This window comes from Ictalurus punctatus, chromosome 22 (assembly GCF_001660625.3).
Source record: "Ictalurus punctatus breed USDA103 chromosome 22, Coco_2.0, whole genome shotgun sequence".
In the NCBI taxonomy this organism is placed as follows: Eukaryota; Metazoa; Chordata; class Actinopteri; order Siluriformes; family Ictaluridae; genus Ictalurus; species Ictalurus punctatus.
Genome location: NC_030437.2, coordinates 8373817 through 8637494, shown reverse-complemented (window position 1 = coordinate 8637494; position 263678 = coordinate 8373817). Strand labels below are relative to the sequence as shown.

Sequence of the window (263678 nt, the reverse complement as noted above, 5' to 3'; positions counted from 1 at the left end):
ACCAGTGACTCCATTTCCCATCCTGCACTGCGGCCTACAAACATGGCCACCATGGACAGCAATTCCCAGAACACTCACATTCATTCTAATCATGGACACCTGCATCAAATTCACAGCACTCACAATCACAGTATAAAGAGACTGTTTGAACACAATGACTTTGCGAAGTATTGAGTGTTATCACCATAACAAACGTTTGTACCCTGTTCCTCATTTTGTTTCATGTTCATTGATCTTGTTTCTGATTCTCGTTTCTTGCCTTGCCTAGTTTATGCCTGTTTGCAGATCACCTGACCTATTGCCTGTTTTTGACCATGCTATTATCTCATGATTTGGATGTGTCTGCCTGCCACCCTTTATTAAAAGCTCTTATTTGTACTTGCATCTGTTCTAACCTCCATTACGTTAATTACTGTTAGAAGGCCCATTTGTGACCAAGATTTAAATTTCTGCATTAAGGGTGATGTCTTGAGGTGTTGTAGATAATCTAGTTTGTAGATAATCTAGATTGTAGATACCATCTGTTTTCTGAAGTGCAACAGTCCCTTTTCCAGCACAACACACCCACATAAAACATGATACTGCCACCCCATGCTTTCAGACCAAAGTTTGTTGATCCCTGGGAGTTAATTTGTGCATCTTCCTAAATGATGCAGTGTCTGTTTGGTCCCAAGATTTTTTTACTTTGTTCAGATGCTCATGATACCTTCAATTGTTCAGAAATTGTTCCAAAGGAGGATCCAGACTTTTAGTGACGTATTGGTTGAGTTGCTTGGATTTTCCCATGGTATCAAGGGCAAAAGGTACTGGCCCTAAGAGTAGGTGCTTGAATAAAGTCACAGGTGCACTCTCAATTAACTACTAATAATGACAATTTACAGATCATAAACTTCTAAAAGTCATTGCATCAATTTCTGGAATCTTTCAAACAGATTTCACTCATTTTAAAGAGACAGTCAAATTGGTGTATGTAAACTTCTGACCCATTGGAATTCTGATGTAGTGAATTAAAGCAAAAATAAATCTCTAATTGATTTGTTTAAAATGTCCTCAGATGTATATGCCCTAATTGACTTGCCAATATGGTAATATGATATGTGTGACCAGAATATATATAGCCTAGGCATATCTAAACTTTTAGTCTCAACTGTATATGTGATGAAGAAATTAAAATAGCTACAATAGTTTATTTATTTATTTATTTATTTACCTAAATAAAGTAAAATAAAATTGTTAAAAGTTAAAATAGTTTTTTTTAAAACCCCATCAAAGCAATAGGTCTGATGAGGGGTAAGACATTTATCATTCTTTAAATACTGAAAATTCTTATGATCTGTCTGAACTAAAATGGGGGGTACCTAGTGCTGTACATCAGCCTCAAGCTTTTGGTGTGGAACAGCAGGTACAACAGAAATGGGAAAGAGTGATACTGATACTTGGGACAGGCCTTCATTCTCTGTTTGGATCATTCCCCACTTGAGTGAAGCATGAAGGATGACAATTTGTGGATCACTCAATGGTAGGAAGAGCTGAGAAGCACTAAGAAAAGTATTAAAAGGAGAATTAAGGGCTGTTTGAGTTGTGCCAAGCCTGCCTCCTGATTCCTCATTTCACAGTGATGAAAAATTGTCCTACATAATATTTCAAGTCATTGTAAATGAAGGACTAAAAGATCAGTGGGTTGTTTCTCAAGCTATTTGGCTTCACCAAATATTCAGAGTAAACAGAATTAGTGATGAAAGGCATCTTTGACCAGATTGACAAGATAATGCACCATAAATGAATACAAACACAAATACAAATAATTAGAGATATATAAATTTATTACAAAAAAAAGTTGCAAGATTTTTACTTTTATGTGGAGCTTTGAAGGACAGCTTACCAAAGCTTGTGGGCGGGGTTGCCAGGTGTCAGCAAAATTCCCATACCCAGCTGCAACTCAAAAACAGAACAAAAATTCTTGAAACTAGCCCAGAATTTTCAGGCATAGGAAAAGGTGGATGTGTTTTACTTATTTTGCTCAGTCCTCAGTACATATTTCTACCACATACAGTTGCAATGAAAATTATTCAACCCCCACTGCAAATCAGGTTTATTGTCAAAATTTACAGACTTTCAGCTTTTTGCAATGAACAAATCAAACAAAACCAACTGAAATACTTCAAGTGGTTCTGGCAGCTTTCCTGAGGAATCTTAGCCCATATCTCATGAGAATGGGCTCCAGTTCCGTAATATTCTTGGGTTTGCATCCTGCAACTATGTTCTTCAAATCCCACCAGAGATTTTCTTTGGGGTTCAAGTCAGGTGACTGTGATGGCCCTGGAGAATCTTCCAGGACTTCTGCAACCAAGCCTTGGTGGAATTTGAGGTATGCTTGGGATCATTGTCCTCTTGGAAGGTCCAATGACACCCAAGCTTCAGCTTCCTCACAGATGGCATAATGTTCCCTTTCAAAGGGAACTTCACGTTGCATTAGCTGAACACTGTGGGAAGTGCACTCACGCGTGACTGGTATCTGAAGCTTGTGTAACATCATGCCTATTTATAGGCCTGCCGTGATCAGGTGATGTGGCAATTATCGGGTGACGTGATATATAAACGGCACCTGTGAACCCCGCCGTCAGTCTTATTATCTTCAGCGAGACTGCATGTCGGTCATTTGTGTAATGAAAACAAATGACTCTTCATTTCCTGTCTATCTTTTCTCAAAATCTCTGGACTTTTCTAACCCTTTAAAAAAAGAGAAGAAAAAAAGAATGAGCGAGAGAGAAAAGTATGAGTGAGAGAATTCAGGAAATGTATTACGGCTTGCTCCCATTTTAACATGGGGAGGATGGCACACTTTCTGTGTGAAGTGTCTAGGAGTAAAGCATGACGCGGCAGACCTCGAGAGGTCTGACTGTGCACACTGGGAATGCTTTACATTAGGCAGCTCTGCTTGTGACTCACTCTCTTCTCGGAAGCCGAAGCGAGTTGGGTTTCAGAGCTTCTCGGATCTGGGCCAGCCACTGCTGAGGCAACTAGCTGTCTCAGGTCTGGGGGATCTTGTATGGATCTCGAAGAGGAGCTGGAGACGAGTGCTGTTCTGTCTCTTGCTCTGTCTTCCTGGTCCGGCTCTCCGCTGGGTTTTGGGGCTCGCATTGCGACCCCTTCTTCCACTATGGAAAGCCCAAAAATTATCCACACACACAAAAAAATAAAAAAATAATAATTCCTCTCTGACTCAGAGGAGCCAAAAGGGTGTGCTAAAAACTGATAGCAGCATATAAAGAGCTCCTTGAAGTGATTACTAAGACCTGGCTGAGCTTTTTTTCTCCCCAGTCAAATAAATCCCACACACTGCAGAAAACTCCCCCTTTTTTCCATAAGTGTATGACAAAATTTCAGGCTTCTGGGGAAAACCATGCATAAGCCATATTTATAACCCCGCGATGTTGGATTATTCGGCCATAGTGGGGAACGAAAGGCATGGCTATTTAGCTATGCTGAAGATGGAGGAGGTGCTTGCAAGCTACCTCTCTCCGTTGACGGCAGGTAATTTAGGGGGGCTGGCTTTGCCATCCAAGCCATCTAAGGCCACCGTGGCATTGGTGGGCAAGGCCTATGTAGTAGTGGGTCTTGCTTGTGGGTCACTGCAGACAATGGCAGTGTTGCAGGCCTACCAAGCAGACCTGCTGATTGAGCTCGACATACGTCGGCATTCAGCCAGTTCCTTCCCTGTTGTGTCGAGTTCACCTGGGCATCCACAAGTGGAGCCCGGGCCAGCGCTAGTGCAAGGGAGGTGCAGAAGGCGAGTACAGCAGCCCGCCAACCCTCGCAGACAGCCAGGGGAACCGAGCGGCCAAAGTCGCGGCCTGTTACTAGGCCTGATCTAAGAATGGTCATTAAGGCCAAGCAGACAAAAGAGGAGCGGTCCTGAGGGGACGTGGAGGGACATATCAGGGGACATGAGGTTGTTAGGGCAGTTATCCCCCAGGGCTCCTGTAGGGCCTCCCCTAGACAAGGCTGTCCCAAGTTTTCAGTATTCTCTGGTCAGCAAGCGGTCACAGGGCAACGAAAATCTGATGCTTTCCTTCCAATAGAATGTGGAAAAGTTGTCACTAAAAGACCATCTGGCAGCTTGGAAACTACTGTCAAATGTGTCTCCATGGGCTCTGTCTACCATAGAAAAGGGTTACCGGGTCCAGTTCAGAGCTTGAACCCCCCGGTTCAGAGGTGTGCTTACCAAAATAGTCAGCACAGACCAGAGCCCAATGTTAGCATAGGAAGTAAGATTCCTCTTGGACAAAGGGGCCATAGAACATGTACCCCGTTCCCTGAAGGAGGGAGGTTTTTACAGCCATTATGTCCTGGTCCTCAAAAAATAGAGGAGTATGTAACCAATTTTAGATCTGTGTCATCTGAACTGTACTCTTTGGACATACAGGTTCAACATGCTGACACCCAAACTTATCATTCCACAGATTCAGTTTGAGGACTGGTTTGTGACGATAGATCTAAAAGGTGCATATTTCCACATATCACAAAAATATCAGAAATATCACAGAAATATCACAAAAAGTCACAGGAGGTTCCTGGGGTTTGTGTTGGAGGCAACACATACCAAGATCGGGTTCTTTCCTTTGGGCTAGCTTTATCCCCTCGCACCATCACAAAGTGCATGGATGTCATTCTGGCTCCATTGTGACTCCAGGGCATCCGTGTACTAAACTACCTGGATGACTGGTTAATTCTAGCACGATCCAGGTAACTGGCGGTTCAACATTGAAATGTTGTTCTTGCCCACATGAAGAGCTTGGGGCTCAGGTTGAACCTCAGAAAATTATGCTTTCTCCAGTGGAGTGGACAACTTTTCTAGGGTTTATAAGGCTTGTACTATGATGAGGGTGTTTCTATCCCCAACATGCGTAGGGTCAATCCTATCAACATTGAGCAAGATAAAGCTGGATCTTGGCATCCCCTCCAGTCTCTATGGGAGACTATTGGAGCTTATGGGCAGCCAATGTCATACCATTGGGCCTATTGCACAGGAGACCATTTCAATGGTGGCTGAGAAGTTGAGGGTTTCGTCTGAGAACAAAACCTCTGAGAGTAATCAGTGTCATGCGCCGATGCCTACGTGCTCTGAGAATAGGGAAGTGTCCCCGGTTTCTAGCCTTGGGTCACACTCTAGGGGTATCTCCTTAGCAAGATGGTAATGACAGACACCTACCTCACGGGCTGGGGACAGCTCTTAGAAGGCTGTCCAGCTCACAGTTTCTGGAGTGGCCCTAATCTGGAGTGGGATATAAATTACCCAGAAATGTGGGCCATATTTAGTAGCTCTGTAATTCTTTCTTCCTCAACTGAGCGATCACCATGTGTTTACAGACAACACAGTGGTGGTCTCATATATCGACCACCAGGGAGGATTATGTTTGCGTCCCCTGTTCAGGCAGGCAAAACTAATTCTTCTCTGGGCAGAGGGAAAGTTTTGTCAGTGAGTGCAATGTACATTCTGCACAACTGGAATGTGGGAGCAGACATCCTGTTAAGGCAGGGGCTGAGGCCCAGGGATTGGTGGCTCCATCAACAAGTGATGGAGTCCATATGGACTGAGGTTTGGCCAACTGGGAGTGGATGTGTTCACCTCTGAGGAGACAACACACTGCCCGCTGTGGTTCGCCTTCACTCCTCCCGCACCATTAGGGCTGGACACCATGGTGCACATGTGTCTGAGGTCACATCTATATGCTTTTCCCCCGATCGTTCTGCTCCCACAAGTTCTAGCGAGAGTTTGCCAAGACGGTCTACGTCTGCTGCTAGTAGCAGCTTATTAGCCAGCTCGAATACAGTTCTCAGAGACAATATCCCTGCTAGACGGCACTCCTCCGGAGATTCCCATCCGCAGGGAACTACTGTCTTAAGCCAGAGGGCAACTTTTTGTCTCGTGGTATGAGAAATGTCAGCTAGACACAGTGAACTGTGCAATATCTACAGTCCTGGAGTTCTTACAAGGACGTTTCTCAGTGGGGTTGGCTCCTCCTACAATCAGGGTCTACATGGCCGCCATTTTGGCCAGCCATTCCCCTGTTGATGGAGACTCTGTGGGGCAACATCCTCTAACTTCGAGGGATATGTGTGGTGTCAGGCGGCTGATGCACATCTGCAGACCATGCATACCTTCTTGGGACCTTTCTGTGTTCCTGGAAGGTCTATCAGGCTCCGCATTTGAGCCCTTAGTGTCAGCCTCTGAGAAGCTTTTGATTCTAAGGTAGCTCTTCTGCTGGCCCTGACATCTCTCATGCAAGTAGGAGATCGACAAGCTCTTTGTTGCCCCTTCCCTCCTTGACTTTACCCCTGGATTAGCCACGGCCTTCCTGTATACTAGGCCAGATTATATTCCTAAACTGCCTACATCTGTTGCCCAGCCAGTATTGTTGCAGGCTTTCTGCCCTCCTCTGTTCCTCATACCAGAACAAGAGAAATTGCACCAACTGTGTCCAATAAGGGCTCTCTATACTTATGTCCACCGCTCCAGCCAGTGGCTTAAGTCAGAACAGCTGCTGGTCATCTTTGGTGGCGACAGCAGCGGTGATGCTGTGTTCAAACAGCACATCTCTAATTGGGTAGTGGAAGCTATTTCTGTCACTTATGAGGAGCACGGTCTCACTAAGCCTCTGGGCATAAGGGCTCCTTACACTAAGGGGGTCACCTCCTCAAAGGCTTTGTCCAAAGGGGTATCCTTACAGGATGTGTGTGCTGTGGCGGGGTGGTCTATGCTGCACACATTCATTCACCTTTACCGAGCCTGTTTCTCTCCAATGCCAGATCCCTAGTGCATAAAATGGACGATTTATAATTACAACTAGCTGGAAATTGCTACGTTCGTGATTGTTGTGTTTTGATTATTACTGAAACCTGGCTTCATCCGAGGATACCCGATGCTAGCATGCAGTTAGCAGGTCGTACTTTGCTCCGCTGGGTACGGGGGGGCCCTCTGTATGTATGTGCATGAGAACTGGTGTAATAACGGAACAATGATATATAAACATTGTTCCCCTGACCTCGAGTACATGTCTGTAAGATGTCAGCCCTTTTTTCTACTGAGAGTGCTAACAGTAGTGATTATCACGGCTGTGTATATTCCACCCGACGCCAATGTGAACACGGCGCTCTCTCTCCTGTTGAACACCATAAACGAATAGCAGCGGGCTTACCCCAACGGTGTTCACATAATTGCAGGAGATTTTAATAAGGCGAACTTGAATACTGTTCTCCTGAAATTTTATCAACATGTTAAGTGTTTTACTAGCGGGGCGAACACTCTGGCAATGAACCCCAGGAAGGCTGCTGGCCCAGACGGAGTACCTGGTAAGGTGCTCAGATCATGTGCCCACCAGCTTGCCCACATCTTTATCAGAATCTTCAATCTCTCCCTGGCCCAAGCAGTCATCCCGCCCTGCCTAAAATCAGCCACAATCATTCCAGTGCCAAAGAAGTCTCCCACCACTAGTCTAAATGATTATCGTCCTGTGGCCCTCACTCCAGTTATCATGAAGTGCTTTAAGAGATTGGTTCTTCAGCACATCAAGGACTACCTCCCCCCAGACATTGATCCTTATCAGTTTGCATATCGCCCAAACAGATCCACAGAGGATGCTATCGCCGTAGCTCTCCACTCTGTGTTAAGACATCTAGAGCAGCAACAGAGCTACGTACAGATGCTTTTTGTGGATTACAGTTCGGCTTTTAATACAATCATTCCGGATATTCTCAACACCAAATTGGTCACTCTTGGCCTCCCCCCCTCACATGTGCCTGGATAAAGGACTTTCTCACTAACCGGTCTCAGACAGTGAGACTCGGACCCCACCTCTCCTCCACTCGCACGTTGAGCACCGGTTCTCCACAGGGCTGTGTGCTGAGCCCCCTCCTGTACTGTCTATACACGTACGACTGTAGTCCGGTCCACAATAATAATCTTATCGTCAAGTTTGCTGACCACACCACAGTGGTCGGACTCATCTCAAATGGAGATGAGGTAGCCTACAGAGAGGAGGTCCTGAACTTGGCAGCCTGGTGTTCAGAGAACAATCTGGCTCTACACACTAAGAAAACCAAGGAGATCATTGTAGACTTCAGGAAGCACAACACTGAGCTAGCCCCCCTTTTCATCAATGGTGAGTGTGTGGAGAGGGTCCACACCTTCCAGTTTCTTGGCATCCTTATCTCTGCTGACATCTTCTAGACAGACAACATCACAGCAGTTATTAAGAAGGCTCAAAAGTGGCTACACTTCCTGAGGGTTCTCAGGAAGTACAATCTGGACCCCAATCTGCTGCTGACCTTCTACCGCTCGTCCGTCGAGAGCCTGCTGACATACTGTATCACGGTGTGGCACGGCAGCTGCACCGCGGCAGACAGGGAGAGGCTTCAGAGAGTAATAAGAGCAGCACAGAAGATCATTGACTGCCCTCTCCCCTCCCTGATGGATATTTACACCTCCTGTTGCCTCAGCACAGGAAAAACCATCATTAAGGACAGCTGTCACCCTGGCTCTGATCTGTTTAATCTGTTGCCCTCAGGGAGACGTTACAGGTGCATCAGAACAAGGACTAATAGATTTAAGAATCATTTTTTCCCAAAAGCTATAACCATTCTAAACACATACATGTACTGATTTCACAGTATAGGTATATAGTGTCTCAGAACTGTGCATTTTATAGTCCCCCCCCCCCCCCCCATACTATTTATTTGTTTATTTATTTATTATTTACTTATTTCGTGTTGTTATATTTATTTTATTTTATTTTATTCTATCTTGTTTATTTTATGTACATGTTGGCACGGAACAAAAAGGAGTGGCTCTTAATTACATTGTACATGTGTATAGTGACAATAAAAGGCATTCATTCATTCATTCATTCCAGTTTAGTTCCATCACTCCACAGAACAGAAATGCCAAAACTCCTGTGGCGTATTTATATGACTTTGAGCCGACTTTTCTTGTGCTTTTGGGTCAGTACTGGTGTACGTTTTGGAGATCTGGCATGGAAACTTTCTGCTTTTAGTACGCACCATACTGTGGTCACTGAAACCTCAGTGCCTGTTGCCACCAAGTCTTGCTGCAGGTCTTTTTCAGTCACTTGAGGGTTTTTCACAACCTGCCTTCTCAGAAATCTGCTTGCTGCCGTTATAGCTTCCTTTTTCTGCCCCATCCAGGCATTTCATATGTTCTCTACCCCTAGCCAGTTCAGGTATTTTGTGTTCCAGCTCAAGCACACCTGGTGCTAGTAATGAAGCCCTTGATTAGTTGCATTAAGTGTGCTTGAGACAACAACAGTTTTGCATATTTGTGCTGTTGTGAGGGATTCTATTAAGGGGTATTAAATAATTTTGAAACTGGAGAAGTCATTATAAGTTGCATTTTCAGTTGAATTTGGGGAAACCACTTTAAGCATTCATTGTGTTGAACTATTTCAGTTGTTTTTGTTTGATTTGTTCATTGAAAACAGCTGAAAGTCTGTCAATTTTGACAATAAACCGGATTTGCAATGGGGGTTGAATAATTTTGATTGCAACTGTAGCTCTACACTTCCCATTGAGCTGTATCCCACTACCCCGTCATTATTTTCCTATAACAGAATGTCTTGTCATGTTTTATACCTTACATAATATTGGTTGTGTTTTCAGATGCATAATGAACTCAAATGCTCACTCCTAATGTGTGTCACTGGTAGAATGAGATCACTCCTTTCATGGTGTTTTCCTGTTAAACTGCAGGTTTCACTTATTGATGTTCAGCATCTTCAGGATGCTTGCTGAAAAGTAGTAAAGCAGGGGAAGCATTAAAGAAATTAAACTTTGCAAATCATTCTGGGTTAAGATTGAGGGAATCTTCTAGGCTGTCTTGCTTCCTTTCCTATAGTTTGCAAATCAATCGTACAGAAAGGAGCCACAAAAGAAGTCGCTCATGTATATCTCACTTTTTATTGGATTCCAAGATATTCATCAGATTTAACATCTCTGGTATTTGGGATCACAACAGTTGTTAAATAATTAATTCACTGTAATATCTTGATGAAACCATGCCAGGTATCACCTGACTGTGGGTCCTTAACAGGGTTAGAAACTGCATTGCCAGTTTTACTCTGAGATTAAAAGCTCACAGTACAGACAGCAAGTGACATCATTGTGACGTATGTGCCCTTTTTTTCTTTTACTTGTTACCCTTCTCTGTTTCAATCAGAAAATGCAGGCCAGTTAATTTGAATCGATCCTGGCCTGTCTCTTATCCAGAGTTCCCTTGCTGCACCACAAAGTCTAAGAGCATTTAATCAACCACTAAATCTTAGGGCTCATAGCTTTAATCGCTGCATGTTTTTGACTGTTTGTTGGCCTCTCTCTCTTTCAGTGTTTATGGTTTATGGTTTAATAGTTCAAATTTTATAATGCATTTTAGTTTAATATTTTGTCATATTTAAGCATAGATATCTATGACATATCTATTTATGATTGATTCACACAACGCCCCTAATTGGGGTTGATTGAAACAGGTGATTGTTTTCATCCCCGCGATTTAGTTCCTGAATTTATTTAATTACTTGCTATAGTGTGATCGTGTTCGCTCTTAACTGCACCATATTGCATCACAGTGCATAGGGTTCATAGAGGGATCATTCCCCAATAATATTTGGGCCACTGTCCATAGGACATGCTACACAATGCCCCTGATTGTGGTTGATTGAAACGGGTGACTGCTTTCGTCCCCGTTATTTAATTCCTGAATTTAATTATTGGCCACAGTGTGAGCGTGTCCGCTCTTAACTTCACAATATTGCATCGCAGTGCATAATTGTCATAGAGGGATCATTTCACAATATTGCTATTGTTTCATTATCATAATTTACTTACTGTAGTAGGAAAGGCTACACCCTCAAGGGCAGTGATCAAAACGGGTGATTGTTTTTCGTCCCCGTGATTTAGTTTGTGGACTTCTTTAATTATTTGCAGAGATACAGAAAAGTGTAGATATTTCTCTCTTCGTGCTCAATTACCACCTGGCAAAGTGGTCACACGCAGAAAGCCACGTGGATAGTAATTACTGCTGGTACCCATGTTTATGACATGTATTGATTGCCTGGCTTCTCTGGAGCTAGACGATGGCCATGAGAGATGTCCCTCCTGCCTGGGGGCTGACCACTTAAGAGGGGGATTGATGGCATGCATGAACTGTAGCTCCATGAGCTTAGCAACACAGGCATCCAGGCTGGCCCAGCTAGAAGGCAGGTTGTGCACTCAACCACATCCTACACAGACCATGTCTCCCAGCTTTCATAAGCACCATAAGGCTGATTCGCAGGGGGGCCCTGGTCAGGGGAAACACAGAAAGGTAGATCCCCTAGCCCAAAAGGAAGACACCTTGGCTTCTGAGTTTGCAGAGATTAAGTCTCTCCTCCTTAATCTACAACCACCCAGTGAACAGTCTGCTACTGGTCCTGCTGCAGCTGCAACACAGTCTTCCCCCAGGGTGCTGCCTCCAATAATGTCACCAGCCTTTGAGACCTAGGAGGAGGATGCACTCTCCACTAGGGCTTCAGAGAGCTTAGTTATTGGGGGAGGTTATGACGAGGAGGGGGCAGGTGAGGACTCCCATTCATCTCATCCCAATTTGCAGGGAACGAGCCACAGTACACTGAAGGGTATCAATCAGGCCTGTGGTAAAAAAAAGGCCTAGGACGTCTAGGGTTAGATGCAACACCTGTCCAGGTTATTCCTCAGAGCGCCTTTTTCAGGAAGACCTCTCAGTCTGCAGCTCTCTGTATCCCACCCTCAGCTCCATATATCGAGGAGGTGCAGAGGTGCTGGGCAGACCCCAGACGCTTCTCTCATCTACTGACAGACTGTAGATAACCAGCTAATATGCAGGATGCATCCGACCATGGCTTTGACTGCATGCCCAATATAGAGCCGGCTATTGCCGCCCTTGTGCTATCACCTGATGAAGCACTTCCGCCTGATGAACGCTGCCCCCAGCCACAGTGCCGGTTGACAGATGACTTCATTGTGAGAAGCTATGACACAGCAGCACATATGGGATGTATTGGGAATTCCATGTCACACCTTATGCTGGCCCTGTCCCAGACATTGCAGGCTTCAGAGGTTGACCCTTCTGCCCCGAGCCTGAGTGACGACCTCTTTGCAGGCAAATGCCTATATGACCAGGGAGTTGGGGAGGCTAATGTCTTTGGTAACCCTCGCCCGATGCCAAATATGGCTGGCCCAATCTCCACTTTTGGAGCCCTGCAGGAGAGCCTTCTGCTCTGTCCCGGTTATTCCTGGGGAACTGTTTGGTCCAGCTGCACAGCAAGCCCTGGAGCATAGCATACAGGTTACACAGGCCAGACAGCAGTTTGCTAGTCTGTGTCGCGAACACCCCACTAGACAGAAACCCTCTAGGGCAACAAATACAGCTCACTACATACCACAGCTGATTACCCAGCCGAGAGCACAATGCTCAGAAAGCTTTCGTCAGCCAACCCCCACCCAGCCCGATCGCTTGGCACAGCGAGGCCAGACTTCGGGCCATCACCCCTCAAGAAATTATACACCACTCCTGCGGTCGGGTGCTTCACCAGCCAGTAGCTCAGATGCTGGGAAACGCTTACATCAGACCCCTGGTTGTATCAACCCTGTCACAGGGCTACAACATTCAATTCAGACGCTGACCGCAGAGGTTCCATGGAGTCAAAATGACCTTAGTCAAGGACCCAAACAAGGCTCTGGCCCTATGCCAGGAGGTCTGGGCTCTCCTGAAGAAGGGGGCCTCCATTGGCATCCAGTCAAACTCACAGTTGATGATGGCTACCCCTCTCAATGGTGAGCAAACAACATCCTATAGCTCATTAGTCACTTCAGAAGAGGCAGGGCTCTGGTCCTCAAAGCATTTCTGAGACTGCTCTGTATTCTCAAAGCAGCCTCATCGGTGGTCCCTTTGGGCCTTTTATCATTATGGCCTCTCCAGATCTGGCTGAACAGCCTCGGCTTGCATCTCACTCAACACCGGCACAAGCTGGTCAGAGTCACTGCCAGTTGCCTAAGGTGCCTACGCCCATGGAGGAGGAGAGCATATTTCACCAAGGGGGTTCCCTTAGGCTGGCCAGTCCCCACCCTGGCAAAGGGAAGCTGCACCCCAAATTAGTGCAAATGATTTGGCACAGATATGGCAGAGCAGAGGTGGATCTTTTCACCTCAATGCCAATGACACACTGTCCCCTTTGGTTTTCACGGGGGGAACCAACAAGCCCCTTAGGCCAAGATGTGCTGCCCCAGGCATGGACAAATTGACTGCTGTATGCTGTCCCTCTACTACTTTTGATGCTGCCCTCCCTAGACGGGATCCTCAGGGGCAATCACAAGGTGGTCTCCTATCACAGCTGGAGGGTCGAATCTGGCACTCGAACCCATGCCGGCTGCAACTTTGGGTCTGGACTTGGGGTCTGGCCTTGAAGGACCAGAACCATTACTAAGGCTGTGTGATCCAGCAGTTGTTCAGACCATCCACAACTCCTGTGCACCTTCCACCAATGCATTGTATGCTAACAGATGGAAGCTCTTTTCTGAGTGGTGCCAGGCACAAAATCAGTAACCAACATGCTGCCCCATACTGGTTATCCTCAGCTTTCTCCAGCCCCGGCTTGATGGGGGCCTTGCAGCCTCAACCACCAAGGTATATATAGCTGCCATCTCAGCCATGCATAATAGAGTAGATGGCGTGATGATTGGGTCCCACACCCTTGTGACCCACTTCCTTAAAGGTGCTCAACATCTGAGACCTCCTCGACGAAACCCAGTATCCTCTTGGGACTTGTGTCTCATATTAGAGGCACTGTGTTAGCCTCCATTTGAACTTCTAGAGAGGTCTTTATTGAAGTGGCTGTCTATGAAAACAGCTTTCCTCTTAGCCATGGCATCGGCCAGATGAGTAGGAGAGTTGCGTGCCTTATCAGTAAGCCGAGAGTGCCTACACTGGAGTTCTGGGAACACAGGGGTAACCTTATGGCCGAACCCTTAATTTCTCCCAAAGACCTTTTCTTTGTCTTATACGAACCAGCCCCTCAGTCTGTCAGCTTTTGAGCCCCCAACTCAGGAGAATGAGTAGGGGTTGAGTGCGAGTCTGTTGTGCCCAGTGCGAGCACTAAAGTGTTATATTGAAATGACTGCGGAATTCCGGCACTCAGATTCACTGTTTGTCTGCCATACGGGGCATAGGTGAGGTCACGCTTTGTCCAAGCAGCGACTGACAAAATGGATTGTAGAGGCTATTTGATTGTAGAGGCTATCGCTATCTGGAGGCCTATAAGAGCAGGGGCCTCCAGATCCCTCCTCAGGTTCGAGTTCACTCAACCAGGAGTGTGTCTACTTCATGGGCAGCCCTACGAGGGGTCCCTCTTTCAGATATTTGTGCAGCTGCGTCATGGGCATCAATCTGCACATTTGCAAGATTTTATAGGGTTAATCTGATCTCGCACAACCCAGTGGCTACAGCCATTTTTCCCCCGGCTTCACAGCCGTTGAAATAATAATAATAATAATAATAATAATAATAATAATAATAATAATAATAATTGAATCTGCAAGCAGCATTTTCAGGGGCCAAGCATCCAAACTCGGTGAGCTGCACATCCACAGATACATTACAATTGCTACAGTGTGTGCTTCACTCCTGGACAAAAAGATAAGGAAGGGTGACGTGAACACACTCAATGAAAACGATATCATTACAGCTAAAGAAATGGTTAAACTACTCAGACCCATGAAAACTGCCACCACTATCATGTGTGAGGGAGAGCAGCCCACTTCAGTGAGTTATTGCACCACTTCAGGCTAAGTATTTGAAGCATTTTTATGCTGGAGAGGAAGATTCTGATTTGATTAAAGAGATGAAGCTAACTATGACAAGGGAGCTTGACAAGCATTATGGGGATGTGCAGCAAGTCCTGCATAAAGTGTCTGCCTTGGATCCAAGATTCAAAAAGCTGCCTCTTATAAGTGAGGAGGAGAGAAATGCAACTTTCCAGAGTCTCATACATGAGGCTGCAGACCTGATGGACCAGAAAGTAAGTTAATTTTTGTAGCTTTGTAAATGCATTCAAACACTATCTATGAATAATGTATTTACTATTGCTACCACTGAAGAACGTGTGTATATTGTAGTTTTTAAAAGTCTCCTAAACATGTCTGAAGAAAAACCTCTCAAAGAAGACCAGAGAAAGACTGTTGTTGAGATAAGAAATTGTCACTTTTTAGCTCGTTCCACAAGCCATTCATCAAATTATTGATGATAAGTGTTTTATTTGTGTGGTATTCCATGAGAATATGTACAGTTGTTTCCCTTTTGCTTATTTTAAATATGTGAAGTGTCTTATTCTGTTGTGGATATCACAATAGACAGTCTTGATGCAAGAAGAGGACTATACTGGATGATTTGCACTTTTACAGTGGTAACCTTGGTTAATACTAAGTTATAATATAAGTTCATTATTTGTTAATATTAAAAAGTATGTTGTTACTGAAGCACTAAACATTTAAGTGAAATTCTACAGAAAAATACTTTAAGCATGCTGTACGAAAGATTTTTTTAAACTTTGTTTTGTTGAGTATGAAAATGTCAAAGCAAATGTTCATCACTGGTCCTTATTTGCAGTGAAATATGTAGCATTTCATAGTGAAAAAAGCTCAATATTTTTTCTAAATATATTTTGGTTGCATCTATGAATTAATAGAAATGTTACTGATTGTGTGAAATAGACACGTTGTTTAATATCAAACGCAGGCCCATGAATCAATTGAATTGAAATCACATTATGGCAGTCATTGGGGTATCAGTAAATATTGAATTGTTGGCTAAAAGCATTAATATTAGATCATACCATCATGAGTATGGTTTAAAAAACTTAAAACTTGCGATTTAAACCCATAGTACGTACTGGCTAACTGGAGCTTATAGACCTACTGGAGCATCCAAACAGCAGTGTTACAATACTCTAAACTGGAAGCATGAAAATCATGAAAATTTTTCTGCATCATGTAGTGATATTCTTTTTCTTAGATTAGCGATGTTTCTAGAAAGGCTATCAAATTAATATATTATAAAATATTTCTAAATATTTACATGGGCATCAAATTAGAAATGGTGCAAGCCTCACCAAGGTCTTTCAATGCTGCACATAATGTAACTGAAAGACCATCAAGAGTTACTACATAATCAGAACGCTTACTTCCACCTGCCAATGGCTCTAGTGGAAGACGTGTCAGAATTAAGTAGAATGATGTCCTTTACACATTCTCTCATCTTAATTAAGCTGGTATCTGTCATGTGGCTTTGCTGAAACAGCGGCACATCAGCATAGCAGTGGAAGCAAATACCATGTTTATGGTGAAAAATGCATTTATACAAAATTTATACATTAAAATTTACAATCTGATAACAGTTATTTAAAACATGAGCCAGGGCACTGACACTGACACAGAAACTGACTGAACAAAAGCAAGTGTGTTAAACGGAAAGCAGCAGACCTTATGTTGGGGAAACCACTCCAACATGCAGCAGTACGTAACTACAGGTTACTACAGCTGTCTTAAGTGGGGGATGTGGAAGTTTAGAGTGAAAACAGAGAACAGTCTGAAGAAACCAACTCCAGTATCACTTGCCATGTTAACAGATCCAGCTAAAATAGCAGGCTCAACAGTGAGCAGTTGTTACAGCCTGTCTAGGTACTATAGGCTGCAACATAAACAAGGATGTTTCCCCAACCTCCCCGTATACCAGCTGCCAAACCCAAAACTAGAGACTCAAGCTGAAGTACTACAGATTTCACAGATACCAAACAAAATGCAAGGAATGCATTCATCCCATTCATGAACAGTGTCAAGACAGTACTTGCTCAGCATGAATTTTATGTTTGCTGAAACTGTTCCAAATCACTCTCTGGATGACAAGCACTGGACACTTGATGCTTCACTGCCAACTTGTGCAACACCTGGCAAAAGCCCTTAGAAGTAAAGTTAATGCCTTGATCAGTTTGGATAACGTTTGGCAGGCCTATGAGCAAACTTTACCATTGTTATGGCTTTTGAACTAATTATATGCAACTGCACTGCTTCAGGGAAATGATTAGCAGCACACATCAAGGTCAACAGATACTCATGTCCAGATTTTGTTTTTGGTAATGGTCCTACACAATCAAGGATAATTCATTCAAAGGGCTTTCCTAAAATGGGAATGGGATAGAGCTTTTGGAATCACTTGATTTGGTTTACCAGAACAGAACAGCACTGTAAATGATTCCGATTGCTGACACTCAATGAGCTAGGGTGCCCATTTGCATTTGCCCAGCAGCTCTGAGGCACCTGCTCAAGATGGCTGCTGGCAGGGGAGCATGGTGCTGGAGACATAGTCAACCTAGTGGTGCTGGAGCAGTTCGTCGCCTGACTACCAAAGGGAACAGCGGAATGGGTTCAATGTCTGAATAGGCCGACATTTCAGACATTGTTGAGGGGAATGTGTGTGGATGGGTCCTGTAGCAGTGTTGCATGGTGTGGGATGTGTCCTGCGTTGGCATTGCCTGGTTCATTGAGGTCAGCTCCCTCTCAGGAAGACATAGAGGGTGGGGAAGACCCTGCAGGGAAATTTCCATTGAGGATTTCCGTTTGAAGCAGACATGAGATGAAACCTTTAGGCACATCTTCAACCAAGTGAAAGTAATTGATGGTCAGCAGGTTCAGCTCAATGTTGTGCTCTCCTTCCACCTATTTTGTGATAATTAAATATACTGAGTGATGCAGGACACTCAAACAAACAACCCAGTTACTGGTCCCAAAGAGTCATCAGGAAATGTTATTCCAGGCGGCTCATCATAATCTGATGGTGGGGCAATTAGGTCAGAACAAAACCCTGAACTGTTTCATGGTCCATTTCTATTGGCTGGGCATTTGCAATGATGTTCTCAGGTGGTGTGCAGCATGTCACAAATGTCAGTTGGTAAATCTGCCAGCCACCCAAAAAGCTCCATTGCGCCCCCTTCCATTAATCGAAGTCCCCTTCGAAAGAATTGGAATGGACCTCATCGGGCCATTGGAATGGTCTGAATAAGGGCATCGCTTTGTGTTGGTCCTTGTGGATTATACAATGCCATACCCTGAAGCCATACTTATTCACAACCTCTCAGCCTGCAGAGTTGCAGAGGCACTCTTCAAACTGATCTCCCGGATTGGGATTCCAAAAGAGATCCTGACCGATCAAGGCACCACATTTATGCCATGCACCTTTTGCGAACTATACAAACTCTAAGGGATTAAATCGATTCATACCAGTGTTTGCCATCCTAAGATGGATAGCCTGGTTGAGTAGTTTAATTTAAAAAAATGTTTAAATAATAAATGAGTCAAATGTTTTGTTGTATAACAAAAATTGTTGTTAAGCTTTATGTATTTAACATTTATGGACGTAGTCTACAATGTCAGTGCTTTGCAACAACCAGATTTTCACCATAGGTGAGTCATAAGGAGGACTTTGTGCTTTCTGATTTCTTAGTAAGCTGGCAAAGTTTATTTCTTAACAACTTCAAGAAAGGGAAATAACAGAGAGGCTGGTGATGAAGTTACTGCTTATAACTGCTAGAATGTTAGTGATAACACAGACTAACTTGTTTTGCGGACATCCCACATCAATTCCCATTGTGTTTTATTCCTTACATCTATTAGAGATGTCTGAATCAATCTCTGACCAGTGATAAATAAAAAACGCCTGCCTAATATGTTATATCTGTAAAGTTGGTGTTATTATTTTTATCTTTATTATCACTGAATTATAAGTAAAAACAATACTCCAGGAGATTTTTTATTTTATTTTAACCAAATATATAAAGATATATGGTTTTGTCGAGCATCAAAAACAATGGCTTTGAAAACTCAAAATCTCACTTCCTCATTGTCATTCACAAATAACCACGATTACGAACTACTGCTATTTTCCTACACCATCACTAAAGTCATGAAGTCCACATAGAAGTGGTAGGAATTAACATGTGTGATAGTTTCTGGGCTTTAACTTTATTCTGATTTATGTCTCACCCAGGTCATAGTCATGCCTTGGGGAAAAAAGTTGATAAATGAGGTAGGATTTGTTCTTTGAATTTTAGCACCGTGGGGTGATGTCACAGTCTTTATTCTCTCCTACAGTAATTGTCTCTTGTGTGCTGCTTGTATTTAGCGGAACTTCTGTGTTTTAGTCTTTATCCTATACTTGTAGCACAGATCTAAATAATCCTACTGTGGCACTGATTCATGCATTCATGTCACTGATTACATCATTGTGCTTTCAAAAAATTCTAAAATGCTTTCAAAAGTAATTACAACTATGTTTCATAGAATAATGCCATAGTGTCTAACAGTCAGACTTCATTCTTTACAAAAGAAGAAGATTTCCGCAATCTTGTGACTGTAGTCAAGATGCCAAGGCTGACCTAGATTCCAGAGTCCATTGCTCTCTCAGGTGATGGTAATGAATTCATGTGGACAGATTAATATTTCAGTCCTTTACATAACTCTCCTCATTGGATGTTCCCACTTCAGAGAACCATGTCCTTTGCTCTGCAGAGGACAGAGGGAGATGTGCCAGTCAGGATGTGTTTTTATGTTTGACAGTGACACTTCCACCCAGTGTGGTGAGAACATTTTGAGCCTTGCTCTCTCAGGTCAGGCTGCAAAATCACTCGCACAAAGCACTGACCTTGCTACATAAGCACTCAAACCTAATCATACTACATCATTCTACATGGCTGGAATATACCAGGGTTATATGAGAAAAATATGAATATATGGGGACTGTGAGTTCTGCAAGTAAAAAAGACAAGGAACCCTAATGGGATTTCCTAATACTGAGTTGCCCAAATCCATTCCCGGAGGGCCAAAGTACAGCACGTTCCTACTCTAATACTGCATTCATAAAAATGGCTTTTAGTCTAAAGCATTAAGATACTTCTGTGTGAATGTTAAACAGGTGCTATAATTTATCTGTTACTTTTCTGGTAAAAACTTCTTTGGAAGATCTTCTTTCCTTGGAAGTATTGGAGGTGTCAAAAAGCATCCAATATTCTGATTTGAAATTCACAATCTGAGATTGTCAGTGTTTTTTTGTTTTTTTTTTCAAAATTGGATAGTGGTGATTACAGTTATTCCTGTGAAGTAGAACAATGACACAAAGTTCCTTGCTGGCACCATTCCCAAGTGCAGACATGAGGATGATTTATTCTTGGCAAGCTGTGTAACAACTAAACTGAAGAGGTGTTCACAAAAATGACATGTGCCACTGCTTCCATTTAGTACAGAGTACTCTGGCCTTATCTGAATATTCGGAAGCTTTTTAGAGCATACTATTAGGTGTGCACATTTTTCAAGAAGCTGTTATCCAAATATTAGCAGAAGCAGTAATGGTCAATGCTACTGTTCAGATAGGTGCATTTAGTCTGACTTTAGACTGGTTCTAGATAACAAGGCATCTCCAGAGGAATATGTACTTGTAAGATTGAGTGAATAAGAATTGCCTTCTGCAGAACTGGTTGCCACAAAGACATTGCTATCAATACAGCTGGGACTATAAATTCTTATCTGTCCCTCACTGAAAATTAGAGAATAAGAATTTGGTTGCTTGGATTGTTGTTCAAGTTGTATAAAAGATAGGGATTTAATTGGCAGTAATTCGTTGATTCATCTTCAGTAACTGATTTATCCTGGTCAGGATCACAGTGGATCTATCCCGGGAGCAGGGATATAACCAGGATAAGATAGCGTTACATCACAATAATCAAAATAATATACATGTATGTCATTAATACACTATGCACCCATTCTCCTTTGAACTCTGTCTGAAAGAGAAAAAAATGTTGTAGGGTTCTACAGAAAACCTTTAAGGGTTCCTTCAGGTTGACATCAGAAGAACCTTTAAGGGTGATACTTTTCTATGGGTGTATTATTAATATTCGAGCAAATTGTGGAATAATGAATTAACAAAATAAAAAAGGAAATTTGACAACACTGATAATTTGGCTTGACCTTCAGACCCCAGTTAGGCAATTGGTTATTTTTTAGTATTTCTTACTTGCAGTGAGTTAGTGAGTTAGTCTAAAATCTCTTTAAAGAGCAATGGGCCTCCTGTCCAAACACCACTGTGATTCTTCTTTCCTAATAACCTGCAGTTTTATCACATTATGCTGGAGAATGTTTTGGGTAAGTTTCCAGAATTTGCTTTCCAAACCTGGGTTTTGAATTATAATACTGAAAATAATCTTACCATAATGTGCTTAATAAAAAGTCTTCAAATTTTATCGAATCAAGTCAAATGATCTTCAGCCAATGTAACATTGAATGAGCCAAGAATGAGTAAGTGAATCAGTAAACTTCAGTACTTTAATGTAAAACAGTACATTAATGCAAACAGCATCATCATCATTAGTCCATAAAGCATGAGTAAAGATGATGCTTTGGAACTTAGACAACAAAGAAGCTGGATAAGAAAACAGAAACCAGATAAGAGATAAGAGATAAGAAAAACAGTCAGTAAGAAGTAAATACCTTAGGATCACTGGTGGGTCCCAGTTCTGAATCTCGGAAAGTATTTTTGCCATTTGAGCAAAACAATGGTTCTATTGACTGCATTTTTAAAAAATTAACAAACAGCATTAATCTGGACAGCATGAAAAAAGGTGTGTATTTGGCTTTCAACAGCATAGCTGCTGTTTTTGTATATTGAGGCAGGCAATTCTTGTATTCAGTGGAAACTTGACTCCAAGAGCGTTCTTGAACTGTGAATGGGCTGTGTTTTTAATATTGGAATTTTAGGCGACTTTGCAAAGAAGTGGCGAGTGCTTAAGTGGCTGGTATTAACAGGAGTCATGCTCAAAGGCAACAAACAAGTGATCCTTTTAGAGCACTGGACAGACTCAGACTGTTTCTCCAACTCTAGGAACACGGCAAGGTGGACCATTGCCAACTTACACAAAAGCTGGTTCCCCACTCGCCTGGAAAGTGTACCTATAGGAAACTGTAAAGACCTCAATCTTGCCTGCAAGCTAAAGCCTAGTGCAAGACAGCTCTCTCTTTATTTTTTTTCCTTAAATCAAACAGACCACATAAAACATGAAGGATATAGCAGTTCCACATGGAACCCCAGCAAGACATTTAATTCAAATAAACAGGCTGAACACAGCTTGGCAGCCAAAAAAGGGCAATGTGAGGAAACGCTTGTGCCTGCTGACTGTGCTGAGAAGAGAGATACTGTTATGTTCTTGTTCCCTGGTACTAGCTTCAACTTTACACCCCTCCGGTGCCCACTACCCACAAATCCAAACTATCCACCCCCTTACCCATGCAAATCTTGACCTCTATGATTGCTCTTAATGATCTTACAAGAGGATCTAGTTCCAGAGGAAATCCAGAATTACTTGCCTGCATGATGTGGATAAACACATATGAATCTATATCCTGTTCTCAAACAAAAATCTCAAATAAACAGAGTCAAAATGTCAAAGTTTAAGACATAAGGAGAAAGCTGCATTTAATTCTGTGTAAATGAGCTCATATCATCCAAATACCCCAAATTTGAGGATTATAAAAGAAAAGATTAAACTGGTCTCAAATAACCTAAGGCAGAAGAACTGAAGAGTGATGACCTGATTGGCATAATCATGGCAGCCTGAAAACAAGAAGTGTAAACATGCTCCATATGTTCACACAAATGTATATAAAAATTTTACTATTGAGATTATAGCTTATCCACACAGTGAGGTCAATCAGTGCTACACTTTCCCCTCCCTAAGGTATTGTGTACATGGCTGGAGAAAACAATGGATTGAGCCTGTTATATAATGCTCAGATGCTGTTGTGGTTGTGAAGGGGTTGTGTATCAATAATTACATGAGACAATAACACCACTCATTAACTGAAAAAGAAGGAACCTGAAATTGCAATAGGTCAGGTTGGATCAGTCCATCTAAAGTGGTCCAATAATTGTAAAGTTGGACCATTTTTTAATTTTTCAAAAAAAAAAAAAAAAAAAAAAGAATTAAAATGTTTACCTCTACAGTATGTATTAACATTGCAAAACCATTTTTGCAATGGTCAGGTCTAAAGATCAGTTTGTGTTCCAAGAAGATAGGAACAGAATGACCTGGTTATATTTCCTTAAACTTTTATTCAGATATTGCCCGAAGGTCTAAAAAGTTACCCCACCTCCCCAGATCTGTCCCATTGCTCCAGTGATCCAGAGTTTGCCTCTGCTAATTCCTTTTTCTCCCATTATTTAACTATGTTATGTAATTCAAACAAACTTTAAACTACATTTAGCACAACCTATTACTCTTTATCTGTTTCTATTATGCACATATCTTTTGTGGCCTCATTGTCTAGTGAGGCTGTTGTTCTAAACATTTAAGCACTGAGTATGTACACTGTACTCTGACCCCAACTTTCTAAAGAGCTAGGATATGTGAACAAAAGAATTTCACTGTGCTGTAATGTATATGTGACAAAGTCTTCTTCTTCTCCTCCTTCTTCTTAGGAGGCCAAGCACAGAAGGTGCATAGGCACCCTATTGTTATTCTACTCTTTCTTCTACGTCTACTTCTTCTTCTTTTTCTTCTACTACTTCTTCTTCTGGCTAGGTTGTCTATGACAACCACTTGGTAAAAAGTTCTAAAAGTTGGCACACTGATTGGGGAAGGTCTAAGGAACATTTTGACCAAATTTGGGCCAAGTGCTGCCAACGCTCTAGCATCACCATCGGGTCAAATTTGGGCCTAATTTGGAAGCATGTTTATGGTCATAACGTTTGAACCATGTGTCCAAAATTTAAAAGTCAGTTGCTGGATTGTCTTGGTCGAGACAAGTTCAATGCACCCTATGACATCAATTTGCACCTAATTAGATTTTCCCACATATTAGATTTTTCACTACTCCTACAAATTTAGTCCAGTCACCACCAAATTTGGCACACGTCATCTTCTGAATAAGCTTCACAAAAGTAATCAAAAGAATTTTAAATAATCCAAATGGTTGGCCATAAATGGCTAACGAATCTGACAACAAAGCAGCCAAACTGGAAGTGAGGCTGTATCTCAGCAACGATTTTGCACACTGACACAAAACTTAGTAGGCTTCTTCAAGGCCATGCCCTGAGGCTATACAATAAATGTCAGGAGAGCACCACTTACTGATTAAAAGTTCCATTTAAATGCCATTTTTTCTACTCCGAATTTTGTCCAATAGTTACCAAATTTGGTGGTCAAAACATACACATCATGAGTGACTCTACAAATCACTCTTGAATCCCTTTGCCTAAAGATATGTCTCTGCTTTCCTGTGATTGCTTAGGCAAAAACTATAGCACATCTGTGAATGTGTGGTTCACTGAGTCTGGGTGCTTTTCTTCTTTTTCTTCACCTTTTTTTTTTTCTTCTTCTTCTTCTTCTTCTTCTTCTTCTTCTTCTTCTTCTTCTTCTTCTTCTTCTTCTTCTTCTTCACCTTCTTCACCTTCTTCTTCTCTTCTTCACAACATTACATAGGGCAGTGGTGGCTCTGTGGTTAAGGCTCTTGATCAGACTGATCAGAAGCTCAAGGGTTCAAGCCCCAAGTTGCCACTATTGGTCCTTTATTTTGCCTTTAACCCTACCTCATCCAGGGGTGCTGTACTATGGCTGACCCTAGCCTCCTAACAACCTGGGATACGTGAAGAAAAGACTTTCACTGTGTTGTAATGCATTTGTGAAAAAATAAAAGGCTGCTTCAATGGGTGAAGCTTTGTGTATTTGCATGTCTGTGAGCTGTAGCTGCTATGTTTACCATCTAAAAGCCAGCAGTGAAAGTCATTAGGAAATTGAGATGAACCTCTACATTATACTGCAATTGATGTGTTTGCTTCGAGTCCCTGGATATACAAGGAATTTATTTGTTTGTTTCAACTATCCAAAGTTTAACGTTACATCTTAATTTGCATGTTCCCATAGGACTAGCCCTTTCCCCACATCCATGCTGTGATGTTGGGTTGACCTCTGTGCCCTTGTCTCTTTGCACTATCCATGCTTTATGCCAGCTCATTTTGACTTTCAGCTCAGATCTAGGTCTCAGTAAGGAGCATATTTTTTTTGTAGATCAGTGGTTTCTAGTTCTATCCATGTCAGCACTGTGAAAACAAAATCCATTAGCAGAACCAGAGTTCTTTCTCCCATAGCATGAAGCCCCAACCAAACAAGGACTTCAAAGCATGCTGCCAAAATCACCTCTCAAAGCCATCGCTAGTAAGTGTGATTGCACTACACTAGGGGATGGAAAATTGTAGTCTGTGGGCCAAGTTCTTGTCACCTTTTACATGGGAAACTACCTGTATCTCAATGGAAATCACTAGATCAGGCAATTCGTGCCAGAGAGTTTTGGTACTGATAAAACCTTGCATGCAAAATTTGTCTCAAGTTTGTTTCAAGTTAGTTTCAAGTCAACATTGGTAAAATCTTGGTGTGTCTGAAACATATAGCAGCTGCCTTGATGACTTAATGACAGTCTCATGACTCAATGTCTTAATATCAATTTTGACAGGATATAATTACCTGGGATTATTTATACTGGTAATGTTATAGAAAGTACAATACAACATAAAAAAATCTGACATGACAGATTCAGACAGGACAAAAATCCTAAAGATACTCCTGTAATAATTACATTACCCCAGCTCCCTATATAAATCTGAATAGGGCTTTTGGCCTAGGCCAGACTAACATGGGTAAATTTTAAAATGCAACATGTGACATCAAAAAACATTACAATTGAAGATAACAGATTACATATTTGGATACTAAATCAACCAGATCTCATCTAAAATAAAATTACATTTCCACACAAACTTCGTCAGCTTGGTCTCCCCTACTGTGCAATTGTCGAGCGAAGAGGCCTGGGGCACAGCCTGTGTTTCAGTTCATCCCGAAGGTGTTCAGTGGAGTTGAGGTCAGGGCTCTGTGCAGGCCACTTGAGTTCTTTCACGCCAAATTGGTAAAACATGTCTTCATGGACTTCACTTTGTGCACAGTGGAATTTTCATGATGAAACAGGTTTGGACTGGGCCCCTTAGTTCCAGTGAAATTGTAATGCTACCCCATTCAGAGACATTCTATACAATTGTTGCTTCCAACTTTGTAGCAACAGTTTGGAGAAGGCCCACATATGGGTGTAATGGTCAGGTGTCCACAAACTTTTGGCCATATAGTGAATTTTTAAATGGTAATTATGTCAAAGCCTCATAACACTAGCTCTCTATTATGCTAGCAACACAATAAACAGAATTGTGGGGAACAATGATATTCCGTCTAAATAAATGAGTAACATTTTTAAATAAAAAATGAACAACTGTGATGCAACACAGGGTTTCATGTTCGTTTCAATAGGGTTCTTGGTGTGTGTTTATTGTGGCAGGAAATTAAATTTTCCTTGCGACCATCGCCTCTGGCTTGCTCATTAGGGATTTAAATTAAACTTAAATTTAAATTTAAGTCAAACATGCTCTGTCAATTGTTAAAATTGTAATTTAAAACTTTTCTGAGAGTGTCTGAGAGTCGGTGTGTCAGAGGCCAGTCTGAATCTGAAGCCCAACACTTAAAGTACCTATTGTATTAGAAGTTCACATCTGGCTTGATTCATAGACTATAATAAACACAGTGGTCCCATCTCAATCCCCTGTGACCGTGAGTTCACTTCTCAATACCCACATAATTCAATCCTCCTCCTGCTGTCAAGAACCAGGAACAGGGCCCCTGATCAAATAAGATTCATTTCTCCACAAAGGCATATATAGACTGTAACCACAGCTGCATTGGAGGACTTCATCTCACAAACCTGCAAATTTCAGATGCTATGCAGTTGAAAAGCAACTTAACTCCAGCATATGGACAACCTTATCTATCACAAGCACATACATCTGTTTCATAACACAATGTTCCAACTGATTAAAAAATCTTCACAAAAAAAAAAAAAAACAGATCAAGGATAACTGCTGATACAGATCTGTGCCGTTTTGTGCTACAGTGGAACATTTACAACTGTATGATTTATCCAAGGCAACACTCGCCACCAGGATATCTGTGTAAGGACAAAGCTCAAAGCTCACTCAGCCATGGAGTGAAACTGGAGCAGCATGTTCTGTCTCAGGTGTATATCTCGCCCAATTGTATATTGATGTTCCAGAGGTGCAGTGCATAGGTGAGAAGCTGGGGAAAAAAGTGGAGTGATGCAAAGAAAACTACCCACTGGAGGAGATCGTAATGTCCTCTGGCAGGTTCCTATGACCATGTCAGTGTGGATAAAGTCAGAATGTGGAGCCACCCCACTCCCAAGCAGGTCTGAGTCTCATCCCAAGCCTCTGGTCCTTCTTTTTAGGCATCCTTCACTGTGAAATGTCTTTATGAACATCTCAGGTGCTCTATGTGGCTCCATGAACACTGCAATTTATGGGCACACAGTGTGTGTGTTTTTTTTTTTTTTAATCATGTGTTGAGTTATAGCGGGTAGATACAGGAAAATGTAAACAACAGACTGAAAACAAAGAACCTTGTGACATGCAATTAATGGAAACGTGTGGTTTATAACAGATTTTTTTATGATGACTGAAATCACATGATTACGGTTCTAGAAGCATAGTGAAACCACATAGCGCACCTAAAGGCAACTAAACATCTGTACTGATGTCATGGTGCATTAAACCTATTTCATTCAGCACACTGACGCAGAGAGAGAGAGAGAGAGAGAGAGAGAGAGAGAGAGAGAGAGAGAGAGAGAGAGAGAGATTATGTATAATGGACTTTATCTATACATCAAACCAAGCAGGGCTTGTATTGCTGAAAAAGAAAATTCCATGGTTGCCCCCTAGTGGATTTCTGTTATTACTACATTAAGTTTATTGTGAATGAAATATTCTCTGTAAAATTGATGCTCCAACTTATAGAAGGGTATATGAGTAATTTGGCAACTGGAGAATTAGGAAGCTGAAAAATTATTACTTGTTGGATCAGGGGGTGTGCACCTTGGCCAGAAAATTGTGGAAGAACAGCCTTTAAATCACTTTACATTTGATAGCAGCATTTTATTCATGTGTTTGTCACACATACTGTAACAGGGAAAGTAACAGGGAAAATACAATAAGAAGACCTATTAGTCATGTTATGCCATTGTTTTTAAATTTGGATATTTATCAGCACTATGCTTTCAAAAAGCAGACTCTGAGCGAAAAGCAGATTCCAGTATAAATGTGGCTGAGTTCAGGCATATAATACCTAGTTATGGCAATGACAACTATATTGTGAGCCAGAAATTTTAGTATTTCACAGCGTTTGTAATCTGGACTAAAAAAACTGCTGGAATGCAAACAGCCATGTGTAATTTGCATGTGGCATTTAGCCCAGCTTTAGTTCAAATCATGACTCTGGAAGGTTGGGTTGTCGCTGTGTTTAACATGCCAAATTCAGTAAGGTTTATCATTATTATCATCATTCCACAGTGATATGTGGTCCAGTCTAGTACATCTGATGTAACTACTAACCAGCTAGAAATATACATACAGGCCACATATGTGTGTGTGTGTGTGTGTATGTGTGTGTGTGTGTGTGTGTATGTATATATATATATATATATATATATATATATATATATATATATATATATATATATATATATATTCTTCCTGAACGTTCCAAAAATCCTTCAATAATTTGATAAGTTAAATTGCTTGCATACATTCAGACTGTCTAAATCAGTCAAATTATGCTGATGAGTATGACAGTTTGTTGTTCAAAAGACTATGTGAAATGCAAACTGTGGTGAATAGGAAGGCTGATGCTGATGTGCCATTGTTTTTTTCTCCACCTTAAGGTAGTGTATGCATGTCTTATGTTTCATCAGACGCTTAACTTTTGATTCAGATTTTCTGATGCAGACTACATGTGGCTTTGACAAAGGAAAACATCCTATTTTATTAGGAGACTCATCCACTGGTGCACACAGGCACTGCACCTAACGATGCGAAGCAATGATGTAATGTCTATAGAGAGCACCTCCCCCTCAGTATGGGACATTCTGCACAGATTTCAGAACTGCTGCATTGAGCCACCTTAATTCTCGTTCTCTCCATAGGAATAAATGCCTATGCACACACACACACACACACACACACACACACACACACACACACACACACACACAGATACATACATATATATATATATATATATATATATATATATATATATATATATATATATATATATATATATATATATATATATATATATATATATATATAACCAGCAACAGAGTAATGGGTAGCAGAACACACAGTGCATTTCAGTCTGAGTGCCTATGATGATCCTTGTCCACTACTGAAAGCACCTACAGTGGGCACAACATAAGTATCAGAACTGGATCATGGAGCAATGGAAGAAGGTGGCCTGATCTGATTAATCACGTTTTCTTTTACATCATGTGGACAGCTGGGTGCGTGTGCGTCACTTACCTGGGGAAGAGATGGCACCAGGATGCACTATGGAAAGAATGGAAGCTGACGGAGGCATTGTGATGTTCTGGGCAATGTTCTGCTGGGAAACATTAGGTCTTGGCATTCATGTGGATGTTACTCTGACACGTACCACCTACCTAATCATTGCTGCAGACCAAGTACACACCTTCATGGTAACAGTATTCCCTAATAGCAGTGGCCTCAGCAGGATAATGCGCCCTGCCACACTGCAAAAATTGTTCAGGAATGGTTTGAGGAACATGACAAAGCGTTCAAGGTATTGAGTTGTCATCCAAATTCCCCAGATTCAGTCCAGTCGAGCATCTGTGGGATGTGCTGGACAAACAAGTCTGATCCACGGAGGCCCCACCTCGCAACTTACAGGATTTAAAGGATCTGCTGATTTTACAGGATTTAAAGGATCTTTGCTTTTACCCATCATGAGATGTTTCTTGTGTGACAACATGGTATTGAAAAGCCTTTTTATAGATCATTAATTTACTAACCCAGCTGATATTAATTTGCACAGATAGAGGGTATAATTATTTACGGATTTCAGCTGGTTCCTTGCCTTAACTTGCCTTGGAGAACTGCTCTTTCTTACCATGTTCAATACTTTTTTCCTGTGTCATTCCACTTTATTACACATAGCTTTATTTATGGACTTTAATGTTGTGAATTCTTTATATTTCCAGATTTCTTGAGTTAATATCAAAGTCTGATGAAAATTTCATGTGAATAGCCTCATTGGAAATATATGTACTGAAAAAAATGTTGGCGCATCCAATGCATATTTCCCCCACTGTACTGTATATTGAAGGTGAAAAAACCCAACAGCTCTCTCTAAAATATTTGTTTTGTTCTGCACTATGACACACTAGAAAAATCTATATAGTTTTATTGGCTATTGCTGAACAGTTATTAAACCTAGTTCTAGATATACAAGGCTTTCTGTAAACTACTTTAATACATATTAAAGGATTTAGAACACAGATTTAGAACACAGGTTCTCAGTCTATTAAATTTCTTAACTGGTGTAAAAAGCATTTGATTTGAAGAAAAAATGGCTTCTCTGGGCCTAGTTACTGCTACAACAATACACTCTTAATTCAACATGCAGTTAACCTGACTGTAATCTGAAAGACATCAGCAACAACAGAAAAAGAACAAAATGATAGAGTTGAGAAATCAGCTTTATTTTACATTCACCAATATTCATTTTTCCTTCTAAATGTCCTTTGAATGCTGAAGTCTTTAGAGTCACACAAGGACAGATTACAGCTCACCCAGAGAGGATGTGCTTGACGAATGAGATATAGTTGATACACCCATTTGCATCCTCTTGTCCCGTCATGAGGCGGTCCACCTCGTCTTCAGTCATTCTCTCGCCCAGAGTTGCCAGAACGTGGCGGAGTTCGGCGCCCATCACTGTACCATTGCCTTCCTTGTCAAAAACCCTTAGTCCTTCCACAAAGTCCTCAAATGTACCCTGGTCCTTTGATCTGGAGATGTGCTGCAGCATAGGAAGGAAGGTCTCAAAGTCCAGCATCTTGCTGTTCATTTCCTCTGCCTTTGGCTTCCCTAGAACAGCATGCACGTCCGCATTAGTGGGGTTATAACCCAAAGCCCTCATCACATCTCCACACTGGGCATATCTTATTTTCATTTCTCCTGTTGGTGTCTCGTCAAATAGAGTGAAGGCATCTCTGAACTCCTCAATCTGGTCCGGAGAGAACTCCAATACAATAGTCTTCAGATCAACATGAGGCTCTTTGGGCTCCTCCTGGACTGGAGCAGGAGCAGGAGCTGGAGCTGGAGTCTCTTCCTTCTTAGCCTCAGGTTTTTTGGGTTCTGGTTTCTTGGGTTCGATTTTTTTGGGGGCCATGTTGCTCACGCCTGCAGCCAAGAGTCAGGAGAAGGGAGTGAACCTCAAGCTGTATGAGCCAGTCTTGTATTTTTATACATGCCTCAGAGAGTATGAGATAAGATTTATCAGAAGCAGAGCACTGGCCGACTATAAATGGAGATGAATTGAAATAGACTGGAGTGACACTTAGGTCACACTGGAATGCTTGCTATGACCCATTACAGTCCAGGCTAAACCTATTTAATTACCCTTCCATAGTAAAATTAGCATTAGGGTCTGTTATATTTTGGTCTTTTTGTTGTTTTAAACAAATGCCTAATCTATGTGCTGCATGTGTCCTTTCCCTTGGTTTAAATTTCAAATATCCCTGTCGAAATTTTCAATCATTTTCAACTATCCTTGTTTAATAAAAGAACAGATGACAGCTGATAATATGATAAATATTCATGTAATTCAATTATCCATCAAGATATATCGAAGGTTTGGAGATTTATTGCACATTCCAGTCAGTATGTCAGTAGCCAAATAAATGTATAAAAAAATTTTATGTAGTTATACATTTGTTATACAAATGTATAGTTGGTTGTAAAAGAGGACTCCAAGATTACAAAAAGGATCAAACACCAATGAGATCAAGGACAATGCGCAAGGATAAGGAGAAATGAAAGAGCAGTAGACATCCCAACAGGAGACACCATGAGGGTTGAAAGTTTTCCAAGTACAATACCTTGAAGGTTTATTTTTTGTATCCCCCGTGCACTATCCTCTATGCCTGACCCAAAAAGTTGTATGAAATATTTACCTGATGTTGTTACCTGCGTTCTTTAAACATTATGTTGGTGTCATTGTTCTACTGTGAATAGTCCAACACCCATTAATATCTGGCCAGCGGTAGTACCCTGTGGCATGATTTCTGTCAGTTTGTCAGTTCACAGGCAGCCATACTGATAAGGAGGATAAGGATAAGTAGAATGCTATTCTGAGAGGCACAGCCTTGTTCACTGAGATAGCAGCTCTGAAAGGATGTTTCAGTCCCTGTGAACGATTACCCTCTACATTAAGCCAGAGTAAGTTGTATTGAATAATGTAAATAAAATATCAGTAGGGGATGTTTTTATTTTGTCTGAATTACAGGGTACACAACTTTAATTCTCAGAGTTCATAATCTTCCTGAAAATCCTTGATATATACCTTATGCAATTCAATAAAATTCTTTAGCAAAAAAAAGTCTGCCATCTAGTGTAACATCTACCAAAACACATCTACCACACGGAGACATTTAAATTATGAAATTGCAAAACTTACATAAGCCTGGCATAAATCTGTGTCCACACTCGTAAATATTCTTAAGTAAATTAATATATTTACATATTAAATTGTAAAAATAACTGTTAATAACTTAGCAGACTATCCAGAAACAGAGACAAAGGATATTTTCAAGGAAATGCAATAAACCCCTTAAGTGTGCTTAATGTTGATACAGAATAGATGTACAGACAGGTGCCAAATTAGAGGAAACACAACAGGAAGTGCACTAGTTAGGTGCTGGGTTACAACATGCCACCATAGCATCTTCAATGTGCCTTTGTATAGATTCTACAAGTCTCTGGATCTAATCTCACAAAAGATATTCCCTTAGTTCTACACATCACTCTAAAATCTCTCAGATGTTTTCAATTACGTTGAGATCTGGTGACTGCGAAGTCCATAGCATATCATTTAAATCATTTTCATTCTCATCAAACCATTCAGTGAGCCCTCGTGTTCTGTGGATGGGGACATTGTCATCCTGATAAAGATCACTCCCATCCAGATATAAATTTTCACCATAGGATAATGGTGATCAGTCAGAATAACTTTGTATTGATTTGCATTGACTCTAAGGGGACAAGTGAATCAAAATCATGTTTGCAAAATTTCTTCAACAGCATAACACTGCCACTGGATTTTCCTTTCATTTGGAACACCTGTAAACCTACTCATTCATGCAATTATCTAATCAGCCAATTGTGTGGCAGCAGCATACTGCACAAAATCATGCAGAAACTGGTTAGCAGCTTTGGGTAATGTTCACACCAACCAGCATAATGGGGGATAAAATGTGATCTCTGTGATTTTGACCATGGCAAGACTGGCAAGATCATGCCAGATGTGCAGGTTTGACTATTTCTATAGCTGCTGATCTCCTGGAATTTTCACACACAGCAGCCTCTAGCGTTTACACAGAATGGAACAATTAAGAGAAAACATCCAGCAAGCAGCAGTTCTACAGATAGAAATGTCTTGTTGATAACAGGTCAGTGGAGAATGGCCAGACTGTTTTGAGCTGACAGAAAGGCTAGAGACTCAGATAAACAGTCTGTACAATTGTGGTGAGTAGAAAAGCATCTCAGAATGCACAACATGTTGAGCCTTGAGGGAGATGTGCTACAACAGCCACATGGCCACAATTTACCCATCTTCTAATAACTACATCCAGCATGATAATATACCATGTCACAAACCAAAGTCATCTCAAACTGGTTTCATGAACATGACAATGAGTTAATTTTTCTTCAGTGGCCTTCCCAGTCACCGGAACACCTTGGGGATGTGGTAGAATGGGAGATTCACAGCATGAAAGTGCACCTGAAAATTCTGCAGGAATTGCATGATGCAATTGTCAACATTGACCAGAATCTCAAAGGAATGTTTCCAACATTGTTATGAATCTATGCCACTAAGAATTGAGGCTGAATTTGAGAATTTGAGAGCAAAGGGAGACCCTATCCATATTAGTATTGTGTTCCTAATGAAGTGTTGAGTGTGAGTATGTCTCATGAAGAGTGATTATTAAGTAAGAGAGTCAGCTGGACAGAGGACCATTAATGAGCACAGTGGCCTTGGGGTATCTGTCTATTGTCTGTTTTATCTTCTGTGTTCGCTGTCATGCCACGGCCAAAGGTCAAACATTTATTTAATATGTCCTTTATGCAACATAAAACTGCTTATAATCCAGCAAATTACTTTTCAGTTATCTTCAAGATATTTTTTATAAGATGAAAAATTAGAAACTGTCTTTAAATAAAGGCAGGAAATTTCTTTTACAGAAAATTTCAACAATTCCTCATTTGAAATTTGCATATATATATATATATATATATATATATATATATATATATATATATATATATATATATATATATATATATATATATATATAGAGAGAGAGAGAGAGAGAGAGAGAGAGAGAGAGAGAGAGAGAGAGAGAGGAGTAAATCACAGGTTAAAGCAGAGTAGACTTAAGAAGAGAATGTGATCTTCTCAAATATTCAAAGCCTCTTGGTCCTGGCAAGAACAGTTGTTTTCAAAACGTAGTCACAGTTCTTATAAACCCTTTGGTTCTGCAAAGGAAGCATAAAGAAAAAATAGGAGCTTTATTTCTAATAAATGGTATGGTAACATATAAACATTAAAGCCATTACCTTCTTCTTTTGAGAACAGTTTCTCTTTCACTATTGCTTTGATATCTGTGAAAATTTCATCTTCTTCTCGATCAGCATCAACCTGATGACAAAATTATTATTTACATTACTATAAAATTCCATGCTACCTTTCTGTGATGGCTTTCATCATCCTGCCTTGACAACTGCTAAAAGAGCTTTGCTAATACAAACAAATCTAACAATATTTAAAACCTGACACTTTATTAACCATCTTTAACTCTTAAGGCCCTAGTATATTATTCACTAGTATACCACAAGTATATGGACTATGACAAAATCCAAGCTCTCACCCTAATAATTAGTCCTCTCTCCTGGTAATACTTGGCTATGAGGGTTATGTTGTGCTTGAAGGTTTCGAGTCGCTTCTCAATAGCATGGGTGTTATCATCAGGCCGACCCTGCTGCAGGGCACGTTTCTCCAGGCGCTGACGCAGCTGCTGATTAGAGCAAGCTAGTAGGATCACTAGATCTGGAGAGCCAATCTGACAGGAGGACAGGTTGTTTTAAAGGATTTTTATGTATCCGTGTCTTTTTAAAACTGTTTTGCTGTCCAACAACATACCATAGAATGAAAGACAATTTTGTGGTTTCATTAAAACTGCAATTAGCATTACTACCTATTAGCGCCATTTCTATGGCCCTAATAGATACATAATAGCTGTGATACTGTGTTACATAATAGCAAAGGTGAAAAAGGATTGTCACTAAATACATCATTGGTGACAGTGCATCTGCTGTTTTATGAAAAATACTGTAAGAAAAAAAATAATAAATGTCATGCCTCAAGTAACCTGCAGAGGTCAAACATATTACGTTTTTAAAACCATGCTGTGTGTATCTGTAAAGTTCAAGGGGGTTCTAAGCATTACTGTAGGCAATGATTTAATCAGCAAGTTAAAGGTGTCTGAAGATAACAGTAACAGAAATTATTATTGTAGTGTAAAATTAGATTGCCTTATTTCCCATCTTAGTGAATTGCTCACTTGTTCTTCAAAGGTGAACACCTGAGATATTTCACGTGGGAATCCATCCACAATGAAACCTTTGGCATCTTGTTTCTTGATGAATTGATGCTTGAGCTCCTCGATTGTCGTCTCCTAGAGAATTTAATCTCAGAGGGAGATCAAGGCAATCAGTCCATGTGTATTATCAAATGTTGTACTGTAATATAATAACAAGAGTTTTTTGCATGGTTATTTGCCTACTTTTAATATGTCTAATAAAAACAAACAAACCCGTTTTGATGTTGGGTATTAAACAATATGCTGATACTGACTCAAGATGACCGACTCTAATGTTACAATTAGCACAGCAGTGTACTGGAAATAATAGATAACAATACATTATATTTTACGGGCCTACAGAAATTGTGCTGAAACATCTTAAACAACACTAATCCAGACAAAGCTGTAACACTGTTTAAATTTAAATTTACTTTTTAAAGCCCTCATGTATAAAGGAAGGTGTACTGCCTAATGTTAAATAGTTAAACAAATTATCAGAGTGCCTGAAGTTGTTGCTAGTTATAACCAAATGATATCACATTACCTAGTGTAATTGTGCATGATGAATTATGTCCATTTCATCCATATTTCATACCGCTTATCCTACACAGGGTCGCGGAGGAACCTGGAGCCTATCTCAGGGAACTCAGGGCCCTGGGGGGGCAGCCCACTGCAGGGCACAAACTACGGACAATTTAGAGATGCCAATCAGCCTACAGCACATGTCTTTGGACTTAGGGAGGAAACTAAACTAAGTCACCATGCTCCTCATGTACTAATGTATTTCACATATACTCAGCAAAAAAGTGAAACCTTTAAACAGTGTTTTTCATGCTTGTTCAATGAACCATAAACAATTATAACAAATGCACCTGTGGAACAGTCCTTAACAGTTTACAGGCAGTAGACAAATTAAGGTCACAGTTACAATAACGTAGGACACTAAAGAGACCTTTCTACTGACTCTGACAAACACCAGAAGAAAGATGTCTAGGGTTTCCGCTCACCTGCATGACCATGCCATAGACCTGCTGCAGGGAGGCATGAGTACTGCAGATGCAATAAACTGCAATGTCTGTAATGTAAGATGCCTAAGACAATGTTATAGGGAAGCAGGAAAGACAGCTTAATGATAAATGGTATATGGTCTGCACTTATATCGTGCTTTTTTAACCTTAGCAGTTCCAAAGTGCTTTACACTGGTTCTCATTCACCCATTCACACACACATACACACTCACACACCAATGGTAACAGAGCTGCAATACAAGGTGCTATCTTGCCATTGGGAGCAACTTGGGGTTCAGTGTCTTGCCCAAGGACACTTCGGCATGTGGAGTCACGTGGGCCGGGAATCGAACCGCCAACCCTAGGATTAGTGGACAACCCGCTCTACCACCTGAGCACAGCTGATCGTCTTTGCAGTGGAAAATTACATGTAACCATGTGTCCCTCAAGACGTGATCGAGAACTTGCAAATGCCTTGGTGAAAGAGTGGGGTAACATCTCACAGCAAGAACTGACCAATCTGGTGCAGTCCATGAGGATGAGATGCTCTGTAGTACTTAAAGCAGCTGGAGGCCACACCACATACTGACTGTTACTTTTGATATTGACCCACCTTTGTTCAGGGACTCATTATTACATTTCTGTTCGTCAAACGTCTGTGAGACTTGTTCAGTTTATGTCTCAGTTGTTGAATGTTTTTATATTAATACAAATATTTACACACGTTAAGAAATTTGCGGGAAATAAAAGCAGTTGAATGTGAGAGGAAGTTTCTTTTTTTTTGCTGAGTATAGAGTATATTACTGTATCATCCATTTGCTGATGTCATTGAGCACTATAATGCAATGACACTTCTATGTTGAGACAGAACAGACACAGCACCATACCTGAGGTGCCAGTTCTCCGTTGGCAATGATTTGAGCGATCAGTTCCCATTTCCTGTCACTGGGAGCATGCTGAAGCAGCTGGTTTCTTAAAATTTCCCCGACAGACACACACTCAAAGTCATAATGAGCTGCGATCTTAGCCGTCTGAGTGCCCTTTCCACTGCCTGGACCACCTTTGGAGAGAAAATGACTACAGAACTAAAAGCTACAATGAAATAATGTCAAAAATGAAACTGATCAATAATATATCTATAGATATTGTTTGAGATGTAATTAGATTTAATGAGATTACTCTGTGAGGAGTAATAGGCTGTGGCACAGAAGTTATACAAGTTATATAATGTTTTACCCTGAAATGTCACCCAAAACCCCTCACCTATGATGAATATGATGTGTGGCCTTGGTTTTAATGGGTCAAAGACATCATACTCCTGTATGAGGCCAGAGGACTCAGTCATATCAGAATCACTCTCAATGGAGAACTGAGCCTGAATGGGAGGCAATCTGTCATAGCGTCGGTAAGGCCCAGGACCAGGACCACTGTCTGTGGAAAGTGAAATATAACACACAATCAATTCCCTAGAGCTGACCAGATGTTACTTAGGTGGGGGACTATTCTTAGCACAGCAGGGACACTTTCATGGAAGTGTGTGTAAGGCTGGCATAGCAGTGATATTTGGGGTTTAAAATGCTGTTTACTTAGTGGCTGCTTTATTATACAAATCTGTCCTGTTGGTCCACCATGTAGGCATAAAGGCATAAACAGTATAGCTCATCATTCTCCATGCACAGTTTGTGTTGATCACTCTCTAGCCCACAGGTATCAAATGCAAAGTTGCAAAAAATGGCCCATAGTACCTACTTACTCAACATGTTCACACTAGATCTGTGTTCCATGCAGTACATACCATAGTACAGCATGCAGGGGCCTGCTCCTGACAGATCTAAAATACTGGTTAAAATGAAATGCCTATCTGCTGCATTTGATGCAAGTCTGACCTGCATCTAAAAAGAATTCATCATTGGGTATTGCAACTTTATTGGGTATTGCACCTTTAGTGTGATTCAATGATTAACTCCAAATCCCAGAATCACCCAGTGCAGAGACCAACAAAGTTGTTGAAAAAAGAAAAGTTGATGGTATACAAAGAGATTGGGGACTAAAAACATGTATGTCCTTAGTAGATATAAGCCTGTGTGAGCTCTTCTTAAATCTCTTTCGTAACTTTATATACATGATTGAAATTTGTAAAACTTCAAAAAAAATGTTTAAAAAATAACATATAATGAATGATAACACCTGTAGTATATACAATTAAATAGCTTCTGTTAGTGTAGGTTATTGGTGTTAATTGATAGAATACATTATAATATTACATTATACATTAATGTCCAGCTTCTGACCATAGTAATACTGTTGGCTGATTCTGTTTTAATTATTGAACTGTTTCCCAACCCAGCAGTAACACTGAGGTGTTTAGAAATCCCAGCAACACTGCTGCACCCAACACACACTGCCATGCCCTTGAGATGTTTGCTGAGAAGAGTCCACCAGCTGAATAATATCTGGTCAGAGATGGATGGTGGTCTCATTTAATTGATTGACATGGGAGGTGTTCACAAATTGTCTTGGAACTGTGGGTCTTGATGGACCATGATTCATGGAACCATGGGTTATATCAATAGCTGCCTGTTTTCTGTGTTCCAATCCATACTGACTTTGTTCATCACATGCTTTCCTGTGTGTATACAAATGTTATACTTGCATATTGGAAGTGTGCCAACAGGAACCAACAAATTCATATTCACCAGAGTGTGGTGGGACATTTGGAAGTCTGTGTCTCTTAGTTTCTAATTGTTTTTATAGTCTAAGAATTAGTTCTTCTGGCTGTTGCCTGTTTTTGCATCCTGATTACGTTTTCATTCTTTTCCTTATTTTCCACCACACTGCCTTCTGAATGCTGAATGCTAACATCAACAGATATTTGATGCTTTTAACACCTTTGACAATACATTTTATTGATTAGTTGACAGACGTCAATTAGCCACTCGTGATTGTATTTCGCAAAAGTACCCAGCTTGCAGGGGGCTTTCTTTCCCTGTGCAGTGGTAATCGGTGGTAGTGGTTTACGATCAGGCATGATGAAGGTGTCCCAGGCCACACATTCAGGACCTCCGAGCTCTCTTGTTTTCTGCAGGCAGTTTTCCAGGAAGCCCAAAGGGTCCTCAGGGCGGTGATACATCAAGCCAGTCAACATGCTCTTGGAAAGAGTAATACAGTATTAATGGTATTAATATAAATGCTTTATACATATACAACATATGTGTAACCTTGAAGGATAAAATCCAGACCACTGCTATAAGATTTATTATTTAAGGTTATTCAGGTAACGTATTCAGTCCTAGCCACAACCTAAATACATTATTTTTATTGCGTTTGCCCTGTGTATTTCACAAAATAAAGCCAAATGTCATAGTGAACAGATTATTCCTACAGAAACCAGTGCATATGGATTCTTGGACAGCTCTAAATGGACATAGACAGGTGAAATAAAAAGAAAGAGAAATAAAAAGCGTTGTGAAAAAAATGATAATTGCAAATGGCCACTCTATTCAGCCCACGCGGCTGTGCTGTGGACTGGAAAACCCTTGTGCTAATCAGGTATTTTCTTCTTATGATGCACAAACAGATGCTGTGCATTTACATGTAAATCCACTAAGCGCACAGCTTGAGAAACAATCACTTACTAAACAAGCTATCAGGGTAGACGAACACGAGATATCTAGTAATAACTCACTGATGATGATGATAATAATAATATCAATAATAATAATAATAATGTTTCCATTTTCTTTTCAAACTCTGCTTGTTGGTGATTTCAGGATAAGAAGATGACAATGAATTTAATGAATGAAGTATTTGACTAGAATGTCAGTTCTGAGAAACATCTGCGAGGACTACAAAGGCCCAGCTCTGTCATTCATATGGAGTATTTTTATCTTTACACTTTCAAAAGAGTTATTACATAGACTGAATATTCTGAACATTGTGTTGTCTTTTACATGTGAGGAAAATAGATGTAGATGTGATTAACAATGACTAATAGAATGTGTTGTCTACCTGTACAATGTACATACACAAAATCATTTTCATTAATGCCTGTAACTCATGTTAAATGCCAGAACATTGTGACTCTCTCTCTCTCTCTCTCTCTCTCTCTCTCTCTCTCTCTCTTCTGTTCCCTCTCTTTCTTGCTCTCTCATTCTTTTCCTTTCTTTCTTTTGTCTCAAAGTATGATGATTCACATGAGGTAAATAGGCAGCTTGTTGCCTTGGAGACAGCCAGTGGACTACATGTGGAGTTTTCATTCTTCACCTATCACCAAAAAAACAAAATTTTGTCATAGTCACAGATATTGCACAGAAATACTGACCTGCCTGGTCCAGCATGCGTAAGCAAAAATTCCATCTGTTTCTCCACTGAAAATCTTATAACCTTATAATGTACTGTTACATAAACGTCCAATTTTGTATTGAGTGCACTTTATACCAGCATGTGTTTATCAACCTCAACCTCAACATTCATTTTATCTGCTGCACAGGACCTCTCAGAGTTCACCCTGCTTGACACTCTCAGAGGATAAACTTGCCACTTGCATGCAAACTTGTGGCTCAAGGCTCTGCAATCAGAGCGTCCCACTCGAGGATCGCCATAGCGACACATTTCAAGTATCTAATTTGCTTTGTAACTGTCCAAATCAAAGAGACATATGTCTATTCCATATTTCCTGTACCAAACTGAAGGCACTTTTCCAACAATAAAAGAGTGTGTTTTATTTCCCCCAGCTCAAATTATAATTCATATAATTCCCTCAGCAAGAAACTGATTGCTTATTGAAACTGCATTTGATGTTATATATTTGTCATTAATTGATCACTTTCAAAATATACAATCTGCAGATATTCCAGGACAACACTAATGAATCATTAATGAGTAATCACTCTGTAAGTGCATGGTTTCAAAATGCACTATGCAGGAGGACTGAAGATCCAAGAAGCACTTAGTAAAATCGATATCAAAAACTGATGATAACACAACGTGTTGAAGAGCTTATAACTTCAGACAGACTGCTTTAGTAAAAGTAAACAGACTGGCATTTTATGTATGAGTACGACAACCGCACAAAGATACAATCTCACAGAGATATCTCTGCGTGGATAACTTTTTAAACAAACTGATATTCGCCTATGCAGTTGACACTTATGACAGATGTTTACAGCTGTGGTCGCCCTACCTGTCCAATGCTTGTCAACGTAAATATATGTATCCCCATAAATTACTTCGGACAAGTTTTTTTGTTTCTTTGTTTTCTTTTCTTTGCCTAGCGAGTCTGCCATACCTCAAACAGATGAGGGATCTGTCGTTTGGAGAGATAGTCCTTGGCGTCGTTGGTGTTCATCTTCTTCTTTAATTGAAGTGAACCAATTCCGCTGGTGAAAAGAGCGTCCGGTGGAGTATTCCGCTCGGCTCTGGGTTGCCAGATTGTTGTAACAGTGTTCTATGTAATCCTTGTTTCTACCCTTCCCAGTTTGCAACAAGCCAAAACGGGACTTTGTAGAATGATTGTTACATTATATAGATATGGCTTAAAAAATAAATAAAAAAGAAACAAAACAAATTTAAGCATTTAAAATCTTATGAATTATCAGAACACCATGCCTATATTAACGCAAGGCCATTTGTCCATAAACCAATTGTCATATCTCAAATAAATCTGGCAACGCGATTTGACATGGCTCTTGTGTGTGTGTGTGACTCGGTCCAAATCCGTTTAGATTACTACCATAGTACGTGGCATAATATTATAAAATACTACTTAGTGTACTAGTATGCTGTTTTGGACACAATCTCTCCTTAAAGCTAATGCTTTAATTCTGATAATGGAGAAAATCCCTGCACATAGTGTACACGTGACTAATCGAGGGAAGACCACTACGAGGCAAAATGTAAAATTAATTCATGTAAGGTTTAGGCTATAAATTTCGTCAAATCAAGTAAGTTAATCTCCTTGATTGAGTAATTTATATGATGCACATAGATATAGTATGACCAGACATAATAAAACACTCATTTATTTACTGAAACATGGAAAATGTTATTTTTAAGAGCCTATTAGCATGATCTAATAATGAACAATATATGCAGAATCTTTATTCAAAAACATGATTCAAGCTTAGTTTAATAGTTTTTGGACTGGATTGTGCCTTCTGTAGTTAATTATATATATTTTTGCTTTATTTATCCGTAGGCCTTCCGTTTATTCGATGCAGGGTTGCTGGGAGCCTGGGAGCACAGGGGTCACCGGCGCAAGGCAGGGGACACCCTGGATGGAGTGCCAACCCATCGCAGGGCACAATCGCACACACAATATGGACAATTTAGACATGACTACAATGCATGACTTTGCACTGCAGGAGGAAACCGGTGTACCTGGAGGAAACCCCAAAAGCAGAGAACATGCAAGATCCACACACACAGGGCAGAGGCGGGAATCGACCCCCCCCCAACCCCGGAGGTGAGAGGCAAACATGCTAACCACTAAGCCACTGTGCACACCACTTTATTTATCATTCTTCTGAATAGGTTTATTGAAACCAAGCAACCCAGAGGTTACCATATGCTAGATGCATCACTCCCATCTGCTAGGAACCAACAGATTGATACGGGAGTGTGGTGGGACATTATTTGTCACTTGACTTGAAAATGAAAACAAGTGACAGTTGATGTGACACTGACAGTTTTACAGTATTACTATTAAAATTATCAACATGTTAATGGTGGTTTGTTGAATTGGAATCTGAACAAACATATATGCAGAGCAGATTATTTTTCCCCATTCCCTCAGACAACATGGTCTAATAAATGTTTAGGCCTGTTTTATAGACGTTTTTTTCTAAGGTACCTGTCCCATACACACTTGAGTATATTTCCTACTTCAATACACTTTTTTGAAACTCATGAAACTGGCCGTGTTAGAGCAGAAGGACTTGTTAATGAGTTAATGGGTTCATTCAGGTGTACTGCAGGGGGGGGGGGGGGGGGGGGGGGGGGGGGTTTACGCTAAAAAATGTTTGAGAAACTGTATTCCAGACATTATGCCACAAATCTGGGCCAAGTTGGAATGTCAACTATTTCCACCAAAGACTGCCCAGACTTTGGTATAGAGATCTATACCAGGATGGGCTCATCAATGTCAGTGCTTATACTTGGCAGCAAAAGTGCTGTTAAATGCTGCAGTCTCTAACTGGTTGGCTTGGACTTGGGTTCAGAGTCTGTGGCATCACTCTCATCAGGATGGAAGGAGACTCGCTGTTCATCCATTCGTTTAGCCTGTACTCTTTGAATAAGACTGAAAAAGTCTTCATCTGGATCCGGAACTGGAGGCAGTGAGCACCTCTGGTCATTGATCCGGGAGGACTGGCAGACACATTGGGACAAATTGAGAAAGAGACTCCATATTTTACTCAATTTCTATTCATATTAATATAGGATAATACAATATATGGCCGAAATTATGTGGACATCTGACAATCACATGCATATGTGGGCCTTCCCCAAACTTTTGCCACAAAGTTGGAAGCACACAATTGTCTAGAATATCTTTGTATGCTGTACCATTAAGATTACCCTTCACTGGAAACAAGTGGAGACAAACCTGTTCCAGCATGACAATGCCCCTGTACACAAAGTGAGATCCATAAAGATATGGTTGCCTAGGTTGGCGTGGAAGTGGCCTGCACAGAACTCCAACCTCAACCCCATTGAATACCTTTGGGATGAACTGGAATGGTTTGCCTAAAATAAGTTCCTGACCTCACTTACACTGTAAATCTAAAATGTAGTGGAAATCCCAACTCCATATTAATGCCCATGGTTTTGAAATTAGATGTTCAACAAGCACATATGGGTAGGATGGTAAAGTGTCCACATACTTTTGGCCATATAGTGTATATTCTGTGTAGTTGAATAATACATTGGTATGAGTAGTTCAATGAAAAAATATTTTTGCACACTAGTGCTTCATGAGTTTTTACCTGATATTTTATGAGCATGTTAAAGAAATCATCACCAAGCTCCTGTGGATTACAGGCTTCACAAAGATGGCCAGAGCTGTTCTGTGCTATCGTGATACCCAGCCGGTCTCCTATACTGGCCCGCTGGTCATCCAGTCGTCGGCTCTGTGAACTGGCTATCAGATCAAAGAGCTCCTCTGTTTGGGTGAGGGAAATGAGAGAGGTGGCTCCGGACAGCAGTGGGGACTCACATTCAGACTGGGCTCCAGCTGGGGCCTCTGCTGGCTGGCCATTGGACTGTGGAAGATGCTGACAGCGCCGGTTTTCCATGTGGCTGCTTGTATAATCACAGAGGACTGTGAGGAGGGAGTCCTCATTAGGGGAGACCTGGCCTTGGCTTTTAGAAGAGAAGAATATGGTAAATAAAATGAGACAACTAGACAGACAAGTGGCCTACTGTAAATACTTAGGACTGGGTCTTGGAAAGAATGTTTGTAGGCAAAGCAAAAGAAAACTTAAGGTGAGAAATTAGAGTCTGTTCCCCTTGCAGACTTCTGCTCCAGAAATCTGCAGACTAGCGCTAGGACTGTAAAAGTCATGTAGCATAACCAAACAAAACCAGTGAATTGCACTTGTATATATCCCATTAGTTGTAGTAATTTTAAACTACTTTTTATTATTATTTTGAAGAACAAAAAAGATACACAACTTCCCTCTTAACCCAAATGTAGTCAGCCAAGACATGTTTGTTGCTCATTGTTTGCTTATTTAGTTGAAGATACACTCTCAAAACTTACTCACATAAATGGACTACAATTAGTTTTTAGTGTAAAGCTTTAAAAGTACTCTACCTGCACATTTCTAGGTACACACACACACACGCACACACACACACACACACACACACATGCACACACACACACTATCACCGAAGTGACAAGGAAAGGTACAATTTAGTACCCTTTTTCCTGAGAGTGTAGCTTAGCGGTAAGGGACACTTACTTAGCTTAGAAGTAAGGGCCTAGCCTCCAGTCCTGCAAACTGCATATCTAAATCATCATTGTCAAATTAACTCTGTTAATCAAACTGTATTGAAGTTATTAATGTGAGTTAATATTTGTGAGTTTAAATATGTAATAAACATTTTATTTAATGTCATTTTAAAATAGTTTTATTGAATCAGTTTTTACAAACACACTGGAGAACAGACTTAAAATTGACATCATATGGAGAATCATTTATCTTGTACCTCCAGTCAGCTTGCATAAACAGTATAATACTTCTAAGTTTGCTCTTTTAAAATTGTTTGCCGTGCTAACAACAAAACTAGGTCACAGAGCCTATTTAGGGCTGGCATGATGCACAGAGAAAGGCCCTACAAAGTTTTAACAAGTGAAACAATTCCAAATGAATGCAGGATTTATACTACTTTGCACATAAAATTCTTTACCATAATTTGAATAATTAAAGATGACAGAACCTAAATATGATGGGCACATGATAAATTATGTTTCTATATATAGAATAATCTCTTTGCAACAACTTTAGATGTTCAAGTAAAAGATATTGAGGTTCACACATGCACTGGCTGCACTGGGCTGTTATTGCTCTGAATAGCCTCAGATGCCAAAGCCCAATCACAGACTGAATGAATTCCTAGGCAGACAATACACACACCTTTCTTGCCTGACACCCAAACGTGTTTGTTATTGAGCAGAGGTTCCCAGCTTGCTTATCTTCTTCTGTAATGTAAAAAAAACATAGAATAGAAGATAAAAGAGATGTTTATAATCCAGCAACGCGTGGTGCACTTGCCATTTTCACACACCCAGTTTTCCTATGAGCGGGATTGTGTCTCTTTTAGAGGGGGAGAGGAAGAGAAAGAGATGGGTGGGGGTTGATGGGGCACATTTGCCCCTCTCAGCTTACATCATGGTTGCTATAGGAACTGCAAATCGTTTCCCAAATCTTGCTCCTGTGTATTCACACACTTGTAGACAGCTAGACGTGCAAGCACACACATTCACTAAAGAGACAGACAGATACAGACAAGGACATACTGGCTCAAATGCATACACAATTGCACATAGTCTGCTTGGCATTCCTGTAGTCATGTCTCCATCATTAATACTGAAGGAGTTGTAATGCTTTATTTTTTCTATATACTTTCAGAATAATCACACATCAATTTCTTAGGGTTGAGTAGCCAGGGTTTATATTATTTATCCAATTATTTTCCACAATGACTGATGCAAACATGAGTTGCTGCTGCATGGAGCAATGGGGTGGGGGTGGGCAATAACGACTGAAACCGGGGAAACCAAAGAAACAGTGCAGCCTGGGGCCTTGCCTGAATTGAATGGATGAATGCCCATCCGTTCAGAAAGCCTGGGGAGGAATAGAGCAGTCTCTCTCTCTCTCTCTCTCTCTCTCTCTCTCTCTCTCCCCCCCTTTCTTGATAATTCCCTTGGATCAGCTCTGCATGCCACCCAGCAGGGCAGCTGCTACTGCTGGTCCCAAGTTCCGTGTCTGTCTCAGACCCATTGCTGTCCATCCAGCATGCTGAACACACACTCCCACATAACACACCCACAGCTGCTTCTCATTTCTCCCTCATACAACACTGCACTGTGGCCCAGCTGCATGTATTCTGTAAACACTTGTATTTGTGTGTGGGTGAGCAGATTGAATAGTCGCAGTGCGATTGGTGTGCAGACACCCACTGCTGTTTGCTTGATTGAGTGGACAAGAACTGAATATATTTGATTCTTTTGTTTGTTACTCTGCAGTACAATCCGCATAGGAGTCTGTTATAAGAAAACACAAAATCAATATGTTTGCAGTCAGAAATGCCTGAATGTCTTCCCCAGTTCTCATTTCCTTCAAAAGGTGTCTTTCCTGCATGGTCTCCAGTAACGTAACACTACTAAACAAGTGTCTGGTTGTAAGGGATGTTGGCAGTTTTACTGAGACCCCATTTCTGGTGTCTCCAGATGATTCATCAAAGCAAGAAACGGCTTCAGTCCTCTCTGGCTTTCCACATAAAAAACTAATCTCTGTTCAGCCCTCTAATTAGTATGTTCTAAAACTGCAGGGAAAATCACAAGCTTTTGTTAACTCGATACTGAGGTAATCATGTTTTTACTTTTATTCCACTACTGTGATGACTGAAAAAATTAAGCAATTTTGCAAGGCCCCTGCGCTGATTTATAAAGTCTTTCACTCTCTAACAAAAAAAAGGTCCATAAGGTCTTTACATCTGTGTTTTCCATTTAAAGGCATGCAATTGTTAAAAATTAAAATTAAATAAATGCAAATTAGTTGTTGGGGAAAATCTTCTTTTAAATGTCTCGGTCACCAGAAACACTATTGTTTTGTTTGAGCGATTTTGAGATTGTCCACATTAAAATATCTTTGTCCGATTTCGCCTTGTTTTTTTTGTTGTTGTTTTTGGGGTTTTTTTTGTTTTTTTTGTGATTGTTGCAGCACAAATGCTTGATTTTGCTTCTGCTTTTTTAAAAATTTGTGATGTAATTTGCTACTTGAATTGTTGAAATTGCAACTGCATGTCATTGTTTTGCATGGTCTTTTCCAGTGATGTTTGTTGGTAAATGAGAGCTTTTAGTTGTAGTCATGTTTGATGCATGTGAATGGAAGGGGTCACATGGCAAGTCTTGACCCAAATCTGCGGAAAATCTGTGGTAATTATGAAAAATTGCAAGCTCCTGTGAATATTGCAGAGTTTCCTTGATTTTGCATTAATTTCTATCATTGCAAAATAGCAAAATTCTGGAGGGACTGATGAGGGCTCTGGGTAAGATCTACACAAAACATAAGGTAAACATTGCATTAAAAATGTTAATTGCATTAGGAATTTAGGAGCTCCTTCTGTTCAACAGGGAAAACCTGCTGCTGCCACAACACACCTGCAGTTGTTGAAGCTCAGAGTGTGGTTCTACGCCTAGAACTGGAACTGCAAGCACTTAAACTGAGAAATCAAGCTGCCCATACAGACTGTTTGACTACAGTAATCCCGATACAATGTGTTGCTTACAGTACAGTCAGCTTCTAATTTATTGGCACCCTTCATGAAAAATAATACTCAACATGAATACTATTCCCATTTCAACACTTAATATTTAGTGAAGTCTCTCTTGTAGAAAATAGCAGCACTAAGCCTTTTCCTAAAATATTTAGCAAGGATGGACGCACTTGAAGAGATCTCTTGGACCACTCCACCCTGCAAAACATTTCAAGCCTCTGTATGGGTTTGTGCAAGTGGACAACAGATTTATAATAGGGTTCAAATCTGGTGATTGAAATGGCCTTTGCAAAACACTGTGCGAACACTGTGGCCTTTGCAAAACATTTACATGTGTGGTTACGGCACAGGAAGCACAGGTTTGAAAATAAATGTGAATGAGCTGCACTGAGAATGAATGTGGGAATTGATGTGATATATCCAATTCCCACTATTGAATTCTTAGAATAAACAGGATACAGGAATCATGGTAAAGACAGACTTTCAGGGATTCTGGGAATGCATTGTAATGCATAACATTAGTAACATGTCATTTCGAAATGAACTCTCTTATGATAGTTAATAAAAGTCATTGAGGTGAGTAAAATGGCGCTGTGTTTAGCTCGAGTTTCCTGGGCACGATTGTGCGCGTACTGCGCTAGGACACTGTTACTAAGAGAGCGCGTGACAAACAATCTAACAGAATCGGTGCACGACAGATCGAAACTGAGCTAATCAAAATTACTCTCAATTACAGAAGGTAGCGTTTAACCCTGTAGAGCTCTCGCTAATTACCAATATTTCCACACCAAGGTAGGATTTCTTCACGTTTTCTTCTTCTGTACTTCTGAGAACTTTTCCTCCCTTTGTTTTTACATTTGGAAATGTGTGTAACTCTCTTAATGTATTATATTTAGTTAATTTATTGTACATATAGCCTACAGCTGATTGAAACTTTTTTGCATAACTTTTGGGCCAAAATGAAATATACAAATGTATAAATTTTTTATTTATGTATTAAATAGTGTAAATTAATAGTCAAATAAACAGAACGACAGGCTATGAGTCTAATAGTTTAGATCTCTGTCTGAATGTGTTACCAATATTCTGTAATAACTTTTATGCTCACTAGTTGCTTTTTGGCTTTCAGCCTCTCTATGCAACGTCTTGGCAGCATATGGATATTTTTAAGTGTAATATTTATCTTTTCATTTTTCCTTACATATTTGTTATAACTGCTTTCTCCCAGACATTTCTTTATGTCTCTTGGATTGTTATTTGTTGTGAGATACACTCAGGGGTGTGTTCATTTCAGGGGATGCATAGTTTTGTACTCAAATGTATATGTATATGTATATGTCACGTAATGGAGGCACAGGCAGAAGCAAGTGCACGAATGGCAGTTTAATAAAACAACAAGTCCACAGGATGAGGTAGAAGTCGATAATCATAAACAGGCAGAGGTCAGGCGATCAGGCAAACAGTACAAACAAGGCAGGGCAAAGAGACGAGGTCGTGAACATGAGCAAAGTAAAAACCCAGAAAGAACAAACACACTATAAAGGCTTGGTATAGACAGAGACACTAGGCAACTGAGCGTATACAGGTGCATCTCAGAAAATTAGAATATCATGGGAAAGTAATTTTTTTTCGTAATTTTAATTCATAATGTGGAACTTTCATATATTCTAGATTCATTGCACATAAAGTGAAATATTTCAAACCTTTTTTGTTTTAATCTTGATGATTACGGCTTACAGTTCATGGAAATCAAAAATCCAGTTAAACAGTTACACTTAAACAGAGTTAATTGAGTTACATTGCTGTTAAATTTAAGTGTATTTGGCTTAAAGAAATTGATATATCACCTTAAACATTTTGAGGTAATTAGTTTCCTCACTTTTTTGAACTTACAGTGAGGAGTAAGACAAATGCAAATGCAGTTAAATTGTGCTAATAAGAGGCAGGCAGACAAATATTTAAAAAAAAAATAAAAAATAGGCAACATCAGAATCCAGAAAAAGGTGTGGGTCAGGAGATGTACAAACATCATATACTAGGTTAAAGAAGATTCTCTAAACACGAGGACAAAACAGGATCAAAAACCGGGAAACATGAATAAAGAACAGAGGCTCGGTATGGTACTGGCGTCAAAACACAGAAAAAACGGACCTCAACCTAAATGAATACCTACAAGAGATTTAGGATGACATGTTAGACACCACTGTCCACCACCATCATCAAAAACACCAATTGAGTGAATAACATGAAAATGTTTCTTTGCAAGAATTAAATTTTTTGGAAAATTGATGTTTGAAACGTTGAATGTTGCTCTTTTCTATAGAACAGTAATCCAAAATACATTTTTTAAAAATCTAAAACTAAAAAATTATATATAGAAATGACTGTCTAAGACTATTCCTGCCCTTCAAACTTAGGAATATGTGGTGTGAGATGACACATGTTGAGCCCCATTCATCCACTCCTTTTCTGTTGGAGATCTCACACAAAGCTCGACCTCCACTTCAGGACATATGCAGAGATGTGTCCAAGGAAGTTCCTCTCCAACAGGCCGAGTCTCATATCCAAGGATCCAGACAAAGTAGTGCTCTGTCTATCAACTCACCGACGAGGGCCAACCGTATGGATCTGCTGAAAAGGGGCTCCCCAAAATCAAAGGCTCTTGAGAATCTGAGAGCCAAGATCCAACAGCAGAGACTGGAAACCATATCTTTAAGTCCAGTGATTGAGATAAAATGTCAAGATCACATAACCAGGAAAGTCTGCCGAGTGAGTAGCAAAGGTCTGTAATGTATCTGAGCTTCACTGAACACTAAATGAGCAATGACATCATCAGATCTCCTATAAAAATAGATATAGAGGCCTATAAGGACATCATAGGCTTATAAATTAAATTCCTTTCTTTGGCCAGGGGAAAGAATAATAACAAGTATACCTGTGTCTCGATGGAACGCCAACACAAACCCATCCTCAGGCAAAGACCACCATATGAACCGAGCCATCCATGGTACTGCTCCAAGAAAACGTAAGAAATGACTCGATGGGATGCTTCCTGTATCAAAATGCAATAAAATCTGAATATATCTTATTAACACCTTCTTGAGCAACATGATATCTTATGCCAGAAAAGTGCAATAACACAAGGTTTTGAACATTTCCTTCGTAATTATATAGAAGAACATTATGCATACATATCTGCTTGGAGAGATGCCCAGAAGCTTGTGAAAGAGGTCTTAGATTCCCAATGCATCAGGGCCTCAGAGTCTCAGGAGGACAACACCAAGAGTATGCTGCAGAATTCAGTACTCTTATTGTGGTACAATACACTTCAACCATATGACTATCAAAAGATCCTGCCTCTAGTTTACAGTAAATAGATTTGGAAATTTTAATCAAGTTGTGTTTAATTTACAGAGCATAAGGGACAATTCACACAGAAGAATCGCCAACAGACTGCAGCACTGAACACTCAAGGTGGTTCAAAACATAGATCTAATGAGTCAAATGTGACTGAGAAATCATGCTGTCATTCCCCTAGAAATATTTCACATCCACCTAACCAGGCAGCAAACCCTCCTAGTAGCTCTGGAAAAAGCAACTCTGCATGGCCATTGTGTTTGAAAGAGAAGGAGAATGAAGGTCCTGCCAAACAAAGTACAGCACAGAGGCAAAAGGCACAAGAGGTGCATGAATACATGCATCGACAAGTCCTTGAGAGGAGGAGAAGGGAACGACATATGAGGAGAAATGTGGAATTTGAGCAGGAGAGGAAGAGAAGGAGGGTGCAGGACATAGTAAAAAAGCAAAAAGACGCTATCCACAGGACCAGGAAACAGCAGACACAAGAGTCTGCGGTAAGAGTCTGAGGTGTGTCTGGAATTAATGCCCTGCAGCTTAGTGAACAAATAGTATAGCCATTATTTCCAATGCACCGGTCCATTTAAATCAGCTGCATAAACTTCAGTTCAGCCTACTCTGTGAAGTGCGATATATTAGAAAACCACTTTTCTTCTGCTGTGTAATTTCAACCACTCTTCGCAGTATCGAGTCTAACTGAATTGCAGCCGTCAAGGTACCTGCTGTTCAACTGAAACATAAATCTAATGTAAAATTCTGTTACCTTGCTTTCTTTTCTTTTTTTTTTTTTTTTACTATTTTATTCTGTTTTAGGATGCCTGTAATCAAAAGTTGCTTTGGGATTTCAGTGCTACTTTCTTGACTCTATAAACTCTCTTTTCAGTGGTGATCCTAAATACAAACAATCCGTTTAATTATGTTTTTACATACAGTACACCATATCACAGGATGTTTTCCAATAGGCCTAAAGCAATGATGATCAACGATGAAATGAGTCTATAAAATGAGTCCCATTGCGTGAACAATGTTAAAAGTGGAAAGCCAGAAGAGATGTTTACAAATGTGTAATTCACATGGAAACAGATGTAGAGGCTGTTATACACACACACACACACACACACACACACACACACACACACACACACACACACTGTAGTGGACAAGTGTTTCATCAGAGTAGGCTCTGATGCTGTCTTTCATAACATTTCATTTCTTAGAAAAGCAAAAATGCTGACAAAGGAGTATTTGCTAACAGCAAGATTCCTGGACTGCAACTCAATGCACAATATGCTGTTTTGGATACATCCAGGTGAGGGCAGCATTCACTAGTATTAGGTTTCGATGTTTTCTTGTTTTAGAGTAAACTCAATGTGCCACGGTTAATTATGTTATATTACATATGGTTGGTTTTATTGTGTGTTTCTGTTTATGTGGCAGAACTTTGCAGATGGAGCTGTTTTCTGATGCCCGGTCTAAGACCAACAATCCTGTGCACCTGGTTGATGTGAATAGCTCTTTGATTATCCAGGCTGAGGCTCAGAGACACAGAGTGGAGGCTCTCAGAAAGACGATAGCCTCTCTGGATGCACGTGTGAAGAATGAGACTGTCAGGCTTGGCATCACTGGTCATAAAGAAGTTCTGACATACACAAGGCCCACTGATGATAAACATGAATCTGCAGACAGAAAAAAGAATAAAAAGGTGTCTGTGTCCATTAATGGAAATGTACCCATGAAGAAAGAGAGAAAAATCAGTGTAGGTAAGTGGTTAACTTGGTCACTGACAGATAAACAGGCGCCATCCCGAAAAGGTATAAAGACCAAGAAAGAGAACTGAGTGAATTTCTGAATGTGTATTGTAGATGAGCAAGCTTGTCACTCTGCACTACAGAGTGAACAGAGAATGACTCAATGCACATCAGATCAAGGTGACGGCAGTGAAAGCACATATTCTACTAGCAAGGTAAACTTAAAATTAGGGTGTGACAGAGGATATTATATACTCAGTGCTGGGTTTCACTTGTACTGATATCATAATGTCATGAAAATTATGATGTATACATCCTTTGCCAGTCTTTAAAAATATGCAGTTCACAAACAGCCGGCTGTACTATAGCCTACTGTGTAAACCATACATTTATGCTGACATTTTATCCAACATAAATACCCGCTGTGTGCAGTGGAGTGATCTGAGCGGGATGTACAGTCAGGGACAGTTCCAGTGCCACCTCTCATTGGCACAGAGTCAGCAGTATATCTGGGAAGAGGAAATCAGGGCGCGCCAGTTCAGTGCCCTCTTCAGGCTCCGAGAGAAAGCACTGTGGGAAAGAACTCAGGCCGAGCTCGCATGGTTGGAGCACTGTAAGAAGTGAGTATTTCAATAGTACAAATTCATACTAGACTTGTGTTGCTTTTAAAGTAAATATGTGAAAAGCTTTTACTCATACTCATTGGTCATTTTATCTAATACATCTACTATATAAATCACTTTTTGCACAATTTATCAGCCTCGCTCTACCCCATCCATTAGTGCAAAGGGGCTGCCTGATTGTAGACTGCGGGCTATGATTCATTCTCTCAACCGCAGTGACACCGAGAGGGTAATGGCATAGTAGTGTGTGCTGGTATGAATGTATCAAACACAGCAGTGTTGCTGAGAATCTGAAAGTGTCACTGCTGGGTTGAGAAACAGTTCACACCAAATATATACAGCCAACCCCCGTCTATTATCATAAACTGAACAGTAATAAAGGGCTAGAGGACAGTTAACACAAACTGGAAAATTGAGTATTTATATATATATATATATATATATATATATATATATATATATATATATATATACACACATATATATTGTAACTGCACCTACAACATGGACCAACAAAGGTGGTGTGTATAATAAAGTGGCCAGTAAGTGTACAGTGTTTCTAAAACTTTCTACTATAACACTGTTGAATTCTTGAATTTGGTTGGACAGAATTTGTTGTTAAATTTTTTCTAACAGCACAGCTCTGACAATAGTATAAATCACTAAAATTCGTTCTACTGTTATATTTTCTATAGCAACAATTCACAGACATTTGTGCAACCCAGTAATAGATATTGCTTTATAGTGCTTATTTAGTGATGAGTTTTAAAGTTTTATACACTGGTGCTTGAAAGTTTGTGAACCCTTTAGAATATCCTATATTTCTGCATGAATATGACGTAAAACATCATCGGATTTTCACGCAAGTCCTAAAAGTCGATAAAGAGAACCGAATTAAACAAACGAGACAAAAATATTATACTTGTTCATTTATTTATTGAGGAAAATGATCCAATACTTCATATCTGGCAAAAGTATGTGAACATCTAGGATTAGCAGTTAATTTGAAGGTGAAATTAGAGTCAGGTGTTTTCAATCAATGGGATGACCAGGATGATCAGTTGAGTGAGCGCTTTGTTTTATTTAAAGAACAGGGATCTATCAGAGTCTGATCTTCACAACACATGTTTGTAAAGTATATCATGGCATGAACAAAGGACATTCTGAAGGTCCCCAGAAAAAAAGATTAGTTGATTCTCATCAGCCTGGAAAAGGTTACAAAACCATCTCTAAAGAGTTTGGACTCCACGGTCAGACAGATGGTGTACATATGGAGGAAATTCAAGAACATTGTTACTTGACCACTAGCAGTGGTCAACCAACAAAGATCACTCCAAGAGCAAGATGTGTGTAATCCACAAGAAAACAAAGGAATGCAGGGTAACTTCTAAACAACTAAAGTCCTCGCTCACATTGGCTAATGTTAATGTTCATGAGTCCACCATCAGGAGAACACTGAACAACAATGGTATGCATGGTAGGGTTGCAAAGAGAAAGCCACTGCTCTACAAAAAGAACACTGCTGCCCTTCTGCAGTTTGCAGATCACATGAACAAGCCAGAAGGCCAGTGGAAAAATGTTTTGTGGATATATGAGCTCAAAATTAACTTTTTGGTTTGAATGAGAAACGTCATGTTTGGAGAAAGGAAAACACTGCATTGCAGCATAAAGAATCTTATACCATTTATGAAACATGGTGGTGGTAGTGTCATAGTTTCGGCCTGTTTTGCTGCATCTGAGGATGCAGTTTGCAAGGATGGCTTGCCATCATTGATGAAACAATGAATTCTGAACTAGATCAACGAATTTAAATGGAAAATGTCAGGACATCTGTCCATGAACTGAATCTCAAGAGAAAGTGTGTCATGCAGCAAGACCCTAAACACACAAGTCATTCTATTAAAGAATGGTTAAAGAAAAATAAAGTTAATGTTTTTGATTGGCCAAGTCAATGTCCTGACCTTAATCCAATAGAAATGTTGTGGAAGAACCTGAAGCAAGCAGTTCATGTGAGGAAACCTACTAACATCCCAGAGTTTAAGCTATTCTGTACTGAGGAATGGGCTAAAATTCCTCTAAGCTTATGTGCAGGACTGATCAACAGTTACCAGAAACATTTAGCTGCAGTTACTGCACCAAGGGGGTCACACCAGAAAGCAAAGGTTCATATACTTTTGCCATGCACAGATTAGAGATGTTACAATACCAAAAATCTAGTAGTCAGTACCGATACCACCAAAAGTACACGATACTCGATACCACCGTGTGGTATAAAAATAAAATAATTATTATTAAATTTAAATACTCTCCTGGAGAACATCCACCTCTGGCTGATACTGGCAAAGAGAGAGAGAGAGAGAGAGAGAGAGAGAGAGAGAGAGAGAGAGAGAGAGAGAGAGAGAGAGAGAGAGAGATTTTAGTTATCAAACACTGTCTGACAACGAGTAGAGGCTACAGTGGAGGTGCACTCCTAAATCATTAGTTTAAATTAACTGATATGGTGGCAGGCCAAAAAGATTTATTAAAAGCATGAACGTCTGAATAATTATTAGTGACATTAGGCTACATTTAGCTGACAGGACACGGGCTGAATGGCGATGCATGGTGCCCATTAGGAGGTAGTTTATAACACTACAATGCGTTAGCGTCGTTAACAAATAACTGGCTATTGCTAACATTACATGGAGGATAACGTTAGCTGGTTTCACGGCCACAATGCCAGCTGCCTCAAACAAATATAATATAGGACCGTCTTTCAGGTGCTTCGCCAAATTCCAGGTGTTTCCTCGCTTTGTTTGAAATGAACAATAGCATCTGTTACACACCGGCTTCAGAGCATCAATTATATGTTTGTTGTCATCCGCCTCGAATGCGAAGTATTTCCATATTCCATACTACATTTCATCTCAACGAGTCTCAACTTCTGTAGTTTTTCCCATGTGCTTGTAGGCGTTGTTCTTCTTCTTCTTCTTCTTCTTCTTCACCACTTGTCGACCGACTGAAACACTTGCGCGTATTTGCTGCCCCCTTCAGGTCCGGAAGAATTGCAACCTCGGTACGTCCATTAGAACCGGTTCCAACGCTGCTCCAGAAAAACAAGTACCGTCACGTTTTAAGAATGTTGGTACCGAAGTATCGGTTCTCCTGACATCCCTAGCACAGATATGTATTGGATCATTTTCCTCAGTGAATGTCCGAGCATAATATTTTTGTCTCATTTGTTTAATTGGGTTCTCTTTGTCTACTTTTAGGACTTGTGTGAAAATCTGATGATGTTTTGCAATGTTTAGAAAATTCTAAAGGGTCCACAAACTTTCAAGCACCACTGTATATATTATGTCCTTTGGGTTGCTTAAAGTGCTCTTGATCAATTACTTGAATCACAGTCATAAGAGTTATTTTATAATATGATTTGTTTTATCTCCATCAGGAATGCATTATCAAAGGAGGATTCTGTGACTGAAATCAAGCGGAAGCAGGAAGAAGTTGTAAGCAGACTGAGACACGAGGAGGTGAAAACTGTACATTTGCCTTTGTTAAAAAAGCATTGCATTATGCATTGTAAATTCTTTCAACTGTTTATTTTCTATAAACTCCATACATGTATTATAAGTAATAACATGAATTTTACAATTTTTATATATCTTATTGCCATATAATTTATTAACAGGCAGAGATCCACCACTGGCGCAATGTATGTAAAAGTGGGCGGCAACAGCGTCGTTTGCTGCTTTACCATCACAGAGACATCCTAGACATCAAGAAGTCGACTACTCACCTTCGACAAGTGCTAGAGAACCAGGCCATGACTGAGACTGATGCCAGGCCCAGAGAGACAGCTTCAGCGCTAGTAACTACTCTGCATCTCCCTGCCTTCAGCTTACATCCTGCCCTCCAGTCAGTGTCTCTCTATTAATAATTGTCATCATATGAAAGGCCATAAAAGCTATGACTGTACTGGGGGGAAGGATTTGGGAAGGAGAGCTGGATTTTATCCACCATTTATCCACAGTACTCAGGTGCCGCTCCACAACCATGCTGTGTTATTTCTTATTTTCTGCAGGAGGGAAAGAGTTTAATCACAAAGCCTGGGATTATACCAGCTGCCAGAGGCGAAGATAAGCTGCCAAGTAAGCAGGGGAGGCAAGTGTCGCCATTCGCTTCTACTGTCATGCATTAAACAGAGGAGAGCTATTTAGCAATGTTTTACAGTGGCCATTGAAGTCCACTCTGGTTTGACGTGCAACCTCTTAGGGATTTATGAAATACTGCAGTGCAGCATTTAGCACACACCAGAGCTGTGAAGCATGACACACATCACTAGGCAATTTTTTTTTTAAGCGTAAGCCTGCAGCACAGGACGGGAATACCATGTGCTTGTTGTGTTAGGTGTGCACTGTACTCTATCACTGTTACAATGCACCACTCAGAGTAATTACTCTAAGTAATGGAGGGAAGCAGAGAGAAGGAGAAGGAGAGTAAAGAGGGGGGATGGATGGGAGAAGCAATATCATTGGAGAGAGAGAGAGAGAGTGAGAGAGGGAGAGTAAGTGAGAGAGAGACAGTGTGTGTGTGTGTGTGTGTGTGTGTGTGTGTGTGTGTGTGTGTGTGTGTGTGTGTATGTGTGTGTGGGAGAGAGAGAGAGAGAGAGAGAGGGAGAGAGGGAGAGAGAAGAGGATATTGAAAAGGAAAGGAGGGCACGGCTGAAGAGAGGGATGCAGGCTGCTGTATGCTGCTTTTACAGCTCACACTAAGATGGGACTGCAAGTGGTGATTTGGGGAGTGGCTGCAGTTTCTCACAGGAGATCCTGAAGGAGGATAGTCTAATGTACCTCGATCGACCTTAGATTCTGTGGCTCTATCATGCCACTATGCCAGCCATGAACAGGCCAGGGTAGGTATAAGACAAGTCTCATTTTTCTGTCTGTCTCTCTCTCTTTTGCTTGCAAGGCCTGAGTGTCTTTATATTACATAATGAAGACTTGTGACTTGAAAACTAATACTGGTGGAAAAAAGACATCAGGGATTCCATGAGAGTGCAATGCATTTCTGAGAAGATCAATGCTCTCTTTCATGTGGGATGATGAAGCGGTTTTATGTGACTCTTGTGCCGAGAAGCTGATCCTGCTGCAACATGAAGCCGTCAGGATATGGCCTAGACTGACCCTAAGTCAACAGAGTGAAAGCTGACTTTACTTTTGCTTCCACAGGTTTCTTACTAAAGCAGGCCTGAGGAGACTTTTAACAGCAGATGAGGTATGGACTCTTGGGAGGAAGAGAAGTTTGGGAGAACATAATATCCCAACAGAACAAGAGATCCTTCAGACAGCAGGGTCCAAAGATTCAAGTGATCCAAAATGTTTCTCAGCATACAGCCATCGCAGCAAGCCATGCCATAACACCAGCACGGAGAGAAAAGTAAAAAGAGAGGATGGAAAACCTTCACGTAAGCAAGAATCATTGAAGGCAAACTCTAAACCTCATGGTTACGGTGGGTCAGGTTTAAAAGATCCTTTTAAAATGTAGATCTAGCATGTTCTAAAGTTGTTTAAACACTTGACTGTAATTATTGGTTTTCCCATGGTTAATATCGTATCCTGTTAAAATATTGTCAAAATATATAACAAAAACATTCTTCTCTTATTTAATTTTAATCACAACTGTAAAACTTGGTACCTATTTGATTCCTTTTAAACATCAACACTAAATCATTCAGTTTCAGTGGTGATGTACAGTGTATGTCCAGCATTTTTGCTGACTCATGCTCTTGGCTGAGTGATTCAATCATTAGTTATATACTGACCTACTGTGGTAGATAGAAAATGCATAAATACCGTCAATTCCTGAATTATTTGACTCTTCATGAAAATTAACAAAATGTATATATAACAGGGACCGAATACAAATTCAGAATGAACAAATAAACATATACAGTACATATACATATAAATATGTGTACATGTAATATAAATAAAACCTATAAATACACATATGAATAGAAGGCACTTGCCAGAAAGGTTCACAGGATGTGCATCAGGACTGAGATCCCACAGGACAAAACAAGTACAAGTGGGAGGTTGATATTTTCATGCAGGAACAAGAAAATGGTCAGATATTAAGCTTTTGGGATAAACAAATGTAATACATTTACAGTGTTCATTTATTCATCCTTAGTAACTTACTGTTCAGGATTGCAGTGGTTTAAATTAAGCTACAACTATGAGAGTGGGATTTTAAAAAAATATCTAAATATCTAATTATGAAGAGCAAGAATTCATAGGCCATGCTGACAGTGATGGATATTTCTCCCTCTGTTTATTTCGCAATATTTTCCAGTGGTTCAGTGGCACAGTTTTTCATATGTTATTTAAAAAAAAAAAAAAAAAAAACCTTTAAAAATCCAAATACAGATACACTATACGGCTAAAATTTTCTGGTAACCTGACTGTCGCACTTATCTCATTCAGATTTGATTTCCCTTTTATGTTATAATAACCTCCTCCACTCTTCTGGGAAGGCTTTAAACTAGATTTTGGAGAGTGGTTGTGGGGATTTGTGCCCATTAAGCCACAAGAGCATTAGTGATGTCAGGCACTAATTTTGAGTGAGGAGGCCTGGGATGCATTCTGCGTTTCAATTCTCCCCAAAGGTGCTCATTGGGGGCTACAGCATACAGAGATATTCTATACAACTATGTGCTTATAAACAGTACTGAGCATCATCATGCAATCACATAAGTCAAAACATCAATCTTCACAAGCCAAAATGATTGAATCTAACATGCTGATGATGTTCCTGGCCAAAAGGTTTCATCTGACCACAAGACAATTTCATTTTGTGGGTTGCAACAAAAGAAATTATGGAGAGTTTAGTTGGTTGAGTACAAATGTTTCTCATTTTTTTATATCTGTTTTTGCCTGTTCTTCTGGTGTGTGCCAATAATTCAGGAGTTGACTGTATTTTCATATTCATAGTTTAATTATTATTATTATTATTATTATTATTATTATTATTATTGTTGTTGTTGTTGTTGTTGTTGTTGTTGTAGACTTTCTATGGTATTTTACTTGAGGTGCATTTGTCCTTACAGAGCCTAAGCCTGTGAAAAAGGTCAAGAGCCCTTTGCAAAAAATTGATCCTCATCCAAAGGTGAGCCCAAGCATTGAAATAAACTCAGGAGAAAAAGTCCACTGGAAGACTCTAAAGGATATGCATCATTTCACATCAGAACACAACCAGCCTAGTTGTGGAACATCTGACAATGTCCCCATTGTGTCCTGTTTATCCTCCGACATAGAGGAAGATCTGCCCTATGATTTTGAAGACATACATGAAAAACCTGGAGAACAAACAGAAACAAGGTTTCAAGAGACACTGAAGCCACATTCATCTTCATTTGAAATGACTATAGACTGTGGTGAGGTAATAACTGATAATCTGACTCTTTATGTGCAGAACAGCCATCAGTCACAAAGTGTGGGTTTCAACAATAACCATGAGATTTGTGATGTGTCCAGGAAGTCAAACATAGCTTATACTAAGACACATGAGATTGATTTAGTCTCACAGATCTCTGAAAATCTGAAGTGGCAGAACATAAAAGATCAAATCATAGATAAACCACTTGTTACAAATTCAGTCCAAGCCTTAAGTAGCGATATAAAAAGGACTGACAGCCCATCCTGTGATGATAGCCTTTCTGAGGCAGAAGATAAATCAGAACCATTTTCCCTCCAGAGTGAAGGACTGGTCTGGTCTGAAGAAGAGAAGGATATTCAAAGTGAAGAGAAATCTGAAGCAGGCACCTTTGCTTTAGTCTATGCTGAGAAGTTTTCTGTCATCCCAGAATCAACTCCATACTGCCACCAGTCCAACATTAAACACTGCGAAGTATATCCCTATGATATGCTTCATAATGAAAAGCAAATTACGGCAGAGTCCAACCTGTCAGAGATCCTCTCTCCTGTAGATGAGGTCTTGTCATATGGAAGTGCTGAGCTTCCTCCATCACTTAAAGGAGGAGGTGGACCGGGACTAGACATCAACAGTTTACCACCTCCTCCACCTGCATTTGAGATTATCACATGGACTAGTGAGGAGGATATTCCAGCTCCACCTGACTTTCTTGAAGACACTTCCATTAATAGTGAGAACATACCTCCTCTTCCTGTGGACTTGTCTTGGAAGAGAGATACAGAAAGGCCAAGTGTGACAAATGTTAATAATGATGCTAACACTGGAGATTTGTGTCAAGTGCTTTCTCCTGTAGAACAGGATCAGGAAGATGAGGGTTCTGAATACACTTGCTCTCTTCCTGTGGATGACAGTAATGAAAGCCAAGATCCTTTGTCCTCCTTTAAGATTGGAGACAGGGTTCTTGTCTGCAACTCAAGACCAGGAGTTCTCAAATACAAGGGATACACTACTTTTGCTGGCGGCTTCTGGGCTGGCGTTGCATTTGATATGCCCAATGGAAACCACAATGGAACATTCAGAGGTGTGAAGTATTTTACATGTGAGAAGAGCTGTGGGGTTCTGGTCAGAGCTGAAGACATTTCTCATCTGCGTAGAGACCATTGTAATGATGCATGTACAGGCATGGATGAAGATACATTCTCAGATGAGGATCCCCCCAATAACCAAGATGGGGAAAATGGGAATAAACCTTCCAGGAGGGGGCAAAGAGGGCAAAGTGGCAGACATAGCTCTCCTAGACATGGTTCATTAGCACCAAAACAGACATTCCAGCAGGAGCCATGTGAAAATGATGAAGCCACAGACAATAAGTTACCGACTTTTTCAACATCCAGTGAAAAAACACCATTAAAAGTGAGCCAAAAACACTAAAATACTTGCTTTCGTAAATTTATTTTGCAAAATGTGCTCCTTTGTGATCATTACACATTCTATTTTAGATTGATTGTACAAGCCATCTGGAAGACTCTGAAGCTCTGATAGAGAGGTTAACTGAGGAGATCTTTGCAGATGCTTTAAAGAATATACAGGGAATGGGGTCAACACATTATGGTAAACCAAAGGAAATTGTAAGCATCCAATTTTATGCTTCAGTAGAATTTAACGTTGGCCATACTTTTCCAGAATTACCACATTTGTCTCAATGTTTTCTTTTCTGAACCTCAGAATTTTAAGAAAAAAGAAGCTGTCAATGTGATTAAAAAACCAGGTCTGATGGATAAGTGGCAACAGGTGTATCCAGCAAATCCACCACAAATACGGGTCAAACCTCATGAACACAGAATTGTGTACAGACTGGTTCATGACACGGTTGAGACAATCTGTGGCCAGGCAAATGGAAGTGCACTTGAGGCTTGTGAAACACCAAACTACTTAGTAGATGATGAAAGTCGCAAAACCTACAGGCAGGTGAGTCATGCCTACTTGATTTAAACTGTTGTCAATCTGTAGGACTCTCATATGTGTATTTTCCTTTCATTCTGTATTCATGTCAGGTCCTTTTCCAGTTATCATCTGATATTCTGCACAAGATTTGTGCTGATATATTGGAAGTGAGTGGTCCTTTTCAGAAAACAATGCACAAATCAATGATCTCACTTTTACAGACAAGACAAATTTCAGTCAAACTTTTAAAGGTAAGCTCAGAAATAAAGGTTTAAGAGTGGTATTATCAATAAATCGTTAAGATCATCAAGTTTGACGATATAACTGTTGGCACTAGAAATACAGCTGATGTAAATATAATGAATTGTGAAATATATCTACATTTAATCAAGAATGCAGTTAAAAGGGAAACACAGAAAATTCTTAATTTGGAACACACTGATCAAGAAATGACAGAGATTCTGCAAACGCTGTGCAAATACTGGTATGCTAAGAGGGACAGAGTGGACTACATCCTGGTTTGTACAACAACTTTTAATTGAATATTGATATGAAGAATTAATATTATTTCTGTAGCCTATTATATACTGTCTTGATTAGTAAAGCAGTAATGCACACATTGTATCTTTTGTAGATTCAAGAGCTTCACAATGAGGAGAAGGAGTGGGTGGATTACAGCAATGACCAGATCACTGTGAAAATGCGACTGGCCAATGAGATTTTCAGCCTGCTTCTGGACGACACTATATCAGTTCTTAACCACATATATAACAGACAAAAAATTATATAGATTTGGCATCCATATCATGTCTTTTGGAAGATTACACAAATTGTCACATCTTGACTTTTTGATTTAGGTAAATTCTGTGTATAATTTTAAAATAGAAACTAAATAAAGGGAATTGTTTATATATGTAAGTACATTAGTATATTATTTTGTAATTTGATGTAGAAAATTACAGATTGTTACAATTTTAGTAGTGGGTAGTGGCTGGTACTGGCCACGTTACAGCTCCAGTGTCCCTGGTTTGTTCCAGATCTCAGATCGCATGTTCTCCAGTTTCTTCTCCAAAAAACATGACAGCTTATAGATTGGCTTCTCTACATTGCCACTAGGTGTGAATGAATGTGCAATGTGTGCTCATGGTGCCCTGCAATAGAGTGTCCTCCCATCCAGTGTGCGTCCCCACCTCATGCACGGCGCTCATGAGATCCAACTCCACCCCAACCCTGGACAAAATAAAGTGTGGCACAGCGGGTATCCTTGCCTCCTCACAGCTCCAGTGTCCCCAGCTTAATTTTGAACTCAGGTTATAGCCTATTGTCTGTGTGGAGTTTCTGTTTATTTTCTCCCCGTGTACATGTGGATTTCCAGGCTTCCGCTCCTAAAACATGCCACTCAGAAAACTGGCTATGCTAAATTGGCTATAGGTGTGAACAAATGTATGAATGTGATCGTCCCTGATGCCCTGTATTCCCATCTCACATCCAGTGACCCTGGGAACCTGGGATAGTTTTCAGATTCAGCACAATCCTGGTCAAGTAAAGCCTTTAAAATATTTTACTACTTTTTGATCGTAATGTTTATGCAAAAAAAAAAAATACAGATTGAACTGCAAATATTTTTAACTTATTTTAAAGTATTCAACAACTGTGTCGTGCAGTACACACTGAACAAGGATATTGAATTATTTATACCACCTTTCCCGAAGATGCGCCAAACGAACGCAGGCTGGAAGCAGAGGCCCTGCGCAGAATCAACGCCATATTAATGCCCTCGAATACACCCTGACTGTTTCCCACTAAGGTAGCTGCTTGCCTTGAACGTAGAAGAACAGCAGCTAATGTAGTGACATTGCTCAGCCTCGGCTTAAATGTCTGTTTATTCATTTAGAATGGCAGTGCCGCATTGCTTGCAAACTATTATTTTGATGGCCATACTTCAGCATGGCCAAGCTGGTCGGTTATATACTGAACAAGACCCGCTGGACATTTTAACCGGTGATACTCTGAAGCAAACCTTGTCCAACTCTTCCACAGCCTGGCTGGTTCAGTTTTACTCGTCGTGGTGCGGACACTGCATCCAGTATTCACCCACATGGAAGGCGCTAGCAGGAGACGTGAAAGGTAGGAGGGAGACCAGATAAGTTACAGATTGTCTAGCTGGAGCTCCGCTTGAGCTAAATGCTTAGCCATGGTTAAATTTCATTCCGCACGTAGCTTCCGCTAGTTTGCCTACGAAAAGTAAGGTAAAGCTAACGAGCTAGCTTCTAGTCAGACCATGAACTTACAAGGAAATACATGTTTATAATTCATAGACGGTTATCTGACACTAAAGAGCTAACTGTTCCTTATTCCTGTCTTAAACTGCGTATTTTCTGTTTTGTCGATGGCATGTTGAAGAAATGATTGCCGTGTCGTAGTGTCACAACAGCGTGGCTATTATTATTATTATTATTATTATTATTATTATTATCATCATCATCATTACTACTACTACTACTACTAATAATAATATTCAGCACCTGTGTGCACCTGTTCAGGTGATTAAGCCCCTGTTTGTACAGCTGTTCACACAGCTGCTGGGTTTTTGCTCTCTTCACTGATGTCCTGCTTATAATTATAATTCGTTAATTTGGTCAAGTTTATTAATCTTCGCTTCTTCTAAATTCAGGATTGCAGTGAATTATTATCAGATGTCTGATCTGGTATATTCAAAGTTATAGTGACTTTTTGAGTCCTGAACATGCCAGAGATAGCATCTGTTACTCCAGAAACCAAAGTGAAACCTGGATTTGAAACTTGCCTTCCAGCCATGAATGACACGCCATTCAAAACTCACTCCTCCCTTTGTTTACCTGTTTAATTGACAGGCATTGACCTGATTATTTGGATAACTGGTTCTACAAACAGCTTGGAGAAATCAGAAAGGAGAAAGTGTGCCATCAGACACTCTGAGTGCTGTCCTTGGATGAGAAATTGAATTAACAGTCTCACGCTCCATGCAAATTAGACTGTCTAAAATGCAAAGTCAGATTGTATCATGTACCACGGCCACCCTCAGAAATCATCTCTTGTTCAGTGCAGCGGTGGGTCACGATGCTCTAAAGGTCTCTAGTTTAACACATCAAAAGTGGATTAATCTATTAGCACCATGTCTACAAGTTACTAAAAGTAGGCAATGTGTTGAGAGTGAAGGGTTTAAAGCTTGCTTCAGTGGTAGATTTGTACATTAGAGCTGCTTCTGTGTTCAGAAAGACTTTCCTGTGCTTATTCAGGGGTTCCTATTCACAATATACTCATACTGAATTTATAATCCCACTATCCGGTGTCACCCAGAACCCAGAGGATGGGTTCTCTTTTGAGTCTGGTTCCACTTAAGGTTTCTCTTCCTCACGTCATCTGTGGGCCATTTTACTTCCCATTGCCGCCACTGGCTTCCTCATTAGGGATCTAAATCTACATCTGCATTTCTTTAACGTTGTTGATTTTTAAGTCACTGTCCGTGTTAAAAGTGCTGTATAAATAAAATTTAACTCGATCCAGATTTGTCCTAATTCTTGCTTCTTTCCATAAGCAATTATTCTCTCATGGGACATTAAGACCCTAAACCCATGATTCACAAACCCACCACCTGACATCATATTTAAGAGACAGAGAGAGTTGAAATGTCAGTAAGAAGGAATAGTTTTGATATTTCAGGCGACTGATGGAACCCAAACATTTGTTCTGTTGAATGCATTAAGTCTGGTTTTGTTGGCACAAGCTGTCGGTCTGGTGGCTCGTGAGTGGCTGCCTACCAGCTGTTCCCTTTACAATAGGGGTTGGAGGATCTCATTGTGCTGTGTTGACCCTGGCGTGCATTCCCCCACATGACCCAAAACAGACTGAGCCCCTCCTGCAGGTGAAGAATAATTCAGCAGATCTGGGGAAGGGGGTTTCTCTCTGGGGTTGTTCCAGGAGACTCGTGGTGTCCTATTCCCATTTGCTTCTTTTATGCTTTGATTTAATTGATTGTTTTCATATGTTAAGCTCTACATAGGCTCAGTATTGCTATCTGTGGTTACAGATGGTGCAGGAAATGGAATACGTATTTTATCATTTAGGACTTCAGCTATTCCCAAGCTGTCACAGTACAGCAAAACAAAATTTAAATAATAGTGTGTCTGGAATGCAAAACTCCAGCTATGGTAATTATATAATAACAATGATAATTATATTATAATTGCATATGTGCACACAACACACATTATGATTAACTAAGGGCTATTAACAGGTGGAGATGTGGTGTGTACTTTGGCATGTGGAGGTGATAATTATATATAGCACACTTTGTCTACTGTTGTGTGAATTGGTCTAACTCTGTATTTCCTTTCACTACAGACTGGACTCAGGCCATCCGTATTGGAGTTCTGGACTGTGCACATGAGAAGAATTTTGACATTTGCAAAGAATTCAGCATCCACTTCTATCCTACATTTCGGGTATACATCGTAATTTAATAATTAACCTTGATAAAGGATGTGTGTAATTTTATTTATTTATTTTTTTTAAATGAAGCCACAAATCTGCGATAACATAGAACCTTGTTGTAGTTAAGATCACTTATTTCTTCTTGTCCTCACTGTATTAAGAATAAATAGTATTTTCTTCCCCAGTACTTCAAAGCACATAGTACTACCTTTGACATTGGAAAGACGTATCGAGGTGAGCCTGATTCACACTTGCTAGTAATTCCAGATTTTTTACATTTAATTTATGTTAGATTTATTTATTTCTTGTTGATTGAGCTCTGATTTGTTTTGCCTGCCGTTAGGAGCAGATCGAGAGATTCAGACAGTAAGACAGCTGATGGTAAACTTCATCCAAAACCACACGAGGCAAAACTGGCCTGCTGGCTGTCCTTCCCTGGAACCTGCCAGGTCTGTTCACATGCACATGGGGCAAAAATAAAAAATACCTGGAGATTTAGAGATGTTTCTTCTGCTGGTGGAAAGCAGAGAAAGTGAGACACCAATTGAAATTTGCCATCTAGTAGAAGTTTTCAAATACCACTGAGCAAAACTACAGATGCCAAGTAATGTATGTACCTGAAAACTGGTACATATGACCAATGTTGTATAGCTTTTGTAAAACTTTGTATAGTTATGCGTGTGAATTGTTCACATAATTGTCTGTGTAACCATTTGTGTATCTGATTAAAAGCTGCGAAATCTGCTAGAACAAAGCATTCCTCTTCAGCAGGTTGCAGTGTTGACTTGAGAAATCTCGACACGCATACAGTCAGCGACTGGCAGCTAATGTGAGATGTTTGTGTTTCTCTGTATTCAGACTCCTCCGACACAAAATACAGAGAGCACAGATCTCTATCACGGAGCACAGTTCTGCCATGTATTTTAGCTATCTAGCTAGTGTTTGTGGATAGTTTCGTGTCTGTCAGTCATAGAAGCCTTTAGGAAATTTGCCCTGTGGTCTGCTGTACACAACACGCTTTGAGATTACAGAAGAGCAACCCATTTCCCATCAACCCAAGATTATATTTCAGCTAGCTATCCAACGACTAAGGGTCTAGTTTGTTCTGTACGTTAAAGACAAGAAAAGACAAGTTCTTGAAGGTGAAAGGGTGTGCTCAGGTACTCGGTAATTGAGAATACTTGGGCAAAATCCCACACAGCATACTACTGTACAATTAGTATGTTAGTATACCGTATATGTATTATATATTTTTTAGGCGTAATATTTAGTATGCAGTTTGAGGTGCAACACAATAGGGTGTCCACTACAAAAATGTACTTCCTTAAGATCAGTTATAACATCGACTTAAGGTGTGTCTGTGGAGCAACGCTAAGCGAGTCCTAATGTAGGTGCTTCTGTGTTCTGTGACCGGTTCACACTTGTTGGACGTGAATAGCTATAATCTGTATCAGGTACTTATTGCAGGGTTGTTTTTTTCCATGCTTAATAGCTAAGTTAACTAGATGTCACAACTATGCATTAACAAAAGCCTTAACATTAGTTAGCTGAATTATATAACTTAGTTTCAAGGTGTCTGACAGCCAGTTGAAACCGAAACTGGAGCAGATAATTTGGCATTGCAGAACGTTGGTGTTCAGTTGCTTTGCATTCAGCGACCATATGGTAAACCTGAGGCAGGCGCTGTAAGGAAGAGGAGTAAGGAGTAATTAACGAAGACAAGCTAAATGAAGTGTGTTAGGGGGAAAAAAGCTCCTCCAGTTGTCTGGAATTGGTTCGTTTTAAATACGTTTCAGATCTATAAAAATGAGATTAGCCTACAGGGAAAAAAAAGAAGTCAAAGAAGCATCTGCATGTTTACTCATCATGAATTTCAACTTCTGTGAATATAGGAAATTGAACTACCTTTCACAGCTCCACCTTTTCTCCTGGTCACTTGCATTGGATGGCCTACATTTGCATATTGAAACATAATCGATATATTACAATATAGTACATATTTATGATTTATTGTACCATAATGCTTTCCTTTCATGTGTCATGACTACTAACACAGAATTTTCATTTTCAGCTCCTCTTGGAAAAACATTTTTAAAAGAATGTGGCAATTTTCATAATTTAACGGTCTCTCCACATAAATTAATTCACACTAAGGGATTAAATCTTTTAAAAAATAAATAAATAATCCCACCCAGTTTATAAAATACTTTAGGAGACTTTAAGAAGTCTGACACTTATCGGGTTTGTGGAGTCTAACATAAAAACTTTTTTTTAATTTTTTTTTTATTGCGGCTTTCATTACTGTGCAAATGGGGAAAAAGGTCTGTTATACTAACGTTTGTAAAAGCGCGGAGTAGTGTTTAAGTTTAGAGTGGATTTAAATTCAAGTCATGTTTTGATCACAATTCCATTAAAATGTTTATATAGTCATATATAATGTACAATCCTGAATTATGGAAATATTATTAAATAAAGTCTAGCTCAATAGCCCACTGTTAGCATCTGTGCATGACTATTGCTGACTTGCTCTTTGATAGTTAGGGCGTACTGCATCTCCTGTCTCTGCAGTGTTAATATTTAGCCCATTTTAAGTTATTCAGTAATGAGGGGACTGTCATCCACTGTTGTTGTTTTGCTGCCGTTTATAGGACTGAGAACATTCAGTCTTTGATTGGATTGAAATCAGATCACTACACTGCGGTTATCATAGAGGATGAAGAATCGTACATTGGAAGAGAGGTATGTGCAGTGACACCAGTCAGTTTTTCTTACCATCAGATGATGAAACACAATTGCAACTATAGATGGTATACTGTAGCCTGAGCTGAAAATAAAATTTAAAAAACAATGCCAGTGAACCCTCAAGCCCTTCTATGCTGGCCTACAAATTGTAAAGAATAAATAAATAAATAAGCACATCAAATATATTGTTATTCATTTATTGTCCTCCTCACTAATATATCACCAAGTAGAGCATGAGTTAAAACTCCTCCTGTCACAACCTCCAGACTTCCTCAATAATGGTAGTTTAATTAAATGGTAATATAACTTAACATGGTCGTTCTCGTCAGCGAATCAGATTGTTTTATGTAATCGTGCATCTGTAATGATGAGTGTCATCAATCAGGTACGTGGTTGTTTCATCACCAAAAGTTCCCTTCACTGAAACTAAGGGGTTCTAAACATGTTCCAGAATGACGATGCGAAAAAATTAAGCGACCTCACATGGTGTCACAAGCCCTAATTTGGGAACTAATCTGTCCTTCTGGTGTTTAAATGGATCCTCATCCCAACCCCATATGAATCTCTGAGGTATCTGTTCAAAGATGCTCATATAATAGCACTGTGGACCTTTTATGTTTCACTAACATAGAATCTCTGTATTGTGTTTCACTGACAAAGAATCTGCCACAAATGTAATAGGCGGAGATTTGATTTGAACATTGGTGGGGTTGAATTGAAGTGTGAATGGGTATGCTACTTGATATATATATATATATTTTTAAAAAAAATTAAAATAAATAATACATCGGGGAAAAAGTCAGCTTTGTTATATTCAGTGTCATTACATAATTTCCCTCTGCTTATCTATCTTTCTATCTATCCAGCCATCCAGCTACTGTATCTGTCTAATCTATCGATCATCCCCAAGCATTTATAATCAAATGATTGTTTCATTAAAACAAACTTCCACAGGGCATAATAACAGTCCAAATGAATGCATGCTGTAAATGATTACATTTATATATTTTGTTTATTGTTATGATTTTAATATAACCCAAGGCTAACTTGTTGTATTGATAGTTGTGGCTAAATTGCAATGAATTAGCTAGTTAGCTACAATATATGTGGTGTCGTTAGCTAGATTACACTATATTATCCTACCTCCAACTGAGTACAATTTTTTTTTTTTTTTTTTTTTTTTTTTATAAATATAACTGTCCCTCTCTGGCCAGCAATGCAAAATAGTCTGCTGGGCAGCGCTTCTGTTCATCTTCAAAGCTACCTGTGCTCTCCCAGTCAAACGGCAGTAATCACGTGTTGCGCTCTGTTACCGACTTGTGCCATTTGCATGACTAGTGCAGTTCATTATACAGTATGTGTGCTTTTGAGTCACACAACTGCAGTCAGACTTTAAATATCTGTTTGATGGGTGGAGATTATTATATAAGGGGAGCAAGGAACCTCTATTGCGAGGGTTCTCTCAGGCTCAGGTTGGGATTTGGCATCACTGCAACCTACCTAAATGAATGGATGACTCCGTTTTTTTTGGGTGGTGTTTGCAGAAAGCAAAATGTGGTACTCAGTAATGTATTTCATATATAAAAGACAAACAATATGACAGACATTTATTACAAGATCCATATTATCTACTTGGTAGGAGACTGTTGGTCATTGGACTAGAGCATCATCTTGTTTGCACATCTTAAATGACTTTCAGTTCTGTCCATCAGCCCCTGCAGCACCACAAGCTTCTCTTTCACTGTAGCTGGAAAGGAAGTGTGATGCATTTATTACAGCATACCTTTTTTTTGTGTGTGTGTGTTCATAACCACATGATTTAGGGTGTGGACAGAGCCAGGGGATATGATGGATACTGTAGCTGGTGCTGATAAAAATGGGCATCATTTATCAAGCTGGATACAAACAGATTTATTCATGAATCAATCATAGGAACACTTGTACAGGAATTCTTATATTCATAAAAATCCTGTAATTCCAGAAAATTGTTTTTCTTACGCAAACAATCTCACACACAACCTTACTAAAAGATTAATAAATGAGGTCCAGTATTTGTACATAGTCAATCAATAGGCAGTGCACTATGCAAGTGTTTTCATACTCAATCTTTATCATATTTCTAGGCACCGATTGTATGTGGTGTGTTATGTTTTAGGAATTTTGAAATTCCTAGTATTGATAAAACTGGCTTCAGTTTTCGCATGGTGAACAAGGCCCACATATGTTTCAGGCTAATAGATTTAACTCTCTTGTCTCCATCATGCCTTCACATCTTTTGGTACTTACTTGGCCATTCCGTTCAGTGTCTGACTTTCTTTTCTTTCTGTCTTTCTTTTCAAGAGGCTGTAGTTTGGGTCTAATTCTACCACACCGATAAAATATAAAACTTTTCCAACTAGCCATCACTGTATGGGTTTAGCTGCTACAGTGCTATGCAAAGTACATTATTTTTCCTTATGCTCTGCTCATATCATGTCCACATAAACTTGAACTCACCTTTCCTGCTAAGCATGGGATGTTACTGTTTCAGTTCCAACCCCTTTACTGGTTTAAAAAAAAAAAAAAACAGTATCGCTGTATATCCATTTTTCCTCTCACTGACTGTGTGAGTTAGCATTTGGCTGAATTGAGAGCTGTCAGCTAATAAGACACAAGTATTTCCACATATTTTCCTGTAAACCCTGTCTGATTGGTCTCGCCTCCGTTTACTGAAGATATAAAATTAAAACACTGCCGTCTTCTTTTACAGATGTTCAGTTATGTAGTGACAAACCGCTCTAAGTGGATAATTATTTGGGGCTAAAGGAAAAAAATCTTAGCGGCTACAGTCCTGAATGCCCAGGCCAAGTTATGGTTTCATTACAGTAAATTTGTAATGCAAATAACGTAATTTTATTGACATCAGTGACTGTAAACAAATTACAGAAATACCTTCAGTTATATCCATATCAAACATCAGAATGGGGGGAAAATGTTACCTTAGTAACTCATGACTGTGGCATGGTTCATTGTAGGCTGCTTTGAGTATTTGCAAAACTTTTGGGATGTAGTAGAATGGGAGATCCACAACATATGCAGCTGTATATACACTCACTGGCCACTTTATTAGGAATACCATGATAATACTGGGCAGGACACCCCCACATGTTAAATGTGCTCTAATGGATTCACATCTGGTAACTGGGGAGGCCATTGAAGTACCATACTACCACCACTGCCAGCCTGACCTGGTGACACAAGACCAGTTGCGTCCATGAATTCATGCTTTAGATGGCAAATTCTGATCATACTATCTGCATGTCGCAGCAGAATACATTTTTTCCAGTCTTCAAACGTGCAATTTCAGAGACCCTGTGCCAACTGTAGCCTCAGATTCTTGTTTCTGGCTGACAAGATGGAAGCCAGTGTGGTCTTCTGCCTTTGCCATGGCTCGTCTGCCTCAATGTTTGATGTATTGTACTTTCTGGGCAGCTTTTCTGGTCACCATGATTGTGAAGTGTGGTATTTGAGTTACTCCAGTGGTAGGGATATGCAAATAGATTACTGAAAACGGCATAAGACTGTAGAATAGTGTGCTTAATCATAATCAGTCCATCCACCCGTCCTCCTATTTATAAAATGCATCTATCCCTTCTTCCCACAGAAACACTGCAATTGATATGCAATTTCATCACCTTTAATTATGTTAGGAGTTAGTGGATGGGCCAACTAATACTGAACTTTTGTATTCACTATCAGCAAGTTGTTTACAGAGAACTTACAGGTTTGAACTAGCCTGATTTAACATTGAAAATCAGCCATCTGGTTGTTGTGCAATGTCTGTGGTCATGTGGATTGTTTTTTGTTAGTGACTATTTGGACACATGTTCTGATTTTATATATAAAGTAGTTGCTCAGTAAGGCCATACAGTGTGACCTACACAGTTTTAACTATTGCAGTTGCACTGAAGGCCTAGACTTCAATTTCATACCCCAATTCTTCATATCTACTCTTCTAGATATAGTGCAAAAATATTGTTTTCCCTTTGTATAGGTAATATTGGACCTTATGCCATATGAAGGTGTGGTAGTGAAGAGGGTCCTCAATTCAGAAAAGGTCCTTCTGGAAAAGCTTGGCATCACCACTGCCCCTGCTGCCTACCTCTTCTACCCCAATGGGACACATGCAGGCATGGATGTGTAAGTCATTCACCTGCCTCCAGACTAAGTGTCCAGCTTTCCTGTAGTGGTCTGTGCATTACATGCAGTAAGCTAGCATTAATGTAGCTGTAGAAAGTAGCAGTGTGTTTACTAAGTAAATATTAAATTACTAAGATGAACTGAATAATAAGCGATACTTCGATTTAATACAGTAAGAATTATACATTACTCCTGTCAACTCAAATTTCTCCTTATGGTCACAGGCAGAAGAAAATACGTTTTTTCTTTTCCTCCTTCCTCAAACTACTACCTGGAGTTCACCGGAAACATTCCCCCTCAGTCCAGCAGCCTGAACCGGCAGCTTTTAAAGACCAGAGCACAAGTGAGCTGTACAGAGACTTTGACAAGTAAGTTTGGTTCTCTACATAAATGCTTTTGATGCTGGACTTAAAAAATCCTTCATAATTTAAATGCAAACTGGTAGGCCCATGAGTATCACCAAAGGAAATCTTCTAAGACTGGGGTTGCAAACTGGTGGGCCACAGTCCAAATACAAACCCAGCAAAGTGGGGTGGGGGGGGATAGTTCAGAGAGTTTTGTTAACATGAATGCAGCTTCTGTAGCAGATCCTCTATTGCATTACATTTATGCAAATCATTTAGCTGATAGCAGTTCATCAGAACAGATAGTAGTTACAAAGCTAGAAACAGTAAGTCTGAAAGGGAAGAATTATCATGGATTTTTCATTTCATTTACTTACATTTTCTGACCAGGGAGTCAGAAGTGATGATATGGCTCGTAAAAAAGTCAGAAAGGTTTTAAAGATGAATGTACAGAGATGTATATGTTCATTCGCTTCACTTCAAGTTCTAAACCGATGTATCTCACACCATGTTGCTAGTCAAAAGTGGTAAAGTGAACTGCAGCTAAGAAAAAAAACATGATCACTTTAAATTAATGAGTCTTATTTATAGGCATGAACTAATCATCGATCATTCATGTTCGGGTCTTAGGCTTATTACTTACTTTGAGAACTGAGTTCCAAAGGTACGCTACCTTCAATTCCCAGGTGACGCATATATGCTAAAGTCACAAAAGAGGTCCCCTTAAGAGTACCACCCAAGTGACAAGACATGACAAGAAATTGTACTCTCAGTATGTCATGCAAAACTATAATAAACACTGTTTCAAAGTTGTAGCACCATGTTGACCATCATTAAATGGCCTCTTCCTGTGAAAACAACCATGTTGTATGATAAACTACCAGACATTTGAGCAACTTAACAAAAACTCTCACTTGTGAGTTTATTATTCACCTAGACCAGTGGTTCTTAACCTTTTTACAAGTGCAGCCCACTTTAAGAATGACATTGTTTTGCGACCGCTGACCTAGACACCTGTGTATGGTGATTAGGGCATTGAACAAAACCTTATGTCCTAGATTAAGTAGAATAGTTGTTACAGATTACATTTTGAACTAATAGACATTTCAAATTCATTGTTTAATTTAAAAGATAGTCAGTTAAACAGTTGAAATAAGCTCAGAATTGTGAGCTGGATCCTAACTCAGAATTATCAATAACCGAATTGTTTGGGGTTTTTCTTTTAGGTCTAAAGTGTACATGGTAGACCTGGAGTCTGGCTTACATTACCTATTGAGAGTGGAGCTGGCAACTCACAAGACCTTAGAGGGAGTGGAGCTGAAAACCTTTAAAGACTTTGTCACAGTAGTGGCTAAGGTAGGACACATTAACATACAGCCTTGTAATTATTGTCCATTGTGAGCTCTACTGACATGACTCCCAACATCTTGTACCTCTGATCTTAGCTGTTTCCTGGACGCCAATCTGTGGTTAAACTTCTAGAGACACTACTGGAATGGCTGGTCAGTTTACCACTGGAGAAAATTCCTTATGAAGCCATTTTGGACCTGGCCAACAACAAGATGAGGGTGAGACTCAACATTGGCACACTTTTACCCCACCAACCTGAACTCGGATTTGAAAAATAAAAAAATAGAATAGCACAGAGTTTTTAGTCCAGTGTGAGTTCAGTTTCTGCCCAACAATTATTACTGAATCTTTAGCTGCCTACACAATGCATTACTGATTATTAAAACAAAAACCTAGTTATGATTTAGGCCATTTTCATGCTTAGCCCATATATTTGAGGCTGTACCCAGGATCAATTCTGGGCCAGTTTTTATGTCTTTACAAAGACTTTTGGATTGCTTACTATTTGATTTTTGATTGGTTTGACACTGCAAATAATTAAAGGCAAAAAAACAACAACCAGAAAATAAACTGTTGCCATGTTTACATAAAAATGACAAAAATCACCTGAATACAGACCTTGCTCTGAAATACTAGCATTTATTTCAATATATTTTGTTAGCTGGTCCAAATACTTAGAATACTTGGCATTCCTGTAGTGCTACAGCTCAGCTTGTGCCTCACGGCTCAGTTTAATAGCTCACAACTACAAAAAATTGCTTTCTGCAACCCAAAATACAGTCCTCCATTTGGGTTGATTTAGGGCAAAATAATTTTCTCACTGCGGTTAGACCATGCTAAAGTTGACTTGCAGACAGACCAAGATCACCTAGATTAGACGCTCTCAGAATGGTTGTTTTGGTCCACATACAAGTGTTATTGGTGTGTTTTCACCTATCCAGACGAACAACACCAAGGGGAAATCCTCACCATGATTCAACCAGACTAAATGCTGCATATATGAAAGCTTCCTAAGTTGAAGCTGTTTGCTTATATACAGTGTAAGAAATAAGTATTGAACACGTCAAAAAAAATTTCAGTAAATATATTTCCAATGAGGCTATTCACATGAAATTTTCACCAGACATCAGTATTAACTCAAGAAATCCACAAATATAAAGAATTCACAATATTTAAGTCCATAAATGAAGTTATGTGTAATAAAGCAGAATGACACGGGGGAACAAAGTATTGAACACGCTTAGAAAAGGCAGTTCTCCAAGGCAAGGTAAGACAAAGAACAAGCTGAAATCCATAAGTAATTATACCTCCTAACTGCAAATTAATATCAGCTGGGTTAGATTGATGGTCTATAAAAAGGCTTTTCCGCCTAAAAACACTATACCAACATTGATATCTGGAGGTGGAAGCGTCATGGTGTGGGGCTGTTTTTCATCGTGTGGTACTGGTAGACTTCATATAATTGAAGGAACGATCACTTTAATCCACCTGCCTTTAATCCAATTGAACAAGATTTAAAGACAATGTTTAGCCAAAATATGAACCAAAATCACACCTGAATACTGAAGCCAGGAAGTGTCTTGAAGCTGTCATTATGAACAAAGACTTCAATACTAAGTATTAAATAAATTTCAGTTAGCGTGTTCAATAATTTTTTCCTGTGTCATTCCACTTTATTACACATAACTTCATTTATGGACTTAATGTTTTTAATGATTTCTTTATATGTGTGGAGTTAATACCAAACTCTGGTGAAAATTTGATGTGAATAGCCTCATTGGAAATATATTTACTGAAAACAAAAATGTTGACTCGTTCAATACTTATTTCCCCCACTGTGTATATATAGCCCAATGCATAAAATCATGCAGATACAGACAGGTCAAGAGCTATAGTTAATGTTCACGTGAAACATCAGAATGGTGAAGGAGAATGATCTCTGTGGCATTAACTGAGGCATGGTTGTTGGTGCCAGATGGGCTGGTTTGAGTATTTTATAAACTGCTGAATTCCTGGGATTTTCACACACAATAACAGGTGTATGTATATATATATATATATATATATATATAATATATATATATATATATATATATATATAATATATATATATATATATATATATATATATATATATATATATATATATATATATATATATATATATATATATATATATATATTCACACACAATAACAGGTATAATAACCTTTTTTGTGTTGATTTTGATGCATGTTTTGGATCATTGTCCTGCTGGAAGATCCAGCCATGGCCAATTCTAAGCTTTCTGGCAGATGCAGTCAGGTTTTCATTTAATATCCGTTATATTTGATAGGATACATGCCATCATTGACTAACAAAATGTCCATGTTCTGCTCTGGCAGAAAAACAGACACAAAATATTAAAGAACCACCACCATATTTAACCGTTTAATACACAACTCTGTGTGTGCCAAAACCACCTCTGGTGTTTATTACCAAAAAGCTCTATTTTGGTTTCCTCTGACTATGGAACTCAATCCCATTTGAAGTTCCAGTAGTGTCTGGCAAACTAAAGACGCTTGAGTTTGTTTTTGGATGAGAGTAGAGGCTTTTTTCTTGAAATGCCTCCAAACAACTTGTGGTGATGTAGGTGACTTTGGATTGTAGTTTTGGAGACTTTCTGACCCGAAGACACAATGAACTTCTGCAATACTCCAACTGCGATTTTTTTGGCCACTCGAACCATCCTCTTCACAGTGCGTTGAGACAATATAGACACATGTCAAATTCCAGGATGATTCATAACATTTCCAGTTGACTGGAACTTATTAACTATTGCCCTGATGGTGGAAATGGGCATCTTCAATGCTTGTGCTATTTTCTTATAGCCACTTCCCATTTTGTGAAGCTCAACAACTTTTTGGTGCACATCACAGCTATATTGACTAAGGGAATTTGGCCTATGTTTTACCTCATATTTATGGTCCTGTGAAACCCCGGTGTACTAAAAAAAAAAGAAGTAAAATATCAATGGGAATATACTTCAAATATATTTTTCTCATATGAATTCATAGCGGTGCCAATAATTGTTGCACACGCACGCACGTGCGCGCGCGTGTGTATACGGACAATTCTGGAAAATTCACGATGCCATTGGCTGAAAACTAAAAAATATATTTTTTTAAAAACACATTTTAATATAGATTTTTTTGTATAATTGTATTAATATTAGACTTTTTAATTCACTTCATGAATATAATGAATCTGAATTTAAAAACTACAAACCAGTAAAATGATCACACTTTCAAAATAAACACACCAAAACAAAAACTATATAAAGTATATTATTCTTCATTCAGTTCTGTAACAATCAAATTTAACAGATTTTTTTTTATCCAATTATCCAAATAATGTAAAGTTCTAGAAAACTATTATGATATGCAAAACAGCAGTCAAGTAATGAAGTAGGTCTCTATTCTGTTTATGTAAACGTATTTCCACATTAATTAAAGATTATTGTGCAAAACTACAACAATAGAACTAAAACCAACCTCAAAGTGTAAACAGATGTAGCCTCAAGTCGAGAACAAAGTTTTGCAGGGCTACACGAATTTTAATGTAATTGTTATACACATAGTAAATTGGATTGCTTTCTATTTAAGCAAAAGTGGTAGGTTTCTCTTCAAGAACAAAAGTTGCTCAGCTTTCTGGCAGGAGAGACAGTTCCTCCTCTCATCAAGAACATGAGGCGCTGCATTGAATAATCTCTCACTCTCTGTGCTGATGCTTGGGGCAGATACATGCCTGTGTGCAATCCGGACAAGCGATGGAAAGCGTAGCTGTGCTTGTTGTGGCACTGCTGTGGATTGGGGATGGATGTAGAATCTCCTCAAACATGTCAGAAAGTGAGGAAGTTTGCACGTCATCATTTGTACGCACCCGTTGGAACGCGTTGCTCTGTGCTGCTCGTCGATCCTTCAGCAGAGGCATTCATCACCTCCAGCTCTTTTATCATTTCCTGTGCACCCTGTTTTTCCTCTCAGAGTCAAAGTAATTTTCTTTAATTCGCGGCTCTAGTGATGTTGCGATGGAGTGTGAGTGAAATCTGAGCGCTGAGCAGTGAGAGGCGGGGCATTTTTGGCCTTTTTTCTCTTTTGGCCAAAATTTTGTTGCATCCCTAATATATACATGTGATGTATGTATGTATGTATGTATCTATGTATGTATACATATAGCAGATTGAATTCTTTGTCCAGCATTATCAAACTACAATCAAGAATTAAGTAATTAACTATTCATTAATTAACTGTGACACATGGTGTTCTCTACACTTCACTTAAAGCAAACCCCAGACCACTGTTTGAGGAGTAGCAGAGATTGGTCTCCTGGACTGCATCCGGGTTAAAAACAGCTTTCATACACTACCAAACATAGCATACCATCAGCGTAGAAAAAACTTGGCTTTGGGGAAAATGTGTGAAAACGGCCTTATGTTTCAGAAATGGCCTGCACCAGAAATGTAGTCCGCAGAAATTTTGCTAAACGATTATAACTGGTTTGGTATTTGTTGCACTGTGCCAGATCTCCGGACTACACCTGACTGAGCGTGTGCAATGGCTAGGCTGCCAGGGCAGCAGTGTGGCACTCCGAGGATACCCCTGCTCCCTTTGGACCCTCTTTCACGTGCTCACTGTGCAGGCTGCCAGCCGGCCAGACGCGCTTGCCAACACCGGTATGTAGAGCCAAGCGCTTTCAGCTTTCCTCAATTAAGTGGCTGAAAAGCCTTTATTTGATATTAAGTACTCAGATGAAGCATATGGGTTGTAAATGAACAGTTTCCTTTTTTAAGATTGAATCTAGTTAATTTTTTATGGATGGATCTGCTCGAGATGTTTATATGAACTTGTGCTCTGGTTATGTTCCTACTGAGATTTTCCTGCTTTGTAACTTTGACTCTCTTAGCACTGGAGGATGATCCATTGGCCGTGCTACAAACAATGAGACAGTACATTGGCATGTTCTTCGGCTGCCGTGAGTGTGGAAAACACTTTGAGGAGATGGCACAGGAATCCATGAGCCAGGTGAAGTCTTTGGATGAAGCAGTGCTCTGGTTATGGAGGAAACATAACCAGGTTAATGCCAGGCTAGCAGGTAAGCTGCAGACATGGAATATGGATTGGTGGATTTGCAATGCTAAGTTTCTAAGAATTGTCATATTGTTGTTCAATAATACAAAGCAATTGTTTTCATTCTATATAGGGTCAATGAGTGAAGACCCCATGTTTCCAAAAACACAATGGCCCACTCCTGACCTCTGTCCAACATGCCATGAAGAGCAAGATGGGCTACATGTGTGGAATGAAGATATGGTCCTTGCTTTCCTCAAAAAACATTATAGTGCTGCCAATATCTCCCCCAAGTACACCAGTGATATCCATCCAGAAGCAGGTGCAGTTGCAGCTAACAAAGCCATATCAACCCCATCTAGTGTTATAATTAAAGGGTTGAAGCCATCTCCTGAAGGTATTCCAAAACACATGAAGCAAACTGATGAAAGTGGAACTGGAGGCATCCAAAAGGAGCCTAATCTCCCATTCTTGGGTCTGGGCTTCTCTGGTGTGGACATGAGTCTGTGTGTGCTGTTGTACGCATTCTCTTGCGTCTTTCTCATGCTCATGTTCTTCTTCTTCCGTGTTCGCTCCAAAAGGTGGAAAATCAAAAACCACAGACTGCATGTATAGCAGTCAAATGCCACGTTCAGAAACTCTTGGGAGAGACTTCAGTGTAATATAGGAAACTCCTGCTAGGGGGTTGAAGGATTTTTTAATAATTAATTTTTTTTTAATTTATTTGGTTATTGTATTTTTTTGCTGTGTTGAGACTAATGTCCTAATGGCGAGGCTGATTTATGAATTTCATAGAAATTAAGATCATGTATCTGACCTACTTGTAAGGTTAAACTCTAAGTGGATGTTTTTGTCACTCCTAATACAAGCAGAGGTGATGTTTTAAAAGGTCAAAACTGTTTTACAAATATTTTAATCAAAAGAGTACCGAGGACTAAGAAGTCTATTTTTATGGAAATAGTATGTATAACAGTTATTTATAGACATTATGATGAAGCAGAGTATGCCCCTAAATGCATATTGTTGAATTGTTTACCCCATCATTGAGGGTTAGCAGCGAAGCTGACACCCTTTAAATCACTGCCTTCTAATGACCTGCATTTAAACTGGATAGAAATGACAGATGTTTTGTTGCGTTTAACTCTTATATGTGTTTTATAAGGTAGTCTGTACTGTGAACCTTTGGCCTCTTTGTTAATGGTCTTTATAGGACCTCATCATTAATTCAGTTCACATAGTGTTCTGTGATGGGATTCTGAGTTGCGTGCCAGTGCACTGGACCATTTACTGAACTTTTTTACCTTGTAGCTTGTTATATTAGTCATGTATTGTACATCAGTGCATTGAGCAGTATTTCCTCAGGCTCACATGATTGTAGCCTTTTTTTGATGCAGTTCAGTACTGCTGATTTTTATTTCTGTGCCCAAAATTCCATCTAGTGCTCTAAAACCAAAACAGTGCGATGTTGAACCTATTTTACTAACTCAGTTTGTCAGCTACTGTGAAATTATGTTGTGGTATCTCACTGAAAGCATGCTTAAATTATTGATATGGAAATTGACTGTCTTAATGCATCTACTATGATGATAAGCAATTCCTATTATATTCCTATCTTGACTGTTGAATCAGGACTATTTCAGCTGGATTTTTTTAAATCATTGGAAGAATATTGTGAATTGAGTACATAACAAAGGATTATCACAGCTTTAATATCAGATCATAGGTTTTAATTTTGTGTTTAGAAGCTTCAGGATCTAAAGCCATTTTATCAGGTAACCTGAAGTCTTTAATAGCCATGTGCACTACAGACAGTGTTTTTTGTCAGGATGATCTTTGTGTAGGAATTGTGTGTAAATAAAGGACCATTTTAGTTCCACTCATGTTTCCATTTTCAGCATTTGATGAGCTTTCCCATTTATTTAACTGCATTAAATGTGAACTGTTTTTTAAACCTGTTAAAGCAGTTATGTAATTCGGTGTGCTTGTTTTGATGAATTAGCCTTATTAAATGACTGCTTCTGTGTCATGAGAGTATGTAAACAAACCTCTCCCATGTTCATAGGTACACAGAAAAGTGGCCTTTTCAGCTGCTACAAAATTACACTGTTTTATTTTCTGTAGTTTTAAGTATGGAGTATTTTTATGTGAAGAGTATTTTTGGAGTCATGTATACATTGTTGTGTAGTTGCAGTTGTGGAATTGCAGAATTTTTTATCATATTGTAATTTGTTTGAAAAATAAAATGTGTTTATTGGCACCATTCATGATTTTCTGATTTATTACTGAGATGTTTGGATTTCTCATATAAATGCTACAGTTGAGTTTAACCTTCGTGTCCCAACTCTAAACATCACCATGAGATTACTGTGGACGGTGCCACACGCACACCTTAAAGGTGGTTTTAGATGTTCTTTCTTGCATAGCCTAAAGACTGCAATTGCTAAAAACAGTTCACACTCAAGCCTCCAACACTGAACAGCTGAAAACTTGTTTGATACTATAAAGTTACAACTCTAATGATTTTCATACTCAAGTTCCTTTCAGCACAATTATCACTATTCGGTTCTATAGAATACAGTTACAGAAGAGAAATTATTTGTCATCACACTATTTGGTGTCACCCAGATGAGCGTGGGTAGAGTCTAAGGTTTCGTCCTCTTGTCATCTCGGAGTTTTCCTGTGCCACTGTCACCTCAGTCTTGCTTGTTGGGGATAAATGTACAATTCTTATTTAAATTTTATATTCAGATTTCTGTAATGCTGCTGTGTGATAATGTCCATTTGTAAAAGCACTATATACATAAAATTTAATTGAACTGAATAAATTTTAATTTAAGCAATTTTATGTATTTTACACTGCATGCATAATTATTAGGCAAGTCAGTATTATGATCTGATCGTTATTTCTATGCATATGACCCAACTCTTAACCATATAAACCTGAATGCTAACAGGGTATAACTTATTTTCAGGAGAAGTTAAATTGTTTAATAAGGGAGGGTGTGACTTAAAGTGATTAACACCGTATATAAGTTGTGCATAATTATTAGGCAGCTTCTCTAATTCAGGAAAATTGGCCAAAAAGAGATTTAACTTACTGAAACGTCAAAAAATGTAAAATGCCTATCAGAGCATGCAGAAAACTGAAGATTGCAAAGTTATCGAGGCGTGACAGTCAAGCACTTTGTTATGGATACTCAACAGACTTGCGGGGGGGAAAAACTCAAAAACGTGTGGAGACGAAAAGGAGTTAGTTGACTGCAAATTACTTAAGAAGAATAAAAACGTGAGATTACCCAGAACCCATTACTCTCCAGTGCCACAATATTACAGAACTGAAACCTTCTGAAAAGTGCCCAGAAATACAAGGTGTCAAGTGATCAGAGAGATGGCTAAGGCTAAAACATGACCACCACTGAACAAGACTCACAAGCTGAAGTATCATGACTGGGCCAAGAAATACCTGAACACCGATTTCTCAAAGGTTTTATGGACAGATGAAATGAGAGTGACTCTAGATGGACCAGATGGGAAGGCCCATGGGTGGATCACTAATGGGCACAGAGAACCAGTTTGAGTAAGGCACCAGTGAGGTGGAGGAGGGGTACTGCTGTGGGCTGGTATCATTAATAATGAGTTAGTTGGACCTTTTCAGGTTAAAGATGGACTGAAATTCAGCTCCCAAACCTACTGGCAGTATGTAAAAGATACTTTCTTCAAGCAGTGGTACTGGAAGGAGTCAGCAACATTCAAGGAGGCCATGATCTTTATGCAGGAAAATGGTCCATTGCATGTATCAAGGTACAAAACACATTTCCATAAAAGTTGGGATATTTTCTAAAATGCAATAAAAACAAAAAGCTGTGATTTGTTAATTCTCTTGAGCATTTATTTAACTGACAAAGTACTAAGAAAAGATTTGCAGTGTTTTCACCGATCAACTTACTTGTATTTTGTTAATATAAACAAAATTAGAATTCAATGCCTGCAACATACTAAAAAAATTGTTGGGACAGAGGCATGTTTACCACTGTATTATATCACCCTTACTTTTAATTACACTTTTTAATTGTTTAAGAACAGAATACTAATTGTTACAGTTTTGCAAATGGAAATTTGCCCATTCTTGCTTGATACAAGACTTCAGCTACTTAACAGTCCTTGATTGCCATTGTCTGATTCTCCTCTTTATGATGTGGCATACATTTTCAATAGAAGACAGATCTGGACTGCTTGCAGGCCAGTCAAGCACATGCACTCTGTGTCTACAAAGCCATAGTGTTATAGCACATGCAGAATGAGGCCTGGCATTGTCCTGCTGAAATAACCATGGGCTTCCTGGGAAAAGACATTGCCTTGATGGCAGCATATGTCTCTCTAAAATCCCAGTGTATGGTTCCGTGTCAATGGTACCTTCACACATATGCAAGTGACCCGTGGCGCGGGCACTGATGCACCCCCTTATCATCACAGATGCTGGCTTTTGCACCTTTTGCTGATAATGGTTGGTCTTTTTCATCTTTGGCACAGAGAACTCGACGTCCATATTTCCCAAAAACAAGCTGAAATGTGGACTCATCTGACCACAGCACATGTTTCCACTGGCTGTCAGTCCATCTGAGATGAGCTCGGGCCCAGAGAACTCGGCAGTGTTTCTGCATAGAGTTTATGTGTGGTTTCCTTGTTGCATAATAGGGTTTCAGGTTTCATTTCTTGATGCAGCAGCGGACACTGTTAAGTGACAACAGTTTTCTGAAATACTCCCAAGCCCATGTGGTTATATTTATCACAGTAGCATGATGATTTATCAGGCAATGGCTCCTGAGGGCTCAAAGGTCACGCACATTCAACAGTGGTTTCCGGCCTTGACCTTTATCCAATGAGATTTCTCCGGATACCCTGAATCTTTTCACAGTATTATGCACTGTAGACCCATCCTCACTTGACTTAAATTCTACTGAGATCTTCTGAGCCATTTTCAAGCATGAGATTTACAGTGAGGGAAGACAATTCACCTCTTTGAACAGCATTTGGGAGGATGTGGTGGCTACCTCAGCTAAAACAGATCATGAAAAGATAAAGAAACTGACAGATTCAATGTATGCAATGGCTCATGGAGGTTATTGAAAATAATGTTCATCACTGAACATGTTCATCTCTGAATAGTTTTGAATAGTTTCTTAATTGTTAAATGTTATTTTATGTTCATTATTTATTAAATAATATTTTAAGACTGAAGAAAAAACAGGTAAGTGAAAAAAGTATTTGAAATGTAGTTACCTATTAATTGTTCATGCTTATAATTTTCTCTGAGAAAGATTAATCTAATTTTTTCTTTGTTAAACATTCTATTTCGATGTGAAATAAACATTTAGGTCAACTGAGACGTCTGTATTTGTTCACCAATCAAATTAATTTCGGAAATGCCATTTGCCTTATAATTATGCACACCGTGTATATCTGTGTGTGTATGGTTTATCAGAGGAAAAATGGAGGATGTTATTTTAAAATATACAGTGGTGCTTGAATGATTGAAAGTTTGAAGTAGAATTTTCTACATTTCTGCATAAATATGACCCAAAACATCATCAGATTTTCCAGTCCAAAAAGTAGATAAAGAGAACCCAATTATACAAATGAGACAAAAATATTATACATGGTCATTTATTTATTATATCTGGTGTGACCCCCTTGTGCAGCAATAACTGCATCTAAACGTTTCCGGTAACTGTTGATCAGTCCTGCACATCGGCTTGGAGGAATTTTAGCCCGTTCCTCAGTACAGAATAGCTTCAACTCTGGGATGTTGCTGGGTTTCCTCATTGAACTGCTTGCTTCCACAACACTTCGATTGGATTAAGGTCAGGACTTTGACTTGGCCATTCCAAAATATTAACTTTATTCTTCTTTAACCATTCTTTGGTAGAATGAAATGTGTACTTAGGGTCCTTATCTTGTGATTGTCATGGACAGATGTCTTGACATTTTCCTTTTGAATGTGTTTTCCTTTCTCCAAACATAACACTTCTCGTTTAAACAACAAAGTTCTATTTGGGTCTCATCCATCTAAAAAAAAAATCCAACAGCCGTTTGGCTTGTCCATGTGATCTTTAGCAAACTGCAGTGGCTTTCTCCTTGCAAACCTGTCATGCACACCACTGGCTAATTAGCATTAGCCTATGTGAGAAAGGCCTTTAGTTGCTTAGAATTACCCTGGGTTCATTTGTGAAGATGAAAGGTCATTTGTGCTCCTCACGGACTATTACACGTGGGGAGGGTAACAATGGTTTTGAATTTCCTCCATATGTACACAATCTGTCTGACTGTGGATTGGTGGAGTCCAAACTCTTTAGAGATGGTTTTGTAACCTTTTCCAGCCTGATGTGCATAAACAACTCTTTTTCTGAGGTCCTCAGAAATCTCCTTTGTCCATGCCATGATACACTTTATAAGATCAAACTTTGATAAATCCCTGTTCTTTAAATAAAACAGGGGGCTCACTCACACCTGATTGTCATCTCAATGATTGAAAACACCTGATTCTAATTTCATCTTCAAATCAAATGCTAATCCTAGAGGTTCATATACTTTTGCCACTCACAAATATGTAATATTGGATCATTTTCCTTAACAAATACATGACCACGTATAATATTTTTGTCTCATTTGTTTAATTGGGTTCTCTTTGTCTACTTTTAGGACTTGTGTGAAAATCTGATGATTTTAGGTCATATGTACGCAAAAATATAGAAAATTCTAAAGGGTTCACAAACTTTGAAGCGCCACTGTAGCTAAAGTCTTCAACAAAAGTCAATAGATTTGTTTTTAGGTCCCTTTAAAAAATGCTGTCTCTAAAATAATCTAAAAACTCACAAAATCAAATGAGAGAATCACTAAGTTGGCAAAAAAAAAAAAAAAAAAAAAGAGCAAACATTGCTTCCTATTTCCTCCAGGAGGCAGTATGGAGGCACCGCTTTCCCCTCCACAGCTCAGACTGCAGTCTCTTTTCACTAGGGACATCATACGTGTAACCATGCAGTCTCTCTTTTTCTAGCATCCTGCCTGTCAGCTTAATAGCTGTTGATATCGGCACTCTCTCTTCAAGAACAAGTAGATGGTTGTGTTCAGCACTCTGGGATAACCTGAATCACTAAATCATTGATGCAGAGATTTGCCTTAAAGTGAGAATTATTGATTCATAATAATTAAAAAACAAAAAAAAAAGTTTGATGACTGTCTTTGCACTCACTTCAATGAGTGAAACATGCAGAAAGTAACATTTTGAATGAAGTGAATATAAAGTATATGAAGGAAATTGTTCAGCTTATGTTGAAACATGGTAAGATTTGGTCTGATTTGGAGTGGGAGGGGGTTGTGACACAGTTTCACAGTTTTTCAGAAGACCAGACAGTCAGGTGAGCTCAGCTCTTGCTGCACTTACAAGGGCATATGTCTGACAGACATCATTGATATAAAGCTTTCCCTCTAATATTAGACACGCAGCCAGCATGTTCCTGACGTTTTTATGTTTCTCTTAAATAGTGCTGACTCATGCTCCATTGGCGTCTTAGCCTTAAAAGGCAGTGAGTCAAAGGCAGGGCTTCAGAACCCCCCCTCCCTCCCTCCACTTTCACATCTACTGTGCTGAGTGATGCTGCTTTACCACCCTAGTGCTGCTCCATATAGTCTGCCTCACACTGCAGTGGTTCAGCTTTCCGTCTCACGAATAATGACAATTTCACAGTCTTAACACTTTGTCAAAAAGCCTGCTCTTTGTCATTTTTAGGTAGAGACATGAAGGCAGAAGCAGTTTGGAGGCTGAGTCTGCACCTGCTTTGCGTTTTTATCCCCTCATCTGGCTCTTATCGGAGGAGTATCTGTCTGATGCCGTGTTGGCACATCTGATTGGGTATGCAGACTCTGTACTGAGCATGCCAGCCTGTGACAGGGACTGCATTGCAGCGCTGCTCGCCTGGCACGCTCCATTTGTCTGCCTTTAATGTAAATAATCGGAGGTGGGATGGGGAGGGGGGCTCCTGATGGATTATGTGACTGCGCCTGTTTCAGTCTCGGAGGATGACATGAGACGAATTCTCCCATTTCTACCCTCTTTCCCATCTCTTGATTGCTCTAATAAAAGTAAGCAATTGCTCTGGCTTTGCCCAGCTTTTTGTCTCTATAGCACATGCACGAGTTATACTCTGCAGGGCAATTATCTGCATCAGCCTCATTCTCTCTCTCCTTGTTCTCTTTTGCTCTCTCTCTCCCTCACTCTCCATGTGTCCTTAAATGACTTTCTCTCAGTCTCCCTCCCTCCCCCTCTCTCCCCCGTCTCTGTGTCTGTGCCTATAGCCTCTCTCTCCCGCTCTGTGACATACAGTAGATGGTGCATCGATTGCACACAGACGCTCGCTTTCCCTCTTGCTAGGAAGTCCTGTGTAGAGAGGCGAGGATGGATTGAGACACACATCTCTCTCTCTCTCTCTCTTTCTTTCCTGCTCTCCTTCATTCTGCTGAGCTAATGTGAGGAGCCAGTCTGCCTTCTCTATCCCTTCTCGGAGGATTCTGCTCTAGAGGTCAGGTAGTGGGATGGTGGGACAGGGAGGGAGGGTAGGGCTGGTGGGTCAGTTTGCAGCTTTCTCTGAATACTTCTCACAAGCTAATTCAGAGTTACTAAACATATAGTCTGTGCTAGTGCTAGAGGAGAGAGTGTGGCATTTAGTAGGGGAGTTGCTGTGCAGTATTTTTCCTCCAGGTTTCTATTTCCTTTTGGTTGTCCTCTGGGATACGAAAGAGCCAGGATCACAGCAAGTTCTTACTTTTAGGAATAAGGTCAAATCCTGTTTTTTTTTTTTGTTCTGGAACTTTTTCCATTTTTCCAGTGTATTGATATTCTGTGTGGAATGTCCTTTTGCAGATGCCCACTGGGAATTCTGTGGAGATCTGAAGCTGGCGCAATGTCTCAGCTCCTGCACATGGAGATTCCCAACTTTGGCAGTGCAGTGCTGGACAGCCTGAATGAGCAGAGGCTGTTGGGCCAGCACTGTGACGTGGCCATTATGGTGAATGGGCAGGCCTTTAAGGCCCACCGTGCCGTGCTGGCCGCCAGCAGCCTTTACTTCCGTGACCTCTTCAGTGACAGCAGCCAGACTCTGTTCGAACTGCCCTCTTCGGTGGCCCCGTCCTGTTTCCAGCAGATTCTGTCTTTCTGTTACACCGGCAGGATGACAGTGACAGCCAGTGATCAGCTCATGGTCATGTACACAGCCGGTTACCTGCAGATCCAGAACATTGTAGAGCGTGGGATGGACTTGATGTTCAAGGCCAATGCTCCATTCTGTGACTCGCAGACATCTGCCACAGACGATCCTCCCAGCCCAAACAACAACAACGCCTCACTGTTGCTAGGCGACCGGCCTACGGCTGTCTGTAAAATTAAAGAGGAGAAGCTGGAGACCCCTGTGTGTACTCAGAGCGGCGAGCTCAAGCAAACCGAGGATGATGCCAAGGGACTCAGGAGTAGATCTTTGAGGGGGAGTACACTTTTCTACACCACTGGTGCTGGAAACGGGACGCTGAGTGTTGTTCACCCGTATGAGCATTCATCAAGAGATCACTCAAGCCCCGGAGCCTCCAGCCTGCCCACCACGGACAGCCCCACTTCCCATCAGAACGAGGAAGAAGACTTTGAAGATGACTCATATGACAACCTTACCAGTGGGAAGATCTATGGTGTCTCGGCGAGTCTCTATGGCAGTAAATGTCAGAATGGACGAAATCTTAAAATACACTTGGCTGAACATTTAGGATTGAAGGCCTTTTGATTCTATGTGTTTGTCTCTCCTCTCCTCCTAGTGCATGAGAAGATGGAGGTGTCCTCCCTGCCTCCATCCCTGGAGAGCCGCTTCTGCACGTTGCTCGGAGGGGACAGAGAAGCTCTTCCTGCTGGACTTATCAGTCAGATCGGCTACCGCTGCCACCCTGCACTCTACACAGAGGGAGATCCAGGCGAGAGGCTGGAGCTGATTGCAGGTAAGGCCTTGGCTCTGCAATTCTATCCCATTTCAGAAAAAGCTTATCAGCTGACTGAGTAGGATAGCATGCTTAGAGAGTTGAAATCTCATTGTTTCTTTGTTGTTGGGGTTGTGAAAGGATCTGGTGTGTTCATGACACGTGGGCAGCTGATGAATTGCCACTTGTGTGCTGGGGTCAAGCACAAAGTCCTTCTCCGACGCCTGCTTGCTGCTTTTTTTGACAGGTCTGTAGAGTGTCACTGTTATGTATACCTTGTTTTTTGACATGTATACCTTTTGGTTTTATCAAATAAATGCTTTTAAAATACCTAAGATAGGACCTATCAGATTATCAGCAGTATCTGCAATATAGATTTTCAAAGAATCAGTGATGTATGTGATAAACATGGCTGTTAGTGAAATGAGCAGTGTGTGCCCCTCTGTGGCTGACTGTGGTATGACAACTGCAGGAACACACTGGCAGACAGCTGTGGGACAGGCATCCGCTCCTCCAATTGTGATCCCAATCGCAAACCTCTGGACAGCCGCATACTCAACACAGTCAAACGTGAGTCTTCTTTAGTTCCTCATGTATGTGACTATGTTTAGTTTGTATTGTCAGTATCGCTTAATAGAACTCTTTTCCAATGTGTCCCATGTGTAAATAGTGGTCAAAATTGTTCACACAGGGCACGTTAAGTCAACTGGAAACTGTACTGGATGATTCACATTTTAATTGTGCAGTTTGAAAAGTTTTAAAGTGTTTATAAACCTATAAGTATCATAGCATTTCGAGCCTAAATAAAACTGATTCTTGAGCTAAACTGCAATCTTGTCATGAAGTGGAAATGTGGATGTTTATTAACCCGCCCCCGTCCCCCTCCCCCCAGGGTTACTCAGCTCTGCCTTTAATAGGCAAACTTGTAGGCATATGTACTGTATTTTGAACAAAGCTGAAAGGGACATTTGGGTGAAGAGAAAGGCTTCTGTCTATTTTATTAGCAATTTCACTTCAGGCAGCAGAGGACTCTAAAAATAACAAACTGCTCCAGCTATTTCAGCTGGTAAATATTCATAAGAATTCTCCTGTTTTCATTTTTTCTGTCTCCTCTTTGAAGTTTACTGTCAGAACTTCGCCCCAAACTTCAAGGAGAGTGAGATGAATGTGATCGCCGCAGACATGTGTACCAACGCACGCCGGGTTCGTAAGCGCTGGCTGCCCAAGATCAAGTCTATGCTGCCCGAGGCTATTGAGGTGTACAGGGGCTCTGTGGTGTTAGGCCAGGTAGACGGAGTCACCCAGCCCAGTCCTTCCTTCCTGTTTGAGTCCGATTTCAAACACCTGGCCCAGGCAAACCTAACTCTGGAGCAGCATCTCTATGGTGACTGCAGAGAGACACTGAGAAATCACTTCCCCGGAGTCGTTATAGAGGAAAGAGCCATCACAGAGACGAACAAGGCTGAAGTGCTGCGATCACGCTCTGTGGACAATCCAGAAGATGGGGCTCCGAGGCATCTGGAGAACTCAGAGAGAGAAGGGACAGTCCTCGCCATTAACCCGGCCAGTAAGAGAGTTGACGGGGACAGTAGCAGCCCCAAAAGCCAACCAGAGGAACACAGTGAAGAGCAGGCACTGGTAGAAGACCAGTGAGTTCTCCTTTTCCACACCATTCTAACCTCATCTATTCTTCAAACAAGGAGTGCTATCACTAATTATATGGCTTCATGCCACTTAAATAACATGTCAAAATGTGCACGATGGACATTGACATGCAATGAATATATCAGAGAACTTCAATGACAAATACAGCATTTTGCAAAAAGCTGTAAGTGCTAATGCAGTAATTTATCATAAGTAATACTCTCTCTTACATGCACACATACAAACATACACACACATATGCATATACACACACATATATACATTAATACATGCGAACATCCGACTGAGTGGATTGTTATGCATGTGATGCTCAGCATTTTACTGACTACTTCCCTCTGAATGACCTTTACAATACAAATGGACAACTGGTTCATGTTCATGGACCACTGCATGGCAAGAAAAAAAGCTGAACCTGTTCATTAACACAACATACATTGCTTCAGATATCAAAGCTATACTGTTGGTTTTGGACTATAACAGGAGGAGAGCATAAAGATACTTTATTTAAAAAAAACAATAAAAAAAACAGCTGACTGTGGGACTGCTGACTTGAACACAGAGTAGGAAGCAGAACAGAGAACATCAGTTCTCTGGAGAGAGAAATGCTGGACTCTCACTTTCTCCTCCCATGCTCTTTTTTCCTCTTTATTCGCTTGGGCTCAAGCTGCTGTATTGTACATGCTTGCCTGATTTTTGCATATCAGCTGGTCTGGAAAATTGAATTACTGGTGGATTTTGAAGTGAAATAAAGGAAAGTATTATTTTGAGGGAAATATTGGAACTGCTTCTTCATATATTACACATGGGGACTGTAATCATGAAATTTTACCTTGCTGACTAAGCACCTAATCAACATTTATGTGTGCACCCATTTTCAGGCCTCCTTTGTCATCCTTATAGATATTATGTTGACTCCATCTCTGGGCTCCCTACTGGTAAGTTTGTTTCCTTAACTCTTGATCTGTAATGAGAGAAATAGCTTGCTTCTAAAAATGTCTGCAATTATTTATTATCAAAACCATTATGTCAAAACCATGTGAATAATCTTCTACTTATGTAAATATATGTAAAGCAAATTAATACTGGTGCATATTATCACCTTAGATATCTCAGTAGTAAACAAGTAGGTTTACGGTGTGAGGCACTAGTTTCCTGTTTGCCAATAATCTGCTCATTTGGGTCCTTCAGCTTCTCAATGAGGATCTTCTGCGGCAGGTTTATTGGACTAGCAGGCAAATCAAAATCACGAATGGCTCGACACTGCCTGCAGTTTTTCAGGTGCTCATTTTCCAGCCGAAAGAAATTCCAGATTGAACGCCTGCAGAATAAAAAATTAAATTAAATTAAATTAAATTAAATTAAATTAAATTAAATTAAATTAAATTAAATTAAATTAAATTAAATTAAATTAAATTGATTTATTTTCTCAGAAACAATATTTAAAAGTAAATGGATTTTAAAAACATTAATTCTCAAAACACAAGTGTCAAGTTACTGCAATGGTGGGATTCGCCTGAACAACTTCAAGAATCAATACATTTTTAGTGCCTTACTGTAATGTAAATCTAACCTGAGGACCTCCAGTGGAGCCAGTATGGCACTAACAGTAACAACAGCAGCTGAATCCTTCATCTGAGCCAAGAGGATATTAATAGCCCAGGAGATCCGCAGTAGCACATCTGCTAACATGGCTGCATAGTAATACACCTAAAAAGTCACATAAAAAATAAACGAAATATGTTGAAGTTGAAAGAAAATGAACATCAAAAGACAAAGATGCATGACTAAATGTTCAACTATGATTAGATTTAATATGATTAAATTATCAATGTGGAATGTCCATTTAAATTCTAATTTTAGCCCAGCTAGACTTCTATATATAATAACATATCTTGAAGTATTGGGTGTATCAAATTACACTGCATCTGCACAGTACATCTCAATATTCTCTGTGAATATTTAAAAATATTGCACAGTGTTGTTGATTATGAGGGCAGATATATTTGTGTATTATACCTCTCGGGAGTAAAGTAGCTCCTCTTTCAGAAGTCCATTTCCTTGTAGCAGTCCCCAGTCCATCCTTAGGTCCCAGCTCACGGTCACTATTACACTTATGCAGGTAGATATGGCCCACAGACACATATACACATACACACTCTCCTCCATGGCTGGATCAGACTTTTCTAAAGGACATAGATCATTGTGATTCTATCAAATCTACATATTTTGGTATATATCTGTTCCTGCCAAGTAATATAGCTCAGAAAGAAAACTGATTTTCTAAATGCTTATTCCAACAGCTGTAATAAATAAATAAATAAATAAATAAATAAATAAATAAATAAATAAACAAACAAATAAACAATTTCCAACTATCAAGTTGATATAATACATGACAGATATGTGCTGTGATAAGGCTGTTATTACACTTTCTCATGTTAGAACATCACAACAAATAAGCACAGTGTAATGCTGATGACACATACACATAAAAATCTTATAAGCAGAAATATGAAACTCACTTTACTTAAACACTATAGTGTTCAGCCTAATTTCTCTAATTAACCTAACCTACTGTATGTTACATCACCAGTGTGTGACTATGACATGCACTAAAATACACTGATACAACTACAAACCCTGTTGTCATGATGTTCTAACATAAGTCATCCTGGAAAGTGTCATAATCTTATGTAAAATAAAAATTAGCAAGCAAACAAACAAACACAAAAATAAATATATATTTTTTTCTTGACTCTGGTGTTACATCAACATTTTTAAAATGTACATAGGCAGGGTTAATAGTAAGCATGTCTAAATAATGCAATATATATGTTTATGTAGGTTTAGGTCAGTTATGTCATGAAGGTACACTATATAGCCAAAGTATTGTAGACACCAGACCAAGGATTGTGGACACCAGACCAGTCATATGTGCTTTTTGAATGTCCATATTTAGTTCCCTTTGCTTTTATAATAACCTCCCTCCTGTTATAATAACCTCCATTGTTCTAGGAAGGCTTTCCACTAGATTTTGGAGCATGACTGTGGGGATTTGTCCAATCAGCCACAAGAGCATTAGTGAAGTCAGGCAAGCTTTGGGACAAAAGGTCTGGGGTTCAGTCTATTTTCCAATTATCCGAAAGGTGGAGTTGAGGTCAGGGCTCTGTGCAGGACACTCAAGTTCTTCCACAGCAACCTTGGCAACCCATGTCTTCATGGATCTCGCTTTGTGCTCAGGAGCATTGTCAAGCTGGAACAGGTTTGGGATTCTTAGTATCAGTTAAAAGAAATGATAATGCTACAGCATACAAAGACAGTTGTGTGCTTCCAAATTTTTGGCAACAGTTTGGGGAACAACCACATACGGGCATGATGGTCAGGTGTCACAAACCTTTGGCCATATTAACAACTACTGTTAAATAGCATGTTACCCATGGTGTTAAAAATAAATAAATATTTATATATAGCAGGCCAGAAAGAGAAAAGAGTTTTACCAGGGTGTTATGTATTTTTATTAAACCCCGGCACAACACAGTACATTGTAATTTTGGCTTCTACACTTTTCCTAAGGTTTTGTGGTATTTATTCACAAACAGGTGGAAACTGAGACACTTCCATGTTTACTTTGAGCTACACTGACTACATTAGTAATGAAACTAATTCTTCCCTCTTAAAATGTATGGACTTACATCTATACCTTTGACTGAAGAATTTGTGAAAGTTTTTACAAAAATACACTATGATTCATATAGATGTTTATTTCCTGCCTCAACAACTGCCTTTAGATTATAACTTTCATGTAGGCACGTTTTCCATTTCTCTGTCAATACAGGGAAATGATTCATATGCTACAAACATGATAGATTGAAATTAGTTAAAAAATGCTGGAGTATTGCGATTCAAGAATGATGGTAAAAATATAACCATATAACCATAAATAATTAACGATAACTGATATGTCTCTTTTTTTTTTACGTTCATGGTATTACCACTTTATATAGATTTTGCGATCTACTGTATATAAACTGTTAAAACAATACCATGAACATTACATGAGACACTCATTAACATATCAGATATCTTTAACTACAGAAATTTACAGAAATTTAACCACCTCTTGCTGTGTTGTAGAGACTTGCAAAAGTGACCATGAGAAAGACAGTGGAGTATTTGCCAGCATTAAGGAGATGCACTGTGTTTCCACTGTCCCAGAAGTGCCTAAGACACTGAGCAAACCTCAGCCATGGAGGGAAGCACTGAATCAGGCATATGACTACTTTGCTCTGCCTTTCCCAGTCCTCACTCTCTAGAACACATACACGAAACATAAACAGAGATAACACATGGAGTGAGATTGCACCGCTCCTGTTGTCAGCTCTAAATTTACACACACAGTGAAATAACGTGACTGTTACTCCATTTATTAACAGGTTATTTTACTTAAGTACTAATAACCTGTCTGAGAGGTGATAATGACTTATAATCTCCAGCAAAAGTATTTGATGTTGTTGTATTTTAATCGATTGTTTAGAAAACGATGCACAATGTTGGATTGCAATGATCTGGAATTTTCTGCACCTCTAATCAGAGAGCTGCCATCCTGCAGATCTGCCCAGTTTATCTGAAAGATGTAGAAACACAGCAGGTCCCACAGGCTCAAGATAAGAGGACCCAGACTGTTGAGCTGGTCAGCTAACCAGCAATCTGCAAACCCAACAGGCCAGAGAGGTGCTGTCAGGACCTTCCACTGTGGATACACAAGAGGAGTAGTGCTGCTACAGCAAGATACAATACATTATGGCATCTCACTCACACACTCATACACAGGTGGAAAATTCTCCACAAGGGAGAACTGCAATGTAGCTGTTGTGTGCATCATTAGCAAAAGGGAGAAAACTTTCAATAATGAAAATGGGGTCATATATTTGTACTCATCTGCATATAAAGTAAAACATCCAAAACATACTCTACAGGAATGCAGGCTAGGTTTGCTGCTGTTGCCATTGCAGTGCAATTATGATACTGGAACCATATAATCAGTCAGAAGAGCCTAACAATAAAATAATTTGCCTAGCTGCTTAGTACTGTATGTTAGGACTATATCCTATAATGACTATAACGATTTTCTGAACTCTGGGGTCTGGGATAGTTTCACCCATTACATATTAATCATATAATAATTCAGCAAATCTTAATTAAGTCAGAGAATCTTGAAGTTCTTTACAATTAACAAAATTAAACTAGTATTTATGACAGAGCATGTTAATGAAATAATCTACAGTATAGCCATTACTTAACTCTATGAAAATGACTACAAACAAATAAAAAATAATAAAATCAAACCAGTTTTAATTGGATAAAATGTATTTTTCAATTTTTTTAAAGACAATACAATATGTGAGTCATCCTCAGGATTAACAGTCAAAGTGGCAAAGTGAGCAAAGTGGGCTATAATGAGGGTAAACCATTTTTAAACAATATAAGGGGGACTTCGGCATTAATGAGGAACTTAGCAGACAACCAGTGTGAATTGAATAAGGTAATTAGGTCTAACGTCCTTTCCTGGCAAGGTCCTAATCTATAAACAACAACTTTCATTACAACACTGCTCCTTAAAGCAAAACAACTTCCACAAAGAAGGCTTCAGTTATCTAATCAAGAAATATTTTATCCAACCACCTCAATATTTAGTCCAGACCTACACTGTATGGTCCAAAGTGTGTGGACACCTGACCTTCACACCCATATCTGGGCTTTCCCTAAACTGGTGCCACAAATGTGGATTAAGATTTCCCTTCACTGGAACTAATGGGCCCCAAACCTGTTCCAGCATGACAATGTTGTGTGCCAAGTGAGAGTCATGATAATATGGTTTGCCAAGGCTGGTGTGGAAGAACTCAAGTGTCCTGCACAGAGCCGTGACCTCAACCCCACTGAACACCTTTAGGATGAATTAGAATGCCTCCTCACCCTACGTCAGTGCCTGACCTCACTAATGGTCTTGTGCTTGAATGGGCAAATTCCCACAACAATGCTCCAAAATCTAGTGCAAAGCTAGTACAGCAGCAAATGGGGTGACCTTTCCAATTTAATGCCCATGGTTCTGGAAGAGATGTTCAACAAGCACATCTGGTTGTGATACTCAGGTGTCCGAATACTTTTGGCCAATTAGTGTAGGTACTTAAGCTGGATTGTGGGGATGGCTTAAGAGAAGTTTTGTTTTTGTAATTTCAGAAACAATAGTGTGTCTATAGGAAAAAAGTGGAACACAGAATACAAAACAGTGTACAAGAATATATTATGTGTAAACTGCAGGAAATGCAAAACAGTATAACAGTATGATTTCAGTAAAATTACAAGTACAGCATGGTATCATAAATGCACGGGATGGCATGGGGAACTACGTTACTGATTAACTACAGAAGATAATGGCAGTATCAAGATGAACCAGACAGTAAACTGTAAACCATCATAAGCAACATGAAAGTAAAATTAAATATTATAGTATTGGCATGAAATCTGGAATATCATATCTCACCATCACAGCTAGGAACCAGCGACGAGACCAAGAGTGACAAATAGATGTGGGGTTTAACAGCAAGAGCAGCAGAAGACTGTGGAATAAAAGGGGGTGGAGCTGTTGTGGGATTGACATGAATGAAGGATGTAGCCAGGCCAACACACTAATACAACAACATACAGCCAAATATCCTGCCACCTGCAGTGAATACATAAGAAATGTAAGAAAATCAATATACACCACCTAGATTGCTTTTTAGTAATAACTACTTATGCTAGTGGTGATCATGATGTCAGAATTGATACAAGTTTAATAATACTGAGCTCATAACCTCTAAAACGTGATGATGTGATAAGTGATGTCTAGGATCCAGCTCAAAAATGAGAATGTGATTGATTCCAGATCTTCTCCAGCAATACATGATTAATCCCATCAGTGACAGGAACTCAATCAGCAGAAAACTCCCTCTGTAGAGTTGTAGCAGTGACTTCAGGTTCTCTAGATGTGATTCATTCGATGCTTGTACATAGCAGTGAGGATTAGCCAAAATAAAAATATAAAAGATATGCGTGAGACAGTGAGAGTTATTTAGGGCCAAAGTAAAGAATTAACATGGTCCTATGACTCACCTTTAAAAGCAATAAAAGTTATCAGTGCTATAATGAGGCCACAAGTGACACCAATCCGAAATGTTATCCACTGTCCAGCTGTCTTTGCATGAAAAAAGTAGTGTAAGAAAATCCTTTTAACAGTCTGTAAAATGTTATGATTGAAACTATTACTCTGTCTCTAACAGCACTGCAGTCAACAAAGACTAATAAAAGCAAGGCCAATTTACAAATATATATATATATATATATATATATATATATATATATATATATATATATATATATATATATATATATATATATAGCTTAGCTAAACCCAGTTTATTTATGGTTCTGGAAATGATTTGTATAATCAGCTTGAAAGATTTCATAATTCTTACTTGTTCCATTCCCCTCTGTGGGAGTTCAAGTCTTCTCAGAGCCTTCTCTTCATTGCCACCCTCAAGCTGAAGCATAAAAGTCTGTGCAATTCAATTCACAGAAATCATGCAAATAAATATACAGAAGGCATATCTTTAATTGAAAGAACAATGTATATCGATCAATATAGTCTCACCTCCAGTCTAAACATCATTTCCTCACAGCTATGTCTCTCAGTGTGTAGTAAAGAAGTGTCTAGTCTTTCAGTTCTCCACTGTAGGCCACGCTCAGATGGAAGTTTTGCATCATACTTTTTTGTAATCTTATAGAAACCTTGGTAATTCAGCTCCTGTGATCAGAAAAATATTGTTATTGTGAGAAGCTGCTTCAGTGATCAAGTTTTGTCCAAACAACTTCAAAATTTCCACAGAAATGACTGTACATCTACCTGGTAGCTCTGGAGAAAAGCCAGACTCAGATAAAAGTCCCCAACAGCCATTTTAAGTTTATGTAATTCAGTCTTTTTCCTCTGCAGATGTCTGTAGGCCTCTGAGGAGACTGGGACATGTCCACTTTCTCCCATGCCTACTCCAGACCCATCTAGAGCAACAATCCCTAATGTGGACAGCCTCCATTTTGCTTCGGATAATTTTTCTGAGAAAATGTCACATAGTGATATCATTGACACAAGAACATCAAACCAAAAACAATCCTAGAACTTTCTAAGTTACCTGAATAGAAGAGGTTCACTTTCTTCAGCTCTGTGTCACATTTTTCAAGGAACTCCTCACATATTGGAAAATGATGACTTTGTTCTACAAATAAACATATTATCACTAAGGTTAATATAAGAAAAACAATAATATTGTAAAAATGATTACCCACAAAATGAACCTACCTTCTATTCCACTCTCTTCCCTGATAAGCACTTAATTATGAAAGTTCATTAATCATTCATTTCCCCTGTATTGTCTTTTCCACTGTGAGAATAGGTTTTGTGCGATAATAAATGCTATGAGGGTTTCTGTTACATTAAGAATAATTTATGAGATTATAGAATTGTCTTACGGAAGGAGCATAAACTGTGCTTTGAAAGCTTTGTTATCTCTTGAGAGGACATGGCATAGCAACTCTAGTCAGTGGTGCAATAAGACTTCATATCAGAATAAGTATTGTAACAATTTATTGCATAATAGAAAAAAATACATTTTCACAGTTTTGTGGATGCCCTTTTTAATTTTACTTACTATCAAATAAGATATGTTGTCTGTGTTCCCTGGTAAGAATGGAATTCAGTTCCTAAAAAAATAGTTTGGTTAGTTACTGTAACACAACATTTAAGCAACCAAAAATTCAAAAGTCTGGTTGATCTTTTTGACAAAGAAAATAAATAGAATGATTGCATCTTACCTCATAACAAATATACTGCTTCCTCCACTCTGGGATCATGTGTGCAGTCAGATATTCTGAAAAGCATATATGAGTTACTGGCATTTTAGCTATCAGTCAATATTATTGCATATTTAGTTGGTTTTATCCAGTGCTGGTTGAAGAACAGAGAGAGAGTGAGTGTGAGAGAGAGAGAGAGAGAGAGAGAGAGAGAGAGAGAGAGAGCGAGCAACGGTGAGAGAGAATGGGGAAGGAGGTGGGCCCAAGGGCTGTTACAGTTCTAGAGCACGAAGAATCACTATTCTCATCTATAATTCACCAGGTCTCAGCATTTAAACACCCATGTCCAATGGTATATATATATATATATATATATATATATATATATATATATATATATATATATATATATATATAAAAGCAGTTTACCTAAGACAGAGCCTTTAATTTTACTTTAATATGCACAAAGAAGTTACCATCTACATCAACAAACTGATAATGGTCAGTCAAATAAGACCTGAGCCAGGAGAGGGCTGTTCCCTTAACTCCAACAACATTTTCTAATCTATCAAGGAGAATAATATGATCATTGGTGTCAAAAGCTGCACTGAGGTCAAGTATTACAAACAAAGAGACCTGATCGGAGGCCAGTAGTAGGTCATTTACCACTTTAACCAGCACTATCTCAGCACTATGATGATTCCTAAATCTTGACTGACAGATTTCATGAATGTTATTCCTACACAAGTATGAGCATAACTTCTGTACTACAACCTTTTCTAGAATCTTGGAGATAAACAGGCAGTTTAATAGTGGCCTATATTTGGAAAACTGACTGGAGAAGTGGTCAGGTTTTTTTAATCAGGGGTTTGACAACGGCTAGTTTAAAGGATTTAGATGCATAGCTAGTGCTAAGAAGAATTGACTATTTTTAATAGAACTTCAATTGTTTCTGGTAGTATGTATTTGAAGAAATGTGTACGTAAGGGATCTGGTACAGAGGGTAATGATTTTGATAAGGAATTTATTGAAACAGATGTGGTCTCTTGAAGGGAAATAATAAAGCATTCTAATCACTGTTCTGATTTGGTTATATTGTCACCTATTTTCAGTTTTAAATTCAAAGATTAAAATGGATTTATATTAATAGGCTGAATTTTTGTGCCTAGAATTTTCAATATTGTCATTGAAAAAATTCATAAAGTCATCACTACTACATACTGTTGGTTTTTGTGCATCTGTGGTGGTCTTATAGGTAAGTTTGCTACAGTATTAATAAAGAATCTAATATTATTTTTGTTATCTTCTATTAGGGTGGTGAAGTATGATGATGTAGCAGAGCTAAGATTCTTTTTATAGATAAGAAGGCTCTCTTTCCATGCAATTTGGAATACTACCAATTTATTTTGACGTTATTAATGTTGTAATTTTCAAGTTGTTTTGTAAATTGCACGTGTGATTGTTATAACAGGGTGATTTTTTTCTCTCTAATTATTTTTCTTTTAAGTGGAGCTACATTATCTGGGGTGTATCTGAATGTTGACTCTAAGCATTCACTTGCCTGCTCGAGTTCTGTGGGGTCAGATGGTGATCCAGTCAAGGTTGATAACTCTGGGAGATTAGTGATAAAACTATGCGCAGTGGTTGACGTAAATGTACGTTTGATGCAGTAACGTGGCAAAGTGCATATATTATGACTAAGACACATTTTAAATTAGATGAGGTAATGATCTGAGATAGCTTCAGTCTGGAGTAGTGTGACTATATTTTCTATATTTAATCCAAAATGTCGGTATTAAATCAATAACCTTCCCAGTGTTGTTTGCATTTTCTAGTAATTTACTGTAGACACTCACACTCTGTTGACTAGTAAAATACTGTAGATAAATAAAACACCAATTTATTGTTTATATTACCAATAAAATTACTTTTATAGCATATTCAATATTATCCCTCGGTGTCCATTTTCAAATAAACTGTAGAACTGAAGCATTTCTCCACTTACCATTTATGGATGCCAAAGGTGGAGGAGTTCCTGTCCCTTGAGGCCATCTCTTATCATTCTACCTCCTTCTAGTTCGACCTGTATCTACGTCAGGCACCTCAACTAGTAAAACTCTTATGTCCTTATATACATTTTTTTATTGTTTGCTTAAAAAGAATGACATTATTCAGTTTTCACTGTGAAATGATGTCTAAATTCTTTATAGTGACTTCCCTCCCTGCTGGACTGAGCACACACATACCGTATCTTATAGAACAAATGGATAGGAAAGAGCAAACAAAGATCATCAGCTTTCTAACATGCAGATGGTTCATGAGTAAAAATTGGGGCAGCTGTGAGCAGTTTAGAATCAGGGCATACATTCCCTACTAAGACGAAGCTCCTATGCTACAACTATAACCATAGAGCAATTCTTGTGAACATTAATCTTACATAGGACATGATGCAGATGGTTAAAAGTTAATGCCATTATCTTAGCAAGAATTTTTGCTCTATAGATGTATAGAGTGTTATGTGAATAGAAAAAAATCTTACATAGAGTTGGTGCAAACAATCAAGAGTCTTTGATAATTTTTTCCAAGAAAATTTGATATTTGCCAATAAATCACACACAATTTCGCACACTCATTGTGATATATCTATGACAGTGTGTGAAAAAACAAAAATTCCTAGCTGGGTAGAAAAACAGATGAACATTGTTGAAAATCTGAAATGCCATTCAGCACTAACCTGAGTATGATCTATGAGCTGCCCGTCACTGCACAGATGCTTTTCACATCAGCTCATAAACATTGTTTCATACTATAGTTGTGCTCATAAATTTACAAACCCCTTGCAGAATCTGCAAAATGTTAATAATTTTTTTAATGAGAGATTGTTAAAATTGCATTTTGTTTTTTAGCCCTGAATACACTATTTCACATAAGAGATGTTTACATATAATCCACAAGACACAATACTAACTGAATTTAAACAAATAACCAGCTCAAAAGTTTACATTCCCTTGATTCTTAATACTGTGTGGTTACCTGGATGATCCACAACTGTTTTTTTGTTTTGTCATAGTTGTTCACGAGTCCCTTGTTTGTCCTGAGAAGTTAAACTGCCCACTGTTCTTCAGAAAAATCCTCCATGCCCTGCACATTATTTGCTTTTCCAGCATCTTCTGCATATTTGACCTCTTTCCAACAGTGGCTATATGATTTTGAGATCCATCTTTTCACACTGAGGACAACTATTACAAAAAGTGCACACATTCACTGATGCTCAAGAAGGCAACATGATACATTAAGAGCCAGGGGGGTGTAAATTTCTGAACAGGATGGGTGTAAATTTTTATTATTTCATTTAAAGATCTTATTTTTTTATTTTAGTCCTGCCCTTCAGAAACTAAATGAGATATTTAATTTTTTCCCAAAAGACAAAATAATAACAAATTACATCAATCATCCTGCTCAAATGTTTACACCCCTTTGGCTCTTAATGTATTGTGTTGCCTTCTTGAGCATCAGTGAATGTTTGCACCTTTTGTTATAGTTGTGTTTGAGTCCCTCAGTTCTCCTCAGTGTGAAAAGATGGATCTCAAAATCATACAGCCACTGTTGAAAAGGGGTCAAATATGCAGAAGATGCTGGAAAAGCTTAGAATGTGCAGGACCTGAAGGATTTTTAATGAAGAACAATGGACAGTTTAACTGCTCAGGACAAACAAGGGCCTCATGAGCAACTATTACAAAATAGTTGTTGATCGTCCAGGTAACAACACAGTATTAAGAATCAAGCATATGTAAAATTTTGAACTGGTTCTTTGGCAATTCAGTTATTATTGTGTCCTCCATCCATTCATCCATCCATCTTCTATACCACTTATCATTTTCAGGGTCACGGGGAAACCTGGAGCCTATCCCAGGGAGCATCGGGCACAAGGCAGGGTACACCCTGGACAGGGTGCCAATCCATCGCAGGGTATTATCGTGTCCTGTGAACTATATGTAAATGTTTGTTATGTGAAATAGCTTATTCAGGGCAGTACTAAATAAAAAACAAAATGCAATTTTAATGATCCCTCTTGTTTTTTGTTTTTTTTTATTGTTAACATTTTGCAGATTCTGCAAGGGTGTGTAAATTTATGAGCATAACTGTATATGAATTAAAGTCCAAAAGCAGCATCCTCTCTAATACATGTCACCTTATGTCACATCTTATTGATATATACTGATACTGAAAATATTACAAATATTTTTTCCTACTCACATCTGTAAATTGAACATAAAGTGGACATGACTACTCATTCCTGTTCACAGAACTGCATGCATACAAAATTCTGAACATTATTGAAATCTATTCAACATATGGCAAAACAGTAATGCAGAACGCTGTTTATCTGAGGCCTCACTTTCATTTCTGAACATCCAATAATGATCAATAAAATAATAAATAAATAATGTACTACTTGAGGTTCAGTGAGAAGCAGGAGGTAAAATATTTAAGTCAAAAACATACAAGTGTTTGCTTTTTCACTCCACTCACTACTTAGGGGGGATGACAACAACAGACTCCCCTCTTTTAGGTCTCCAAATTAGCACCTGAGCATCATTGGCATTGGGTTTGACCAAGGCATTGGGTGGGATGGGTTCATTCATAGCCAAGATCTCTGGCTGTTCTTGAGCAAGATGATCCATGAGGTGAGCTCTTTGTCCCAGGGGCTTCTCAGGATCCACCTCAATAGCGATCTGCATCTTCCAGCGGATGGTCCTGAGCAGTACCATCTCAGCTGAGGCCTCGTTCATGGCCACCAGCCAAGTGGTGAAGCGCTGGTCCCTCTGGATAGAGCTCAAAAGTGGGGGGACACTTGTGGTGCCCGTGGGGATGCTCCATGTCACGCTGGGGCAGAAATTGTCGTTCATGCTCACAGTGAGTGTGGTGCTCCTCTTGGTGGGTCCTACGATGGTGTAAATCTCAGTGGTACAGCCATACCATGGGTAGTTCACTCCATCTGAATCACTGATGGCCTGGATGTGTCCATCTCTCAGCTCAGGGAGCTCCCAGCTCGATCTACAGAGGTGAGGGATATGCAAATACATGGGAGTTCTAAGTTGAAACTGAAAAACTCTCCATAAAGTATAATGTCTCTACATTAGTTGCTGTCCTTGTTTTTTTTTGATTAGCGTAGTCGAGATAGCATCTGAAATTCAAACTTAAATGATCAAATATATTGGCCCATATGAGGTAAACATAATATAATAATATAATAATAATAGACTCCTAAATAGATGAATCATTTTGCATAAATGAATTACTGGGAAACTTGGAGCGAGGTCATCTATTGTGGAAGTCCATCTCATTGTTATGAAAAGTAAAATGACTGCATTTGGCAGACACAAAAGCATTCTAAAAAAGACTTGCTTTTGTCCTGCTTGGGGTGTGCTAAATTTTTCTGCCATTAAGGAAACAATCCCAGGAAATTGGAGCATAAACATTACTAACATCCTGACTAACCATTCTTGTGAATGTCCATTGAAACTTCATGCTGCCTAAATCCCATATTTTTGTCTGTCAAATACAATGATGGAATTATGTAGAAATCCACTGATTATTTAGCCCCTTTTTAAAGAAATATCATTTCATATTAATTTTGTTTTGTCATTTGTCCCCATTAAATTAATTTATGATTAACAGGGGTAAGACTGTGTTCATGTATATATAAATTAATCAGTCATATTGGTGCCTTTTTCATACGTACATTCCTTCTTCTCCATAGTAATTGAAGAAATCCATTTGGTTACATGCCTGGATCCAGCCCACAGTCCAAATTTCTTTACGGACCACTGGTGGCACCTGCACCCGGGCAGCAGCTCTAAAGTAGGGTGTACGGTACCTCAATACTACATTGGACGACTCATCAATGACAGTAGGATTAGAATCGATAGAGGTGTTCAGTTCGAGGACTCTGATGTTTTCGTAAAAATGTGTACCCACGCTCTGCATGCACCCCATGGTGGTGACGGTCAAGTCTATTCGCATCCATCAGACTTAAAGAAGCAGCATTCACATTATTAGGAATACATATTTTCAGCTATAGACTTAATATGTTTCACACTACCAGTAACATTATGTAGCAGGTGTATATGCATAAGTACAAATAACACCGATATGCTAGATCAACAGGTAAACACAATCAGACATTGACTGCTGAGTCTAACTAGTTTTGCAGTAGGATCCAAAAAGCAGTAATATTATATGAAAATATAATGTCTGTAAATAGAACAACCTACATAAAAGAATGATTAAAACACTACTAACTTCACATGATTAATTAATATGTTGAAAACTACAGCAGTAACATTTAAATAATGTTCGAATACTATTCAAAGACGACATGGTGTCACCTCACATGTAAATACAATACATAATAAATAATAAAAACCGTGCAAAAGTCCAAGTAACACCTGCTACACGTAGTCCTGAAGTAATGCATGAAGACCAGTTACACTAACAGCAGTAGCACCAGTCTGCTGTGTTGAACGAGGCGCTGAATTCCGCTGCTCTCCACTTTAATAATCTCCATAACGGGATGACGAGAAGAAATAAAATCTCTCTGCACTCAGTTCAGTTCGAGCTCGACATCAGGACTGTAAGTTAAAGTGACAGTTTCTGAAGTAGCAGTGAATAGATTTTCTCCTGTTTCCCTCGGGATAGTTGAGGGATTTAAACTGCAAGTCGCGCTACTTTATTTCGCACTTGTGCTATTAAAGGCTCGGAAGGTTCCCAGACGTGTAACGAAACCCTTCAGCTGTCTCTCTCTCTCTCTCTCTCAAGCGGCTTAGATTAGATTTCCCTGCTGAAGGCCCCCTGCATCCTGGGTAATGTAGTTTTAAAGTGCACCTATTATGGTTTTTCAAATATTACCTTTCATGTAGTGTGTTATATAGCTAGCTGTTTGTGAATGTAAAAATGTCTGCAAAGTTTCAAAAATCAAAAGGAGGAAGCGATTCTGAACAGCTGAAACGAGTCGTTAGTAATTCCAGATTTTACTTCCTGTACTAAACTACGTAGCTTTGTGACTCACTGCATTCAGCCAACAGGGCGGTCACCAGATGAACGAACGACTCGGACCCGAAGACTCAAGAAGTGAATTAATCATTTCTGTTTCCAGGGAAGAGACGGGACAAATGTGACGTGACAAATGAAAGAACGACGCGGATCGGGAGGTGAGGTGAACTAACAGACTGCGTAGCCTGAAGACCAGCTAAGACTTTAATTAATTTGTTTCTCATCATTCAGCCTTGGCTGCATTAGCCTATAGTTTATTTGATAGTTTATTAAGTACTAGATGTGTTGGGGAATTTAACATGTAACATTTTAATTATATTCTGCTGAAATGAACGAAACGACTCGTAAAAAGATTAGTTCATTTTGCTGGACGAGATTTAAAGATCCGAGTCAGTAAAATGATCCAAACTTCCCATCACTAATTCCTGTCTTTTCAGAGGTGTGAGAAGGTGAACTCAGAGATGCTGAGAATGAAGCTCATCTCCTGTTCCTCCCTATTAAGACTAATTATGTTAATTTTTTCATGTCGCTGGACACACCCACATGTTGTCACCAACGGCCACTGTCGCTCATGTCGCTGGTAGTTGCCAGCTCTCATTGATAATGAATGTTTTGCAGCCACTTTGTCGATGTGAGTCCCTGTATTTGTAAACATACTGTTAAATCTGTAGTAGCCGATCATTTGGTTCTACTATTTGGTTTGTTAATATTCTTGCCGCAGTTGACTTTGTCTTTAGAAGAGATATGGGATCTATTGTTTAAGTTGGACTGTTATAACAGGGTGTATTCCCACCTTGTGTCCAGTGACGAGAATGTACTGTCTAGTAAGGGCTTTCAAGTACTATGTGGAAGTGATGACCAGTTGGTGGGTCACTGATAAGCTCTTTGGGGAGCACAACATAGTCTGTCTCACCTCTGCTGTCTAAAAGCAGGCTAGCCCATTAGTTAACAGATGTGATGACACAAGCATACTTGAACACAGGTCAAGAGACACCTTCTTCCAATAAATGCCATAGGATGTGCATTATGGCTAGTTTCTGGGCAGGCAACATTGTCATGGTCTACCAACATGGTCACGGTTACAAAATGATGAATTTGCTATTTGTACTTTGCAAGTAAACAAGCAAACAAGAACACTTTACTAGTTCTGAAGGAAACCTTGGTGGCCTTCCTCTCAGCCATAGAACCACGGTTACATATGTAACAATCCTTTTGCTAGAGACCTTCTTGGTCTCTAATGTGATCTGAAGAAGATATTGTGTGAGAGTTATAACAAATATCCCAAGAAGAGTGGGTAAAGATTCACCAAGCAGTTGGAGAGATAGATAGGAGGCTACATTTGTGCTCCTAAAAGACTACAGGCAAAGTACTCCTCTTAAAGCTATTATAACCAGCCTGGTGAAGTATGAATGATTTTCCCTTTTCCTTTAAAAAAGATGGCGGATTGAGGTAAAAAGGACAAAAACATTGCATTTTTATTCTTTTAAATAACTTTCTGAAAATCTCTATGTCATCTAATTACATCAGAAGGAAATATTTAGATCTCATACTTGCAGGACACACGATCAGCCGTTTAATTATTATTTTTTTAACTGCTTGAATTTTGTAATCTACTATGCTCATACTGTATATAAAGTACAGGAAATCCTGCCTAATTTGTGCATGCCTAGATTTTCTTCTTAAATCTTAAGGCAAATACAGCATTGTGTGTATTATACTTAGTATACTGTGCACAGCAATAAAGCCTGTATGGGACTCCAATCACACTCATTCACACTAAGGGGAAGGGAAATCTTAGCATAGACAGTCCACCTACTTGCATGGTTTTGGGAGGAAAACAGAAACAACTTTTTTTTTCTTCTTTGCAATTGCATGCCATTCATACAATTAAATTGCAAATTTAATTTTTAGGATAAAAGCTGTCATTTAGCTGCTCTGAGGTACTTTTTGCATCTTGCCCCAACACCCAACTGTGACATCACATCCATAATGTCATGTGATTTTGAACACATGTTCTCACTACAAAGGTTTAAATATATAAACACAAGCTAATTTTTCCCATCACTACCTAAACTAACTATAAACAGTCTGATTGTATTGAAATCTCGTTAACAGTAGATTTACTTGAGAAATCAGTTTTTTAAAAAATGGTAGCAAAAAGTCGGAATATTTTATAAGCAGTGGACTGTTGCACACTTTTTGGAGACACTTTGGAGAAATTTGTTTTTATTCGTTTGCACAGAAGAACAAGGTAGTAACTGTAAAACACCCTTCGCTGGCTGTGAGCACAGTATGAAACCGCTATGTGGGTGCATTTCATGAAGCTAGTCAGTTGGCGTGTCTATTTATAGGAATAGACTGGAATAGAACTCGGAAGAGTTACAACAGGGCGACACACGATCTGGGCATGGACATGGTGGACCGGTTACCTGGCCACTCTGCACTAAATAATCAGACACTCAGACAAAACAAACACTGGACTCTACGCTAAACCCTAACCTGGGAGATCAAAATGCCTACGAGCCAAACTAGATCTAGGACGAGAGACCGGAGCAACGCGCTGAACAGAGCGGAGTTCGTGTCTCTTCTCCAGCAGCCGCTGAGGAGCAACAGTAATGCCGAAGCTCGTGCGCGGAGGCCGTCGCACAAACAGCCGCAGTGTACACACGCGAGCGGCGGAGACAGCACGCAGCAGGAGCCGGGAGACAGCAACAAGGACAGAAAAGAGCTCCCGGAGGAGGATTGCATGCAGCTCAACCCGTCATTCAAGGGCATCGCGATGAGCTCTCTGCTAGCCATAGATATCTGCATGTCAAAGCGACTCGGCGTGTGCGCGCATGCGACATCGTCATGGGGCAGCGCGCGCGCCATGATCAAACTGCTCGCGCTCACCGGCCACGGCATCCCGTGGATCATCGGCACACTGGTGTGTCTCACCAGGAGCAACACACTAGCTGGCCAGGAGGTTTTAGTCAATTTGCTGCTTGGTGAGTTTTACAGCCTGGCAAATTCCCACGGTGTTTTACGAACACATGCAATACTCCTTTGTGACCAGCTGGAAACAAATGAACGTAGAATAAGTCAAATAAACACCGTGTTAATTCGACAAAGGGGGTTTTGGTGTGAACAGTAATTCATTTTGACATCCTTAAACCAGTAGCTACACTCATGGTAAACGTGTCCTTATGATGGACTTCTAATAACTGCTGCCCATTGCTGATGTACCGATTCACCATTAGTGAATCGATTCTGTACGACCGACTCTTTTGGGTGAGCTGTGTCGATTCACAAGTACGATCGAAAACATGCAAAACATGCAGGCTGAAAAGTTTTAAAAACTTGAACACTGTGACGTCTTCCGCGTGTTCTTGAGTCTAGATGTAATCGTTTTACATTCATTTCTTAGATGATAAGCAAGCAATGTGTTACTTCTTTTAGATTCCGTAAACAGATGTCTGAATGTTCACTCAGAGTTCTGAATCAAACGAATCAAAACTCAAACAATTCGATTCACTAAAAGGGATAAATCGAAAGAATCGAATGAGAGTAGCTATGAACAGCCATTTTACGCAGAATTAAAGCAGTCAAGTAAAGCCTTGAATAGGCCCCCTGTTGGGGAAAAAAAAAAACAATAGAAACCCTCCTGGAAATTGTAATGGTTATAATGGGACTTGTATTGGTTTTTATGAAAACTGTAATGGTCCCTGTGGGTCTTTACTGGTAATTTGTTGCCTTCTATTGGTGGCATGTTATGTCTTGTGGGTAGCATTAAGGACTAGTAATGGTAGTGGGTTTGGTGGTTTGTAATGGTATTTGTAGTGGAAATTATTAGAATGTCTGTGATGGTTTCTATTGTTTTTTTATGTTGTTGTTGTTGTTGTTGTTGTTGTTGTTGTTTTTCAGCAGGGCCAACAAATATTCATCTATGCATCTTCAGTAACACTCTGCAGCAGGTGAATTATGGACCAGTAATACAGCAGTAGGCTAACTAAGCATTAGGCTTATTGGAGATTAATTTGTGCATTAGATAGTCACATCATAGATAAGCATCATAGTCACAAAATCAACAAGAAAAAAAGACAGTTTATAGCATACATGACAGAGGAGGTTTTGAGGATGCTGTTAGGTTTTTAGGTCAGTGGATATGGGAATATAGAAGGAACAGAGAGAGAGCTATGAAACTCTCTCCTTGGTTTATTGTGCTGATTTCTCAGCTGACATATTACCAACAGTCAAGAGCCTAATGTTCTATTTACTATAATTTTTTGTAATATTTGACACTTTCCCCCAATTGGATTTACCCCAGAAATAATTTCATATTCTGTGTTAAAATTAGACTCCCATTAGTGCTGTCTGCACATGTGATAATGAATATGTATCAAACCTCTTTTTTCACTTCCAGCTCTCATATTGGATGTGATGACTGTGGCAGGAATGCAGAAGTTGGTGAAACGCAAAGGGCCCTGGGAAATGTCGCCCAGTTTCCTTGACTACCTGGCCATGGACACCTACTCCTTCCCAGCAGCCCATGCGAGTCGGGCAGCCATGGTGTCTAAGTTCTTGCTAGCACACTTGGTTCTTGCAGTTCCTTTGCGCATTTTGCTTGTTCTGTGGGCCATGCTAGTGGGTATGTCACGTGTACTGCTCGGTCGCCACCACCTCACAGACGTAGGATGTGGCTTTGCTTTAGGATTTCTTCATTACAGTCTAGTGGAGATGGTGTGGTTGTCGTCCAGCACATGTCAGGCTTTAATCTCTATTGGGACACTTAACTGGAGCCCCCTGTATTGATCAGTGTGTGATTACCTGCAGCCTTTTAATCAGGCTAAAACCTGTTGGCCCAGTGCCCATACTGCAGAGTTATAGTGATAATGTATTTGTGCATATTTGGAGAGAATCTAAAGTAGTTTTGAAAGTTGAATTAAAACATTTTATTTTCTGCAGAGTTATATAGGCCTGATATTTGAGAGGCAGTAGGGATGCACACAGGCTGGAAATTTGATGAAAACATATCAAGGTCCATGCAATGAATTCTACTGTTTTGCATGGTTACATAGCAAAAAACATCTACAGTGGTGCTTGAAAGTTTGTGAACCCTTTAGAATGTTCTATATTTCTGCATAAATATGACCTAAAACATCACCAGATTTTCTCACAAGTCCTAAAAGTAGATAAAGAGAACCCAATTAAACAAATGAGACAAAAAATATTATACTTGACAATTTATTTAGAGGAAAATGATCCAATATCTGTGAGTGGCGAAAGTATGTGAACCTTTGTTTTCAGTATCTGGTGTGACCCCTTGTACAGCAATAAGTGCAATGAAGCACTTATAAGGTGCTCATTCACACCTGATTGTTAACCCATTGATTGAAAACACCTGCCTCTAATTTCACCTTCAAATTAACTGCTAATCCTAGATGTCCACATACTTTTGCCACTCACAGATATGTAATATTACATAATTTTCCTCAATAAATAAATTACCAAGTATAATAATTTTGTATCATTTATTGAATTAGAATCTTTTTGTCTCTGTTGATGTTTAGGTCATATTTATACAGCAATATAGAAGATTCTAACGGGTTCACAAACTTTCAAGCACCACTGTATATGCAATGTATGTGATTATTTGCTTTGCATTTTTTGTGTTGCTGTTCTGAGTGAGAGAATGTTTGCTCAGGGATTTTTGCAACAGCAATATACTGTGTCATATAAAATCTGTTTTATTTGGTATTGGATATAATTTTAGAACAAAACACTGAAAATATTGGAACTATGGAAAGAGAAAAAAGGGAAAAAGCTTGCTGTCGAAAAAAAAAGTCTACAGTATTCTGTATATACACATGTATGTACATGTGTAAATACATATTAATCAGGGTTGATTAATATATGTGTAATTACTGGAGCTGTGTAACATACCTGATGATTTATTATGAACATTTGACAGAAGAGTTATACTATGTGAGACTATTGTGTGTTTGTGTGGAGGGAGGGAGGGAGGGAGGGAGGGGGAGAGAGAGGGAGGGAGGGAGGGGGAGAGAGAGAGAGAGAGAGAGAGAGAGAGAGAGAGAGAGAGAGAGAGAGAGAGAGAACCTTTATATTGTTTACTTATTAACCTAAAGTATGCAAGAATATTTGATAGAAAATCTAAATCCAGAAATGTATTTTATGGTGACAAATTAATGCATTGTTCCAGTATAAATAATTATACACCCAGTGTCTTTTTGAATAAAGTTTGAGATGCAACCATCTGCATGTTATGATGTCTAGTCATTTTATGGGGTCCAAACTTGGAATTTGATAACAACACCCAGTAATTAATAGTGCAATTTTTTTATTTTTTTTACTTATTTAATTTTATTAAAAAGTCAGAGCAACTGTCATGGATGCTGAAGTGTTAGCCTTTTCTATATATAGGCTAACTCTTATAATATATATTTTTGTGTTTTAATTATATTCAGATAATACAAAACATTGGCATGCGTACATTGAAAGGAAGAAAAATTGTCTCTTGTGATCAGGCGACAGTCAAATAACTTTTGTAGCAGTACAGAGGATTTCACAGCTGTCTTTGTCACTCTGCTTACTCTCCATAGCAGTTATCAGATAACACTAGTGGCGCTGAACTCTGACTCAGCAGGCTATAAATACAAGTCCCCACTCCATTTTCTTTCAACCAGTACACCACTGGCTGGAGAATATCACTGAGCAGTATTCAATACACTGTCAGAGACAATAAACAGAAAGACTAAATAGTGGGAGTGTAATAGGCAGCCCAAAGAAAAATGCAAAGCAATATTTCAAACTGTGAATTCAGGGAGGATTTGTAAGTGGAATCAAAGGGACTAATTAAGAATTTACTCCTCCAAATAAATATAAAACAAAGGTTGGTGAGGTCCTTAAAAGTGACATTTATAGCACCATGCTTTTGAATTCTCAAATCTGATTGGTCAGAAGGTGTAGATTAATTTTGTATAACAGTAGCTCTGAAAATAGTGCCACCTGTAATTCAAATCATAGGTTTATATTAATGTGCTTGTTCTGTATGGTGAACTTTAATTATATTTGAAGTTTTATGTACAGAAAAATTTATGTAACATGTATGGAAGGAGTCTTGGGTAGCGTCTTGCAAGTCAATAAGTGCTCTGCCATAGATGAGTCTTCAGCACAGACGAGCTGAATAGCTGCATTTTTCTTAATGTCAGGAGAATAACAATGAGACTGGTGAGGGAATTACTCTATAGCTATTATAACATAACTGCTAACAGGAACAAACTTAGCACGGTGTGTTTTTCTGATTATTTTTTTTTAATTGTGAACTTTGCCAAACCTTTGTAGAAATAAGAGAAATTAAACAGTTTCGGGTGTGCTGTTATTGTAAAATAATCAACTTTGGGGTGGTACCATATCTGTTGACAGTTCACCAAGCTTGATATCTGTGAAAAGAAAGCATAACTATCTAGGCACAGCTTTCTTTGCACTGTATCGCTGCTTGAAAAACCTCCAACAGAAACCATCACAGAAATTCTAATGATTTCCATTAAAAATACCATTACAAACCACCAGCTAACCATTAAAACCACTACCATTACTGGTCCTTAATGCTATCCACTGACATAACATGTCACCAATAGAAGGCAACAAATTACCAGTAGAGACCCACAGAGACCATTACAGTTTCCATTAAAACCAATACAATTCCCATTATAACCATTAAAACCATTACAAATTCGATGGGGTTTTCTAGTGTTTTTTTCCAGTAGGGAATTTGTTTTGCTATAGTGGAAGGTTTTTGCCATTGCTGGCGTATTTCTGAAATCCCACAATATACTGCAATATATTAATTTCTATATGATGAAGCTACAGAGATGGACACCTATAAAGAGCTTTACTGTTTTAGGGAATAGGTAGTAGGGGGCATTTTGGACAGAAGGTGTGTTAACTGAAGTACAGGCTTGTGTTGTACACTATTATCTAGCTGAATCCCTGTACAAACCCTGAGAGAAAAGCGCTGACCACATGAAATAGCTTCCTACTGGCAATATAATGCATTACATAGATCAATGAAGGCGTTATTGTTGTTTTGTGCAGTGCTCTTATACAGGAAAAAAAAAAAAAAGGAGCCAGTGAGGTTTAGACCTATCTAGTCGAAAATGGCACACGTGCCAAAACAATACGAATTACTGTCTACAACTAGTGTGCACTACATAATATACTCATAATAGTGTGCTGTGCAGCAAACTGCTTGAGTTGGGATATAGAAAATACAGGCTTTTTTTTTTAATTGCAAGAAAAGAAAACAGCAATGCATTGAAATACAATAACATACAAGGAAAATGAAGAAAAAAAAACCAAAACAACACTAACAAACTGGAATAAAGTTGGTTTGACATTGGACGTTCGATATTCGCAGATCCTCAGAGCGTTCTTTGCCATGTTGAACTTCCAGTGACCAGTATGAGGGAGTGTGAGAGCGATGACACCAAATTTAACACACCTGCTCCCCATTCACACCTGAGACCTTGTCACACTAACAAGTCACCTGACAGCAGGGAGGGAAAATGGCTAATTGGGCCCAATTTGGACATTTTCACTTAGGGGTGTGCTCATTTTTGTTTCCAGTGGTTTAGACATTAATGCCTGTGTGTTCAGTTATTTTGAGGGGACAGCAAATTTGCACTGTTTGCACATTGTAGCAAAGTGTCATTTCTTTTTCATTGTAGCAAAGTGTCATCTATTCAATCCAGTATGGGTCATTTTGACCCCCTTTATGCATTCGTGAATGTTTTTTTGATTCATGCATTGTAGGGTTAAATATCAAAAATCTAAAAGGTGTGCATCATACCGGACACCTACATGAACACTTTACAGTTGGTTGTGTGACTGTACATCATTCCCTTCAAATGCTATTGAGCTTTAAATTATGGCATATTTAGTGTATGGGCCCATCTGGTAGTGAAATTCATGTCTAATTTACATATGATTTAATAGCTTATTTTAATAAATATCAGAAATCTAAAAGGTGTGTGTCATACATGACATTTAGATGAACCCTTTACAGTTGGGATCATGACTGTACATCATTCCCTTCAAATGCTATTGAGCTTTAAATAATGGTATATTTTGTGTATGGGCCCATGCAGTAATACAATACATGGCAATATTTATATAAGATTTAATAGTATATTTGATTAAATATCAAAAATCTAAAAGGTGTGCATCACTGCTGACAGCTAGACGAACACTGTACAGTTGGTTATATGACTGTAAGTCACTCCCTTCAAATGCTATTGAAGTTAGAATCGTGTATAACAATGTCGTATGTAACTTTAGAGACGGTCCCTTAATTTCCGCATATCCGCGAATATCGAACGTCCAACCAACTTTATTCCAGTCACAAACAATAGCACCTCAATCAGTAAGAAAAATATGATCATTAATCTTCAGAAACTTTTTATTTCTTATTATTATCAATGAGTTTAAGAGATTTTACACTAAGTGAAATCTCAGGAAGAAAGACCCAATAGACGCAAATCAGCTGACGCTTGATTTACGCAGTGACGTAATCTCGCACTTCCGGCTTGCAACGTGAAGCGAGAGAGACCAAAGAAAGCCAACTCCTACTCCGAGACATTAGTTTAGTAAGGAGTTGGGCGTTTTATTGACTCCAGATAAGTTGCGCAATCTGTTATAAAAACCAAATAATCTTCGAGAAAAGATGGCCGAGAGTGACTGGGATACAGTGACCGTGTTGAGGAAGAAAGGGTCCGCGTCGCAGGCCAAATCCAAACAGGTTCATATGCTAATGTTAATATTACAGCTAGCGAGCTTATTGTGTCAGATAATTACCAACAAACTGTAGTTTCTTATACTATTATATATAGCCAGGTGTACTGTTTATCGGACAAGAGTTTTTTTTTTTTATTATTTATTTATTTTTATTATTATTATTATTATTTTTTTAAAGATCATTAGCTAGGTGCGACTTTGTTTTCTGTTGAGCTCCTGAGCTAACTGTGTCTGATGAAATATTTGTTTGCAGGCAGTACTTGCAGCTCAGAGACGAGGGGAGGACGTGGAGACTACAAAGAAGTGTAAGACACCTGACTTTCACCTGATCATTGTGTACTTCCTCAACCAGTGTTGCCAACTTTTTGTTTGTGAGCTGCAAGCATGCCCACAAAGTCATCAGACGACGTCATATTTTAGATTCGTGTATTAGTTGAATCAGTCAGTGCGTTTACATGGACAACAATAATCCGGTATTAACCCGATTAAGACAATGCTCTGATTTAGAAAGTACCATGTAAACAGCAATTTTTAATTTTTAATCATACTCGAAGTAAACACAAATGGAATTAAGACATGTGGAGTACTCCCGTTTTAGTCGCATTAATGACGTGTATTACAGACATGTACACACCTTTAATCACACTATTAACATCGTGTGAGAGTTTTCACCGCATTTTGCGACAGGACACGTACACACACGGCAGTGCTCTACCGTTTTACAGCAAACAATAGAGCACGGCTGCGTCCCAAACCACGTACTTGCCTACTATAGGCCTGTAGTAGATGAAATACATGTATCTCGGCTACTATATAGTAGATAAGTACGCGATTTGGGATGCAGGCCACAGTTTCAAGCAGTCGTCTATTTGCACGTACAACATGACAAATAATTAACCACACTTGAAGCCTTCGTAAAAATTTTTAATAAAAACACCCAAAACTGTATATGGTACCATAACGAAGATGAACTGTATGTTGATATGTGAAATTCTGGAGGGACGGTGTGGCGTGGGGACGTAATGACGTGTGCCGTCAATCGATCTGTGTTCTATAACATGTAAAACAGGAACATGAAAGGAACATTCTAAAAGCAACTCATGTAAACACATTAATCACAATATTGTCTTATTCAGAATAAGTAGATTATTGTTGTCCATGTAAATCTACTGAGTGTGTGCAATGTATGGGATCTTTGCTTTATTGTGTGTTGCTTTTCTTTGCAGGGGCTGCAGGTCAGAATAAGCAGCATGTTATAACTAAGAACACAGCCAAACTGGACAGAGAAACGGAGGAGCTCCATCACGAGCGAGTAACCCTGTCGGTGGGCAAAGCCATACAGCAGGGCCGGCAAAACAAAGGCTTAACCCAGAAGGACCTGGCCACAGTAAGTACTCTTGTAGAAAATCATACATGTTTTTCAGGAAGCAAATTAATGAGGTTTTTTTTTGTGCATTGACCAAGATACAATTTGACTGGACTTTACTACCAATACATCAGAATAGGGATGATATGAATATTGTTGTTTTCTTCAGAAAATTAATGAGAAGCCACAAGTAATTGCAGACTATGAAGCAGGAAAGGCCATCCCCAATAATCAAGTAATGGGAAAGATTGAGAGAGCTATCGGTGAGATTTCACTTTTTTAAATTCTTTTGAAAGCTTTCATTTTTTCTAAGAAGCCTGATGTATGTGTCCAAAGTTTTTCCACTATATTCTGGTGATTGGCAGGACTTAAACTGCGTGGAAGGGAAATTGGGGAGCCCCTCGACGCCGCTGTGCCCAAGAAGAAATGAACAAAAAATCCTCGAAATCCACCACTTAGCATGCAGAATCTCTCTCTCTATTCTGGCCTTACAGTCCGTTTCCACATGCTGCTGTCTCAAGTCCCTTTAAAACATTTTTAAAATTTTTTATTTTTATTTTTTAAAACTGCTTATTTAAGTGGTGGACCAAATGTCAATTAATTGACACTGTAATGAAATGAAAGCATCTTTGCTTGTGTAATACTGCTTTTTTTTTTTTTTCTTTTAGACAGACTGAACTGTCTCCTGTTGTGTACATTTACATAATTTTATGCTTGCTTTGAAATTTAAATAAATGTTCGCATTTGATTTAATTCCATAAGTGTCAGTTTGTTTAATATTTTACAGGGGTAAAATGAAAACATTGAAATGAATTACAAACTGCTGATTTGGCACAATTTGCAACAACAAACTCAAATCAATTGTGCTGGGAAAATCTTCATTTTAAAAATAGGCATGCAGGGTTATTTATTTATTCCACTCACGCCTTCATGGCGCTAGTGCCAGTTTCTAATAAAACGTGCTGCTCTTACAGGAGGCACTTCATTGCAGTTAATTAAATGCAAACCAAAAATGTACTATTGATGTATGTGACTGACCGCAAAAAAAAAGCATTTTCACATATTTTTGTTCATAATATTTTGTAGGTAGCCTTTCACACATTTTTATGTTGATGTAGTTTACCAGCCAGCTCATACTACTGTATTCATAGTGGCTACGTTTACATGCAGCCAAATATCTTAATAATCCGACTGATTGCTCAATGGGAATAAAAAACTTTTATGCAGACACATCGATCGGAATAATGTAAACCGATTGAGACCAATCTGAATGAAATACCTATCCGATTGAACGAGGTGGGTAATCTTTTATTTTTGTTATTATTATTAATCCGGGAAATAGAAGAAAACTAGCCATTTAAAGGTCCGTGTCTGATTACTTTCTCTGTTGGAATCAGCATGTCGTTCTGCGCATGCGTGTTTGAGTAACGCTGCGCACCTCGGCAAGACAATGTCCTGTAAGAAAACGCGTCATGTCATTTTAATCAAATATTGAGGTCGGATGGACGGTTTCAAACTACCGGGAACTAACAGGAAAGTTCAGCTATTAATAATCGCCGGACATCCAGTGAGGATGCAGAAACCTGCACAGAGTAAAAAATAAATAAATAAATCATATATGTATATATATGTATATGTGTATATATTTCATATTGGTAACATTACATGAAGTATTACATATCTCTTGTACTGATTAATAATATGTGCGTTTCATGTTTTTTGGTCCTGAAATTCGGACAGATAACTATAGTGAAATACTGAGCAGCTTCACTGCAGTCATGTGTAAAGTGTCAAGTTTAGGATAAATATAAACATTTGCAACTGGAATTCACTTGGATTGGCGAGCAACTTTGCATTCACAAAGTACAAAGTCCCGGAACTATAAATCGGACTCGATGGTTCAGACGGACCCAAAATGAGAGGGACGCTGTTGCCACAGGCAGCAATTGGCGTTCCTCTGCTGGCTTATCAGTGTTGTCAGTCTTTCACTTTTATAACAGGGATTTAATAAGCAGAGACGGTCAATAAAACCGCAATCCTAAACTCAGTCTCCAGGAACCATGCAACGGAGCTTATTTCGGGTTAAAACCTGCAGTTTCGGACTGATTACATCGAGTTTAATGGATACGAAGGTGGATAAACAAGCTAACGTTGGCATGTAACTACGGAATTACTTTGCATGTCAAAACGCAGAGCAGATACGTTTTATATGGACTAAAAGTTGATTGTTTACGAAGCGAAGCACTTTCACACTTGGTGCCTTTTTAAAGCGATGGCGTGATCGAGTGGAGGAGCGCTCTGACATGTCCTGCAGTCATCTCGCGCCACAGAGCCGACATTCCCACAGCACTACTGGGCAATATGGCAGAGAGATGTCCTCTGGCAGAGAAGGCCATGTCGGAAGGTTTCGCTCGGCTGCGGTACAGAGACACATCGCTGCTCATTTGGCAGCAGCAGCAGCTGGAGCTTGAGAAATCACCGACTAACTACCTGAACCGCAGCCGCAGCGCCTGGTACAGTCAGTACGGCAACCAGGCCGTGGTAGTGCGGGACAAAAACACGGTACACGCGCCTGAAAGTGGCTCCCGCATATGTTCTGTTATGTAACAGTGTTATGGGATTATACGAGTCCTTATTTGTAAAAAGAGCGACCAATTCTCATTGCAGTTTCCGATATCGTCTTGGAAATAGCCGGACCTAGTTGCAGCTGTAAGTTTAATATTAAAGGTATGTTACGTGTTCCTCATGTCTGAGTGATATTCCTGAGACTCACACGTACCACATAAAAATGATTGGACTGATTATCAACTGAAAAGATTAAGAGCTTTATGCACGCCTCGGTGATGCAGTTTACCAGCTTTTCTTCAGTATTTTATATAAAATCACCCCAATATGCACAAAACACAATAAAGCAAATGAAAGGAACTAGTGAGCGAGAAGACACCATTGTGATTTTTCTCTTCAGATTTATTTACAAATAAAATAATTATTTTAAAAAGGGGGGGGGGGGGGGGGGGCGACAGTCCAATTTAGGAGTTTCTTTAGTTTCGGCATCAGTCAGTTTCACAGCAGCTCTAAACTTACTTTAGTTTGACTAATATTGATGGTTTTACTTCAGAGTGGCTCATACATTATAAACAGTTAAAAAAAAAAAAAAAGGCTTAAGAAATATAATGTAAATCAACATGCAATACACAAAGGTTTTCACTCATAAAAAAAAGAACTAAAATATAACCTATTTATACCCAAAGCATTAACTAATAGGTGAATATACATGTACATATGTTATCATATAACATTTATATTTAAGCCTTTTTATGGGTGACATCTTTTAAAAAACCTTTTATCCCCCCCCCCCCCCCCCCCCCCCCCCCCCCCCTCCCCCCTTTTGTTCAGTGGAAGAGATATGCCAGTGACAATTATGGGAGAAAAGTAACACACTCAGAACGCTAATACTGAGGGGAGAAAAAAAAAACCCCAGAAGAAATTCACTTCTCATGTCTTGATATCAGTGTTTCAACATCATCTGAGCTGCAAAAGGAAAATACAAATCCTGGCTTAACAGTTTCAACTCAGTTCTTCTGTTATTTAGACCACTAAACTTAAGGCAATGAGAAAACATCCACTGTTTTGAAGACACAGGGCAGAGTTTGATGTGTTGTTGAAACTTTTTTTTTTTTTTTTAAGTACTAAACAAAGGAAATTATGTCTATAACGTTTTTCGGTTATGTAGGAGTTCAGTAATCAGTTCAAAGATGTGGCAAGAAAATATACCAACAACTTTTGTTCAGCATTGAAGTACCACTCAAAGCATTTAATATAGTATTCTGAAAGAGATGGTGATTAAAAAAAGGCTATTCATAAAATAGAGAAGTCATTAGTGTAATACTTCGGAAATGACTAAACACAACCTGCTGAAGTTAACACAGAGTACTGCTGTTTGTCTTTATAGGCGAATGAGACAACTGTCCTCTTTATTTCAGGGACACAGCCATGAGGACCAGACTACTAGTATTCCACATGAGAGCGAAGCATCCTGGATTAGAGACTTTGCCAAAGAGGAAAAGTTTATTATTGGCTCTTCACTGGGATCTTAGTCGGACTCAGACAGCCAATTATGCTTCAATAATAAATAATAGTTTTGTGAATTACTGCTCAATCAAAGACACTGGTGATTCATATGATAGATTCCAGAGGCTGTAGGAAAAACATTGTGTACATCATTGAAATACATCATTAGTGGAAAAAAAAAAGTTGAGTATGTTCAAATAATGTATAAAAACAAACCCATTATTGAGAATGTATAATGTAGTTAAAACAAAAGACAAAATTATACATCAAATACTGAATGAGAAACACGCACCGTGAGAAGGAAATTACAGCGCTGAGACAACTGAACCTACTGCAGACTACACACAGACCTCTCAAAGTACAGCTCTGAACTTTACTGACACTTGGGGAGAAAACAGTAAGCCATGGTACGACCCAGACCTGTTCACTCCACTTAGTCATGATGCACCAATTTTTAAAAGTTCCACTGATTTCTTGATATCTCTGTAACTCCTGGCAAACCAGGAGATGAAACATACCAGATGAAAAATAAATAAGTTCTTTAAAATGGTAACAATAACTATCATCATTATCTGTAAAAGAAATGTGGAATGAGTTGAAACGTCATGCTTACATGACCGGCATAGCAGAAAGAGAGAAAGTTAGCTGCTTGCTCCTTCACACTTTCATACTTGATGAAGCTACTAATTTACTGAAACATGGCCAGGCGTTTGTCAGCCCACTAAATATGCACTTGTCATTGGGATCTTCTGAGCAAGAACCTGGGGGAAACAAACAACTCAAAGTCTCCACAACCACAAAAATATCTTTCCTGGTGATGACCAGGTGTTTCCCTGTGAGGGCCGCCACTGTTCCACGGTCAGCTATCTTTATCCGTACAGGTCTTTATCCAAGCCGAGGGCGTTCTACAACAGGTTATTTTAAAATATCTTCTGTCTTTAGCTTCTATCTCCGTATGTAACAGGTCTTCAGGTGAGACACTATCAGGACAGTAAACACTACTCATTAGAAAAATGAAGGAGGTTGAAGTTTACATGTCAAGAGCTCAGTCCGAGTCGCTGCTCTCGGAGCTGGAGCCGCTGGAGCTGCTGCTGCCCGTGTCAGAAGAACTGCTGCTGCCGCTCAGCCGAGATGGCCCGCCCCCTGGCGCTGAGCCCGCCTTCTCTGCTGGGTATAAGAGACGAAGATTAGAGCAAGGAATGGACAGAAAACAATAAATCAGATATGCCAAATTCAATGTCCTTACACTGGGCTTGCATAAGTAACCTCCCCCATTTTTTCACCCCAAATGTATTACAACTTGGAACTGAAATGGACTTAAATGGTTTCTATTTTGCTGTTTGTTCAGGTATGTTGTAATAAACTCCGGGGCTTCCTAACGACGGGTGTTTTCTTCCTAAGAATTTAGTGGTTTCTTTATAGCAACAGCTTTTTGTAATTCACTATTATGGGATATTTTGTGTAGATTCAAGACATAATCCCAATTAACTCCATTTCAGTTCCAGGTTGTAACGCAACAAAAGTGCAGAAGAGTCTTTTTTTGGGGGTGGGGGTGGGGGGGGGGGAATACTTATCCAATGGACCGCAAGTCATTAAATTGGATGGTGTTATGACCCTCAGTAAGAACCCTTAGCCCTGCTCCCTTAGACATCAATGTGCTTGTGTTATGACAGAATAAAGGCATGCGCACAGAGCAAAGCATTAATCATGACAGAATCGGACCAACAGTCCTCTAAGCAGCCAGAGACACTGAGGCAGGACGAAACTGCTTCTAACTTTGATTCAGTTGATCTAATCTCACTAACTCTTTAGGAATAGGACTGGAGCAAATTAAAGAGAGGGGGCACGTTATGGCCTTTAAGTTATCAAAAAAAAAAAAACCGTTACAGACGCATTGTAAAGAGAAAGGAATGTTGTTATAAAGCAAAATCCCTGTCTGTCCTCTCCACACACTGCCACACGGGTACCTTTTTTGGGCGGTTTCTTGTTGTTGTTCAGTTGTCCGCTCACGTCCTGCAGCCTCTTTTCTAACTCTTTCTTCTTTTCCTGAACCAGTTCCTCTTTAGTCTTGGCACTCTTTTTCCCAGTGCCCGCTGCAGGAGACACACAGCGGCGACCAGTGAGTCCTCAGCCTCGCACCCGCCGCCGTGGCAACAAGCAGCAAGAAGCACTTCAACTACACTGCAACTAATTCATCTACTGCAGTACAATGAGCTGATGCATACTACTACTTTATCTACAGTGTGTGTAGTGAATAAGCACCAGGGGTGGACAAATCAGTAGCCTGGACACTCGGGAAAGATGGTTAATCATGTATCTGAATCACCAGTGCTTACGTGTCACTGCAAGACATGTGACTCGGGGAAACACTTCATCTGATGGTTTTATTCTCTCATCCATCAGTTGCCTGAACTTAACATGCTCCATTTGGTTGATATATACTCGGCAAAAAAAAAAGAAGAAAAAAAAGAAACATCCCTTTTACAGGAGACTGTATTTTACAGATAATTTTGTAAAATACAAATAAGCTTTACAGATCTTTATTGGAAAGGGTATAAACAATGTTTTTCATGCTTGTTCAATGAACCATAAACAATTATTGCACATGCACCTGTGGAACAGTCCTTAAGACAACAGTTTACAGGCCGTAGGCCATTAAGGACACAGTTACAATAACTTAAGACACTAAAGAGACCTTTCTACTGACTCTGACAAACACCAGAAGAAAGATGTCTAGGGTTTCTGGTCACCAGCGTGAACATGCCATAGACCTGCTGCAGGGAGGCATGAGGACTGCAGATGTGGCCAGAGAAATAAACTGCAATGTCTGTAATGTAAGACGCCTGAGACAGTGCTACAGGGAGACAGGAAGGACAGCTGATCGTCCTTGCAGTGGAAAATTACATGTAACCATGTGTAAACCAAATATTTACATATAGTTTCTTATTTTGCCGAGCATATTTCTTCGCTTGGTTATTCATGTCAATGCCGTAACTCTAACCTGCTATTCTGCACTACTAACATCAACTAAGGACACATTCTGGCCTGTTCTTGCAACCATCCAGACTTCAATTTTCAATACGATAGTAATATTAGAGCTGAGTATCTTCCGATACTGACATCCTAAGTTGTGTTCTGTGCTCACATGATGTTTCCTATCAGGCAACATAACACATTCACAGCATAAACTACCAGTGGATCGGCTTGGAAAATGCGTCAAGTATGATTTGATGCCAATTCAGCATTTTAAACCAGTATCAGATCAGTACATCCCTACAATCACAAAAATTGCACCAGATTGTATCAAGACACTGTAACTACCTAACTACCTGATCATAAATTTATTTGCATAAAATTATGTCACATTTTCACCCGTTATTGATGCTAGCTAGCAAAGTTAAGGTATTTAGCTGACTATTCTGCAAAATGCTCTTACAATACAGATTTTGTCTGTACAGGAAGTAAAAAGGCACAAAACATGAATCTTTCCCTAATCCAAATCGATTACATGTGCGGTCATGTCTTCTACATTTGTGATATTATCTGTAATATAAACATTGGAGTATCCACCTAGCTAATAAATAAGATTTGTCCACCCCTGAAAATAATAGGCCACATACAAATACAAAATAACACTAATTAGTGGCATAATAAATGTCTTATTCAAAAATGTTCCAAGCTTTCAGGAAGAATCACTGATGACTTAAATGTAATTTCTTTTGATAGGTCCATATACAGGCACAGTATTAATCTGAGTAAGGAGTGGAGAGGTGATCTACCAATCATGCAAGACAGCCGAGAAAGGCAGTGCTCCCATCACAGATAGAAGTATCGCAGGCAAATTCAGCATTCAGAGCAGGTCAGCAGAGAAAGAGACAAACCCCCTGTAAGAAAACACACACACATATACACACACACACAAACACACACAGGACTTACGTAAAGGTTTGCGCTGTTTCTTCTGTAAACAGGACTTGACGTATCGCTCGAGCTCACGCAGTGTCGACGGCTTAAGTGTCTCAAAGTCGATCTCAATCTCGTCTGGGTTGGAGTCACGCAGCGATGGCTCGCGGGATTGGATAATGTGCACCACACGGCCCAGCTTCTCACCGGGCAGCCGGTTGATGTCTAGGCTAAGCTGCCTCTTTTCATCATACGACATGGGAAGCGCTTCCTCCTCGTCCGACTCATAATTCGCCCCAATGGGTTTGGCGCTTTTTTTCGGTTGCCTGTGGAAGAGTTTGACAGCAGTTAAAGACAAAGAGAAAATACACATTGGGTTAACACAGATTTATGGGATTAAAAAAAAACCCTAAAGAAGCAAGGAAAGTATAAAATAAAAATGGTTAGTAATGGTTTTTTAAAAAATCCCCCAACACCTTGAGATTTATTGTAATATTTCCAGCTAATCTTGTCGTACCTGGTAGTAGACGTGCTGTTGGGTTTCCTGGCTGAACTCTTCTTCGGCTGGCTCGGCTTGTTCTGCTGCGAGGACTTGGGCTTCTTCTCTTCCTCCACCTTGGCCTTAGTTTTGTCTTTGTCCTTCTCTTTGTCTTTCTTCTTCTTCTCCTTTTCCTTCTTTTCTTTCTTCTTCTTTGGTTTGCTGACAGGGCCCTGTGACAGAGCGGCCAGCTGTTCGTGAACAGCCTTTAGCTGGGGAGAGAAGGGCAATGGGGACAGACAGTTAGCTGGTTAACAGGTGGACAAACTGCTGCTACAGGATGCAAGGAGGATTTTAGCTATTCAGGGAAATAACTAAGTATTGAATGCCATATATTTCACATTATCATTTGCCCCTTTTTCTTTAATACTACAGTTTTCTGCCCTTTCCTCATGAGAAAAATAGTCTACACAATTTTAGAACCTTTGTTCCTGATTAAATGTGAAGCTTTTCAAACTTCCCTTAAAAATTTATAACAGTCTTTACCTGAACAGAGATGAACAAATCACTAAACTGGACTGTGTGGACAAGACGACTGTGTCCGAGTAATAATTTGTTTTCCATTTGTAGTTGTGTTGAACACACAGCTTTAACAAGCAGAGAAACAGAATAAACCCCACTTCCTGCTGACTTTTATTAGACAAGTTTTCAATTTGTATGCATGCACTGGTGTGATGCACCTCAATGCCACTATAGCAAATGCTTCCACATCCCACCTGCTGCACTACACACACCAGCTGGGATGCAATCTGGCGGTCAGTACGACTTTTTTTACTAGCCGGATTAGCATGCATGGGTGACAGACTTCCGAAACAGGAGCATGCAGGTATGTGGAAACACCGATAAAACCTATAAAGCTGCGCTAGCTCAATGCACAATCACAAAAGAAATTATCAAGAGAAAATAAGATACACACTGGCCACACTCAAATATTATCATTGCTTAACATGTAGAGGGAACACCAAATCTCGTAGCCGGAACTTTTTTTTATTGAGGATTGCAAACATGACGTGCTTCAACAGAAACTTGATCAGGAGAGGATAAGAGCTACGGCTACATACTTTTCCCCTAAGAGGAAATTCATATACTCGTTTATTTCCCTTAAACGGTCACACTAGACCTTCAGCATGTGAAATTTCTTCAGAGATCTCTGTGAATATGGGTGGCAATCGGATACATCAGATGTATATGCCATCTGTTCCTGTATGCAGTGACACCACAATCCAGGCAACTTCTCTTTTGAAGTTATGATGTTATATTCTTTTAAAGCTACATTGTATAAAACGGGATGGTGCAACACTGCTATAATCATCACGCCATGAAGTGTCGATCTTCTATTGGTCACATTTCTTCAAGTTATGTGGGTTCGCAGGCCAGAGCTGACCAAACTTGAACTTTGGAACACAGCGAAATGCGAAACCACTTCGCGTGTTCCTGCGTTTCCTGTCTGCAGCATTCGCATGTGTATGTTTTACAGTGAATCTGATTGGTCAGGGCATGCGCATTATTTTTTATAACCACATGGCCTTGGATAGTAGTTCTGGCTGTAACATGAATTATAGTATTAATAATTACATTGATGCACTCGTAGAGTCTGGCAAGTTTTTTGTCAGGAGACATTTATGGAAGGACTCTCGAGTATTGACGCTTTATAACAGCGGTTAACACGGTGCTGTTAAAGTTCCCAGCATAGGAAAATCTTAAGGACAGATGCGTTTATGCATTCTGGTTCCTTGGTTAACTGACGGGCAGTGTTTTTTTGGGGGGGATTTGAGAGAGAGATGATGGTGAGGGAATGTTTATCGCAGTTATAATGTAAGTGATAACAGGAACTAACTTGTCTAACAGTGGTTCGACAACACTAAGTCTTAACAAACACTTAAGTCTTAATAAATTAAACAATGTGGTCTTTGGTTGTGGTATACACAGAATAAACACACTCTCAGGAACCATTTTGGAAAGAGTATGGATATCCAATTGTTGAAGCAGGCCTGATGTCACGAGGTGGTTTCACTTTAGATTACAAGACAGTATCTATTTACAGTCTAGGGCAAGGAAATAGACAAAGGTTCTTTTTGCCACAAATGTCTTGGTGTTCATTCAAAGATTGGATCCACTTCATGTTAATAAGTTTAACACTGCTTCTTGACAACCTGTCCATCATCTGTGCGAGGCCATTGAAACTGAATGGAACAACAGACGTATACAGCACTACATAATGCTAAATTTGTAATTGGCCAGGTCATTGTCAATAATGTAATATAAGAGTATGAGTATTATTATACTCGTATTACCAATAATTATGCACAGCTTTCTGTCTTACATGTGAATTCACTGAAGTAAACCTGGAATCATCATCATCTATTCAATTCAGAGTACTTACTGTACAACCTTCTGTAAAATTGGAAGTACAAAAAATGGCAAAACTATCAATAAGTACCAGAATTAACTTTGAATTACTAAATATTATACCACAACATTGTTGATTCTGATCAGCTGACAGACAGACATTCTAATGTTATAATATAAACTTCGGACTAAAACTAAAACTTTACTTACAGCTGTTTGTCGAATTATATTTATATATATATATATATATATATATATATATATATATATATATATATATATATATATATATATCTCACACACACGGGCTGCACAATTAATCGAATATTGATCTCGCTTACAACTTTGACTGCCCCCGATTACATGAACGATAATGACGTTCAAAGTTTGTCCTCCGCTCATAGAAAATTTCATTGCAATCTAAAAGTCTATGTGAAAATCCTATTAGGTTTTTGTCGAGGGAACCAGTGTGATGTTAACTTCCGGGTTCCGGTACAAAATGAGGTCATCCCTGCGTCACTCTACTGGGTGATTTGGCTGTGTCTCTCCTCCTGTAAACACTGTTATTGCCTTTTCTGCATAGGCCTGAATTGTTTATTTGATTGCATATTGTTATATTTGATGCTATTTTCATTTGGTCGATGGCATTTTTATTTTTACTTATCTTATATTTTGGGTACAATTTTATTGATATTTTGCTTCTACGAGATGATGCACTTTAAGTACCAGTCTAATTTGATGCAAAGATTTGTACATTAGCAGGAATGTATTGAATCGTGATCTCAATATTGATCAAAATAATCGTGATTATTGTTTTGGCAATAATCGTGCAGACCTAATATATACACACAAACACATACAGTGCATCCGGAAAATATTCACAGCGCTTCATTTTTTCCCCACATTTTGTTATGTTACACCCTTATTCCAAAATAGATTAAATTAAATATTTTCCTCAAAATTCTACAAACAATACCCCATAATGACGACATTAAAGAGGTTTGTTTGAAATCTTTGCAAATTAAAAAAAAATAAAAAACAAAAAAAAGCACGTACATAAGTATTCACAGCCTTTGCTCAATACTCTGTTGAAGCACCTTTGGCAATAATTTACAGCCTCAAGTCTTTTTGAGTATGATGCTACAAGCTTGGCACACCTACTTTTGGGCAGTTTCTCCCATTCTCCTTTGCAGGACCTCTCAAGCTCCATCAGGTTGGATGGGGAGTGTCGTTGCACAGCCATTTTCAGATCTCTCCAGAGATGTTCAATCAGGTTCAAGTCTGGGCTCTGGCTGGGCCGCTCAAGGACATTCACAGAGTTGTCCTGTAGCCACTCCTTTGTTATCTTGGCTGTGTGCTTAGGGTCGTTGTCCTGTTGGAAGATGAACCTTCGTCCCAGTTACCGTCACTGAAAAACATCCCCACAGCATGATGCTGCCACCACCATGCTTCACTGTAGGGATGGTATTGGCCAGGTGATGAGTGGTGCCTGGTTTCCTCCAGACACGACAATTGACGTTCAGGCCAAAGAGTTCAATCTTTGTCATGGTCTGACAGTCCTTCGGGTGCCTTTTGGCAAGCTCCAGGCAGGCTGTTATATGAGGAGTGGCTTCCGTCTGGCCACTCTACCATACAGGCCGGATTGGTGGAGTGCTGCAGAGATGTTTGTTCTTCTGGAAGGTTCTCCTCTCTCCACAGAGACACACTGGAGCTCTGTCAGAGTGAACATTGGGTCTTTGGTCACCTCCCTGACTAAGGCCTTTCTCCCCCGATTGCTCAGTTTGGCCAGGCGGCCAGCTCTAGGAAGAGTCCTGGTGGGTCCAAACTTCTTCCATTTACGGATGATGGAGGCCACTGTGCTCATTGGGACCTTCAATGCTGCAGAAATGTTTCTGTACCCTTCCCCAGATCTGTGCCTTGATACAATACTGTCTCGGAGGTCTCCAGACAATTCCTTGGACATCATGGCTTGGTTTGTACTTTGACATGCATTGTTAACTGTGGGACCTTATATAGACAGGTGTGTGCCTTTCCAAATCATGTCCAATCAACTGAATTTACCACAGGTGGACAATCAAGTTGTAGAAACATCTCAAGGATGATCAGTGGAAACAGGATGCACCTGAGCTCAATTTTGAGTGTCATGGCAAAGGCTGTGAATACTTATGTACATGTGCTTTTTTTTTTGTTTGTTTGTTTTTTTGTAATAAATTTGCAAAGATTTCAAACAAACTCCTTTCATGTTGTGATTATGGGGTATTGTTTGTAGAATTTTGAGGAAAATAATGAATTTAATCCATTTTGGAATAAAGCTGTAACATAACAAAATGTTGAAAAAGTGAAGCACTGTGAATACTTTCCGGATGCACTGTACATACACACATACATACACGTAGTCAGGGGACTGGGATGGCCATGGCAGGACCTTGATTTTGTGGTCAGTAAACCATTTTTGTGTTGATTTTGATGCATGTTTTGGATCATTAAACAATAGACAATTTTTCACAGCCTTCTTTGCTCATATTTACCAGAGGTGCCAATATTAGTGGAGGGCACTGTGTGTATATATATATATATTTATTTATTTTACACACAGCACCCTCCATATGGAAAAGCACCGCATGCCCACGGTTAAATATGGTGGAGGCTCTTTAATGTTTTGAGGCTGTTTTTCTGCCAGAGGACCTGGACATTTTGTTAGGATACATGACATCATGGACTTGATCAAATATCAACAGATATTAAATGAAAACCTGACTGCCTCTGCCAGAAAGCTTCAAATGGGCCATGGTTGGATCTTCCAGCAGGACAGTGATCAAAAACGTACACCAAATCAATACAAAAACAGTTTACTGACCACAAAATCAAGGTCCTGCCATGACCACACCAGTCCCCTGACTTGAAACCCATAGAAAACCGGTGTGGTGAACTGAAGGGAGAGTTCACCAGCGTGGACCTCGAAGTGTGAAGGATCTGGAGAGATTTTGTATGGAGGAATGGTCTCAGATCCCTTGCCATGTATTCTCCAACCTCATCAGGTATTATAGACAACTCAGAGCTGTTATCTTGGCAAAGGGAGGTAGCACAAAGTATTGACTAAAAGGGTGCCAATAATTGTTGCACACCTATATTTAACAAATATTTTTTTTTTTGTAAAAACCTGTTTTGTTTAAATTGTTTGATATCCATGAGAGCAGAGTATTTTTCTGAATCTTTTGAACAAAATATCAAAAGATTAAACAATAAAGAATTTTACCCAGCCTTCTTTGTTCATATTTACCAAGGGTGCCAATATTAGTGGAGGGCACTGTAAAAAATATATCCCTTAGCAAACAACAACAACTAAAAACCTCAACCTAAAATGTGAATCATAAAACCCTTGAAAGTTAAAAGAAAAAAATGCGGAAGCAAAAAACACCAGTAATCTAGCGGGTCCAGGTCCTATGATTGACATTGACATCCCCAGGAAAACATCAATCAACAGACATCAGGGCAGAATAGGAGTTAGAGATAAAAGCCAAGCTGAGTAGAAAAGCAGGAAAAAGACCACCTACCTCTATTTAAGGTGTCTAAACCTCTACTGCTCACTTAACCAGACACTAACCAAAACAAAAGGGTCAGTGGGGAGGTAGAGAACAGGTTGAGAAAACACCTGAAATTCACCTGGAACCTGTTGTTAGGTATGTGAGGCTCCGTAGTGAAATGCTGATTAAAAAAAATAATAATAATAAAAAAAAATAATAATAATAAAGAAAAAAAAAGAGCCAAGCTGTCATACAAGAGTGCAAGAGCATTCAGTAAAATATTCTTTCACGGACTGAAATATTCATCATTGACTGACAAGATACCGATCTTAGACATGGAAGCAAAGCACAGTGGGTCTTAGAGAACACCGCTATCACACCCCAGTTACTTCACTAAGCAAAAGAAGGTTGTAAAGACCGCCTTGGTTAGGAAGAGGATGTTAGTATCGCGTATCTGCCAATACAAAGAACTCAAATACAAAAAGAATATATACACTCGATATATTCAGTGTCTAGTATAAAGTCATGTCATGTTAAATGTTTGTGGTTTTAAAAATATTTTCCTTCTATGACTCTCGAGGAAAATGTGAGGTTTATAAATACATCTTCATGTCCAGAAAATAAACACTATACACAAATGGCAAGACACCCATGCAGCACCAGCTCCTTTCGACTGTACGACACTGCTCAGACGGTCAGGGGTTTCAGCTTGAGCACTTCCAAGCTGCCACTGTTGGGCCTTCAAGCTCTGACCATAACTTCCTTGCAAGCTGGGATATGCGAATTTCACTATAATGTATGTGACAGATACTATTCTATTGTGCAGAAGATAATGTACCCTGAGAATTATATTTTAAGCTCTTGAAAGTTACCCCGATGCATAAAAATAAATGAAGCAATTTGACCAGTGATTCAGGGAGGTAGAATATAAACCCTTCCCTACTGCTCTGCTCTTGGTGGTGAGTAGTGCCGCCCATCTGCAGCTCACTCACCTGTTCCTGCAGCTCTGCCAGGCGGGTGGCTCGTTCCTCCTCCGAGTCGGAGCTGGAGCTGGACGAGTCGGCACTGCTCTCACTACTCTCTGTGCTCTTACTTACTACTGCCGTGGCAGACGTGCCTCCAGGGGATGAGGGCTCAGCCGGCTCGTCTGGCATCTTAGCGAAACGCATCTCGAACACATCCTACCGGGGGAGCAGAGCGAGGGTTAGACAGAGAGCGCTGAGGACGTATGAGGAAATCTTTACAGTTCATTACTTTTTACCTGAAGTTTCCTTGCCATGGCAACAACCTCGTGATCAGGCGGATTATATTTATAGCAATTTGAGAACATTAACCGGACATCTGCTGCAAAGCTCTGTGCGTCTTGGTACTCTCTGCTGTCCATTTTTTTCTGGAAAAAAACAGCACAGGGTGTCATTTGTCACAAATTTCCTGCTAATAATTATTACTGTTAAAACTATAGAAGAAAATTAACTTATTACATTAAGTGGCTCAAATTTATATGCAATATATTTGGGATTTAGGTTAAAGAAAAAACAAAGAGGAAAGATCAGAGTCTAAGTGCCTTACTTTGACTGTACTGAGGTCCATAGGCTGCTTGATGATTTCATGGTAGTCGTGCAGCTCTAGTGCTTCAGCATCCACAGGTTTATAGAAGGGCCAGGCGTAGGCAGCATGCTTCTTGGACAGCATCTCTTTTAGGATGGTGTCGCAATATTTGAGGTGGTCGCTCAGTTTGCTCTTCTTGCTCCCCTGCTGCAGGAGTTCACCATCATCCAGGTCCTTCTTTGGAGGTTTGATGGGTCGGCCGGTGCTCTCGCGTCTGGAGATCACCTTGCTGTGTTTGGTGTCCAGCAGTGGAGTGGGAGACTCGCCTCTGCTGGCCGTGATGGCGCAGGTGGTGGGCGTGGTAGTGTCAGCTTTCCGCTTTACCCCCTTCTTCTGGAAGCAAACAAAATAAATGGTAGGGATGGGCAGTTCAGACAACACTGCTAACATTTTAAAAGAATTATTCACAAATACTCCAGCAACAGTCTACAGTGATGAGGCAATAACACTGATGCAGATTTTACCTAAAGCAAGCTACCATGGCTTCTAAGCCATTCTTGGCGGGGTAAAAGAGGATAACATGAAATTGCCAAAAGTAATAAAGATATTTTTCCGTCCATCATCATGACAATCTATTTTAAATTAGTGATAATGAATTTTTATTACATATACAAATGCACAGTGAAATTCTTTTCTTCATGTCAGGAAGCTGGGGTCAGAGCACAGGGTAAGCCATGATACTGTGCCCCTGGAGCAGAGAGGATTAAGGGCCTTGCTTAAGGGCCCAACAGTGGCAGCTTGGCAGTGCTGGGGCTTGAATCCCCGACCTTCTGATCAGAAACCCATAGCCTTAACCGCCAAGCCACTACTGCCCCAAAATGAAAATTCAGGACGCACTTTACGGCTCTAATAATATTGCAATTCAACGATAACTGTCGGCTAGATCGAGAGTGAAATTTGAGCACCAAGCACTGAGGGGCGGGGCGTGACGGCCAGGGGCATAACTTGGTCTGGGTATCTGGGGCTAGCCACGAATATTTTTTCTTTAGCCCTGAATAAATAACAGCTCGGAGCGGTTTATCACTGCGTAACCAAACGTCAGTAAAACAAGACAGCAGTGAACAGAGTGTTGTATTATATCTTTAGTGAACGGAGGCAAGTCCAATCAGACAGGTTTTACAGGAACATATGTGGAAATACTTGTGTCTTATTGGCTGACGGGTCTCAGTTCTGGCAAACGCTAGCTCAGAGTCAGAGTGAGGAAAAATGGATATTCGACATTTTTAACAAGTAAACAGGTTGAAACAGAAACATCCCCTGATGCTGAGCCAGTAAAACAAGGTGTGTAAATGTCTACAGGAGTTCCAGTTTACGTGAGCATGATATGAGCAGAGCAAAAGGAAAGATAATGTACTTCACATGGCACTGTATCAGCTAAATCCATACAATTATAGCTTAGTTGTGCCTCCCCATAGCTAGCAACACCAAACTAGCCTAGTCTCAGGCTAGAAGCAAACACGTTTTATATTTTATCAGTCTGATAGTCCTGCAAACATCAATAACACCCGAGGATAGTTTTTTAAATAAATCTAACTTTTTCTCTGTTTATGTCATACATTGACAGATAAGTTACCACAGCTTCCATAAAACAAAAAACTTACTACTTTCTGGCTACAAGCTGAGCTGATAATGTTGAGCTGGAGAACTGACATTTTTTGTGTCTACTGATATAATTATAGATGAGCTAGACAGGTTAGAGGAGGAAGAAAGAACAGCAGATTGAGGCGGATGAGAGACAGAAGGCGGCAATAAAATAGACAGTAAAGATGAGGGAGACCAGAAAAGAGGGCAGCTAATATCCCAAGAGGCAACAGGAAACATCCCAACTGAAATAATTGATTTGGGGACTGCAGATACAGGGTCAAGGCGAGTAAAACATCACTGCTTTCCATTCAGCATGTTTGGCTAGCAAAAAAGATCATTCCAACCCAGCTGGTTTGATATATTTGAGTGGCTGGAATACATTATAACTGCCAATGCAGCATGTGCAGATTATATGGCAAATCAAAACAAGCAAGGGATCAAAAGGATGCACTCACCAGCACAGGTTACACAAACTGGAAGACAACATTAGATTCTTTTAGGGAGCATGAAAAATCCAACATGCACAAGGCCTCAGTGATGAAGAGCTTTAAAGCCACAGGTCCACGGGGACATCACGGAGCAGCTACAAGCTGCAAACATCAGCAAGACTGTGAATCGTAGGGAGTATCTCAGACGTATAGAATCAGTGACAGCCTTTCTTGGGAAACAGGGGATTGCTTTTCGAGGTCACAATGAAACACTAGACAGTGAGAATAAAGGGAATTTTTATGGAATGCATGCAGCTTCTTAAGCAATTTGATCTTTTCCTGCAAACATACAAACCACCATCATAACCTACCTCTCAGCACTGTCCCAGAATGAAATGATTCAAAGCACCTCTGATGTTATAACTTCAAGAATCATTTCTGAGACTAAAAGAGGCAAAAATGTACTCGATTTTGATGGATGAAGCAAGGGATCTTGCATTGTGTGCGTGATATGCTAGCCCACAGTGCTTGCCTAAAGAGAAATTCCTTGGATTTCCCCAACTTGAGGCCTTTGCTGCTAGCTCCATCACTGACACCATAGAGAAGCAACTTGAGAAATATGGAATAAGACAACTTGCATGCTTTACTCAATCCTACGATGGTTATAGTTATGTTATGAGTGGGGCAGTGTGAGGTGTGTAAGCTCGATGCAGACAAAAGCATCCAGAGGCACTATACATCCATTGCTATGCCCATGAGCTTAATCTTGTCCTTTGCTTCACTTGCAAAGACATCCCAGAGGCATGCGACTTCTTTGATCTCCTGGAGTGTCTTTACTCTTTCTTTTCCACAATCATAAATTTCAAACCTTAAAGAAGCAACTAGCGGTAGGGGACAGAGAACTTGTCCAGCTATCAAAGATTCGCTGGGCGTGTCAGACCGAGTGTGTAAATGCCACTCTACAAAACCTCCCTGCTTTGATCCAAACCTTAAGGAGCATTTCAGCACCTCTAGCTAAGGGAATGGAAAGAAAGCTTAGCAGATTCAGTACCATCTACATGCTTGTCATGTTTCAGACATTGCTCTCAATAACTCAGGGCCTGCACAGATACCTACAGCGAGAAATACTTGATTTGGCACTGGATTTGAAGATAAAACAGCAGTTCAGAGTACACTCAAAAGTTACCGGAACGATGAGGAAGCACTTGAAATGTATGAGAAGATCAAGGCCCTCTGTGAAGATCTTGATATTCATGCTACTGGGACACAGAGGAAGTGAAAAAACATGGAGTATGTAGTCAACACTACATAGTATATTACATGTTATCAAGAGATAATCTGAGCAGGAAAGTCTTCTTTCCAGTTCTTGATAGAATGCTAGAGGAGCTTGAAAATAGGTTTTCTGAAGTTAGGGAAACAATTATTATGGGCATACATGCATGTCACCCTGCCTCAGAGCAGTTCCTGAATGAAAAGGCACTCAAACATCTTGCTGAACATTACAGCATCCATCTACAGCCTGAAGAGATTACTGTTGCAAAGCACTTCCTTCACAGGAAGGACAAAAAAAAAAAAAAAAAGACATTATTCCCAGCAAGTGTCTTTTCCCTTTTGGATGGTGATATGTTCCCCTCCCTTATGGCCATCTTTCAAACTTCTTTGATCATCCCAGTCAGAAGAAAAGTATGGACAGTAAAGTGATTCAGTTTTATTATGTCACCACACCTTCCTTCCCTTGAACCTCTAATTCATGTCCTCACATATGCAGTTACACACTAAGCACACATTCAATATCTTATCCTCATATAACAGAAATTAAACACCTACTCTGCATTCATTTCCAATCGATATGGAATAGCCTATATAGCCTACTTTTATGGCTTGGAAATTAGACTATTTATCAAACGTTCATTGGAAATTTAGTAAATTAATTATAGTATCAGCTACCACATTGTTGGGTTTTGTTTTATAACTTTACTTTTCCATAGCCTACTATTTGTCATAGTCTTCTCATAACGTATGATAGACATATGCACTCCATGTTTTTTTAAGTCAGAATTATAACCTGGAAGCCACTAGAAGGACCTGTTACTGTAAATATTTGGAAGTAATTAGTTCGCAGACAATGGGCTTCCCTCACTTAAGCTAAAAATTGTAAGAATCCCTGATTATAGATAATTTTGATAATTATAAAAATGTGTTTGTTTTACTGGCAAACTTACTAATTAACTTACTATTAAATCACTCAGATTTAAAGACTTCCTTGCAAGCACTGTTTATTAGCTTCAGAGAACACAGGTGTATTTCTTTCTAATTGCAAATAAATTCAGTCATTACATTTCATTTTAACCTGATGTCTGTTTCCCTTCTCATATTGCAGCCTGGGCAAGTTGGTTTGTAACAATACTGAAGTGGGCTGAAAGTAACCAGATAATATCATTTTTAAAATACAGAATTCTGTCAGTCAGTCATTCATTTGATATTTTCTCATGTTTTACTACCTGTACCATTGGTGGGACTTATGGTTCCCTATCAAGTGGGTCTATCAGCAATGATTTTGCAACCACATTATGAAAGTTTACTCAGTCACTTTAAGTAGTTAGCTGTTTTCAACTCTCATTCGTAAAATTGCCGTTGTATTATGGGTTTTGAGGATTTTCCCCTCATGTAGCCTTAGTAATAATAGTAATAGGTATCTGATATGATGCTGGGTGAGACATTCAAGTGGCTGGATTATTCATGTGCACATTAAATGGTAAATCAAATCCAAATTATTCCTTCCTTCTCCAATTTTCACATTTTTAAAGCAATTAGCCCTCACATGCAAGAAAAAAAATAATGGAAACAGTCTATTTAGAAGTACATTTTTAAATATTTTGTGATGGAGAAGAACCTGGGCTCAGCCCCAGATGATTAACAGCCCAGCTAATGCCCTGGTGGCGGCATAGATTTTCGGCTCATATTTTTGGCCAAAATCCGGAAATGCCATTTTTGGCCGAAAATTTTCGGCGCCCAACAATTCGCTGCATCCTGGTTTTAAATGTCATGTTTAAATTTCACCACTGACACTACTGTATTTATAGTTGTCCTGCGAGTTTCGTGTCGTCCAATGCTGTCCTCAAACTGGTGGCTATAGCAGCCATCACACATTTACTTAATCTTAATCCAAAATTTAGATCTGATTCAAAGAACTGTCATCAGCTCTCTCTGGTCACAATGGCACTAAATCATACGGTACATTATGCGTTCAAAGAATTTCTTTTTTTATGTGCAGTTTTTGTCTACGACACCAAAACCAGGCCTTAAATCATACCGTGTAAAGCTAGCTCAAGTATTGGTTTACTTAGTCTGGCATTTAACTCTAAACTTTTATAACAGAACTTGTGATGTAGAACCACAGTGAATGTCAGGACACAAGTACTTGATACTGAATCTCACATCAAACAAAACAGCAATGTGTTTAGTTATAACAGCTACATCAATCCCAGCAGCGAGTTTAGTCTACAGCAGGACTGGATGTTAATCGTCTCACCAATCACAGCTGGACATGTCAACATGCTTATATTAAACAACGTTGCTTTAGATTAACGCGACCACATGGTATGTTCAGCAACATGATCGTAAAGCTACAATGCTTTTTCTGTGGAGCTTGTTCTGTCAAATTTATATACTGAACCAGACATATTCCATATACTGTAGAGCTGGGCGATATGACAAAATAATCACATCACGATACTTGAGAACGTTTGTACGATACACAATGTGCATCACGATATATAATTTAGCTAGCAAACTGTCTGCAAAACAGTAGTAAATTTTGAGAAACTTGAGTGAATGGCTGAAAATGTAAGCAAGTTGAGTAACTGATGAGATTTGGTTAATTTTTTTTAGTTCGGATTTGTTAAGAGGGGTTTAATGCACTGTGATGTCACTCTTGCACTGAAACATAGCTGTTAAAATATCTCAAACCAAACCAGTGCAATGTTATTTACAGCACAAATCAGAAAAAAACAGCCAAGAGATAAGTTTTATTTAATTTCTTTCTAGATGACATGCTATCATTTACAGCCATTAACTACTTCATGACAGTGAAGAGGGTAACAACAGCTTTACAAACTTAATGCTTTACCTACTGCTTTGACAAATTGGAAATCCATTCTTTTCCAAAAACTTTTTCTGAATTTCCATACTTGCCAGACCTTACCCAGAACCCTAAACAATATTCCTTATTAATAAAAATATGCAAACATTCCTCAATATGAAAATAACACAGCCTGTTAGAACAAACAATGACAAATGCAGACGGCAGTTTATCGGGTTACAAAAAAAAAAAAAAAAAAAACCTTTTTCTATTTGAATGCATGACAAATAGATCAGACAACTGCTGCTGGAGAAAAACTTTCGTACAGGGAAGTCTTACTTTGACGACAGGCTGTGCACTCGGGATCATGGGTGCAGCCGGTGGAACAGCCTGGACGTTGGAGGTGATGGTTGGTACAGGTGTCGCTGCGATTACAGGAGTTTGAGGCGGCTGTGGAGGAGAGCTCGGACATGACGAGGATGGGGAGGTCGAGGACAGTGCCGAAGCTTGCTGAGTTTCTGTCAGAGAGAAGGTCAGAAGGTGAATTTGAGACAAGATCAAACTTGTGTGCCTTTTCAAGGTGGCACACTTAACTTTTATCTATTTTGTCAGCTTTAATGGTAAACTCCATATTTTAGAATGCTAGGTAGTTTTTGTTCAGTCCATTAGGAACTTTGCCAATTAAAATAAAATACCGGGCTATTATGATCTCACTGGTGCCAGTCTGAATTCATTCATATCGTCAACATTGTGCATGGCTCATCACTGACTGAATGCCAGTTGCATTTGTAATGTGACCATGTACATCAGGGCTATTCAACTACAATTTAGGAAGTTCCCTTGCTTTAAAAGGTCCGGATAAGCAACTAACGTGACTGAATGATGACAATGCCTGCCTTTTAATACGTGACCAATAATTAGTTTATGACTATAAATAAGATGTATAAACATGTGGTTGTTTTATTTTGTAGCGGTGCTATACTTTACCACTTTTATCTCCCACCATGGACTCAGCAGACAAGACGTGCTTTTTAAATTCGATGCGGGGAGTATAAACACTTCTGTCCATTCTGTTTTTGTCACAATTTTTTAAACCAGCCATGCCATCACTTCACTAAGCAGACAAGAGATGGTAAATAAAATGAAAATGTATGAATGTATGAAATGTGGGTTATTCTCAGTGGCAACTTAATGAGTCCACTAGATGGGTATAGAAGGCATTATTTTACATTCGGGCATGTTTCAGATTCATCCAATGCTTAAAAGCTAAACTTTATTTTCCACAAGTCAGCCTTGTATGAACTATTTCTCCATTCTGAGTACAGTTTACCTGCAGCAGGGGCAGCACCAGGCTTGCGTGCCTTGCCTTTCGGAGGTGGTGGCAGCAGTTCCACCTCCTCCTGGGGCATCTGTGCTACCTTCTGGAGGAAAATTTTTTCCAAGGCTTGAGCCATAAGTACAATATCATCTGTAGGCTGAATCAAAAAGAAGAAATATTTTATAAGCACACACAAATAGCAGTTAAAAAAAGCAACAATTCCTATCTGTAACATTTACAGTCGTGAAAAAATAAGTACACCCCATGGAAATTGACATATTTGGACAAGCAAACATTTGTTCCTCTTTGAAACACTGCCTATTAGGTGATGCACTATCAAAAGGACACATAAAACTGACATTTTGTAGTAATTTTCACAATATAAATGAACAATAAACAGATCAGTCACATGGAAAAAGTAAGTACACTCCTACATTTAATCACACCATCAGAACCATAAAATTAGAAGCAGGTGTTCAGGGTTGGGTACCAGTGATTAGAACCTGATTAGGGAGTGCAGGTGGAACCGGTCTTATTTATACCCCTCTCATATGTAGTGTCTGGTCTTCCCTTTGTTATCTGTCATCCCAGAAAATTCAGCCCAAGAGCATTCCGTCTGCTGCAAAAATAAAGTCTTCAAGAACCCCAAAATTTCACCACAGGATCTGCTAGTAAGTCTTGCAACGGTTGGTGTCCAAGTGCATGCTTCTACAATGAGAAAGAGATTGCACAAATATAACCTGCACAGGAGGCGTGCCAGGAAAAAGTCTTTGCAACACTATAGTCAAAAATAGAGTTGTTTGGTGCAGACCAAAGACAGCTTTTCAGGAGAAGCACCTCATACCAACCGCAAAGCACAGTGGTGGAAATGTTATGGTTTGGGGTTGCTTCACTGCCGCAGGGACTGGACAGCTTGCATTCATTGGTTCAACTATGAATTCTGCATCACATCAAAGAGTGCTTGGAGATAATGTGAGGCCATCTGTCCAAAAGTTGAAGTTGAATCAAAAGTGGACTTTTTAACAGGATAATGATCCTAAGCACACTAGCAAATCCACCAAGGAATGACTCAGAAAGAATTAATAGAGGGTTATGGAATGGTCTAGTCAAAGCCTGGTTTTGAATCCCATTGAAATGTTGGGGGGGGGGGGTCTGAAATGGGCAGAACATGCAAGAAACCCCTCAAACATCTTGCAACTGAAAGAATATTACGCGGAAGAGAATAAAAAAATTCCAGCAAGTCTGGTGGACAATTATACAAAATGCCTATAAGAAGTTATTTCTGCTAAAAGGAGCAATACTAGCTTCCGAGCCCAAGGTTGTACTTACTTTTTCCACAGAAGATGATCACATCTATTGATATCTCTACTGAATAAATGATGAAAAAGCTCATTTTCCATGTGGTTTTGTTCAAGTATATCAACTTCATTAATAGGCCCTGTTTCAAAGATGATCAAATGTTTGCTTGTCCAAATATGTAAAAAAAAGCCAACAATTTCCATGGGGTGTATTTATTTTTTTTCCATACGACTGTAGTGATGCAGATGGAACATGTTTTAATAAGACAGAAATTATGAAAGGGCCATGTTCTCTTTACCTTGTTATATATATAACAGTTTGTGAACATAGTGTTGAAATCCTGCATGCATTCACCAGCTGTCCAGTAGTAATTATTCTCAAGTCTCTTCTTGATAGTCCCCATGTCCATTGGGTTCTTGATGACTTTATGATAGTCCTTTACAATAAGACATGTTTATAATGATTACAGTAGCAGAGAACAAAGTATCTGAACAACAAACAAAAAAGTTAAGGCATAACAGTGTATAGATCTTACGTACTGGAAGATTTAATTTGATGGCGTCCACAGGTGTGTAAAAAGGCCACGCAAACTGATGCCTCCACAGTGTCTTCACCACAACGTTCTGCATGTACTGGAGCTGGTTGGTTTTTCGGCCAGGCTTGCTGGGGTTCGTCACTTCAGGTGGAGGGGGGTTGACTACAGGGGGAGCAGCCTGGCTGGGAGATGTGACCGCCGACATTATGGACAGCGGAGAGGAGAATGTGGCTCGACTGAGGTTGGATCTGGATGTATTTCTCTAGTGATTACAGAGTTCCTCTTTCTTCTCCTTACTCCGTCCTCGACACACACATCCCATCTCAATACCTGAGCGTCAGCACTCTGCAGGAAAATATTGAGAAACCTGTTTGATTCAATGTTAGTTTTAAGTCAAACACTAGTGCATAAATAGCACAGCATGGACTTAAATCATGGAAAAACTAAATAACAGCAAGAGTTTCAGTTGTCTCGTTGAGATTAAGACATTTCCATTTTAATTTCTAGTAAAACTGCGTTACATAAAGTTCTAAACAAGGGGGGGAAACGCAGCATGCATTCATCCTTTATGAAAATACAAACCCTATTTAGGCATCAACAAATGACGACACTCATTATCCTACTGAAAATACTGAAAGGAACACCTCGGTAACTTGAACACTTCTTGACAATTTAGCCCCAAAGTGTGATCTGATTCAACAATCTAACGTATCAAAGGGATGCTTCAAGTGCTCCACTGACTGAAATCGTTCAGAAATGTTAACACATCTCTTGAGATCTTTATTTGGTCAGTTAATCACAAGCACTTAAAAAGTGAACCACGGGACTGTGAATAAAAACCAGCTCGTCAACATTAGCTAACGCAAGTTAGCATATCGCGCGCTTGCGGGAGTCTCTGAAACGGATTTTAACCGGGGAAATTTCATCGAACCAAAATATTCCGACTAGAAGCCGACACGGCGAGCTGTATCGTCTCGGTATAACTTTCTTTAAAAGATGGCGGGCATGGTAAAGCTGTGCATCGAGGCTGCCTCGAAGCTAACGCTAGCTCACTGTAGCTAACAGCTCCTCCATGTCTGCTCACGGCCATAACCATTGTGTGCACGCCGTGCGATGAGCTAGCCGGTTAGCTGGCTGATTTGAATCACACCAAGCTTCTGGTCACACTGTACGCCCCAAAAGAGACACCAAACGCAGGAAGACGTGAACACTTCTAAGCCGGTGTTAAATCTGAATAAAGAGCGCTGAAGAGGGAGTAAAAAGCCCGCTTTGTTATATTGTTGCACAGCGCTATGCATCAGAGGCAATCTGTGTGTAGCTACATTCAGCTGTGTATTCCCGAAAAACAATCAATATGCACCATCAAAGCGGAAAATCCACTCCAAGCCAAAGACATTCACCGTAAACACGTATTTACACTTTATTACTTTCACTCCAAGCAGCTCCGGTAGCGTTTCCGTGCAGATTTTCCGGTAGCTTTTTATTGCATCGAAGCGGCATAATACACGGCTGACTCGACTCTGTAGTTTGTGTGTGTGTGTGTGTGTGTGTGTGTGTGTGTGTGTGTGTGTTTGCCCGCCCATGCGCACTAGCGCACAGTATTGTGGTCCATATTGTGCTGATGAACTGCTGGCCTTTAGCCTGCATGGGGTTTATACACCGAGCTGCTTTCCGACTGCCACAATCTCACCACTCACTCACTCAATCTCTCTCTCTCACACACACTCTCTCTCTCTCACACACACACACACACACACACACTCATACACACAGGTGCTCGGCCTTACGTTCAACTGCTTTTCACACTTTATTGAAACAATTCCTAAACCCATAAACCGTGTCTGATACCGTTGCTAGTGTTATTCCCAACCCCTGATAAGTAAACATTAATACTAATAAATAGACACCGTAGATTTACTATCGCCTAATCGACGCTACTTGGTACAGGATTATTTCGGGTCGCCTGTATTGTGCGCATGCGCTGAAGACGCCTTGTCTAAGGCTCGATCACAAACGGCTTTGTTTTGCATGAATAGGGCACTACATACGGTTTGGATGTTATTACATACCCTACGCAGTCAACATAGAGAGAGAGAGAGCAGGGACTAAATTGTAATTCAGCCATTTTAAAAAGTGAATTGTTCATGTTTTGCTTAAAAGTTCAGCCGTTTTCCCCAACATTAAGTGTTGTTTTTAACCCCCCCCCCCCCCCCCCCAATAAACAGTTTAAAGGTGTCCATAATGTAAACAAGAACATTCATTTTGTTATTATTTTATTCTCGGTCACGTTTAAATACAGATTTAAGAATATTTGAAACAAGTGTAGCTGTGGTTGCCAGTGGTAAACTAATATTGTTAGCTGTGCTAGCGGTGCACACCTAGCAGCTCAGTTTACTTGGTTAGTGATCTTAAGATCGCTGTGGTGATTTTCAAGTGCTTGTGATCTGTTATAGCATGTTCAGGTGTGTCAAAATGCAGACTGAGCTGCTTTATATTATCACGCCCATATCGCACACAAACACACACACTACTCGCGAATGAAGGGAGTTTACTGGATTAGACTGGATTAAAACACACGTCGGCTGTTTTTCTAGTAAGGGCTAATAAAGATTATTTTCCTACAACTGTTGATCGTCCCTGAAGAGCCCCTCCTATTATTAAATACATATAAGCAGGTGCCTTTATGTTTCTTGTTGCTGAACATTGGCTGTATGACTTGCATTTGTTTCCTGCAACCTGTTTAATGAACTGTAGTCATGGCAACAAAAGAGAAGAAACCAGACACTGAAACAAATAAAACACATTCATCATCAGCACCAACTACCAAGCTACAGGAACTGTAAAATATCCTCCAGAGCTGAATCACTTCATTCTCAAATACATTACAGTCTTAATATATTTGTGATGGCTTGGGAAATCTCTCCACATGATCAAATTCTGATGTAAAACAAACAAACAAAAAAGTATATATATATATATATATATATATATATATATATATATATATATATATATATATATATATATATATATATCAGCTCATTTTGAGTGGTTTTATACATAGCTTTGTTCTGTGTTTAAGATAATATCATTAACCTGGGTTGACTGGTTTCAGCAAATTTTCCAGCAAAACTACATCTCAAAAACCACACAAAAGACCTTAAACTAACTCGAAAAAATGGAGCATTGAAAAAGGGAGACATTATTTTTTTCAGCTTCTCTCAGCATGTGAAATACTTGTAATAACATTACTGCATAATCCCCTTTTCCCTCTTCCATCTTCTAAAATATCTTACAATAGAATTGGTTCACCAGTCCAAACCCACTATTTGTATTTACACTTTGCTTGTTTGTGAAAATGTATTAAATTTAATTCCAGTTATTTGCTGGCACCATAACACTTCAATTCTGGTTAGGAAGGTGCAAAGGGTGATGAACCAGCAGGTTCAGGGCCAGCTTCTTCCCCACAACCATTACCCTGTTTAACTCTGCTGAAAAAATGGGTGGGTTCAAACAAGAGGAACCATGTTCTAAGTAGTTCAATACATCTAGATGTGAATATGAGGAAATGAAACCTGAAATTCTTTGTCATCTCACATTCATCTTTTGAATCAAACACAAACGTCTTAAATGTATAGTGAAAACAACAGAATTGACCTTGCTCTTCCAATATTTTCAGAGGGGAACCACTCTGTTGAACTGCTGTATAAACAATGTACATATATCTTACATATATTTATTAATATACTGTATATGCCATTCATATTGCTCTACTCAACAGCTACTGCACATATTCATTGCCCATAACCTTGTTATTTATTTATTTATTTATTTATTTACTGTGTATATATATTTATATATTCAACCAGCACTGTTTGCACTTCTGGTAGATGATAAACTGCATTTCATTGCTGAGTAACTATGTGGTGCAATGATAAATAAAGTTCTATCTATCTATCTCTCTATTGTATGTTGATCATTTAAGATCTTGAGAGGTGCATGGCAGTGCCCAGTTAGCTGCAGCGCAGAACCCCTGAATGGCACGAGAATTAAATATTCTTTATGAAGTGGCCCATCATGATACTACTGTGCTTCTAGGCTGTGGTGATGACCCTGTAGCCAATCACTCTGCTTAGACAGATAGCATGCCATATGAACAGCTGGTTTTAGTAACAATTAGCTGTAGCTTAGTCATCAGAATCCACATCTGATGCAGACGCCGCTAAATAAAGTGTTTTTAACGATAAAAATCATCATGGCAACCATTGTAATTCAATGGCTCCTTCATAGGACCTGGAACCAATCTGTTGATAGTGTTCAGATAACCAATTACATACTCATGTGCATTTAGGACTCACAGGAGGCTGAATGAATTGTGGGAATCTAGCCAATAAGCCAGGTTGTAGCCACTCAAGGGTGCCATCTGGCTGATCCATTCAGTTGCACTGACTTTTGATTGATGCCTGTATTCCTCCTTAGAAGGCTCATTTTTGCCATAGGACCCTGGTATGGCTTTTGCAGGTTTGATTATGTGTCCATCAGTGCGGACTGTGCCAACCACACCTGCCATCATCCATCTCACAGAGAGGTCAATGGCTGTAGAAGGAAACGATTGCACCAATGCAAGCAGCTACAGTTAATTGTCTGTGCGTATGCAACGGAAAGCCATAATCTCGACCATCACATCTCACCCAGATGCAGTACAATGTTTTGGCCTTGTGTACTTGACCATAGCATTTTTTTAGCCACCAGTGCTGTGAGTGATAGTGGCTAGCAGACAGCCAGACCAAGCATGTTAGCATGTGCCACAAGCTCAGGTGCATCACAGCAGAGAGCTCTCCACCTAGTTCCAATATTGAGACATAGACTGTTGGGAGCCTGACAAAGGCATCTGTGGCTAGTAAAGGCTAAATGCTGTTCACTCTCAGATAATGCTGAAAGAGAAGTTACATATCATGGCTCACCTGTCAGTTCACAGTCACCTGTGAAGTGTCCCACGTGGCTACTGACATAGTGTGTTTTGAGAACATCCAGACTGAAGACTGTCAATGGTCTATGAAGTGCTCTAAACTCTCCTGGTAGACGTTGCATTGACTCTCTACTTGAGAAAACACAGTGGACCAACACTAGCAGATGACATGCCACCCCAAATCATCACTGACTGTGGAAACTGCACACAGGACTTCAAGCAACTTGGATTCTGTGCCTCTCCACTCTTCCTCCAGACTTTGGGACCTTGATTTCCAAATGAAATGCAAAATTTACTTTCATCTTCCCCATGATTGTGGTTGTGTGTACTGAGCCAGACTGAGAGATTAAAGGCTCGGGAAACCTTTGCAGGTGTTTTGATTAAATTAGCTGATTTGAGCTCTTCTCAGGTTGACATTTCTGTATTATAAATTCTTTATTCTAATATTTTGAGCTACTGGATGTTTGATTTCCATGAGCTGTAAGCCATAATCATCAAGATTAAAACAAACAAAGGCTTGAAATATTTCACTTCATGTGTAATGAATCTATAATATGTGAAAGTTCCACTTTTTGAATTAAATTACGGAAAGAATGAACTTTTCCATGATATTCTAATTTTTTGAGTCACACCTGTATACTCGGCAAAAAAAATATTAAAAACGTCCCTTTTTCATATTTTAAAGTTAGTTTTGTAAAATCCAAATAAGCTTTACAGATCTTTATTGGAAAGGGTATAAACAATGTTTTTCATGCTTGTTAAATGAACCATAAACAATTATTATACATGCACCTGTGGAACAGTCCTTAAGACACTAACAGTTTACAGGCGATCGGCGATTAAGGTCACAGATACATGAGATGAGATGCACTGTAGTACTTAAAGCAGCTGGTGGCCACCACATACTGACTGTGACTTTTGATATTGACCCCACTTTTATTCAGGGACTCATTTCTGTTCATCAAATGTCTGCGAAACTTGTTCAGTTTAAGTCTCAGTTGTTGAATGTATTTATGTTAATACAAATATTTAAACATTTTAAGACATTTGCTGGAAATATTGTACAAGCAGTTAAATGTGAGAGGACATTTCTTTTTAGGGATGCACCGAAATGAAAATTCTTGGCCGAAGCCGAAACCGAATATAACGAAAAACTTGGCCGAAGACCGAACACGTTTTTTCGCATTTTTTCCATTTATTTTGCCATTTTTTCACCATTGCATAAATTAAATACTCAAAATGTGCTTTTTACTGTTTTGTCTTGCTTTTCAAAGAAAAATATCAATTACAAAAACTACAATTTCAAAATATTTATTTAACACTGAACATTTTTTTCTCATTCCAGCAGACACAGACTACCAACAAGGCACAATATAACTTTAAATAAATAAATGAGTAAAATAAAAATATTTTTATGTGGTCATTTTTGAGCCCCCCTTGAATAGCCGATGTTAGGCCTATAACTGACTGCTGAAAGAATGTAACACTCTGTAGCCTACAACTAAAAGTGCATTAAAAAGTGCATTGACAAGAGTGCAAAAAATGGTTATATACGGCTGATTATATTGGGGATATATACCGCTCGCGTCCCTGTACACCTTGCAGAGTATTATAGTAGATATAGGATTTGTCTGCCTGCCCTTAAATAAATACATCTTTACCTGCTTCCGTACTCTACTCTGTTACATCTCGCGAAGTGACAGAAACAAAACAAACGCACAGTAAACATCCGAAGGGCATGTAGCTCGTGCACGTAGCTCGTGCATGAGCGCGCCCCCTCATCGAGGTCATGACATTTGCGCGTTTTACTCTGGTTGCTAGGCTATTTGGTCGCGTCATCAAACACGTCATTGTTCGGTCAGATTTATTCGGCCGTTTCACTTATTCGGCCGAACACCGAAAGTGCTTTTTTTTTGCTATTTTTGGCCGAATAATTTCGGTTGCCGAACATTCGGTGCATCCCTAATATATATATATATCACGATTGGAGTCAGAGTAAGATGTAAGTGAGGGTTAGGTTTCATAAAAATACAAACAAAACACAAAACAGTATCTATAGATACTTGTGGCAAAAACACTGTGGTTTATGTTTATTCTTAGCCATAAACACAAAAACAGAAACAATGGCAACGAAAGCCAAATGCAAGACAAACTGTGAATCAGGTGCTGGTGGTCATGTGACAGTGATGCTTGCACACATCACTGCGTACATGAATTGGAGGGAACAACTTGAAATGTATTATTGCAAACTGGCTTTTCATTGACTTCAGTAGGCTGTACAATAAAGGGATTATAATTGACTTTTAGTTTTCTGTAATAAACTGATTTCTAGTGATGTCTCTAAGTTTTTAATGATCATATGTTGGTGCAGGGTGAGGCACCTGGCAGGCCACATAATTTTTGTTAAAGAGCCATGTGTGGCTTGTGAGCCATAGGTTCCTGACCCCAGTCATTCATCCTATCTTTTATGTAATGAACACATGTAATGTAACCTATGTAATGAACACACTGCCTTAACTATAAACTAGAAAGAAATACAAAGATGAGCCACAAAAGTTCTATAAACCCAATATTAACCTCTTCCAAAGTGATGGGAAGGCCAAAGTGTGGAGAAAGAATGAATCTGCTCATGATCCAAAACATATAAGCTCATCAGTCAAGCATGGTAGAGATGTGTCATGGCTTGTTCTCACATGGATGCTTCTGTAACAGGCTGACTAATCTTTATTGATGATGTAACTCATGATGGTAGCAGCAGAATGAGTCTACAGAAACAATCTCTCTCCCAATTTACAAAGAAATGCGTCTAATCTAATTGAGAGGAACTTCATCATGCAGCAAGACAATGACCCAGAAAGCACTGCCAACACAACAAAGGACTTCATCAGGGGGAAAAAGTGGAAGGTTTTAGACTGGCCATGTCAATCATCAGACCTTAACCCAGTTGAGTATGCATTTCAACTCCTGAAGAGAAGACTGAAGGGAGAACCCCCCCCGAAACAAGCAACAACTGAAAGAAGCTGCAGTAAAAGCCTGGAAAAGCATCAGAAAAGAAAAATGCAACAGTTTGGTGATGTCATTTGGTCACTGGCTTGATGCAGTTATTTCAAGAAAATGATATACAATAAAATATTAAGTGTTATTTACTTTAATTTACTTTATGATCTGTTCCTATATTTTCGCTCACCTAACTTAGGGACCTGCCCTAATGTTTTAAGTTGTTAAACACATCTAGATGTAAATATCAGGAAATATAATCTGAAATTCTGATCTATCGTCTCATTCATCTTGTGACTCAAACCCAAATGTCTTCAATGTATAGTGGAAGCAATAAAATTGGCCTTGCTGTTCCAATACTTTCAGAGGGGACTGTACTAATAAATGAGACATCAGTCATTTTAATGGTTTATTAGTTCCTGTTATAATTTACATTATAGCAGTTATAAACAATCGGTCTATTTCTCTTTCTCTCTCTCTCTCTCTCTCTCTCTCTGTGTGAAAAAAATGCATGTAATTTGTGTTATTTTTTCCAGTTTGTCATTTTTACAAGCTGGAAAATTTAAACTCTTCTGTCCTGTGCCTTGCTGGAAAACTTTACAAAGCACTGTGACTGTTACAAAGTGCTGACACCCGTGACACCTCCCATAAATGTGAAATAAATGTCTCCTAGCAAAAAACCTCACCATGTCAATGATTATGCATATTCTTTGTTAAATGACAGTAAGTTTAAAAAAAATCCATTCATTCAACTATGTGGAGCGTCCATCATATATTTTGTTGTGAATGAGTAGTTACTATAGAAATAATAGTAAATTACGATTGCATTAATATAACCTTGCTTTAGTGTTATAGCTGGAACTACAGCCTGAGTCATGCAATTATACAAAATTAATGCACACCATTCTGGTTCAATGATTTAACTGTGTTATATGATTAAGCAGTATCACATGAGCAAGAGTTCCATTGTATTGACTATCAGCATGGCTGTGATTTGGCTATAGGAATGAGAATTCAAGCAGAGTGCTGCAGGTAATCATTATGATATTCATTACAACAGCATGATTGTGAGTGTGCTATTGCTTATTTACAACAGTTCTATAAACAAATAAATACATATATAATAACTATTGATTCAGACACAATATGCCCAAATATTTTGTTTATTTTTGTGCCATTAATGAAAATGGTTCCCAAAGAAGCCACAGCTGGACAGAGCATTGTGTGTTAACATGTAACAATTAACACATAAACTGACTGACAATCCATTAAAATCAGTGGACTGGACCTAACTGTTGTATAACCAAACTATCAGCAATTATCAACAGCTGCTGTTTAACCTAAAAATAAAAAATAATATAATAATAAAAAGACGACAACAATCACCACTGACAAAGCAATGAACAAAGCAGTCAACATATTTTTGGCACAAATGATACCTCATATTCTTCCCATGTAAACAGTTTCCACCTGGGAAAGACAAGACTAACACATGCATCCTGTGGCAGCTGAAAACATGAAGCAGAGGGCTGACTACTCTCTAACTTAAACATGAATTAACAGATGCTTTCAGGTTGATGTTGCTCTAGCAACATTTTGGGTGACCAAAATTGTTAATCTTGTAATTGTAGGTTAAAACGAAAAAAGCAAAATTCAAACAGCAAATATGTTGTAGCATAACCATAATAGTAAACTTGTTTTAAAAAATCATTTTTGGCCCAACTATTCCATTAAATTAACAATCTGCATGGACTCATATTAATTATAGGCTCCTGTAGCCTGTTCTTGTAGTGTCTTACGACATACATTGGACATACATGAGAATGAGAAATATTCACCAATTTCTCTGTATCTGGTGGAATGTAGGCAGCTTTTGTACATTCCATCTAGCTTTTATACGTAGGAGGATTTCCAATTTGAATCTTGTAAAAACGTCTCTCCATCCAGTAGATTTTCTCCTTTTCTGAAGACCACATGGTGTACATCTGGAATCATAACTGTAATACATATCTATATTATTTGTATAACTGGCAACACACCAATCATATTATACCTGCTTAGTAGTGGAAGACAAAGGGAGGGAAAACTTGTCACTCACGCTGTGTAAATTACCGTATGTGCTTTGTTTATTATTTGTGTATGATTTGTTTCTAGATGTGGAGATTGCGACTGCTTGTCATCCTGCAGAGAACATCATCACATCAGCAGTACTGGAGAACATCATCACATCAGCAGTACTGGAGAATGACAAGACTATTCAACTGTGGATGAGTGATTGCTAAGGCACAGGACTAATTAATAGATTTCTGTGAGAGATGTATGACCTGAGGAAAGTGTATACAGTATTTTTAAATCTGCTCTGATTATTCCCTGTTCATATAATATTTGTCTATGTTCTTTCCTATTTTTATTATTATTGCATCTATTATTAGAAGATAAACTATGAGTTCCACAATTCAATTATCATCTAATATGATCTTCAGAAGAACTGAGACTACTGCTGAACTTTTTTAATGATTGGAGCCTTTCATATATTTTACATGCATCCTCGCCCCCCACCCCCCAGCATTGCTAGGTTTGTTGGAATACACTCAAACTAAGCAGTTGGGTCAGTTACAGATGGTTGACAAATGCAACAAAATTCAGGTTTTTTTGGGTTCACTTGAAATCAATACAAAGTTGCTCAGACTGATCACCTTTACCCTATAATGACACATTTTTATCCTGATGGGAGTGGTCTCTACCAGCATAACAATGTCCCAGCCATAGGGCACGAGGGCTCATTGTATGTTTTGGCTGAAAATAATGTAAATGATAAGCTATGGCATTCACAGTGACCATATCTCAACCTAACTGAACACCTATTGGAGATTTTGGAGCAACCACCATCATCAAAACACAAAAGGAGAGAATATCTGTAAGAACAATGGCATTCATGCCTCCAGTACATTACCAGAGTCCTGTAATATCTAGGTCAAGGCACACTGAAGCCTGTGTGTGAAAACTGTTTAATTAACTCTTCGGTTAATAATTTATTTTTGGGTGAAATGTGTTCTATGCCTTCTCTGATGTGCTCATGATTAGAAGCCTTATATGTTTATCAAATAGGACTTATCAAATAAGGGAACTAACATCACATTTCCTTTAATTTATTTTCATTCAGAAACTTGGGTAACTGCAGGAATTCATCTATGTTTTCACACAAATTCCAATGTCTGTAGTGTACACTGCTGTTTAAATATTCTGGCTGATTTGCCCCATCTATGATGTCTGTAAAATATACTGCAGATGTGTGTTGATTTTAGCAGGGAAAATATACAGACATTTTTATTTTTGTTGTCTTCAATGAAGTTTGTAACTGGTTAATGGTTCTGTCATGCAGTAAGGAAAGTAACTTTCAAAACAAAAAGTTTTCAAAAGTTATTCTCATTGTAGTGATACATAAAAATGACGTTTTTCACTTTCCAGGTGAAGCCCAATGATGCTAAAACAAACAACAACAACAACAACAATAAAGGAACTGGGGAAAATGTTTCAACAGCAACCTGTTCAGAGGGCAAGACCCTTCCATTTTACAAATCAACATGTATACAATTAATGTATGCAAAATTCAATAGAATTATGTAAATACATGGAACACAAGCATAAAATTACAATTGTACAAAAATATATATTTCTCTCTAAACCAAACTCTTTTCATGGTTTGCCAAAACCTTGCTTATCATGGGGAAAGTGTATCACCCATCTCTGTTTGTCTACTAAACCCTGTTTGTCTTCCATGAGGCCCAACACCAAGGATTATTCTATAGATTAGGGCCTTTTGGAGTTTTGGCTTGGATTTCTACTCCAAATAAGAGTTTTTTTGTGTTCTTCCTATGACTTCATGCTGGTGTTTAAAGGCCAGAGTTTTAAACATGGTTTCAGGCTACAGGTGAGAAGGGCCTTAGGCAAACTAAAGGATAAAAACTGATGATATTGTGAAAAACACCACAGTTAGGGTTTTGTGATTTTTTTTTAACGTGAAGAAACTGCATGTAAACCATGTATGTGCCTGAGTGGTAGCCTCTGCTTTCACTGAGTTAAATATGTGACTACTGAAAGAGCGATCAGTGACTGAATTTCTGCACAGTCTGATTATGAAACACTGTAATAATAATAATAATAATAATAATAATAATAATAATAATAATCTCAAATGTATATTTACTATATAAGAACACTGTTTTAGTTCAGCCTGGCTCAGTTTGCAAGAGGTTCCTTTTAGCAAACATCACAACAATCTGTCTGTTCCTTATAATACAGAAAGTAATTGCACAATATGAGTCTGATTAATACTATAATATAAAAAGTGTTTTACAAAGCCTGAGGTCTGGTTATTTCACACTGTCAAACAATGAAGGATTCTTCAGATTCCTCTCCCAGCGTAATGTTGAACTGTAGTATCACCTGTGAGACACCAGGTGGTAGGGTAAGCTCTTCCTAAACCTCCCACATCCCTGAGGCCAGACCATCATCTGGATTCTTTTAACAGAGGCTATGTTCACATTACAAGTCTTATTCAATTCCATTAAAAAAAATCTTTTTACTCTGATTGTAATATTAAATTGTACAACCTGTAGTATCAACTGCGAACACCAGGTGGCAGCCTAACCTCTCTCTCTTTCTGCCTTAACGGGTCACATTTCATGTGTATGTGACCTCAGACCTCTGCCCTGAAATTATTTACATGAGCATATTTTGAAATCAATAACATTACATACGTGATCCAAGCATCATGAACAACAACAAACATATTTAGGGGGAATGCGGTAATGAAACTGTAGCACAATCTGCCATTACAGAGATTTGCTCCGGAGGCAGACTGACAGCTTGACAGCAGTTATATGACTTTTCTCCATTTCGTTCTCCTAGTTAACACTGCTAGCAGGCTACCAGCACTGGGTGAATATAACTCATCTTATATGTTCTCATATGATTACATGGCTATGTATGTAGTACCATATATTAGTATCCTTAATCTGAATTGCGAGGACTTTGTCTTGTGCCACTTCAGCCTTTTAATGTGAACGTAGCCTAATTGCATATTTTCATAGCACAAATGCTGCTTTGCTGGGAATCATCACATGACATTTAAATGAAAATCTTTGGAAATACTTGCTACATTAATGAGATGAATTATGAAGGCAAAACAATTGATAATCAAACATCTAAAATTTTACATGAACAACAAAGAATCATTGCTTTTTTCTATCATTAAACTTGAATCAGGCAAAGAGCAAACCTGATTTTCATTTTAAACCATTCTGTCAATCATATGCCTCTGTTACAGCCAAACAACACTGCCCTTTGCAGAGACCAACTGCTGGCAGCCTCGCTAATCAACACTGTTTGGAAAAAGAAAAAAAAAAAGAATAAAAAAAAAAAAAATCAGTTAAGTGCTGCAAATACAATTTCTTTCTTATACATCTTTTTCTCATCAGTGAATTACAAAATATATATTTTAAAAAATTGCAAAATTAACATTAAATGTTATAGTACATAAAGTACAGTCCATAACAAAGGCAGTGATGAGGTGTCAGAAAAAGGAATCCTGTGGTACCGAGGGGTGTGTATGAGGTATTGCAGAATTTTGTATCAGAACAGAGTGGACTGCAGAGGTAGGTCACTGTGAGGCAGAATATTCAAGAATTCATTTCAACCACAAGAGCATACCTGTTTTGACTCTCTTAATCCATCCTCCTTATGAATTAATCCAAAGTGAATGGTCTTTGTGTAATTACATGGATTTGCAAATTCCAAAGATGAAGCACCAAAGTAAATCTGTTTGTCTCCTGGATTGCAAGATAAGACGTTTACCAGATAAAGCAGGTGTCACTGAGATGCATCTTATCATGGCTTTGTGAAGGTGATGTGCATGAGAGTGCAGTGTTCTTTACAGGGACGAGTGACATTGTCATGGGTGAGTTAAGGCACTGCTCCTTTATGTCATTTGGTGTGGTGCCTCTAGCATTTCCATTAGAAAAGTGTCAATGGGTGTGTCTCCAATGAGTTTGAAGAAAAAGAGGTGCTCCAGACACTTTAGACCGATGGAGCGCAGAGCAGGCAGTCGGAGTAGCAGTTTTGCAAATCTGCTCAAAGCATGTAAAGAAACAGATGTTATGATACACCTAGTTTAGAAGGTCTGCTTGTTATTATACAAGCCAAATTCCAAAAAAGTTAGGACGCTGTAAAATGTAAATAAAAACAGAATGCAATGATTTGCAAATCTAATCAACCCATATTTTATACACAATAGAACATAATTATCAACAGAAAACATATCAAATGTTTAAACTGAGGAAATGTAGCATTTTAAGGAAAAAATAAGGCAATTTTGAATTTGATGGCAGCAACAAGTCTCTAAAAAGTTGGGACAGGGCCATGTTTACCATGTAGCATCTTCTCTTCTTTTAACAACAGTCCGTATAAGTCTGCAAACTGAGGAGACCAGCTGCTAGAGTTTTGGGAGCAGAATATTGTCCCATTCGTGTCTGATACAGGATTCTAGCTGTTCAAAATCCTGGGCCTTCTTGGTCATATTTTTTGTTTCATGATGCGCCAAATGTTTTCAATTGGGGAAACGTCTGAACTGGCCAGTTCAATACTCGGACTCTTCTACTACGAAGCCATGCTGTCGTAATAGCTGCAATATGTGGTTTAGCATTATCTTGCCGAAATATTCAAGGCCTTCCCTGAAAAACACTTCGTTTGGATGGAAGCATCTATCTCTCTAAAACCTGTATATACGTTTCAGCATTGATGGTACCTTTCCAGATGTGCAAGCTGCCCATTCCATAGGCACTAATGCGCCATCAGAGATGCAGGCTTTTGAACTGAGTGCTGATAAAAAGCCGGATGATCCCTCTCCTCTTTAGTCATCTTTAGTTTAGAGGATGCGGCATCTATGGTTTCTAAAAAGAATTTCAAATTTCGATTCGTCTGACCACAGAACAGTTTTCCACTTTGCCTCAGTCCATTTTAAATGAGCTTTAGCCCAGAGAAGACGGCGGCATTTCTGGATCATGTTCACATATAGCTTCGTTGCATGATAGAGCTTTAACTAGCATTTGTGAAGGGCATGGTGAACTGTGTTCACAGACAATGACTTCTAGGGGTGTTTCTGAGCCCATGCAGTGATTTCCATGACAGAATCATGCCTGTTTTAATGCAGTGCTGCCTGAGGGCCCAAAGATCACAGGCATGCGATACTGATTTTCACCTTTGTCCCTTGCACACAGAGATTTCTCCAGATTCTCTGAAAATTTTTATGATATTATGTACCGTAGATGATGAGATATTAAAACTCTTCACAATTTTACGTTGAGGAACATTATTCTGAAATTGTTCCAAATTGTAGATGTAGTTTTTCGCAGATTGGTGAACCTCTGCCCATCCTTACTTCTGAAAGGCTCTGCCTCTCTAAGATTCTCCTTTTTTATACCCAATCATGTGAATGACCTGTTGCCAATTAACCTCCAACTCTTTCTTTTTAGTAACACTTACTTTTCCAGCCTTTTGTTGCCCCGTCATAACTTTTTTGAGACGTGTTGCGGCCATGAAATTGATTTTTTTTCCCTTAAAATGGTACAGTTACGCAGTTTAAACATTTGATATGTTTTCTATGTTCTATTGTGAATAACATATGGGTTTATGAGATTTACAAATCATTGCATTCTGTTTTTTATTTACATTTTACACAGAGTCCCAACTTTTTTGGACTTGGGGTTGTACTTCTTCAGGGTGCTTTCACATATGCAGTGTTTATTCCATTTGAATCAAACACTTGCACATTTTCTGCCTCAGTGAGGTTCATTTTGGCATGTAAGAACACAGAAACTGCACTGCAGGACGTGAATTAAACATGTGTGTTTTGGGTTGTGGGCTACTAAACTGAGCTGAGAGTTAAACTGAAAGTCAAAGCATGCAATTTGTTCTTAGTATTTGGACCAACAAACAAACAAAACAAAAGCTTGATGTGACACAAAATGTTTTTATTTATAAAAATAATTATTTATATAATTATCTAATAAATTATTTAGTGTCAGCTTCTGTTCTCTGTATGGTAATTCTTGTGATTTCTGTGTTGTGATTTCAGCAAAGGTTAATTTTACTCTTTAGTCCCCATCACTTTATTTCTGAGCAATGAATGAAGGAGCTTTGCGAGTAAGGTTTCTGTCCTGCACATACCACAGGCAAAGTTTCTTGCTTTTTTATGTGAAGAATTTTGCAGACAATATTCAAAAGCAACTGCAAATTTGGCAGAAACTGTACGTTCGTGTAAATGAAAATGCAAACGGTAATACACGATTTGCATTTTCATTTGAATTATGTCACAATTTATGCGTCCACAATTAGGAAATGCAATTGCAAATACAGTTAGCAATTGCTTTTGAATATTGTCCACTTCCATACATTTTGTTTTATTTTGTGCACTATGAACTAAACTAAACAGAAACAAACCAAGTTTTTCTCTGAAATGACGGACTAACAGGTATGAAAGCACCCTTAAGTAAGTGTAATCAAACAAACAAAAAAAAAAAACCTCATTGTCTTTTTCACTGTTATTACAGGGATTTTACACGTGACCTTCCTCAAGGATTAATATTTACACCAACATCAAAACCATCAACATTTCTAATTTCTAATGAATAACTTTCATTACATTCAAGTAGACTATATTCAAAAATAACTTTGAAATAGCTTTATACTGTATACAAGAGAAATAGGTTTGTGTATATTTACCTCCCAGGCTGATCGGGGTATTTCTGTTTACAGTAGGCCTCCAGTGAAGCGTAAACTCTCTCTCTAAGTGCCTCCACCTCTGTTGGGTTAGACAGGCCTTTAGAGTCTACATTTGTGGGAGGGGAAGATATTAGAACATGACATGTTATGGCATATTTCAGGAATCAGTTGGTTAATATCAGTGCATCAGATACATTATGTATGTTAGGTCATACACTGCATGATGTCATGTTAAAACCATTTTTATTTTGTATGAGGTAAGAGATTTCACTATGCATTGAGGATGTCATAACTATGTTTTTGTGTTAGGAAATAAACGATCATGGATGCTGGGTAAAGTGTTTTCATTTTATACAATGAGGCAGATTAAAAAGCACATTCACTATACAATATGCAATTCACGATAGTTTTCTCAGATTAGGTTTCTAGGCACTGGATCAAGAAAAGAATTCATTAAATACCATGTTTTTCCTTTTAAACAAGTAATATCTATAACCGTGTGTATGTACATATGTGAGTATGTGTTTCTGTACCTGGATTGAAAAGAACGATAGCTCGCAGGCATCCAAGCTCAGACTTGTCCATCTGCATGTCTCGCATCTTAGACACCAGCTCTGTCAGTACTCTGTTCCAATAAAAAGCAACTCAGTGTAACTTTGCAATAGTAACCTTTCCAGTTTTTCTGATGAGTTTGCTTTCACAAATACTGAGAAAAATGCCTCACACTGAATGACATAAAAATGCCTCCTCATCCCCTATCAGTATCAAAACCATTAAGGCACATGCAATGGCTTTTTTTTTTGCTGTAGACTGACTGGACATTTAATTAACAAGGGCACTGACAGATTTCATATGTAAAGTGAAACATGATCTCATATATACATAACTCTTCCTTGTGACCTAATGTAAAAGTGCTATAAATCTAGAGAGACACCAAATAACGTCCTTCAGAGAGTCATTTTCTAAAAGTCACAGATAATGATCTATGGCAGTCATAAATCGGTCATAAAGTCATAAATATATCAGAAGAGAGCTTTCCAACCTGTTAAACAATGCAGCCGGTGTGTTTGCAGCAGAGGGCAGGAAGTGTAAAATTGTAAAAATCCATGATTTGTTGGTCTTTGAGATCTTTTAATCTACTTTTGGATTCACATTTAGTGGAAATGCTAACATGTTACTGGGAGTCACGTACAGTAAGCAACATTTAAATGAATAGGGTGCATGTTATTGTAGTCTGTGCATGTTTGACAGTATTCAGACCGTTATTGAATGCTAACACTAAACGGTTTTCCTATTACAGTTAGGGTTTGAATTTTAAAAACCTCTCATTGTAGCCTTCAAACCTACTGAAAGGTCTGTTTTGTATACCAATTTTCTAGATTAATAAATACTTGAGTGTAGGATCAGAGTTTCGATTTGGGAAGCTCATGATAATGAAAAGTTTCATGATGGTGGAAAGTTTTAAGGGAAAGAGAGCTTGTCAGTGTGTTTAACATCGTTGTATAAAATTTGACTGTTCAACTAGGAAACCTGATGAAATGGGATGATTTGGCTCTGATGTGACATCTAGGGAATGTTGCTTTTAAATCTTCCAGATGTAGCTTACATAAGGTACGCAGGGAGTGTGTGGATGATGCCACTCGCCTTGCCAGTCCTTCTCCACATGCTTCTCCGTAAATTACTAATGTCCATTAGGGGTCATTGCCCAAAACGTTTGAGAAGCACTGCCTTCAGGCAAGAGACTACAGCTAGAGATTAGAGTTCTGGTCATGTCAAGCATTTTACAGTTATTTTTGGTTAAACTGCATCTACAACATGTTTTCTCTTAAACAGCAACTTTGAAGAAGGCTGTAAGTGCTGCCAACTTGGCATAATGACGTCATGTCATATATCTCTGAAAGCTTGTTTCACATTATGATATATACATGTCAATTTCCTTTATAAGCATCACAAACCACAGTTACAAGAGTGGAAGGACATGAAACCACTCTTCATTTTTAAAACCATTTTTCTCAAAATCTGTTTTTTTTCTACATTGAGAACCATAATCTCAGTTTCAGAAGACCTGCATTCATAAAATTTCACTTGCTGATTCCTATTCCTAATTAGAAGGATATTATAGAGGAGATTCCCAAAATGTTGATTATTGTTGGAATTATGTGAGACTGCAAAAATGGTATAAAATATTTCTCAAACAGTGCATGGTATTTTCTTGATTAAACCATAAAGAAAAAAACACACCAAAAAGTTTAATTCTAACATCAAAACACTTGATTTTAGCATTATTTATGCTAATTTATGCTAATTTAATCAGACCAAGTCTCATTTGAATAAAAAATTACATTTTTTAAAAACATGTCCAATAAAAAAAAAAAATACTTTAGCAATCAACTGGAGTGATTATAATATCTTTTGTTTAAAAACAAGAGAGACCCTATTCACCTATAGTACCTTAGTGTAAATGACATTGTTTACTGCATTAGGTGACATTAACTATGAATTTCAGCTTTAATAAATCATAAGCAAGGTTGACAAAATAATAAAGTAATTTAACACATATTTTAATTAAACTAATTGACATTTGTTTAAATGTAACTGAAATACAAATATGTTGATCACATACACATACGTGTCTCCACACTGAAACCTGCTTTTTCAGCCTCAGGTCTGAATTTCGCCAGTTAACAAACACGAACATGTTAATTAAGGTTTAATAAATTAATTTATAGTATGAACACTGATTACAGAAGGTGCTGATTATTTTGCTTATATTGTTTAATAATAGGGGCACTGTGGCTTAGTTAATTGTTAGCATATTTGCCTTGTACCTCCAGGGTTGGCGGTTTGAATCATACCTCTGCCCTGTGTGTGTGGAGTTTGCATGTCCTCCCAATGCTTCGGGGGTTTCCTCTGGGTACACTGATTTTCTGTCCCAGTCCAAAGATATGCATTGTAGGCAGATTGGCATGTCCAAATTGTCCATAGTGTGTGAATTGGTGTGCGAATGTGTGAGCGATTGTGCCCTGCGATGGATTGGCACCCTGTCCAGAGTGTCCCTCACCTTGTGTCCCAGGTCCCCTGGGATAGACTCCAGGCTTCCCATCGCCATGTAGGATTAACACATTACACTGCATTGTGTGTGTGTGTGTGTGTGTGTGTAAACTGGGCTGCAGCAATGCGTGTGGGAGATAATGAGATGCACTGAAACCAACACCGTTTTACTTCAGTGATTTCCAACAGCCTGGGAACCTCTACGCTTTCCATGAACTGAACTGACACACACTTCTTAATTTCTACTGCAAAGATGTGAAAGCAGCAGACACTCACCTATCAAAAATGGCACCTACTCCAGCACTATGTGCACTGTTTCTATGAACGTGGAGGCCTGTTGCTAACAATATGCCGTCTTTCACACTTATCGAGCGGTGTGAGAAAGAAGCGATGAGGAGCTCGTTCCACCCTGTGAGAGATCAAGAGAGACAAGCAGCATTCAGTGGAGTCTCTGAACAGAAAAAAGAGAAAAGACAAAAAGGAGACAATACATGCTGGTGGATATTTGAGGTAACCACATGTTTTTGTCAAGAAAGTAAACAAAAGCTGGGAACAGCTTTGCTTGTTTTAAATGTGTCAAACGTAGATCAAGTCTAAATATGCTCCGACAAGGTCAGAGCTTAGCATGCACACATAGCATGCAATGATGCCGGGTGTCCTCAGACAACCTCAGGCCTGCGGAACACATGTGGCATGAGAACAAATAAACACATTTGCTCCCTCAACAGTCATTGTTACCTACATTTTTATCATGCATTACAACGCGATCATATCAGATTTTTTCAAAATTTAAAACATTGACATACAGATTTTCATCAAACAACGTATTTGTATTATGTTTCTAAAATTATTCAGACAGTTTAGTTCTTTATGTTTTATAGAATACTGTTTTATTCAGCTGAATTATGGGATTGCCTTCTTACATACTATGCTTATTAACTTTAATGCTTTAAAGCTTATTTATGCTTTAACGTCCAAAATAAAGGACTTCATAAAATTACATTGTTCAAACGCTGACTAAAAACTCTTCATCCCTAGGCTGTTCCCTCCCATATGGAACGTACAGATATAGGGTAAATTCTTCTCAATGACAGTATTGTGTGTGCTGAATGTCCAACAGATTACGGCAAAATGCCTATTATTCAATTCAATTCAATTTTATTTGTACAGCGCAATTAACAATGGACATTGTCTCAAAGTAGCTTTACAGAAATATATAATTCAATTCAATTTGTATAGTGCTTTTTACTATAGACATTGTCTCAAAGCAGCTTTACAGAAATATATAAACACAGGATAGAGATTTTAAGTGTGTGAATTTATCCCAGTTGAGCAAGCCGGTGGCGACGGTGGCAAGGAAAAACTCCCTAAGATGTTAAAAGGAAGAAACCTTGAGAGGAACCAGACTCAGAAGGGAACCCGTCCTCATCTGGGTAACAACGGATAGTGAGAAAGTAAAAGAAAGTTCATTATGGTTTTTATATGAAGTCTGTTTGTTGAACTAGTCCACTGTTCACTAAAGGAGACTTGAGTGCAAAATTGTATGTGGTCATTGCAGTCCTAAGGCCATCGCAGCAACCGTAGTCCCAGCAACCACAGCGGAATGTCCATGTGGAATTGATGTCCAAAACCATTTCCATGGTACTTCAAGCAGTACCATCCTAAGCAATCTCCAGACTGTAGCCTCCAGTTTATGAGATTAAGCAGTAAAGGGGGGATAGAATTGGAAAGATCTTGTAGTAAACACAAAATATGCTTATTTACGTGGCCAGTACTGTTCCAAATACCTGAGTGCTCAAGACTAGGACGTGAATGTCATGTACAGTTATATACTGTATGATTATGTCTATGTAGCTATTGTACAATATTGAGGAACAAGCAAGTAAAAATTTGTTCATCAAGAGCAATCAAATACACCTTATATTTGTGTGATTATATTGGTACAGTACCTGCTCGTAAAAGAATGACCTGGTCATCTAAAGGTAGGTCGGAAAAGTGTGGTATCCTCTTCGCCCATTCCACTAATGTGAAGAGCTGCTTATCAGCGGCTTGGCAAATGTTTGTAACGGGGTCGTTGGGCTGCAGAGAAAGAGACAAAAAGAGAAAAGAGAGCTTACAATACTATTCCATGGGAACTTCTATCCAATTTTTTTTTTATGTTTGTATTGCTTCAGGGTAACTCAAGGTGACAGAAATTGTATGAAAGAAAACTATCCGTGAAGCACAGTCAGAGGAATACTAAACAGCTGGAAGGAAATCCAAGCTGCAGAGGATTTCATTTAATCCAGACCTATAATATACCTAGGAGGAAACTTCAACGGCCTGAACTTGTGTTGAGTTTTCTTTTGAAGATTAAAACTGAGACTAGTTTGACTTCTTTCTTGTTTTCTGACTACATTTAATATTGTCTATCATAGGGTTGTTGTTTTTTTTAATGTTTTGCCTCTAATGTAATCAATAATACCTGAAATGTTTAGTCTTAGGTTTGATTTTTTTTTTTTTTAACTATGAGGCTAATGTAGTAAACATTTATGAGAAACTTATAACTACAAACTAGTTACACATACTACTAATTTTTTTTAGCTTTGCAATGTACTTTTGTTAATAACAATATTTTATTTTTTAATTTATAACAGCCTTAGAAACCAGATTAGCAAGTATATTTGAGATATTTACAAGGTATCTGGAATTTGAGGCAAGTATGAGATAATTTGCATAGTGCTAAACTTTGACATACAAGCTTCCATTACTTGTCAGATACAGTACATTACCCTCATAGCTCCTCTGAAACTAACAACAAATTCTGGACACCAAGTGTGCATGGGAGTCTGGGGGGTGGGGGTGTTTATGGGGGGAATGCAGAGATATCATAGATGCAGGAGAGAGAGAAAAACAAACATTTACTCAGTGGGTGAAGTGACGAAGAAGGAGAGTCTGAGAAAGAAAGTAAAGGTTCACTTCTGTTGATGAATATTAGAAAAAACATTTCAAATATCACTCTCACATTTTCTTCTCCTCCTCATCTCTCATAAATGGTCTTCATTCTGACATACTCTAAATCACAGAACATTTCATGATATCAGACATGCCTTAAAAATATTTCACATCTCAAAGATTTCAGCTGAGCCAGGAGGTGGTAGGATTCATCAGTGTCAGGTTTAATTCAAAAGAAGCTTTTCACCACCTTTAATCCTCTGTTGTTTATTGTTGTTCTTTGTTTATTTGTCCATGCCCTTGTGTTATATTTTAGATGTACACCACCATGTTTACATACAAAACAACCCAATACAGTAACATCAACAAGTAACCTAGCGGCTTCACAGTAACACCCACATAAAACCATTAGCATATCATCTCACACTTACCCATCATCATACAACTATAATACACCACTGATAAACACAGCAAGAGATCTCCCAAAAACATGACATCGATCAAATTCCTGACTCGGAACATCCGTGGTATTGGCTCTCAGGTTAAAAAAAACAAAGTACTACAGCATCTCACTACACATAACGCAGATATATGCTTATTTCAAGAAACGCATCTCTGAGAATCAGACAGTCACAAACTACACACTCCACAATTCAACCACATTTTCTTCTGCCCACTACAACACCAAACAGAGAGGTGTAGCAATTTTGGTAAACAGAAAAACCTCATTCATACACAACATTACTATTACCGACCCTGAAGGTAGACACATCATAATAAACATCTCTATCAACAACACCCTGATAACCATAGCAAATATATATGGAGCAAATAGAGACAACCCCTCAGCATTCTGTACCTTTTTCACACATATCTCCAACTTACCGGACTCCCCAATCATAATTAGCGGTGACTTTAACACAGTCATCAACCCAGAATTGGAACTGGTACACCACCAAAACAATAAGGCAATACATGTCTGACTTTGGACTTGGCGATTGTTGGTGACTGGAACACCCACACACTCTTGAATTGATTATCACATTGATTAACCCTATTATTATGTTATGGGTCAATTTGACCCATTTGCACATATGAGATGTCTGAAATACTGGTTAACCTCTATTTTTCTCTTTGATTTTTTTTTACTTTCCTTTAAGGTCATGAAATTGTATGCCAATGTTTCTTCTTATGGCTTGTCTCGGAAAAGCCATAAAAAGGTTTACCGTTTTAAGCTGTTCTTTGCTATTTTTGTGTGTTTTTATACTGTGGAAGTCATTTTGACCCATAACATAATGGATGTAACTTTTTTCCAACATAATAGGATGATTAACCAGAAACTCATTAATACCAGCTACATAAATCACAAAATTAATTCTATTACAACCAGTGATCATGCTCCTGTATCCTTCACCTGGAATAGAAATCACCTTCAGAAGACAGTTTTTAGATGGCTCTTTAACACAGCACTGCACAGAGATCTGGAATTTGATAGCTTTATCAAAAGAGAATGGGCATCCATCATAGAAATAAATGATTCACCAGAAACCCCATCAACGCTACTATGGGAAACAGGGAAAGCCATTCTCAGAGGACAAATGATATGAAAATAGGTTAGAACAAACAATTAAGAAATTAGAGCGCTTAATGGCAATCAACCCCACAGAAAGCACAGAAATGGAATTAAGGAAACTCAAACTAGAATATAATGACCTCATAAATGAAAAAAACCAATTCCTAATACAAAGACTCAGACATGAAAACTCTGAATATAACAATAAATCTGGAAAATTCCTAGCAAACCTCATAAAAAGAAATAAAGAAAAAACTCAGCAGGAAAAACCACACAAACCCCAGAGGGAATTAATAATACATTTAGATTATTCTTTCAAAACCTATACTGATTACATGCAGATCCAGACACAGAAGACATTAATAATTTCCTAAATAATATAAAACTTCCTAAATTAACTGAAGAACAAGCTATTTCCTTAGATAAACCGATGGAACCAGAAGAAATCTATAATGTCCTTAACAGCATGCCTAATAATATAGTACCAGGTCCTGACAGTTTTCTGGCAGAATTGTACAAACAGTTCTGGACCATCCTGGCACGACTAATCAACAGATTAGTATCCAAAATTAAACATAATATGACACTATCGACAGAAATGAATACTGCCAGTATATCACTTCACCTAAAACCCAACAAAGACCCCCTTGACCCTCTACAGTGCATCCGGAAAGTATTCACAGCGCTTCACTTTTTCAACATTTTGTTATGTTACAGCCTTATTCCAAAATGGATTAAATTCATTATTTTCCTCAAAATTTTACAAACAATACCCCATAATGACAATGTGAAAGACGTTTGTTTGAAATCTTTGCTAATTTATTAAAAACAAAAAAGCACATGTACATAAGTATTCACAGCCTTGGCCATGACACTCAAAATTGAGCTCAGGTGCATCCTGTTTCCACTGATCATCCTTGAGATGTTTCTACAACTTGATTGTCCACCTGTGGTAAATTCAGTTGATTGGACATGATTTGGAAAGGCACACACCTGTCTATATAAGGTCCCACAGTTAACAATGCATGTCAGAGTACAAACCAAGCCATGATGTCCAAGGAATTGTCTGTAAACCTCCAAGACAGGATAGTATCGAGGCACAGATCTGGGGAAGGGTACAGAAACCTTTGCAGCATTGAAGGTCCCAATGAGCACAGTGGCCTCCATCATCCGTAAATGGATGAAGTTTGGAACCACCAGGACTCTTCCTAGAGCTGGCCGCCCGGCCAAACTGAGCAATCGGGGGAGAAGGCCTTAGTCAGGGAAGTGACCAAAAACCCAATGGTCACTCTGACAGAGCTCCAGTGTGTATCTGTGGAGAGAGGAGAACCTTCCAGAAGAACAACCATCTCTGCAGCACTCAACCAATCAGGCCTATATGGTAGAGTGGCCAGACGGAAGTCACTCCTCAATAAAAGGCACGTGACAGCTCGCCTGGAGTTTTCCAAAAGGCACCTGAAGGACTCAGACCATGAGAAACAAAATTCTCTGGTCTGATGAAACAAAGATTGAACTCTTTGGCCTGAATGGCAAGCATCATGTCTGGAGGAAACCAAGCACCAGTCATCACCTGGCCAATACCATCCCTACAGTGAAGCATGTTGGTGGCAGCATCATGCTGTGGGGATGTAGGCCAAAAATAATAGGCAAGACTAGCTAATAGAATTGAAACAGTTATCCCTTCAATAATTAACCCAGATGAAACTGGCGCAGAGAAAGCCTTTGACAAAGTGAACTGGAAATGTCTACTCACCACATTCCTAAGGCATAGATTTATTTATGTAATCATTTATTCATTGCATTAAAATACTCTACACATCACCAAAGGCCACAGTTATCAATAACCCGACTAATATCAAAGTTTCATACTGCACAGAGGCACTAGACAAAGATGCCCACTTTCTCCATCCCTATTTGCCATTTTTATAGAACCATTAGCCGCAGCAATAAGACTAAATGTACATATTAATGGGATCCAGACAGCAATTACAGAACACAAAATCAGCTTATATGCTGATGATATTGTGCGCTTCTTACAAAAACCTATTGAATCAATACAAGAAACTATTCACTCGATTGAAAAATCTTCCAAACTTTCAAATTACTCAATTAACTGGAACTCAAATCATCTATGCTCCCTCTCAACATGAAACTCCCGAAAGTACAGTACAATCTCTACTTATCCCCATAAGAACTGATTACCTCACTTATCTTGGTGTCACAATATCCACCAAGCTGTCAGACTTGGATAAACTCAATTTCAACCCTTTATTGAACACCATAAATAATAATATCAAACACTGGATACACTTCTCCCTCTCTCTCATTGGCAGAATAGCATCCATAAAAATGACAATAGTACCCAAAATTAATTACATATTTCCAATGATCCCAGTTCAACCTCCCCCCTTCTTGATTCAAATCACTCAACTTCTATGTCACAAAATTTTTACTGGAAAAACAAACCTCCAAGATCAAACTAACCACTTTACAAAGACCCAAATATCAGGGAGGACTTGATGGCCCGAAATTTCAACAATATCACCTCACTAACCAACTCCAGTATATGATCAAATGGATAAAGCCCGGTCAGATAAATGAGATTTGGCTAGATACGGAACATGGACTATGCAATAAAATCAATATCTCAGTAACTAACTGAACACACTCCCAAATAGCATAACCCTGATTTCACAAACACAGTTAAGATAACAAACATCTCCACATGGGTAGACAAGGCATTACGCACCTTAAACGCATATGACAAAACAACACCTTTTCATCATTCCCATATCTAGCCGAAAAGCATGGACTAAAAAATAAAACATTTCCTTGAATTTCTACAACTTAAATCCATTATATGCACTAAAATCAACATAAAAGACAACACATTAGACCTTCCCCATTAGTATCAGAACTACCAAATGTCACGAATCGTGACGGAGCAGAGATAGGACGGATGTAAGTGCAGGATGAACAGTTGTTTATTTGAAAGAGTGACCGGCAGACAAATCCAAAACATGATCCAAAACGTAATCCACAAACATGCAAGAGGTCAGGCAATTGGCAAACAGGCATACACGGGGCAAGGCAGGAATCTAGGTTGTGGTCACGGAAAACAGGGTCGATAAACAAAACGAGAAACGAACTATGACGAGGGACTGGAAGCGGATAATCCAGCGCGAACTAACTCTAAACATGGACTGTGACTATGACTACGATACGAACTAATCTAATTCTAAACATGGACCGTGACTATAACTACTAAACGAACTAAACTAACTCTAAGATATTAATCTTCCGCGTTGTGTGCTGGGAGGCGCGCAGTATATATGCGGACATGATCAGTGTCTAAACCGCTAGCAGCTGAGAGCAAAACAGACCCACAGACCCACGTGAAATCCCAGCCAATGACAGAACAGGGAGGAGACATGACAGAAACATATGCAAAACACACGTGTCCAGATGTCATTACGGTCAACAACGGAAAAGCAGGTGCTCGCGCATTCGCGCTTAGAGCACGCTGCTTCAAGGGGGAATCATGACAGAACCCCCCCCAAAGGCACTCCTCCCGGAGTGCCATGAGTCATCCCATTTCATTGGCGGCCCCGGCCCCCTGGGCTGAATGTCCCAAGCAGAGCCAGGAAACTGCACGGTGTTCTTGGCGGCGTAGGGAGGCTGAGTGGCGACCTCAGCTGAACAGGGAGGCTGAGCGGCGACCTCAGCTGAACAGGGAGGCTGAGCGGCGACCTCAGCTGAACAGGGAGGCTGAGCGGCGACCTCAACTGGGCAGGCAGGCTGAGCGACGACCTCGGCGGAGCATGAAGGCAGAGCAACGTCCTTGGCAGAGCAGGGAAACAGAGCACTGTACTCAGCAGAGCAGGAAGGGGGAGCGACATACTGAGAGAAGCAAAGAAAAGGAGCGACGTCTTTAGCGGAACATGGAGGCAGAGTGATGTCCTCAGTGAAGCAGGGTGGCAGAGAGACGACCTCGGCTGGGCAGGCAGGCTGAGCGACGACCTCGGCGGAGCAGGGAAACAGAGCACTGTACTCGGCAGAGCAGGGAAGCAGGGCGACGTCCTCGTCGGAGCATGAAAGCAGAGCGACGTCCCCAGCTGAACTGGAAGGCAGAGCGAAGTCCCCTGTAAGGCCAGGGAGAGGAGTGTGGGTCTCCATGCGGCCAGGGAGAGGAGCGTGGGTCTCCGTGCGGCCAGGGAGAGGAGCGTGGGTCTCCGTGCGGCCAGGGAGAGGAGCGTCGGTCTCCGTGCGGCCAGGGAGAGGAGTGTGGGTCTCCTCAAAGCAGAAGGGGGGAACGATATTTGCCATGGAGCAGGAAGGCTGAGCGACGACCTCAGCTAAACAGGAAGACTGAGCGACATCCACAGCTGAACAGGGAGGCTGAGCGACGTCCTCAGTGAAGCAGGGTGGCAGAGAGACGACCTCAGCTGAACAGGGAGGCTGAGCGACGTCCACAGCTGAACAGGGAGGCTGAGGCTCTGAGGTTACCAGGTGAACCTTTTCGGCATGGGCGGAGCTTGGCTGGCCGTGTCAGCAGACTGGGGCGCGGGCGGAGCTTGGCTGGCCGTGTCAGCAGACTGGGGCGCGGGCGGAGCTTGGCTGACCGTGTCAGCAGACTGGGGCGCGGGCGGAGCTTGGCTGGCCGTGTCAGCAGACTGGGGCGCGGGCGGAGCTTGGCCGGCCGTGTCAGCAGACTGGGGCGCGGTATATATGCGGACATGATCAGCGTCTAAACCGCTAGCAGCTGAGAGCAATACAGACCCACGTGAAATCCCAGCCAATGACAGAACAGGGAGGAGACATGACAGAAACATAAACAAAACACACGTGTCCAGATGTCATTACGGTCAACAACGGAAAAGCAGGTGCTCGTGCATTCGCGCTTAGAGCACGCTGCTTCAAGGGGGAATCATGACACTAAATATGTCACCACCAACTAAAGTCTTATCCAAAATATATAAAATAATATCCAAATCCAACTCCTCAATTACCATACCTTGTAAAAAATGGGAAGACGACCTAGAGAAGACTTTTAGACAGATATTAATGAACATGTCCCTCAAAGCTAATAACACTAGTACGCACCTGATTCAATACAAAATAATAAAAATAGAACTCATTACGGAGGTCATAGGATATATACAATGGGCTTCGGGAAATCAGACATCTGCACACAGTGCACACAAAATAAACCAGACGATTACATACATGCCATATGGGACTGCACACCAGTGAAGCACTTCTGAAAACAAATCACTGAGGAAATATCTTGTTTTCTAAATAGAAGCATCCCACTTTCCCCTTTACTTTGCCTACTTGGAGATACATCTGGGATCAACATTACAAAAGAAAACACAATAGACCTCACAGCGCAAAGCATTGCCAAGAAAACCATACTAACAAATTGGAAATCAAAGAACAATATTAATATAGATTATTATATTAATTAATTAATATATTAATATATTAATATTGACAATGTTAATATAAATATTCCACCACATAACAATTGAAAAACTTGCTGTCTTAATCAAAAATAGAACTATCACATTTAACTATATTTGGACACCACTGATCAACTACATAAACCAGGGAATCACTTTGCAATAGCCAACAATACAGTTTCTACAGACCAACCACATAATCACAGCCATACCACACATAAACTACACATACATGCATACAACATTTGCAGAATCCAAAGTCAGTGTTATACATATTAATTAACTCAACTGACATTTCAAAAACATTACTCTTTGCTCACCCTTCACACACTTCCCCCCATACCCCCATCACTTTGATAAGTACCATATCTCAATTGCATCTACCGTCTTGTCTTGTCTTGTCTACTACTCCATCTTAATAACTGTCCTCTCCATGTCCTGCACTCCCCATTCATCCATACTAACCTTTAAATACAAAGTACAACAGTACAAACACAATTGATGTATCTGCCTTAAAACATTACTTAAACCTAAACGTTTGCATGTAGGACCTTACGGGTTGTGGAGAATAGGCACTGTGATTGCTTTAACTTGTTTCAGGAAGGACACAGAAAAAATGTGTTCCATATTCCTCAAATCACTATGCACTTAAAATGTTAAGAACATCAGCAGCTTTTGCATTTTTCAAATATTTGCTCTATGGTTGGTAAAAAACTATCTATTTGATCATTACTGAGTTAGATGGGAAAATATACTCTAACATATGATGTTACTGAGCTGCTCTGCAAACCTGTAACAGTAATTCACAGTAATTGACAGTCAAAGCTGTCTGTTCGAATTGGCAGGAAATTTCAAGCTCATGCATAATATGAAAGAAGTACAGCCAAAAGTTCTGCTGCCAAATTTCTGATATGGCTTAACAGAGAGCTGTAGTAATCATTAGAAGAGAAGCCTTTGCCTTTCAACAAGGAAATTTGCTTTATGCCAGCTCACTACTATCAGCAACTGGGACACACGAAGGTCTTTGATCAGCACGTAACTTTACTGTGCAGGTTTGCCCTAGCAGTGCACTTACAAATTCTAATAAAGAGAAGGCCTTGTCTTTTTAGAGGTTAGACTTTGAAATCTGTAATCAACTCAGTAATTCACAAACACAACACTGTGGAATCACAATTAAGCACAAAACAGCTGCTGGAAGTAGCTAAAAAAAGCTTCATAGTATGTTAGTTCACCAATGGGATCTATACTATTTATTCATAAGTGTAGAATGTGGTTTGTGGCCCATGCAGCATAACCTTTTATTTTATTTGTTACTATTTCTAATACCGTGGAAAAATATTTGGAAATTATTTAAACCATGGCCTCAGAACAAGTGTATTACATGGCTGAGAAAACACATTTGGAAAACTGCCTTCTGGTTTAGAAGCCTTGTTTGTGTTTGGATGGGCCTCTTGTCAGTCATTTTACAGACATTCCCCACTGCTCCTTCACTGCTCCTGCCCTATCTCCGCCTGAAATCAGTGCAGCCAGTCAATTCTCCTGTGAGCAAAAAATCACTCTCCGCTTCGAAAAAAAACCTTAAGCACATGAAATGCAGTAAAACCAGAATAAACACTGGCAGTGCTTTTCCAAGATGGAGTAATATAATACTGGTGAAGGAGATGCAAAATTAGCGATGTTGTTCCTGGTATGTGAATGTAATCTGTATTGTTTGGCCAGGTTCACATAATGAAATAAGCAGATATGTTTTCTTTTTCCATTGCAAAGAAAAAAGGACAATGAGTGCATTTGTGAACATCCTCATTAATCTTGATGAGTTGAACTCTGTTTGTAGAGTTGTTACATATAGAGTCACCAGCCTCTCTTTTTTTCTCATGTCCAATGTTAATAACACAAAACAAATGCAGCATGCCATGTTACTGAGAAAATGTAAAAGTACAAACTCGTCTGTACTGAAGACTCCCGTGGCGGAAAAACATGCTGACTGTTACAAAGCACTGACACTCAAGACTCCTTTTATACATGGTAAATAAACATCATCCATTGTCTGTACCGCTAATAATACACAGGGGAGCTGGGAGCCTGGAGCCTATCCCAGGGAACTGTCACACACCTATACCATGGTATAAATACTGCTACTGTCCAAACTCGTAAAAATGTATTGATGTAAAATTTTGGTTAATTAGCAAACCTACCTAATGGAGGTTTTAAAAACTGTAAAATGGAAGATCACCTTTGTTCCATCTCTTGCTATAGAAGGTGTAATGGTTCACTGCTGGAATACATTACTCTGGACATCCTGTCCAGAAGGAGCCCCTTCCTGTCAGAGTCCACTAAACACACTTCCATCATTTCTAAAATACTAAATCTACAAACTGGAATTTTAGACATTTAGGAGAAAATCTCCCCTGTGTCTGTGAGTGTCAGTTTGGTCTAATCAGCATGGAAGCACTGCATGAAGTAGCTGAGTTGATGTATCAGAGTGACAGTGTAATTTGGAGAGTGTGTGTTTGAAAGAGACAGAGAAACAAGAGCTGTCTTACAGAGTTGGCAGTCGCACCAACGCTGCCTTCCACATAGGTTTCGGTTTTGGGCTCCACTGCCAGCTCAGCTTCCAGAATCTTCTCCACTGGCATGTCTTCACTGGTACAGCCCGCCAGCTCCAATTCAGCCTCACTCTTTTCTTTCGCCCGCTGCCGCTCCTCCTGTACAGCTGGAGGCACACACACACACACACACACACACACACACACACACAAGGAATTATTTATATGCAGTATGTGTGGATTGGGGGAATACATATCATGCATACTAATTTACTCACAAAAAGTAAAAAAAAAGTACAAAAATTACAGGCCCCACCCCCTCAAGAATTATTGGCACCCTTCATGAAAATGAGAACATTCCTATATAAAACGAATAGCACGGTGATATTTTGAGCTCAAACGTACAGGGACACTGTACAGTTTAATATAAGCATGTTCCCTTTCAAAGGGCACTCCACGTTGCGTTAGCTGAACGCTGTGGGAAGCGCCCTCGGACGTGACCAGTATGTGAAGCTTGTGTAACATCATGCCTATTTATAGGCAGTGCCGTGATCAGGTGACGTGGTAATTAAGCGCGTCGCGTAATATATAAACAACACCTGTGAACCGCACTGTCAGCCTTATTATCTTCAGAAAGACTGCACGGTGTAACGCTCGGAGAAAGACTCTTCATTTCCTCTCTATCTTTTCCAAAAAAAAGAGAAAAATCTGTTTTCTTTTCTGTCCTTTTAAAAAGTAAGGAGAAAAGTACGAGTGAGAGAATTCAGGAAGTGTGTTACGCCTTGCTCCCATTTCATGATGGGGAGGAAGGACACACTTTCTGTGTGAAGTGTCTAGGGTTGGAGCACGCCAGGGCAGCCCTCGAAGAGGTCTGAATGTGCGCATTGTGAACGCCTTACAATTAGGTAGCTCCACTTGCAACTCGTGGGTTTCAGAGCCTCGCGGATCAGGCCCTGGGGATCTTGTATGGATCTGGAAGAGGAGCCAGAGACGAGCACGGCTCTATCTCTTGCTCTGTCTTCCGGGTGCAGCTCTCTGCTGGAGTTTGGAGCTCGCATCGCAACTCTTCTTTCCGCTATGGAAAGCAAAAAAAACCAAACACCCGCTCACACACACACACACACAAAATTCCTCTCTGATTCCGAGGAGCCAGAAAGGTGTGCTAAAAACAGAGTGCAGCATATAAAGAGCTGCCTGAAGTGATTACTAAGGCTGGATGAGCTTTTTTATCTCCAGTGAAAATAAATCCCTCACACTGCAGAAAACTCACCTTTTTTCCAGAAGTGCATGACAAAATATCATGCTATTGGGGGAAAACCATGCATAAGCAGTATTTATAACCCCACGATGTCGGATTATTCGGCCCTCATGGGGAATGAACGGCATGTCTATTTACTATTGCTGAAGGTGGAGGAGGCGCTTACGAGCTACCTCTCTCCATCGACGGCAGGTAATTAAGGGGGCCGGCTTTGCCATCCAAGCCATGTAAGGCCACCGTGGTGTTGGTGGGCAAGGCCTATGCAGTAGTGGGTCTTGCTTGTGGGTCACTACAGACAATGGCAGTGTTGCAGGCCTACCAAGCAGACCTGCTGAGTGAGCTTGACATATGGCAGCTTTCAGCCAGTTCCTTCCCTGTTGTGTCCAGCGCTAATGCGAGGGAGTCACAGAAGGCGAGTACTGCAGCCTGCCTCCCCCCGCAGACAGCCAAGGGAACTGGGCGGCCACAGTCGTGGTCTGCTACTAGGCCTGATCTGAGAATGGTCATAAAGGCCAAGCAGACAAAGAAGGGGTGGTCCTGAGGGGCCGTGGATGGACATATCAGGGGACATGATATTGTTAAGGCAGTAAGCCCCCAGTACTACTGTAGGGCCTCCCCTAGCCAAGACTGTCCCAAGTTTTCAGTATTCTCTGGTCAGCGAGCTGTCACAGGGCAACGGAAATCTGCTGCTTTCTCTCCAATAGAATGTGGAAAAGTTAACATCACTAAAAGACCGTCTGAACTACTACTACTTCTACCAGCGTGGAAACTACTGCCAAATGTGTCTGCATGGGTTCTGTCTACCATAGAAAAGGGTTACCGGGTCCAATTCAGAGCTCAACCCCTCCGGTTCAGAGATGTGCTCACCACAGTAGTCAGCACAGAGCACAGCCCAACGTTAGCACAGGAAGTAAGATCCCTCTTGGACAAAAGGGGCCATAGAACATATACCTTGTTTCCAGAGGGAGGGAGGTTTTTACAGCCGTTATTTCCTGGACCGCAAAAAAGAGGGGAGTATGTGGTCAATTTTAGATCTGCGTCATCTGAACTGTACTCTTCGGACATACAGGTTCAAGATGCTGATGCACAAACTTATCGTTCCACAGATTCAGTTTAAGGGCTGGTTTGTGACGATAGATCTAAAAGGTGCATATTCGCCAAGACTGTCTACATCTGCTGCTAGTAGCGCCTTATTGGCCAGCTCGAATATGGTTCTCAGAGACAATATCCCTGCTAGACGGCAATCCTACAGAGATTCTCATCCGCAGGGATCTACTGTCTCAAGCCGGAGGGCTGATTTATCACCCTCGGCCGGACCTATGGAAACTGTAGGTCTGGCCCCTGAGTGGCACCAGCCCATAGATTCTGGTCTCACAACAGGCTGTAGAGACGATGTTGAATGCTAGAACTCCATCAACAACAAAATTATATGCGCTCAAGTGCAACTTTTTATCTCATGGTGTGAGGGATGTCAGCTAGAACCAGCAAACTGCGCAATAGCTACAGTCCTGGAGTTCTTACAAGGACATTTCTCAGCAGGGTTGGCTCCTCCTACAATCAGGGTCTACGTAGCCACCATTTTGGCCAGCCACGCCCCTATTGATGGAGCCTCTGTGGGGCAACATCCTCTAACTTCGAGGATTATTTGTGGTGTCAGGCTGCTGAGGCCCATCTGCAGACCACGCATATCTTCCTGGGACCTTTCTGTGGTCCTGGAAAGTCTGTCAGGTGCCGCATTTGAGCCCTTAGAGTCAGCCTCTGAGAAGCTTCTGAAGGTAAAAGGTAGCTCTTCTGCTCGCCCTGCCATCTCTCAAGTGAGTAGGAGATCTACAAGCTCTCTGTTGCCCCTTCCTGCCTTGACTTTACCCCTCGATTAGCCAAGGCCTTCCTGTATCCAAGGCTGGATTATATTTCTGAAGTGCCTACATCTGTCGCCCAGCCAGTAGTGTTGTAGGCTTTCAACCCTACTCTGTTCCTCATACCGGAAAAAGAGAAATTGAACTGACTGTGTCCAGTAAGGGCTCTCTGTACTTACGTCCACCGCTCCGGCCAGTGGTGTAAGTCAGAGCTGTGTCAATGCTGCGCATCTCTAATTGGATAGTGGAAGCAATCTCTATCCCTTATGAGGCACGCGGTCTTGCTACGCCTCTGGGCATAAGGGCTCATTCTACTGGGGGGGTCACCTCCTCAAAGGCTTTGTCCAAAGTGGTATCCTTACAGGATGTGTGGTGGTCTATGCTGCACACATTCATTCGATTTTATGGCCTGGATATACATTCTGGCCCAGGCTCGAGTGTCTTGCAGTGACCCGAGGGACTCTGAACTTTTTGAACAGGCCGTACCCTCAGTATGACGGAGTGGGTATTCTCGTTCCCACAGCATTCAACTAATACAACGTGGAATTTCCTTTGAAAGGGAACATCTGGGTTACGCATGTAACCCTGTTCCCTTAAAAGGGAATGAGATGTTGCACAGCTTTGTCACACTGGGGAATGCCTGTGAATTGCGTCTTCACTTCAGATAATAGAGGCTGACAGCACGGTTCACAGGTGTCGTTTATATATTACATAACGTGCTTAATTGCCACATCACCTGATCACGGCCGGCCTATAAATATGCATGATGTTACACAAACTTCAGATACCGGTCACGTATGAGGGCGCTTCCCACAGCGTTCAGCTAATGCAATGCCTCGTTCCCTTCTCAGGGAACAGGGTTAACCCAGACATTTCCCCCCCCAAAACACATCTTTTATATAGTGTAAATTTTCCCTACAAATTCCGGTTTCAAGATTACCGCCTTCCTTACAATTAATATGTTATGAAGAAAATAAGCGTACTGAGTCTCTTCCTGTAATGTCTAACAAGTCCACTCCTCCATGCAGAACAATTTAAACGCCATTATATTCTTCTTTGCGTACATGAGAAACGTAACATCATTAAAGGCAGCAACAGAATTCTTGGGGACTGAGGGCAAATTGCAAACAAAAGTTTTTTAAGAATGACAATTTGTTTGCATTTATTTAAAATATTCTTGGGGGTTTCAACAACCTTTTCCACATATTTTTGAGAGTAAACATTTGGTTCTAACGAGAATTGTTTTTTGAGTTTTTTTTTTTTTTTGCTAGGACAAATTAGAACTATTGCATGTAATGTTTACTTTGCTAAATTTTATGATGTTTGCCAATAATTCTTGAGGGCACTGTATGTGATGCATTTACAATAACATTAGCACTCACACAGAGACATACCAAAATGCATACAGACAAACACACCCACATACACATACAGCTGCTTTCACTTTGCTCCCTGGCTACAGATTTCCACAGCAATGGCACAGTCTGTTTTTAATAGAATGGAGGACATTATTCACAGACATCAGAGAGCTAAATCCAGTGCAGCCATAATTACACAAATCCAGGAAGTCAAACCTTCTCTGCCTGGTCTCTGAGACAATATATATGACTATATGTTATTTGGCTACAGTCCAATAAAAATATGATATAGTAAATTGAACAGGCTTCCATTTTACAAATACCTGCTGTGTAATGGCCAATAAATGCCCTTTCTTCTTTCTGTATGCTGATGAGTTTGACAGTCATGCCTTTTAAGGAAAGGGGCCAACAAACGGAGTGTGTTTGCATGTCCACTCTTTTTGAACAGTGAAAAACAAGTCTGTGTTGTATTTGGGAACATTTTGCTCTTTCCCACTACTGTCTATAAAAGTATTTTATAACTTTCCACCATTCCCCCATCTACATCGAGAAACACCAAACCTCGACGGCCTTTTACTTCTTTTTTTTTTTAATCAAACCAAACAAATCAATCTTACATGCCATTGTGCCTACATGCCTCTTACATTCCCAGATAGCTGGCTGGAATTACGGACGCCACATAAACATCCACACAGTGTTGACTAAAATGATTCTAAGGAAAAGTGACACCAGATGCAGGGATCTACCAACAACAAGTCTGACACTGAAGCACTACCACAAGAGTCACTCACAAACACAGACACTTAGAGGAAGGCAGGTGAACCTTGGTTTAGACACAAGGGCTTTGTTCAGGCAGGCAACTCGAATCAGATTTTTTGGCGTACAGTAACAGAGCAGGAAGCATTTCCTGCTGGCAAAAAAAAAAAGGAATATGACTTTTTGCAATCAAGACATGTATGTGTTGATATGTGAGTTGGTTTGACCAGTCAAATCATATTTCAAAGATAGCAGTGCTATTAGACATTAACGACTTGCAACAAGAACATTTTTTCTGGATTTTTCCCCATTTTCTCCCCAATTCCACCAGAGTATGAAGGCTAACACATAGTTCCTCAGGTACCATGTCCTTTCAGACTGCTGCTCAAGCTCCATCACAGGGCACCATAACACACTCAGAGGAAAGTGCTGTCTGCCTTTTTCCGCACATATGACCTCACAAACCCACGACTGGCTAGTCAATAGCTGGTATGAAGCCAGGTCAGAGAATCATGACCAAGGACCTGGTACTTTCACAGAAAGAGGCAATTTGACTAACATGACAGACAATCAACCACATACCTGCTCAGACCTTGCCCCTTGACAAACACACCAGATTATCTCTTTATTTACACTGAGCAGTTTTACAGTTTGAAATTTTCATGGCATGAAAATGTGCTCTAAAAATATCATCGACCATTTAAAAAATACACACACTGGTGGTAAAAATTAAAGGAAAAATTTGTACAAAAATATCTTTGCAAATGCTTTATAGTCACCGAGGTGTACAAAAAATGTAAAATATCAATGGGAATATACTTCAAATACATTTTTCTCATATGAATTCATGGGGGTGCCAATTATTGTTGCACACCTATATTTAACAAAGATATATTTTTTGGACAAACCGGTGTTTTGTTTGCAATTGTTTGATATCCATGAGAGCAGAATATTTTGGGGATTTTTTTTTTAAAAGATCAAAAGGTTAAACAATAAAGACAATTTTTTACAACCGTCTTTGCTCATATTTACCAAGGGTGCCAATATTAGTGGAGGACTAATATTAGTATATATACCCATTTCCTAATACACTGCTTTACTGACACTTTTACATACCTCCTTTATCCCTCCAATGTGGATGTCCCAATAAATTGAACTAGGATTCCAAAAAACTAATTAGATTTGATCAGTTGTTATTTGCCAACCAGACTCTTAATTGGGAGTGAGATACACAAAATATTGAGGAAATAAGTAAAGAGCACCTTCTCTCTTCATGCCCATGGCCAGACACTTTTGGTAGCGGCAGTACTGGCAGCGGTTGCGTTGGCGTTTGTCGATCGGACAGTCCTTGTTGTCTCGGCAGGTGTAAGTCAGGTCTTTCCTCACCGTGCGCTTGAAGAAGCCTTTGCAGCCTTCGCAGCTGTACACTCCATAGTGTTTACCTGAAAGAGCAGCTCATCCATTACTATTGTTGCCTGAAGAAAAGGAATGTTAATGTTTATGTAAATGTCTCACCTGAAGATCGATCGCCGCAGATGGCACAGATGTGTTTGGTGAGAGACAGACAGGTGCCGGTCGGCTGAGCTGGAATCTTCATGACGCCATTCAGGCCCAGAGGAGGTTTGATGTCTTCCGGGCTGCTGACTGAAGTCATGGGGGAACTGAGCTGAAACACACACACACACACAAATATCTTGAATATAGTCACATTTATGAAGTAGTTCCTATTATACAATTACAACAAACCAAATATAGGATTATTTCTAGACGTTTTTGCAAATTTCATGTTTTATATTATCTTATTCTATTAGCTGTTCATTGTAAAATGAACAAAATTATCTGCTAATAGAACAAGTTTGCAAGTTTGAAAGAAATCTTATATTCGGGTTATTGTAATCATATAAAAGGAATTTCTATATAAATCTGACCACATTTAATATATTTCCACTTCTGAAGATGTCATTTTTTTGCAGTGTGGGATCCATTTGTTTTTTTATTGCTGAGAACTGACAGGCTCTTGATGAGTCCATGAACACAAAGGCCGCATTCATCCATCTATCTAGCACTCCATGTTCCATCTTTTGGGAATTGACTTTACCCTGAAATGAAAGAATGGAAATCTGAGAGATCTCAACCTTGCTGGAAACTGAAACTCCATTTTAAACTTCTCTCTAGTGTTTGGGTACTCAATCCCGGACTCGGACTTGAGTCCGGACTCGAGTTCAATTATAAATGAAATCGGATTTGTCATGCACTCGGGTAAATTTGTACTCAAACTTGACATGGACATTTGGACTCGGAAAATTTTCCGAATACAATCGAGTCCGCATCACGTGTAACATGAAACGAAAGATAAAAAATAAATAAAATAAAATTAAGATTACAAGAAATTTATGAATGTCTCCCTGCTTGACCAGGGGACTTTCTGTGCGTACACACGTGAAGCGTGTATAGAAAGCCACCTCATCGTGCGAGTACCGAATTGAGTTCTCTTTAGCGGCTTATTACATTTGGACGGTCAAATAAATACACAGAGATCATGCCAAAATGCAGGTCTGGCTGAGTATTCATGCAACCACAGTTGGTTATGTCTTAAGTGAATGTAAACAGTTGGGGAAAAAATCAGAGGTGTGTCAATACAGTATATTGGATCTGTGCATTAAGTCTTAAAGTGACAGCAGTCTAATAAACCTGCTGATAGAGATTTTTTTTTCATTCTAGGAATTAAAATGAAAAAAAGTTACAAGAACAGAGCTCTGTTCAGAAATGAGTGTTGCCATTCATAGACAGATTAAAAGCAGTAATAAAGCATGAACATTGTTGCTATGACTTGCTGCTAGATGTAACTCTACTCTGTACTCTCTCTCTCTCAGTCTATATAACTGTGTAGGAGACTCATCAAATCACTGAAATGTCAGCTCGAACTGGAGACACAATATAGTGTGATACAATAACAAAACAGGTTAATTTCTATTTTCATACACTTGTAATAATAAAAGTTCTACATATACCTTTATATCCCTTTTTTTATTTGAAACCATTTTTTGATAGGAAACTAGTTGAGGTGCTGATGACATGGAATAAAAATATTAAATGGCAATGGTAAGATGTAATAGTGATATTTTTTGCTACATTTATGTTGTCATTGATTTGTGAAGGTTAAAATATGAATTTAACAGCTCAGTGTTGAGATTACAATTACAATTTCAAATCTTTTTTCAATTTAATTACTTTCTGGATTTGACTTAGACTCGGCCATTAAGGACTCGGACTTAAGTCCAACTCTGCCACTTTTGGACTTGGACTCGACTGGTTAAGGACTTGGTCTCGACACGAACTTGAGAAAGGTGGATTCGGACCCAACACTACTTCTCTCCATTCTCCTCATTCACAGACATGCACGAAGGTTAAACCAAGCAGCAGGATTCTCGGGGGTAGAGATGTAATGGTATGAAAATTTTATATCACGATTATTGTGACCAAAACTATCAGTGTTATCAGTATTATCACGGTATTGTTAAAATGTGCTGAAAATATACAAAAAGTACTGATACACACACTGAAATCATTTAAACAGGTTTTTATATTTGACTATAAAGTGATGGATGGTCGCTAGGTTTGCTGCGATAGTCGGTGTTCTCAGTGTTACAACGGTGTTCAGTCGCACACCGACCACATAACTTGCCCACTGCGGCACCGCCCCCACTATCGCTTTGCTTTTTTATTTTTTATAGTCATAAAATCATTTTGTTCAGTTACAGAACATGGAGGAAGGCAGTGACAGCGCTCAGGAGAATTTCCAACATTTCAAGAGGTTTTGTGATAGTAATCATTCTCTTCAAATGCTATTGAGCTTTAAAGTATGGTATATTTTGTGTATGAGTCCATACAGTATAAAAACATAAAATGATTTACACATGATTTAATAGTTTATTTTATTAAATATCAAAAATCTAAAAGGTGTGCATTATAGCGGACACCTACATGAACACTTACAGTTGGTTATATGACTGTAAGTCATTATCTTCAAATGCTACTGAAGTTAGAAACTTGTATACCAATGTTGTATGTAACTTTAGAGACGGTCCCTTAATTTAATATCGAACATTCAACGTCAAGCCAATTTTATACCAGTCTTTCCCCCCCTCACTTTTAAATCGTTTACGAATGCCTGTGTGGCCATGCGCATTTCACTTTCACTTTCGAATGAGCAGCAATTTGAGGGTGGCAAATGCTTTAATGGTGGGTTCATTGTTATTCTTAACAAAAAACACAATGACAAACTCACATTAAATCAAATCGTCTTGTCATCTTGTCAATCAGCTTGCCTCACTTTTGTCACGTGATAAGTGAAATCTGACTCCTGCTGATCTGTGCTGCGACTCTGACTCATTCTGCTCATTCTGAATTGAGCAGACGCGTTCAGTTTTTTATTGTAATGTCCGTTTTCAACTCAAAAAATAACGTTGCATGCTGCGCCTGCGTCAGCCTCATGCTGGGTGTGTGTGTGGACAGCATTTAACGCGAGTTTTACAAATCACGATAATCGTGCAAGGTTTTTACGATCTTCTTCTTTTCGTGTCGAGGTTCCACTTCATAGAGGAACCATCGTGGTGGAAGGATTAGCCACTCAGCAGTATGATGCTGAACATTGCCCAGGGTGCACCAGGGGAGGCTCCTTCCATGTAATTAATCAAGTACTCTCTCAATCATGATCACACACACATACGCTTTTTCATAGAGTTATTTACATGCAGCTTAATAATCTGTCTGACAGATCAACAAGAAAAAAAACAAGTCACTGTAATTTCTAACTAATCAAATCGGATTGATATCCTGTTTAATTTATAGTTGTTTTTTTAATTACTGGAATAATTGTTATGTTAATTTAAGAATCTGATTAGTTCCACAGTCTGCAAGTGCAAAAATGGTCACCTAGAACCCCCCCCGTGATAGACGTGAATGTGATGAATCTTTTGTACATTTTTTGCTTTCTGTGCACTAAGGACATTTATTCTGCTGACTGCTCAGTAGATGTGCATTACTTTTGTATGACAACATGGCTTGGACAGTAGTTCTGGCTGTAAAATAAATAAAAGGTTTATATTAATGTGCTCATCCTGATATGTTCTTGTTTCTTTAGTAAAGGCTCATGCACAGTTACTTGTATGGCGGACACGCTAAATAATCTAAATATAAACTGATTAAAAATGTGTTAGTTAACAAAGTAAGACTGTATAATTGTTGATGTGGTAGCATTGTTTTTTGTTTATTTATTTAACATTTATGAAAGGAGTATTGGGTGTCTGAACTTTGTAACAGTCAGAGAGCGATAGTGTGAGAGAGATCGTGAGAGAGAATAGGAGATACTAGTGAGGGAACCAGCTTATCTGTTGATTGTTGATAAAACATAAATAATAACAGGTCCTGCAGTTGTTCCACAACAATTAAAACATTGTAAGCACTGGCAAATCACTGTGCTATAATTGGAATAACACACTCCAGATCATGTGGTTATATGAAAATATTCCACTCCACTTCAACAAAATACCACTGAAGGTCTCATGTTATTTTAAGACAATCATGAATTCTTTCCTCTCAGATACTGGAAGAGTAAACACACATAAACATTGCCACAGTCTCTCTGAAGTGCCTTCAGATGTGAACAGAGGATCTCATAGAGAGAAAAGCAATAAAACTTTCCTGAATTATGTGAGTGGAAATACAGCGTTGCTGTCTAGGAGACGAGAGGTTGGAGATAAATATATAAATATATAAAATCCACAGACGTGTGTGTGTATGTGTGTGTGTGGGATAACGATGTTAACATTGCTGTAAATGTGCTCCCAATGCTGTACAGTTATATCTCCACTTTTAGACCCTGCATAACAACCCACATGCATGTACACATATAAATTACCTTACCTGTTATCCCTGCTTGCATCTAGTCTATACACATTGCCTTGTCCTGGTTATAATTGGACACACACACACACACACAAACACACACACACACACACACACACACACACACACACACACACAGACAGAGTATCTTCTCTGCCTATTTTGAGTGAACATGCAATTCAATCTGCATTTAGGCTTCTCTGTGCAAATGCCAGGAGAATCTCCACAGATAGATGAGCAGATACAAAAGAACCTCGATCTTAATTACTGATGCTCCCAACGCCGAATAACGACCAATGCCCGTCATTATTATGAAGTGCAAGAATTATGAAGAAAATGGACACGAAACATCACATATTCCCAATTCCGAAAAAGTTGGGACAGTATGGAAAATGCTAATAAAAACAAAGCGGAGTGATTTGTAAATGAATTTTGACTTTAAACAAAAAAACGTATAAAGACAAGGTATTTGATGTTTTACCTAATCCACTGCATAGTTTTTTGAAGGTATACGATTATTTTGAAATTGATGCATGCAACACGTTCCAAAAACTTGGGACGGGGCAATTTAGGACTAATAGTGATGAAATAGGAAGGTTATGTGAAACAGGTGATCACATACAATCATAGTATATAAGGAGCCTCCAAAAAATGGCCTAGTCCTTCAAGAGCAAGGATGGGTTGATGCTCGCCAGTCTGCCAACAGATGAGTCAGCGAATAATCCAGCACTTTGAGAACAAAGTTCCCCAAAGACAAATCAGTAGACTTTGGGCATTTCACCTTCTACAGTGCCCAATATAATTAAAAGATTCAATGAATCCGGTCAAATTTCAGTACGTAGCGGACAAGGCCGAAAACCACTTCTGAATGCGTGTGATCTCCGATCCCTCAGACGTCACTGTCTTAAAAACCGTCATGAGTCTGTAATGGATCTCCTGACATGGGCTCGGGAATAGTTTGGTAAACCCTTGTCAGTCAATACCATTCGCCGCTGCATCCACAGATGCAGGTTAAGACTTTACTTTGCAAAGCAGAAGCCATACATCAACACATCCAGAAGCGTCGCCGAATTCTCTGGGCTCGGTCTCATCTGAGATGGACAGTAATACAGTGGAATCGAGTTTTGTGGTCCGACGAGTCAACATTTCAAATAATTTTATCATTTAAAACAATGGATATAGTCACAAAGCAGCTTTATATCATAATTATTTAGCTGATTAAGGAAAAAAATAATACAATTGCTCATCATTTTATTATTTTAAAACAACTAAACAGCTTTTTCTTTTACACTATACATTATAATATATTCTATAGTACCTTTTAATTTCATTAAATGTATAAATTAAATATCTAGCTGAATATTATTACACTGAAGTGTTCTATACAGATACAAATAGTGATAAAAAAAATAGGAGGTGCACTATGGAAGATTTTATTATTATTATTATTATTATTATTATTATTATTATTATTATTATTATGTTTAGCAACATTGCCAAAAAGTTTTACAGGGTATCTAGTTTAGACTACATAAATGCATCAGGACAGAGATACTGTGGAATGAAACCAAAAATTTGAGGTAGGAAGTGCGGGTATTAAGTTTTTAATGTCATGCAGGTGAGACCATGCTTTGATATGAAGCTTACAGGACAAAGAAAAATCACATTGCATAATGCTTATTTGCTCACTGTTTATTTATGACAGTACTGGCATTTCTGCTTCTGGGTTTCCTTCCCCAGTGAATTCCAGTGTTTTAGGGGGAATAGGTTTAATATTTAATCAGGATTAGAATTTTTTATTTTGTTTAATACAGATAATGTCATTGTGTTTTCCCCCTAGTATAAATCTTCGAAACAAAACAAAAAAAAATCTACTCCTTCAGTTTGTCACTTTTTGCTGCAGCTCAGTGTCAGGGTCTTGGCAATCTTTTTATAGCCTAGGCCATCTTTATGTAGAGCAAAAATTCTTTTTTTCAGATCTTCAGAGAGTTCTTTGCCAAGAGGTGCCATGTTGAACTTCCAGTGAACAGTATGAGGGAGAGTGAGAGCGATGACACCAAATTTAACACTTATTAATTTAACACTTATTAGACATTAATGGCTGTGTGTTGAGTTATTTTGAGGGGACAGCAAATTTACACTGTTACACTAGCTGTACACTCACTACTTTACATTGTAGCAAAGTGTCATTTCTTCAGTGTTGTCACATGAAAAGATATAATCAAATATTTACAAAAATGTGAGGGGTGTACTCACTTTTGTGAGATACTGTATATCTTATATGGTGGCCTATAAATAATTTGATGGACCTATTACAGTTTGGAACTGTAACATGGATGCTTTTGACTTGGACCACAGAGACCATATGTACTTGAGGTACAGCTCACTTACTGAAACAAGCTTACATCTCTACTGCATGTACACATTAACCTTATGCCTGCTGATTCATGAAACTTCTGCTAAGGATGGATCATATTCATTCATTCATTCATTCATTCGTGGTTGTGGTGGATCGCGAGTCTATCCCAGGAACTCTGGGCATGAGGCAGGAAAGAACCCTGGATGGAGTCCATCACAGAGGACCATGCACACACATATTCACACCTAGGGGCAATTTAACATAGCCAATCCACCTACCAGCTTGTTTTTGGGTGGTGGGAGGAAACCAGAGAACCCAGAGGAAACCCACATGGACAAGAGAGGACATGTGATACGCTACACAGACAGTAACTCGAGTTCAGGATTGGACCCTGGAGCTGTGAGGAGAACATGTTACCTGCTGTGCCATCATTTCTCCCTATTTATCCAAATGGGATCCAAATATTTATGTTAAAATGGTATAAACACTTATCTTTTGTTCTGGGATGAGTAATGAACAGAGATTTATAGCAGAGGCGTTGGCGGTTTGGTCATATATCAACACTGATGGGATTCTCACAGCCCATATCCTCAGATAAAGCAGAGTGAAAAACAAATCAAACCAAATATTTCAAAACAACATGTAAATTACTTTCTGGCAAAATGGATCTATTAATTTTATCCCCTGTAGGAACCTATGATGTCTGGGCTATCAACAGGATGTACACACAGTGTGTGTGTGACACGTGGGTCTGGCTGGGTGTTAAAAATGTTTCATTCTGACATACACCACATGGCTGAGCAGCAGGTTTTAACGGCTGGCTCATTTCCCGTCTGCCCAGTCTCTGGTCAGGCCTCTTCTGGGCCTCTGCTAAGCACTTTCAGCCGGCCAATAAAGATCACAGCGCCCATGTGGCACAATAAGAACATAGATGAGACAGCCCAGTCACACATCAAGCACTAAGTGCTAATGAGTATTAAAGGAGGGCACTCGAGGCTCGCTAGGAACCCCCCTTTTTGCTAACTATTAAACCCCAAATGGCAATATCTAGAATTTTAATAAGCAGACCCCCTCTGGATTTAGTGGCTAATTTAGGGTTTTCTGGAAGAAAAAAAAACTTGTGTGGTGAAACAGAGGGACAAGCACCTCATTGTTTTTATTCCTGCCCAAACATGTTGGAACTCCATGTTGGCAGCACACAGCACTAATGGCTTCCTCTCGTCCCTGCGAGGCCTCCTCTTAATGAGCAAGTGTTTCTGACAAAGTCCTTTATGACAACTGTGCAACAAGAAGTGTATTCTATGGCTAAACTTGTTATTGTGAAATATAACATCGCAGCGACACACCTTCACAGTTCACATGTGTGAGTTCATGGAAAATATCTCACTTTACCTCGACAGCACAGTGCAAAGCTGTAACAGGTTAGGGGACACATTACAAAAAAAAAGAAAACATGAGAAATATTTGGCGGGTGTTTATGAAGGTTCATAAACATCTCACAAAATTTATCCTGGCTGTGTGTTGTTTATTCTCCAACTGGCACAACACAAAGTATCACTTAATTAAAGAGCCACACAGTTATTATTTATAATAAAGATCCATGTATTTGCCTACACACTATGCAAAGTTAACATTTCTTGGAAAACAAACAAAGCTCACAATAATACGACTAAAAAGAGGATTACATCATTTGGAAATTTCAGAATATATTTTTTCACAATGTGTCATAAAATCCTTTTCATATTAAGTGCCTTCACTACTTGACACAAATCCAATAACACCACAAACTTTTATGAGGACTACTTTTTCCATGTTAAAAACGTCCATAATAAAGCATCGTTCCAGACTGACTAAAAACACAAACATTAGAAGGAAATACTAAACTGTTTATGCACATACAATGTGCGTGTGTGTGTTTGTGTGTGTGTGTATTCATTTTATGTCCCAGGTTCTCAACAATTACAACAGATACAATAGTTAAAGTCTCTGTGAATCTTAGCAGAATCAGTAAACACAATTTTTGTGCTGATGAGAGAATGAGGAAGAGTTTTCCATCAGCCTACACAAGACATTATAAGGCACTTACTTGTGGACTGAGACTAGGTCCGAAGGCCATGCTGGTGCTGGAAGGCCCCGTGATGGAGGGATGGCCCATGGGTGAGCTGATGACGGGGAAGGGCGATGCTAGGCCATTGATGGGTGAGTGAAGCTGACCCGGCGTGGAGCCCATGGAAGACGGGGTGAGCAGGGACGGGTGGAGCGGTTGAGGGCCAACAGCACAGTGTCCAGTCGGGGAGCTCAGAGGAGACGAGTGCAGTTGGCCTGATGTGTCTGGGGGAAAGAGAGGGAGAGACTGAAAAACTTTCATAAAAAATAAAAGAAGCAATTGTGGTACAGCACACATGAAATATTGTAGGAGTGTTGACAGCTTTTTGTGGAAGATGTACATGGTGCTTTAAAATTTTAAAGCATGATCGTTATAAGATATGTATATGTGTCCATATATATTTAAATGGAAACGTAAGGTCCTATTGATTGTGCTAAAACATTGGTAATGATCTGAAAATTTGTCATGGTTAAAGATCTAAGATCCTTTTTTTTACTGAACCACAGCCATGATCAAAACACTCAGAGAATACAAAACCACTGTAAACAAATTCACACCACTTCCATTTTAACAAGGGTTTCAATCTACACCAGTTACATCAAAAGTGTATTAGAGGCACCGAAAACTTGAGCCAGAGTCACACTGCCCTTTTTTATGCTTTGTTTCACTTATGCAAGTGACTCATAAACTTCCGAAATCAGAAATCTCACAATAAGATATCATGCATGTGTAACCATGGAAACGTTACAGTAGTGATGCGCATGGATAACCAGATGAATAGGCTGTTTGTGCACAACCCCACTATCACATGCTATGTTTTTATTGAGCTGTGTTGGAATTACATCTAGCCTGACATCAGCTGTCCCCATCCCCCATGTTTCACTGACATTTGGATTGAACAGACGGTCTGGTGAGACTGATCAAAACCCTCACAGAACACAGTACGTATATATATATATATATATATATATATATATATATATATATATATATATATACACACACACACACATATATATATATTTACATTTTCTGTACTACTTATCCTACACAGGGTCGCGCGTATCCCAAGGCACTTGGGGCATGAGGCAGGGGACACCCTGGACGGGGGGGCCAGTCCATGGCAGGGTACAATCGCACACACACTCATACATCCATTCACACACTACAGCCAATTTTGAAATGCCAGTCAGCCCACAATGTATGTCTTTGGACTGGGGGAGGAAACCGGAGTATTCGGAGGAAACCCCCGAAGCTTGGGGAGAACATGCAAACTCTGCACACACAGGGCAGCAGCAGGAATCAAACCTCCATCCCAAGTCAAACGTACTATTTAAGTTAGTACTAACCACATATATATGAGATGACTGCAAACAGAATGTGCTGTCTTCCACCAGATTCAGATTCAGAGTGTCAGTGTATGTATATCTATCTATCTATCTATCTATCTATCTATATATATATATATACATACACACACATACATACATACATACATACGTACATACATACATACAGACAGCAACGCTCCACACTACACCAAAGACAGCACCTGTTTGTGGTCAGTTCATGAACAGTGCAGCAGCTTCCAAACACCTGACTAACTTCTCACTGACAGAATAAAGACGTAGTAATGTGACTCGTTACTATCCAGCTTGCTGTTACAGTATTAAGTTTTTTAAGGATTTCACATAGTAGCCAGTGAGTTAGAAGCTATGAGCTTGTTTATGGTAAACTACAACATGTTGTTGTATGGCCTCTAATCAACGGACCTCCCTGTATAGTAACTAGATATTCCTCACAAAACGCTGTATGTAATAAGACATCTTAAGTGTGAAGCACAGTAAGAGGCAGTAAGAGTATACGCTAGTAATGTCAGATTGGACTTCTACCAGGAGCCTTGACTGCCAATTGAATACTTCACAGACTGTCTTGCCGCCTTTCTGTGTGTGTGTGTGTGTGTGTGTGTGTGAGTCTGTCTGTCTGTCTGTCTGCACACTACACTAAGCACATGCACCACTGAAATGTTTCAACAGCTAAAAGGGCATATTTGCACACTGCACAGTTGCACACTGCGTATGGTCTTTTTTTTCTCCATGGCATTCTGTGCAGCATGCAGTGTTTTACCGATATCATGGAAACTCATTAAATCCCAAACTAGCACGGATATCTTTTGGGCCCTCTTGGCATCGGCTCTCCCCTGGCCCTCGGCCAACTCTTCACCTCTTCACGCACACGTTACATGTCTCACGGGTGCAGACAGCCCCACACAAATGTGTGCATTCATACAGTCGGTGAATGTAAACAGTCATGGCTACAGAGCTCTGGAACTCCTCTATATCATAAACAACACGTGGACAACTCATTAGTCTCCACACACTCCCTATAAAGAGAAACCCCATCATATAAGCACAACTTTCCTTCTATTAACATGCTCGCAGAATCAATTACGGTTCAGTGGACTTAAAGAATGCCATGAAAGTAGAGAATTCTCTTCTAATTTACCACATAGTCCGCACCCTCCAAGGAGCAGCTGCTTTATCCACAGTGTTCATTACTGTATTGTCACACAACAAAACAGTGACTTTAAGACGCACTGAAACCTGCTGCTCCATTTAACATGACACTATCAATAACATTTCAGCTCTGGCCATAATCAAGCAGGACAGTGTGAGCATCAAGAAAGAAAATGATCTCCCTCTGCTGTACAAACAGTGTGATCTAAACTGAAGTGCAGAATAAATACGTTCATGTGAAGTGTTTACCTGATCACTCACAAACACCTACTGAAAGATAAACAGTGGATAAACAGAACTGCACATGGTTAAGGATCTGCACTAAATACATAGAGTCTATTACTGCTTAATTACTGTCAGTGTGAGTTAATAAGCCAGTGACAGTGATGGTGTTCAATGCGATTTAGTGGTACATGGCTGTGTTGAAACAGGGATAAGATCAGGTACACATGTTCTTTCAATACTTTACTGGAATACTGGAAAATACATCAACGCTACAGTTTCTGTTCCTAACAAGGTGACACTAGTGACTGAATCAACATTTCATAGCAGAGACTTTGAGCAAATGATCAATGTCAAAGACAGCTAATTAATTTGCCATGTATACACTTTTATTTGAAAAACAGAGGTAAAATATAATCAGAAACATTCACATATCCACATCTCCCTCTCTTAAGCACTTACATAGAATCTTGTGATCTTTTGCTCTCAGGTCCTGAAGACTATGTGAGTGCATGATTGGAATGGTCACTTGTTGAAGCACTGGTCACAGCATTGCAAGTTAGTAGTTTTTATCTTTGGTTTATGAGCTTTAATCAAAGTTCAAGTTCAGAGAATATAGTGAGGAGCTGCTACACAAAATTACACTTCAGGATTCAGAATGATCTATGAACTTAAACTAGAGGTCGGGAACCTTTTCAGCTGGCAGAGCAAAAGCAAAAAAAAAGTTATGAATTTTTCATTGAAGAGCCAGATTAAAGTTTACATATTTTTCGATGTTTTATATATGTCTTCTTGTAACAATTTTTTTTTTGTTATGATTATTGCATAGTAAAAAGTGGTAACGTAAAAAAGGCCATTTCACATTTTGCGTGTTCTTGACCCAACAGCCTGCACTTCACCTAATAGGCCTGTAGGTGGCATTTGGATTTCCTTTAACCAACTATGATAGTTTTATCAAATGGTAAATCAATACAAGATGCAGTAAGTAACTAAGAGTAAATTGAACACTGCTTACCATTAATGCGACTTCCACAAATATAAATTCATCTGGAAAGAACAATACTCGTCTTCCTTTTTTTTTCTTTTAGCCATTTCACCTTGTAGTTTTCAACCCATTTATGAATTAGACCGGGAAATTCACATTGTCCAATGAAATTTGAGCTTATTGAGCCACATCATGATTAGTTGGAGTATACATAACAAACGGGCATCGATTATGTAATTATGCAATATTTTAAAATATGTAAAGTTTTTATTGATTCATCACCTGAGCTTTCGTGATTTGTAATTGCTTTTATCTATTTATTCCCACCAAATCAATGAAAGAGCCATATATGGCTCACGAGCCATAGGTATCCAACCCCTGACTTAAACTCTGCTCTAATTACTTTTCTGCCATGATGGAGTGAATTACATAAAAGTTCAGACCCAAAAATAAACATCAGCTTGTCAACTTTTGTACCAAATAAAATCAGATTTCAAACAGGTCATCTCTTGAACACTTGCTGTCTTTCTAACTATGTAATTGCATCAGTGAGGATTATCTGGCAAACACTGCGATGCGATTCAATGCAGATAAATCAGAAGAACAATTTCGTGGAGAGAAATGTTTTTTCCTCCCTGATGTGCTGAACTCACTGGCGTTCTCGCTTTTATCTTTGGTTCACACAGAAAGTGAGTCAAGTATCTGAAAAATTAATGGTTCTCCTCCCTCCTGTGAGTCGTGAACATCTGGAGCTGACAGAAAGCCTATACTATATGCTTGAATGGTCAATGAAGTCGTGTTTGGAATAAAAATCACTGTGATCTGGGGCACCTGACAGATTTTATCATCAGAGGACCATTTGAAGGAGACTGAACAAGCAAACCTGACAGATAATTCTGATACTGTAAGGACCAGTGCTCTGGCACAGACTTAGTTTACCACTACAAGTTACAAAATATAATTAAGCACCTGTCATGCTGGTATATCAATTTCATAGCATCTACACGCCTCATATTCAAGAGTTATTTCTGTCAGAGGGAACATTCATTCCCTGCATATTAACCTGCTGTAAAGGTGTCTATCATGAAAGAGCTTCCTAAAACAGTGTAGGGAGTAGTGTCTCTAACAGACTAATCACTGTGGACAATCTGGATCTAGAGAAGTAATGTCTATAAATATCTGAGTAAACTGAATAAATTATGTATTTATGGGTTAATCAGAGTAAAGTAGCAGTTTAATTTAGCTATACAGCAGAGAAACAGTACTTTCACCACATAAAACGCCTGCATATGGTGTCCTGTGCTATCAGACACTTCACAGTTGGACACACTTGTCGAGGGATGGACAGATAGCAACAGATTCTGAAGATAAACAGAGACACCAGCTCAGGCTCTGACATGAGTGCACTGTTTTGCCCAGAGCAACCAACCTGCACTATACTCATTACATTACATTACAGCATTTGGCAGATGCCCTGATCCAGAGCAACTTACCATTATCTCATTTATACAACTGAGCATTTGAGGGCCTTGCTCAAGGGTCCAACAGAGACAGCTTGGCAGTGCTCACAATCTTCCGATCAGAAGTCCAACGTCTTAAGCGCTGAGCTACCACTTCCCCAATACTCACTTCTTTCATCCTTACAGAAATGTGAAAATGCCACAAAGACATTGAATCCTTCTCTCTAGTTCTATACGTTCCTGATTCAATGCAATCTCTCTGGAGTAAAAAATAGCTGAAAGAGATGAAAACATGTCTGCATTGATGTGTCACTTTGTTGCCTGTATGAAGGACTACAAGGAGAGTCACAGCTGTTTTATACAGTAACATTAACATTTAAGGACAAAGACAAATAACAACAGGCGAGAACTGAAGTTCTGTTCAAGGTAATCTTCATTTTATGAAGATGCTATCCAGACTCAAATATATGCCATTAAGTGTGATGAGAGCACTACAGATCATTGCTGGAATGTTAGCCAAAGACTTTCTGCCTTTTTGGTGAAGGCACAAATAGGATATGCTTCATAACCGGAGACATTATCAGGACAGGATAGTCAGAAGTCACCCTTCCTGAAGATTCAACTACTCCCTTATTTTCCACAGTCTGTATTAATGCACTTAAATCATCATACTTTTGAGTTACATTAGTTGCCATTTTTTCACCTAGGTAAATGGATAACATGGGACTGGGCAGCACACTAGAGCTTTCACTAACTTATAATTTGTCCACCCTTGTGGTATTAGGTACTACATTAATTATAACCCCCCATATATATCTTCACAAGTTATTGGGACACAATCCATTTACAGTAACTAAAAGCAGCATCAACATTTTGCCAGTAAATCTATTAAATTTCTCACGCAGGGGCTTTGTAAACAGGCAAGTAATGGCACGGCTGTAAAGAAAACTTATAAATGAGAGAACATTTCACTGTGGCTGTTCCATTGAGTGAGATAAAATGCTCAGAGAGGCTTTGAGACCCGATTAGTGCTGATAAAACCCTACATTTGATAGCTTCCCTTAAGCTTCTCTCCACATACACCTGAGAACTGAAAAGCTAATATACTTGAAATAATATTATTATAAATATCATTAATATTTCATGGTAACTGTGATTGTAACAGTTTAAATTAGAGAGGCCAAAGCATGTGACATTACTGGTTCCACAATCAACAAAAGACATTCATTTTGCATTGATAAATTATACCAATAAATTATGTTGCGATTCACCTCTCAGGCATCTGTCATTTGAATTCGATCAACATTTACCATACTTCACCTCTGCTGTTCAGCCTTTCACACAACTTCAGACTGTTTTATAGAGATGGCGACTGCAATCATCAGGAAAAAATTAGCTCAACGCTAAGCACACGGTCCTATTGGCTCCTTGGCCTGTTCGCACTTTTTGAGGTCAGTCCAGACATTCCATTGGATAATCTGTTCCATTTGCCAACTCTCTCTCTCTGTCTTTCTGTCCCTGTCTCTTTCCCTCTCAGAGCAACTACAAGACCCTTTTTATAGGCCCATTTTGTACTACCTTTTAGCTAGCTTTTCTTTGCATTCATGTGGCGTGCTTCATGGTAACTGCTTTTATCAGCTTCATGACAGGATACATGAATACGTAATGAGTTCTTGAGTCCTTGATCCCCAATGACCTGAATGCAGGACTTTTGTCAGCACTTTCCAGTAAATCTATTTTCTACAACAGGCCAATAATAAACCACGGCTGAATTAGCGGCCACGCCACATCAGAGTCAGGACAAGAGCTCAGACAAGGCAAGCTATGTTTTCCTTCTGGAGCTTCGGTTACTTTTCCCAACATGCCTTGCTTTATTCGCAACAAAAGGCTGTCATTGCGGCAGGCTCTAACCGCAAAGAAACAGATAATATACCATTCTCTCACACTTCAATGTGGCCGCTTGCTAGTGTTTGTGGGAATTAGATCGGATCTAGAAATTACAAACATTGAGAAAAAGACACAACTCTTCTCCCTTAAACCACAAGATTATAGTTGCTTAAATGATTACAGTGTGCAAACAGCAGTAAATAATCTCAACTCAGGCTGAGACAGGAAAGACAGGGAAAATCTAAGGTTTGCACACACTTGGTACAATGTATGTGAACTACTTGAAGTGTGTTGCAATAGTGTCCCAGGAAGCTGGCTGAATGCCAATAGTGTGCAAATCTGTCATCAATGCTCCTTTGAAGAACATGAAATGTATGTTTTGATCTGTCTGACACTTTTTTGTGTCTCTTGATGATTCTGTATGTGTGACTTCACTATTACAATGAAATAATCTTTCTTCACTAGTACCAAAAATAGTGGGTGGAAATGTCCAAATTTTGGACATAAAGGGATTTTTTTTAAAAAAAAGAAAAGAAAAAAAAGAGGGCTCCTAAGCACACTATTTTTCACAAGCTAATAGCATATCAGCCAGCACTAATTACACACACACACACACACACACACACACACACACACACACACACACACACATTATCTATCTTCTGTATTAAGAAAGCATTTCTTAGCTGATTCAGTCTGGGTTGAAGAAATCAGTGCAGTGATTGGGAAGTTTATATTTGGAAAGTGGACAATGCAGCATTTAAAAAAAAAACCCACACATTTTAGCTTTCGCAGCACAACTCGCTAACAGCTGACTGTGAAATAAAGCACCTTGTGATTCAGTCACACCCTGTTGAGTCACACCAGTTGGGTTGCCAAGGTTGTGGTTTTACACCCAATTGGGATAGTTTTGAGACAACAAATCATAAATGTGTGTGCATCGTCGCTAACTTCTTTCTAAAACAAAGATTTAGAAAAGGAAGACAAATGAAACTCCCTTTTCTAGAATTTTTTGAGGTAGTTTCTGGTCTTTTGTGGAGTTTTTGAGATGCATCCGGGTTGGAAGTTTTGTTGAGACCTGACAACCGTCACTTGGCCTGAGATCTAATGTTTAATTAGCCGTGTTTAATTTTGTTCCATTCTAAATCACAGCTAAATGCTGCTAAGTGTTTGAATGGATCACACAAACACTGGCATTATAACATTTCAATTATTGTACTTTTATAATGTTGAATGTTTTAATCAGTTGAAAATGAAACATACACATATTCAGGCAATGCCTATTTTTTTGCTGTACCAAAAACAGGCACCCTACTATATTGCATTGTACATATTTTTTGTGTGTGTGTGTGTGCGTGGGTCGTTACACCCCTACACGTTTGATATAATATGTATAGTAAATCAAATGTCCCTCAGTGGTGGAATGAACTTCCAACCTCAGTCTGGACAGCAGAATCCGTCAGTAACTTCAAAAAATGGCCAAAGACCCACTTAACCTACGGTGAACACTTAACTAACCCCTAACTTGTCCCCCTCTCACTCCGTAAAAAATTGCTCTTACTCAGGCTCTTACACCTCTGTGCATTTTGTTCCTCTAGCACTCAAATAAAAATTGCTACTTTGGTATTACTACTTGCTTGTATTTTCTCATTTGTAAGTCGCTTTGGATAAAAGCGTCTACTAAATGAATAAAGTTAAAAGTAAATACAATAATTACTTGATTGCACATCTGAAGTCACACTTGAATTCTGAATTAAGTTCATTTTGAAAGGCAAAAATGGCAAGTGTATTATAAGCATCTTCAGACATAAAGTTGTTCACTGTACTTCATTCATTCATTCATACATTCATTCACGAGAAACAGTTTTATCCTGGCCAGGGTGTGCTGGATCTGGAGACTATCCCGGGAATACTTAGATATTTAGATATTGAACTCAAGTTTATAAATTTTCAAAAATTAAACTTAATGTTATCCATTGCCTTGACTTGGAAAACGTAATTTTTTGAGTTTCTTCAAGTTGAGATTACTCATTTTTTTAAGGCAACGTTTAACCACCTGAAATGTTTTACAGTGTGGGCATGAGGTGGGAATACACATATTTCACACACTCATTCAGACATAGTGGCAATCTTGTGAAGCCAGTTCACCCTTGGCATGTTTGTGGGAGGTGAGAGAAAACATGTTGAGACATGTTCACACAGACAATAACTCGAATTCAGGAACAAGTGGGGACACTGGGGCAGTGAGGTGGCCATGAGCAATGCCAACGATCAGGCCACAATCAAAGTGTTATTAAAAAATCTTTTGAATATTTTGAAATAAGTTAATAAGCATTTTTAATAAGAATAAATGGGGCAAAGCAGTGTTGTTTAAAATTGTCACAGTGTTGTATGACATTTCCATATAAGTAAGTGAGGTGTAATTAATATGGTGGGTGGGAAGAGGATGTCCTGGTCCTGTGACACCAGAAAGAAGACACATGAAATCCTCATAGTGGTGTGCCAGTGTCTTAGAAGTTGATTTATATGTCATACTAATGTTAAATAAAATGTAGCATATTTGTAAAAAATATTTATTTATATATACTCATAGTTTTTTTTCAAGTTTTTGTGTATATTTCATACTAAATTGTTTCAGAAATTTAAATAAAATCTAAGATAAAACAAAGGCAACCAAAGCAAACACAAAATGCAGTTTTTAAATTATAATGCTAGTTACTGAAGCAAATACGCAATTACCAACTGGGCCTGTGTGAAAATGTATTTACCCCCATAGTTACTAATTCCCTAAATCTATGAAATTGCATTCATAATGGGGTTCAGCTGGACTAGACACAACCAGGCCTGATTACTGCAAACCCTGTTCAATCAAATCTACACTTAAATAGAACTTTCTCAACAGCATGAAATTGGTTAAAAGGTCTTACCCAGTAACACACTATGCCAAGAAGAAATTCCAGAAATGATGAGGAAGAAGGTGATTGAAATACATAAGTCTGGGAAGGGTTATAAAGCTATATCAGAGGCTCTGGGACTCCAAAGAACCACAGTGAGAGCCATTATCTCCAAATGGAAAAACTCGGCACAGCAGTGAACCTTAACCGAAGTGGCCGACCTTCAAAAATTCCTCAAAGAGCACAGAAACTACTTATCCAGGAACTTACAAAAGAGCAAAAGACAACATCAAAGGAACTACATGCCTCTCTTGCATCAACAAAGGTCACTGTTCATGACTCCACTATCAGAAAGACACTGGGCAAATATGGCATCCATGGAACAGTGGAGAGGCGAAAACCACTGCTAACCCAGAACAACATTAAGGCTTATCTGAATTTTGCCAAAACACACCTTGATGATCCTCAAACCTTTTGGGAGAATGTTCTGTGGATTGATGCGTCAAAAGTGGAACTGTTTGGAAGACAGGGGGCCCGTTACATCTGGCCTAAACCAAACACAGAATTCCACAAAAAGAAAATCATACCTACGGTCAAGCATGGTGGTGGAAGTGTGATGGTGTGGGGATGCTTTGCTGCTTCAGAGGCAACTTGGGCAACTTGCAACAATTGAGGGAAACATTCTGCTCTCTACCAGAAAATCCTAAAGGAGAATGTCCGGTCTTCAGTCCATAAGTTGAAACTCAAGCGCAACTGGATTATGCAGCAAGACAATGATCCAACGCATAGGAGTAAGTCCTAGTCCTAGAAGTAAGTGAAAGACTGATCTCCAGTTATCGGAAGCGTTTGGTTGCAGTTATTGCTGCAAAAGGTGGCACAAACAGATTTTAAGCTTATGGGGACAATTCATTTTTCACATTGGTGATAGATGTTAGATAACTTTTTTTAAAAAGTTATCTAAAAATAAAACAAATAAATAAAAACTGTATTGTGTGTTTACTCAGGTTGGCTTTGTTTTATGGTGTATTTCATTTGAAGATCTAAAACTGTTTAGTATGAGATATACACAAAACATACTGTATATTTACTGAACATGTACTGTATTTTTGTCAAAAATGCCTGTGTTTTCAACAGTCTCAGGCATTTTTGACAAAAATACAGAACATGTTCAGTACATATAGGCTGTTATTAAACTTGGCATGTATAACAACTATACTTTTGTAAACCTGCTGGACTTGTCTGGACTTGTTTAGGCAACAGGTGGCATGATAATTAGTATTCAGATTTATTACTGTAACCCTTAGTTATACAATCATGTGAAAAAATAAGTACACCCCATGGATGTTGTTGGCTTTTTTGACATATTTGGACAAGCACACATTTGATCATCTTTGAAACAGTGCCTATTAATAAAGCTGATAGACTATCAAAGGACACATAAAATTGACATTTTGTAGTAATTTTCACAATTTAAATTAACAACAACAACAACAAAAATCAGTCACATGGAAATGTAAGTACACCCCTACATTGTTTTTTGGAGTTAGGGAAGGAGCTGATGATGATGATGTTCTTAAATTCATATTTAACATGCCAGGTGCTTGCTTATAAAGTTATTAATATTGTTATTTTTAACAGATGAGTTGACCCTGATTAAATGCAGTAAGTACAATGTTGAATCTGTAATGCCAGTGCAATCACAATAATCAAGCTTAAAAATAAGTTATTTCAAAAGAAATTATTCTGAAATAAAGTATTTACTTCTAATGTAATGTACATGCCTAAACAAAATCTTAAAAAGTGCATAAAATGTACTGTGTAGATAAAAATGCAATTTATTAAGTAACTTTTTAAAAACTGTTTTAATTTTAAATAATGACTAACATGTGTTCAGTTAAATTACTTAAAACATACATAACTGTTATTAATTAAATAATTAAATAAATAATTAAAATGTAAATGGTTAAAATTTACATTTTCTTACTTATTAATAGTTGCATCACATGGATACCAAATCGAATATTTTGTATTAAAGGATTTTATCATGAATACAATGAATACAATGGCATTAATAAGTACTTACATTTAGATGTTACACAACATAAAACATAGAACCTTTTGTATCAGACCCCCAATTTTTAGGCGAGTAAAAGTATAGGAACAGATCAGTCTTCAAAGTAAATAATAACATTTGGTTGCATATCCCTTGCTTTCAATAAGTGCATCAAGCCTGTGACTCACTGACATCACCAAACTTTTGGATTCTTCTTTTGTGTTACTTTTCCAGGCTTTTAACCCAAGCCTCTTTCAGTTGTTTTTCATTTTGGGGGTTTATCCCTTCAGTTACCTCTTCAGGAGGTGAAATGATGCTTAATTGGTTTTACAGTCTGCTGATTGACTTGGCCAGTCTAAAACCTTCCCCTTTTTTTTACCCTGATAAAGTTTTTTGTTGTGTTGGGAGAGTGTTTTGGATCATTGTCTTGCTGCATGATAAAGTTCCTCCTGATTCATTTGCATGCATTTCTCTGTAAATTGGCAAATAAATGTTCCTGAATTCATTCTGCTGCTACCATCATGAGTTACATCATCAATAAAAAAAGATTAGTGAGGCTGTTCCAGAAGCAGCCATGCAAGCCCAAGCCATGACACTACCTCCACCATTTTTTTATAGATGAGCTTGTATGTTTTGGATCATGAGCACATCCTTTCTTTCTCCACACATTGACCTTTCCATCACTTTGGTTAATCTTGGTTCAAGAACTTTTGTGGCTCATCTCTGAATTTCAATCTGGCTTTCTGATTCTTACTACTGATGAATGGTTCCCATCTTGTGGAAATTCTCTAAATTTTTGCTCCTGAAGTCTTCTTTGGACAGTGGATTTTGCTACGTTCACCCCTGCCCTGTGGATATTGCTGGTAACGCCACTGACTGTTGTTTCTGGGTTTTTCTTCACCATTTTCACAATGTTTTTGTCATTGGCTGTTGTTTTCCTTGGACGACCCATTCGGTGTCTGTTGGTCATGACACCAGTGGTTTCTTACTTTTTCAGGACATCCAAATGGTTTACTGGCTATGCCCAATGTTTATGCAATGTCTCTGTTTGATTTTCCCTCTTTTTTCAGCTTCAAAATGGCTTGCTTTTCTCCCATAGGTCTATTTACTGTTTAAACACTCAATAACAGGACACACCTGGGTAACAAGTAACACCTATCAGTCACATGCTCCAATATTTTTGCTCGCCTACAAATTGGGTGCTTCTGATGCAAAATCTTCTATGCTCTATGTCATTTAACACATCTACATATAAAAAAAATCCCAGGAAATAAAATCTGAAATTCTAAACCCTCCTCTCATATTCACCTTTTGACCTCAAACCCAAATGTCTTCAGTCTATGGCAAAAACAAATTAACTGGCCATGCCGTTCCAATAGTTTTGGAAGGGACTGTATATCACAGGCCCAGATGGATTCTTTACTTATTCATTACTAGCAAAAACATCACATTATATAGACTGTGAGACTGGGTTATTTACATGATCACAGGATAACCAAAAACCTACAAATAATTCTCTACACAATGCAGATCAATAAACCACTTCCATTAATGAACTGGAAAGGAAGAGAGGAGATTCTTGGCTTTGCTCCAACATATTTTGAATGGAAGGTTTTCAATTGTTTTTCCGCTCTCATACCTACCAAGGTGACGTGACACCATCTTATACCATGAAAACAGAGTTCCAGCCCTGTAGCTGGAGGCAGTCGGTCTCTTTATGACCATGAGTAACTGTAATAGCACGCAATGAGTTGTCTCAGGGGAAGTATAAATCATAAATGTGTACAGCAGCTCTAATTACTAAGGAAGCTTCTGTTTAAAAAACAGAGACAAAAAAAAGAAATGAAAAGCAGCAGTCAGTACTGCAGGTGTGACACTGTACAACAGAGCCAGACTGTGTAGTGTGTATGTATGACAATACACCAACCTTATCTTTTTGATGTACTTCTGTACACAGGCAAAGATATGTATTTACGAGTATATGTGTGTGTGTGTGTGTTCTGTACCTGTGGATATCCTGCGCTGGTGCAGTGGGCATGTGCCCGTGAAGCAGGAGCAGCCCGAGGGCGAGCTGCCAGCATTGCCCGGCCGGCCCTGCACACAGGGTGGCACTACTGAGCATGGGCTTTTCAGGAACCCTGGGTGTGTGACATAAGAGGACGCAGGTGAGAGTCACACACTTCCAAACACAGACAGTCATGCTCAATTTGTATGTTATGTTCCACTAGCCAAGCACACAAAACTACAAGGAAAAATGGAGCCAGTTAGGATTCTGAAACAAAGGCATATATGTGTGTGTGTGTGTGTGTGTGTGTGTGTGTGTGTGTGTGTGTGAGTCTGTGTGTACTTGATTTATATGTAAGCCGTGTAATTTGGAGATGTATTATTTACAAGCTAATAAAAAAATGTGTCCTTATCTGCAGCTTCCTTTTAAATATTAACATTCAGCCACATTGTAATGCACACACACACACACACACACACACACACACACACACACACACACATTAAACAAGTGCTGTAAGCTCCCTTTATGAGCCTCTGGGTTGTTTTCTTATTTTAAAGCTGGTATTTACAAGACTCACTAGAGGCCACACTAACAACAGTATCCTTTCCCTTCCCCAGTGTCGCATCTTGTTTCCAAGGCGATCAAACTCAAGGTCAAGGATCAGGACTGCAATTCAAAACATCAGGAACGTCATAAAAATCTGTTCTTCTGGTCCTCTTGATTAAGCCTTCATAATGAAGGCGGGGGGGAGGGGGGGGCACGGACCTACCGCGACGGCATCAATTATCGCCTGGGATTGTGATTTCACAACACTGTCTAATAGGCTTTTGTTAGCCTTGAAGGCTGTATTAGCAATGAGGGAAGTGAAGACTCAAGCGGCATTACTCATTGTAATTAATTAGATCAGCATGTGGAGTCTTTCAGATGACTTCAGGGTTCTGTAGCTATAATACAATTTGAGACAGACATACTGATAATTATGTGAAACTATGCAATACAAAAAGTAAATTATTCAAACTTAAAGAAGTTATAATAATAAAAGCATTGCCAAATGTAATAAAAACAATGCCAAGCCTACGCTACCTCATACTGATACTGATCCCCACCTCCTGTGCTGATGCTATATAAGCCTCATTGGATGGTTTTTAGCCTTTGTGTCTCTGATTAGAATGGGGATATTTCTGGGCCAGAAAAATATAAACAAATGCTTAGAAAAAAGAAACATTAGGAAGAATAACAATATTACAAATTACCGAGATACTATATTTAATTGGTACCTTTAATGATTTAACTAAGTCAAACATACTTTTAGAGCCAAACAGACTTTGTGGTAATCCAAATAAAGTAATTCAGGCATGATTCATTGTGTAGTCCTCACATGCATATATACCACTTTTGATTCACTTTAAATAGATAATCTTAATAGGATTTGTGTATTTCCTTGGAATTGTAACTGTGTCGTTTTAGACTTATACAGTGCATAACTTTTGTACATATACTGTTAAAGCAAGAAAAAAATGGATACAGAGAAAGAGGGAGAAAGATTAAGGGATGTGGCTGCGGCGTAAACGTAGGCAGCTCCACAGATTCTTAAAATAGTTGCAGAACTCAGCCCCCTAACTGTACCCCTACACACTGAAAAACAGACCCACAGTGTATAGTCGAATTGCATGGAGTAGGAAAGAGACCCAGGCAGAAAGAGAAAAAAGCAAGAGAAAAAGAGAAAGAGAGATGAGAAAGGGAAAAAAGAGGAGAGGTTACCATAGATTGAGAAGCACTCCTGACCTCAAGTTCAACTTCACAGTCACAGGTCACAGTTCATTCCTCTCACTTTCTCAGTGAACGTCATGCCAGACAACCCCCCCCACACACACACACACACAAAATGACTCAATAGCTGTCCAGCTAACCAATTAACCAGAAGTCATATTTCTTGAACATATTACGTTGCTTGTGACAATTCCTTAAAAAAAATTCAAAGTTTTCCAAGTGAACCAAAATAATTCTCTGCTGCCTTGTCACTGATAGGGATTTTTGTGGGTGTGCAAAAGAGTTCCTGAAATTTATTCCCAATGCAACCAACATAGTTTCCAAATTAAATCAGCCTGGAGTCACTGCTCTGCTATAAGCCTGAGGAGGAAGATGAAATGCGTATTTTTCATACTCCTGCCAACCCAGGTCCGGAATACAGATAAAAAGAAAAAAACAGTATGCAAATCACACAAACTGCGGCAAACATCAACGTCTGGAAGAAATATGAGGATTCTGACTGAATCCTGTATGACATAGTGAGAGAGAGAGAGAGACAGAGAGGGAGTGATATAGAGAGAGATTCACACATCCTCACCTATACTGAAAAAAACATGATTAAGGCTCTTGATGTGTATTGATGCTGTCAGTACAATAGCGTTTCCCTTTCCTGTTTCCCCTCAGGCTCAGAGTGTGAGAGATGAATCTTTCTGGGAGATTAATGAATGCTAGATGGAAAACAAAGTCTGGTGGCAATAACTAGACAACATTTGGTGCTGTTTTCGTCTGCAGGAAAAAAAAATAAAAGGAAAAACCATAGTGTGATTATATTTTGCAGATTTCTTTTTGGATGTGACAGGATGTTTTCTTTCATCCCTTTAAAAATGAGAAACAGATCTTTTATCATCTATCACTCTTTCTATATTTATTCATAACTGATTATTTTCTTCTCTAAAATTCTACTTTGCAGATAATCAGGCAAACAAAAAAAGCACTGAATACGATGATGTTCTGTAGGTGAACCAAAAGAAGATGAAAGCTAATAAACAGTCTCTCTCTCTCTCACACTCTCTCTGTCCCCACCCTACCGTGCTATGAGGTCAAGACTAGGTGAGTTTAGTGCATTTTAAGTCTCATAGGTGAATATCAGCATTCCTGACAAACAGTTTGCCTTAATTAAAACTTCTCTGCAGATGCACCCCATTCTTTGAGCCTCTGAAGTAAATCTGCCAAAGCTGCACCAATGAAAACACATCAGCACTGACCTTCTCCTGGACAAAACAAGTGTTATGATGACCTTTTTTTTCTCCATGTCGCATTGATCCACATCAGTTTTATAAGGTCACAAACGGTTCATGAATTCTTGTACGATACATGATGACTTAAAACATTCACCGAACGTTTCAATGAAAGCCAGCAGAACTAGCCCTCAAAGATCTCTCTATTTTCACTGGCCCATTAAGCACAACCAAGATCTAATGAAAACAACCTTTTCATTAAGCGGGATGTCAAACCCAAGATTAAAACTATAGATATCATTCTAAATTAAATAAGTTAATCAGATAATGAAGATGGAACTATTTAGGCTTTTCACATCATGAAATACATATTAGAGAAATTATTTCTACAAACAATCCAGACATCAAGATATTTTATGTAGTCAGGTCATAAAATAATGGACTTCCTGCCCACTGCATTAACTGCTGTGGTTTTACTCATGCCTAACCAGACAGAAGCTGAATATGAAAACATGATGGTCGTATGACACACACACACATACACACACACGCGCGGCTCCAGCATCCTGTTCCTCATCTCCTCATTGTTCTCCTATGACTTCCTGCTGTGCACAAAACATCATTCATACAAATCAATTCGTTGTATGAACAGCTATCAAGGATTCACCATATGCAAGCGCAAAACTCAAATTCATCACTGAGTAGACTCTGCTCTAAGGATCTGAGGATGTGTCAGTCGCTAACTAAAACAGGACAATTAAAAAAAATAATAAATCTATACAAAAAAACAAACAAAAAAAACCACCTCCAGCAACACCAAAAAAGCGGCCCAAACAGAATAACACCATAGCTCAGAAAATCAATCCAACAGTAGAAGAAGAATGTCAACGGCATTAGTTACGGCCTTACATTGTTTAAACACCAGCACCACCCCAGAGACACCTCCATCAATCCATAAAGGAAGCAAAGCCACATAAAGGAACTGTGAGGAATGTGCAGCACAATTAAGGCGGGTGTGTTACTTTCTAACCTCTCAAAAAGAAACAGTACACAACCACAAACAGAAGATAGAAATAATCACAAGGACAAAATATGGTGAAGCATGCAAACTAAGTCTCTAGCTCATCTACTTTAGCCGTACTGCAGATTACTTTAAATAATATTTCACCCTAAAACTAAATCAGACTCAGTAACCAGAGATCCAGACAAAATATAGCTGAGTTTTTTTTTCCCTCAACCACCATCACATTTACACAAGTAACGTTTTATTTGACAAATTTGATTATAGATGTATAACAGCACTTTTTTCTTTTAAATCTTTAACAAATACCAGCTATAACCCATGGATCAGTATGTTCCCTAACCATACATTGAAAAGTTTGTAATCCTAACAAAGCAAGGCAATTCACTAATCAGTAAAATGTTGTTTTTTGCTTGGAATAAACAAAGTACAGGGTTATTTATTTAAAATGAGGCAAAAAAAATATTCTGAATGATTACTCAGACTTTGTATACAATGCTAATGATTTTTAACGTCGACAAATAGTTATGTTTGTAAATGTTTGTTTACGTTTTCAGAAGGGAGTCAAAGCTCCAACGAGTTAATGACAGAACCTAAAGAAACTAAAATAACAGGCAAGAAAAAATGGCACCACCATTTTACAATTGGAACCAAATTACAAGTCAGTTTCTGATTATTTAGAATTGAAACCACGGTTTCCAGTTTCCACATTAGTACTATATTTACTTAATATGTTGGCACAGATGGTACATAAAACAGGTTAGTCCAAAAACAAATAACTCATATATATATATATATATATATATATATATATATATATATATATATATATATATATATACATACATACATATATATACACATACATACATATATATATATATACATACATACACACACACACACACACACATATATATATATATATATATATATATATATATATATTTAGTTATTTATTTATAGAACATATACATGTTTACTACTTATCAGGCTCATAATTATGGACAGCCTTAATTAGTTGATGAAAATATGTGCTGTTTGCTTTTTAGCAAATCCTGAGTGGTATATGAAAAATGTTTATTTATCTTTTCATTAAAAGGTTTTATCACTGAAACGGTTGTAAAAGTCATGGTAGTCAGACTTTAAAAAAAAAAAAAAAAAAAAAAAAAAAAGTATAAAATTACGTTTTGTGGCTACTGAACAATGGCAAACATTCATAACATGTTGTATTTACAACCATAATTCACAGCTACTCTAATTATATAATTAATTATCATGCTATTCAACTTAATAATCAATTATTACACCACAGTGCTCTAGAATTCTCAGTGATTTGCCAGGAGGTGTTGATTAATTAAAAACATTAATTGATTAATTTAAAACAGCAGCTCTGTCAGTAGTGCAATTCAAGTCACATTTACATAAATGTGCTCGTTATAATGTTATTTTTTCTATAGTAAGAGCTTATTCACAGGGACATGAATGGAGGATGCACCACAAAAACAGATGAAGAAAATGAGTGTAATTATTGAAACGGTGAAGTGTGTATCAGTCAGTGTTAAAACATTTCCTTTACGTTTTCTGACATGGGAAAATCCTCAGGACAGAGAACTTGTGGTTTCTCGGTAAGATGACAAGCTGCATTTTTTTGTCTTATTAATTTTAAGAGAGCAAAAAAGAGATGCTGGTGAGGGAATGACTGCATATAGCTGTAAGTGATAAGAACTAGCTTGCTTTACAACTTGTTCTACAACATTAAATGCAATGTGATAAAACATAGTGGTACAAGGGGAATAAAACACTTTGGGATGTGCTGTGATTGGAAAATAATCACTGTTGATTATTTTCCTAGGACAGCATCCTCTGGAGTGTTTTTGTTGCTGTTGTTCCTTACATATTTTGCAGTTGCAGCTGTAATTTAGAACTGGATACGTATCTGTATTCCTGCTCTGCCATTAATTAACCACTGGAGCTGTGTGTTAGCTTCAGGGGAAAACACAGAGACACACAAACCCCCCCCCACACACACACACACACAGACACACACACATACACACACACAGCATGCAAGCAACACATGTCAAGTCAATATCGTGACATTCATCAAAGGAATGAAGCGCAAATAGGTTTTTTTTTATGAAGAAACTGCACAGTCTCTGTCTGCCTGACACATCTATCAAGTGAAACTGTCTAAACAGATTAGATTAGGGGAAAATATTTCTGGCCAATTCCAGCATTATAAATGTGACATATGAACTCAAATTGACTTGCAAAGTGTTTCGTTGTCTACACACTGCAAGGCATATCGGGTCATGTTACCATTCAGGTAGAACACTGACCATCATTAAAGCATTAAGGTATTCATGGACTTAATGTAGATATATAGCAGTATATAAGGATGTGACATCACAGAAATTTTAACAAATGTATGAAAAAAAAACTTTAATAAAATAAACAAAAAAGCACAGTTGTCTTGTCAAAGTGTCTAGTTTTGATTTACACATCAATAAGAAATCTAGCAATAAAGTTGTGGCATTTAAAAAAAATAGTCTGTTACAGACCATATTAAGCACTTGACTGTTGTTCATTATTGCATAAAGCAACTGAACTATATATTACAACTAATGAATAAAGACTTACATGGCAATATAAAAGTGATGGCTTTTCCATGGTAAGGATTTTCCTGAAATTATAAGTAACACTTAATAAGTATATAAATAAATTACGTTGCTATGAATACATCTATAAACAGTAATATATATAATATAATAATCAACTATTTTAAATTTTTTAATGGATGAAAAAAGAGTTTCATTAGCTTTAATGCATTTTTTTTTCAACACCCAGTGGAACAACCACACATGTATCCTGTACCAGTAATTAGATTATTAGGAGCTGGGGAAGAGCTGGTTATTTATTTATTTATTTATGTTTAAATAATCATTATACAACTCTGCATACCAGAGAAAGACTAGAAATAAACTCAGAGGTAAATACAGAATAGCGATTCATTCTTCACTGAACATTTTACTGTATATACAGACTGTTAATCAGCAGCATTAGTGTATACTCATTCGTTAAACATGCTTTGAATCTTAGCCTAATGAAAAAGATATATATGAGACTCAGTCAAATGTAAACCTTATTTTGCAATGTTTATTGCAAATAGGTGCCACAAATGTATATCATTTTTCTACAAAGTCAGCTTTTTGTTCAATGAAGGATTGCTTCTTGCACTGCGTCGGATTCCTTTTAAAAATGTTTTAATTAAATTCTAATTCATGTCGTGCTTTTAAGGTGTAATCTGAATTACCCTTGTATATAATAAATTATGAAAAAAACAAAGCAGGTTGCTGTAGGGTGTGTGATAAAAAAAATAATATATGAGGTTGTTGTTATTAATTGTGATTGTTCATATATTTACAATATAATAGTACTAGAATTAGTTGTTAAAAGTGTCTGAGTGTTTGACTCTACCACACAGCGCAAAAATGTGCTGAACTAGTAGTGGGTGGAAGGACGGTTCATCTGCTTTACAGGTTGTGCTTCTTCTTGATGTATGGATATTATCTTAGCTGTTACACCTGTCTGGAACATGTTTAAACAACATGTGATGTGACACAGTAAAAGTGTGAGCAAAGGATAGAGAACTTCCTTTCCTATTCCTGACGTTCCCATATATCTAGACTGGTCATGCACCATGACCAACACACGGCCATACTGAAAATTATTTTAATGATTCTCAGGACCAATTAATAGAACATGTACTGCTGTCCATATTCACAAAAATAAATATAAATAGCTGGTTTTATTGTTAGAAATACAAATATCACATTTTGCATTGTTCTTGTGTATAGCAAAGACACTTTGGTTCATCCAGAAATAGCAAGATTGTGTTGCTATTGTGATTAGCACTTTAGTCTGGCCCTATGACAAACAATGCAAAACGTGATCATTATTTTTTTATTTAGAAAAATAAAACTAGTTTTAGATTTAAATTTGTTTAGAACCAATAATGATAAATCTTATTATATAATACATTATTTATATAATCAATCTTTTCTCAAGGATGTACTTAAAAGGGAATATAATATAATTGTGAGGTTAGGGTTAGGAACGTTAGGATTTTGGTATTTGTATTTCAGGTAACTAAAGGGAACTAAAAATATTAAACAGTAACCTTGTTATTGTCCTTGTGATATTTAAGGCACATTATAGTGTGATATATACTGGTACTGTGATTATTTTAATCTATATTTTGATATACATTTTAGGCCATACTGTCCACTACTATGCTGAGCACATTAACTGGCTTTTTGTGATTTTTATTAGCCAAGATCTAATCTAATAGATCTAATATATCCCTAATAGATCTAATATATCCCTAAAACAGGCTCTCATGAAATCCTCTGCATGTCCCAAAGTTCAAAATTTCAAGCGCCTTTTTAACAAATCAACCAGCACCAAACGACAACATACTTTTCATACTTTCATACACTGACATTTATTTGTATTACACAATCATCCTTTCAAATGTCTATCTTGACACCTACCTTGGCAGCTATCTTGGCAACTTCTACAGAGGAAAATCTTTTTTTGGCTTGACGCCAGTGTCTATAGGGCTGTACACGTATCGCCATTTAATGTTCACTGCAATCCAAAAGGGTTTTCACATTCTTCTGTATGTAAAGGTATTTTTCCAAAGATAAGTGTGTCTCTATATATTCAACAAAGAACTGTGATTGCACTTTGGACATTCATGATTTGGTTCATGTGCACAGAGACACGACGTGAAAAACTGTTGAATTGTAACAATGAACATGACTGTAACTGAGGCACATCACACCTAGTCTGGTATCACATGAGCAGTAGTCTGAGGGGTCCATTATCGTATTTGGGAATTTGTGCATGTGTATAATTTAATGCACTCAGCCTTGAAGATATGCACAGCTTTAAGGGTATCGCAATCGCTTAAAGATCTTATCTTGACTACTAACTGCCACACTTTCAGCCAATGACCATGCAACAGAGGCAGAATGTTTACAGGAAACAACCAGAAAGCTTATTTAAAATCTAAAGCAACAAAAAAAAAAAGGTGAATTAAGAACAAACCTTTACAGAACATCAAAAATGTTTGGGCTTTTAAAAATATATATATATATATATATATATAACACATAATTTATAGATGGATTTACACTTGCATATATTGAAAGACTTTTTTTTTTTTTGGAAATTAAATGTATACTCCAGCGTTTTTCAACATAATATCTGCTGGATAAAATAAAAAAAGTCTCTGTGTTGAGAAAAAAAGCAGAGAACTGAAAAACTCAAAACTTAGTCATAACAGAAGTAAAGGGTAGTCAATAAATGTATAGTCCAAATGTATATTTAATAGAACAGTTTCATTACTTATTCAAATGAATCACTAAATATGCATATTTTACTCTTTTATAAATGAGAACAATCTGTTATGCCTTACAAACATACAAACATCGCCTGGCTCTGATTGTGCATGAATACCACAATCTTTATAACTATATCAATAATACTATCCTATAATAACTATATCTTTAGTTAAGTGTAAATAGTTAGAAATAAATGTTTTCAGATGCACAGTGATGCAGCGGGTTTGTGTTGCTGGCTCACAGTGTCACTGTCTCTGTTTCAATCCTGAGCTCAAGTTACTGTCTGCGTGGAGTTTCTGTGCATGTTCCCTGTGTGTTTCCTCACAGTTCTCTGGTTTCCTCCCACTGTCCATAAACATGCTGGATTGGCTATGCTAAATTGCACCTATGTGTGAATGAGTGTGTGAATTTGAGTGTGCATGGTGTCTTATAATGGACTAGTGTCTCATCCGGGCTGTATTGTCATTTCTTCAGTGTTGGACAGTTGGATAAAGGTACATAAGAACAGCTTCGGAGCCTTTTTTTTTTTTAACATATATATTAAGACCTTTACTGTTAGAGTGCAACAATTGCAGTTTTCCATCTATACATCCATTTCCTGTAATGCTTATCCTACACAGGGTCACGGGGAGCCTAGAGCCATTTGTAGTTTTCAATTTGCATTAGATTCTAACATGCATGTTACATGTTTATTGATGGAGTTTAACTGCCCTTATTGCAAGTGATTTTCAAGTCAACAGACTTTTTGTCTTTTCTCAGTACAGAGAGGGGTGTCCGAATACTTGTCTGTGGTAGCAAATCAGATTACAATATGATGAAGTATTCCTTTAATATGAGCATGAAAAACAATATTATAATACCATTATTTGGTAATAATTGGGAAACATACATTCCATAAACATTCTGTTATGTATTTCCTGGAATAAACAAGAACTGCACTTACAAAAAAAAAACCCCAAAATAAACAAAATTCTGTGACTTGTACATTTGCTTGTCCAAAGGTCAAGGTTATATCTTAAAACAACAGAGAGTTTAACCTCCTAACTTTGCACCTGGTAATTACCCAGCTGCCCTTCTCATTACCATGTCTCCAAAGTGGCCACAGACATATTAGGCCATTACAGTGGCCATGACCCAGCATGCTTCAGACAAAGCATTAGTGTAGCCTGGATGGTAAAGGCAAAATCCTGTTCAGAGAGGCCACACACACACACACACACACACACACACACACACACACACACATGCGAGACTGGGTGTTTATGCTCATAAAATGAGACGGAGCAGATGAGAGCGGCGTGGCACATTCTGTCGCTCTGTCTCAAAGCCAGGCTTTAAATGCCAAATCCATTAGCTCAAAGTAAATTGGGTAGCAGAGATCAGATATGACTAATCCACTATACGGGACAAGTGGAAAGGGGAAGAATGAAAGAGGCCTCCCCAAAGACAACCTTTTAATATTGTCTTGTGACAGTCATGACTTGCAAAACTGGCTCAGAGTTTAGGGTCGCAATGTTCTGGGTCACACAGAGATCACTGTTTTGATTTGTTTAGCAGGCCAGAGCTACATAAGCTACATAAGAGCAGGGAATAACACAGTCCATAGTACAAGGGGCAACCAAGCTGTTATTAATTAATCAGTGCATACAGTGCACAGAGCAAATCATTAACAACTAGGGCTTTTGGGCATATCATAGATAACGTCTTCTATCCTTCATGTGTCTCTTATGTTATATTCAAAAGGCTTCAGGTACTTGAACAACAATTTGTGCAAGAATGAATCATGACAGAGAAGTCTTAAGCTTTCTGACTCCCTCCCAAATGTGTGTGTGTGTGTGTTAACTGTCACTTTAAACTTCCTTAAGTGCAATTTGGCCCTTCTGCACGTCTAGAAAGGAGACCATGCAACCTTTGATTCGGAGCCAGACAGTGGCTGGAGAGTGTCTGTGAGATGCTGTCACTTTAAGCAATTAACTTTCCCTTTAAAGGCTCCCTAATAAAATTGACAGCTGCAGACATTCACAAAAGCACCAATCACCTCCTCAGAGCTACTAAACCACAGTGCTGTAAACCCAACTGGTCCTGTTTTATTGGGGTGGTCCTGAACACCTCGGGCCATCCTACAAAGAGAGCCAGTGCTTCCCTCTGACACCCATGGACTTGGGAGTCACTGCTCAAAGCGAGGGGTCACCCCTAAGGCCAAGCGGATGGGAACTTGCTAAGACGTACTTAAGGGTAAAGTGATTAGTCTTCATTACATAGATCATAGAGTTTGTCGACAGAAGGTGACTAAACCCATGCACCACATTACTATCATTCATTCGGTAATCTTTGCATCCTGGTCAGGTTGTGAAACAGGAACACACCCTGGATGCTACAACAGTCCATCACAGGTTATTAATAAGTTTTAAATCTGTAGTGACCAAATAAGCACCAAAACAATGTGAGAATTTGCCAAATGCTGTTAAACCCATTTTTATCGTCTTCTTGGATATCACACCATTACGTATTATTCACCTAAGTTCCACTTTGAGGTATGATAAAGTGTTTTGTTGTTCATCTACAGCACTGGGGGGCTTCAGAAGTTCAGAGCTAATACAAAAACAAGGTCTGCTGATTATAGACTTTAAAGATTTCTGGCTACTTTCCAAAACACATATGCGCCCTACGGCCTATTGTTGAGCACAGAAGTATGCGAGTTGGACACAGCTTCAAAGATTAATAGCTTAACCTTTTAAACGGCCAGAACCCGTAAGCAACTCCGGACTCGCTCTTTTCTATTAGCGTCACTGTAATTAGTGAATAATTTCTTAATATATATGCTGAAAGATGAATAACTGAATAATCATCTGAATGTTTCTAGGGTTAAAAGCTCACACGGGCCATGCACAAGAATCAAGTAATCATGTAAACTATAGACATCCTGATGACATCTCATACCTCACGCCTTTCACCTCTCACCTTTCCACGGTCCATTCAGACCAAATCAGCTATTAGCTGCATTATTTCCACCAATTCTCACAAACCATACTTAGGGCAGTAGTTTAGAGATTAAAGTGTGCCTCAGTGAGTTTGTTACCAGTGAGGTGTGTTTAGGATTCTCATCATGAACACAGTCTGGCAATCTGGACATTAGATAAGTGGAAGATTTGGGAAAGAAGGTGGCAGTGACAGAGTGAACCGACATTTGGTTTTCTAACAACAAACTCTTAAACGCTCCATCTAAATAAGGGTACAGTACTGTACTAAGTGAACTACTCAGAGATTGTGAAGAGTAAAAGGTTTGGGACGAAGCCCAGCAGTGAAACAAACACAGCAAGGTAACTATAACAAGTTAACACATGGAATTAAATATTAACACTACTCCCACCACCACCACCAACAACAACAACAACAACAACAACAATAATAATAAGTATCCGAGGTAAACGTCAACGTGTGACAGTAAACTAAAACTACTAAAAGATTTTCAAAGCTAGATCCATTTCCAGGATTTGAGATGAATGAACTGTAACTCTATTGAAATGATTGTTTCAGTGTTAGTTTGTATCCAGCTGCACTTGTGCGTTAAGCTCGTGCAGGCTGTGTGGAGTGGAGAAGCACACCTACGGTCCAGGCCAATGCAAAATCCTAAGTATGATGACTGCTGGCTGTTACTGCGGAGTGAAATGGAAACCACATCACACAGAAACGCCAAACTTACCTAGCGACAAGAAAGGTTTGGTTTCCATGTTAGCTCATGCCAGCTGCAGTGGATAAACCACACTCTGGTACTCCGGAGCTTTGGTCGAGTTGGCAGTAAAGATCCAGCAGGAATCACGGCGCTCGTGTATGTGTCAGCGTGTGTGTGTCAGCGTGTGTGTGTGCGTGTGAACTCCGCTGTCAGCGCGCGCTTTAACCGGACTAAAGTGAACACTACAGCGCGCGCGGCTCGCTGCTCGACTATGCTGCTCACACTGGGGCCCCTCTCAGGGGGTACTCCGAGGGCAATCAGCGCAGGCACAGTCAGTACGTTTACATGGACAACAGTAATCCGATAGTAACCCGATTAAGACAATACTCTGATTAAAAAACTACCATGTAAACAGCGATTATTGATTACCTAAAGTAAGTAAACACAAATTGAATTAAGACATGTGGAGTATCCCTATTTTAGTCGCATTATCGACGTGCATTACAGACATGTTAACACCGTAGTCATGAATATTCTTTTCATGTTCAGGTTTTGCATGTTATAGAGCACAGATCGATTAATGGCACACGTCATTACGTCCCCACGCCACACCATCCGACGTCCCCTCCAGAATTTCACGTATCAACATACGGTTCGTCTTCATTATGGTACCGTATACAGTTTTGGGTGTTTAATTTTTAATTTTATGAAAGCTTCAGGTGCAGTTAATTATTTGTCATGCTGTACGTGCAAATAGGTGACTGCTTGAAGAAGTGGGCTGTGTCCAAAACTGCATACTTACCTACTATATAGTAGCTAATATACATGTATTTCTCCTACTATATACTGTAGTAGGTAAGCACGCGGTTTCGGACGCAGCCATGCTCTCTTGTTTGTCGTCAAACCGTTGAGCACTGCCGTATGTGTATGTGTCCTGTCGCAAAATGCTGCAAAAACTCCCACACCACATTAATAGTGTGATTAAGTTGTGTGAATGTCTATAATGCACATCGATAATACAGCTAAAATAGGAATACTCCACATGTCTTAATTCAATTTGTGTTTACTTTGAGTATAACATTAGTCGGATTAGGTTAATTAATAATCGTTGTTTACATAGTAGTTTCTTAATCAGAGTATTGTCTTAATCAGGTTAATATCGGATTATTGTTGTCCATTTAAACATACTGAATTCAATTCTATTAAGTAAGAAATTGAAAACATTAGGTCATTAAGGCCACGACAAGATCACTGATAGTTTCTCATTGTTTTGTTTACGAGCGTATATAAGCATGAGGTAGACAGACAATAGCAAAAAATAAACTAAATGTGTGATACTGATTTAAACATTTTTAAGGACACTGATATATAATTTCTTTGTTTTTATTATTTACACAACAGTTTGGGGGGGCATGGTGCTTAGTGGTTAATACGTTTGCCTTGCACCTTCGGGGTTGGGGGTTCAATTCCTGCTTCCGCCCTTTGTGCGCAGAGCTTGCATGTTCTCCTCATGCCACGGGGGTTTCCTCTGGGTACTCGGGTTTCCTCCCCCAGTCCAAAGACATGTGCTGTAGGCTGGTTGGTACCCCTAAATTGTTTGTAGTGTGTGAATGGGTGTGCGATTGTGCCCTGCGATGGGTTGGCACCCTGTTCAGGGTGTCGCCTGCCCTGTGCCCTGAATCCCCTTGGATAGGCTCCAGACTCTCTGTGACCCTGTGTAGGATAAGCAGTACAGCAAATGGATTGATGTATACAACAGTTCTGGTCCACTAATCTGGACAAGAGGTGTCAATGAGGGGCCAATTGAAAAATTCCATTCCTATTTTAAAATAACACAATGTAGAAATCTATAAAGTAACTGTTTATTTTGTAATTGTGCCTTTATGACACATGTTATTATCTTTTATGATAACACATGATAAAGTCATCTGTTTATCTTTGCTTACTCTTCGTGGCATACATCCATATACAGATAGATAGAGTACAGCTAGAGAAAGATAGAAAAATAGACTCATGAGGAGAGAGAGTGACAGGGAGAGAGACAGAGATAGAGAGGAGAAGATGGTGATGGGAGAAAGAAACCCACTTGACTATCTTACAGAATACCAATGAGCCTCGAGCTATGTCTCAATTCAAGAGATACTATTTTGTGCTCTGCCACATGCTGTCCTCACACTGCTACATCAGAGCCGTAATAATGTGTGCACTATAAAACTCAGAGGAGCAATTAATTTCATTCAAGCTTCCGTTATCTCATTAATAACCCTGTAATATCTTTGTGTAATTAGGGCAGGATCCTCTTGCCCTCTCCTTGTACGTTCCCCATGTAGATTAGATATTGTGAGAATGTATAATCTCCATTAGTACTGCTTGTGGGAATTTTGAGAGGATTTAACTCAAACTGATTTAAATGAGGCTGTTTTTGTATGATTGTATATTTCATATCACTCTGTATAACGTTTCTATCAACTTATTATGCATGTAATGTAATCAATAAAATGAAAAAATAAAAACAATTAAAATAAAATAAATAGGTTTGTACAGTTTGCTTCCCAAGTCTCATTTCTATCAAATTGATTTCTTACAGTTAAAATGCATTAAGTAAAGACACAATTTTCTGCACAAACTTTATTGTGCAGGTTTGCTTTATTGAAAATATTTAGCTTTGACACCTTTCAATTACAAATTTCATGTTCAAGGCGAGAAAACAGAATGGACTGTTATTACCACCTATATTATAATGTTTATAATGTAATATAAAGACATCATTGTTAACAACATCCAAAGACAATGGTGCATACATGATCCACTGATCATACTGTCTGAAACTACAAAAACTGCCTTTTTAATGTGCCATAATATCCAAATACATGTAGATGTAATTATATTTTCTAGAGCAAAGAAAGTTTCTTGTCTCCTCTTTAGTCCAAATGTATGTTCCTGCTGCTTGTGGGTTTTGTTGTAAGAGAGGTGGTTGAGAAAAATGCTGTCTATGTGCTAAAATGTTTCCACTATTTATTTTTTTTGAAAGATGTGAGCCAAAAGGCAAAATAAATAAATAAATAAATAAATAAATAAATGGCTGTAATATATTACTAGTAATCATTGTTTCCATCCCCTACATTGATAAAAATTTCACATAACCCAAAGCACATTAACAGGTTTTTAAAAATAATCTATGGAGTTGTTTCCTTTTTGTGGATTTTAAAAATAGGCTCAAAGGCAGTTCAAAAAATGGGGTGATGTGATTTGGCAACGACATGATGCAGAGTTTATGTATTAGTAATATTTATTATAACTGCATGTTCCAGGGTGCATACTTCCCCTAATATCACAACTGTAACACTAACAAAGCTCTGGCACTGGAGTTTCTTTTATTAAATGCTGTCAAACGTTTTTTGCATAAAATCTCATAGATTGAAAATCTTCCTAATTACTCTGTCCCAAATAATACTTGTTTAACAAAACCCAGTGATAATTGAGACCAAATTGGAATTGTGATGCCAGAGGGAACATTTGGAAGGAAATATACAGATCCATTTAGATCTCTGCAACCTTGAGCAGCACAGGCAGGATAAATGAATGAGGGGAGAGTCAGAGGTTATAACAACAGCCTGTAAGACTTGTAGCCCAGCCTCACTTTTAAAATGATATCCTCTGAGGAGAACAATTGCCCCTAATGACAGCAAGCCCTGTTCAGATTAAGTCCCCTCACCTACTGGCAAGAGACTCCTACTGATTCCTGCTACTTTCTTAATGTACTTTCAGATCTTAATGCAATCTCAGATCACAGTCGGGCAATCTATGTCAAATCCAGATGAAATTTTGTTAGAATTGTATTGTGATCAGTTACTTTTATCCTGTTATTTAATGTCTGACCCTGAAACGTAAGCAATTTTGTATTTAACATTCTTGAGAACTTTAGAGCCAGGCATTATACTATGGTCCTCCACATATGCTATGAAAGCTGAGTTTAGTCAGTTGAGGGCTTAGGTTCACATTCCTCACTGTGGATCAGGAACCGCAAGTGGCCCAGAGGTCAATGTCTTCTGTTAACTCCTACACTGGGGGGGAGAAAGAGTGAAGTGAGAGAAAGAGAGATAAATGGAGCGTGCAGAGAAAGTCTTGTATTGACTTTGACCTTTGATAATCTTATGATAGCCAGTAGATAGTCAAGGATTTATGATAAAAAATAAAAAAAACAACTGTAAAGGATTTGCAAAACAACATAGTTTGCATTAAACTTCTTGTTCATAGCTTCTTGTACACAGATAATCAAACCAAAATGACCTCACACTTTCAAATGACATACCAGACTATATATACAGTCTATGCTGCAAATTCTGAACTATTCACATGACTCAATTTGTATAATGGTATGGAAGTTAAAATAAAGGTTAATGGTTGTATTGTTCATTCGTTAAAAAAATAAATAAATAAATTCAGCCACATCACTAGTGTTCGTTTGCAATGTTTTGCAACTTTTTTTTTTATAAGTCCAGGTTCTGTTAAACATGTATTAATCCTTAAACTACACACTACAGATTGCTTTTCACCATTGATTATATATCACTATTTTGTCAGAGACATATCTGAAAGATATGGCAAATACAGTATATAGATTGGCTCTTCAGTTAAATGTTGAGCGACTTGAACTGGAAAAAAACAAACAGCTGAAGTACGTAGGAAAAGCGTCCACATATCCCTGGTGTCCTGAAGTTTGCATTTATGGACTAATCATGTAAATACTTTTCTTGTCAGAATCGGATTCCAAGCTTTTTAATACATCCTAACTCTCACACAGTCTCACCTAACACCTAATCACTGTGACACTGTGATCAAACCGAGTGAGTCGGACTTCCATCAAAGCCAAGTGTCCGGCAGGTGATAAAGAGGAGTACAGCCTTGGCTGCAGGGCAGAGTGTCATACAGACAAATTGAGATATGACTTTCTGATTGATCTCTCAGGGATCAACACCAAGTGCAGCAGCTCACCGTCTGTGATTTAATGCATCTCACTCTCTCTCTCCCTTTCTGCTGGTCAGCCACTGTGGAGGAAAGAGACGGGCAATCACCCACGTCATAAATCTCCACACTTCCTCTACTTCAAGGAAACGAGGGAATGCCCTCCAGTGCACAGCTCATTAAACCTGTTTTCCACTGAACACTCTCTCTCTCTCTCTCTCTCTCTCTCTCTCTCACACACACACACGCACACACACAGGCACACACACACACACAGAAAGAGAGAGAGAGAGCAAGAGAGACACTATTTCAATGTAGTCTTTTATTTCTTTTCAAGATTCAATGAGATCCAAAAAGTGATGACATAAAATCAAAGTTTACAACATAAAGGTTCAGATATCAGAAAGACCAGATTGCGAATAAATTTAACATCATTTACTGAGCCCCAACTCCATATTCAAGTATCATCCTGTCTTAAACACATGCTGTACTAAATCTCACAATATTGGCCAACAGAATTCCTCTTTGTGTTGATAAATCAACACTCTACTTTCTATTCCTCAGCAGAGGATAGAGCGCCAATAGACAAAAATACATTGCAATATACAGCAAAAGTCTACATAATATGCAGCCTGTTTATTATGTACACCCAGGTTTTATCTACTTTTATATGCCCTATTTTCACTATTATTATCAGGTACACCTAAATATAGGTCACGGTATACAGTTCCTGACTGGAGCCCATCTGTTGCTCTGTCCCCAATTCCCCATTTCATCATTGGAAAGGGAACATCTAATAGTAGATATGATTTGGTCATGTTCAGCACAGCAGTGTCAATAACATTGTGACATTGAGGTGTATACAGTGTGCGGTGCGAGTGCATCTGCTTTTTTCTTTTTTTTGAAAACTCCATGTTGAACTATATAAAATGCAGTATAAATTACAGTAATATCTTGCATAACCATATGAATTGCTGTTTCCACTACTTTATCTTAGTATCCTAGCTCCCATTTATTCTTAAGCCAGATAAAAGCTTAGGATACGAAAGTCACAAATGGCTTACATATAAAGTATATTATAAAGTTTTGCATATTATAAATAATTTTGTCAGTATTTAATTTTGCTCCAGAGTTGTAGAGAAGATTACATGTATGCAATGTCATGTCAGACTGAAGTGTGGCTGAGTTCTCCACAGCCTCAGATAGCTGGCACACACTCGGTTTGAATCTCGACCAGCTCTTCCAGATGGTCAACTCGCTGTGAACTCCCCGGGCTTGATGCCCCCTGCACTGCTCGATCAGACACCGAGAGACGCACAGCAACCAGCGGTTAGGAGATGAGAGGGATGCAAATGCTAAAACACACATATGCAGTCACACACACACACACACACACACACACACACACACACACACACACACACACACACACACACACACAGGGTCTGGCTCTGAGCACAAACACTTGCTGGCACATCTGCTTTTCATTAATGTTGTTGCCTCTTTATTCTCCTATTCTCTCTCTCTCTCTCTCTCTCTCTCTCTCTCTCTCTCTCTCACACACACACACACACACACACTCACTCGCTCACACATTCTGCATTCAAAACAACAGTCTGATTCTGCTCAAAGAGCTGTCAGCAGTAAGCCTTTTCTCTGAATGTCAAAGCAATCATCAGAGGAAGAGAGAGACCAGAGAAGAGAGAATCACGAAGAGTCAGAGTGTGTGAGAGAAAGGGAGTAGCGAGTGGAGCAAACCAAAGGGCACCATATGGAACGAGTGTGTAGAAAACCACCTGGCTCTGTAATACTGCGCCCAAGTCTATGGTGTGAACGAGTGGTTTTTTAGGTAGACAAAGTACAAACAAAACAATCCGTCTGGTCTAAATACGTTATCTCACTATAAAATGTTGAAAGATTCTAATAGCACTTTGCTTAAATGATAAAATATTCTAAATTTACATTATAGTTTATAGTTTTGTCTCTGCTTTGTCAAGGATTTAATTACACCTTGATAAACATACAATCTGTGTGCATTCACATGCTTCTTACATGCTTTGTGTAGCCCTTATAAATCTGTGATGGTGTCTGCATCAGACTCTTCGGAAAAACATTCACAGGGTTATATTTTTTGTACCTTCAATGTGTATCTGTTACAGGGTAATGTGAGAGTAGCATATGTTTAAAATGATGAAAGCTACATCATTGGAACTAATGGCTAATTTTAATTAGCTTTTAAATAGTAGTTAAGTAATACTTTAAAGGTACACTACATGGACATTTTGAGGTAAAAGATACACACTAAAGGCACTCTTGTGACAAGGAAAGGGACAGTTCAGTACTCTTTTTTATGAGACTGTATAAAAATAACCATGTCTTATATATTGCTTAATAATTTAGGATTCATTTGGCATACAGACAGAGATCCATATCCTAACAGAGGGGGAATATCACTAATGCAAATCCATTCTTACCTTCATGGTTTAGCAGTAAAACAAACAAACAAACAAACAAACAAACAAACAAACAAACAAACAAACAAACAAACAAGACATGTATTTGAATTGCAAACCAGTACTCTACAAAAAGGGTTTTTTTGGTTTTGTTTTTTCTTTTTAAATTATCTAATGTTACTTACATTATAAACAGCAGGCCCACATGGTTAAAATCTTTTGACTATTCAAATGATTTGATATTCAGTCCCTACACCAGTCATACATCTAGTCATTCAGCTATATGCCAACAATTTATCTATGCTGAAAAATGATATAAAACACCACATATCCAGTTGAAATTAGGACATATGTACTTACTGTTCAATATAGTTATCAAACATACGCAAAATAGCCATGGACCTCTCAGTCATAAATGTGCCAGCCCATGTGTGTTGTACCTCACAGACTCCCTAAGCAGACCCCTTTGCTGAGATTCTTCCATTTTGTATCAGTTTGGAGCAAGAGCACAGTGAGGCGAACTTCACCGGAGCGTGGGTCAGAGTCGGGTCATCTCTCAGGATCCCTGCGCTCATAAAGCCGAGAGCCTTGTGTAGCCCCTTCTACTGCTCTCTTCATCAAGTCTTCTCATTCAAGTGGACAGAAATCATTTAAAACACAGCATTACATTTCTTCAATTTATGACTGCAGAGAGTGAGGATTTGTGCCACTTTATCTAAGGAGTTTCAAGCACCCATTTAACTGTAAAATAAATCCCACAGTGTAAATGTGTACAACAGTGTTTTGGCTCCTGAACCTTCCACTAACAAGAAGTCCAAGTTGACATTAGACCAACATTTTTTTTTTTTGTTAAAGTTAAACCCTTTAAACCCAAGTCAAGTCAAAAAGGTTAACTATAAGAACTCAAAGATAAATGGTGGTTTGTGATTCCCATCACTCCCTGCTGAACCCAACCCCCCCAGAAATTCTAATGGTTCATTTCAGAAATTCTAATGGTTTTAATGGTTAAAATGGGAATTTTTTGGTTTTAATGTAAACTATAATGTCCTTGTGGGTCTCTACTGGTAATGTGTTTGGTTCTAGTGATGGTATATTTATGTCTAGTGGAAACCAATACAAACCATGCAATCCTAATAGACTATGGCCCAAAACAGACTACATTTGTTAATGGATTTAATAGTATTCGTAGTGGAAACTATTAGAATTTATGTAATGGTTTCTGTTGTTTTTTCAGCAGGGTCATACAACACATATGGTCTAGGAAATGTTAGAGTGATCAAATGTTCAATTTTGTTACTATAGCTTTGCACGTTTAGGAAATAGATTTGTCTCGTGTAAACACATTTGAAGAAGCCACCTACTCAAACATAATGCAGAAATATGACCAGGATTTTCAGAACAGAGCATCGTACAAATAATTGGAATGGAAATCTAAGCAGAGGAATGTTATCTATCTAAATGTCTTTTCTCCATTCCACACTAGTGGGATTTATGAAAGACATACAACATCAGAAATCCCCATTGAAGTGATTCTGTCATATATATTTCACTTCAGCTGTCTCAGCATTTAAGACCATTTTCGAAAGTCACAAAGATATCAGTGTTCTCTTCTAAAAAATAAATAAATAAAAATAAAATAAAATAACATAAAGACTTTTCCACTGATTACAATCCAAAAGGACATATATCTATATTTAATAGAATGCAATGTGAAATGCAAACAGCAGTTTGTTGTTTGGTATTTTTATTTGTTTTCAGCTGCAAAAGCATGTAGACAGATTGTGCTGAATTTAAAGCAGTGAGAATAAACTGAGATGTCCAACTGAGTATAAAGATTCTGCACATTCTCCAGCAACCTCTATGAATTGCTCTAGTGATAAACTATGGTGCCACACACACACACACACACACACACACACACACATACACACACAGCATAGAATTGAATTCTGTCTCTCTCCCTCATTTTTTGTTGTGGCAATATAACTTTTTTTTCCCACTGACAAATGATCAGACATATACAGACCTTGCGGCTTTGACACAGATCCCGAGGGATGAAGAACAAAGTCACCTCTAAATACAGAAAAATACTGCAGCTGCAATGTCAGCTACAGTGCCCTTCACTTATAGTGACACCGTTGGTAAATATGAGCAAAGAAGGCTGTGAAAAATTGTCTTTTGTTAAAAAAAATTCACAAAATACTGTGCTCCCATGAATGTCATGGATATCATCAAAAAAATTATATATAGATAGAGAAATATATATATATATAGATAGATAGATAGATAGATAGAACACAAGCATTGACAATGTCCATTTCTACCATCTGGGCAATAATTAAGAAGTTTTGAATTGGACGTGTGTGTCAAATGAGTGAGTGAGGGATTTTCTCTTTGTCTTTTGTTGTTTGATTAATATTAATGACACAGACAGCAGCAGGTTTATTAGACTGTTGTTACTTTAAGACCTACTGCACAGATCCAATATACTGTATTGACACACCTCAGTTTTTTTCCCCAACTGTTTACATCTACTTTAGACATAACTGACTGTGTTTGCATGAATACTCAGCCAGACCTGCATTTTGACATGATGTGTGTGTATTTATTTAACCGTCCAAACGTAATAAACCGCTAAAGAGAACTCAATTCGGTACTGGCACAATGATTTTTGGACACTCTGCCATGACACACAAAAGAGTAAAATGTGTGAATGATGGAGGATATTATTAAGCACCACCCCCAGCAGCAATCAGTTCTACATATATTAGAAATCTATGAATACAGGTAGTTCACAGTATCAAATCATTGAATTGTTTGTTTAAACATTACATGTTTTATTATTATCTCCTGAAGTATAATCAGTTTGCAGTTGTTTTGCCTGCCATATGGCAAGCTGTCATTTTATGGATTACAAGAAAAGACTGAATGCTTGGATTATTTTACCTACACATGGGAATGCCTAGCTTGCCTGCTTTGTTAACTAAAATCAGTGGAGTCTAATCAGTGTTAACTAATCAGTTAATTAGTTAATCAGTGTTAACTAATCAGTGGAGTCCTGTTTCTCATTTAGTTAATACCATTTTATTCCTGATGGAATCTTGTTAGTGATATTGAGAGCAGAATTTGTGAAGACATTTTATATTTTCCTGTGTAGATGTTATTCATGTGATGTTCCATTCATAACCACAGATGGCCATATGGTACCCTGTGAATACCTTGTATACTACAACCTTATTAGCTGCAGAGTTGACAGGTATTATTAACTGTAACTCATACTTACAGCATTCTCACTGTAATGTGTAAAGACACAGTGTACTGAATTTTTAAACAGAGTGCATAACTATATCTTTTACAGGACCTTTAAAACATTAAACTATATAGCATTAGACAATACACTCTTTAATAACATACACAATAAAGTTTTATAAAGTTTTTAATGCAGCCTGTATAATTATAATTTACCGTAGCTCATACCATCATGGTTCTGTTCCAGTACCAATGCAATCAAGGTTAAAAAAAAATGTTAGGAAAAGACCATTTTCAGAAATCAACTGTAAATGATTGTAATATAACTTAATACATCACAATATTACTGTAATTTATTGTAAATTTGAAATATAGCATGTTACTGTAAAAAAAATCTGTAAAAATTACAGTAACAGTGTCCTTTGTCCCAAATTACTCAAAACTGATTATATTCAAAACTGACATATTGTGAAACAAAGTGGAAAGCAGAAGATGTGGAAAAGAAACTCATATTATTTTCCAGTTCCATTATATTTTCAACTCACTGCCATGCTGAATCAAATATCTATAAATAATTATGAAAAATCATAACTACAGAGGTGGATGAAGTAATGTGTCTCGGGAGCTACTGTGACCTTTTCCCTGCTGGTCTGAACATGAAAATGTTGCTGACTGCAGCACTTTCACTTCCCAATGATGCTCCAAATTTACCCAAACTGTCCACTCACAAGCTGTGGCACTTTGGTAAGAGTTTCCACCATGATGTGGTTATGATCTGTCTGTGACGTGTGTAAAGTGTGAAGTGATTCTCTCGAGATATACAGTAATCCAATCCAAGAAGTGGCTAAAAAAAATCTGTGTTAAAGTTGGTCCAACATTGGCACACATGAAATGGCCATAGCCATAATGAAAATAACCCTTATGCTATGATTAACTTTGACCTGGATTGTGTTGCACTCTAGATTAAAATATTAAGATGTTAGCAACATTGACACATCATCAACAGTGTTAAGACAGTCAGAACACACAAAGTCCCCTTTGAAATATTGGAATGGCAAGGCCAATTAATTTGCTTTTTCTGTAGACTGAAGACGTTTGGGTTTGAGATCAAAAGGTGAATATGAGAAGTGGGTTGAGAATTTCACCTTTTATTTCCTTGTAATTATGTGTTTAATGATATAGAACATAGTACATCTTGTATCAGACCCAAAAAAACAGATTCACAAAGAAATACAGAGATGAGCCACAAAGTTCTGGAACCAAGATTAACATCTGCAAACATGATGGAAAGGGCAAAGTGTGGAGAAAGAAAGGATCTGCTCATGATTCAAAACATACAAGCTCATCTATAAAACATGGTGGAGGTAGTGTCATGGCTTTGGCTTGCATTGCTGCTTCTGGAACAGGCTCATTATTCTTTGTTGATGATGTAACCTATGATGATAACAGCAGAATGAATTCACAAATCTACAGGAATATTTTGTCTGCTAATTTGCAGAGAAATGCATCCAGATTAATTGGGAGGAACTTCATGAAGCAAGCCAATGATCCAAAACACACTGTCAACTCAACAAAGTAAACGATCTGCACTTATATAGCACTTTTTAACCTTGGTGTTCTACAACTCTACCACCTGAGCCACAGCCACACCAAAAGGACTTCATCAGAGGGAAAAAGGACAAAGGACTTCATCAGGGGGAAAAACTGGAAGGAATGGCCAAGTCAATCACCAGACCTTAACCCAATTGCATTTCACCTTCTGAAGAGGAGACTGAAGGGAGAACCCCCCTGAAACAAACATCAACTGAAAGAGGCTTCAGTGAAAGCCTGGAAAAGCAACACACAAAAAAGAAACCATCAATTTGGTGATGTCAGTGAGTCACAGGCTTCATGCAGTTATTGCAAGCAAGGGATATGCAACCAAATATTAAGTGTTATTTGCTTTAATTTTCTTCAAGTCTTATCTGTTCTAATACTTTTGCTTGCCTAGTAATTGGGTGCTCTCTGATGTTTTATGTTGTTTAACACATCTAGATGTATATACCATGAAATAAATGCTGAAATCCTAAACTCTCGTCTCATATCCATGTTTTGATCTTAAACCCAAATGTCTTTGGTGTATAGCACAATCCATAATGTGATACTTAATGGATTAATAAAATAATGTCTCATTTGATTGAATTACTATACCGCTATATGAGAAGGATCTCTCTCTCTCCCTCTCCCTCTCCCTCTCTCTCTCTCTCTCTCTGTCTCTCTCTCTCTCTCTCTCTCTCTCTCTCTCTCTCTCTCTCTCTCTCTCTCTCTCTCCACCAGTGTGGAGCTGGTTAGAGCTTGGACTTCCTGTACAAATCCCTCATTATATGGCATATTTATTTTGGTAATGCATGGTGCCTGGTACTTCACACAACAGCTAAAGCACCCATAATTACAATAACATTACTATTTGTTCTTGAAACATGTAGGGAAATAATCCATGGCATTCATATTTCATAAGACTCATATTCCTGTTTTCTTTCTGTTTCCAGCATTAAAAATCTGATCTCATCTCCCTTTCATATGACTGGAACAAAGGCAAAGGCAGTCTAAAGTTATTTGCTTATATTCACCAAGAAAATAGCAGAGCTTGACACAGAAAAGAGAAAAAAATTAAAGTCAGTAACAAAGCATGATTCCATAATGACAGTATTATAAATGTAAGAGCAAACTAGAAATACCTTAAATCATAATAATACAGGTGAATAGGGTAATTTATTTTTTTTTATTGTAACTTTTTCCAAATATTTTTTTCATGCAAATCAGGCTTCATCTATGGCTACTACTACTACTACTACTACTACTACTACTACTACTACTACTATAATAATAATAATAATAATAATAATAATAATAATAATAATAATAATAATAATAATAATAATAATAACAAAAATATAGTATTGATGTTAAAATTGCAATATTGATTTCACTGTGAAAATGCACTCAATATAAAAAGACTTACAGAAAGGTTTGTTGGAAAATCATTTCTTGATTTATTGGCTAATCATGAAAATACCATACAATGTTATAAATATATATTTTATTCAATATTTATGTTTCAGTATAAAATCTGACACACACACACACACACACACACACACACACACACACACACACACACACACATATATATATATATATATATATATATATATATATATATATATGTGTGTACATATATATATATATTTTCAGATTTTAGATTAAAAGTAACTGGACATTTGATTGTTTCATGGACTGGTGCGGCCTTTCCTCATTATGTCATGACAAATTAAGGCGATAAAAGGTCAGTTGTTGATATCATGTGTTGAATTTGAATTTGGTTTCTGGGATCTCTTAATATGCAGTCAAAAGAGGTGTCGATGCAAGTGAACGAGTCCATCATTAGGCTGAAAAAACAAAACAAACCTATCAGAGAGATAGCAGAATCTTAAAGAGTGGCCAATTCAACAATGTGGTACTTTATTAAAAAGAAGAAATGCACTGGTGAGCTCAACAACACCAAAAGGCCTGGAAGATCACGGATGACAACTAAAGTGGATGATTGCAGAATTCTTTCCTTGTTAAAGAAAATCCCCTTCACAACATCCAGCCATGTAAAGAACACTCTGGAAGAGGTAGTTGTTTCATTGTCTACTGACAAGTCTACAATCAAGAGACAGCTTCATGAATGTAAATACAGAGGGTTTACCTCAATATACAAATCACTGTTAACACTCAGGAACAGAAAAGCCAGATTAGACTTTGTTTAAAAAAAAGCCTGATGTTCTGATGCAAGATTAACTTGTATTAGAATGATGAGAAGAGAATGGTATGGAAAAGGAAAGTAAGGGCGCATGATCCAAAACGTACCACTTGTTCTGTCAAACATGTGGAGGTAGTGTTATTGCATGGGCATGTATGACTGCCAATGGAACTGGGTCAGTGGTATTATTTGATGATGTGACTGGTATCAGAAGTAGCAGGATCAATTCTGGAGTGTATATAGAGCTATACTTTCTGCTCACATTCAGTCAAATGCTGCAAAACCAATAGGACATGCTTCAGTACAAAGGATTTGCATCCAAGTATTAAAAATAATCCTGAATGATTATATTCTGATTGCTTCATTTTAAATCTATTGTGGTGGTGTACAGAAGCAAAATTACAAAAATAGTTTCACTGTCCAAATACTTGGACCTGAGTGTATATAATCTATGCATCAGATAATTCAACTTGAACAATACAAACTAACAGGCAAGATGTGATTGGGAAAAAAACAGCAACTATTAACCAGGGTTACTAATTTTAACCTTAACCTTCTAAGCTTAACTTATTCATGCTAATTGGCATTGGGACCTTGTTGGATAATTCACTGACTCTATTGTGTTGCATGCTTCACAGTTATGTTAGTATATTATTGAATTATGATCATTTTAGTATTACCTAGTTTTTTGCAGGGTCTTCCCATGAGGAAATGGACACTATGTACATTCTTCATGTGACAGGATGTTGTCATGTCTCGTTGTTGGCATATGAATGGTGCTACTGAATGCCATTACTTGTACGTCACTTTCAGAATCACTCAGCCGCTCTCTTTCACAGAAATGCGTATATTACAGGAACCAGACATTATCCATGATCCCATATAACTTCCTCCTCCTAATGACTTCCTGCATCAACAGCCCCAGGGTTAATTCAAACTTAATACAAAACAGAAGACAAAACCAGCCTCAGTCAGGGTAGGATGTCTAGACTTCTTAATCTTAGGAACTATGTCAGGACCATGCCCAATGTGCTGCATTCTGAAATGTTGTAATTTGTGGTGCAACAGGAGCTTAAGTCATTTGTTCTTATAAAAGGATTATGCAACACTGGGTTAATGGCCTTATCATTCAGTCTTATCAAGCCAGTCTCTCAGTTTAAGCATGTCTGTGAGGTTTTCTGTGAAGAATGCAGAGATGGTTAACAAGTTCACTAGAAGCTTCAGCGATGCACACATACAGAGATAATAGAAGTAAATAGAAAAAAAGGTACAAATCCTCATCCACAAAAATATAAAAGTTGAAATACGGTTTTCAATTATTTAAGGTAAGGTACAGCATTTCAAACTCTTACATTTACTTAAACTATCATTTGGATTTTGGCGTGTCTTTCGTCAAAGAACCAAGGACCGTGAGTATTAACTAAAGCTAATAGCACTGATGATACAAATTAGCTTGTATTCTAATAGCTAGAATTGGCTAGGTAACAACAAAATATACTGTAGCTAATGACAGATTAATATGTCTATGTGACATATTATGACAGATTAATGACAGATAATGACAGACCCTAGCAATAGATATCAGGTCAGATCACATATTGTTTTTCATATTTAAGTTTGAATTCTTAAATAACAAGAGCTAATGACCCCAAGAGCTAACATATATTGTGGCAGTGTGGCAAGGTGCATTATCCTGCTGAAAGAGGCCACTGCCATTAGGGAATACCATTGGCATGAAGGAGTGTATTTGGTCTGCTACAATATTTATGTAGGTGGTACATGTAAAAATAACATCCACATGAATCCTAAAGTTTCCCAGCAGAACATTGCCCAAAGCATCAGACTACAATTCCCGACTTAACATCTTCCCATGGTATATTCTGGTGCCATCTCTTCCCCAAGTAAGCGACGCACATTCACATTATAGCCAGCTGTCCACATGATGTAAAAAAAAACAAAAACAAAACGTGAATCATCAGCCCAAACCACCTTCTTCCATTGCTCCATGATCCAGTTCTGATGCTCACATGCCCATTGTAGGTGATTTCAGCAGTGGACAGGGGTCAGCATGGGCACTATGACTAGTCTGTGGCTACGCAGTCCCATGTGCATCAAGCTGCGATGAACTGTGAGTTCTGACACCTTTCTATCATAGCCAGCATTAACTTTTCAGCAATTTGTCCTACAGTAGCTCTTATGGGGGATCGGACCAGATGGGCTAGCCTTCTCTCCCAGTGTGCATCAGTCAGCCTTGAGTGCCCATGACTGGTTCACCAGTTACCCTTCCTTGAACCACTTTTGATAGGTACTAACCAATATGGCTCTTGTCACAATTTGGCCCTTGTCACTCAGATCCTTATTCTTGCCCATTTTAGCTTCTTCCAACACATCAACTTCGAGAACTGACTGTTCACTTGCTGTCTAATATATCCCACCCCTTGAGAGTGGCTCCTGGGATATTTTAGAAGAAGAAGAAACAATAGTTTTTGTAGTGATATTGTTGATGATCTTATGGTATTCTGTAACAACAGTGGCTTATAATATCAATGCTGCATAACACATTACTCATAGTGGCATACAAATAGCAAAAGTAAGTGATGACATTAATGATATTGAGTGACTTTGACCTTTATGAGCATTTTTTTTTATAGATCACATTACACACTTGCTCACTTTTTGATGCTGTATATGCTGAACGCTCCACTCACACCACACTGTGGCTGGTGAAGTCATGTGTAATAATGGGTTTATGGAATGCAGGCCTCATTTAAAGGAGCCTGCTGTATTGAATGGAGAAACACAATACGTGGATCAGAATTACAATACCAGAATAACTGCCTGATTTAATCTGTTCTTTTAACAGTCTCCCTGAAATGCAACATTACTTGTAAAGTAGTAAATCATATGACTAAGCAGTGTGGTATGTGCCGACAGGAACCTAAGACCAGGCTCAGAAGGGAATAAAATACCATCTGAAAAGAATGTTTGGGGGAGACTCTACATAAAAAGATTAATGAAGTGTTTAAGAAAGACATCAAAACCATTCTCATTCTCAATATAACATGGAACATGTACAGTGACTTCATATATATTCCTATTTTCAATGACCTCATCTACAGTGTAATGGTATGCATATATGGGCTTTTGGTGACAGAAAAGTTATTCGAAAGTAACTTGAAAATCAATGGGCAAAAATAACCAGAATACACTGTATAAATTTACAATATATCTTATTTTTACAGTTGATGAATCACCAAGACTAAATCAAGCAAAAATTGTAGTTAAAGCTGCAGTACGGAACTTTTTTTGATTAAAAAATGAACAGAAATCACTTATTGAGGAAGTACATGAAATCAGTGTTCAAAACTGTTTCCTTACTTTGCAATGATAAGATTATAATAATGATTTATAATTTGAACTGTGAGGTCGGGTTTCGTCTTTGCATGGTTACATCACATCTGCAAACAGAAAGAAGAAGAGCCGGCTACTATATAATATGTGGAGGCTGAGGATGGTGGAGTGTTTGCAGCTTGTTGCTTAGAATTTAAACTTGTCATCTAAATGGCTGTTTTAATCTGGATAGTTCTAAATGCAATCATTGTTGACATCTGGGGAATCAGCAGTTGTCAAAACCAAGAAACCTCGAACTGCGGAGAGCCTGCGGTAAAAAGGGAAAGCGACAGAGCCCATGCTAAAACAAGAATAAATATCAGCATGGCTTTTGAGGGGTGAAAACTCCAAGAACTGAAGGGATAGAATACTGACACAGAGATAGTTAAGACATTTCAGTGGCTCAATATGTGGCTAGCTAGCATTAGTGCACTTGTTTGCTTAATTCAGCTAGGTATTGAGATTCCTATGTTGTTGTTTTTTTTGTTTTGCTATAGTCAGTGTGGTGAATTGCACTTATTTTCTGCCGGCTATGAAAGAGAGCAACTCACCTCTACTCCAAGAAAACCCTATCCGCCACCAGCTCTGTTGACAAGTATTGGAGCTACTATACAACACATAAAAAGAAGTCTTGCGAGACAAATAAGCAACTGCAGTTTCAAAAACAAGCCCAATATTATTATAGCCTTTTACCACCTCAATATAAACAAACTTAATAAATGAGCCTGCAACATATTAAACTGAAACAGAATTTATTTAATAAAAAATCATCAAACTGCAACAAAGCTAATGGGGTGGATAGGCGCTATCCACTCATCTCTGATCACCTGTGAGCAGAATATGATTGGAGAGATTGGAAAAGGAAATTACATTAGAACCCTAACTACTATTAGGATATACGAGTATGTTATGCTTTTTTTTTTGTTATAACCTGTAATAATTGTGGCAGGGCGAAATACACTATAGCACTTATATTACTGTGAGGCTGTGAACAGACAGTGTCAATTCACTGGGGAAAATAGCAACCATAAATGTGAAAAAAAAAGTAGCTTGTCAGATTTTCCCAACAAGCAACCATATTTTTTAAAAACAAGCCCCCTCCAAAAACGCAATTTTTTCAAGCGACTTCAGAGAAAAAGAAGCCCAATGTCGCGTATTAGAAGCGGACTTGGCAACTTTGATAAGTATACCTCAATCCATCAGCGTCATCCTTGCAGAGGAGCAGTGCCAAAGCACAACCCATGGAAAAACAAATAACTCAGAAAGTAACTTGTGTCATATATCAAGGAGGTAACTCTGGACTTCAGTTTCCATCAGCCACTGCACTGTACTACATGTCACATGACCACCTGCACCTGAATCACGTTTCTGTTAATGAGCACACTTGTATATAGCCATTGTTTGCACTGCTTCTGTCTTACGTTTGTCTTAGACTACCGTGTTCCATGTTACCGTGTTTTGTTTCTTGCCACAGTATTTTGCCAAGTTGTCTTGGTGTCTTTTTGTTGTTTTTGTTTGTTTGTTTAAATAAAATGTTGTATATCTGCGATTGCTTCCACCTCAACCTTGAATCGTGACAACTTGCAACTTTGTTTCAAACAGATGGCTACAGAGAGGCAAAAGTTCAGTACTGCCGCTTTAAAGTGAGTGGACAATACATAATGTTTTCATCAAACTGATATGCTTAACCAAGAAACCTTATAAATCATGCCTGAAAGTACCAGAATCAACAATCAAATCAGAAAAGAGGTAAAAAACGGTCTAAAACCATCTAGTAAGCAAAAGCTGAAGTCAGCTCTGAATTTTTATGAATATTCCTTCTTTCATATTCAAAGACAGATGCTTCTGACAGCTTCACGTGTGTGTGTCCGTGTCCCCTAGAGAGCTGATTAGCTCCCGCCATCTTAGACAGCATTAAACCAGCTGGCTCGCAGTGTGACTCCATCATCCTTGTTTGTGAGTGAAAGGACCAGTCGCACCTCAGCATGTCCCAGTGTGCCATTTCATGCCCCCAACCCCTAAACACACATACACACAAATGCAGTAATGTGCATGCACCTGAACACAATTCCTACTTCTATCTTCTTTCTACTTTAAATACATTTCTGATATAAATATGCAGGGATCCACATTCAGTGGTTATGAAGTCAGTTTTGTTTGCATCCAAAAACATTAACATTTTCATAATCTGTAACTTTTTTAAGAAGTTTTTAAAAAAAAAGATTTTGCTCAACCCTAGTACGTGATGTTTTCTTAGTCTGATTAATGTTTGGCTAATCTTAACGAACATATGATAATTACAATGTCACGATTTCCCCTTACGCTAACACTGTAGCACACAGTGTGCTCTGAAGCTTGAAGCGCAAGTGTGCGCTTCCAGGTTTCAGTGACATTGACTTTGTTTACTTTTGATGCATTTGTTTTGTTATGGTTTATGTCCTGTCTCCACCCCTGTGTTGTCATTGGTTGGTTCCCTTACATGGCATCATTGTATTCAGCTGTTCTGTGTTTTCCCTCAGATTACGTTTAGTATTTAATCCCTTCGTGTCTCGTTGTGTATCGTGAAGTAATACGTGAGTTTTCCAAATACCAAGCCTTTTTTTCTTTGTTTTGGTGCCATAATTTTTTATTCTGTTCTCAACCTCGTTACTTGATTCTAGTTTAGCCTTGTTTATACCCATTTGCTGACCCATTGCCTGTTTTTGACTACACTTTTGATTCACGTTTTGCATTTGTCTGCCTGCCTATCTCTAATAAAGCTCTTATTTGCACTTGCACCTGTCTCAATCTCTATTACATGACACACAATAGATAGAGGAAATGGAACTGGGCTGTTTCGGTGGAATGGCCGCTAATCAGTAAAACTCAGTGTTAAAATTAGGAATATTAAAAATATAATTTCAGTTCAGTACTCTGCAATGAGTACAAGCAAACATTTTATCCTCTTTGAATCAGTGTATATTTATAAATTTGATACACTATCAAATGACACATAAAACTGACATTTTGTAGTAATTTTCACAATTTAAATGAACAAAAAACAGATCAATCATTTATCACATTCATCACACCTTTAAATCCATAAAATTACAATCAAGTGTTCAAGATTGGCTGACAGTGATTAGAACCTGCTTAGTGAGCTCAGGTAGAACCTGTCTTGTTTATGCCACTCGCATATATAGTGTCTGATGTTCCATTTGCTATTGAGGTGAGTAGTGTCAAGATATGAGTTCTGTAAGGCCTTCTGAAAAAAGGTTGTGGATGACTATGTCTCTGGAATTTAAAATTAAATTTTTTTTTTTTTTTTCATTTCATTTCGCTGTAAGAAAAATAATCTACAAATGGTGCAGATTTCAAGCAGACCATCTGATGCAAAAAGAAGTCTCAAGAACCACAAAATATAATCACGGGTTCTGCTAGTAAGTCTTGCAACTGTTGGTGTGTATGTGCAAGCTTCTACAATCAGAAAGATCAGAAAGCACAAATTTTACCTGTTTGGGAGGCATGCCAGAAAAAAAGCCTTTGCAAGACGACAGTTTGCCAATGAGCATATAGGCAAAGAAAAGGCCTTTTGGAATAATGTGCTCTGGACAGATGAATCAAAGATAGAGATGTTTGGCCCAGTAACAGCAGACATGTTTGGTGCAGACAAAAGACAGCTTTTCAGGAGAAGCCCCTCATACCATCTGTGAAGCATGATGGTGGAAATGTTATGGTTTGGGGTTACTTCACTGCTTCAGGGACTGGACAGCTTGCATTCATTGATTCAACTATGAATTCTGCATCATATCAAAGAGTGCGTGAAGATAATGTGAGGCCATCTGTCCAAAAGTTGAAGTTGAACCGAAAGTGGATCTTTCAACAGGATAATCAACCTAAGCACACTAGCAAATCCACCAAGCAATGGCTCAGAAAGAAGAAATAGAGGGTTATGGAATGGCCTAGTCAAAACCCAGATTTGAATCCCATTGAGATATTGGGGGGGGGGGGGATTGAAACGGGCAGTACATGCAAGAAAAGCCTCAAACATCTTGCAACTGAAAGAATATTGCATGGAAAAGTGGTAAATTCCAGCAAGCCTGGTGGACAATTATGCAAAACTTCTACAAGAAGTTATTATTGCTAACGGGGGCAATACTAGCTTTTGAGGCCAAGGGTGTACTTACTTTTCCCACAGATGAATATCACATCACATTTATTGGTAATTCTGCTGAACAAATGATTGAAAAAGCTAATTTGGTTTTATTCAAGTATATCAACTTCATTAATAGGCACTGGTTCAAAATTGTTCAAATGCTTGCTTGTCCAAATATGTCAAAAAAGCCAACAATTTCCATGGGGTGTACTTACTTTTTCACTATACTTATTTTTTTTTTAGTATATATTTCCCCCACTAGAAAATCTTTTGTGAATTATTTTTCTTTGTGTTAATTTTATTATAGGGTTCTTTTGTTCCTTTTAATAAAAAATGTAATCCTACATAATTAATGAATGAAGCTTACCGCTCCATAAAACTCAAATCCACATAAGCAGTACCATGTGCATGTGCTTTGAAGGTTTGCCAAAAAAGTATGTTTCCTTTCTTATTTCATACACACTCTTGCAACCTTGTCAGAGTGCTCTCACAGCACATTTTTCTCACCTCATTTCTGTGTGAATCATGAGGAGATATCAAAAGATAAAATAAGCGACCTATCATAAAAAAGATCAGGGATGGATTTAGAGGGTCCTTTCCATGTCTCCAGCTCCCTATGAAAGAAAATCCTCTCTCCATCTCCCTCTTTCCTCATGGACTGGCCTAAACAAATCAAAACAAAACAGAGCCTTCCTCTCAAGAATTCTCTTCAAAAGGGTACATGTTTAATTAAACATAGATTTGAATGATAGTTTAACAGTTAGTTAAACAGTTAGGCTAATCAATGACAAATTGGTTAAACATGTTAGTCAGACGCAGTCATTAATGGACTAACTTGGCTGCAAGAAATGCTGACACCTTCTGGCTACTTCTATTAGAGCAGGCACCAGTCCTGAAGGGCCGGAGTACCGTTCTGAGACTGTACTTCAAAATTCATCAGACAGAAAGTACCATAATACATCTGGTGCACCTGTGGAAAGACTCTAGGGCTGGAATGATATTAAAAGTTTATGGTATGATCATTTATGTTTGTCACACTGTTCACATTTTTACAGATGTTGTTAAATGGCATTAAACTGCAGTAGTAGTGATGCACACTACTGGATATGGTATTAAACCAAGTTAACACTTTCCAATAAGTGTAGGCTACATGAACTGACATGAATTAAGATAAGCTATAACTCATTAGAATGTAATGACTCAATACACAAAGTACTGTGGTTATAAACATAAATAGGCCACTTATTACTCAGTATTAACAGGTACATGCCCAATAGTCTGAAAACAAGATGACATTTTTTTGCAGGCCATAATTTGTCATTAGCAAAAATAATGGCAAACAAGCTCAAAATGTGCTTTTTTCCTTCATTAAAGTGGAAAAAACAGTATTGTGCATCAACTGAAAGAAACAACAACAATAAGTGGTGCATTTGTATTTACAGTTGCAATCAGAATTATTCAACCCCGATTGCAAATGAGGTATATTGTCAAAATTGACAGCTCTTTGTACAAATCAAACAAATTAAACAAAAGCAATTGAAATAATTAAACACAACAAATGCTTCAATGGTTTCCCCAAATTCAACTGAAAATGCAAGTTATATGACTTCTCCAGTTTCAAAATTATTCAACCCCTTCATGGCAAGCATCTTTAGTACTTAGTAGAGCATTCTTTTGCTGCTATGACCTGCTGCAAAGAAGATGCTGGCAGCGTTCCTGAGGAATCAACCCATTCCTCATGGCCTCCAGTTCAGTAATATTATTATGTTTGCATGCTGCAACCACCTTCTTCAAATCCCACCAGAGATTTTCTATGGGGTTCAAGTCAGGTGACTGTGATGGCCATGTAGAATCTTCCAGGACTTCTTCTGCAACCAAGCCTTGGTGGAATTTGAGGCATGCTTGGGGTCATAGTCCTGTTGGGAGGTCCAATGATGCCCAAGCTTCAACTTCCTCACAGATGGCATGGTGTTTTCTCTTAGGACTTCCTGATACTTCAATGAATCCATCTTGCCTTCCACACGCTGCAGGTTTCCAGTGCCAGAGGATGTAAAGCAGCCTCAGAGCCTCACTGAGCCACCACCATGCTTGACTGTGGACAGAATAAGGGTTAGGGATAAGAATAAGACCAAATATGACCCTATCCTTCCAGATTTAAAATACTTTACTAAAATAAACATAAAAAATGCATGTTAAATGAGAGCATAATTATATATATCAAAATTAAATTGCATTAAAGGATACACTCAAATGAGACAAAATGAAGTGCAAAGCAAAGACAATACATGAAAGGACAGAAAGACCTAAAGTTATTTTGCAGGCCCTACACAATGCCTATATGTGGGGAGTTTATTCTGTTTACCAGGGGCAGCAGTAGTAGTTTTGAGTGTCTAACAAGTTAAAATCGCTCTCAAATCTTAGTACAGCTTTCATTCTCCAACACATATGCCCTCTCTCCCCACATTTCTTTTTGAGGCTTTCCTGCTTTTCAGAGCTGTAGCCACAGTGTGGCGAAGGAGTCCATCATTAAGTAAAGCTTGTGATGATAATGATGACTTGTGATGCCCGGAAGCACAGTTACACAGATCTGAGTCACAGCAGTGCATTTTCACTCCCGGAAATTCCTCTGTGTGGCAGTGACAAGATGTAGCACATCCGCTGGTGAGCCCCATCCCTAAAGCAACTGGATATACAGGCACAGGGAACCAGGAATCTCATGCAAAAGCTTTGTTTTCCTTTATAGTAATGTTTTAGAATAAAAGCTTGGACATAAAATTATGGTGAACTTTAAAGTTTCAGACATGCCCTTTTTCTAACATAAATTATATATAAAAAAAAGTTGTTTATAGCTGAAACTGTAGCTGAAATATATGCATTCCAATGCATGTACAGTATGTTTCACAAAATGTCTAAATCTACACAGGCTTTGTGTCTGCTGAGGACTACATCTGCTCAACTGGTTGAAGCTGTGACAGAGCGGCATCAGTGAAAAGTGGATGAGAGATGCCAAGTGTAGGATTAGTGCTCACTGTTGATCCAGAGAGAGCTAACAATTAGGTTCCTAGACACTGCACAGTGGTCCAATCATCAGAACATATAGTATATTTTGGTCTGATCATTTAAATTAAACAATATAACCTCCTAAACAGTCAATGTTATACACCATCTATAAACCATCTGAGCAAACCACATTGACAGTTTAGGAGGTTATATTGTTTAATTTAAATTGTCAAGTACTTGCAGTTTCATTTTAGGGCAGTGTAATGCAGCCAAAGTGTTTTATTCCTTTTATGCCACCCCATGATTACAATTCTTAATTGTATATTAATATTAATACTTCTTAACCATTTACGTTAGCTCCTCTTATCCCGTATATGATATAAACAGTCGTTCCCTCACCACCTTCTCTTATTTCTATGATATTAATAAAACTAAAATGTAAAATAAACATCTCCTTAGAGAAAGCTTGTCACGTATCGTAACGTAAGGAAGACAGGACGGATACAATCGCAGGTTAACAGTTTTATTGAGAGACACAGGCAGGTTAATCCTAATCGTGATCCAAAAACGTAAACCAAAACATGCAAGAGGTCAGGCGATCGGCAAACAGGCATAAATGGGGCAAGGCAGGAAACTATGTCGTGGTAACGGAAAGCAGGGTCGATATACAAAACATGAAACATAAGCTATGACTATGAACTGGGAGCAGAGAACCAGCATGAACTTAAACAGACAAATCTAAACATGAAACATGACATGGACTATGACTATGACTATCTATCGTAAGGAATCTAAACTAATCTAATATACTATATCTATTCCAATATTCCGTGCCGTGTGCTGGGAGGCGCGCGGTATATATACAAACATAATCAGCATCCTAATAGCTGACGGCTGAGGGTAATTCAGACCCACGTGAAACAATAGCCAATGACAGAACAGGGAGGAGACATAACAGAAACATAACAAATGCACGTGTCGAAATGTCACGATTGTCAACAATGGAAAAGCAGGTGCTCATGCACCTTGCTTGTCCATGCGCGCTCACATGCTCTCCCACGCGCTGCTTAAAGGGGAAACCGTGACATAACCCGCCCCCAAGGGTGCTCCTCCTGGAGCGCCATGAAACTACCATCACCATTGGCGGTCCCGGTCCCCTGGGAAAAATGCCCCAAGCTGAACCAAGAGACCGCACCGTGTTCTTAGTGCAACAAAAAAGCAGAGCGATGTTCACAGCAGAGCAGGAAAGCATAGTGATGTCTGCGGCAGAACAGGAAAGCAGAGTGACATCCTCAGCTGAACAGGAAAGTGGAGCGACGTCCTCAGTTGAACAGGAAAGCAGAGCGATGTCCTCGACTGAACAGGAAAGCTGAGCGACGTCCTCGGCTGAACAGGAATGCAGAGCGACGTCCTCGGCTGAACAGGAATGCAGAGCGACGTCCTCGGCTGAACAGGAAAGCATAGTGACGTCCTCAGCAGAACAGGAAAGCTGAGCGACGTCCTCGGCGGAGCAGGAAAGCTGAGCGACGTCCTCGGCGGAGCAGGAAAGCTGAGCGACGTCCTCGGCTGAACAGGAATGCAGAGCGACGTCCTCGGCTGAACAGGAAAGCATAGTGATGTCCTCAGCAGAACAGGAAAGCTGAGCGACGTCCTCGGCTGAACAGGAAAGCATAGTGATGTCCTCAGCAGAACAGGAAAGCAGAGCGACATCCTCGGCGGAGCAGGAAAGCTGAGCGACGTCCTCAGCGGAACAGGAAGGCAGAGCGACGTCCTAGGCGGAGCAGGAAGGCAGAGCGACATCCTCGGCGGAACAGGAAAGCAGAACGACGTCCTCGGCGGTGCAGGAAAGCATAGTGACGTCCTCAGCAGAACAGGAAAGCAGAGCGATGTCCTCGGCAGAGCAGGAAGGCAGAGCGATGTCCTCGGCGGAGCAGGGAAACAGAGCAACGTATTCAGCAGTGCAGGAAAGCGGAGAGACATCCTCGGCTGAACAGGAAAGCAGAGCGATGTACTCGGCAGAGCCTTCAGGCTGAACTTGGTTGTCTGTTTCAGCAAACTCGGGTGTGAGCAGAACTTGGTTGAACATATTTTCTGACTCTGGCGTGAGCATAACTTGGTTGGTCAGATCAGCAGATGTGGACATGAGCAGAGCTTGGTTGTCCGTGTCAATAGACACTTGGTTGGTCAGGTCAGCAGACCTGGATGTGGGCTGAGCTTTGTTGTCCAGTTCAGCAGACACTTGGTTGGTCAGGTTAGCTGACTTGGACGTGAGCAGAGCTTGGTCATCCGTGTCAGCTGACTTGGGCGTGAGCAGAACTTGGTCGGCTGTGTCAGCAGACTTGGGTATGAGCAGAACTTGGTCAGCCGTGTCAGTAGACTTGGGCTTGAGCAGAACTTGGTCGGCCTTGTCAGTAGACTTGGGCTTGAGCAGAACTTGGTCGGCCTTGTCAGTAGACTTGGGCTTGAGCAGAACTTGGTCGGCCGTGTCAGTAGACTTCGGCTTGAGCAGAACTTGGTCGGTCATGTTGGCAGACTTGGATGTGAGCAGGGCTTGGTTGTCCATGTTAACAGACACTTGGGACAGTAACTGGGCTTTACAGTGGATCTGTGGAGCTGAGACCCCCTCCTGAACCTCAGGCTGGAGCTCTGGTGCTAGGGCCTCCCTGTTGACCTCTAGTTGGAGCTTGGCAGGTGAGCCCACCTCGTGGGTCTCAGGTTCGAGCTCTGTGGTCGCCGGCTGGGGCACTGAGGTCGCCAGGTTAACTTCAGGCTGGAGCTCTGCATAAGTTTGCCTGTAGTAGTGGGTAAACGGCAGGGCAGGTTTGCCTGCCAGACTTACCCCCCCAAAAGTTGTTCTACCTTGACCCTCGCCACCAGACTCCCGAACCGCATCATGAACTCCCCCCAAACTGTTCTACACTGTCCAGGTTCGTACAGTGCTTATACAGTAGGAGCTGCACCCACTGACGGGCCGGTCCAAAGAACCAGGACCACATGAATCGGAGCCATTGCTTCTCCTCTGGCTTGGGGTCTAACAGGCTGGAGAAATAGAACTGACAGTCTACCAGAAAATATTCCGGGGAATCGAAAAATCCATCAAATGGATCGGGAAGCTCCATAAATGTCCCTTGTGGAAATTGGATAGAGTCCATAGCGGAGACGGTTGGCGCTGACTTCTGGGCTCTACGTTTCCCGATGAGGTACTGTCCTGCTACTTCCATGGTTCTTGTAGCGTGATATCTCCCCTGTCTTCGTGCTGCATCCATGATTGGCGGAATATTCTGTCACGTATCGTGACGTAAGGAAGATAGGACAGATACAATCACAGGTTAAGTTTTATTGAGAGACACAGGCAGGTTAATCCAAATCGTGATCAAAAAATGTAATCCAAAACATGCAAGAGGTCAGGCGATCGGCAAATAGGCATAAACGGGGCAAGGCAGGAAACTATGTTGTGGTCACGGAAAACAGGGTCGAGATACAAAACATGAAACATAAGCTATGACTATGAACTGGAAGCGGAGAAATCAGCGTGAACTTAAACAGACGAATCATGACTATGACTATGACTATGACTATCGTAAGGAATCTAAACTAATCTAATATACTATATCTATTCTAATATTCCGCGCCGTGTGCTGGGAGGTGCGTTGTATTTATACAAACATAATCAGCATCCTAATAGCTGACGGCTGAGGGTAATTCAGACCCACGTGAAACAATAGCCAATGACAGAACAGGGAGGAGACATAACAGAAACATAACAAATGCACGTGTCGAAATGTCGGCACTGTCAACAACGGAAAAGCAGGTGCTCATGCACCTTGCTTGTCCATGCGCGCTCACATGCTCTCCCGTGCATTGCTTAAATGGGAAACCATGACAAAGCTTCACCATATTAATGATTAGACATTTTTCTTTGTTAGATAAAGGCCCTGTTTAAAAAAAAAATCTGTTTATTATTATTCTGTGGAATAATAAGAAATAATAAAACTAATAGTAATATATTTTTAGACTCTATGTGGAATGTTCTCCATACAAGTCTCTGGGAATGAACTATTAAACCGATAATATATTAGAATGAACACATTAATATAATCCTATGATTTGAATTACAGCTGGCACCTCTATCAGAGCTGTTGTCATAGAAAATTAATCAACACCTTCTGACCATTCAGAATCAAGAACTCTGCACTGTGGTACAGTATAAATAAGGTTTAATGCTTAATATGCAGATGTTAATTGAGCTTTGCCAAGTGACCCTTAAAACTGATGTCTAAATTATTATGTGATCTAGGTGTTGTTATTCACAAAGCACAAGTGGTTTAGAGTGTGGATATTGAGGTTAATGCAGGTTAATTAGGGTGGTGAGGAACATGGTGATCAGCACGGAGCAGTCAAAGGAGTGATTATCCCTTTGTAAAGCTTCTTCCTCTGCCACTTACACATAGGCAGCACTGGACTAAGAACCAATGAATCAGGATTCTTTGCTCTGTGGACTGTCAAAGTAGGAATCGATCCAAGGCAAAAATCATCTTCACTTCTGCATTTCATCCAGAAGGTTTAAACATTTCACTATTCTGTGCCAGTCTTAATATTAACCTCTTAAAGTATCAGTGTGTTATTCAGTTATTCAGTATAAAGCACACTTATTTTATTTTCGAGTTAGAAAATTTATTTGGGGATAAACTTTTAAAGTCACCAGAAATCCATCCATCCATCCATCCATCTTCTATACCGCTTATCCTCTTTAAGGTCACGGGGGCACCTGGAGCCTATCCCAGGGAGCATCGGGCACAAGGCGGGGTACACCCTGGACAGGGTGCCAATCCATCGCAGGGCACAATCACATACACATTCACACACCCATTCATACACTACGGACACTTTGGACATACCAATCAGCCTACTATGCATGTCTTTGTACTTAGGGAGGAAACCAGAGTAACCGGAGAAAACCCCCATAGCACGGAGAGAACATGCAAACTCCACACACACAGGGCCACAGCGGGAATCGAACCCCCGACCCTGGAGGTGTGAGGCGAACGTGTTAGTCCCCCAAAATATATTTTGAAATTTAGAAATATTTTAGATATTGAATTTTAAAATTGATATAGTTGGTGGATCCACAAAACTGCTATTACTTTAATATACTTCGTATACTCTCCTGTAATATGCAAAGCCTTTTTTGCATATTGAAACACAATAGGATGTTATATTTGATAATGCAGCAAGACTTACCTCTTACTTCTGTTAAATGGTGTAAAATATATAATAGTGTCAATTTCCGTATAGAGATTTAATAATAAAAACTATTAGGTGAGCTATTAGTGCATCTTTATTATCTACCCAATGAAGCCCCTTGTGTTAATGCTGTGATAACTTACTGCTTTCTGTTATATTGCAGAAACGCTGCTTAAAGCCTTTGTGGAAATGGGAGCAGGTGATGACCTCAGGACTGGAACAACCTACGTCTACGTATCTCTGGCCCTGGATGTTACAGGCATAACACTGTAGCTCATTAGCTACAAAACACACAGACACAAAATACTGTGTTGTTTTTAGCTTAGATTAGTTTATTTGCCTAGAATGTCTTCAAGCTGTAATCATTTCACATGCAAGACAATTACAGAGCGTCATCAGATAGCTGGAAAGACGATAATTAGACTTAATGGGAAAATGTTTTGGCATGGAGAAAGCATGTATTGAATTCAGTCCTTGTTCTTATGTCACACATTTACATGCTCATGCACAGTTGTTGATAGATCTGGCACTATGAACTGTGCAACAAGCACTGGGGCTGTATAGCTAATGTTATTGTGTTCTTGTGTAATGTACAGTGCATCCTGAAAATATTCACAGTGCTTCACTTTTTCCACATTTTTTATGTTACAGCTTTATTCCAAAATGGATTAAGTTCATTATTTTCCTCAAAATTCTACAAACAATACCCTATAATGACAACATGAAAGAAATTAGTTTGAAATCTTTGCAAATTTATTAAAAACAAAAAAGCACATGTACATAAGTATTCACAACCTTTGCCATGACACTCAAAATTGAGTTCAGGTGCATCCTGTTTCCACTGATCATCCTTGAGATGTTTCTACAACTTGATTGGAGTCCACCTGTGGTAAATTCAGTTGATTGGACATGATTTAGAAAGGCACACACGTGTCTATATAAGGTCCCACAGTTAACAATGCATGTCAGAGCACAAACCAAGCCATGAAGTCCAAGGAATTGTCTGTAGACCTCCGAGACAGGATTGTATCGAGGCACAGATCTGGGGAAGGATACAGAAACATTTCTGCAGCATTGAAGGTCTCAATGAGCACAGTGGCCTCCATCATCCATAAATGGAAAAAGTTTGGAACCACCAGGACGCTTCCTAGACCTGGCCGTCCCATCAGTGGCCATGGCTGGAAGAGTCAAGCAAGAGACATAGTGTACATGCACATTCACATAAAAAATAACTCACCTTGAATTTTAAAAAGTGGTAGCAGCGCCCAGCTGCAGCAGAGTGTGAGTCCATGCAGCAGTGGCGAACAAGGAGACATGTGTGCAGTTGGTGTTCTTCACACAGCACTGAGTGCTCAGACACTTACGCAAGTGAGAATAAGCCTTGTGATGGGGCACTCAGCACCAGCCACACACACGCGCACACACACACACACATACAGAGAGAGAGAGAGAGAAACACACAGCAGAGACTGGCTACTTGAGGCAATTAACATTTTCATCATCTTTATCTTCAGATAAACATTTTTTTATGCACTTCTCTAAAGCCAGTGAACCTGACAGTAGTGTGGGTCTATGTAGTGCTTTTAGTGTGAAGTGAGTGCTTTTCAAGCTAATCCAGACTGAAGGAGAAATCATGTTTTATGGACTAATAGAGTTATATTAATATTTCTCATTTTGAGACAACAAAAATAATAGACCTTTCTTCTTTCTTTCTTTCTATAAAATAGCAAAATTTCTTTCAATAGATCAAGAACATTACAAGCTTGAAATCAATACGCATGACTAGTACACCTGTACTTAAAACTTAAATGTTGATTCTACAACAGTGCAGTGCTGCAACATGTTTGTAGAAATATTAACACCAGTGTTTCCATAATGTATAATTATAAATTTTGTGTAAGCAACATCTGAATTACACCTCAAAGCAAACCATAATTGTTTTTAGATCTAGATCATTACAGCCTAACCTTCACTGAAGCTGTTGGATTACTTACTGAATGTTCTAATAATTTTCTCTGTTAGCTGGAGCTGCATAGTAAACATGTTGTCCACGTGCTCAGCACACTCCACTGCTCCTTTCTCCTTTCTCCTGGTGTCATTACATGTGAGTTTCACAAGACTATGATGTGTTGGACTATGTCTAAGAAGGTGAGATAGAACTACATTTACATTTACATTTATTCATTTAGCAGATGCTTTTATCCAAAGCGACTTACAAATGAGAAAATACAAACAATGATTTACCACTATTAAAATAATCGTTACATGATTGTTATTCTAGAATGTGTCCATTGAGAAGTTACTAGTTGACACTATTTCATTCTGAGTGGCCTGAGTCAGTTGTTCATTTAAATGCTCACAATCTGAACAGAACTTGAGATGATTCACAGTCCAACCCACAAAATCCAATGTGATAATAGAAGTGATGATGGTAGATCACTCCATGTGAAAGAACCAGGATAGGCTAGATTGAGTGTAGGATCACCCTAGATTGAGTGTAGGTACACAGCCAAATGATACTTCACTGGTGTAATTAGAAACATGTATTTCACTAAATGTATGTGGAAGAATTTTAATAAATCTTCATAAATTATATAGAGAAACAATTGTGTTACAATCTCAACAATGAATGTGATTATAGTTTCACACTCCACGTTCTTGGTGTTCAAATTCATTGAAAACTACTTAACAACTGCAGTGTGCAGATGTTTAGTTAGAGTATTTCCCCAAGGTTTTTGTGTGTGGATGTTAATTAAGCAAAACACCTTTGTTGCAACAAAATATAATTTAGAAATTATGGAGACAATACAGACAAAATTATAGTTTAGCAGCTAAACACAAATTGTCATGCTCCATTGGAAAAGACATGTACATCAGTTTGTAGAGTTTCATTTAAATTCAAGACTAAACTGAGGAGCACATTCGGTGGTATGGGTTGCAAGTTAGCATCCCTTCCAATCCTACAGACAAAATTATAGTTTAGCAGCTAAACACAAATTGTCATGCTCCATTGGAAAAGACATGTACTTCAGTTTGTAGAGTTTCATTTAAATTCAAGTCTAAACTGAGGAGCACATTAGGTGGTATGGGTTGCAAGTTAGCATCCCTTCCAATCCTGTCCACCGCCATCATGAGAGCCTCACAGCAGTGCTTGTGGTACAGACTAATTTAGATTCATTTGCGGAACTCATTGAAACCCGAACATTATTGCCCAGCTGTCAGATTATAGTGGACTGGAAACAATGCTAAAAAATGGAAATAGAATTTAAGTTTAAAATGTTTTAATGAAACAAAAATTAAGTTGGGTGAAAAGATGCCCTTCTTTTTTTCCTCTTGTCATCTGTCCTGGAAATGGGGACAAATACTTTTTTTTGAAGGAAATAAATATTGCTGTTTAACAGTAGATCCCCTAGATGTCACTCTACCATGCAAATAGGGAACTAACAGTTCTGAATGAACTATATATCTGCAGGTATGTAAATTTATGTAAAACACAGTATATACATTACATTACATACTTGTACATAACATTGACTAATGTATCATAGCGTAATAAGGAATTGCTGGTTAAGAGGAACAGCTCATATGCAGTGTTATTTTGGTTAAATTCACAATTTTTATTCCTCGTCTTTGTAAGCTAAAAAGCTGTACGAGTAAAGGTAACAAACTATGCAAATTCTTGACATGTTTATACCCTGCTACTGGGGCATATAAAGTGCATAACTTTTATTTCATGATACTGTAGAAGTATTTGCAATATGTTTGTTTTATAAATTGTTACCAGTTAGTACTGTATGAATTGGCTCATAGCACAAGCACTTCTGCATTCTTCTTAATACTGCTTCTGCATTTCCAGTTTATTCACAGCACTCTTAATGGTAGTATTTTACAGTCTGTGTCTCTGCCAGAGCTCTCAAAGAGATATGCTGTTCATCAGATATTTACGAATACTTGTAAAGCCCTTTCTAGAAAGCTGGGAAGGGCTTTAAATTGTATGCTTTGTGTCACATAATGGAGGTTATTACAGATGCAAGTGCAGATAAGAGCTTTATTAAAGACGAGATAGGCAGACAAATCCAAAATGTGAGACAATAGCGTGGTTAAAATAGGCAATATGTCAGGCGAATGGCAAACGGGCATAAATTAGGCAAGGCAAAACAAAAGCCAAAAGCGCGCGCTCATGCTTTGTGCTAGCACGAGGGGAAATCGTGACATATCCCCACCCCCCCAAGGGCTCTACTCCCGTAATTCCAAAAAACACTCCCTTCCCTGGTGGTCCTGACCCTCTGGGCAAAATGTCTTCACAGCCCGTTAGGTCCCGCGGCAGTCATTGTCCCACAGATAGCAGGCTCCTCAAGGAGCAGGCATAAGGCTGAGGTCACCAGGGTCCATAGGCAGTACCCATGGACAATCCAAGTTGGATCATCAACAGGAAAGCAGAGTGACGTCCTCAGTGGAACAGGATGGAAGAACTTGGTTGGCTGTGTCAGCAGACTCAGGTGCAAGCATAATTTTGTTGGTTGTGACGTCTAGCTCAGACAGGAAGAGGGTTTGGGAGGCCGTCTTTTCGACCTCAGACTGGAACTGGGCGTAGGGGGTCAGCTTGTCATCCTCTAGCAGGAACTTGACTTGGGAGGCCGACTCGTCAACCTCAGACAGGAACATGGCTTGGGAAGCTGCTTTGTTGACCTCAGACAGGAACATGACTGGGGAGGAAGCCTTGTCAACTTCAGACATGAACATGGCGTGGGAGGTCACCTTGTCGTCCTTTAGCAGGAACTTGAATTGGGAGGCCGCTTCATCGACCTGAGACAGGAACATGACTAGGGAGGCTGCCTCGTCGGCCTCAGACAGTAACATGGCTTGGGAGGTCACCTTGTTGACCTCGTACAGAAACTAGGTTTGCTCTCTGAGGTTCAGGTGTGGGGCAGTCTCTTCTGCACTGCAGAGAGGTGACATGATATCCCCGGCCTGGCTTGAATGCGGAGCAATGGCTACTGCACAGCCAGCAGGAGGAACAAAGCTCAAGGCGGAGCCTAAGGGGTAAGTGAAGTTCCTCATGAAGCCAGAGGGTGGAGCATCGCTCTCCACGAGGTCCAAGGTGGGAGCAACGTTCTCCGTGGAGAAGGAAGGTGGAGCAACATACGGCATGAAGCAAAGAAAAGGAGCAACGTCTTCAGCTGAGTAGGAAGGCAGAGCAAAGTGCTCAGCTGAGAAGGATGGCAGAACGATGTCAGAAGTGGAGCCTGGCATAGTGACATCTGAGGCAGAGCAGGGAAGAAAAGTGAAGCTTTTGGCTGCACTGGGAGGAAGAGCAACATCTTCAGCTGAACAGAGAGACTGAGCGGCATCCTCAGATGGACAGGGATGCTGAGCGGCATCCTCAGAAAAGGAGGGAGGCTGACCGACATTCTCTGTTAACTCTGCAGACTGGACGACATCCACAGTGGGGGAGGGAGGCTAGGAGAATGTTCCAGCCTGGTTGGAAGGATCCTCCTTGACATACCCCATGATGGAGTACATCATGTCGAGCCACTCCCGGTTGGCTTCTCCCACCTCTGCTTTTCCCTTTCATATAGGGCTTCTTTATCTTGGAAAAATTCTGCTGCATCCATAGTGCGGCAAAGTATTCTGCCACGTAATGGAGTTAGGATGGATGTAAGTGCAGAGAAGAGCTTAAGTAAAGAGGAGACAGGCAGACAAATCCAAAACATCAGACAATATCGTGGTTAAAACAGGCAATAGGTCAGGCAAATAGGCAAAAGGTCAGGCAAATAGGCAATAGGTCAGGCAAATGGGCATAAATCAGGCAAGGCAAAACACAAAACACTCAATACTATGAACCGCATATAGACACATAAGGAGTTTAAATAACAAACATAATCAAGAGTGAACACAAAACAGCTGAGACTAATGATGACAAATAAGGGAACGACCAATGACAATACAGGGGTGGAGACAGGACAGAAATCATAACAAATGCACATGTCAAAAGTAAACAAAGTCAATGTCACTGAAACTCAGAAGTGCGCACTCATGCTTCGAGCTTCAGAGCGCGCCGTGTGCTACAGCGCTAACACAAGGAAAAATCATGACACTTATAAATTCACAATAACACACACAGGTTGCTGTCTCATTGTACTGAGGAATGTAAACAATTCTGAAATATTAGACCCACAATATTTGAAGATGGAAATGCATCATAGCACTGAATGCATGTGAAACTTTTTTAGAATATGAATAAGAATAGTAAATAAGAAGATAAATTCATTTATTAGAATAAAATAAATTAGTGTGGGGACACATCTTAGGGCAGGCACCTGCCATGAATTGCATCCCCTCTTAAATTTGGATAGATTCTTGCTACATCCATGATTGTTTCATCCATAATTGTTGATTAAACTCCATGACTTTAATCAACAATATACAATGCTGTGAAAAAAATCGACCCTTTATTTAGTTATTCTATTTTTGCATATTTGGCACACTTTAATTGTTTTGGATCTTCAAACAAAATGCTGTTTGTCTAATGTGTCGAATTGAACTCAGTTATCAATTAAAGTTCATTAATTGGCTGATTGTGTAACTAAGGTGGCAATTACTTTTTCTCACAAGTGTCAGAAGAATCCAGATGAACATACAGTATGCACAGGGGGTAGGTGACTTTGGTCACTGGTGAGTGATCAGAAGCTCAAGCGCATTATGCAGGAAGACAATAATCTGAAGCAAAAGAGCAAAGGAAACAAAATTTAATTCTTAGGAGTGGCCTAGTCAAAGCACAGACTTAAACCCCATTGAGATGGTGTGGCAGGACCTTAAACAACGCATTTCCACCCAGAGAACTGTCGCTCATTCAATATTTTTATTTTTTGCACCATTCTGTGTAAACTCTAAAGACAGTTGTGTGTGAAATTCCCAGGAGATCAACAGTTTGGCACAAACAACCATGGAACAGTTAAAGGCATAGAGATTACATTTTTCTTCATTCTGATGAACATTAACTGAAGCTCTTGACCTTTACTGGCATGAATTTATGCATTGTGCTGCTGACACACGATTGGCTGATTGTATGAGCAGGTGTACAGATCTTCTTATTAAAGTGTACTTGAGACTACACATACAATGCAACGTGTGCGTTCCTGATAGAGGGAGATATTTAATAGCAGGGATGTAAAATAGGGCCCCACATCTGTTTAAAGTAGTGGTGAGGTTATGCTTATAAACCGTATACTGTTTAAAAATTAATTTGCCGTTATGTAAGGTGTCTTGTTTGCCAGTGTTTCACATGCCACCTGACAGTACCTACAAAATATAATCATGTTAGCTCTGTCATAAAAACAGCCAAAGCAAATTTTTAGCTGAATGTTTGTTATATTCCTAGATTCTTCTGTAAGCTGAGACACTAAGTGTGCTAGCAATGGAGCTAGCCTGACTGATGAAATATTTTACAAGTGCATCTAAAAAAAATAGAATATCATGGAAAAGTTAGGGGTTTTTTCCCCCCTGTAATTGAATTCAAAAAGTGTAGCTTTCATATATTCTACATTCATTACATGTAAAGTGAAATATTTCAAGCATTTTTTGTTTTAATATTGATGATTATGGCTTACAGCTCATTGGGAATAAAAATCCAGTATCTGAAAATATTAGAATAAAGAATTTATAATACAGAAATATCAACCTGAGAAGAGCTCTAATCAGCTAATTGACTCAAAACACCTGCAGGGGTTTCCTGAGCTTTTAATCTCTCAGTCTGGTTCAGTACACACAACCACAATCATGGGGAGGATGAAAGTAAATGTTGCATTTCATTTGGATATCAAGGTCCCAGAGCCTGGAGGAAGAGTGGAGAGGCACAGAATCCAAGTTGCTTGAAGTCCAGTGTGTTTCCACAGTCAGTGATGATTTGGGGTGCCATGTCATCTGCTGGTGTTGGTCCACTGTGTTTTCTCAAGTCGAGAGTCAATGTAGCATCTACCAGGAGATTTTAGAGCACTTCATGCTTGGATCTGCTGTCAAGCTTTATGGAGATGCTGATTTCCTTTTCCAGCAGGACTTGGCACCTGCCCACAGTGCCAAAACTACTAGTAACTGGTTTGCTGACCATGGTATTACTGTGCTTGATTGGCCAGCCGACTCGCCCGACCCAAACCCCATAGAGAATCTATGAGAGACACCAGACACAACAATACAGACAAGCTGAAGGTCGCTATCAAGCAACCTGGGCTTCCATAACACCTCAACCATGCCACAGGCTGATTGCCACCATGCCACACCGCATTGATGCAGCAATTCATTCAAAAGGAGCCCTGACCAAGTACTGTGTGCATAAATTAACATACTTGTCAGAAGGTCGACATTTCTGTACTGGCATTGTGATTTCCATGAGCTGTAAACCGTAATCATCAAGATTAAAACAAAAAAAGGCTTGAAATATTTCACTTTATGTGTAATAAATCTAGAATATATGAACGTTCTACTTTTTGAATTAAATTACTGAAAATTTTTTTATTTTTTGAATATTATTCAGTTTTTTTTAGATGCACCTGTATCATGATCGTGACTCGTTCTCCTCTGAATTGAGTCTTTTCTTGGTGGATGATGTTGGACATTCTTTCTGCAGTGAGCACAACCAGAAACGCATCCAAATGCTTTAGACGCCATTTTTTTGTGTTACAGAAACAAATAGGATGGAGTGACAGCCATCAATACATTCTTCAGACTTGTGGGAATTTGAATCTCTTTGGTAAAAATCACAGGCAAAAGCAGCTGAGGGAAGCTTTGTGCAGAGAGAAGATTAGGGTAGAAAGAGATCTAAAGCTGATGAAATTGGAGCAGGAGAGTAATAAGCTTGTTAAGCAGAGAAAGTTGCAAAAGGCAGAGAAAAAGGTAGATAAAAGAGAAATGGATTGGCTGCATTGGATTGGTAAATGTCTGATAACAATAAGAGAGGAGCGGCAGGAGATTGAAAGGCTCAGAAACCTGGATGTCCAACTGCATCTGAAAGACATGAGGAATCTAGAGAGACAAAGAGAGGAACAGAAAAGGATAGAGATAATGGAAAGGAAGCATCAGAATACTTCCAGGGAGGTAAGATATGCAATTACTAATTTGTATTGATAAGCGTATGGTGAGGATTAGGGCTGCAACTAAGGATTATTTTGATAATTGGTTAATCTACTGATCTTTATTTTTGTTCTAATCAGATTATTTTTAACATGTACAAAAATAATTAATTTGGAAAGTATTGCAGCATTTTAATCAACTAGTACGACTACAGAACTCTTAGGCTTAATTGAATAACAGATCACTAACTGCAATATGATGATGAATTGTCCATTTAGTCGAAGCCGACTTTCGGTCACTTTATTGATCATCATTCTCCACGCTTTCCTATCTTGGGCCGCTTTATTCAGTTCTATCATGTGCATATTCGTATCGGGTTTGATTGTGTCCAGCCAGTGGGTTTTTTGATGCCCTCTTCTTCTCGACCCACTGACTATGCCGAACATTATCGTTGTTTCCAGGGAATTAGCTCGGTTGACATGACCAAAGTATGAGAGCCGTTGCTTGGTGATTTTTCCCTCTAGTGATATTTTCGGTTTGACACGCTCTAGAATCGACTTGTTTGTGACCATCTCCATCCATGGTATGCGCAGCATACGCCTCCAACACCACAGTTCAAAAGCGTCAATTCTCCTTCGATCTGCCTTCTTGAGTGTCCAGCTTTCACATGTGTATGTGCAGATTGGAAAGACGATTGCATTAATCATTTGGATCTTTGTTGTAACGCTAATATCTTTACTTTTCCATATTTTTGTCATTCCTTGCATTGCGCTGCGTCCAAGTGCGATTCTTTGTCTGATTTCTGGCCCCGATTTGCCACTGTGGTCTATCTTAGATCCGAGAAAGATGAAATCTTTAACTGATTCGATTTCTTCATTGTCGATGTTTATGTGAACTGTACCGTTTCTTGCTGTTGTCATTAGAACGTTTCAGTGTTTACTGAAACATTGTATGCCACTGAACCCTCCAGATCTGTGCCTTAAAATAAGAAGAAAACTATTGACAAAGGACTTTTCAGAACAAATAAGCTTTCAGCCTTGTCTTAAAAACTGAGACTGTGTCTGAGTCCCAAACACTAATTGGAAGGCTGGTCCATAATTGTGGGGCTTTGTAAGAAACAGCTCTGGCCCCTGCCATAGTCTTTGTTATTCTGGGTACCAACAAACACTCTGCACTTTTTTGAGCATAGCAGGTGGGGCAGATCATAAAAGACCAAACTTTTGCTCAGGTACTGTGGCATGAGACCATTCAGTGGTCATATAGGTCATTAGTAGTATTTTATAGTAGTCAGTCAAATAAGACCTGAGCCAGGAGAGAGCCATGTACTATTATTGCAAATAAATGTCTAATGTGTAGTACTCATTTTGAATACTGTGTCATATATGAGAGTGTCATGTGTTCATTATGGTACAATGCACAACAGTCATAACTGCATCAACTCCATCTAAATTGAATTATTTGAATGATACAATACAAGATTTACCAAATGTAACATAAATACATCTCAAATCACAGTATTTAAATTTATATGTGGCAATCATAAAAATATCCTCTAAGACTGTAACTTTTCTCCAGTTCTGGGCACTCATCCTGCACAATTTAATATTTTTCTCTACTTCCAGCACACCTAATTCTTAGCTGATGTGCTGAATCAGGTGTGTTGGGAGCAAAGAAAACTCGTAAGCAGTGTAGAGAGTGGGTCCCCAGGACTGGAGTTCAGAAGCACTACTCTAAGAAACCAGAGGCGTGTGATCTTGGATGAATAAAACATAAGTGACAGGAGCTTTCTTATGGGCCTCTGATCTCTGATCTCAGTATGAAGAGCTTTGGCTTTAAGCAGAGGCAGCCTGAGGGCAGGTAACCTGGGGCTGTACTCTGGTGAGTCAGCCCACAGAATGGGCATGCATGCTCACCATCACCTACATGAACAAAACTAAAGAACAAAGGAGCACAACTTTAATATGATGACACAAAAAGTGTAACTTGTCTGTATGTCTCTTCCTAAAACAGCTGGAGTGATTTTGCACAGTGTTATTTGTACAGTGTTCTTTTCATTATTACTACATATGCTACATTTGAAACTAAGCAAAATAATTAGTAAAATGTTTTCTTTCCTCATTTTCTCCAGGTTAATTAATTAATTAACATGCCATGCAGAGGAAAATCAATCAGATGGAAGAAATGTCACCAAAGTCACAGGAGTATGGTCTGCTTCATGCTTTACTGAGCTTTGTTGAAGAATGTATAAAGATGCACATGAGACTTCTTGCCATCTGCCCACATATGACACCAGGAAAAAAACATCTTTCTTTTTCTCTTTAATATTCTCAAAGGTATGCAGAGCATGTGGCTGACTTTTAAGCTCTGCCAAGCTTATAGGTGAAAGAAAACTGATGAAAAAGAGCAACAGTAGTCTTACACAAGACAGCAATAACCTAAAACTTTCTGCTGTCATAGCTGAAGTTGGCTACAGTGGTTTTACTCACCCAGGTCAGTGAGTTTCTACGATGATTAAGTCTTTTGGATGAGTAATACAATGAAAATAATAATAATAATAATAATTTTAATAAGAACACCTGTACACCTGCTCATTTATGCAGTTTTCCAATCTGGAAAAAGACTAGGTGACATTTTTTCTAATCTTTAGTTTGGGTGGGCCTGTGCTCATGATAGCCTCAGATTCCTGTTCTTGGCTGACAGGAGTGGAACCCAATGTTGTCTTCTGCTGTTGTAGCCCATACATCTCAATGTTCCATGTTTTGTGCATGCTGAGATAGTTTTCTGCTCATCATGGTTGAAAAGAGTGATTATATGAATTACAATATCCTTCCTGGCAGCTTGAAGCAATCTAGCCATTTTCCTCTTACCTCTCTTATCTTAGCATTTCCACCCACAGAACTAACACTCACTCAATGCCCCCCCCCCTCCACTATTCTGTGTAAACTCTAGAGACTGATGTGTGAAATTCAAAGGGGTCAGCAGTTTCTGAAATCTGCTCATCTGGTATCAACAACTATGCCATGGTAAAGTCAGAGAGATCACACTTTTTTCCCCATTCTGATGTTTGATGTGAACATTAACTGAACCGAATGCCTGCATCTGCATTATTT

At 39.1% G+C, this 263678-nt stretch overlaps 14 protein-coding genes across 41 annotated transcripts; 7 read left to right on the top strand and 7 right to left on the bottom strand.

Annotated features, from left to right (window-relative positions):
- Positions 1-30765: 30765 nt before the first annotated feature.
- On the bottom strand, positions 30766-31537 carry cmlc1 (cardiac myosin light chain-1). Its single transcript, XM_047149934.2, has one exon. The coding sequence runs from the start codon at positions 31473-31475 to the stop codon at positions 30873-30875; it is 603 nt and encodes a 200-aa protein (XP_047005890.1). The 5' UTR covers positions 31476-31537; the 3' UTR covers positions 30766-30872.
- A 3127-nt stretch (positions 31538-34664) lies between these two features.
- On the bottom strand, positions 34665-42438 carry ak5l (adenylate kinase 5, like). Of its 2 annotated transcripts, XM_017451332.3 has the most exons (8): positions 42241-42424; positions 39915-40101; positions 38217-38384; positions 37841-38013; positions 35926-36039; positions 35233-35424; positions 34922-35003; positions 34665-34840 (listed from the first exon to the last, which is right to left on the bottom strand). In XM_017451332.3, exons 1-8 carry the CDS (start codon positions 42298-42300, stop codon positions 34824-34826), a joined length of 993 nt encoding a protein of 330 aa, XP_017306821.1. In that variant the 5' UTR covers positions 42301-42424; the 3' UTR covers positions 34665-34823. The 2 variants fall into 2 exon arrangements, with proteins under 2 accessions (XP_017306821.1, XP_017306823.1); XM_017451334.3 differs by lacking the exon at positions 35233-35424 and having other exon boundaries at positions 42241-42438.
- An 891-nt stretch (positions 42439-43329) lies between these two features.
- gpsm1a (G protein signaling modulator 1a) lies at positions 43330-58101 on the bottom strand. 10 transcript variants are annotated; one of them, XR_008393259.1, is made up of 5 exons: positions 57510-58100; positions 52148-53989; positions 51892-52008; positions 46592-46656; positions 45252-45311 (listed from the first exon to the last, which is right to left on the bottom strand). XR_008393259.1 is itself a non-coding variant. In XM_053674605.1 (4 exons), exons 3-4 carry the CDS (start codon positions 45242-45244, stop codon positions 44142-44144), a joined length of 486 nt encoding a protein of 161 aa, XP_053530580.1. In that variant the 5' UTR covers positions 45245-45311; positions 46592-46656; positions 57510-58100; the 3' UTR covers positions 43330-44141. The 10 variants fall into 10 exon arrangements, 2 of the variants coding, with proteins under 2 accessions (XP_053530580.1, XP_017307768.1); XM_053674605.1 differs by lacking the exons at positions 51892-52008; positions 52148-53989 and adding an exon at positions 43330-44318 and having other exon boundaries at positions 44936-45311; XR_008393260.1 differs by lacking the exon at positions 52148-53989 and having other exon boundaries at positions 57510-58101.
- LOC124626182 (centrosome-associated protein 350) lies at positions 54512-59182 on the top strand. Its single transcript, XM_047149888.2, has 4 exons — positions 54512-54681; positions 58115-58196; positions 58355-58534; positions 58748-59182. The coding sequence occupies exons 1-4, from the start codon at positions 54512-54514 to the stop codon at positions 58862-58864; spliced, it is 549 nt and encodes a 182-aa protein (XP_047005844.2). The 3' UTR covers positions 58865-59182.
- Positions 59183-59388: 206 nt separating this feature from the next.
- On the top strand, positions 59389-64956 carry LOC108255910 (uncharacterized). The gene is made up of 8 exons (XM_047149783.2): positions 59389-59578; positions 59895-60175; positions 61775-63513; positions 63600-63728; positions 63826-64068; positions 64155-64295; positions 64437-64562; positions 64679-64956. The coding sequence occupies exons 1-8, from the start codon at positions 59556-59558 to the stop codon at positions 64832-64834; spliced, it is 2838 nt and encodes a 945-aa protein (XP_047005739.1). The 5' UTR covers positions 59389-59555; the 3' UTR covers positions 64835-64956.
- Positions 64957-65828: 872 nt separating this feature from the next.
- On the top strand, positions 65829-84502 carry qsox2 (quiescin Q6 sulfhydryl oxidase 2). Its single transcript, XM_017452275.3, has 12 exons — positions 65829-66171; positions 68428-68528; positions 68703-68751; positions 68861-68966; positions 71166-71256; positions 75293-75438; positions 75663-75806; positions 77009-77138; positions 77228-77350; positions 81696-81846; positions 82077-82265; positions 82374-84502. Exons 1-12 carry the CDS (start codon positions 65919-65921, stop codon positions 82853-82855), a joined length of 1965 nt encoding a protein of 654 aa, XP_017307764.1. The 5' UTR covers positions 65829-65918; the 3' UTR covers positions 82856-84502.
- Positions 84503-90586: 6084 nt separating this feature from the next.
- On the top strand, positions 90587-95182 carry LOC108255799 (nucleus accumbens-associated protein 2). 6 transcript variants are annotated; one of them, XM_047150019.2, is made up of 8 exons: positions 90587-90816; positions 91158-92002; positions 92096-92272; positions 92393-92498; positions 92724-92821; positions 93372-93900; positions 94795-94851; positions 95105-95182. In XM_047150019.2, the coding sequence occupies exons 2-7, from the start codon at positions 91198-91200 to the stop codon at positions 94814-94816; spliced, it is 1737 nt and encodes a 578-aa protein (XP_047005975.1). In that variant the 5' UTR covers positions 90587-90816; positions 91158-91197; the 3' UTR covers positions 94817-94851; positions 95105-95182. The 6 variants fall into 6 exon arrangements, with proteins under 6 accessions (XP_047005975.1, XP_047005976.1, XP_047005974.1 ...); XM_047150020.2 differs by lacking the exon at positions 90587-90816 and adding an exon at positions 90838-91072; XM_047150018.2 differs by lacking the exon at positions 90587-90816 and having other exon boundaries at positions 90838-91996.
- LOC108255798 (xenotropic and polytropic retrovirus receptor 1 homolog) lies at positions 93601-103122 on the bottom strand. 2 transcript variants are annotated; one of them, XR_008393197.1, is made up of 16 exons: positions 102821-103122; positions 102658-102709; positions 102142-102225; positions 101859-102064; positions 101607-101759; positions 101431-101511; positions 101069-101150; positions 100771-100958; positions 100458-100637; positions 98498-98666; positions 98034-98225; positions 95933-96099; positions 95487-95623; positions 95016-95234; positions 94746-94877; positions 93601-94641 (listed from the first exon to the last, which is right to left on the bottom strand). XR_008393197.1 is itself a non-coding variant. In XM_017452028.3 (15 exons), exons 1-15 carry the CDS (start codon positions 102902-102904, stop codon positions 94820-94822), a joined length of 2052 nt encoding a protein of 683 aa, XP_017307517.1. In that variant the 5' UTR covers positions 102905-103122; the 3' UTR covers positions 93601-94819. The 2 variants fall into 2 exon arrangements, 1 of the variants encoding a protein (XP_017307517.1); XM_017452028.3 differs by having other exon boundaries at positions 93601-94877.
- A 3203-nt stretch (positions 103123-106325) lies between these two features.
- Positions 106326-109593, bottom strand: fam78aa (family with sequence similarity 78 member Aa). Of its 2 annotated transcripts, none has more exons than XM_047150021.2 (3): positions 109252-109593; positions 108546-108834; positions 106326-107857 (listed from the first exon to the last, which is right to left on the bottom strand). In XM_047150021.2, exons 2-3 carry the CDS (start codon positions 108824-108826, stop codon positions 107332-107334), a joined length of 807 nt encoding a protein of 268 aa, XP_047005977.1. In that variant the 5' UTR covers positions 108827-108834; positions 109252-109593; the 3' UTR covers positions 106326-107331. The 2 variants fall into 2 exon arrangements, with proteins under 2 accessions (XP_047005977.1, XP_017307525.1); XM_017452036.3 differs by having other exon boundaries at positions 108546-108659.
- A 2625-nt stretch (positions 109594-112218) lies between these two features.
- plpp7a (phospholipid phosphatase 7a (inactive)) lies at positions 112219-115334 on the top strand. The gene is made up of 2 exons (XM_017452034.3): positions 112219-112842; positions 114258-115334. Exons 1-2 carry the CDS (start codon positions 112368-112370, stop codon positions 114644-114646), a joined length of 864 nt encoding a protein of 287 aa, XP_017307523.1. The 5' UTR covers positions 112219-112367; the 3' UTR covers positions 114647-115334.
- A 4238-nt stretch (positions 115335-119572) lies between these two features.
- On the top strand, positions 119573-121771 carry edf1 (endothelial differentiation-related factor 1). The gene is given in 5 exon segments (NM_001200933.1): positions 119573-119651; positions 119901-119952; positions 120874-121034; positions 121183-121276; positions 121379-121771. Coding segments are annotated over 5 exon segments (447 nt in total). The 5' UTR covers positions 119573-119576; the 3' UTR covers positions 121444-121771.
- Positions 121772-122911: 1140 nt separating this feature from the next.
- On the top strand, positions 122912-125210 carry LOC128628927 (putative uncharacterized protein BRD3OS). 2 transcript variants are annotated; one of them, XM_053674270.1, is made up of 2 exons: positions 122912-123722; positions 124997-125210. In XM_053674270.1, exon 1 carries the CDS (start codon positions 123375-123377, stop codon positions 123618-123620), a length of 246 nt encoding a protein of 81 aa, XP_053530245.1. In that variant the 5' UTR covers positions 122912-123374; the 3' UTR covers positions 123621-123722; positions 124997-125210. The 2 variants fall into 2 exon arrangements, with proteins under 2 accessions (XP_053530245.1, XP_053530244.1); XM_053674269.1 differs by having other exon boundaries at positions 122912-123740.
- Positions 124672-147977, bottom strand: brd3b (bromodomain containing 3b). Of its 9 annotated transcripts, none has more exons than XM_017452044.3 (12): positions 147679-147977; positions 146256-146596; positions 146015-146152; positions 144430-144574; positions 143439-143617; positions 136968-137336; positions 136660-136788; positions 136391-136579; positions 129505-129737; positions 129024-129313; positions 127052-127177; positions 124672-126251 (listed from the first exon to the last, which is right to left on the bottom strand). In XM_017452044.3, the coding sequence occupies exons 2-12, from the start codon at positions 146454-146456 to the stop codon at positions 126130-126132; spliced, it is 2121 nt and encodes a 706-aa protein (XP_017307533.1). In that variant the 5' UTR covers positions 146457-146596; positions 147679-147977; the 3' UTR covers positions 124672-126129. The 9 variants fall into 9 exon arrangements, with proteins under 9 accessions (XP_017307533.1, XP_017307529.1, XP_017307530.1 ...); XM_017452040.3 differs by having other exon boundaries at positions 136968-137339; positions 147612-147975; XM_017452041.3 differs by having other exon boundaries at positions 136968-137339; positions 147652-147975.
- A 7387-nt stretch (positions 147978-155364) lies between these two features.
- On the bottom strand, positions 155365-221524 carry rxrab (retinoid x receptor, alpha b). Of its 2 annotated transcripts, XM_017452338.3 has the most exons (11): positions 221313-221524; positions 208189-208320; positions 194145-194389; positions 185308-185458; positions 185055-185234; positions 178562-178731; positions 167999-168128; positions 166326-166458; positions 163532-163623; positions 162999-163104; positions 155365-160345 (listed from the first exon to the last, which is right to left on the bottom strand). In XM_017452338.3, the coding sequence occupies exons 1-11, from the start codon at positions 221338-221340 to the stop codon at positions 160198-160200; spliced, it is 1515 nt and encodes a 504-aa protein (XP_017307827.1). In that variant the 5' UTR covers positions 221341-221524; the 3' UTR covers positions 155365-160197. The 2 variants fall into 2 exon arrangements, with proteins under 2 accessions (XP_017307827.1, XP_017307828.1); XM_017452339.3 differs by lacking the exon at positions 208189-208320.
- Positions 221525-263678: the final 42154 nt, after the last annotated feature.

Excerpts from the sequence above, each read along its gene's own strand:
- cmlc1 (XM_047149934.2), bottom strand. The coding sequence starts at position 31,475 with ATGGCCCCCAAAAAAATCGAACCCAAGAAACCAGAACCCAAAAAACCT.
- ak5l (XM_017451332.3), bottom strand. The coding sequence starts at position 42,300 with ATGAACACCAACGACGCCAAGGACTATCTCTCCAAACGACAGATCCCT. Across the intron at positions 38,014-38,216 it reads ACACATCATATTCATCATAG|GTGGTCCAGGCAGTGGAAAG; the intron begins GTGAGGGGTTTT and ends TTCTCTCCAAAG. Across the intron at positions 36,040-37,840 it reads ACGGAGAACTGGCACCTCAG|GAGACGACAATCGAGGAGCT; the intron begins GTATGGTGCTGT and ends TAAATTCTCTAG.
- gpsm1a (XM_053674605.1), bottom strand. The coding sequence starts at position 45,244 with ATGGAAAACCGGCGCTGTCAGCATCTTCCACAGTCCAATGGCCAGCCA. Across the intron at positions 44,319-44,935 it reads ACATGCTCATAAAATATCAG|TCCTCCCGGATCAATGACCA; the intron begins GTAAAAACTCAT and ends TGTGTCTGCCAG.
- LOC124626182 (XM_047149888.2), top strand. The coding sequence starts at position 54,512 with ATGTACAGTCAGGGACAGTTCCAGTGCCACCTCTCATTGGCACAGAGT. Across the intron at positions 54,682-58,114 it reads TGGTTGGAGCACTGTAAGAA|GAATGCATTATCAAAGGAGG; the intron begins GTGAGTATTTCA and ends TATCTCCATCAG. Across the intron at positions 58,535-58,747 it reads GAGAGACAGCTTCAGCGCTA|GAGGGAAAGAGTTTAATCAC; the intron begins GTAACTACTCTG and ends TATTTTCTGCAG.
- LOC108255910 (XM_047149783.2), top strand. The coding sequence starts at position 59,556 with ATGCCAGCCATGAACAGGCCAGG. Across the intron at positions 59,579-59,894 it reads CCAGCCATGAACAGGCCAGG|GTTTCTTACTAAAGCAGGCC; the intron begins GTAGGTATAAGA and ends TTGCTTCCACAG. Across the intron at positions 60,176-61,774 it reads CTCTAAACCTCATGGTTACG|AGCCTAAGCCTGTGAAAAAG; the intron begins GTGGGTCAGGTT and ends TTGTCCTTACAG.
- qsox2 (XM_017452275.3), top strand. The coding sequence starts at position 65,919 with ATGTCTGTTTATTCATTTAGAATGGCAGTGCCGCATTGCTTGCAAACT. Across the intron at positions 71,257-75,292 it reads AATCGTACATTGGAAGAGAG|GTAATATTGGACCTTATGCC; the intron begins GTATGTGCAGTG and ends CCCTTTGTATAG. Across the intron at positions 75,439-75,662 it reads ACACATGCAGGCATGGATGT|GCAGAAGAAAATACGTTTTT; the intron begins GTAAGTCATTCA and ends TTATGGTCACAG.
- LOC108255799 (XM_017452030.3), top strand. The coding sequence starts at position 91,144 with ATGTCCTTTTGCAGATGCCCACTGGGAATTCTGTGGAGATCTGAAGCT. Across the intron at positions 92,499-92,723 it reads CTTGCTGCTTTTTTTGACAG|GAACACACTGGCAGACAGCT; the intron begins GTCTGTAGAGTG and ends TGACAACTGCAG. Across the intron at positions 93,901-94,794 it reads CAGGCACTGGTAGAAGACCA|GCCTCCTTTGTCATCCTTAT; the intron begins GTGAGTTCTCCT and ends ACCCATTTTCAG.
- LOC108255798 (XM_017452028.3), bottom strand. The coding sequence starts at position 102,904 with ATGCCAGTAACTCATATATGCTTTTCAGAATATCTGACTGCACACATG. Across the intron at positions 100,638-100,770 it reads CACATCATCACGTTTTAGAG|GTGGCAGGATATTTGGCTGT; the intron begins GTTATGAGCTCA and ends TATTCACTGCAG. Across the intron at positions 95,624-95,932 it reads AGCTACTTTACTCCCGAGAG|GTGTATTACTATGCAGCCAT; the intron begins GTATAATACACA and ends GTGACTTTTTAG.
- fam78aa (XM_047150021.2), bottom strand. The coding sequence starts at position 108,826 with ATGCGAATAGACTTGACCGTCACCACCATGGGGTGCATGCAGAGCGTG. Across the intron at positions 107,858-108,545 it reads TACTATGGAGAAGAAGGAAT|ATCGAGCTGGGAGCTCCCTG; the intron begins GTACGTATGAAA and ends TCACCTCTGTAG.
- plpp7a (XM_017452034.3), top strand. The coding sequence starts at position 112,368 with ATGCCTACGAGCCAAACTAGATCTAGGACGAGAGACCGGAGCAACGCG. Across the intron at positions 112,843-114,257 it reads TTTAGTCAATTTGCTGCTTG|CTCTCATATTGGATGTGATG; the intron begins GTGAGTTTTACA and ends TTTCACTTCCAG.
- LOC128628927 (XM_053674270.1), top strand. The coding sequence starts at position 123,375 with ATGGCAGAGAGATGTCCTCTGGCAGAGAAGGCCATGTCGGAAGGTTTC.
- brd3b (XM_017452040.3), bottom strand. The coding sequence starts at position 146,456 with ATGTCGGCGGTCACATCTCCCAGCCAGGCTGCTCCCCCTGTAGTCAAC. Across the intron at positions 136,789-136,967 it reads TGGACCTCAGTACAGTCAAA|AAAAAAATGGACAGCAGAGA; the intron begins GTAAGGCACTTA and ends GTTTTTTTCCAG. Across the intron at positions 129,314-129,504 it reads AACAGCACGTCTACTACCAG|GCAACCGAAAAAAAGCGCCA; the intron begins GTACGACAAGAT and ends ACTCTTCCACAG.
- rxrab (XM_017452338.3), bottom strand. The coding sequence starts at position 221,340 with ATGGAAACCAAACCTTTCTTGTCGCTAG. Across the intron at positions 178,732-185,054 it reads CATGGGCATGAAGAGAGAAG|CTGTACAGGAGGAGCGGCAG; the intron begins GTGCTCTTTACT and ends GTGTGCCTCCAG. Across the intron at positions 168,129-178,561 it reads TTGGTGCGACTGCCAACTCT|CCCAACGACCCCGTTACAAA; the intron begins GTAAGACAGCTC and ends CTTTCTCTGCAG.